The sequence below is a fragment of the Chiloscyllium plagiosum genome, unplaced genomic scaffold (assembly GCF_037043375.1).
Source record: "Chiloscyllium plagiosum isolate Xiang-an unplaced genomic scaffold, Cpla_swu_hap1 HiC_scaffold_45, whole genome shotgun sequence".
Taxonomy (NCBI): domain Eukaryota; kingdom Metazoa; phylum Chordata; class Chondrichthyes; order Orectolobiformes; family Hemiscylliidae; genus Chiloscyllium; species Chiloscyllium plagiosum.
In genome coordinates, this window is record NW_028270183.1 from 10,117,327 (window position 1) to 10,355,258 (window position 237,932).

General features: G+C 43.0%; 3 protein-coding genes across 13 annotated transcripts; 1 reads left to right on the forward strand and 2 right to left on the reverse strand.

The window, feature by feature from the left end:
* Nucleotides 1–84,930: 84,930 nt before the first annotated feature.
* On the reverse strand, nt 84,931–111,850 carry LOC122552242 (uncharacterized). 10 transcript variants are annotated; one of them, XM_043694904.2, is made up of 6 exons: nt 111,692–111,850; nt 110,962–111,090; nt 103,426–103,489; nt 101,429–101,491; nt 100,479–100,541; nt 84,931–92,917 (listed from the first exon to the last, which is right to left on the reverse strand). In XM_043694904.2, exons 3-6 carry the CDS (start codon nt 103,463–103,465, stop codon nt 92,184–92,186), a joined length of 900 nt encoding a protein of 299 aa, XP_043550839.1. In that variant the 5' UTR covers nt 103,466–103,489; nt 110,962–111,090; nt 111,692–111,850; the 3' UTR covers nt 84,931–92,183. The 10 variants fall into 10 exon arrangements, with proteins under 10 accessions (XP_043550839.1, XP_087839440.1, XP_043550838.1 ...); XM_087983314.1 differs by lacking the exon at nt 101,429–101,491 and adding an exon at nt 95,378–95,474 and having other exon boundaries at nt 111,692–111,848; XM_043694903.2 differs by lacking the exon at nt 110,962–111,090 and having other exon boundaries at nt 111,692–111,849.
* A 330-nt stretch (nt 111,851–112,180) lies between these two features.
* hook2 (hook microtubule-tethering protein 2) lies at nt 112,181–166,595 on the forward strand. The gene is made up of 22 exons (XM_087983293.1): nt 112,181–112,336; nt 117,706–117,791; nt 119,716–119,785; nt 128,734–128,784; nt 130,137–130,269; nt 131,812–131,879; nt 133,027–133,089; nt 133,670–133,747; nt 140,062–140,225; nt 140,663–140,803; nt 142,366–142,567; nt 142,879–142,989; nt 143,945–144,032; nt 146,715–146,787; nt 149,263–149,403; nt 150,738–150,825; nt 156,465–156,499; nt 157,603–157,685; nt 160,449–160,552; nt 160,922–161,026; nt 163,873–163,944; nt 165,241–166,595. Exons 1-22 carry the CDS (start codon nt 112,292–112,294, stop codon nt 165,379–165,381), a joined length of 2,142 nt encoding a protein of 713 aa, XP_087839419.1. The 5' UTR covers nt 112,181–112,291; the 3' UTR covers nt 165,382–166,595.
* A 7,366-nt stretch (nt 166,596–173,961) lies between these two features.
* Nucleotides 173,962–210,663, reverse strand: best2 (bestrophin 2). 2 transcript variants are annotated; one of them, XM_043694901.2, is made up of 11 exons: nt 210,609–210,663; nt 206,373–206,506; nt 205,580–205,794; nt 203,504–203,598; nt 200,141–200,374; nt 194,739–194,893; nt 189,952–190,029; nt 188,732–188,884; nt 185,446–185,526; nt 183,340–183,494; nt 173,962–175,323 (listed from the first exon to the last, which is right to left on the reverse strand). In XM_043694901.2, exons 3-11 carry the CDS (start codon nt 205,729–205,731, stop codon nt 174,432–174,434), a joined length of 1,995 nt encoding a protein of 664 aa, XP_043550836.2. In that variant the 5' UTR covers nt 205,732–205,794; nt 206,373–206,506; nt 210,609–210,663; the 3' UTR covers nt 173,962–174,431. The 2 variants fall into 2 exon arrangements, with proteins under 2 accessions (XP_043550836.2, XP_043550834.2); XM_043694899.2 differs by having other exon boundaries at nt 183,340–183,530.
* Nucleotides 210,664–237,932: the final 27,269 nt, after the last annotated feature.

Sequence of the window (237,932 nt, forward strand, 5' to 3'; positions counted from 1 at the left end):
GCAGCAGGTCAGGCAGCATCCAAGGAGCAGGAGAATCGACGTTTCGGGCATGAGCCCTTCTTCAGGAATGAGGAAAGTGTGTCCAGCAGGCTAAGATAAAAGGTAGGGAGGAGGGACTTGGGGGAGGGGAGTTGAAAATGCGATAGGTGGAAGGAAGTCAAGGTGAGGGTGATAGGCCGGAGTGGGGGTGGGGGTAGGGGCGGAGAGGTCAGGAAGAAGATTGCAGGTTAGGAAGGCAGTGCTGAGTTCGAGGGATTTGACTGAGACAAGATGGGGGGAGGGGAAATGAGGAAACTGGAGAAATCCAAGTTCATCCCTTGTGGTTGGAGGGTTCCTAGGCGGAAGATGAGGCGCTCTTCCTCCAACCGTCATGTTGCTATGGTCTGGCGATGGAGGAGTCCTTGGTGGAGTGGGAGGGGGAATTGAAGTGTTGAGCCACGGGGTGGTTGGGTTGGTTGGTCCGGGTGTCCCAGAGGTGTTCTCTGAAACGTTCCGCAAGTAGGCGGCCTGTCTCCCCAATATAGAGGCGGCCACATCGGGTGCAGCGGATGCAGTAAATGATGTGTGTGGAGGTGCAGGTGAATTTGTGGCGGATATGGAAGGCCTTGGAGCATTGGACGGAAGTAAGGGGGGAGGTGTGGGCGCAAGTTTTGCATTTCTTGCGGTTGCAGGAGAAGGTGCCGGGAGTGGTGGTCAGGTTGGTGGGGGGTATGGACCTGACGAGGGAGTCATGGAGGGACTGGTATTTTCGGAACGCTGATAGGGGAGGGGAGGGAAATATATCTCTGGTGGTGGGGTCCGTTTGGAGATGGCGGAATTGACGACGGATGATACGATGTATATGGAGGTTGGTGGGGTGGTAGGTGAGAACCAGTGGGGTTCTGTCCTGGTGGGGATTGGAGGGGCGGGGCTCAAGGGCGGAGGAGCGGGAAGTGGAGGAGATGTGGTGGAGGGCATCGTCGATCATGTCTGGGGGGAAATTGAACTGGACTAGCCATATTGATACTGTGGCTTAAACAGCAAGTCAGAGGTCAGGAATCCTGCAACAAGTAACTCACCTCCTGACTCCCCAAAGTCTGTCCACCATCAAAGACACAAGTAAAGTCCATCACATTGCCCAACCGTTACCTGGATGAGTCCAGTTCCAACAATAAAATGGCATGACACCGTCCAGCCTGCTTGATTGGCACCACATCCACAGGCATTCAGTCATCCCGCCACTGATGCTCAGTAGCAGGAATGTTCACTGTATACTGCAGAAATTCACCAAGGTTCCTTAAAAAGCACCTTCCACACCCATAGCTACTAACATCTAGAAAGACAGTAGATACATGGCAACACCACCAGCTGCAAGTTCCCCTCCAAGCCATACACCATTCTGACTTGGAAATATGTTGTTCCTTCAGTATCACTGAAACTCCACTGGTACTGTTGGTCTCCCTACACCTAATGACTTACAGCAGTTCAAGAAGGCAGCTTCCCACCACCTCCTCAAGAATAGCTAGGACTAGACAACAACTGTTGGCCTAGCTAGTGAAGCCCTTGAATTTCCATGAATGAATAATAAAAAAAGAATATTGCCTGATACACCAGGGAGAACTCTCTGAACACCTTCAGAAGTGTCACGGGAGGTATTACTTAAGAGGACAGATGGGTCTATAGTTGATCAAGGATAGCAGGTGCATGGGAATACAGTCATCTCCAAAATGACCTTCCATTAAGCCCCACACCATCCTGAATTGGAACTATATGCTGGTTCCTTCTCTGTTGCTGTGTCAAAAAGTTCTCAGAACCCCTTTCTAATAGCACTATGCATGTACCTAATCCCATGGACTGCAGCAGTTCAAGATGATGGTTAAAGAACAATTAGGAATGGGCAATAAATAACAAACATGCCTGCATCCTCAAGTGGCCTGCTTAAAAAAACTGAATGTGGAGTAAAGTACCCTTCTGGCACTCAGCTTGATCTCTGAAAGTGTTGACATTGATGACTTCTGCTGATGTAATAGATGGGATGTGAAGGTGAAAATTAGCCAACTACTCCTCGGCGCCCCCAGGGGTATGGATGAAAAGCACAGGCTGGAGTATGGGCTCAAGCCTCAGCTGCCACATCCGTCATAGTCTGGTCAGTGGAAGCCACTGCTTACTCCGAGACTGAAGAGTGGGCGGTTTGAAATGGAGACTGGAAAGTTGCCAGCTTTCCCGAGGGTTTAAAATTACTAGCTGAGTTCCCAGGGGAACAGATTGATAAGAGGTGAAAATCTTTATTGGTCTCAAAAAATTGTTAAGCCAACCTCTGACACCAAGATAAAACAAAGATCTCATGGTAAATGTACACTCTCTAATCATGAGGATCAGAGAGATAGGGGGGTGGCCAAATTCTGCTGGAGTGGTCCAGTCTCCATGGCATTGTAGTGTGCAGCCTGGAGAAAGATGACAGGAACACTAAAAAAAAGATTGTGCATTTTGCTTATTTTTTTTGTCATTTTCTTTACCAGATATAAAAAAAAGGGGAAAGAACTCTGGCTGGCAATCAAGCAACATCCAGTTGGGTGATGAGTTTTTCTTTTAGCTTTCTGATTGGTGTAGAAAGACAATGTGTCACAAAGATAGACACATCAGCCAACTGGAGTGCGAGAGCAAGTCATGGGCTGAAACCGCCAGGAATGCATTTACTCAGGCTGGCAACCATAAGATCACACCTCCAGATGCGGGACCTGTACACCAGTGCACTAAAGGCTGGGCACCACTAGTGAAGTCTGTTTGTCAACCCTTCCCATAAATAGTGACTCACGGGATGCAATGTGGAATTTGTGGAGTAGCTTGTTGTGTCTGGATTGAGTTGGCTGCAGTTTAGTGGAACGGCCTGTGGCTACTGCTCATACATGAATCCTTAGTCAGCAGACAGCAAATGACAAAAAGGGTTCTCTCTGAGGGTCTATGGTAGTGGGAGGGGGTGGGAGCCACTGTAATAGAGTGGACATCACAACCCTTGCCCTAGACAGGAAGTAATGATGAATAACACGGGGAAATCTTGTTCTCAAAAACATGACATGTCAAATACATTTGCCAAAGGAAACCGCTTAGAGAGCGAGCCATTTGTTTTTTTTATCGGTTTGTTTTTTTTCCCCTTTGGAATACGCTGTTTGACTTTCTGGTTTGCATTTCAGCTCAACCTCAATTTTTAAAAGAAAATAAAATATTAATGAGCTGTTGCTCAAAAGTTACACGCCAGTTGTTACAAGTTGAATCATTCCAACGTGGATATTTTACTCAGCCAGTCTCAGAATAGGTTGGAGCTCTTTTTTCTGAACAAAGGCTTCAACCATAACATAGAAAGGGGGTCCACCGCCAATTAAAAGTGGAATGTTCTGGGGCAGCCCCAATGTGTGACACAAACGTGTGAGTGTGTTCGTTCATTCGTTCTTGCTTGCGAGTAGGAAATTCTCGATGGTGGGCCAGCTCATTAGACACAGTAAAGTCCTGACCACGAGATCTACAAATATGGGGAAGCTGTCCAACTCTGCTGCCTCCTCCTCCCACTCAGGGCCTACCATCATTGGGTTAAACTGCTTCTGAATGACTCCAGATGGTTTTTCCTCCGCTATCCTTGCCTGAAAAACTTTCGCAGTTTTGTTTAATGTTGCACTGCTTCCTGACATTGGTCTTAAACTTGTCCGTTATCAGTCTGTATGTATATCCTCTGAGCTTACAGCTGTGGTTTAACATGTAATAGTGGTTAGAGTTAACCTTTTCCATCCCACTTAGTATCACAGAAGAGTCCTTTGTCATTGTAGTCGCCTTTCAAGTGTAAAAAACCCAGCTTTTTCTAACTTTGTCTCATTACTAAGTCTTCTCATAACGAAGTCATGACTGAATTCACCTCATGTTTTAGTAATTTCTAGGTGATATTATAATTCGTTCTCTGTCTTCAGGAGCTGTTCTCCCACCTTTGTAATTTGTCATAATCGCAACTTTCCCCAAAACATCCATCCCTGACCTGTCTGCCCTTGCAAACTATTATTCCATCCGTACCTTCAGGTCCTCTATTGGAAGTGGGTGGGGTGGGAATGTCAGTATTGGGCCTTTTCTCTTCGGACTTAATCCTGGTGGAGGTGAGAAGGCAGTGGAATTTGTGTACCTCTCCACCCCACCTAATGAAGTGTTCTTCCTGCCTCCAAGCTCATCATTTCTAGCAACAGAAGGTTTCGGCCTACATCTTTCCTCCTTGTTGCTTCTTCCAAAGGCAAAGAATGAACTTCTACAAGCTGACACTACCGTACCTACCTTTTCAGCACATACCCGAACACCACAACTAAGCGTGCTATTAAACTGATGGTCCAACATACACTCTTGGATGGGCTGCTCTGTCTTCTAGACAACCATGAGGAATAATTGCTTCCAATATAAATTCTGCCACTAGACCACCAATTCCATTCCTCCTTGGCCATCGCCCGAGGTTGAACTTTTCGCTGTCAAGAAGGCAGGGCTTTCATTGTGACCTCAGCTAGCTACAGGAATCAAAGCAACACTGTTGGCATCATTCTGTGTTGCAAACCAGCCACCCAGCCAACTAGAACTAGAAGCAGGAGTAGGCAATCTGGCCCCTCAGGTCAGATAATGGCTGATCATCTTGTGGCCTCAGCTCCACTTACCCACCCACTCACCATAACCCTTAATTCCTTTACTGTTCAAAAATCAATCTATCTTTGCCTTAAACACATTCAACGAGGTCGTCTCAACTGCTTCACTGGGCAGGGAATTCCACAGATTCACAACCCTTTGGGTGAAGAAGTTCCTCCTCAGCTCAGTCCTAAATCTGCTCCCCTTTATTTTGAGGCTATGCCCCCTAGCTCTAGTTTCACCCCCCAGTGAAACAACCTCCCTGCTTCTATCTTATCTATTCCTTCATAATTATATATGTTTCTATAAAATCCCCCCATATTTGTGTAAATTCCAATGAGTACAGTCCCAGTTTACTCAGTCTCTCCTCACAAAGCAATCCTCTCAACTCCAGAATCAACCGAGTGAACCTCCGTTCCACCCCTTCCAAGTGTCAGTACATACTTTCTCAAGTAAGGAGACCAAAACTAAGCCAATTGACGCACAGTTATGAAACAGGAGTACTAGAAAAATTGTCTAATATTATAGGGCAGAAATGGCAGTTAAAACAGAGTGTGCTACCCCATGGGGGATTATTTCTTATAATATATATTTAAAATATATGTAAAGCTGTGTTTGTGTGTGTATTAACCCTGTTCTCTAAGGTGACTGATTTGGAAGAAGAGCAGGTGAGTTCCCCCTTGTGTCCTGATCCTTATTTATTCTTCAATCAACAACACAGGAAATAAACTATCTGGTCATTATTTCGATGTTGTTGTTGTTGGGATCTTCCTGTGCACAAATTAACTCCTGTTTCCTTTTCTACATCACAATTGCACTTCCAAAGTATTTCTGCAAAGCCGTTAGGGTCATCCTGTGGCCATGAGAGATGCTACATAAATACAAACATTTATTGTTCACCACCCTCACTTAAATGATCATCACATTTCAAAACAAAAATGAATACCTCTTCCTCTCAGCATTCCACAGCTCTGTCATACACTGCTGAAAACTACAATGCTGGTTTTTTTTCAAATTTCAGTTTCAAGGTGCCACTGAAATTATAAATTAGTAAAGACAGATGATACTGTCAAGATGATCAAATTGATGATCATCCCCTCTCTCTAAGCATCTTGTGGGGGCGGTTACCACGACAACACAGCCCCTTTAAAGGACAGCATCGCATCAGACTCAGAGTGATGCAGTGCCCTGTCATTTCTGATTGAATAGTGAATAACTTAACCTGAAAAGTATTACCTCAGTTTTTGAAGGTTATATGTAGTTTGTCTTGAACAACTTTCACATGTCTGTGGGCAAAGTCACCTCAGTAGGGATCCACTGTACCCATTCAACTCAGTATCTCCTGAGTTGAGGACATTACACCAAACTCTATTTCTCGTGTCCAGCCTGGCTCACACACCAAATCCCCTTTTCCTTTCATTTCTTCTGATTCCTGGCCTATACTTACCTATGTTTTAAGTAAATTATCGGTTTTAAAATTGACTTTGTGTGCCAGCCCCTTCCTCCCAGTGCCAGGGAGGGGCTAAGCCAGGTGAGATTGAAAAACAGGATGAGAATATTAAAATGGAGACATGGAGAAAGAGTGCCTGTATCTGTATCCACCTCCAACCCCCAAACCCTCAGAAATATCTCTGCTCCTCCTACTCTGGCCTTGTGAGCTTCTCTGATTTTAATTCCTCCATTATTTTGGCCATGCCTCGATCTTGCACTTTGGAATTCTTTCCCTAAACCTCTCTGTCTCTCTCATGCACCCTCCTTCTTTAAAACATTTCGTGACAAAATTTATTTTGATCATCAGCCCTAGATGGCCTTTGGTGGCAACTCTTGTTTGATAATATGCTTCTGTGAGATAACTTACAGTGTTTTATTACATTAAAGGCACAACGTACAAGTTGTAGCTGTTCGGATATATGCTGAAGTGTCCACTCAGGCATGTGTTAAATTCAACTGTAAATTGAAACCGCCATCAGTTATTTTAGTTTAATGTGGAACATGTGAAAGATAAATAAACAAAAATAAACCATAGAGTGGCACGGTGGCTCAGTGGTTAGCACTGCTGTCTCACAGCGCCAGGAACCTGGGTTTGATTTCAGCCTCAGGCGACGGTGTGGAGTTTGTACATTCTCCTAATGTCTGTGTGGGTTTCAGCCAAGTGCTCTGGTTTCCTCCCATAGTCCAAATATGTTCAGGTTAGGTGAATTGGCCAGGCTAAATTGACCCATAGTGTCTGGGGTGTGCAGGCTGAGTGGATTAACCACTGTAAATACAGGGTTATGGGGATTGGGTGGGGGTGTGGGTCTGGCTGGGATGCTTTTCTTCAGATGACTGGTGTGGATGCAATGGACTGAATGGCCTCTTTTTGCACTGTAGGAATTCTAGAATATCTTGTGGGGCTCCATAATGGGGTGACATTGGTAATATTGTTTGACAAGTTGTTAATCGTTTGTAAGTTTTTGAGATAGACTGTTCTGAGGGGGTCATTAGATAAATACATCGCAGTGTGCACTCACTTTGAGATGCTGGTCAGAACTGAAGTAACTAAGCTCAGTTGAGTTATACCACAAACAACAAGGTGAAATGAGCTGGGAGAAAGGCTTGGGTGCGGGATCAATGATGGCATGGACTTGTTGCGCAGAGTGGGTGTGTTAGTAAGCTGGGACTACTGGTGTAAGAGCATTCGCGTGCGTCTGTGTGTGTGTTTTTGTGTGTGTGTTTTTATGTGTATTCTTTGCCTCCAAAGGGCCCTACAAAATAAACCATTTGCATCTACATAGCACTTTCCAGGTGCTCAGGCTGTCCTGAAATGTTTTGTAACCAACGCTGTTTTTTTAAATATAGTCACTGTTGAAATGTAGAAAACACCAGCAAATTTTCACACAGCAAGATCCCACAAACAGATCCATGACCAGATAATCTGTTTCAGTCTTGCTGGTTGGACTACAAATACTGCTCTTTGTTGAACAATGGCCATAGAATTTTCTTTGTCCACCCCTGAGAGGACACACAAGACTTGACGTAAAATTACATTCAAAAGACAGCACCTCTGACAGTGCTGCACTCCGTACGTACAGAAGCCCCATTAGGGTAATAACTAAGAGCTCCAAAAGCCCAATGAACTGGACTACGGCATGAGTCAGGAAGAGAAAATTCGTCAAAACAGCAAATAAAGATACACCTCACAAGACACTTTACTGAATGACAAAAGCTCTTTAACTTGACAGCAGTAATATAGCAAGATCAAAGGAAGGCAAATTTAATGTATTTTAAAATAATTTCAAGCTTATTATGTTCTCATTTTAAAAGACAATGCAGATTTCAATTATTATTAGTCATGAACTGCCTGAAGTAGCTTCAGTGGATTATTATTTTGATAACTTTCTCACTTGTCACTCAGGTGATAGTTAACCCTTTAGTGACAATACATGTCTCTGCTTAGCAGGGGACTGTGTATCCAATGTGTGCTCATCTTTAGTCAACCTGTATTAGGTTTACAATGGTCTCTCTGAAGTCCCCAAATCATTTGTACTTGATGGATATGTTCCACAGAATATTGGCACATTACAGATTTTGGTTCTTGTAATGTTGTGATTGGTGAAATGGCCTTGGTTAATGAAGACCATTAACAAGAGAAGTCAGAGGAGAGAAAAAAGTGATTTTTAGTACAAAGCTTTATTTTAAGAAAGAATAACTTAATTTTAATGTTTTCCTGTATATTAGAAGTGTGAGAGTTAGTCTTTGTTGATGTCAGTCAGAACTGTTAAGATTAGAACAAAGAACAATCCAGCGCAGGAACAGGCCCTTCGGCCCTCCAAACCTGCACTGAAACCATTTGCCCTTCCATACTAAAATTTGTCTTCACTTGCAGGATCCGTATCCCTCTATTCCCCTCTTATTCATAGAACATAGAACATTATAATGCAGTAAGGCCCTTCAGCCCTTGATGTTGCGCTGACCTATGAAATCAATCTGAAGCCGATCTAACCTATACTATTCCATTCTTGTCTATGTGCCTATCCAATGACCATTTAAATGCAGTTAATGTTGGCGAGTCTACCACTGTTGAAGGTAGTGCGTTCCATGCCCCTACTACTCTCTGAATAAAGAAACTACCTCTGACATCTGTACTATGTCTATCACCCCTCAATTTAAAGCTATGTTCCCTCGTGCGAGCCATCACCATCTGAGGAAAAAGGCTTTCACAGTCCACCATATCTAACCCTCTGATTATCTTAGATGTCTCAATCAAGTCACCTCTCAATCTTCTTCTGTCTAACAAAAACAGCCTCAAGTCCCTCAGTCTTTCCTCATAAGACTTTCCCTCCATACCAGGCAACATCGTAGTAAATCTTTTCTGAACCCTTTCCAAAGTTTCCACATCCTCTTATCATGGAGTGACCAGAACTGTACGCAATACTCCAAATGTGGTCGCACCACGTATTTGTCCAGGTGTTTCTTCAACACTGCTATTGTGTCTGCTTCCCCATCTGCTCTGACAGTGCGTTCCAGGCACTCTCCACTCTTTGTGTGAAAAACTTGTCTCACGCATCTCTTTTCAACATCACCAACCACCTACTGCACCTTGAACCGGTGTCCTCTCGCGATTGACCCCTCCACTCTGGGAAAAAGCCTCAGACTTTCCATTCATTACTTTCACGTAGCCTCAGTTACAGGGAAGGGAATAGGGCCTGCTCCTCATCACTGTGCAATTATGCTCTCTGAGGAGTTATACTTTTTACTCCTCCATCCCAGTCATGCCTTCCCTTACCTTGCAAAAGATTCAAAGGCACTCTGTACTTCTGATATGCTCAGCTCTAGAAGGAAAGCAATCTAACAAGCTCATCAAACCGTGAGGCCATTGACCTCTGCCTAAATCTCTTCTGCATCACGGATATCCTGTGCCTCGCCTTCGGTTGCCTAGCTATCTCACTCATTCTCTTTACCCTTTGGCGTGCATTAAACCTATCTGTTTGAACAAGCCTTTACTCATCCGTCCTAATGTCTCAATGAATAATTACATTGCACAGAAACAGACCATTCAGCTCAACTGTTCTGGACTGGTATTTATTGTCCACACATGCCTCCTCCCAGCCTGCTTCATCTAATGCCTCAATATATCCTTTTATTCAAGCAGACCATATAGGTTTTAAGCAAGAGGCAGGGAGAGAGGTATTTGGACGAATGCATTTTACACATTCTCTCCGTGTCTGAGTGGGTTTCCTCCGGGTGCTCCAGTTTCCTCCCACAATCTAAAGATGTGCAGGTTAGGGTAATTTGACCATGCTAAATTGCCCATAGTGCCCAGGGATGCATTAGTCAGGGGTAAATGTAGAGAAATGGGGAATGGATTTGGATGGGATACTCTTCAGAGGGTCAGGGTGGACTTGTGGGGCTGAAGGGCCTGTTTCCACACTGTAGGGATTCTTTTTCTTCTGTAGCTTGTACCTTGTGACTTGCTATACTCATATGAACTCTGATGTCGCTGCTTTCTGTATTAAGACCCTAAGACATGGAGCAAAAGCAGTCCATTTGGTCCATCAAGTCTGCAACAGCATTCAATAAGGTCATGACTGTTCTGGTAATCATCAACTCTACCTTCTTGCCCTTTCCACGTAACTCTTGATTCTCTTACTGATTAAAAATTTGTCTATCTCAACCTTTAATATACTTAAGGGTGGTAGGGTGGCTCGGTGGTTAGCACTATGCCAGGGACCTGGGTTTGATTCCAACCTCAGGCGACTGTCTGTGTGGAGTTTACACATTCTCCCCTTGTCTGTGTGGGTTTCCTCCGGGTGCCCCGGTTTCCTCCCACAATCTAAAGATGTACAGGTTAGGGTGTATTGACCATGCTAAATTGCCCACAATGACCAAGGATGTGCAGGCTAGGTGGATTAGCCATTGGAAATGCAGGGTTACAGGGATAGGATAGGCAGGTGGTTCTGGGTGGGATGTTCTTCAGAGGAGTGGTGTGGATTTGATGGAACAAAAGGCCTGCTTCACACTGTAGGGATTCTATAATTCTAAATAGTATAGCTTGGCAAACATCTGCAATAAAGAATTCCACAATTCATGAGAAGATATTCCTCATCTCTATCCTAACTGGGCAACCCTTTACTCTGAAATTACACCTCTAGTCCTAAGCTCTCCCACTGCATTTGCCTTGTCAAGTCACCCTAAGAATCGTGTATGTTTCAATAAGGTTGCCTCTCATTCTTCTAAACTCCAATAAGTACAGTTCAAACTTACTCAATCTCTCATCATAAGAAAATCCCTCCATACCTCGGATCATCTTAGCAACCTCCACTGGCCGATTCCTTTGTCTCTCATGTGTTTGCCCAGCTCCCCATTAAACGCATCCACACTATTCAGTTCAACTATTACCAAAAGTAATGTGTTACACACTGTCACCACTTTCTGCATAAGGTTGTTCCTTCTGAATTCTCTATTGAATTTATGAGTCTTAGAGTCAAAACAGAACAGAAGAAGGTCACTGGCCCCATCACTTTGTAGAGCAGCCTAGTCAGTCTCATTCCCCTGACCATCTTATACCAATGGCCCCAGGTTCCCATAGAATCCCTGGAGTGTGGAAGCAAGCCATTCAGCCCATCAAGTTCACAATGATCCTGTGAAGAGCATCCCACCAGACCCTGCCCCCACCCATAACCCTGCATTCTTCACTACCAATTCACCTGGCCTGCATTCCTTTGCACTGTGAGAGGAAACTGGAGCACCTCGAGGAAACCCATGCAGTCACAGGGAGAATGTGCAAACTCCACACAGCCGCCAGAGGGTGGAATCGAACCCAGGTCCCTGGCATTCTGAGGCAGCAGTGCTAACCACTGAGCCACCGTGCCACTCTACCCACAGCAAGGTAGGGGTCTGGTCTTACCCACACATAGAAATAACTTCTCTACATCTAACATATCGAACTCTTTCACTATTAAAGGCTTCTTTCAGGTCATCCCTCCTTTTCTTTTGATAAAGGAGTGCTCCAGCTTACTCAATCTTTTATGATTGTATAACCTCTAAACTTTGAGGTCCAGTATACATGGGCATTAAAGAGCAAACAGCACTATATGGAGAAGAGTAGAATGTCATTCCAATGATGTGGCCAATATTTCTTCCTCAACTAATATGAATCTCAAGGTGGTGTGGCAATGCGTTAACTTGTCACTGTGTTTTTGTGTGGGATATTGTATGTAGGATTGATATCTATATGTTAATAGGTAGATTGTATCATCAGTGATGTGGATGACATGGGTCCAGGACCTGACGGAAGGAAGTTACAGTGAGCTTCTGCTCTATCATGCTTCTGTCTATAGCTTAATTGTTAATAAATGTGACTCTTTTTTACTGGTGTGCACTAGTATGGTGAGAGTGGTGCTGGAAAAGCACAGCAGGTCAGACAGCATCCGAGGAGCAGGAAAAATCGACGTTTCGGACAAAAGCTCTTCACCACTCCTGATGAAGGGCTTTTGCCCGAAATGTCGATTTTTCCTGCTCCTCGGATGCTGCCTGACCTGCTGTGCTTTTCCAGCACCACTCTAATCTTGACTCTGATCTCCAGCATCTGCAGTACCCACTTCCATCCTGCATTAGTATGGTGCCTGGTCCTTGTCTCTCTGGCGCTCTGCTTGTGGTATTATTGCAGGATATGTTGGTATTTATCAACATTGTGAAGCTACTATACCGACATTAAGTACTCTGTCCCCAAATGGACAACAGCACAGTGCTAATGGGCCTTAGTCATATTAGACCTGACTACTTTACAGTCACCCTGACCCATTGCACATTCTGAAGGCTTGACTCAGAAGTGTTTCCAGGAGCAACGTTGATCATTGAAAATCTTCAGAGCCATTTTCTATCCCTGCCTATCCTCTTTCTTCAATGTAATGGAATGGCTTTAGCTGATTTAATGCAGTTATAAGTAAACACTCTTTAACCCAGGATTACACCGTGTATTAGCTCCTCTTTTCAAGTCAGTCAAAGCCGAGACGATGCGTGGGTTTAAATACTCCACAGTTTTCACGTTATAGAAAGTTAAATATTAATAAACTTCAAACATTTCATACTTTTTCCACTAAAAATGCTGGCGTAGCAATATAGCATATCAGTCAGAAAAGTCCCCCGATTTGTCTTATGTGAGCCGATCTTTATGCTAAAGGGAAAGAAATAGTTGCATTTCTATTATGCTTATTGTCACCTCAAAGTTCTTAACAGCCAATCAAGTCGTTCTGGAATTGTCGTCACTGCTGTAATGTTGAAGCCAAATTGCACACGGGCCTTATCTGAGACAAAAGACCACACCTCTGACAATGCACTCCACTGGGACAGTCAGTCCAGATTTTATCCCCCAACGTCTGGCGCAGTCCTTGAACCCTAAACTTCAGGAGTAAGAGCATTACTCACTGAGCAACAGTTGATACCTACTGGTATCAGCGACAACTAAGCTCGTTGCTGCCAGCATAGGAGAGAGAGGAGACAAACAGAAAATATAGACTTTCTGCTTGAAATCTCCACCTGCAATTACCTCCATTGGACAATCTGATGTATGGACGGGACCAGGCTTAACTGTGATGCTTCTGGCAGTCAAATAATTGCAGGGGTCCCACATGACCACATGAGTGTGATGGAGGAACTGTGACCCAATGGTGTGAGCTAATCAAGGAGATGAGGGGCATTCAGATAAAAGGAAATTATTCTGACTGAGATAACTCAGAGATCCTTCAACACTGAAGGTGATCATTCAGTTCAGAGTGCCTGGACTGGGATGAACTAAATGTAGAAAACCAATTTCTCAGTAAAGAGGAACTTTGATTGAAGTTGACTGTATATGGTAATAAAGCGAAGCATAGGCAGCTATGTATATTGCACGGGAGAAACGACAGGATGTTTGTCAGTCTGAAGCTTGAGGCTACAATACATATCATCTGTGATTTCTGTAGCACAGTTGGTCCTTTACTATTTGATAGTCAATGAATGAAACTTGAAACTGACTGAAGCCACAGATAATGGCAAAGTAACGGTCTCAAAAAACTCCTAATGTCAGTTGGCACGTTTCTGCACATATTCTTTGGAAAACAACATCACCGTTTTTACTGAAAGTCCCCTTGTACTGCTGTTGAATGAGAGCTACCTTTTTTTTTATCTTAAACGTGGCATGGATCCTTATACACTTGACGCAAGTTCCATCTTTGAAGTGGTTTTAACATCAAGATGAAAACAAAAGGCCCACTGACTGAGTGAGCAGGGGGGGGGGGGGGCGGTGCGGGAGGCCAGCAATGTTTGAGATCTTCCTCCTGCCTGGTGAATGCTGAGAAATGACTGGCAGCATTGTTCCAGCCTCCAAGGTGGCTGCTATTATTCCAACTGCAGCACCCCCATCCCTCCCACTGAGAGTTGTGGGCTCTTTAATGGTGTGAGTGAAGGTGCTTGGATGGATGCTAACTTCTGGCTTGTGGCTGAGTAGGTGGTACTAGGTGAGGCATTACCACTTCCTCTCTGTCATGGACGAGCCTGGGAGCAGTGCTTCTACAGAGCCATGCGGGATCCCCTGTAGCTCTGAATCTTGCTGGCTGACCCATCACCTGCCTTTCCAAAATAGGACACCACTTTTGGCTGCCTGATATTGTGGCACCCTGGGGTGCTGGCCACTCCAGCGTGTTCACTTGAGAGAGTATGTACTGGCTCTGGAGGGGGGCACTAGGGTGGCACGGTGGCACGGTGGCTCAGTGGTTAGCACTTCTGCCTCACAGCGCCAGGGACCCGGGTTCAATTCCCGCCTCGGGCAACTGTCTGTGTGGAGTTTGCACATTCTCCCCGTGTCTGCGTGGGTTTCCTCCGGGTGCTCCGGTTTCCCCCCACAGTCCAAAGATGTGCAGGTCAGGTGAATTGGCCAAATTAAATTGCCCTAGTGTTAGAGGTAAATGTAGGGGAATGTGTCTGGGTGGGGTGCTCTTTGGAGGGTCGCTGTGGACTTGTTGGGCCAAAGGGCCTGTTTCCACACTGTAGGGAATCTAATCAGTGAATGTTCATTTGGTTAATTCCGGAGTTGAGAGGTTTGGCTTCTTAGGATAGACTGAAGTATAGGGCTATACTCATTGCAATTTAGAAGAATGAGGGGGGATCTTATAGAAACATACAAAATTATGATGGGAATATATAAGATGGGAGATTGTTTCCAGTGGGGGCGAGGGGCGGGGGTGGGTGAAATAAAATGAGGGGGCAGAGCCTCAAAATAAGGGGGGGCAGATTTAGGACTGAGTGGAGGAGGAACTTCTTCACCCAAAGGGTTGTGAATCTGTGGAATTCCCTGCCCAGTGAAGCAGCTGAGGCTACCTCACTGAATGTTTTTAAGGCAAAGATAGATAGATTTTTGAACAGTAAAGGAACTAAGGGTTATGGTGAGGGGGTGGGTAAGTGGAGCTGAGTCCATGAAAAGATCAGCCATGATCTTATTGAATGGCGGAGTAGGCCCGAGGATCCAGGTGGTCTCCTCCTGTTCCTGGTTCTTATGCTCTCATTCTTCCATGGACCTGCCGAATGTTAATGTTCAACCCTGCCCTCAAAAGTCCCAGTTGGTGACTCTCTGGTGCACTGGTTTAAAACCTACCATGAAAGGTTGAACTAAGCCCCCCCCCCTCTGAATATAAAAGATCTCACAGCTGTATACAGAAAAATTTATAAGGCTTTATCAGTTAAGGCAGGTGCGGAACAAAGGTGGGTAAATGGAGTTAAGATACATAACTGCAATAATCTAATTGAAGGCCGGAGCAGGTACAAGAGTGTGACTAGCTTATTCCTGCTTCAATGCGACCCTGGCTGGGATGCAGTTCCACTTACATCATCCTAATGGGAAATGCTGATCTAGATGGTTGGAGTTTGCAGTTTATTGGACCGAGGGAAGAGCTGAGCTGATTCTGATCCTATTCAGCATCATCACATGCGCATTTTCCAGCAACAGTCAGTGGGCATTGATCTTGAGGAGGAATCCTGGCTGACTTATCCTTTTAATTTTGATACTTATTCTTTCAAACTAGTCTACTGTATTCCCTGCCCACAATATGGTCTCCTCTACATTAGCAAACTGGGTGACTGCTTTGTGGAACACCTCTGCAAGCAGGGCCCTGACCTTTTACTTAACTTTACTCATTTAATACCCTGTTTTGCTCTCATGCTCACATTTCATAGATACTTAGAAAATAGGAGCGGGAGTAGGCCATTCGGCCCTTCAAGCCTGCTCCACCATTCGATATGATCATGGATGATCATCGAACTCAATTCTTGCTTTCTCCCCACAACCTTTGATTCCTTTAGCCCTAAGAACTATATTTAACTCCTTGAAAGCATTTAATGTTTTGGCTTCTACTGCTTTCTGTGACAGAGAATTCCACAGGTTTCCCACTTTCTGATTGCTGTCGTGTTGCAGTACAGTGTTGCTGTGAAACCTAACAGAGGAGCTGCACCTCATTCTCCACTTACCCATTTACAGCCTTCCAGACTCAACACTGAGTTCAACAACTTCAGAGCAAGAATTCTGTCCTTCGTTTTGTTTTCCTTGCACTTCCCCACCATACACCCCCCCACACACACATGGATACACACACACACACATTGTCTCCCTCTCTCTCACTCACTCTCACATTCACACACACACATGGATGCATGCACACACACACACACACATTCTCTCTCTCACTATCACACTCACACATATGGATGCTCACACACACATGGATGCACGTGCGCGCACACGCACACATACGGATGCACATGCCCACACACTCACACATTGTCTCTCTCTCACACTCACACACAGACAAACACATTCTCGCTCTCACTCACTCTCTCACATGCACACACATGAATGCACACGCCCTCACACTCACACATTGTCTCTCTCTCACACTCACACACACAAACACATTCTCGCTGTCACTCACTCTCTCACATGCACACACACGGATGCACACGCCCACACATTGTTTCTCTCACACACACACACACACAAACACATTCTCGCTCTCACTCACTCTCTCACACACACATGGATGCATGCACACACACACACACACATTCTCTCTCTCACTATCACACTCACACATATGGATGCTCACACACACATGGATGCACGTGCGCGCACACGCACACATACGGATGCACATGCCCACACACTCACACATTGTCTCTCTCTCACACTCACACACAGACAAACACATTCTCGCTCTCACTCACTCTCTCACATGCACACACATGAATGCACACGCCCTCACACTCACACATTGTCTCTCTCTCACACTCACACACACAAACACATTCTCGCTCTCACTCACTCTCTCACACACACATGGATGCATACACACATACACACACATTCTCTCACTATCACATGCACGCACATAGATGCACGCACACACATGGATGCACGAACACACACATGGATGTGCACACATACACACACAGATGCGCGCACACACACAAGCATACATGGATGCACATACACACTCTCTCTCTCACTCACTCTCACACTCATGTACACACATGCACACACACATTCTCTCTCACTCATTCTCAGACTTTCTCTCACATACACACACACGGATGCGCGCACACACACACACACTCTCTCTCTCTCTCTCTCACACTCACATACACACATGCACACACACACACACTCTCTCTCTCTCTCACACTCACATACACACATGCACACACACACACTCTCTCTCTCTCACACTCACATACACACATGCACACACACACACTCTCTCTCTCTCTCACACTCACATACACACATGCACACACACACACACTCTCTCTCTCTCACACTCACATACACACATGCACACACACACACTCTCTCTCTCTCTCACACTCACATACACACATGCACACACACACACTCTCTCTCTCTCTCACACTCACATACACACATGCACACACACACACACTTTCTCTCTCTCACGCTCACATACACACATGCACACACACACACTCTCTCTCTCTCTCACACTCACATACACACATGCACACACACACACACTCTCTCTCTCTCTCACACTCACATACACACATGCACACACACACACTCTCTCTCTCTCTCACACTCACATACACACATGCACACACACACACACTCTCTCTCTCTCTCACGCTCACATACACACATGCACACACACACACTCTCTCTCTCTCACACTCACATACACACATGCACACACACACACACTCTCTCTCTCTCTCACACTCACATACACACATGCACACACACACAACTCAAAACACAATGGGTTTTCTTTGCTCTCAGCAGACCTGGCCTACATTCTGCCATTCCCTTACTCTGCCCCTTTCTCTTATCTACAACCCTTGCAACTTCCTCAAGACACCAATGATCTTTATATTCCTTCATCTTTCCCGCATCTGCAGTATTCGGATTTTGATTTATTTCTTTGCCTTACGTGTCCTCCTCCCAAATTTGAAGATATAAGCTAGGAGCAGGAACAGGCCATTTGAGCCTGCTGTGCTTTTCAATAAGATCGTGGCGAATCTGATTCTAACCTCAGAGGGCAGTTAAGGGTCACCCACATTGCAATGGAGTCACATGTAGGCCAGACCGGGTAAGGAGGGCAGATTTCCTTCCCTAAAGGACACTGGTGAACAACGGGGTTTTTACAGCCCTTGATAGTAGTTTCATATTCACCGTCACTCAAACGAGCTTTCAACTCCACAGTTATTAACTGAATTTAAATTCCACCAGCTGGTGAAATTTGGTCTATGCCCTCAGGGCATTACTCTTGCCATTGTCTCTAAATTCTTTGGGGCTGAGATCAGTGACCTCTGAACACACCAGAAACCAAATCTGCTCTGAAGCATGGATATTTGTTAAAGGCCCTCAGCGCTATATCATGTGCCTGGAACTGGGATGGGAGTGTGAGATTTGGATAGGCTCTCCATCTTCCCAGTTAATTTGCTCAAGAAATGCTACTCATTCTGCAGTACTTTGTATGAATAAGGACAATTTGGACTGGTATCAGAGTGCAACTGGTGTGATTCAGAGGTACACAGGAGCACAAAGGGACCATTTTAAGATCCTCTATCCCATTCCTCTATTTGTCAAGATTACAGCTGATCTCTATCTCAACTCTATCAAAAGCCTTTCGCTCGAAATCTCTTTATGCTCTCAGGAAACAATGTCCATCAGTTGCAGATTTACAATTATTAAATAAGCGAGCACCAATTGCTTTTTTGGAAGAGAGTTCCACACTTCAGCCACTCTTTAAACTAAATGTTTCCAAATTTCTCTCCTCAATGGTCTGGCTTTGATTTTAAGGTAACATGTTCTTGTCCTTATCTTGCCAAACACTGGGGGAAAAAAATCTATTGACTGTAACAATTCCTTCTAAAACCTAAACTCCTCAATTAAATCACCCCTTAGTTTTCCATTTCCAGGGAGTACACGTATAGGGTATGTATATAATCCCTGATATTCTGGTGCATTTGCATTGAGTTTCTCTCAAGCCAAGGGGAGAGATGGAGCAGAAAATTGGGGGCCTTTTCTGGACAGAATGGCTCAGCTCCTCAACACTGATCCCGTGGGGGTTCGAACTCTCAATTGATTTTAATGTAAATGTCAGTGCAGAGGGAAATTCATTCGAGCAGTGTTCAGGAATTGGAAGCAGCCCTTTGAACTTCACAGGAATGAATAATGACTCACAGATCAGTGAAGCAGCTTGGTGGCTGGGTTTTTTTTTAACCCCCTGAGTTCAGGATAGCTGGTACAGCCTCAAAGCACATACCACTCACACAACAGCTGCAGAGCTGACTCTCTGTTTGACTCTGTTTGACAATGAGGGGTGAGAAAGGCTGAGACACAAAGAGCATCACTTACAGTACCAGCTGTTATTGTGGTGTACAAATGGAGGTGTGAATTACATGGGCAGAAAAACCACGCTAGCTCTCCCCTCGGGCCCTGTAATTTCCCATCCCCCTTCCCCTCCAAGCTGTAATGTTCTGCCCTTTCCTTTACCTCTGATTCACAAGAGAGCCCAGCCCCAGAGGCATGGCTCACTCTCTGTGTCTTTGTGGTCACCATTATTCACGGTTGCAGTATCACGTCATGACTATCAGAGAGCATTGGACTGGGGAAATTCATAGAATCCCTACAGTGTGGAAACAGGCCCTTCGGCCCAACAAATCCACACTGACCCTCTGAAGAGTAACCTACCCAGACCCATTCCCCTACCCTATTATCCTATATTTACCCCTGAGAATGCACCTAACCTATACATCCCTGAATACTACAGGCAATTTAGCATGGTCAATTCACCTAACCTGTACAGCTTTGGATTGTGGGAGGAAACTAGAGCACCCAGACGAAACCCACGCAGACACGGGGAGAATGTGCAAACTCCACACGGACAGTCACTTGAGACTGAAATCGAACCTGGAACCCTGGCGCTGTGAGGCAGCAGTGCTAGTCACCCTAAACAAGAAACTATCCTGATCCTTCCGGACTTCTACACTTTGTCAAGTAGCCACAGTTCAGAATTTGCAGTCATAACTCCACAGTAAAGACTCCTTCAGTGGGTTACAGTTGTTATTTACATAATATCCCTTAAACTCCAGCAACTGTGGCTCAGTTGGTAACCCTCTTGCACCAATGTTTGGCTCAGTTCCCACTTCAGGATTCCACACCAAAGACTCTGGCAGACCAATTCAGTCCTCACCAGAGAGTGCTGTACCATCAGGGGTATAGTCTTCCTGATAGGACATTACTGTTCTGTTGCTGTGGTGTACAAATGGACGTGTGAATCACATAGGCAGTAAAACCATACTAGCTGTCCCCTAGAGGCTAAGACAACCCAGTGTGAACAAGTGTGTGGATGGAAATAAGGGACACTATAGAATGGAGGCTATACTCCTTTTGGGAGTTGGAATTGGAAGGTGCAGTCCAGAGCACAGTGTGTGAACATTGGTTTGTACTCCTCACGTGGGTGAAAAGCCAAGGGTCAAAGGCCATCCTGCCTGCAGTCTGCCTAAGTCATGGGTCAACAGTCTGAAGTCTGGGATAGTTGCAGAATCCTGGATGACTGGCCTCCCTGAGCCTGCTCTGCTGGATGTAGAAGATCCCATGGCACTGTTACAAAGAAATGCAGGAGATTCAGCCCTGGCTAATATTTATCTTCAATCAATAACACAAAACATTGTCACGTTGCTGTTCACCAGAGTTTGCTGTGTACAAATTGGCTGTCATATTTTCCACTCTACAATAGTGACTACATTTCAAAAATTGGCTGGAAATTGCTTTGAGACATCTGGTGTTTTCAAAAGGAGCTTTATAAGTGCAACTCTTTCTTTTCTGCCGAATAATATTCAAAACCATTGGATGAACTTTAGGAGGCTTCAAAGTTTATTGTAATCTTATTGTAACATTATCCTATTGTATAAGGCCAGGGAGTTAACTTCCAACCATAGGATCTTGTTCCCATTTCCAGTAATAACAATCTATCCCTGGATGCTAATGGACATACAATTGTGTGACTGTAAACTCTTTATTCTGCTATTCTGATTAAGGAAGGATAGACAAAAGTAATGGACAGGAGTGGGACAACAATCCATAGAGTTCATCCATCCAACTTTGGCATTTCCACAGCCCTACATACTCAGCAAGGTAGTGTTAAAACTGAACTTGATTTTTATTTTGTTCTGTTTTGCTTTACACTATTTTAAATAGCACTTTTTGTCAAGATCAGCCCAGTGTAATTAATGAACCAACTCTTTCATGTCTTACAAGCACAGTACAAGGTCCACATTCTCCAGCCTTTATCCTCCTACATTCTCTACCTCCTCCCTTCTTCTCCATTATGTTGAGGTCAAGACTCATAACACCACCTCCTGCTCTTCATTCATTCTACCCCAGGGTCAAAGTCTGAAGTCACACAACACTAGGTTATAGTCCACCTGGTTTATTTCAAATCACACGCTTTCTGAGCGCAGCCTCTTTCTCAGGTTCACCCCAGTCCAACACCAGCACCTCCACATCATGGCTTCCCCAGGATCAGAACTGTTCAGGTCCTTTTAGACTACAGACCTTTAAAACTCCTGGTTTACCTCCTTAACAATTCCAAACAGGCCCATTCGTCTCTCAGATTTCTCATCAAGAGACAGACTTGCATTTTTATAAGACCTTCCATGTCCTCGGGATATTCCAAAGCATTTTGCACTCATTGAAGGATCTTTGGAAGTGTTGTGATGTAGCAAACATAACAGGCAATTTGCCATTAGCACAGTCCCACAGACAACAATATTATAATGTCCTGACATTCTATTTTGTGATGTTGATTGAGACTTAAATATTAACCAGGGCACCAGGGAGAATGAGACCTGTTCTCATTAAGAGGGCAAATGGATCTTTGGTTAGGATCACATCTCTGGCGGGGCAGCATTCCCTCAGTATAGTCCAGTAGTTAAAAGGCAGAATGACGGATTATTAAAAACTGAAAGTTGAAATGACAAGTGTTGCTCTCTTTGTCCTATCCCCTCTGCACGTGCAGACTGTATAACAACTTTATACCCTTTTTGAATTTGGCCACCGACAATTAGTGGTGAGCCGATCACATAGTTAACATTCAACCCATCACCAAATATATTTGAAAATCAAAAATAGACAGAGGAAAGGATGTTAAAATTAATCATACTTCCTTTCAATTGATTCATTTTAAAAAAATGTGCAGATGGCAAAATTCCCCTGGCAACTTAAGAATGTACACTGAGGCAGATGTCAAATTTGATGTAGCAATGTGCCAAATAAATTGTTTTTATCTCTTTGCCTTTAAGATGGGATCTTGCTGTGCATACGCTGGCCCATTTTTGATATAATACCTGTGACTACAGTTTCCATTTTGTACTTAATTGGCTGTGCAGCACTTTGGGACTTTCTGAGGTTGTTAAAGGTACTATATAATGCAAGTCTCTCTGTTTTCCGAATATCTCTTCACTGTCACTCTGGTTAGTGCTAGGGCAGATCAAAACTGGAACCTGAAGGTTATATGTATGGCTGTGTTCCATGCAGGGTGGTACATTTGCCAAATGACTCACTGGGGAAGCAAGCTAGCTCCAATGCTTATTTTTAGTATGGTTTCCATTCGAGGCATTATCGGGAATTCAGCAGAAGGAAAAGGATCTGGGGACAGCAGATTTCAATCCCAGTCCAAAGTGTATTGTTTTCCCACTGTCTGGTAGGCAGCTGAAAGACAGTCTAATCATAAGGAGATAGAAACAGCTGATTCTTATCAGGCCAGACATAAGAAACTGCCACATCGTCTCAATCACAATCTTGTGTCCCCGGCAGTCTCTTTTGTCACTGTGGACTCCACTTCCTTCCCTGAATGTGACTGAATCCTGTTTAAAGCTAATTACTGTGGTACTGGACAATCAGAATTAAATGGTCCTCCGAGCTATTCAAGTAGGATCTCTTCCCTCCTTCCATGTTCTCCTGCCTTTAGTAGACAGTAAAATGGAAAGAAGCTTGTTTTTATTTTAAGAAGTTACTGAGCCTGACCAGCAATGATTTTAGAGACTTTTCTGTGTGAGATGTTAAAGCATTGCCTCTACCTATTTACATGGCTACTTCCTCCTGGCACTGATTGCCAGCCTGCCTCTAGGGGTTATGGGACAGCACTCTTTGTCAAGTATGACTGACCAGTAGACTTTCCAGTTTTCAATGCATGTTAGAAGGATTTGCAGGTTAATTTATATAAATGATTTGGATGTGAGCTTAAGAGTTATAGTTAGAAAGTTTGCAGATGACACCAAAATTGGAGGTATACTGGACAACGAAGTAGGTTACCTCGGATTACAACGGGATCTTGACCAGCTGAACTAATGGGCTGAGGAGTGGCAGATGGAGTTTTATTTAGATAAATGCGAGGTGCTGCATTTTGGGAAAGCAAATCTTAGCAGGACTTATACACTTAATGGTAAGAATCTCGGAGTGCAGGTTCATAGCTCCTTGAAAGTAGAATCGCAGGTTGATAGGATAGTGAAGAAAGATTTAAGTATGCTTTCCTTTATTGGTCAGTGTATTGAGTACAGTGTATTGGGAGGTCATGTTGCGGCTGTACAGGACATTGGTTAGGCCACTTTTGGAATATTGCGTGCAATTCTGGTCTCCTTCCTATTGGAAGGATGTTCTGAAACTGAAAGGGTTCAGAAAAGATTTACAAGGATGTTGCCAGGGTTGTAGGGTTTGAGCTATAGAGGGAGGTTAAATAGGCTGGAGCTGTTTTCCCCGGAGCGTCGGAGGCTTGGGGGAGACCTTCTGGAGGTTTATAAAATCATGAGGAGCATGGATAGGGTAAATAGACGAGGTATTTTCCCTGGGGTGGGGGAGTTAAAAACTAAAAGGCATAGGTTTAGGTTGAGAGGAGAAAGATATAAAAGAGACCTAAGGGGTGACTTTTTCAAGCAGAAGTTGCCAGAGGAAGTGGTGGAGGCTAGTACCATTGCAACATTTACAAGACATCTGGATGGGTATATGAATAGGAAGGGTTTGGAGGAATATGGGCTGGGTGCTGGCAGGTGGGATTCAATTGGGATGGGATAGCTGGTTGGCATGGATGGGTTGGACCGAAGGGTCTATTTCCGTGCTGCACATCGCTATGACTCTCTAACTATATGAGTTCAGAAGAAAGGTCACAGGACTTGAAGCGTTAACTGTTTTTTCTCCACAGATGCTGGCAGATCTGCTTCAGTAATTTCTGTTTGTGTTTATTTCAGATGTTTGTCATGTGCCGTTCTTTGTTTTATCAATAATCAACCTGTTTGCCTGGTTTATGAATGAGCCTTCTGTGTCCATAATATCCAGTGTGGGCCTCGAGACTAGACCTTCTGGCTCAGAGGCCAGATTGCTACTCACTGCATCACAAGACTTCCCCCAACAACTATTACCCCCTTCTTAATCCCATAGAAACTAAATTAACAACTTCCTCAAAAGCCCATCGTGACATCTCAGGCCACTCAGAAACTGCCAGCCATGGCTCAACAGGGAGCAGACTTACATTTGAGTCATGAAGGTTGGTGGGGGGGGGGGGGTTGAGTCTCACTCAAGGGATCAGCCAAACACTAAAGCTTGGCTTTCACTGACAGTGTTGAGCAAGTGCTATCATTTATGGCTGAGGGCCTCTGAAACAGGCATAAGGAGAGCAGGAGAATTCTCCCCTCCTCCCCAGCCAATATCTATCCCTCAAGCAATATCACAGGAACATGATCATTAGCTCATGGCTTCTTTTAAAATCACTCATGCAATGTGGGCATAGGTTATTGCTCAGCCCTAATGGTGAACCACTGCTCGCCATGTGAATTATAGCCTATTTAAACAATTTTGATACAAATGGCTTCCTATTTGGATTCTGCTGAACCCAGATCCCTTTTCTTCTGTTGAATTCCCAATTATGCCCTGAATGGAAACTACCACACTGTTGTAGGTCTGGAGCCACACATAGGCCAGGCTGGATAAAGCCAGCCTATTCCCTTCCCTGAACTAGTTGGATTTTTATGCCAATCCATGGTTAGCGTTACTAATAGAAGCTTGTTAAATTCCAATTGGGTTTAAGTTCTTTAGCTGCCATGCTTGGACCTGATCTCAAATGCACCAGATGTGTTTGTGCCAGTCTCTGCATGACAAGTCCAGTAACATGCCTCCTATGCTGCTGTACCCACACATTTCCCTCATTACAGCAGTACTGAGGCCTTGTGAGATATGATGTGTTGGTGCCGGTGTTAGACTGGGATGGACAAGGTCAAAAGTCACACAACACCAGGTTATAGTCCAACAAGTTTATTTGAAATCACAAGCTTTCCGAGCACTGCCCCTTTGTCAGGTGAAGGGGTCGTGCTCCAAAAGCTTGTGATTTCAAATAAACTTGCTGGACTATAACACCTTGTGAGATGTGAAGTACTTCGGAGGTTATGAAAGACCCTGTGTAAATGCAAGATCCTTTTTTCTCTGTGTGACAAACAACAATTGAAAGTGGCACCTTGTCAGACAGTGGGGAAGGATGTTGTCAAGCAGATGGATTCAGAAGAGATAATTGAATGGGATGACAAGATGGAGGGAATGGATCAATGGTGGGAGGGATGGGGGTGCATTACAAAAGCAACATAAAATTGCTAAAAGCCGATAAGAAGTTGAAATTTTTCACCTTACACTCAGTAGGAGAAGGGAGCCAGGAAGAGACTTGGACAAAAGGATACTCTTTTCTTGTGCTGTATAGAATGGTATTCCTTTGTTCAAGTCTGTTTCTTGCTCCCTAGACCTGAGGAGTGCAAGGCAAAAAAACTTCAACTTCTTGTTTCCTTTTAGCAACTATTAGGTCTATACTAAAAAAGCACCCTGTTGCCAGCTCCCTGGCCACACTTTTCTGAAACAGCTATTGTACTGAAGTACTTATGAATGACTCGCCTCCTCAGAATCAGAATCTCAGAACTGTAACCACATGGAAGGAAGCCATCAGCCCAACACAGCTCTCAAATTGGCATTTCCTCTTAGGGTTATTCTCCCGTCTTCTCCCTGTAACCCTGTAAATTGCTCTTCTTTGAATAACAGTCTAAATCTCTTAAGAACATTTGAAATGAATCTGCCTCCACCAAATTTTCAGGAATTTTTAAAATTCAGTTTCCCCCTCTCTCCTTCTCATACCAATCAATAGCAATCTCCCATCTTACAATCAGAACTCATTATGCTGAAGGATCAAAATCATAAATATTAGATAGTCACCCATAAATTGAATTGAGAATTCAGAAGAAATTTCTTTATTTGATTTGATTTATTGCTGTCACATGCACCTAAGTACAGTGAAAAGTTTTGTTTTGCAAGCAGTACAGGCAGATCATAGCATACAAGGACATACAGATCATAGGATATTTAGACAGTGAGGCATACAAGCTGGAAATGTGTTGCTGGAAAAGCGCAGCAGGTCAGGCAGCATCCAGGGAACAGGAGAATCGACGTTTCGGGCATAAGCCCTTCTTCAGGAATGAGGCATACAAGGTCATGGCTGCACAGTAAGTGCGCAAAAGCAAGATCAACATCAGATTTGAAATTAGAGAGGTCCATTCAGGAGTCTAATAACAGCGGATAAGAAGCTGTTCTTGAACTTGTTGGTATGTGTGTTGGTATTCTCATCATTCGGGGGGTGATGAGAATACAGAACTCGCTGGCCTAAGATGTTGTCAATACAAGTAGCAGAATTGTGTTTAAGGGGAAAGTAGATAAATACATTAGATAGAAAGGGATGGTTTTGATAAGATTAGGGAAAGATGAGTGGGAGGAGGCTTGTGTGGGAGCAGAATACTGGCTTGGATTGAGGGTTTGGTTGAGTTGAATAGTCTGCTTCTGTGCTGCACATTCTATATAAAGTCTTCTTCAGTTCCATTTACATCAGTGCCCACCAGCTTGGGCTGCAGCACAGCTCAGCTACACACATTCCGTTTGGAGCAAGAGAATGGAGAATAAGACCAACAGAGAGCAAGCTGAGAAGATGAATATTTTTGCATCATTGTTGGCCACGGGTGAGGTCTCGGAAGATTGGAGAATAGCGTATGTTGTGCCCTTATTCAAGAAGGGCTGCAAAGAAAAACCTGGGAACTATAGACCAGTAAGCCTAACATCTGTGATAGGTTACTTGAGAAGATTCTGAAATAAGATATACATGCATTTGGAAAGACAGGGTTTGATTAGGAGTAGTCAGTGTATCTTTGTGTGTGGAAGATCATGCCTCATTTGTTAGAGTTCTTTGATGAAGTGACCAGGAAGGTTGATGAGGGCAGGGTGGTAGTCTACATGGATTTCAGTAAGGTCTTTTGATAAGGTTCCACATGGTAGGCTGCTCTGGAAGGTTAAATTGCATGGAATCCAGAGCAAGTTGGCAAATTGGATACACAATTGGCTTGATGATAGGAAGCAGAGGGTAGTATTGGAAGGATGGTTGTTGGACTGGAGGCCTGTGACTAGTGGAGTGCCTCAGAGGTCGATGCTGGGCTTATTGCTGTTTGTTATCTATATCAATGATTTGGATGAGAATGTACAAAGTATGATTAGTAGGTTTGCAGATGACACTAAAATAGGTGGTATTGTGGACAGTGAGGAAGGTTATCAAAAATTGCAGCAGGACCTTGATCAGCTGTGGAAGGGGGCCAAGAAATGGCAAATGGAGTTTAATATAGATAAGAGTGAGGTCTTGCATTTTGGAAAGTAAATTCAAGGCAGGAGTCTCATCATAGGACCTTAAGGAGTGTAGTGGAACAGAAGGGCCTTGGAGTTCAGGTGCAGGGTTCTCTCAAAGTGGAGTCACAGGTAAAGAGGGGAGTGAAGAAGGCTTTTGGCATACTGGCCTTCAACAGTCAGGGCACTGAGTATAGAAGTTGGGACATTATGTTGCAGTCGTACACGAAGTTGGTGAGGCCGCACTTGGAGTATTGTGTTCAGTTTCGGTCACCTTGCTATAGGAAGGATGTCATTAAGAAGAAATTTTCATGGATGTTGCCTAGGGAGAAGATGGACAAACTAGGTCATTTTTCTTTCAAGCGTAGGAAACTGAGGGGGTATCTTATAGAAGTGTAAAAGATCATGAGAGGCATGGATAGGGTGAATATACTCAGTCTTTTTCCCAGGGGTGGGGAATCGAGGACTAGAGAGCATCAGTTTAAGGTTAGAGAGGAAAGAATAAAAGGGAACCTGAGGAGCAATATTTTTAGACAGAGGACGGTACGCACTTAGAATGAGCTGCCAGTGGAAGTAGTTGAAGCAGGTACATTAACAACATTTAAAAGGCATTTGGATAAGTACATGGTTAGGAAAGGTTTAGAAGGATATGGGTTGAAAAATGTGGTGCTGGAAAAACACAGCAAGCCAGGCAGCATCCAAGGAGCAGGAGAATCGATGTTTCAGGCATAAGCCCTTCTTCAGGCATGAGGCTGGTGTGCCAAGCGGGCTGAGATAAAAGGTAGGTGGGAAGGGGTGCTGGGAATACGATAGGTGGAAGGAGGTGAGGGTGAGGGTGATAGGCTGGAGAGGGGGTGGGGGCGGAGAGGTTGGGAAGAAGATTGCAGGTCAAGAGGGCGGTGCTGAATCTGGGGGTTGGGACTGAGATAAGGTGGGGGGGAGGGGAAATGAGGAAGCTGGAGAAATTTACATTCATCCTGTGTGGTTGGAGGGTTCCTATGCAGAAGATGAGGCGCTCTTCCTCCAAGAGTCAGGTGGTCAGGGTCTGGCGATGGAGGAGGCCAAGGACCTGAATGTCCTTGGCGGAGTGGGAGGGGGAGTTAAAGTATTCAGCCACAGAGTGGTTGGGTTGGTTGGTGCAGGTGTCCCAGAGGTGTTCCCTGAAACGTTCCGCAAGAAGGCGGCCTGTCTCCCCAATGGTAGAGGAGACCACATCAGGTGCAGCGGATACAGTAAATGATGTGTGTGGAGGTGCAGGTGAATTTGCGATGGATATGGAAGGATCCATTGGGGCCTTGGAGGGAAGTGAGGGGGGAATTGTGGGCGCAAGTTTTGCACTTCTTGCGGTTGCAGGGGAAGGTGCCGGGATTGGAGGTTGGGTTGGTGGGGGGTGTGGACCTGACGAGGGAGTTGCGGAGGGAGTGGTCTCTCAGGAATGCTGATAGGGGTGGGGAGGGAAATATATCCCTGGTGGTGGGGTCTGTTTGGACGTGGCGGAAATGAAGGAGGATGATACGACGTATCCGGAGGTTGGTGGGGTGGTAGGTGAGGACCAGTGGGGTTCTGTCCTGGTGGCAATTGGAGGGGCGGGGTTCAAGGGCGGAGGGGCGGGAAGTGGAGGAGATGCGGTGGAGGGCATCGTCGACCACGTTGGAGGGGAAATTGCGGTCTTTGAAGAAGGAGGCCACTACCGAACAGCCCAAATGGCCTCCTCTAATCGCCACCAGGACATGCCAACGCTGTATCCGCTGCACCTGATGTGGTCTCCTCTACACTGGGGAGACAGGCCGCCTACTTGCGGAACGTTTCAGGGAACACCTCTGGGACACCTGCACCAACCAACCCAACCACCCCGTGGCTGAACACTTTAACTCCCCCTCCCACTCCACCAAGGACATGCAGGTCCTTGGCCTCCTCCATCGCCAGACCCTGACCACACGATGCCTGGAGGAAGAGCGACTCATCTTTCGCATAGGAACCCTCCAAATACACGGGATGAATGTAGATTTCTCCAGCTTCCTCATTTCCCCTCACCCCCACCTTATCTCAGTCCCAACCCCCAGATTCAGCACCGCCCTCTTGACCTGCAATCTTCTTCCCGACCTCTCCGCCCCCACCCCCTCTCCGGCCTATCACCCTCACCATCACCTCCTTCCACCTATCGTATTCCCAGCGCCCCTCCCACCAAATTCCCTCCCCCCTACCTTTTATCTCAGCCCGCTTGGCACACCAGCCCCATTCCTGAAGAAGGGCTTATGCCCGAAACGTCGATTCTCCTGCTCCTCGGATGCTGCCTGGCCTGCTGTGTTTTTCCAGCACCACATTTTTCAACTCTGGTCTCCAGTATCTGCAGTCCTCACTTTCTCCTCAGAAGGATATGGGCCAAGTGCAGGGAAATGGGGTTAGCGTGGATGGACATTTTGGTTGGCATGGACCGTTTTGGGTGGCACGGTGGCACAGTGGTTAGCACTGCTGCCTCACAGCGCCAGAGACCCGGGTTCAATTCCCACCTCAGGCCTCCACTGTGTGGAGTTTGCACGTTCTCCCCGTGTCTGCGTGGGTTTCCTCCGAATGCTCCGGTTTCCTCCCACAGTCCAAAGATGTGCAGGTCAGGTGAATTGGCCATGCTAAATTGCCCGTAGTGTTAGGTAAGGGGTAAATGTAGCGGTATGGGTGGGTTTCGCTTCGGCGGGTCGGTGTGGACTTGTTGGGCCGAAGGGCCTGTTTCCACACTGTAATCTAATCTAATCTAATGTTTTGGGCCAAAGGGCCTGTCTCCCTCCATGCTGTTGGACTCTAAGACTCTACGACTCTGTGTAACTCTGTGTACTAAGGATTTTCTCTCCTTAGTATTAATGTCTCGATTTGGTCTTGTCTCGAGAACAGGATTGTGCGTTGTGTTAACATATTAACCCCTCCCCCGCCACCGACACCTGCAGTGAACCTAGCCTACGCAGGAGACCTGTTGCAACATGGAATTAATTTCGGCAGTGCCAACCTGGCATTGGTGAGACTGTGTCTGGAGTACTGTGTACAGTTCTGTGACAGCGCTTAGGGAAGGATGTCAATGCACTGGAAGCAGCTCAGAGAAAGTTTACTAGAGTAATACCTAGAATGAGCAGATTGCCTTGTGAGGAAAGGTTAGATAGGCTGTACTCACTGGAGTTTAGAAGAGGTGATTTAATTGAAACATATAAGATCCTGAGGGGACTTGAACAGGTGGATGTGCAAAGGATGTTTACTTTTGTAGTCATGGTTTAAAAATGAGTGGACGCCCATTTAAAACAGAGATGAGGAAACATTTTTTCTCTCAGTGGGTTGAGAGTCTTTGGAATTCCTTTCCTCAAAAGGCAGTGAATACAGAATATTTAAATATTTTTTAGAATCACAGAACGCATGAAGTGTGGAAACAGGCCTTTCGACCCAACAAGTCCACACCGACCCTCCGAAGATTAACCCACCAGAAACATTCCTCTACCTTATGTTTACCTCTGACTAATGCACCGAACCTACACATCCCTGAACACTACGGGTAATTTAGCATGGTCAATTCACCCAACCTGCACATCTTTGGATTGTGAGAGAAAACTAGAGCACCCAGAGGAAACCCACGCAGACACAGGGAGAATGTGCAAACTCCACACAGACAGACACTAAAGGTTGGAATCGAACCTGGGTCCCTGGCTCTGTAACGCAACAGTGCTAACCACTGAGCCAGAGCCATTGTGCCACCCCATTGTGCCAGAGCCATTAGGCAGATGTTGATAGATTCCTGATAACCAAGGGGGTGAAAGATTATCAGGGTTATGTAGGATTGGGGTTAAAATCTGATCAACCACGATCTTATTGAATGATGCAACAGGTTTGAAGGGCCGAGTGTCCTCCTCTTGTTCCTTGTTCATATATGCATATGGTATCTGGTGGGCATGAGCCCACTGGCACTACAATTGAACACTAAAATGTTGGGTTGATGGGAGCCGCATGAGCAGCGAACTCAGATTGGCCTTCGTCATTGCAATCTTCCTCCCACTTAATGCTTGCATCATGCAAATGGTGTGACAATGGCACATCCTTACAAAAATACCTCTTAAATTGTCAGTGATATCTAGACAGATCACAGGGACAGTTAAGTGGGAAAGAATGTATCACACTGCTGAGTGCTGTTCTGAGATTAGGTCAGAATTACACCATTGGAGTAAGGTTGATGCCCCAGTTGATTCTGCTAGCCCTGACCTGATAGGATTGGCTGCTGTCACTGTCTGAAATAGGAAAATATTCCAGTTACCGGTGTTAATTTCTCTTATTGTTATGTCCACGAGACTGAAATTAAGCTGTGACTTTAAGGCTGACACATCCCATCCACTTACATTGCCATGGACAAGACCTGCAGAATGTTTTAAGGCGCTCCTACTGTGTTTCCAATCACAATCTGGTTTCTTGCTGTTTCCCAGTAAGCCCTTGATCTGTTTTCCTGCTGGCACACAGTGAACAGACCAAAAATATTCCAAAACATATGATCAAACTTGCTGAGTAATCTGAAAGAAAGTTTGTGTCACACTGTGTCTGAAAAGATGTAACTAGAACAACACGGCCTATCTTGCTTCACTTTGTCCATTTAGTTCTGTCAGTAGCAGTTTTATATCTGCATCAGGAAGGTTGTGGATTTGAGACCAGATTGCCAGCATGATGGTGCGGTACTGAGGAACTGCTAATTGCTGTTGGTATTGTCATTTGGGGATGGGGTGTTAAACGCTCATTTATGTGGACGTAATGAAGGGGAGAAAGCTGTTTTTTGCTTTATCCTTTCATGCATTAAGAACAGTCCCTGGGTGCAGCTCAGAGAGCGAGGGACACGGAGAGCAAGGGACACGGAGAGCGAGGGACACCCCAAATTGTGAGAGAAGATAAACTGACTCCCCTTCATTGTTCACCACCGTGCTCAGTTGCTGGCAACAAGGTTAACATTTCTTAGTTTGTGAATGCCTTTCAAATGAATTTATGGGCTGAAACTGAAGTATTTTCAGTTATGTTGGTTGGTTGGATTTTTTGGAAGGTATGTCGCCTCAAGGCTGAGTGAGTCCTCTTGCCATGTCTTACCAAATTCGACTCATTAATTACTGACCCTGCCTTGTGCCATCTCTCAGGTATGACTTCCACCCTATCTTAACACATGGTGTTCGCAGAATTACTCAGCGGATATCCCAGCCAACCTTCCTTGCATGTATGCCATCTTTAAAAGCCTGTTGTGCACCTAGACAAGTTCTGTCAGTCCGGAGGTATCCTACGTGGTGACTAACATTTGCCCTGGCCATGGAGGACAGGGAGAAATCATGCCCCACTTTGCAGGCAGGGTCCTGGATGTTGTGCTGGATGGGGTAGTGCTGACACAGGACTTCATCTTTCCTCAGAATCTGCATGACCAGCCCATACCACCTGAGGTCTGAGGTTGCCACTCTAGTTAAAGCATCTGGACTATCTGGAGGAACTCCCAGAGTGTAGGACAATGTCCAACTCCACTCCACCAGTGTAAGTGCCACCATTTCCTCTCTGATACCTCACACTGAGCCCACCTCCCACCAAGGCTCATGTTCTACCACTCTCACTGTTGCTTGCAACATCCCCTCCCACATGTTGTCACCCATCCCAACCCCTGAGAGTACTAAATCTATATACCCTGCGCGCTGCCTACTCACTCAGCTGGGACACCTCCACTCCTGCACAGCATTGCCACCTACTTTCATCACCTGTAATAGTGGCCTCTCTCTCATTCCAGGAGGAAAACAGTCCCCAACAGGCAGAAGGGGTCAAGGTGTGTTATGTGCTGCCCATCATTTGACTCCTCACCCCTTTATGAGGAGAGGATCCTGAATCCGACCGCCCTAAGCAGGGTCTAGAATGGTATCAGAGCATAGGCTCTCCCCTCCACTGACTGACGCTGATGACAACCATGACAAGCTTTGTGTCTGCACTAAATGGCATAGCAAGACAGCAGGAATATGAGCCGGGCATCTCAACTGAGGGGGCAAAGTGCAAAAAGACAAGGCAAGGCAGTGCAAGGCAGGGATACTATGAGCAGCAAGGTAGGCTCAGAGGGAGTGAGTGCTCTGAGAGCAAGCAAAGAGCTTGGAGAAGCAACTGGTCCAGTCCATGACGTGTGTGTGTGTGTCTGAGATCAAAGGGTCCTCGCTTCAGCTTCACAATGTCACAGAGCAGAAGCATTCCGTAAGTTGCTCAGCAATGCTCCATGAAGGTTCTTAAGAGGTTGGCATGTGTAGGATGCCAGTGTTCATGGACGTGGTGGGCATGTGGCAGGTGCCCTTGAGATGTTGATACCCAGCGTCCAGCACAGAGCTCATTTGAGCCAGTGGGTGAGTTGAATCCACCAGGTATCAGCTCTGGTTTCCTTGGCGGATTTGCCAAACATCAAGCTTGTTTGGCGAGTTTGGTAAGGTGGATGAGCTGTACCATTAACAAGGTGTTTAAAAGGCCAATTTAATCAGACTTCCTTCAGTTATCAACAAAGTGACCTTACAAGTTCCAAAATACGAGATGAAATAATAGCACAACACACATACTTACAGATTAGAAGTAAGAGATGAGTCTAAAAAAATGGTAAAAGATTTATGGATCAGTAGCTATTATATTGAGTGATACAGGTAGAATTAAAGTTGAAGGGAGAGCAGTTGATTTCATTATACTTGGCTTTGTAGGTCCCCTGTTCTGTCCCCTGTTGATGGTGCTGGTTTGCAGCACTCAGAGAAAGAGAGAATGCCTTTTCTATTTTACATGCATAGCCGGGGCATTTAAAGGCTGTCTTCAAGCTGGGACCTCCACAGCACAGTAGACCCATAACACAAACAGACCAAGAGTTGCAGTTAGTTCCAACTCCTGGAAGTATGTTCCTGGAAGTGTAAAGAAAACATGCCTTTCAATTCATGTCCCAGCCAGGAATATAACCCACAGGAGGTACTCTCCTACTGCGAGGAGGTAATGAAACTGCCTTGCATTTCCGCACTTTGAGGTCTCACTTTTTGAAGCTTCCTTAGCACCCTACCAGGTGTGACATTCCAGGAGCTCACACATGGAATCTTTCGCCAGTCAGTGCATTCCATGCTTAGAGGTTACATGATTAACCAGGCTTGGCTTGCAATTCTTTAAAGAAAACATATTCCACATGGAGTAGTGAGGGAGTAGTGCTCCAAAAGCTAGTGCTTCCAAATAAACCTGTTGGACTATAACCTGGTATTATGTGATTTTTAACTTTGTACACCCCAATCCAACACCGGCATCTCCAAATCATACATTTTGTCCCTTAGTGACCCATCAACATAACTATGAGATATGGCTGTCAACAGCAAGGCCACCATTTCTTATCCTATCCATCCCTTGAACTAAGTGGCTTGCTAGGTCAGACTCAATCATATCATTGTAAATTCACTTGTAGGTCAGAACGCATAGGGGTTTCATTCTCAAAGGGTATTAATGAACCATATGAGTTTTAAAACAAGAGATGTCAGTTCTCATGATCACCATCATTGAGACGAGCTTTACAGTCCAGATTTATTCATTGCATTTAAATCCCACCAGTTAAGATAGTGGGATTTGAACCCTTACCCCCCCAGAGCAGAAGCCTGGACTTCTGGATTACCAGTGTCAAAACGTGTGGTGCCGGAAAAGCACAGCCGGTCAGACAGCATCCAAGGAGCAGCAGAATCAACGTTTTAAGCATGAGCTCTTCATCAGGAGTATGGCGGGGGGTGTGGGTGGCGCAAGGGGGCTACCACTATACCACCATTGCAAGTGTGATGTGGCTGCTGAATAACGTGGGGCAACAGTTAAAAATCTTTTTCTTTGGGTGTGAAGTGTCCTAGAATGTCCAGTGGCAATGAAAAGTTATCAGTCAATCCAAATCCTTCCCCTATCATCCAGCCTGTACCCTCCTGAGTACAAATAAGTACAAAATAACAATTTTAAAATCATGGGACATAGGACTCAGGAGTCAGATATCAACAGTAGATACATAATCCTACTCCCTAATTTATTAAGACGTACATACAGGCAATGCTATTGCAACTGAAATAACAAACATAATGCCAGTGTTGCAATGTTGAAAGGGAGAGATTTTGTTTCTGTGTTATTTGGCAGCTGTTAGATTTGTCAGGAAATCATAGTAGGTTACAGTCAGTCAGATGAAGCACACATGTAAGATATGTCAGCAGTCTACCCACAACAAAATAGCTGAATAAGTAACAAAATTATCAATTGGGTACTGAATGCCACATTTTGTCTAGCTTTTGATGTGATTAGTAAGAGAATTCAAGATGTCACAAGTGGGAAGAGCACTGAAATTGTTTTCCTCTTGATTGTGACATTGGCCATTTTGATGGTGAAATAAGCAAGTTCCAGCCAGGAGGAATTGTGTGTGTTCCTTGTTGTGGCAACTGCATTGTGAGTGCATTATGAACAGATGGATCACATTGGCCACGTTTAATTGCAGTGCCCTAGATCCCAGAGGAACATTGTGAATTCATCAGAGAGAGTGCAAAAGTGATTTACAACATTGGTTCCACGGATCAGAAACTTCAGTCATGAGAGTAGATTGCAACCATTGGAGAGAATAAGGCTGAGAGATGTGACAGAAGTTTTCACCCTACCCAGCCAGTGAGCAGGCTGGGTAGGGTGAAATTGTTTTCACTTGTAAATGGATCAAGAACCAGGGGGCATAGATTTAAAGTAATTTGCAAAAGAAGCTTATGTGATGCCAGAAATACCTTTTCACACAATATGTAGTTAGGGTATGGAATGCAGCTTCATTTGAGACATTCAAGAGGCTATTGGATGATTATTTGGATAGGAATAATGTGCAAGATCATGGGTAAAGCAAGAATCTGGCACTAGGTAACGATGCTTATTTGAAGAGGTGGAGTAGACATGATGGGTTGAATGGCTTCCTTATGTGTTGTAACGCTTCTGTGATTATATGATACAGTGGGAACACACTCCAATTTATTAATGAATGTTTTTTAGTGCTCCTCAGACTTGTGTCTTTCTCCAAGGTTTCGGAGTGAAAGGCCGGTGCCCATGATGTAAGACAGCATCAAGCCCTGAGAAGAAGCAAGTGTAACCAAGGCTGGAAACAAGTCGGACAATTCTATGGAGGGAGAAACAGAAAGAACACTCTGATTGAGACTCATCAACCTGAAACATTAACTGTTTCCCATTCTAGAGATGCTGTCTGATCCAAACATTTCTGGCATTTAAAGGCAAGAGTCATGGAGTATTAGAGCACAGAAAGAGGCCCTTTGGCCCATTGAGTGCACACCAGTTAGCAAGCACTAACATCGAAAACCAATGTCCAGCATTTGGCCCATGTCCTTGTATGCTACGTTTTTATATCAGAATTTCAATATTTTTAGTACTTTCTCTGTGAATCATTCAGCAGTTCCCTCACGCTGACCAGGGGACCTACAAAATGTAGAATGACAATGAAAGTTAGATGTGAGATGCAATGAAAATGTGATGTTCTAGTAGATGACAGTATTGACTTCAACTCAGTGAGGATGACAGGAGGAGTAAAAAAAAAGAGTGCTTACGCCAGTGCACTTGGAGTCCCACAGGAGCCGAGGGACCTGTTGTGCTTATTGTATGTTTGTTGGTGGGTGGCTTAGATGCACAAAGTGTCAGAAGGACAGCAGGGCATCTCAGGGCAGCCACATAGCTGAGAAATGTACCTGTTCAAAGGCGGTGAAACCGGATTAGAAAGAGAAAAGGTGTTTGAGAGTCGGCTCAAAGTTGTTTTGTTCAGACTTTCACAGGGCTTTAGTTGAACAGAGGGGACTAAGATGTGGTAAGAGCACTATTCTTGTCGATCACTCCTTGATGTGGTTCCATGTCTGCTTACTTACAAAGAGAATAAAGCCACAACTTTGCTGGTGAGGTCTCACTGTTCAGATACATTGTTGGTAATCTCTTTGAATATCACTGTTGTATAAATGAAGGAAAGAGAAATAAAGCAGAGGGTGTCATTTTTTTAGCTGAGACACTCATTGAACAACACTTTCAAGGAAGTCTACACAGAATAAAACATCACTGTAGTGTCACAGTAAGGACGTGATAGTTACCATTTCATCTCGAACCTCACCCATTTAGGAGTGCAAGGACAATTAATCCAAAATGGTACTCTGTGTCTCTCTTTCACTTGTCTTTGATGAATGTCCAGTCCCAGCAGTCCTCCAGTGCCTTGCCTTTGCGGACTTTGGTCATGAGAAAACGCAACGTGTCAGCAGATAACTTCACAAAGAAGAAACTGCAGAAGTCGATTACAACCTCTCTTCCCCCAAATCAATCTCCAGATCAGGGTCATAGAGTCATACAGCACGGAAACAGACCCTTCGGTTCAACCAATCCATGCTGACCACGTTCCCCAAACTAAATTAGTCCCCTTGCCTGCGCTTGGCCCATTTCCTGACAAACATTTCTTATTCATGTACTTATCCGAATGTCTTTTAAATGTTGTAACTGTACCCACACCTATCACTTCCTCTGGAAGTTCATTCCACACACTCTCTGTATAAAAAAAAAGCCTCTCATATCTTTTTAAAATCTTTCTACTCTCATTTAAAGATATGCACACCTAGTCATGAAATCCCCCACCCCAGGGAAAAAGACACCTGCCATTCATCTTATTTACACCTATCATGATTTTATAAACCTCTATAAGGTCACCCCTCAACCTCCTATGCTCCAGTGACAAAGATCTCAGCATATCCAACCTCTCCTTATAGCTCAGACCCTCCATTCCCTCCATGGTAAATCTCTTCTGAACCTCTCCAGCTTAATAATATCCTTCCTATAACAGGACGACCAGAACTCGACACAGTGCCCCAGAACAGGCCTCACCAACGTCCTGTACAACCTCAACAAAAGATCCCAAGTCCTATACTTAAAGGTCTAATCAATGAAGGCAAGTGTGCTAAACACCTTAACCACTCCATCTTTTTGTGACGCAAACTTCAAAGGGTTATATACCCTGAACCCCTCAGTCCCTCTGTTCTACAACACTACCCAAGGAGGAGAAAGTAAAGACTGCAGATACTAAGAGATCAGAGTCAAGAGTGTGGTGCTGGAAAAGCACAGCAGGTCAGGCAGCATCTGAGGGCAGGAGAATTGATGTTTCAGGCATAAGCCCTTCATCAGGAATAATGATGGCCTTTGCCACCCATGCCCAGCCTTATTTCTTTCCTTATTTGCTATCCTGTTCTTGGCCACTCGTTGCTTTCAGCACTAGAGACCTGAAATAACTGTGTACAGACTGGTACCCCATCACCAAGTCACCCTTTATTTACATGTGCACAGTACAATGGCTGTGGCTGACCAGCTTAGAGTCAGTCCCTCAAGTGAGGAGATTCTGAATCCCTGTTTATGCCAGTTGGCCAGGGCTCCCTGATTAACCGATGTTAACAGCCCCAATCAAGGATCTTATTGTAAATAAGATCCACCTGGTCCCAACCATTACAGGACTTCGGGCCTTAACTGAGACTTTTAAATAACATGTTGTTTCCTTCAAAACTTCCAATTTTACTGGTATGACCTGGAAAGTGAAGATGAGTTGCAAGTCTAACCATCGCCTAACCTTCGTAAATAACAGACACGCAGTGTGGTGAACAAAATAAGCAGGTGTGAAAAATATGTGTCCCTCCTCTCTTAAAACTGTGCTTTCAACTGTGCTTGTAGACTTGTAAGGAACTCGCTTATCATAAGGATGAACATGCCACAGAGTCAGAGAAATAGGAAACAGCTGTGGATAGAAGTCTCTCCAGTAAAGGATGTGAATTGCACGTGTCCCAAGTAGGAGACTGAAGCATCAATGCGTCTTTTAAAGTTTTGTTTGTGTGTAAAAAAGCATTCCTGCAAGCCGACAGGAAGTGTTGACGTGTGGAATGACAGAAGTCAAGAGTGTTCTTTTCTTTTTGTAGAACTGAAATCAAGTTGCACATGAATATTATTGCAACACTCTGCAGTTGTATGTGAAGGTGGTTGAGATTCTCTAGGGATCAAAAGTAACTGCCTATGTACCAGGAGAGAGTAGGGACTCTGGGTTTCTGGAGCTAAGACAAAGCTATAATGGCCTTTAAACCACAACTCACAGCTCATCACTGCCTGACTATTTGACCTTCTTCGGCCCTAATATCTACACCATCAGATTGCTGATTGAGACCAGGCCATCAGTCAGGGACTGAATTTGGAACTGTTCCGTCCTGTATGCATTACATGGTACAGGTGGAAAGTTGGCTTGGGCAGCAGCAGGAAATAGATATTGAATGTACTTGTCTGATTTTAATGCATTTTCTTCTGAGATGTGACAATGAGTAGTGCTGGGCCTCCACTCCTAAGTGCTGATGATATCCCTACAATGGTGCTAGTCAGATCCTGACAAAGCTACGGTGAATATACAGTGATTGCTGCGTGAGACTCAGTAGAGAAGACTTGGAATTGATGGCAGTATGGAACAGACTAAACTGCTTCAAAAAATATGAAGAAGGTAGTCTAGGCCCTAACGTTTTCTTATTTTGAAGGTAAGTGTAAGGCGTTGTGTTCTGAATGCAATTCAATTGGTCAAACGACCAGGCTTGAAACAAAACACACTTTATTCATACACTATAATTAAAATACATACAAAATAAAAACAAAAGAATGGGCTTAACTGTATCAAATTGCTTAACAAAATTATATATATATATAGACTACTCCTAATTAACTGCTCCAATTATAGTAACATCCCATAAACACATCCTTGGCAAAGGCAAATTCAGTAAAAGAGATTGTCTCACATGCAATTCTAGCAGCAGGAAGAGAACCCCAGCTTTTATCTGTAAGAGAGAGAGCAATAAGAGTTTCCACATCCAGCTTCAAGACCCTAGCAACTGCTACTGCAGGCTAAAACTGAAATAAAATCATGGTTCCATGGAAGCTCGACCGCACCCGTTCAGGCTGCTTCAATTGTTCCAACTTAAAAAAAACCCAAGGCCCCACAAACTGTTTATTGGCTTTGGAGCATACTGCTCAGCATTTCTGTCTCAACCTTCCTTCATTAAACAAAAAGAACAAAATACACCTCTTAAAGTCATAGCATTGTCACGTCATGGTCTTGCTGTGGTGGTCGGATTCACAAGTCTGCAACTTGCTGTTGAAAATAAATAGATAGATCCCAGTGGATTGAATAACCACAAATGTCAGACCTTTATTCAAGAAACGAGGGAGATAAAAAGCAAAAGCCTCTCAGTCAGTTACTGGATCAGTGGTGCTGGAAGAGCACAGCAGTTCAGGCAGCATCCAATGAGCAGCGAAATCGACGTTTCGGGCAAAAGCCCTTCATCAGGAATAAAGGCAGTGAGCTTGAAGCGTGGAGAGAAAAGCTAGGGGAGGGTGGGGGTGGGGAGAGAGTAGCATAGAGTACAATGGGGTGAGTGGAGGAGGAGATGAAGGTGATAGGTCAGGGAGGAGAGGGTGGAGTGGATAGGTGGAAAAGGAGCTAGGCAGGTAGGACAAGTCCGGACAAGTCATGGGGACAGTGCTGAGCTGGAAGTTTGAAACTAGGATAAGGTGGGGAAAGGGGAAATGAGGAAGCTGTTGAAGTCCACATTGATGCCCTGGGGTTGAAGTGTTCCGAGGCGGAAGATGAGGCGTTCTTCCTCCAGGCGTCTGGTGGTGAGGGAGCGGAGGTGAAGGAGGCCCAGGACCTCCATGTCCTCGGCAGAGTGGGAGGGGGAGTTGAAATGTTGGGCCACGGGGCAGTGTGGTTGATTGGTGCGGGCGTCTCGGAGATGTTCCCTAAAGCGCTCTGAGAGGAGGCGCCCAGTCTCCCCTATGTAGAGGAGACCGCATCGGGAGCAACGGATACAATAAATGATATCAGTGGATGTGCAAGTAAAACTTTGATGGATGTGGAAGGCTCCTTTAGGGCCTTGGATAGAGGTGAGGGAGGAGGTGTGGGCACAGGTTTTACAGTTCCTGCGGTGGCAGGGGAAAGTGCCAGGATGGGAGGGTGGGTCATAGGGGGGCGTGGACCTGACTAGGTAGTCACGGAGGGAACAGTCTTTGTGGAAGGAGGAAAGGGGTGGGGAGGGAAATATATCCCTGGTGGTGGGGTCTTTTTGGAGGTGGAACTGTAAAACCTGTGCCCACACCTCCTCCCTCACCTCTATCCAAGGCCCTAAAAGAGCCTTCCACATCCATCAAAGTTTTACCTGCACATCCACTAATATCATTTATTGTATCCGTTGCTCCCCATGCGGTCTCCTCTACATTGGGGAGACTGGGCGCCTCCTAGCAGAGCGCTTTAGGGAACATCTCCGGAACACCCGAACCAATCAACCACACCGCCCCGTGGCCCAACATTTCAACTCCCCCTCCCACTCTGCCGAGGACATGGAGGTCCTGGGCCTCCTTCACCGCCGCTCCCTCACCACCAGACGCCTGGAGGAAGAACGCCTCATCTTCCGCCTCGGAACACTTCAACCCCAGGGCATCAATGTGGACTTCAACAGCTTCCTCATTTCCCCTTCCCCCACCTTATCCTAGTTTCAAACTTCCAGCTCAGCACTGTCCCCATGACTTGTCCGGACTTGTCTGACCTGCCTAGCTCCTTTTCCACTATCCACTCCACCCTCTCCTCCCTGACCTATCACCTTCATCTCCTCCTCCACTCACCCCATTGTACTCTATGCTACTCTCTCCCCACCCCCACCCTCCCCAAGCTTATCTCTCCATGCTTCAAGCTCACTGCCTTTATTCCTGATGAAGGGCTTTTGCCCAAAACGTCGATTTCGCTGCTCGTTGGATGCTGCCTGAACTGCTGTGCTCTTCCAGCACCACTGATCCAGAATCTGGTTTCCAGCATCTGCAGTCATTGTTTTTATCTCGGTCAGTTAGCCTAATATCTGTCATAGGAAAATGCTTGAATGCTTTATTAAGGAGATAATAGGTGAACATAGAAAATCATAACACCGTCAGGCAGAGCCAACATTGTTTTGTGAAAGAAAAGTTATGACAAGATAAATTTATTAGAGTTTTATGAGGAAGTTACAAGCCGGGCAGATTTGGTGAACCAGCACATGTATGGGATTTAGATTTTCAAAAGGCGTTTGATGAGATGTCATATAAAAAATTCGGCACAAGAAAAGAGCTCATGGTATTGAAGGGAGCTTATTAGTATGGATAGAAGATTAGCTATTATCTGTTACCTAACCAAAAGCAGAGAGTTGGTAGAAATGGATCACCGTAGGGATGGCAAACAATACCACGGTGAACTGTGTTGGTGCCTCAACTATGTTAATGTGACAAAGGGTCCAAGTGTATGGTAGCTAAATTTGCTAATACACAAACATAGGTTGGAAAGTCTGTCGTAAAAAGGACACAAAGAGGTAGAATTTCACTCCCAGGCAGAAGTGTCATAACAATTCCTGTCCCCAAAACCTACACAAGTTGTGAAGCGAAAACAGAAATTGCTGGAAAAGCACAGCAGGTCTGGCAGCATCTGTGGAGAAACATCAGAGTTAATGGTTCAGGTCGAGTGACCCTTCCTCAGAACAAATTGTGAAGTCTCATTTCAATTGTATAAGAGCTTGTTTAGTCGACACCTGGAATGTGCACAGGTTTGGCCTCTCTACCTCAGGAAAAGTTAAGGATCACACAACACCAGATTAGATTAGATTAGATTACCTACAGTATGGAAATAGGCCCTTCTGCCCAACAAGTCCACACCAACCCTCCAAAGAATAACCCACCTAGACCCATTCCCCTATCCTGTATTTACCCCTGACTAATACACCTAACACTATGGGCAATTTACCATGGCCAATTCACCTGACCTGCACATCTTTGGATTGTGGGAGGAAACCAAAGCACCTGGAGGAAACCCACGCAGACACGGGAAGAATGTGCCAACTCCACACAGACAGTCGCCCGAGGCTGGAATCGAACCCGGATCCCTGGTGCTGTGAGGCAGCAGTGCCAATCGTCCAACAGGTTTATTTGGAAGCACTAGTTTTCGGAGCACTGCTCCTTCATCAGATGGCTGTGGAGTATAGGATACAGAATTTATAGCAAAAGTTTGCAGTGTGAGGTAACTGAAATTATATATTGAAAAAGACCTGGATTGTTTGCTAAATTCTCTCATCTTTTAAAATGAACATGTTGGTTTTAGTTCTTTCATATGTAAATCCCAGAACTTCCTTAAAGTTACATTCTCAAGTGAACTTTAACAATAGATGCCATGTTGGCCCAGATAATGCATAGAAGGTGTGAGGTGCCCTGTGTGAGACTGTCTATGCCCCAATGTTCTGACTGATTCTAATCTAAAAAAGGATTACAGAATGTTACATGGATTCATGCATTCTTTGAGCAAAATAAAATGTAATTCTGCAAGTATAAATTCACCCCACAAACTTATATGGGTGCATGTGCATGTGGCTATGTGTGTGCGGAGGAGTATGTGTGTCTGTGAGACCGACTGTGTGAAGTGGTATCAGTCTGTGAGAGGATGCATGTGTGCAGGTGAGTTTGGGAGTGTATGTGTGAGTGTATGAGAGAGGGTCTGTGTGTGTGTGTGTGTGTGTGTGTGTGTGTGACCCAACTTGGCAATCAGCCTCTGCTCATCCACTTTGCATTGTTGTCTGTCCTGAAGTCCGCCTTAGAGGATGGTCATGCGAAGGTCCGAGGTTGAATGTCCTGGACCACTAAAGTTTCTCTGACTGGGACAGAACACATCTGTCTGTTGATTGTTGTGCGGTGCCCATTCATCTATTGCTGCAGCCTCTGCTCGGTTTCAACAATGTACCATGCCTCAGGGCATCCTTGCCTGCAGCGTATGAGATAGACAACATTGGCTGAGTCGCATGAGTACCTACCATGTACATGGTGGGAGGTGTCCCCATGTGTAGCGGTGGTATCCGTGTCGACACTCTGACACGTCTTGCAGCATCTACTGTGACAAAGTTGTATGGTATTGTCCTGAAAGCCAGGCAGTTTGCTGCGAAAATGATCCGTTTGGTGGTTGTTTAAAGGCGGAAAGTGGAGGTGTGGAGAAGGTCTTGGCGAGGTGCCAATCCTAATTGATAATGTGTTGCAGCTGAAGTGTTCTCCAACTGGGAGAGAACACTCCTGTCTCTTGATTGTTGTGTGGTGTCCGTCACGTTCCTCCTCATCTGAACAGATCCTGTGTATGTGCAGGGCTTTTTATATATAATTTGGGTGGTGAGTGTAGCATCATGAGGATTTGTGGTAGAGTGAAGTGCTGAGGCGCTCTTCCTTGATGGAGATGCATGTATCCAAGAATGAGACAGATACTAGAGAGCAGTCCTTGGTGAAATTGATGGTGGGATGAAACTTGTTGATGTCACTGTGTAGTTGTTTCAGTGACTCCTTGCCATGGGTCCAGAGGAAGAAAATGTCGTCAATATACCTGGTGTATAGTGTTGGTTGGAAGTCCTGCGTGGAGAAGAAGTCTTGTTCGAACTTATGCATGAAAATGTTGGCATATTGGGGTGCAAATTTGGTCCCCTTGGCTGTTCCATGTGAATGGATGATGAACTGGTTGTCAAAGGTGAAAATATCATGGTCGAGGATAAAGTGGAAGAGTAGTGAGCTCTGAAGGACTCTGAAAGAGCACACCCGTGAACTAAACACATCAATCAGGACTTTGGATCCAGTCCTTCAGAGTTCGCTACATGCCATCACTCCCACATTCTTCTTGTAACAGATGAATGGACACCACACAACAATCAAGAGACAGGAGTGTTCTCTCCCAGTTGGAGAACACTTCAGCTGTCCGGGACATTCGACCTCAGACCATCGGGTGACCATCCTTCAAGGCGGACTTTGGGACAGGCAACAATGCAAAGTCCTGAAGAAGGGCCTGTGCCCGAAACGTCGAATCTCCTGTTCCCTGGATGCTGCCTGACCTGCTGTGCTGTTCCAGCAATAAAGTTTCAACTTTGATCTCCAGCATCTGCAGACCTCACTTTCTCAACAATGCAAAGTGGCCGAGCAGAGGCTGATAGTCAAGTTTGGTACCACAGGGATGGCCTCAACCGGAACCTTGGGTTCATGTCACACTACAGATGACTCCACTGCACTACACACTACACACACACGCAAACCTTCTCTCATACACAAGCTCTCTCTCATAAGTTCACACATACACTCCCATATTGACACACACACACTTGCAGAATTACATGTTGTTTTGCTCAAAAACTGCATGAATCCATGTAAAATTCTGTAAATCCTTTTTTATATTAAAATCAATCTGAACATTGGGGCACACACAGGGCACCTCACACCTTCAATGCATTATCTGGGCCAACATGGCACCTATTGTTAAAGTTCACATAAGAATGTAACTTTATGGAAGTTCTGGGATTTACATATGAAAGAACTAAAATCAACATGTTCATTCTAAAAACGAGAGACTTAACAAACAATCCAGATCTTTTTCAATACCTAATTTCAGTTGCATCACACTGTAAACTTTTGCTATAAATTCTGTATCCTACGAACTTATAGTCCACAACCACCTGACGAAGGAGCAGTGCTCCGAAAGCTAATGCTTCCAAATAAACCTGTTGGACTATAACCTGGTGTAATGTGATCTTTAACCTTGTGCACGACAGTCCAACACTGGCACCTCCAAATCATACCTCAGGAAAAGTATTGTCGCCATATAGGGAGTGCTAGGATAATTTATCAGACTGGTTCCTGGGACTGTCCTATGAAGATAGATTGCATATTTGTATCATTGACAGCCATAGGTGAGGTACTAGAGGACTGGAAAGTGATTAATGTTGTGCATTTATTTAAGAAAGGCTGTAAGGAGAAGCCTGGAAACTATAGGCAGGTGAGTCTGACATCAGTAGTGGGTAAATTGTTGGAGGGAATTCTGCGAGATAGATTTTACATGCATTTGGAGAGGCAAGGACTGATTGGGGATGGTCAGCATGGCTTTGTGCATGAGAAATTGTGTCTCACAAACTTGACTGAGTTTTTTGAGGATGTAACCACAAAGATTGATGAGGGCAGAGCAGTAGACATGTCTACAAGGACTTTAGTAAAGCCTTTGACAAGGTTCCACATGGTAGACTAATGAGTAAAACTAGATCACATGGGATTCAGGGAGAGCTTGACAACTGGATACAAAATTGGCTTTACAGTAGGAGGCAGAGGGTGGTAATGGAGGATTGTTTATTGGCCTGGAGGCCTTTGACCAGCGGTGTCCTGTAGGGATCAGTGCTGGGTTCACTGTTGTTTGTCATTTATATAAATGATTTGGATGAGGGCTTAGGAGGCATGGTTAGTAAGTTTGCAGATTACACCAAAATTAGTGACACAGTAGACAGTGAAGAAGATTATCTTAGATTACAAAGAGATCTTGACCAACTGAGCCAATAGACTGAGGAAAGGCAGATGGTACTGCATTTTGGTAAAACAAGGGCAAAACTTATATAATTAATGGTAGGGCCCTGGGTATTGTAGTCGAACAGAAAGACCAAGGACTTAGGTTCATTGTTCGTTGAAAGTTGTGTCACAGGTAGACAGGGTGGTTAAGAAGGCGTTTAGTAGGTTTGCCTTAATTGCTCAAAGGATTGAGTATTGGTGTTGGCATGTCATGTTGAGGTTGTACAGGATATTGGTGAGGCTACTTTTGAAATACTATGTACAGTTCTGGTTGCCCTGCTACAGGAAGGATATTATTAAATTAGAAAGGGTACAGAAAAGATTTCTAGGATGTTGCTGGGACTGGAGGGTTTAAATTATAAGGAGAGACTGGATTGACTGGGACTTATTGGGGGTAGGAGTTTATGGGGTGACTTTATAGAGGTTTATAAAGCAAAAGTCTTTTCCCTGGGGTGAGTGAGTTCAAAACTAGGAGGCATATTCTTAAGGTGAGAGAAGAAAGATTTAAAAGGGACCTGAGGGGCAACTTTTTCACACAGAAACTGGTTCCTATGTAGAATGAACTGCAAAGGAAGTAGTAGATGCAGGTACAGTTACAACATTTAAAATACATTTGGACAGGTACACGAATAGGAAAGGTTTAGAGAGATAATCAGCCCAAATCCGGGCAAGTGGGATTAGGTTAGTTTGGGAACATGGTCAGCATGGACAAGTTGGACTGAAAGATCTGTTTTCATACTGTATGACTCAATGACTCTATGAAAAACATCACTCCATTGCAAGCAACTCAGGGAAGGAGAAAAGGATTGACTAATGAGGAAATTTGTGGAGGATGAGCCTCTAATCATTGGAGTTTCTGAGAATGAGGGTAATCTTATTGAAATATATATGATGTTGAGAGGGTGGATGCTGGAAGGATGTTTCCCCTTGTCAGCAAGTTTAGAACTAGGGAACAGATTTTAAAATGGAAGTCCTGTTTTTGTCATTGAGGAGTAATTTTCTTATCTCACATTAGTCTAAGGAATTCACTTCTCCAGAGAGCAATGGAGATTGGGACATTGAATATATGCTGTGGCTCAGTTATTCAGCTTTTTGACTAACAAGGGAATTAAGGGTTATGCAGGAGCAGGCAGAAATGTGGAGTTAAGGCCACAGTTATATTCACTATGATTGCAGAGAATGAAGGAGCAGTCTCGAGAGACTGAGTGGCCTATTTTTTCTTCCATTTCTTATGATCTTACAGTGTAGAGTGCAGTCACAGTGGTGAGGGATGTAGAAGAGGGTGAGCTAGAGAAGATTGGACAATAGGTAGTGGCTTCAGTGGCGAGAATTCAGCAGGCAGGAGGAGTTATGATTACAGTAATTATTTATCTCTCCTTATTTTTGTCCCAGTGATGTCACATACAAATGAAGTGATGGCACGCTTTAAATGAGATTTACGTCACTGAATTGTGCCTTGCCAAATAAGCGCAGACTTTCCATTCATTCTCCAGAAGGTCTTCAAGCCAGTGAACCGAGCTGTTGTATTTATCGACTGGCTTGTCGAGATGTCCATGGCAACAAGCAGGGTCCCTGCTGTGATCGGACGTCTATTGGGAGATGACGAGCAGCTAGTTAGTTAGTCTGTGTTGTTCCCCTACTGCGCACATGAGGTCATAACAACTGACTGAATGCCAGTTAAAGTTTAATCGACTATCAGGAAGCTGCAGGTTTTAAAGATTCCTTTGCCGACAGCGACCTGATCTGAAAGGAGAGGAGAAATGAGCCAATTGGTTATATCGTGTGTGTGCACGTGTGCAGTTCTTATTAAACAGCATCAATACCAAAGTAATGTATGTGGAATAAATAAATACAATGAATATATCAGAATTGAGCTTTGCTTCATTTCAATTAAGGTAAATGATTTAATGCATATGTGTTATGATATTGGGATTCAAGCATCGCTGGCAAGGTCAGTACTTATTCGCCGTCCCTAATTGAATGGATGATGGTAAGCCACCTACAACAAGTCACTTGCAAAGATATTTTGCATCCATTTGCTGGGCACGGGGCATCACTGGCTAGGCCAGCATTTGTTGTAAACCTCTAACTCTCCTTGAGGTGGTGTTGGGAGTTGCCCCCTTGAACCTCTGCAGTCCATGAGAGTTGGTAGATATCCCCAAAGTACTGTTAACAAACCTCAGAGGGTAGTTAAAAGCCAACCACATCAGAGATGCATGTAGCCAGACCAGATAAGGACAGATTTTTTTTGAAGGTACAGTTCAGTCAACCAGATCAGATTCTGCAAAAATCCAGTAAGTTCATGGTCATTATTAATGAGACTAGCATTTTGGCCCAAATGTATGAATTAATGGATTATAACTCCCCCCAGCTACTGTAGGATTTGAACTCATATTTGCTAAGTATTCAGGGGGAAATTGGATTATTATATAAAAAGGAATAATGTGAGAGAAGGCAGGGTCATGAAGTCTTTTTGTAGAATCCCTACAGTGTGGAGACAGGCCCTTCAATCCAACAAGTTCACACTAACCCTCCAAAGAGTAATTCACCCAGACCCGTTCCCCAACTACTCTACATTTACCCCAGACTAATGCACCTAACCTGCATATCCCTGAACACTATGGGCAATTTCGCCTAGCCAATTCACTTAACCTGCACATCTTTGGATTGTGGCAGGAAACCTGAGCACCAGGAGGAAACCCACGCAGGCAAACTCCACACAGATGGTCACCTGAGGGTGGAATCAAACCCAGGCAACAGTGCTAACCACTGAGCCACCGTGCCATCCCAAAGAGTCAGCACAGATAGAACAAGTTGACAGGGCTTTTTCTCTCTGTATGCATTTTACATTTCATTCATCCAGGCTTCTGAATTACTAATCCAGTAATATTAGCACTTCACTATCAAAGATCACTCATGATGGCGCCCACAAGAGAGCAGGCTATTCTGGACTTAGTGCTGTGTAATGAGCCAGACTTTAAAAATGATCTTAAAGTAAGGGAACACTTAGGAGGCAGCGATCATAATATGGTAGAGTTCAGTCTGTAGTTTGAAAGAGAGAAGACAAAATCGGATGTAATGGTGTTACAGTTAAATAAAGGTAATTACAGGGGTATGAGAGAGGAACTGATGAAAATCGACTGGAAGCAGAGCCTAGTGGGGAAGACAGCAGAGCAACAATGGCAGGAGTTTCTGGGTATAATTGAGGTCATAGTACAGAGGTTCATCCCAAAGAAAAGAAAGATTATCCGAGGGGGGATTAGACAGTTTTGGCTGATAAAGGAAGTCAGGAAGTGTATCAAAGAAAAAGAGAGAGCCTATAATCTGGCCAAGAGCATTGGGAAATCAGAAGATTGGGAAGACTACAAAAACAAACAGAGGATAACAAAAAGAGAAATAAGGAAGGAGAGGATCAAATATGAAGGTAAGCTAGCCAGTAATATTAGAAATGATAGTAAACATTTCTTTCAATACATAAGAAACAAACAAGAAGCAAAAGTAGTCCTTGGGCTGCTCCAAATTGATGCAGGAAGGTTAGTGCTGGGAGATAAGGAAATAGCTGAAGAACTTAATAAGTACTTTGTGTCTGTCTTCACAGTGGAAGACATGAGTAATATCCCAACAATTAAAGAGAGTCAGGGGGCAGAGTTGAGTTTGGCAGCCATTACAAAAGAGAAAGTGCTAGAAAAGCTAAAATGTCTAAAAATTGATAAATTCCTAACCCGGATGGGGTACATCCTAGAGTTCTGTGGGAGGGGCTGAGGAAATAGCAGAGGTGTTGGTTGTTTTTTTTAGATTAGATTAGATTACTTTAGATTAGATTACTTACAGTGTGGAAACAGGCCCTTCAGCCCAACAAGTCCACACCGACCCGCCGAAGCGCAACCCACCCATACCCCTACATTTACCCCTTTAACCTAACACTATGGGCAATTTAGCATGGCCAATTCACCTGACCCGCACATCTTTTGGACTGTGGGAGGAAACCGGAGCACCCGGAGGAAACCCACGCAGACACGGGGAGAGTGTGCAAACTCCACACAGTCAGTCGCCTGAGTCGGGAATTGAACCCGGGTCTCTGGCGTTGTGAGGCAGCAGTGCTAACCACTGTGCCACCGTGCCGCCCATGCCACCGTGCCGCCCATTGTGATTCTTCTTAAGTCAGTGGAGTCAGGGAAAGTCCAAAATGATTAGAAAATCGCTGTTGTAACCCCCCTTGTTCAAGAAAGAATCAAGACAAAAGATGGAAAATTATAGGCCGATTAGCCTAACCTCGGTTGTTGGTAAAATTCTAGAATCCATTGTTAAGGATGAGATTTCTAAATTCTTGGAAGTGCAGGATCGGATTAGAATAAGTCAGCATGGATTTAGTAAGGAGAGATCATGCCTGACAAACCTGTTAGAATTCTTTGCAGTGATAACAAATAGGTTAGACCAGGGAAACCCAGTGGATGTCATCTACCTAGACTTCCAAAAGGCCTTTAGAAAGGTGAGAGTCCATGGGGTTCGAGGTGAGCTACTGGCATGGATTGAGGATTGGCTGTCTGACAGAAGGCAGAGAGTTGGGATAAAAGGTTCTTTTTCGGAATGACAGCCGGTGACAAGTGGTGTCCCACAGTGGGGCTGCAGCCGTTCACTTTATATATTAATGATCTTGGTGAAGGGACTGGAGGCATTCTGGCAAAGTTCACCAATAAAAAGTTAGATGGACAGGCAGGTAGTACTGAGGAGGTGGGGAGGCTGCAGAAAGATTTATACAGTTTAAGAAGTGGTCCAGGAAATGGCTGATGAAATTCAACATGAGCAAATGTGAGGTCTTGCACTTTGGAAAAAAGAATACAGGCAAGGATTATTTCCTAAACGATGAGAAAATTCATAAAGCCAAAGTACAAAGGGATCTGGGAGTGCTAGTGCAGGATTCTCTAAAGGTTGACTTGCAGGTTGAGTCCGTGATTGAGAAAGCAAATGTAATGTTGTCATTTATTTCTACTGGGTTGGAATATAAAAACAGTGATGTGCTTCTGAGACTTTATAAAGCTCTAGTTAGGCCCCATTTACAATACTGGGTCCAATTTTGGGCCCCACACCTCAGGAAGGACATACTGGCACTGGAGCGTGTCCAGCGGAGATTCACACGGATGATCCCTGGAATGGTAGGCCTAACATACGATGAATGGCTGAGAATCCTGGGATTGTATTCATTAGAGTTTAGAAGGTTGAAGGGAGATCTAATAGAAACTTACAAAATAATGCATGGCTTAGAAAGGGCGGATGCTGGAAAGTTTTTTCCGTTAGGCGGGGAGACTAGGACCCATGGGCACAGCCTTAGAATTAGAGGGGGTCAATTTAGAATTGAAGTGAAGAGACATTTCTTCAGCCAGAGAGCAGTGGGCCTGTGGAATTCATTGCCACGGAGCGCAGTGGAGGCCGGGAAGTTGGGTGTCTTCAAGGTAGGGAATGATAAATTCTTGATCTCGCAAAGAATTAAGGGCTACAGAGAGAGTATGGGTAAGTGGAGTTGAAATGCACATCAGCCATGATTAGCTGGTGGAGTGGACCCGATGGGCCGAATGGCCTTACTTCCACTCCTATGTCTTAGGGTCTTATGGTCTAAAGTTGTAATGCCTAAGCAATGTCAAAAATCACACGACACTGGGGTATAGTCCAACAGGTTTATTTGAAACTGCAAGCTTTCAGAGCCTCCGCTCCATCCTCAGGCAGCCTGAGGATGGAGCGGGGGCTCCAAATGCTTGTGGTTTCAAATAAACCTGTTGGACTACAACCCAGTGTGGTGTGATTTTTGACTTTATCCACCCAGGCCAACAACGGCACCACCACATCATGCTTAAGCAACAATATTGATACCTACTGCTGTGTAAGCTAACCTTTGCAAACATTATAATCTCCACATGCTGTTCAATTTATTGAACCCTTAGTTTTAAAAATCATTTATTTTGAATTTCTTCCCACTTTATTTGATTTTTTTCAATACTTGCTGTGGTCTAGTTTCTTTGTTCTCAGCCCTCCAATGTCTCAGCCAGAGAGCTGAACTCTGAACACAAGACCCGAATTTTCAGCACGTAGAAACAAATAGGCTTAACTCACAGAGAGGAAACTTAAACTCTCTCCACAGATGCTTTTGGAGCTGCTGAGTATTTCCTGCAATATTCAGATTCCAGGCATCTGCAGTATTTTGACTTTAATAAAGTCAAGTGTTGGGTTGCTTGACTACAAAAGCAAAAGTTAAATTATGCATGTGCCTAACATATGGCAAATGACATGTTGGCCTTTATTGCAACAAGTCTGGAGGATAGGAATAAAGAAGACTTGTTACACTTGTTCAAGGCTTTTGTGGAACCATATTTGGAATACTATATGCAGTTTTGGTCCCCACATTTAAAAAAGGATATACTTGCATTGAAAGTGACACAGTGAAGGTTCACTAGATTGATCCCTGGGGCAAGGGGATTGTCCTATTGTGACAGGCTGAATAAATTAGATGCTTACTCGTTTGAGTTTAAAAGGAGAGCTGATTTCATTGAAACACACAACATTCTGGAGGGACTTGATGGGTACACATTGAGAGATTGTTTCCATTGCTTGGGGAATCTAAAAAATGGGGACACAGTATCAAGATAAGGTGACCAATGCTTTGCGACTGAGATGAGGAGTGATTACTTCATATGAAGGGTTGTGAATCTTTGGAATTTTCCCTTACAGAGAGGAGAATGTTTCATCTTTGAATACATTTAAGGCTGGGATAGAAAGATACTTCCTATGAGGAAACATTGGACAGATTGAACCGTGTATCCATTGGAGTTTAGACGAATGAGAGGTGATCTTATTGAAACATATAAGATCCTGAGCAGAATTGTCAGGGTGGAGGTTCATAGGATAGACTCATAGAGATGTACAGTTCAGAGACAGACCCTTCATTCCAACTCGTCCATGCCGACCAGATATCCTAAACTAATCTAGTCCCATTTGCCTGCAGTTGTGGGAAAGATTGGAGTCAGGGGACACAATTTTATCAAGGCCACAATCAGCCATGATCCTTAGCTAATGGCAGAGCATGCTCAAGAAACTGAATGGCCTACTCCTGCACCTAAGTCAAATAGTCATGCTGTCAAAATCTTAAATCAGACATGACCATATTGAATGGAGGGGTGCTTTGACATGGTCCACTGCTGCTGATATTTCTTGAGCGGTGCTCCTTTACAGATGGCCTTGCCAGGATGGACTTGACAAATGATTATTAGGATCAGAAACCAAGATATTTCCTCTCCTTGCCCGTCACCCTGACAAGAGATCATCAAATATGAGCTTTCTAGGGCCTGCAACATGGGTCTGCATGGTGTTACCTACCATACTGCATTGCTAATATGTCAGAACTCCAAGAATTAAAACTTCATCTCCAGCACTCTGTAATGAACAATCCAAAAGAATAGCTAATGTTCATTTTGTTTACAATGTTTTTGTTAATTTCTTTGTTGAAAATTGCAAGGTGTGAAAAAGGGTTTTACTGGCTTAAGTATTTGGAGACAGGGTACCCTGCATTGAAGCCCTTAGGAACTCAAGGAAGAAAAGATGGCAATGATAGCACCACATTCAACCAAGCAGGACACTGCTCCATTGGGGCAGTGATCTTCATTGATAGCTCTGAAGACATTTAGGTCATTGATAAAAAGAGTTCCTTACTAGTATCAGGGAGATTTCCTTTTAATCTTTCACAGGATGTGGACCTCGCTACTAAGACCAGTATTTGATGCTCATTGCTCTGTAACTGAGGGCTTGTAAGAGCCAGTTCAGCATGCAGTAAAGAATCAACCACATTACTGTGAGGTTGTTATAACATGTAGGAGAAAGTGAGGACTGCAGATGCTGGAGATCAGAGCTGAAAAATGTGTTGCTGGAAAAGCACAGCAGGTCAGGCAGCATCTTCAGGAAGGGCTTATGCACAAAACATAGATTCTCCTGCTCCTTGGATGCTGTTATAACATGTAGGCAAGACCAGGTAAGGATGGCAGATTTCCTTCCTAAAGGGCATTAGTGAACCACTTCCCAAAACAACCAATAAAAGTCACGGTTACTGAAACTAACTTTATATTCTAGATTTATTGATTGAATTTAAACCAATACAGCTGCTGTAGCGGGAGTTGTACTCATGCCTGAGAAATAGCCTGTGCCTCTGGATTACTAACCCACTACATTGTTATCTCTTCCTAAATGTCAGGGCATAAGAGCAGGAGCAGGCCATTAAGTCACCTGCACCTCAACTGACATTTATGTACTAAACTGTTCCACGATGTATAATTAATTGGACGCAGACCTACATAAAGAGTTCGCAGGAGGACAAAACTTCAGTTGAAGAAACCAAAAGAGAAAATGCTGGAAAATCTCAACAGATCTGGCAGCATCTGTAAGGAGAGAAAAGAGCTGAAGCCCTTTGACAAAGGGTCAGTTAGACTCGAAACGTCAGCTCTTTTCTCTGCTTACAGATGCTGCCAGACCTGCTGAGATTTTCCAGCATTTTCTCTTTTGGTTTCAGATTCCAGCATCTGCAGTAATTTGCTTTTATTCAGTTGAAGAAATTTCTCTTAAAGAGGTCTTGAAGTAAAAGAGGTGATGCGTGATGGAGACGTTCAGTATGGAAATTCCAATTTCTATTGCTAGTTAGGGAAAAAACCTGGAGCCTGGCATAAGTCATTATCCAGTTTCAGTCCAACAACTTACAGGCTCACAACTCAGATGGCAAATAGTTGCCAAGAACTAATTAATGGTCTCCCTCAAAAAGTATCAAATTATTAAAGCTCTAATGAATTCTGACAGCTGCAGGGAACACCTCAGTACTGAGCCATGATCCCACCAGCACTATCTGGTTTCTCTCTCGTAAAACATGGACAGTTTAGCTCTGACCAAGCCACGACAGAGCCTCAGGGAAAGGCTGGTACAGTGGCAGAAGTTTAAGCACAAACACTTACAATGCAGCTCTGTCTCCTATTAATCTTGTGCATTTTCATCAAAATACCAATTGAAAATTAATTTGCAACATAGCACTGTGTTGCTTCATTGTGCCCTTCTGTCTGTATAAACAAAAAAAAATAGGTTTACAGATTTGGTTAAAAAGACAAGCAAACGCAAATTAAAAGAGAGAGAAAAATCAGAAATAATACATGAAGAGACAGAGGGACTTTCTCAGTGAATGACCCATGTTGTTTTTCATAATGCTCGTAATTTGATAACAACTGTTTCACTGTAAATTCCAATTGGGAATTCTAAGAATTCTCTGTGAAATGTATTTTCACTGAAAATTTAAGGACAGCCCAATAGACTGTACTGAGAAAAAGCTCAACCCAGAGGAGATATAAGCCATAGCTCAGCAAACAACACTCTTGCCTCAGAGTCAGCAAGTCACAGGCTCACTCCAAAAATCTGAGGACATAGGCTGAGTCTCCCAGTGCAATAACGAGTGAGTGCTACAACGCTGGAAGAGCTGGTTTACCAGTTGAGATGTTAAACTGAGGTCCTGTTTACCTTCTCATGCACAAGCAAAAGATTCTTTGGCGCTATATGAAGAAGAGTTAGAGGGATTATTGCTGGTGGCCAGGTTAATATCTTTCCCTGAACACATAATCACTAAAAACAGGTTATCTGGTCATTATCACAGTGCTGTTTGTGGGAGTTTTCTGGGTATCTTGTATTATACAAATGGCTACATATTAAAAGTACTTTGTTAGCATTTTGGGATATCCTAAAGTGCAAAGTGAATGGCACTACATAAGTGCATCTTTTTTCCAACAGATCATTTAAAAAAATTTCTTGAGACCTCAGCTAATAAAAGAAGAATATAAATTACAAGCAAATAAATACAGCACTTCAGTCAAATCACAACGCAAGAGTTCATTTGGCCCTTCTTGTCAGTTCAGGTCGTTTGAGAACTATCCAATTAATCCAATGCCCCCGCTCTTTCTCCATTGCTCTCTTTTCTTTCTAACTTTTCATGTATTTACCTTTTGAAGATTACTACTGAATTTGAGCCCACTGCCTTTCAGACAGCATATTCCAAATCATAACAACATGCTGCGTTAAAAAAAAACTTTGCTTCATCACCCCTTTATTGCTGTTGCATGGTGGAGCAGTGGTTAGCGCTGCTGCCTCACAGCACCAGGGTCCCAGGTTCGCTTCCAGCCTTGGGCGACTATCTGTGTGGAGTTTGCACATTCTCCTTGTGTCTGTGTGGGTTTTCTCCGGGCGCTCCAGTTTCCTCCCACAGTCCAAAGATGTGCAGGTTAGGTGAACTGGCCATGCTAAATTGCCTATAATGTTAGGTGCATTAGTCAGAGGGAAATGGGTCTGGGTGGGTTCCTTTTCAGAGGGTCGGATGTGGACTTGGTGGGCCAAAGGGCCTGTTTCCACACTGTAGGGAATCTAATCTAATCATAATCAAATCTGGCTGCTGTAGGTTATCGGTTCTCCCACTGGTGAAACCAGCTTTTCCTTATTTATTTCTGGTGAAAGTCCAGGGATCTGAAAGGTTAGTTTTCTATTCCCACAGATGCCGCCTAACATGCTGAGCATTATTTGTTTTCTATTTTCACCTATTTTTTATAACCTCTTTGAAACGTCTTCTACCAATTCTAACCATGGAGTGGCAAGGCAAAAACTGATGTTAAAGCACCTTTCATCCAACCCTGTGCTACCAAAGCCCAGGAAGCCAGAACAGATGTTGGAGTATTTGTATTCAGCTCTCAAGTGGCACTTGAAGTTAAAACTAAAAGAGCTCCACAGAGACCGGTATCTTGTTACCAAGTCTCCCTTTGTTTACAAATGGAGAGTCCTCGACGTTGATACAGCTCCCCCAGAGCCATGCTCTCTCAAACATGAACAGGATGTCTGACAATTCTGTTCTTATCTGTCAGCCAGGGCTCCCTCATTGGACCAGATCAATAGCCCCAATCAGGGAACTCAGACTCTATGAGGTCAGCCTGGCTGACCCTGTTACAATCACCACAAAAACAAGTTGGGTTTGTGCCAGTTTCCAGTGGGAAACTGGGGCTGCTGAGTATTTGTAAACAGAGGGGGATGCAGCATCTGAATGATATAATCTGTAGCCCTCAGTTCAGAAAGCTGACTCGACATTACTTAAATGCAGACACAGATGATTATCCATTTACCATTTAAAGTGACTTTAGCAAGGTCCCAAATAGTAATTTATCTCCAGTGCTAAGTTAAGCCATCCACCAATAAAAACTGATTACATTGTAAATGTGGTTAATTTACCATTGTCTTAACTATTGAATCAGGATTGACTTCAAGGAATATTCAAGAGCAAAAGAGTGTCTTGAATTTTTGATATTCAATTAATTAAAATTGTGAAATAATCTTGTGCTCCAGGATGTCAAATGCGGAAATTTTAATTTCTCTCAGGTCTATCTTACAATTTGTGGCCAACTATCTTCCATACAAGGGATCCTAGAAAGATACAGCATAGACAAGGCCATTCAGTCCATTAGTCCTATGTCGTACAAGTGTTTCCTTGTACGACAGCCTAGAGAGAGAGGTTACACTTGTCAACAGAACAATGCAGATTGTCTGGATAAGGGGCTGATCATTTAGGACTGGTGTTAGAAGAGGGTGACAAATCTTCTATCCCACTCACATTTAAGGACAATATAGATGGACCTTTTGGCCCCTCAGAGAATGAAGGGATATGGGGAGCAGGCTAGAAAGTGAAGATGAAGATAAAGATAAGCCATGATTGTGCTTAATAGCAGAACAGATTTGATGGGCCATATTTTCTACCCCTTTCCCTACTACTTGTATTCTTGTGTTCAATGGGTCTGTGATATGTCATATTCCATCCTAGTTGTCTCCCATTCCTTGCTATCTTATTCTGACTGATCTTTTAGGACCTGACTTTGTCCTTTATACTTCTTCTCAGTCCTTCCTCCATTCATATTGCAATTCTTCAATCTCATTGGTTAAGGAGATGCACTGTCCCATCGTTCACCAAGATCTCAGATGCCCCATTTCCTCAGTGCACTTTTATCACTTTGCACTTCCAACATCTCTGAGAGATGTGATTTAATCCTAACTAATGCAACACATGATCAGGTTGGCTGCTCCAGCCACTGCTCAATCAGTAGAACTCTCAATTCTGAGACAGACAGTGTGGGTTCTATTTCAGCACCCTTCAGCACAAGACAGAGGTTGACATTTCAGTGAGAAGCAAAGAAGTGCTGCTCAAACAGAGGTGCTGTCTTTCACGTGAGAGGTTAAACCAAGGCCGATTTGCTCTCTCAGATTGGCGTAAAGGATCTCACACATCTATTACTGATCTCTGATGTCCTGGCTAATATCTAGCCCTCATTTGATGTCACTAAAACAGGTCACCAGGTCATTATCAAACTGCTATTTATGGGACCATGCTGTACCCAAATTGGTTACTGCATCTTCTACACCATAGCACTAACTACACTTCAAAAGCACTTTGCTGGAATGTAAAATGTATTGGAACATCCTGAAACTGAAAGGCACTACATAAATGCAAATTGTTCTTTTCTTCTTAGTGTTTGGATACACACATGAGAAAATGTGATGACCACCATTGCTGATGATGAATAAAAACTGAAAGAACTATTGATGCTGCAAGTTAGAAACAAAAACAGAAGTTGCTGGAAAAGCTCAGCAGGTCTGATTACCAGTTCTGAGGATGGGTCACCGGACCCGAAATATTAACTTTGATTTCTCTCCCCAGATGCTGCCAGGCCTGCTGAGCTTTTCCAGCAACTTTTGTTATTGTCGATAATGATATTGGTGTGTTTGTGAGGGTCAAATTACCTCTTTCTAGTAAATTATGCTGGCACTGAGTGACATTTAAACAAATTATTGGCAAAATGTATTTACTGCTACACCCTTGGGGAATCTAATTAAAAAGTACAGATTGCTTTAGTTTTTGTGGCGAACTTTAAAGTCAGCTCACCTAATAGTGTTCAGTGCATTGAATGCAATGTCATTAGGGATGGGGCCCATTTCCCTCTGTGCGCCAGACAGATCAGACCACAAACACATTCCGTTGTCTGGGTTTGATGAAGAAAAACAAGATAAAGTACAATAGTACACTTCAGAGATAAGGTTCATTTTCAGTGCCTCAAGTTATATAAACACTTCATAATGTGGGTGAGGCCCAGACACCAGCTGGGTTGGATCAGGATTAGACACAGTTCAAGGCGAGTTGATAACTATCCACCTTTCCAGGTTGTGTGAATCGGCAGGTGCACGCTCCACAATGGTTTTATGAAAACTGATTCATCGTGAGGTAACCAAACGGCCTATTCCTTTCCATTTCAGGTCAATATGAGAAAATGTTCACGCTACACCAAGCAGCAGGGATTTCCCCTTGTCCTCTGGGCAATGTCCCTTCTTCAACCAAAAAGCGACATCTACTATTTATATAATCCATTGAACTTTGTTTAAAAAAAAGTCCAAAGATGCTTTTCAGTAGCATTATCAACAAAGTTTGACACACAGCCACAGGAAGATGCATTGTGTTAGGGCAGATGGCCGAAAAGCTTGGTCAAAGAGGAAGGTTTTCTGGAGCGATTAAGAGAGAAGGTGAGGTAGGGATATTCCAAAGGGTAGTGCCTCAGGCACCTGAGGGAACCGTCGATGATGGAAAGGTAAAATCATGGTGATGCAGGAGGTCAGAATCAGAGGAGCACAGAGATCTCCGAAGACTATTTGATAGGGACACAGTTAAAAACTGAATCAGTTAGAATCATAGAATCCCTACAGGATGGAAACAGGCCCATCGAGTCCACATCATCCCTTGGATCAACATCCCACCCAGACCCAGCCGCCTCATCCTATATCCATAACCTTGCATTCACCATGGCCAGTCCACCTAACCTGAACATCTTTGGACTGTGGGACGAAATCCACACAACCATGGGGAGAACGTGCAAACTCCACACAGACAGTTGCCCGAGGTTGCAATCAAAACTGGGCCCCTGGTGCTGTTCCTAACCACTGAGTGACCGGGCCCCAGTTAGAAATGGTTAGGGAATGCCAAATGTGCTGTGAATGGGAGACTTAAGGTCTACTCTAAATTAGACTTTATTTCAGTCGTCGGGGTGCACATTGCTTTCCTGCTTACATTAAGGAACTTGCCCATCTCAAAAGAATAACTTCAAGCCAACTGCTTCATCAGAAGAAGCACTTAGGCAAGTCTCAGAGAAGGACATGAGGAAGATAATGTAAGAGATAGGGGCAAGCATAGGTCATACGGTCTCTTCAGCCTACTCACCATTTAGTAAGATCACAGCTGATCTTGTTCAATTCCAATCCTCAAGTTGCGAATCCCTATGGATTTCATTCTTGAATATGCTCATCAATTGGCCATCCACAGCCCTCAACAGTAAAGATTTGGAAAGATCACCCCCAGCTGAGTGGAGAAATTTCTACACAGCTCAGTCTTAAATGGCTGACCCCTTAGCCGCGGGCTGTGAATTTTAACTCTCGATGTTCCAGCCAGAGGAAAACAGCCTAGTCTAACCCAATAAGTTCTCTTTAAATTCCACACATCTCAATTAGATTATCTTTCATCCTTACAAAGTCAAGAGAATACAGGTCTATGCTACTCATTATCTGTTCATAGTACGGTGTCTCAAGCAAAGAATCCATCTGATGAATCTTTATTGTACTTTCTCTCCAAGATATGTGTGTCCTTCCTTGCATAAGGAGACCTGGATATAGATCTCCAGGTATGGTTTTACTAGGAGGGATTGTGAATCTCCCTGCAGCTGTAATACAATCAGGGCTTAGCTGTCCAAACTGGAGATGTAAATATAGAAATTAGGAGCAGGAGTAGGCCACTCGGCCCTTTGAGGCTGCTCTGTTATTCAATAGGGTAACCAACAATCCTCTATCCCCACACTATATTCTCGCCTTCTCTCCAGATCCTTTGGTGCTTTTAATATCTAAAAATTGATCAACTTCTTTCTTGAATATATTCAGTGACCCAAACTCCTCAAGCCTTCGGTGAATTCCACAGTTTGACTACATTCTGAGAGAAGTATTGTTTTCTCATCTCAGTCCTAAATTGCCTAATCCATACTGAGACTGTGACCCCTGATTCTAGATTCTCCAAACTCCCAGCCTCTAGCCCTGTTAGAATTTTATACGTTGCAATCAACTACTTTCTCATCCTTCTAAACTGCAGTGAATATAGGCCTAGTCAAACCAATGTCTCTTAATAGACAGTGCTGCCATTCCCCATATCAGTCCAGTGCATCTTGCTTCTCTTCCTCCACGGCAAGTATATCCTCTATTAGGTAGGAACACCAATACTGCACACTGTACTCCAGATGTGGTCCTTCTAAGACTGTAGTAAGACATGCCTGCTTCTGAACTTAAAACCTCTTGCAATGAAGGCCAACACACCATTTGCCTTCTTACTGGTGGCACGGTGGCTCAGTTTTTAGCACTACTGCCTCACAGTGCCAGGGACCTGGGTTCAGTTCCCACTTTGGGCGACTGTCTGTGTGGAGTTTGCACATTCTCCCCGTGTCTGCGTGGGTTTCCTCCGGGTGCTCCAGTTTCCCCCCACAATCCAAAGAAGTGCAGGTCAGGTGAATTGGCCATGTTAAATTGATCGTTGTGTTAGGTACATTAGTCAGAGGTAAACGTAGGGGAATGGGTCTGGGTGCGTTACTCTTCAGAGAATAGTGTAGGACTTGTCGGGCCTAAGGGTCTGTTCCCATACTGTAGGGAATCGAATATAACACAAATAAGCAGCTGCTTGGTGAGGTATTAAAAACTAGACAAGGTGGCAACCCCAGACTGTGGAGATCGTAACCCTTTCACATAGGACAGGCAGCCAACTTAAGAGGGAGTGAATCACCCTAAGTGAGTCACACACTGCAGGAAATGACCACACTGCAATAGCTGGAAGAGGTTGTCAATGGGACATCCTGAGGCAGGGGAAAGTTCTTCAAGGGAAGCTTATGTGGGGAAGGCAGAAATATAAAAGATACAAAAAATTTGGTTTGTTCAATAATTGCTGAGTCAAAAAACCTCACCCTTTCAAGGCAGTCACCAGTGGGCAACAAATGTCAGCATTGCTAAACATATTCACACCTCATGAACAAGAAAAGATAATATGCTTTTTACTCAAAGTGGACACTGAAAGATTCCCCCCACAATACCCCTGCCTTCTAGAGTTCCCAGTCAGAGGAAACAATCTCTCAAATTTTCCACTGTCAGTTCACTTCAGAATCTTATATATTTCAATGGGATTTCCTCCCATTTATTTTTGAAACTCCACAGAATGTTGGCCCAATTTATTCAGCTTCTCCTATTGGACAAGGTTCTGGGGACCAACGCTGTGAACTTTTGCTCTACCACTTCCAATGTAGTTATATCTTTCCTTAGATAGGGATACCGTAGATGCACACACAGTACTCCAGGTGGGGTCTCAACAAAGCCCACTATAACATTTGCAAGATCTCTTTATTCCTATACTCCAAATCCCTTTACAATAAGGGCCATCATGCCATCTGCCGTATGTTAGGTACATGTATAATTGAAGCTTTGCCTTTCCAGATGAGCAGTCCAATGTCCAATTGTTGGGGTGTGAGAATAGAGAAGGCTAGTGCTGGAGTACTGCTCTTCTGTAAGCTTGCTTCAATGGGCACTTTCTATGGTTGAACTTTGATAGTGAGTGAAGTGTTTAATCGTGGGTAGCATTACAATGTGCACAATTTGGCCTTTACACTTCAATCTGCAGCAAGCACTGAGCAGGAAGGCTCTCAGCAATATTTAGGGGTGTGGTCTTGGGGAGAGAGAGTTGGGGGGGAATCTTCCCCATATAAATTGCAAATGGACCAGCTGAAACAGTGTCACAAGAAAAGTTAGAAGGGGGAAACCGTAACTCTACAGGGTTGCAGTAGTGCAGCTCAGCTCTCACTCAGTTGGGACTACTCTCTGCTAGATCCAGCTCATCCCAATTTATAGTTTGCTGATTTTAGATATGAGCTAAATAACCTCAACTTGGATCTAGCCTGATCCAAACCCACTCTCTTCAGCTTCACTCAGTGCTACTGGTGGGAGCGAGCCAAGGGTTGGTACAAGTCCAACTTACTTTGCTTTTTCCTCTTGGGTTTTTTTTTAATAACTATAAAATACAACATTAGGTCATTTCAGACTTCTTCCCGGCCCAAATTTAGACATGGTCCAATCCAGCGCAGCAAATTAGCACCAGCTGGGATTTTTGAAATTGATGATCTCACTTGGGGAGTGGAAACCAATCCAAAAGAAACTGTAGCAAAAAAGATTTATAAAGGGATAATCACAGCTGCACAGGAACCACAAATATGTTTGCAATTAGCTGCTCTAACAGTAAAAAGTTGCTCAAATCTTGTCTCAATCAAAGAGGTCGCATTATAGATCCACAGATATTATTATCTTCTCCTTGCACTGTCTATGAGAGATTGTGCCATCTTATTGGCAGCTCAATGGTGCCACCTACAGGCACGTATTTTTCTAACTCCCAGATCAAGATGTTGGATACACTTGGTTTCAAAACTGAAATAAAGACTGTCATGATCATTAGAAATTTAAACCAGTGAAGTACTTTTGAAATGTAGTCACTGTTGTAATGCAGCAGTCAATCTGTGCACAGTAAGCTCCCACAAACAGCAATACAATAATTATTAGTTTTCTTTTCCACTTATAGTGGTTGAGGGTAAATATTAGCAGGATAAATGGGGATAAGTCCCCTGCTCTTCAACAAAACAACGGGTCTTTTACATTTACCTGAGAAGGCAGCAGGGCCTCAGTTTAATGCTTCATCTAAAAGGCAGGACTCAGCTGCATACTAAGATTTCTTTTGCTTCGCTCTCCACAGTGGCACTTAAACACTTATATCTTCTGATTCAGAGGCAAGAATGCTTCCAACTAAGGCACAGTTGACTTTACTGAAGCCCAGGGAGTTTGTACTTTGTTTTTCAACATCAAAGTGATTTTGCGAGAATTACTCATGGTTATGATCAGACCCACTTCCCCACTCTTTGCCCCGAAACCTGCAAAATTTCTCATATTAGAGTACTTGCCCAAATCCCTTTTAAAATTGTTTAATGCAATCAGCTCTTCCACATAGAGAATTCCAGATCCCAACCCACTCAGAGATAAGCAATTCTCCTCTCCATCCTCAATCATTTTCCAATTATTTTAAATCTGGTGATTGATCCATTTACCAGAGAGAATAGCTTTCCTATTTCTACTTTTTTGTTTGATGAAATAGACTTTGAGAGTAAAGTTGCAGTGAACTTAGAAACTGACCATAAAAGCTTCTATAAATATGTGAAGACAAAAAGATTAGTGAAGACAAACGTTGGTCCCTTAAGATAGAAGCTGGAGAAATATATAATGGGGAAGAAAGAAATGGCAGAAGGATTGGTTCTGTCATCAGAAAAGAAGGCATAAAGAAGCCTTCCTCCACCCCTCCAGAAATGTTACGGCCAGAGAGGACGGAATTGAAGGAAATCAGCATTAGTAAGAAAATGGTGCTCGGGAGATTAATGGACTTAAAGGCTGACAAATAAGTCGGGTCAGATAATCTACATCTCAGAGTTCTTAAGGAAGCAGCTCTGAATTATTGGCTGCCTTGCTGGTCATCTTCCAAAATTCAATAAACTCTGGACAGTTGCTCCAGGAATGAGCATGGCAACTGTAACCCCACTATTTAAAAAAAGGAGGAAAAAAAAAAAATACAAATCAGTTAGAATCATAGAAAACCTACAGGGCATTCAGCCAATCGAGTTCACACCAATTCTCCAAAGAACAGCCCACCCAGATCCCCCCTACCCCACCCCACCCCAAGCCCTGTAACCCTGTATTTCCCATGGCTAAACCACCTAGCCTGCACATCCTTGGACACTACAGTGAAATTTTGCATCGTCAATCCACTTCCTGTGGGAGGAAAGCCACACGGACATGGGAGAATGTGCAAACTCCACACAGACAGTTGCCTGAGGGTTGAATCAAACCCAGGTGATGTAAAAGTGAGGACTGCAGATGCTGGAAACCAGAGCTTAGATCAGAGTGGTGCTGGAAAAGAACAGCAGGTCAGGCGGCATCCGAGGAGCAGGAAAATCGACGTTTCGGGCAAAAGTCCTTCATCCCCTGTTTTTTTGTTCCAGCCAATTGGGGTTGCTGCGTGTCTCTCATTATTACCTGCTGTTGTTGACAGCCAGTGTCATGTGCCAGAGTTTTGGATAACCTCTTTCAATTCAGCCTTAATCAGTTTTATCTTTTCCAGATTGGTACGGAGAGAAGGTGGGAGTATTAATTGAGATAGAGGATTAGTCATGATATATTGATTAGATTAGATTCCCAAAAGTATGGAAACAGGCCCTTAAGCCCAACACCAACCCTCCAAAGACTAACCCACCCAGACCTATTCCCCTACCCTATATTTACCTCTGGCTAATGCATCTAACATTATGGGCAATTTAGCTTGGCCAATTCACCTGAATTGAGGATTCTTCTGACCAGCACATCTTTGGATTGTGGAGAAAACCCACACAGACACAGGGAGAATGTACAAACTCCACACAGACAGTCATCCAAAGCTAGAATCGAACCCGGCTCTCTGGCACTGTGAGGCAGCAGTGCTAACCACTGAGCCACTGTGCCACCCCTCAAAGGGCCGAATAGCCTGCTCTTGTTCCTAGTTTCTATGTCTACTCATATCAAAATCCCTCAAGATTTTGCAACCTCAACTAAGTTATCTCCTCATTGTGTCTCTATCAAGGAGAACAGCAACAACTTTTCCATAGTTTTATACAGTCACAGAGTCATAAAACACAGAAGCAGGCCCTTTAGTCCAACCAGTCCACGCCGAACATAACACCAAACTAAACGAGTCCCAACTGCCTGCTCCTGGCCCATATCTCTCCAAACCTTTCTTATTTATGTATCCATCCAAATGTCTTTTAAACACTGTAATTATACTCACATCCACCACTTCCTCAGGATGTTCATTCCACACATGAATCACCCGCTGTGTTAAAAAAAAAGGCCTTTTATGTATTTTTCAAATGTCTCTCCTCTCACCTTAAAAATGCGCCCCCTAGTCTTGAAATTCCCCATCCCAGGAAAAAGGCAACTCCCATTAACTCTATCTATACTCCTCATCATTTTATAAACTTCTACCAGATCACCTCTCAACCTTCTCCATTGAAAAATGTCCCAGCTTAAGCAGTCTTTCTTCATAACTCAAACCTTCCATATCTGGCAACATGCTGCTAAATCTAATCCCTCAAATTTTGTACTGAAAAGAGGGCTGTCCACAAAAACAAAGCAGGAAACATTACACCATTCTGATTGCAGCCTTGGAAAGCCGATGGGTCTGACATTTGGCGTTTCAACACATCATGGGATAGAAGGTGATTTAAATATATTGGCTGTAAAAATTTGGAGACCAGCTGTAGAGTCATATGGTGAATGTTATGCAAGAGACAGGGGAGAGGGGGAGTTGGAGATTACACAAGAGAAGCAAAAACATGGAGAGAATAGTGTGGTGGACAGGAACTGGGACTGGGAGGCGCTGTCAGTTAGCATATCAGCTTCATTTCTATGATTTGTTTTACTCCTTCATGACTGGGGCAAAAATTCACTTTGATTTTGCCTTACGAGTCTTTCAGACAGCAGACATAAGGTTAGGTTAGTTTCAACACAAAGAAGATAGGCACTGGTGCCAGTTCAGCATTAATCAGCACTGAATTCAACCAAGAACATGCATTTACATAGCCCCATTAATATAGAAAAACATCACAGGGTGCTACAAAGAGCAGTAATCTACAAATGTATTGTATTTATATGATGCCACCAATATAGTAAAACATTCCAAGGCACTTAATAGAAATCTTGTCAAACAAAATTTGACAATAAGAAGATATTAGGATAGGTGACCGAAAGCTTGATCAAGGAAATACATTTAAAGGAGTGCCATTTAAGGAGAGAGGTAGAGAGGCTTAGAGAAAGAATTAGCTAAAGCCATCATAGCTCCACTCTCTCATTAGAAAGAGATGACAGATTGTGGCTTAACCTGAGGGCCACCATGCCTCAGGCAAGGGGCAAAGTTGAGAAGGTGTGACCTCCATGGTAACTGCAGCCAGTGCAGGAAATGGGAATCACTCTGCATCACAAACCAGCCATCCAACCAACTGCTGCCAGACCTGCTGAGCTTTTCCAGCAGCTTCTATTTTTGGCTCTGATTCACAGCATTCACAGTTTTTTTGCACAGCTCTTACACAGCTTGAGAAGAGGATGGTGGTTTCGTTGCACCGTGGTTAGTGAATATATGTTGGTCCCAGCACGTGAGAATGAATCATCCTGCTAGCTTGATGGATAATCTTAAATTGATTAAGATTATATCTGGGAGAGTCAGGATTATTTAGTAAGTACTGACCAGTGCAGAATCACATTTAATTTTAGACATAGTATTCTGATAGAGCACAGTCAGCCCACTGCAGATGGTCAAAGGGATCTGTTGTTTGATATGATCAGCCAGTTGGACTACACAACAGTTCAGCACTGAAAACCAAAGCACCTTTCAAGTCTACATGGCTCTAAGCCACTGGGGGTGTCATAAAGATCTTTCTCCAAACTCAGTGTAAACTAACAGCTGCACTCGGAAGCTGCTAAGAGCACACGTAGCTTTCACATTCATTAGTGTAGCCACATTAATGTTTCCAGCTTTACCACACTTGAGAAGATAAACAGAAGCGCATTTCAGCATTATAATGAACTAGGTCAATTTATGTAAAATCTACTTATATCTCCACATACTGTGATAAGAAAGGGGTTTTTAGCTCCACCAAACAGGAATTTTGTTGCATCATTTTTAGATTCCAAGAAAAGTTGAAGTGACTTCTGTAGAATTCGATAAACATCTGAGTGTGGTTCACAGGAAAAACATAGGGACAGGATGCTTGTGGACAGAATAGGAAGTGAAAGGCCACCAGAAAAAGCAACCGCTTCAGCCAATTAGCTGCACAGTCATCTATGATGTCCCCAAGATATCTTATCTCACATGGAGATCACTCTTCAATTGCCATGTACTTAAGCAAAAAAGGGCTCTGCTTCTGCCATGTCTATTTCAATTTTGTACTTATTAAACTAGGCAAACGCAGCAGCAAGTTTCCTTCAAGGGATGGAATCAAAAGCCCCGTCTTTTACACTGGTTAATTTCACACATCCATGCCGCAGTAATTGCTGGCTTGTACACACATATGATTAGAATGTCTGAAGCTATATTCTGCTGTTGCGTTGGAACAATGCACATGTGGACTGCCTTCTTGAGGTTACAAGGTCAATGGCTCAAACTCCAGCAAGTATCATCTGGGGGCTGTCCTTTGTAAAGGTTTGTCTGTGGATTGTCAGCTACCTGTAAATCCCAGAATCCTCCATAGCCTAATACTAGCATGATAAAAAGCATGCAAGATTTTAAACTCAAGTTCAAGATGGTTGGGTAGGCAAACTTTTATCATGTGTTGTCAACTTCAGACATTGACACACAGGTCAGACCACCTGCTAATGCAGCTCTCTTTACAATATGCTTTCACATAAGCCACAGTAGAAGAAGCCTATCTTCTCATGCACTTAAGTGACCTTTCTAACCTACAACAACAATTTAGTGCCAAATCAATACTATTTTGTACCTTTGGGTCTAAACCCATTGGGAAATTTGCCCCATTCTCAGTTCACAACAGAAGGCTGAAAATGTTGTTTCACTCTGAACTGAGTTTGAAAGCAGGTCATGGAAGCTAAGGCCAAGAGACAATACATTATAGGACTGGGTGTCACAATCATAGTTGCTTTCAAACAGAAGCATATACAGAACTTTGACCTAAGTGGAATGGACAGTGCAAAAAATGCTAATTGATAGTGTCAAGATCCCAATGGTCAGAACTTTGTGGTGCTGTGGATGGTTTTAACTTATAATTCCAAAAGGGGTTTCTAAACAAAAAGCTGGTACAGCCAAATGTGGCTATGGATATAAATGAAGAGGCTATCTGGGTTTGGGGTGAGAGAAAGAGATAGACACCCCATGGAATGTCATACCCACAGATGTAAAAGGAACATCAAACAACAGTCTTTCAAGGACAAGATTACAAAGATAATGAGGGGTTGACAACACTCTGCTCAACATAATCCTCCTGTGGATTGTTTCAAACACATTTGGTGTTTTCCATTTGAAGACTATACTAAGACAAAAAGCCAATTTCAACTCTACTGGAGTATGTTAATGGGACTAAACTTTCTCACATGTACCAGTTTGATTCCAGCATTAGCATGCTGTGCAGTTTACGGACAAAGAATTATCCCGAATCACCCCTGTGTTTGAAGGAAAGAGTCCTTCTAACTCTGAGTGCTAGAAGCCAGCTGGCTAGCAGCCAGGAATAAAAAAGGGAAATAGGACAAACAAATGGACTGCGTCGGAACTCAATCACAGGCAAAAGAAATCGAAACTACAGAATCTCAACCACTCTGCAAAACTATTGTTGAACCAATTGTTCAATTATCAATGTCAGTGCTACCGATAACCTCTGTTACAATGGCCAATGCATTTAATACCTGCTCTTCATGAACAATTCAGAGACTAATCAAATTGTGTTTTTTAAATAATGTTGTCCTTTTTGACGCTTATTTCTAATGTGTGTATTGACTGCTACTTAATTTAGTAAAAAAAACTCACTCATTGTTAACTCAAGAAAGCTGGATTTAATGGCCTTATTTTAAAATGTAAGTCCATTCGGGTCTGGGAGAAAGATATCCAGAAGGAAAGGGACTCTTCTTAAATTAGCCTTGTTGTGACCAACCGAGTGAGAGTGAGGTCATAACCAGCTTATCCATCCTTACTCAGAAGCTTAACAATTTAGGGTATTCTGTTTGAAATTAGGGGTCCTCGCCCCCCAGCTCTGAACATCACAATAATTGGAGGACAAAGGCAGTTAAGTTCAGATCACTTGAGAGTCCTTCCATAGAACAGCAATCATAAAATATTCTGATTGGCGTCACACTTACATGGTCCCCACCATGACTTCTAAAATCAACAAGTGAAGCCGTGGCAACAAATGTTCCTGTTTTGACATTTTAAGGTATGAAGGTGAACCAGGTAGTAGGAGGGGCTTAATCTTGGAGATGATATATATGACTATATATCATGCTGTTTCCAGGGTCAAATTCCCTACTCAACACAGCCCAACATTTTATACTTGAAGTTGGGTAAGCAAGAATAAGAATGGACCTACTTTCAGCAGCACGTTGTGTCTCCAGCGGCACAATGGATGGGATGTTTTTGTATGCTCATGTAATATAAGAATCAAGCCCCATCCCTAACTGCCCTCGTGATGATGGTGGTGAGCATTTTCTTGAACCTCTGAAGTCCAGCTGCTGTAGCTACACCCACAGTGCTGCTAAGTAGGGAATTCTATAAAACACAGCAAAAGAGCAGCAATGTTATTAGTTCCAAGTCAGGAGTGTATGAAGTTTGGAGGGGAACCTGCCTGTGATGGTCCCATATACACGCAACCCCCTACTTTCTAGGTGGTAGTCTTGAAAAATTCAGGTATATGAATCTTAAAAACAGCAGTAACATGGAGTTTTGAGGGAGGGAATTTTTAAAACTTTACTTTAGCTTCTTTCATATATCCTAATGTATATACTCTTAGTTCCATTCACTCTTTCAAAAAGATAGAATTCATGAGTTCTCCTACAGACATTTAAAACCTATTTATGGGATCAATCAACCACAATTTCCTTCTAACTCATTTCAGCCTTGTTGGTATGCAGTACTGGAAGAGAGCATACTTCCTCCAATTAAATATTGGAGAGAACAAAGCCTTTGTCATCACAAACTATTCCCTACCCAGGCCCCCTTCCTGAGGGTGAATCAGGCTGTTCACAACTTTTGCATCCAACATTACCACAAACAGAGCTTTTGATCCATACCTTCAGCTACTTTTAATTTCCTCAACATTTCTTCTGTTGAAATATCCAGTCATATCTCTATTGCCTCTAGACCTGTCCATTCCAAAGCTACCCTGGTCAAGCGCTGATCTTCCACTCTGTTAATGCAAAAAAGCTGCCACTTCTCATGTTCTAACATGGATGAAATCCCATTCGCCCATTGACCTGGCTCGACTCCTGCTCTGCCTTAATCTTAAAATTTACAACCACGATTCAACTCCACTTGTGGTCTTACCCTTCCCTATTTCCAGTGCTACACTGAGATCTCTGCATACCCTTAGTAAGACCTTTGAGCACCCCAATCTCTCTCACCCACCAACATGAGCAGCCATGCTTCCAGCTGTCAACTCCACAAACTCTGGAATTCTGCTCCTAAATCAGTCAGCTTCTCCACTCCTTAAAGCGTTATTACATAAAATTTGACATGGAGTCGAAGATAGTTTTAGGATAGACCAAAAAAAGCCTGTTCACGTGGTTGATTTTAGGAGTTGATTCAGGGAACGAGAGAGATTTGGAGAGGCATTCCAGACTTTGGAGCCCAGGTGGATGAAGGTATGGCCATAATGGCACAGTAGAGAAAATTGACATGCAAGGTCAGTACTGGAAGAGCACAGTGGCTCAGTGGTTAGCACGGCTGCCTCACAGTGCCAGGGACTTGGGTTTGATTCCAACCTTGGGTGACTGACTGTGTAGAGCTTGTACATTCTCCCTGTATCTGCATGGGTTTCCTCGCACAATCCAAAGATGTGCAGGTTAGGTGAATTGGCCAGGCAAAATTGTCCCATAGTGTTCAGGGATGTGCAGGTTAGGTGAATTGGCCATGGGAAATTGCCCATAGTATTAGGTGCATTGGGCAAATGTAAACATGGGGGTGGTGCGTTGCTCTTCAGAGGGTTGGGATAGGCTTGTTCGGTCTGTTTCCACACTTTTGGAAATCTAGACTAGTCTAAAAGAGAACGGAGGATAGTAGAGCTGAAGATTACAAGAGGCTGTGGACTGATTTGAAAGCAAGGATGAGAATTTTATAAGTTGAGGCATTGATAGACTTGCTGCTTACGAATATTGTAAATATGTTGCTTTGCTTTTATTTTCATTTGGAATGTATATAGCAAAAACTGTTTTGGAAATTACTTTTTTACCAAAAGCTGAAGTGGTTATTTTATAAAATTTATTATTGAAAACAGCACCATCATGTGGCTAAAGATGAAAATGTGTTTCGGTATGTAGGCAAATAAACAAAATTATACCTCACACAAGTCCACAGGGACAGATTAGCAAATAAATAAGACGATCAATCAAGTTTGTTTTTTTGGTGCTCATGTATCGATTGCCCACCAGGGTTAAATACAGAGTACGTTGCGTATTTTCTAATCCCCATCTCCAGGGCAAGTGGGACTTGAACCCAGCCTTTCTGGCTCAGCAGTACAGACACAAGCACTGCACCATAAGATCTCTCAGTTCCCTGTATTCTAACTCAACTAAAGCACCTCAGATGCCAGCTCAAAAGAAAGACTGACAAACGGAGGTACTAATTTTGTGAACAGTAACACAAATCAGGTGGTATTCAATTACACCTCCTAATCATTGACAGTAGAACTAAATTTCAAGTAAACAGGCCTGTAATGTAATTCTACCACATTTCTACCTCATTCACTTTCAGTACCATACCATCCCAGCAAACTAGAACCTTCGGTTTGCTGTACATTCTCCCAGTTTAGGAGTAGGTTGTCAATACCGTGTGTTACAACAATTTTCCAGTTAGTTAACCAGTATCATCGTCCTGAAAACATCTACTACAACTAACATCTCGTCTCCACCAAAACTCCCCCTGCCGAACTATAGCATAAATGTTGTCCCTCCACACTTCGCTTCAGCCCTGAAGAAGTGTCGTCCAGACTCGAAATGTTAGCTTGCTCTCTCTCCATGGATGCTGCCTGACCTGGTGTGGTTGCCAACATTTGTTGTTTTCAGTCCGGATTCCAGCACTGCAGTAATTTGTTCCTAGCATTACAGTACCTTAGGGTAAGTTAACTAAACATCAATTGCAAATGCAAAAGGAATGTTTGAATGAGAACAGTCCAAACACCGATCTAATGACCATTGATAGAAACTATGCTCTGAGGATGTCAGATAAAAGTAGCTATGGATTCAACCACAAAGCTCCCAATGAATTGCTCGTGAACACAACTCATGCTTGGCAGAAAAAGCATATGCCAATAATTCTGCTGGACCCATATCCCAATTGGTCAGGCAGCAGGACTCAATACAAAAGCAGCAAAAAAATGTTATGGAGATCGATGATTAGATTAAAGAGGAAACATCTGTAGTATGGTTTTTTGCCCCATCTGTCCAACAGCAGTAAGGAAAAGTCTAATTCATCTAAAATGAGGTGCGCTCTTGTGAAAAGTTCAAGATTTTGAGTCAGACCAAATGAGAGAGAACATGGCGGGAGCAAGAGGTAACTTTTATTTATCTACAATTTTTCATAACATCCCAAAGCATTTTACAATCAATGAAGTACTTGAAAGTGCAGTCACAAGTAAGGTGGTATATTTTAACATACAGCAAATTGCATAGCAAGATTCCATAAACAATGAAGCAGATGCTTGAAGGGAAATACTGCAAATGCTGGAAATCTGAACTCAAAACAAAATGCTAGAATATCTGTACAGGTTTGGCTGCATCTGTGAAGACAGAAGCCTGAACACGCACCAACTGGTTTCGTAACAGTTTCTGCCCTACTGTTATTAGAATACTGAATGGACTCAAACTCTTAACATTCTCTGTACCTGTGTTTTTGTTTTTGCCACTGTTTACCTATTATTTACTACCTATGCTACTTAACTACGTGATCTGCCTGTATTGCTCACAAGACAAAGCTTTTCACTGTGCCTCGGTAAACGTGACAATAAATTCAGTTCATTCATTAGAGATAACACTTCAAATTTATGACTTCAGAACAGAAATTCTGGAGAACAAATAATCTAATTTGGGTGTTGCTCGAGGGTTAAATATTAGTTAGGGCAATGGGGGAGAACTTCCCTGCCCTCTTTCAAATACTAACATGGGTTATTTTACATCCTGAGGAAGTATCAGTTTAAGCGCTGATCTGAATTTCCCTCAGTACTGCACTGAGTATGTCAGCCTGGTGCGTGATCAAGTCTCTGGATGTTGATGGGGATTTGGTAAGTGTGTAATCCCACAATCTGCTGAGTCAAAACTCAGAATAAAAATGAGCCACACTTTGTGATGATTTACACAAGCAGCAATTCTTCACCCTTCAGCCTACTTGGCTTAGCAGGCAACTAGAATGTGCACTGACAGCATGAGCCATTGTACAAAGCTCAGGAATGGGAAGCTTTATTATCTTATCTAAGTGACTAATTCAGATACATTTAAGCAACTTTTGGATAGGCACATGAAATGTAGTACAATGAAGAGTATGTGGGTTAGTTTGATCTTAAAGTAGGATTAAAGGTCAGCACAACTTTGAGGGCTGAAGGAGACCTGTACTGTGCTGTACTGTTCTATGTTCTAACAGTTCAATAGATGATGAACTACTGTTGCAAACCTGCTTGTCTTTTTCCTTTCTGTCCTGATAACAACATTGTCAATTTGTCTTTAACAAGAGCCATGATTTATATTCATCGCCATCTATCAGTCTGCAGTAGATGGGTTTGCATTTTAGGCTGTTCATATAACCTGTGTTACCTTAGTAAAATGCCCCAAGGAACATATGTTAATATTATCAAACAAAACTCATCACCAAGTCACATAAAGTGACATTAGAATAGATGACTGAAAGCTTGGTCAAGGAGGCAGTTTGTAGCTCTGATTGTTACAAGGAGCAAATTACAGCATTTACTGATTTGAACAGCATTAAAATTTTAAAACTGGTGTATTTTTAACCAAATGGTCAGCAAATACAAGGTAAGGGGTGAGGAGAATATGGTGCAAGACATGGTTCAGAATTTTAATGACCTCAGTTTTTACAGAAGATTAAAAAGTGGAGGCCAGTCAAGAGCACATTAGAAGGGTCAGGAGCTCATTTCAAGGTCAAATAATACCAATGATTCCTGAAGAAGGGCTTATGCCCGAAACGTCGATTCTCCTTCTCCTTTGATGCTGCCTGACCTGCTGCGGTTTTCCAGCAACACATTTTTAAGCTCTGATCTCCAGCATCTGCAGTCCTCACTTTCCCCTCAAATAACACCAAGATTGAGAGTTTGACATAGCCTCAGGAAAAGGAAGAGAAATGGTGTTGCTTTAGAGGACAGGAACAAAGAACAAAGAAAATTACAGCAGCACAGAAACAGGCGCTTTGACCCTCCAAGCCTGCGGTGATCCAGATCCTCTATCTAAACCTGTCACCTATTTTCTAAGGATCTGTATCCCTCTGTTCCCTGCCCGTGGAAACAGAGGGACACAGATCACGTACCTATCTAGATACATCTTAAATGATGCTTTCGTGCCCGCCTCTACTACTACCTCTGGCAATGCATTCTAGGCATCCATCACTCTCTGCATAAATATCTTTCCGTGCATATCTCCCTTAAACTTTTCCCCTCTCACTTTGAACATGACCCCTAGTAATTGAGTCCCCCACTCTGGGAAAAAGTTTCTTGCAATTCACCCTGTCTATAGCTCTCATGATTTTGTAGAAGTCAATCTTTCTTATGAAAATAACCTTCATCTACTCAACCTCTCTTCATAGCTAGCACCCTCCATAACAGGCAACATCCTGGTGAACCTCCTCTGCACCCTCTCCAAAGCATCCACATCCTTTTGGTAATGTGGCAACCAGAACTGTACACAGTATTCCAAATGTGGCCAAACCAAAGTCTTATACAACTGTCTTATAGACCTGCCAACTCTTGTACTCAATGCCCTGTCCGATGAAGGAAAGCTATATGCCTTCTTGACCATTCCACTGACCTGTGTTGCCACTTTCAGGGTACAATGGACCTGAACACGCAGATCCCTCTCTACATCAATATTCCCCAGGACTTTTCCATTCACTGTATATTTTGAACTTGAATTGGACCTTCCAAAATGCAACACTTGACATTTGCCTGGATTGAACTCCATCTGCCATTTCTCTGCCCAATTCTCCGACCTATCTATATTCTGCTGTATTCTCTGGCAATCCCCCTTCACTATCTGCTACTCCACCAATCTTATTGCATCTGCAAACTTGCTTCGCAGACCACCTATACCTTATACATCATTAATGTATATCACAAACAACAGTGATCCCAGCACAGATCCCTGTGGAACACCACTGGTCAAAGTCCTCCATTTTTAGAAACTCCCTCCCACTACTACTCTCCATCTCCTGTTGCCCAACCAGTTCTTTGTCAATCTAGCTAGTACACCCTGGACCCTATGTGATTTCACTTTCTCCATCAGCCTATCATGAGGAACCGTATCAAACGCCTTACTGAAGTCCATGTGTATGACATCTACAGCCCTTTCCTCATCAATCAACTGTATCCCTTCCTCAAAGAATTCTACTAAGTTGGTAGTACATGACCTTCGCTGCACAAAAACACATTACCTATTACAGATAAGCCCATTTTCTTCCAAACGGGAATAGATCCTATCCCTCAGAATCTTCTCCAGCAGCTTCCCTACCACTGATATCAGGCTCACTGGTCTTTAATTATCTGGATTGTCCCTGCTACCCTTCTTAAACAAGGGGACAACATTAGCAATTCTCCAGGCCTCTGGGACGTCACCCACATTCAAGGATGCTGCAAGGATCTGTGTTGAGGCTCCAGCTATTTCCTCTCTTGCTTCCCTCAGTAACCTGGGATAGATCCCATGCAGACCTGGGGACTTGTCTACCTTAACTCTTTTTAGAATACCCAGCACTTACTCCCTCCTTATGCTGACTTGACCTAGAGTACTCAAAGATCAATCCCTAACCTCAACATCCATCATGTCCCTCTACCCAGTGAATATGGATACAAAATACTAGTTAAGAATCTCATCCATTTTCTCTGACTCCACACACACATTTCTTCCTTTGTCCTTGAGTGGGCCAACCCTTTCCCCAGTTACTGTCTTGCTCTTTATATAATTAATAAAAGGCTTTGGGATTTTCCTTAATGCTGTTTGCTAAAGATATTTCATGACCCCTTTTAGCCCTCTTAATTCCTCATTTCAGATTGGTCCTACATTCCCTATATGTTTCCAAAGCTTTGTCTGTCTTCAGTTGCCTAGACCTTATGTCTGCTTCCTTTTTCCTCTTAGCTAGTCTCTCAATTTCACCTGCCATCCATGGTTCCTTAATCTTGCCATTTCTATCCCTCATTTTCACAGGAATATGTCTCTCCTGCACTCCAACCAACCTCTCTTTAAAAGCCTCCCAAATATCAAATTTCAAACAGCTGCTCCCAATCTACATTCCCCGGCTCCTGCCAAATTTTGGTAGAGTTGGCCTTCCCCCAATTTAGCACTCTTCCTTTAGTACTGCTCTCATCTTTGTCCATGAATATTCTAAAACTTGCAGAGTTGTGATCATTACTCCCAAAGTAATGCCCTACTGAAGCTTCAACTACCTGGCCAGGCTCATTCCCCAACACCAAGTCCAATACAGCCCCTTCCCGAGTTGGACTATTTACATAATGCTCTAGAAAACCCTCCTGGATGCTCCTTACAAATTCTGCTCCATCTAAATCTCTAACACTTAGTGAATTCCAGTCAATGTTGAGAAGCTTAAAATCTCCTATCACCATTACCCTGTTGCTCCTATATCTTTCCATAATCAGTTTAAATATTTGTACCTTTATCTCACGCTCGCTGTTGGGAGGCCTATAGTACAGCCCCAACATTATTATCGCACCCTTCCTATTTCTGTGCTCTGCCCATATTGCCTCACTGCTTGAGTCCTCCATGGTGCGCTCCTTCAGCACAGCTGTGATATCCTCTCTGGCCAGTAATGCAACTCCTCCATCCCTTTTACATCCTTCTCTATGCCTCAAGCATCGATATCCTGGAATATTTTGTTGCCAACCATGCCCTTCCCTCAAACAAGTTTCAGTAATAACAATAGCAATGACATCATACTCCCAGGTACTAATCCAAGCCCTGAATTCATCTGCCTTACCTACTACGCTCCTGCATTAAAACAAAAGCACCTCAGACCACCAGTCCCTTTGCATTCATAATCTGCTCCCTGCTTACTCTTAGTCATGCTGACTTCATTATCAGGCTTTCGTTCCTTACAGGCTTTAGTTACTACCACCTTACTGTCCACTAACTTCCTCATTTGGCTCCTATCCCCCTACCACATTAGTTTAAACCCTCCCTTACAGTGTTAGCAAAAGCACCCCAAGGACATTGGTTCCAGTCCGGCCCAGGTGTAAACTGTCCAATTTGTAATAGTCCCATTTTCCCCAGAACTGGTCCCAATGTCCCAAAAATTGAACCCCTCCTTCCTGCATCATCTCTCAAACTACACATTCATCCTGCTTTTTTTTTCATTTCTACTCTGACTAGCACATGGCACTGGGAGCAATCCTGAGATTACTACCTCTGAGGTCCTACTTTTTAACTTTGCTCCTAACTCACTAAATTCTACTTGTAGGATCTCATCCTGTTTTTTACCTGTATCACTGGTGTCTATATGCACCACGACAATTGGCTGTTCACCCTCCCTTTTCACAATGTTCTGCAGCCGATCTGAGACATCCCTGACCCAGGCACCTGGGAAACAACATACCATTTGGGAGTCTCATTTTTGACCACAGAACTGACTATCTACTCCCTTTACAATTGAATCCCCTATGACTATAGCCTTGCCACTCTTTTTCCCACCCTTCTGTACAGCAGAGCCAATCATGGTGCCACGATCCTGTCTACTGCTGCCTTACCCTGGTGAGCTATCCCCCCCACAGTATCCAAAATGGTATACCTATTTTGGAGGGAGATGACAGCAGGGGACACCTGTACTGCCTTCCTACTCTTTCTCTGCCTTTTGGTCACGCATTCCCTTTTCCCCTCAGCAATCCTAATCTACGGTGTGACCAATTCACCAAACGTGCTATCCACTACCTCCTCAGCATCACAGATGCACCAAAATGAGTATATCCACAGCTCTCAGGCCACCATGCAGTCTAACAAGAGCTGCAGCTGGACACACTTCTTGCACGTGAAGGAGTCAGGGAATCAGTCAATTCCCTGATCTCCCACATTGGCAAGAGGAGCATAACATGGGTCTGAGATCTCCTGCCAATGAAACGCACTACCTGCTTCCCAATATTTAGTTTAAAATCATCCAATACTTTGGCAGTTTGGAGACACTGTAGGTGTTGAAAAAAGCGGAGGAGTGGTCGAGATGGGTGTCATCAGCACCTTACTTTCTTTCCACAACCACCTACTCAAACAAAGTTAGATGGTTCCTTAGATATGCAAACAACCCAAGAGATTAACACTCACTGATCTTTAAATCACCTACTAATAGGTTCCAATGGAAAGACACAGAAAATAATGTGTACAAGAATGAAAGGAGCACCCATTCATTGAGTAGTAGACCCCAAGACCATTTTTGAAAAATAATGGTCTGTGTGACCCTACTACAGATGTGGAATGCCAGTTTTAGAAATGATTTGGAGATGCCGGTGTTGGACTGGTGTGGACAAAGTTAAAAATCACACAACACCAGGTTATAGTCCAACAGGTTTAATTGGAAGCACACTAGCTTTCGGAGCGACGCTCCTTCATCAGGCTCTATTCCTAGTGAAGGGCTTTTGCCCGAAACATCGATTTTCCTGCTCCTCAGATGCTGCCTGACCTGCTGTGCTTTTCCAGTACCACTCTAATCTAAACTCTGGTTTCCAGCATCTGCAGTCCTGACTTTTGCCAAATTGCTGTGGGTCTGGAGTGACATTTTGGCCAATGCAGGCAAGGACAGCAGATTCCCTTCCTTAAAGGACCAGCTGGAATTTAGTTTTTTTAAAAATGGAAACGACAATAGACAAATTGCTTCATTCGACTTTTAATTACAGATTTTTACCGAATTCAAATTCCACCATCTGCCATGGCAGGATTTGAACCCAGGTTCCCAGAACATTACGTGGATTGCTAGATTACCAGTAGATTCCAGTGACAATACTATTTCACTTTCTGTTCTATTGTGCAGCCTATTATGAACAACTATACAAATGTACATAATAATCTATTGGAAAAGCAAATAGCTCTAAAAGAAAGACTGCAGGAGAAACATCAATTCTGGCAGCATGTACTGAGAGAAAAAGTTAACATTTTGAATCCAATATCTCTTTTTTTGGATTCTAGTTTAATTCACAAACCGCTAGACTAATTCCTCTTACTGGGAGAAAGTAAGGACTGCAGATGCTGATGATCAGAGTCTAGATTAGAATGGTGCTGGCTTTTGCCCGAAACGACGATTTTCCTGCTCCTCAGATGCTGCCTGACCTGCTGTGTTTTTCCAGCATCACTCTAATCTAGACACGAATTCGTCTTACCCTTCAGCATCATAACCTATAAAAGGCCTGGGTTTCAAACTTAAACTCAAGAGGGGATGAGTATTAAAAATGCAAATCGTTACCATTTACATAGGTGGGGGTTTTACTGAGAATTGGAAATGTTTCATGAGGAGGCAGTTTAGTGAGGCAAGATACAAGGCAAGCACAGAAATGAGAATGGCAAATATATCAGTGTCCTTATCATGCAATCTCTTGAGTTTATGTCAAAACAGTAAATCTTCAATTCACTCGTGCAAGTCATGGGTGTTGCCAGTAACCCAGCGATGAAAGTTGGTCATCAGAGCAAAGAATGGATGAGTCAAATTCAGAGGAATTATTAGAGAAATCAAGTTGAACCACATTTCACACAGATAAGTCAAGAATCATTCAGAACAACAAAAACAACTTTGATTTATAAAGCATCATTTTAACAAAAATAAAAAAGTACAAATCTCCAAAAATTAGACAAAAAAAATGAATGTCTCAAGCCCATTATTCATGGAACGTGACCAGAAACTCAGTTAGGGTGGGTTTTGAAGAGGCTCATAAAAAGGAAGGTGAGGGAGTTGCGAAAGGGAATTCCAGATATTAGACTCCAGGCTGAAAAGAACCAAAAATAAAATAGGTTTGAGCCTTCCCAATATGTAGCAGCAGGGAATGGTAACTCTGAAAAGTTGGTGATCAACACAAAAGGCAATCACCAAGATATGATGAAATGTTTGAGGAGAGCCAACATCAGTGGACATGTAAAAGCTGATATCTTGCCTGGGAAGTAGATGACAATGAGGAAATTTGGGTTGGGCATGTGTACGCCAAGCGATTCGTATCAAAGTCCTGTGGAAGTCATGATGCACATACATATATGGGCATTCCTACTGACCAAAAAAGCTAGCCATCATTTTCCTGCAAAGCACCTTCGGACATTTTATTACATTAAAGGCACAATAGATGTGTAAACTAGTCTCTCTGTAGTTCTACTGTTTGCCTTGGAAAGATCATGGGCCGAACTGACTTGAGAGTATTTGTTACAGATACGAGTGCAGGGTGTTACACCAAAATCCCTTATCTTTTAAACAAAGTTCACACATTGGGCTCTGAGAATACAATCACAGTTCTGAAGAATTTAAGAACAAAAATGCACTAACTTTGACAAAAAGATTTATCACAACAGAAAAGCAGTTAACTAGCCTATTTTCACAAAATTCCTACTCAGCAGTAAGTTACATTAACTCACAATAGGCATCCTTCAGCGTGGGAAAATGTTCAGACAAACCAACTGCAGCTATGAAAATACTTTAGCAATCACACAACACCAGATTTCTCCTTCCCATTCTCAACTCCACTTTCCAATAATCGACATGGCACTGACCCAATCCACTTTAGCATTATCTTCCTAGTTATTGGTTTGGTCAAGAGAATCTGGAGAATTTTATCAGGCCAAATCTTCTGAAATACCAGCAGTGAAATCTGGGACTCTAAGTCCTGGCCCACATACACACTGGAATTCCCTGGAAAGTTGAAACTTTCAATGGGCTGATTGGTAGAGGGCCTATTGCAGTGCCAAAGTCTTTAACACTGAGCTCAGAACCAGACACAAAGGCCTTTCCTGAATACTTACCCTGGAAATCTATGTTGATTAATATCTGGATGAACTTAGTGACTGAGCACCACCAATGATTCATCCTTTCCCCCCCAAATTCTCCCTCCCATCACCGGGCTTGGAGTGCAGGTTCATAGCTCCTTGAAAGTGGAGTCGCAGGTAGATAGGTTAGTGAAGACGACGTTTGGTATGCATTCCTTTATTGGTCAGAGTATTGAGTACAGAAGTTGGGAGGTCATGTTGCAGCTGTACAGGACACTGGTTAGGCCACTGTTGGAATATTGCGTGCAATTCTGGTTTCTTTCCTTTCGGAAGGATGTTCTGAAACTTGAAAGGGTTCAGAAAAGATTTACAACGATTTTGCCACGGTTGGAGGATTTGAGCTATAAGGAGTGGTTGAAAAGGCTTGGGCTGTTTTCCCTGGAGCATTGGAGGCTGAGGGGTGACCTTATAGAGGTTTATAAAATCAGAGGAGCATGGATAGGATAAATAGACAGAGTCTCTTCCTTGGAGTGGAGGAGTCCAGAACTAGAGGGCATAGGTTTAGGGTGAGAGGGGAAAGATATAAAAGGGACCTAAGGAGCAACTTTTTCACACAGAGGGTGGTAGGGGTATGGAATGAGCTGCCAGAGGTGGAGGTTAGTACAATTGCAACATTTAAAAGGCATCTGAATGGATATATGAATAGGAAAGGTTTAGAGGAATATGGGCAGGTGAGGCTAGATTGGGTTGGGATGGATGAGTTGGACTGAAGGGTCTGTTTTTGTGGTGACATCTGTATGACTCTACACCTCTGTATTAATATCACTCCCTTCTGGGCAAAATCCACCTTCACCTGACCAATGCACTCTCTCCCCACTATCGTGTCCCTCCCTTCTCTTGTCCAGCCTCCCCTCTGATAAAAACCATTCCTGCTGTTGCTCTTCTTCCAGACCTACCTGTGAAGGGGACAAATATAAATGTATCGGAGTATGTTGAGCCCCAAATACACTTCAATCCCCAACTCAAGTGGTACGGTTCCCAGATTTTGTGTTCTACGATGCATACTTAATTTTAAAGGCCAGCATATATAATTTGGGTCAGAACAACAAAGAAACATACAGGGTAATGTTGCTACCAAATGATCATTTGATGAACACAAGAATGCCTAATTAAACTGCATTCAATATTAAACAAATGGTCCTAATGTGTGAGAATTGTTTTAAAACAGCTATATATCATATCCAGAGTTAACTTAAATTCCTAGCTCATTTGTTTTACCTCACTACTGACATTGGCTGTTCTTTTCAGCAGCAGCACAGCAACAGCCTAGAAATGAGGTCATTTCTACAGACTCATCCAAAGCAAGAACCAGCCCTACTTCATACAGACACAGAAGATTGTTGGCTTTCTTCTTGTTGCAGAAAGATAGGAAATTTGTCCCAAAAACATACCTGCACCCCGCTGCCTGATGTGGACTTTCCCCATTTGGAAACTGTCAATGCCCCAAATTAGAAACAAACAATCAAATGTGTCCCCAGTTGGGATTAACACTGGTCTTTAATATCATCAGAGTCAAATCCAGACATCGTCATAGCAACAGTACCTAAGACAGTACACTAGAAGTACTTACAACAGAATGTCCTGATAAAAACAGCTAGAATGCACAGCAGCACCGAAAGGATGAGAAACAAAAGTCCATTTTATCTAAAGAGTGAACCACAGTAGTTTATGGAGCTTGTTTAAAAAGAATCACCACAAGCTACTTTATTCCATCATTGAAACTGTTTCCTATTATAAAGCAGGGTTATTTCTGCAAAAGAACAAGGACCATTATGTAAATTACATGCATAAAATCACTTACAGGCATCTTTAGCTCTGATTGATAGAAACGTTATTCAGTCAAATCCATTCTGCTCCAATCGTAAATGTCACCAGATGCAACCTTGCTTTCTTGCTAGAATAATGCACGGCTAAAGCAAAGCTCCAAATTGGTTTGGGCCAATGTCAGGGAGACTCAACTGTTCTGCTGCGAACTGTCACCAGATTAATCTGTTTTGCTTCTGACTGGGTGTTAACACCAAATGGAAAAGGAGAAAAAGGAGGGGAAAAGCAGAACTGAGAACTCTCTATTAACGGTGATCCACACAAACCAGAGCAGCAACCTAAAAGAGTGTCTGAGAAATGGGTTTTGGGTGCAGGTTGGAAGGAAGTTGAAGGAAAGTGAAATAAGGGAAGAATGAATTTAAAATTCTCACAGAGCTCTCAGCAGCATGTGATATACTACCCCCAAGCAGTTTTCCATTTCTGATTAATGCAGAATTTTATCTACTAGCAGAAACTGAAGGCAAAGAATAGACTAGGAACATGGGTAGAAAATGTGCTGTTTACGCAGATCACATATCACATTAGCATGATTCATTGAGCTCTTTTGGATCAGATCAAACTTTTGAGTTTCCACCAACATGGCAGATTTAAAATTAATCTATATGCTTTAAAATTAATCTATATGCAAAAGTTTAAGCAGAGGTAAAATCATAAGTAGGAGCGATAAAATCTAAGGTGGTCTTATGACAAATCACATTTTGTTTGGTGGGGGGAAAAGGAGAAAAGGCAGGAAAAGCACGATATTAAATGGAACTAGCTGATAAATGAGTACACTAGTGAGATCCAATGGCTACATCTCAACAATTTTTCGCCAATAAATAGAACTAATGTTTGACAGTGAACACAAGGACGTTCAAAACTCAATATCAAGTCACTATTTGAGTAATCCCAAAAATGAAAACAATCAAGGGAGCAAAAAGGCAACAATATTTGTGAATTAAACAATCCCTAGAAGAAGCGACCCTCCTTTCGCACTGTAACTACTTCTCCAGCCTTGTTACATAAATCAAAAGCAGGTGGTCATGAGAGTTAGCAGTCATGAAAGCATGTCACAATCAGAAACAAATAATATAGATTACAACTACATCATGTCATTGGACTAGTAGCCAGAGGACCCAGCTAATTCACTGAAGGCATGGTTTCAAATCCATCCTTGGCAGCTGATGGAATTTAAATTCAATTAATAAATATATATTTGAAAGTAGGTCACAATTAAGGGGTGGCCATAAAAACAGTGGTCACAAAAATTCATCTGCTTTTTTAATATCCTTTTAACGATTGAAATCTACCATCCCGACCTACTCTGGTCTACATGACTCCAGACCCATGGCAATATAATTGACTCTTAACTGCCCTCAGAAATGGCCTAGCAAGCCACACCATTCAAGGGCGATAGGGATGAACAAATGCTGGTATTTATTTCAAATGCAGCCCAAATTTAAAAACTGCATTGTGATTAAAATGCAAGTTGAAGGCAGAAGCGAATCGTAAATATAATGCCTCTCTTGGCTCCACGTGAAACCAGAAAGACTTAGAACATATAAAGGAGGCAATTCAGTCATCACGTCAATCAAAACAAAACTCTATTCCAGTTTCAAATTTTGATCCTTTTAAATCTCCATGAAGACATTTTAATCATCAGCTGCAAATTATGGAAAAATTGCACTTGAATAAAATGCCAGACAAATACAGCTAAAAAGTAGTTCTTTATTTAGCCAGCAATCTAGGACTTTCAGAGTTACCAACTCCCTGACAGGAAGTTTGAATCCAACCCAAACGCAAAACCACCTGTCTCTGCCTTCATTGTAATAAAAGCTTCCTGCGAAGGGTAAGCAGCTGGTGACTATTTTCTGAATTAGACTTTTTTTGTGGTGGTGAAACTACAGCATGTGGCATGAACTGCTAAACAGTTACCTTGAAAGAATGTAATCTTGTAACACATGTTTGGACAAGTATTTCACTTCATTATTCTACAAAGCTGACCTTTCCATCTTCCTATTACAGACTTAACGTGCATCTCAGCCAACAGATAGGCAAGTTTCAGTTTAATGTCACATCCAAAACAAAGCTGCTGCCCCCAAATGTAATGTCAACAGATTCTACAGTGCACTAGTTTAAGTTTTGAAATGAGTCTTTGATCCCAGCCTTCTAATAATTCAGCGGTGGCATTATTCACCACACCTTCGGATTGGTAAAATTTTTTTCAATGTTAAATCTGTCAGTTGGTTGAACAACTCTTAGTTACAAACTTGTTAATACAGAAACAAGTTCTCCCAAGACAATCTTAGGATCCCAAGTGTTCAAATAGACCATTTGGCCAAAGTAGTTCACACCAACCCTCTGAAACGCATCCCATCCAGACCCATTCCCCTACTCTGCACTTCCATTGGCTAACCCATTTAGCCTACTTATTCCTGAACACTAGCAATTGGCAATTTAGCACAGCCAATCCACCTAACCTGCACATCTTTGGACTGTGGGAGGAAACCTGAGCACCAGGTGGAGACCCACACAGACAGTTCCCAAGGGAGGAATCAAACCTGGACCCCTAGCACTAAGAGGCAGTGGGGAAGTTGTAAAGGTTGGAATGTGAACAAGTTTAAATTTAGCAGTTCAGGAACTTCTGACAGTTTCACTGGGTTATTTAGTGTAACATGGGAGATGTGAGGTAATGTTAATGAAACTGGACAAGTTGTTCAGAGGCCCAGCCTAATGAGCTGGAGGACACAGGTTCTGATCCATCATTGTAAATAGTGGAATTTAAATTAAATACATCAATCTGGAATTGGAAGTTAGTCTCAATTAGGATATCCTCCCATGACCACCTTTGATTATCATTATTAAAAGATCTGGCTGACTAATGCAGGCTCTGGCTTTTATTGCTAGGGAGGTTGGGGTTTAAAAATAGGAAAGCCTTGTTACAACTGTACAGGGTCTTGGTGAGGCTACACCTGTAATATCGTCTTACAGGAATGTCTCTTTATTTAAGAAAGGATACTCTGTCATTGGAGGCACTTCAACAAGAGATTGAATAGGCTGATTCTTGGGAATAAGGGGTTGACTCACGAAAACAACTTATCAAGCTGGGCCTTTATTCATTAGGGTTAGAAGAATGGAGAAGTGATCTTAAATGACACATTACATTCTGAGAGGGCCTGACAGGTTAGAGGTTGAGAAGATTTTTGCACTAATGGGGAAAACCTCAAACTAGGGGACATAGTTACAGAATAAGGGGCACTCATTCAAAATTGAGGTGCAAAAGATTTTCTTCTGAAAAAGATGAACACTTGGAATTCTCTACACTGGAGTTGTGGAGGCTGAATCACCGAAAGTACTTAAAAAGGATGCGGCTGCATGTTTGAATTGAAGGGTTGAGGCCTGGGTTAGATCAACCATGATTTTTTAAATGGCAGCTAAGGCTTAAGAGCCTGAACAGCCTACTCCTTCTCCTATTTAATGTTCTTTTGTAAGTGATTCCAGACCCACAGCAATGTGATTGCTTTTTGACCACCATCTGAATTGACCGAGCAAGCCACTCATTTGGGATGGTCAACAAATGCTGGTCTTGCCAACAACACCCAATTTGGTGAAAGAATAAAGAAAAACTGATTAAATCAAAACAAAATATTTTCCCATGTCAGATTTTGTTTCATGGTGCAGTACAGGGCTTCAGGGTCAAATTAATAAATTGCATATTCATAAGCCTGTTATGTGTAAAACAAAGCTATTGTCTCAAATTTGCAGAGTTAGTGTCAACTGTACAGCACAGGTTTATCTCACTTCAGAAACTGTCACTATTTCACCAGTCTTTTGAAACTTCTTGGTCTGATGTTATTAACGCACAATTCAGTTGTACAGTTTTAATACAAAACAAAGCGTAAGATTATTTTTCACAAACAATTTATCTAATTTAATTGAATGAGCTGATGTACTGAATGATTAGTATTAAGCTCCAACTAAAATAGCTCTAAAAACAGTCAGGATTTAAGACTCAGTAAATGGGGAATCAATGACAAAGAAAGCTCCCCTAATGCCTAATGAACTCCATGGCAGATTTTCCCTTTCAAACCGTCTTTGGTAATCTGGTGCCAGGTATACAGAATCTCTAACGATCATTCAACAGTGAAGTCATTATGTAGAAGTAGCAGTTCATACTGACACATTATCTCGAACAACAAATCAGGACGCAGGATTAAAATTTTACAAAGCAAAAACGTGATTGGACACGCACATGGTATTAAGAAATAAATTCAATCTCAAAAACGTGCATTATTGAAATGGAGACACTTGACGTTTCACAAAAAGAAAGCAAGCTTTTCCAGGGGTAGTAAGATTGTCAGTAAAACCCTATCTTGTTCAACAAGGTACATTTTCAAGGAGTTTCATAATAGATGAATCACAGTTAAAGGACAAGCTTTCACAGGCTCAGTGATTGATTGCTACTGGGGGGTGGGGGGGGGGGGGTGTGAATCTGGAAAATCACAGACTTTACTGTCACTTTCAGAGGATGCATTGACAACCAATTCAGAGTTTAACTGGTCATTAACATAAAATCCAGGTCATCAGTTAAAATTTTACTCTGCCAGTTATTTTTCTTAAAATGTTATATATAATACATACATATTGGCACTTATACTAGATACATCTGGAAGGAATACAAGTCTCTTTAGTAGACATAATACAATAGTGAGGATGATAGTCATACAATTATTGGAGGATATAGACAGGCTGGTCAGATCAGCTCAACGGCAAATATAATTTAATCCTGGTAAGCAAGTGGCTACACACTTGGGCAGGACAAACAATACAAGGGAACACAATGAATGCTAGGACCTTAAGCACCACCAAGAACCAGAGGGTGTGCATGCCCACCAGTTCCTTAAAGTAGCAGGACAGCTAACTAAAATGATTAAGGAGACAGATGGAATATTTGCCTTTATTAGTTGAGATATAGAGTTTAAGAGCAGGGAGGTGATGCTGAAACTGTATGGAGAGTTGGTTAAGCCACAGCTACAGTATTGTGTACAGTTGGAAATTCACATCGCAGAAGGGATGTAATTGCAGTGGAGATGGTGCAGAGGTGATTTACCATGATGTTGCAAGGGCAGAAGAGTTTCAGTTACAAAGAGGGATTGGATAGACTCAGTTTGTTTTCTTAGGAGCAGAGGAGACTGAGGTGGGGCATGATTAAAACGTATAAAATTATGACAGGCATAGACAGGGTAACAGACATAAATGGAGGGATCATGACCAGGAGGCATAGATTTAAGATAAGGACCAGGAGATTTAAAGGGAATGAGAAGAATATTTTTTTCACTCAGAGGGTGAAGGGAATCTGGAACTTGGTGCCTGGAAGGGTGAAGATAAACCCTCATAACACTTTAGTAGTATTTACATGTATACCTGTGATATCAAGGCATACAAAACTATATGACAACTGACAGAAAATGGGATTAGTATAGTTAAGTGGTTGATTTTGGTCAATGCAGACTCAATGGGCTGAAGGGCTTTTTTCTACAGCATAGACCTCTACGTCTCTAAGCTATTCCCTTCCTTACATTTCGGTCTTTAATATGAGATGGATTTCAAAGAAACAACAGCTATACTAGACAACATTTCTCCTTGAACCAACACCACTATAAATAACTTACCTAATTAATTAGTTTTTATTTGTGCCTCATGGAACCTAAGAGATTAAAAATTGGCTCCCGCATATATCTACATAATTGTAGCAATGACATTTCATAAATTGTGTGGTTGTAAAACATCTGTGGGACATGATTAGGTACTCATATTTTTCTCCCCCTTATGTTAACCTCAAGTGTAATTTGTCAATAAATTTTGGGCAAGAGGCAAACATTTTATTGCAATGAACATTGCAAAGTGAATCAATGATAAACTTCAGAACACCACAAGTAATGATTTGTCAAAAATGGAATTAAAGCTCTACTGTTATTTACCAAAATAAAAGAGAGAACACAGTTTTCCATGTCCTAACCACCCCCCACCAAGAATCCCAATGAAATCAGTTTTTCCTCTCCTTTCTTGGAAGAGGAAACTCAAAAATTACATTTGGGAAGGAGTTCAGCATTCATTACCAGATATTTCAGCCAAACAGGAATGAAAGAAAGACATTGTGGATACAGTAATATTTTCAATAAAAATGGAGGTAATGACTCTCCAAATTAACAGGTAAACCACAAACTTTGTATTTCACGAGATCTTTTGTTACAATAGAAAAATTCTAGCAACAAATATAGTAGAGCTTTCAGTGCAGTCTATTTGAGGGATACATAGCCAGCCTTCGTTACAACTTCCAAATCCATTCCATACAAATTAGAAGAGTGACTTTGAAAAACATAAGAAAGGGCTGACAATTTATTAAATTTCATCACCAACATTTTAGAGCAAAGGCTCCTGGTCCTTAATCAGTGTATTTAAATTCCTTTGCAAATTGAATCTGTGTGTTATCAGTGTCTATATAAGAACTCCAAAGGCTTGGTGACAAATGCAATTGCATTCTAACTGAAATGAACCACAATGTTTATGAAGGCCATAATTACCTGTAACATACAATATAGTGAAGCATTTCTTGCATTTCTTTTTGAAAAGCAATTAGTTGCAACTAACAAAAAAAATTGTTTCTACAATGTTAAGTGGGTGCAGTGATCACCATATTGTCATATTTGATCAGTATGTATTTTAAGTTTAGTGAATCACTGACCACCATGAATTAAGATGACCTTATCCACCACCTGCATGACTTGATATGTTCAATGGCATAACAATGTTCAATAACTAAATCAGGAGAGTATTATTGGTCAAAGACTTCAATTTAAGGAGATGCTGGAGATATCATGGCACTGAAGCAACACAATTTTCAAAATTCTCCTGCTCTTCATTTTCTTTGCTCCATTTCTTGTTGGAAGCAGCATCTCGGTGTCTCTCTGTTCTGCAACCTCTCATCCTTGCCCTCCTGTGCTCCTTCTACGAGTCCCCTGTCAAAAAGCAAGTGACATCGTTTGTCTCTATCCTCCTGCATTTCCTGCTGGGTAAATTGTCTCATTGCTTCCCAAATTCTGCACAACATATCTTCTTTCTCACCCTCGTTCTTCTGCTGCCGCCGGTTCTTTATTCCTTCCCAATTTTTGCGCAACCGTTTTTGCCGCTGCTCCTCCGTTTCCTGTTCACGGCGCCTTTTAATTCCATCCCAGTTCCTACGTAACCTTTGCTCTCGCTCTTCCTCAGTTTCTTCCTGCCGGCGAACTTTGGTTGATTCCCAATTTTTGCGCAGCCTCTCCTCTCTCTGCTCCTGTGATTCCTGCTGCCGTCGGCTTTTGATGGATTCCCTATTTTTGCGCAATCGTTCATGTCGCTGTGCTTCAGTCTCTCTTTCACGGAATCTTTTCATGGCCTCACGGTTCTTGCGCAGTCTATCATCTCGCTGCTCCTCTGATTCCATTTGACGGCGCACTCTCATCGCTTCTCTGTTTTTGCGCAGTCTATCTTCCCTCTGTTCTGCCGTCTCTTCTTCCCGATGCTTTTTCATGGCTTCTCTATTCTTCCTCAGCTTTTCTTCTTTCTTCAAGTCCACAGCCTGTTTCTCAGCTAACAGCTCTCCAATCACTGGATCTTGAAAAGACAAACACAGCTAAGAGCACTTAAAACTGTGATGGCTCACACATTGGTGACCAACATTGATGTCTTGCGGCAATGTTTTCAAATAATAGCATTTTGCTAATAATTGTTGCGTCAAAAGACATTATGTGACTGCAGCTTTTTAAAAAAATAAATTTGATGAGAGATTAATGCCACTCATTTTCAAGACAAGATTCCACTGCTAAGAGGAAGGGAAGCAGTGATCAATGTCACAAATTAGAAAAATGAGGTCATAGCAACAATTTCCCCAGTTGCCATTTTTGTCCAAATATTGGAACATGATAAGGAGGTGCTAGATGCTCACTCAAAAAGAGGATATGGGAAAAGTATGGATGCACACACATATTGGGAGGTCACCATTAAGGTTGTTTGATTGAACCTCACACTAGGCTGTTCAAGGGTAACATTAGCAAACTTGCCCATGTAGCATTGGCAAGTTGCAAAGACAATGGGGGATGCAGAAAACCTTTAAATAGAGCAAAAATAGCAAAAGAGGTAAAAATCAGTTGAAGTGAGCAATTATTTTCCCCATCGCCTATCACTAATCATTTAATGAAATTTGTTCAAATATCAGGGTCACAGGTTGAAGATGATTACTGAGCCCAGTGGTATGGGAAGCTGAATTATCACACTTACAGAGAAATAATTCTCTCTGAATGAGCTTGACTATTTATCTACTGACGTCAATTCAGCCCCCTCACTCAGCTGGAGTGAGTAATGATTGCCAACCACAGCCATTCAGTTTTTGGAAGTTTATCAACAGGCAACTTTAATTGTTTATTTTATCATGATGAGAATGAAAAGGACAACTTGTTGGGAAACAATCACAACTACAGTTATTTTTATAAAACCTTCAATAAAATTACTACAGTATATTGTAAACAAGTTGACAAATAGGACAAGGATGAAGTAAAAATTGCAAATACCACAAACAAAAAAGAATGAGAAAAGGAAGCACAGAAGTTAGAACCAAAGCAAAGGAAAGCCGTTTTGTCTAAAACACCTGCGCTAACACTCGAACAGCTTGCCAGTTGATCAATTTCACTTCACTTTTCCAAAAGCCTTTTACACGTTTTCAAATGGTCATCCACTTCCTTTTTAAGTGCTATCATGTCTCCACTACTGTTTCTAGTCCAGCATGTAGTTTTCAACCTTGCTGTTGAAACAATGTTTTCCAGAGCACTCCCTTAATTCTATTGTTGAATAATTTTAACGTCCTGCCTGTAGATTACCTACTCAACCACCAATGAGACACATTTTCCCATTACCTTTATTTTTCATAAAACTATTGGATTTCATGGTATTCTTTTTGCTTTGATGAATCAATCTGCACTTTAAACATTAATACTGAACATTACTTTTAGAAGCTGCTCAATCTGACATGCATTTTTCACATTTTCTTGCTGCTATAATTTATAGTAATTTGACATTATTGTCTTGTGCTTATGCATAAGGTCAATTTGCTTTGCTCTGGTCCACAATTGACCAAAAATAGCACGTTGGAATACGCAGCACTCAATGATACAACACAGGTCTATTCGAGAGATCATATCCCTTTGGGCCAGTGGAGATGCACAAAGCAAAACCGAACCAACAGAATGTGCTGACTAATGTTAACAAGACTCCACTGTCAGAAATTATACTTATAGGGGTCCAAACTTTGATTTTAAACTAAAATTTTATTTGAGAAGGATTTCCTACCTATTACTACTTGTATTCTTCATACAGTATTCCACCTTTCTAACATGATCCAATTTGTTTATGGCCAAAGTACTGTTGTGGACAATTTGTATCACAAACACTGAGACCAAGCTCCTTATGTATCAAAACTCAAGTGCTTCCAGAGCCACTAAACATCTGTCAGGTTGAAGACCTTCATCTTTTCTGCCAAACATTCCGGGATCTTATTAGTAGATCTCACACTGATTCACCAAGATGCCATTTTCTCCTCTCTCTTCACCTAGGCTGGCCACTTACAAAGAAATACATTGGGTTTTAGAAAGAAATTAGTGCAAAATGCACTGATAACAATTAAAGCAAAGTAATTAGTTATTGAGATAACTTTGTTTATTCCCCAATTTCAAATCCTTGGCTCTTCCTCTTTTTCTGGCAGACAGTCATATTGGTCCAACTAGTCAACGCTAACCACATTCCCAAACTAAATTAGTCCCACCTGACTGTGATTGTCCCATATCTCTCCAAACCTTTCCTATTCTTTAATTATCCAAATGCCATTTAAACGTTGTAACTGCACCTGCATCCACCACTTCCTCTGCCAATGTCACTCTGTACATTGTTAAAAATCACAACACCAACGTTCGATTTACAATGGGTTAGTTCTTGACAATAACCTAAGAAGGGACTGGGGTGAGGGAATGAGCTCTAAAGTCATAACTTAAAGCCATTGACCTCAGAAGAATGAAACTTGCAAACCTTGTGAAACTCTTGGGGAGCTTGACAGGGTAGATACCGGGTGGGGATATTTCCTCTGGCAGCCGTGTCTAGGATTCACATTCTCAGTAAGGTTCGTCTATTTAGGACAAAGATGAGGAGAAATTTCTTCATTCTAAATATTGTGATTCTTCGAAATTCTCTACTCCAAAAAACTGAGTTATCAGTTAATGAATATATTCAAGACAAGCCTGCAGATTTCTAGGTCCTTGAGGAATTTGTGATTATAACGATAAAGGAGAGGACAAATTAATGAGCTGTGATCTCATTGCCTGGCAGAACTGGCTTGAATAACTAGTTAGCATGTTCCTCCTTTTTAACTTTCATATTATTACGACTGCAATACCTCCAAACTCCTGATTTTAAAATTTTGCAGTTAATTATAATCTTTCAACTATGCAAGTTTCAATACTTCAAATTACATTTGCCTCCATTTACACATTCCAGCTACCATGAAGCCTAAAACATCAACATTTTAAACTCAAATCCTCCTGTATATGGGGGAATATTAGAATCAGTTTGGGGATTTCGATCAACTAGGATCAAGGTTCATCTTCTTTTGAGGAAACACATTAATATGTAATTTCCATATACTGTATTTCTATAAAAATTGAATCCACTTAGTAGCTATGTGATATTACAAGTTCCTGACATTAAATTCAGCTCTTTTGATATATATATAATGATTTAATTCTGATGTGACAGCATGTTAAAATTTAATTTGAGTTGTAGAGAGTTTTGAAGGCATCATTGAGAGTGGATGCTTCACACGCTAAGTGGGTGTGTGCCTGGTCTATATCTGGAATCCAACAACGAACCAGCCAATCGGCCTACGTTGTTGGTGTCACTCTACATTGCCAAGCTAGCTGTCCAATTAGCGTAACCACCTCCCATCTCTATTGTGTAATAGAAGGAACATTACCTCCATTGTTTCTTTTCATTTTGCTGGTTTTGACTACCGGTTCCCTGTTGCTTCGAAGCATTTAAACTTAAATGGAAGGCGTTTATGTAAGTGATTTGGATGTGAATGTAGGAGGTATGGTTAGCAAGTTTGCAGATGCCACTAAAGTTGGAGGCATAAATATAGCAAAGAAGGTTACCTGAGTGCAATAGGATCTAGATCAGATGGACCAATGGGCTAAGGAGTGGCAGATGGGAGTTTAATTTAGATAAATGTGTGGTGCAGATGTTGCTGGGGTAACTTTTTCACGCAGAGGGTGGTGCATGTATGAAATGACATGGAGGAAGTAGTGGAGGCTAGTATATTTACAACATTTAAAAGGCATCTGGATGGGTATGTGGAATTGTGTCTAAATAACGACCGGAAGCGGTGATTGGCAAAAATAGCTTCTTATTCAGCAGCACAGCACAAGTTTGAGGCAGCAGTAGAATTCCGAAATACAGTTCTTACGTTAGCCCTTTTATACACAGTTCTTATATATACTAAAATTCCATTACTATGGTGTTACTTTCTTTTATCTATAGTACACAAATGTTTGAGGGGCTTCTGTCCTGGGAGATAGTAGTAGAGTTAAAAGAAGGATGTTGCCAGGTTTGGAGGATTTGAGCTTTGGAGAGGTTGAATAGGCTAGGGCTGTTTTTCCCTGCAACGTCGGAGGTTGAGGGGTGACCTCATAGAGGCTTATAAAATCATGAGGGGCATGGATGGGATAAATAGACTCTCTTCCCTGGGGGGAGTCCAAACTTAGAGGGCACAGGTTTAGGGTGAGGGGGGAAAGATAGTAAAGAGACCTAAGGGGCAACTTTTCACGCAGAGGGCGGTACCTGTATGGAATGAGCTGCCAGAGGAAGTAGTGGAGGCTAGTACAATTACAACATTTAATATGAATAGGAAGGGTTTGGAGGGATATGGGCTGGCAGCTGGGACTAGATTGGGTTGAAATTTCTGGTTGACATGGACAAGTTGGACTGAAGGGTCTGTTTCCATGCTGTACATCTCTGACTCTGACCAGTTTATAGTCGAACAGGTTTATTTGCAGCTACAAGCTTTTGGAGCGCAGCTCCTTCGTCAGGTAACTAAGTATTACGAAGAAGCAGCACTTTAAAAGCTTGTACTTCCAAATAAACCTGTTGGCCTATAACCTAGTGTCGTGTCAGTTTTTAAACTTTGTCCACCCCAGCCCAATATGGCACGTCCGCATCATTCTATACACTAACTATTGCGCCCCTCACATCCTTTTTAAATATTTCTCCTCTCACCTTAAAAATATGCCCCCTAGTTTTGGACTCCCCCCACCCTTGGAAAAAGATCTTTGCTATTCATCTTATCTATGCACCTCATGATTTTATAAACCTCTAGAAGGCCACTCTCAACCTCCAGCAAAAAAAGTCCCAGCCTATTTTTATAACTCAAACCCTCCATTCTCGGTGACAACTTGGTAAATCTCTTCTAAACCCTCTTCAGTTTAATAATGTCCTTCCTCTAACAGGGCAACGAGATCTGCACACAGTACCCCAGAAGAGGCCTCACCAACATCCTGTACAACCTCATCATGATGTCCCAACCCTCATGCTCAAAGGTCTGAGCAATGAAGGAAGGCATGCCAAATGCCTTCTCAACACCCTGTCTACCTGTGACAAACTTCAAAGAACCATGTACCTAAAATCCTAGGTTTCTGTTTTACAACACTACTCAGGGCCCAATGTTTGAGGTTTTTTCCAGTTGTCTACTGTACTGACCAGCATGCTTACACAAAGGTGGTACAATTTATATTTACTTGCAGGATTTGGTTAATCCTTTTAAGATTTCAATTAAATATTTCCTCCAATACTTTGAGTAAAAAGAATGTCTGCTGCAGTAATCACTTCTCCAAACCAGAAATGATATGCTAGACCCACAGCTAATGAGATACTCTGGGAGGGGTTAAAGAAAACATTAAATATTTTTTAAAATGAACTAGCCAGGCTTTTCATTCCTTTTTGCTATTAGTCACACGTGGACATCAGAAGAAAATATGACCGATTACAGGTACATCACAGCTGAACCTAAGTCATTGTTGTCACAAACAATGGCAGCTGGATGAAGTGCACTAAAGTAAATGGAATTGGTGAAAAGCAAGTGTCGAACTGAGTAGCATAGGAAGTAATGAAAAATGAGTTAAACATTTTCAGCTAGTGCAAGTTTTAACAAGCTTAGAGACAGATTAAAAATATTAGTTGCAAGCTATCATTTTCTTCGAAGAAGGGAGCTTTGGTGGAGTGGGAAGTAAATTTGATACATGGTCCACTCATACGCTTTGCCAGGCCCAGCAAGAGGCAGCAAGTTAAAGTTAGGAGTTATTCCAAAGGGACAGGACAGCTAAAAGAAAAACATGTAAATCAGATATTGACTTTGCTCATTGTGCTAAATCTGAAATCAAAAATGTTTGAGAGCTTTAGCAGGTGAACTTAATGTAGGGTTGAAAACCTGAGCAGACCTTCAAGTAATAATATTCTTTTTACAATATCGATCTGCCTATTCTAAGGCTGCATGCTTAAAGTCTTTGTCAGCATAAGCAATGTGAATATGTATGTGAAATTCTGTGATTAGCAGTATGAACTGGAGATTACTAATATACTGATCATTCATACTGATCCTCTGGGGAACTCTTCAAAACGATCATAGAAATTGTACTATCTCTGAGCTGCGAGGCCAAACTCTGCCACAAGTTAGTGCCAATCCGTGGTATGGTCCAAATAATTCTGAAGTTAAAACAAAGGTATCATCCATCCATAAATAACAATCCGGCCAATGAAGAATAATTTTTTTTCAAGTATTTGGAGGCACGTAATTTACTTGTTAAAATTAAGAAAACTAGAAACATTAATAAGCTTGTTGATCTTCTACATGATGCTTAAAGTGAGCAACAGTAGCTTATTCTACGTCAAATGGGTAGAATCAACTATGTTGACAAGGAAATCAGCACAACAGGCAAATTCAGCAGTAATATTTCAAGCAATATGAAGCAATACAACACTTAAAATAACTATCCTAACATACTTCATTAGTATTATAATGCAAAAAATGACAGTCACGTAGAAAGTTATTTCAAATGACCGAAAGCTTAGCCAAAGAGGGAGGTTTTACCAGGTGTCTTAAAAGGAGGGGCTGGATATACAATCGAACAGAAAACTGTACCAACATAGGTAAAGAACAGAATAGTGGAATAATTGGAGAGTTCTGTTCAAGAGCTGACAGACACAATGAGACCCTGTGAATCCATGATTTGAAGAGGCAGCAACCTGGACACATACAAAATGCTCATTAGTGGTTAGATTTTTAGTTCATTGCTGGGCAACTTTCTCAGTCTGTGCTTACAGTTAATGTAAAAAAAAAGGGACACATTTTACTTACAATAGCGCCACCACTGGAGCAAATAAGAACAGGCATATGATAATTCATATTAAAAAGAAAAGTGGTGTCCAGTTCTGGACATAGTTTTACAAGAGGGATATGAAGGCACTGGAGAGAGTGAAGAAAAGATACACTAGAATGGTTCTGTGGATGAGGAATTTCAATTATGAAAATAGTTTGCAGATGTTCGGACTATTTTTCTTGGGGGAACAGAAAACTAACAGAAGATCTGATCGATATTTATTCAAAGTCATGACAGTTCTGCACAGAATGAATAGGGAGAAACTGTTCTGACTCATGTAAGAACTAGTAACAATAGGACACAGATTTGAAGTAATAAACAAAATGACAAGAGGAAAGACTTTTACACACAGCAGGTGGTTACGTTATGCAACATTCCTTGGAATGTAGTGGAGGCATACTCAATTGAAGCATTCAAAGGGACTAGATTGTTCTGAGAAGGAAGAATGCACAGGGTTATAGGGAGAACGCAGGCAAATGGCACAAAATGAATTGTTTATTTGCAGTGTTGGTGCAGACAAGATGGCTGAATGGCCTCCTTCTATGCTGTAACACAAAAGATAAACTAGTCATATTGTTTACCAATGTAGTAAATGTCACAATTATGACAAACTAAAAAGAAACTTAAAAAGTTTTAAAATTATGGATTACTTTAAAATTATGGATTACTTTGCAATTTAAATATTGCTGACACATAAAACAACCTACCATGCATAAGTGGAAGACCTTTTAAAGACAGCTCAGTCATAGTTCTTCTGAGATGATCCCAATCTATAAAGACAAAAAAAATTATTAAAATATAACTGCCAAATTCCTAACAAAATTCTGCCATTTTTGAGGAACCAACACAGCCATGAAAATGAATAATATAGCAAGGCACTCCAAAGGACTTTCACTATGAAGGACACAGCTCAATCAATAATGTCCTACTGCTTTCTTAGACCAGGAGTCATTGTTAACAGCAGTTGATTTAAGGCCAGACCTCTGATAAGGCCAACTGCAAAAGATTAATAGTGCTTGAAAGATTTAGCACTCATTCTGCATATTAATTCCGCAGCCTCACATTGCAAATCTTTTCAAGGCAACAGTTGAATCCACCAAAATTTCTGTGGTCATCAGCTCACTATTTAAGTGAAGGCAATATAGAAACAAGTGGAAGGATTTACAGATATTAATGACATCAATAGATATGGGGATAAGGTAAGAAAAGTTAAATTCGGGTAGATGATCAGCCATAATCTACAATGGCAGAGAAAGCTCGAGAAACTAACTTGCATACTCGTGCGCCTAGAAGTCTTTTTTTATGTTTTGGTTCTAAGTCTTGTAATCACCAAATTGCAAAATGGCTTTTAATGGAGAGTCTTCAATTTAAAAAAAAGTTGCAAACCTTTAATAAAAAGCAATTTCAATAACAGAATAATGGAAGTTCTTCCTAATCTTAAAAACCTGCATTTCCTGCAAAATAAAAACTTCAGTTTTCTTTTAAGAAAAGAACATTACCCCTGCCCTTAACTTTCACAGCTCTTGCTGGGTATGGTTCTAGGCTTGCTGGTAGTTCTCCAATACTCCACCCAAAAGACTAATTCTTTGTCAGCTAGACAATCAATGGGGGAAGCATCACAGGTGAACCTAATTATGCCCTGTCCAGTGTTCTGTACCTTGGGTGAAGCACTGAAGAGCAACAGGCACTTGTGGAGCCATACCCCAGCATGAGTCAGCACCTACAGGAAAGGGAGGGAGAAAATTGAGGGCACAGAGTTGAAAAACACATGTATAATTTAGCACTCTCCAAAAAGTTGTCAACTTCTACTGCTCCCAACTTCACGTACTGCATCTTTCTTATTGCTGCTTTATGAGGAAACATCAAACATATTTAGGTTTGTCTCCACTGGAGTTTAGAAGAGTGGCAAGTGTTTTGATTGAAATATACAAGTCTCGACAAGTTGGATACAGAAAAGAGGTTTCTTCTTGTTGGAGAACCTAAAGCAGAGATGGTCATTGTTTAAAATATAATAGTTGAGTGTCTGTAGAACTCTCTTCCTTAGAAATGTCTTTGAATATTAAGGCAAATTCTTCACAAGCCAGGGCGATGAAAGAGGAAGGAGATTGGAGAGATATGGAAGATATCTATCGGGGTAGTCAGGAATGTGAAGTAAATCAGATCAGACGTGGTCTGAGTGAATGCCAAAGCAGGATTGAGATGTCACGTGGTCTATACCTGCTCCTTAGTATGTTCACAGGTTCTTCCCTGTACCAATCTCAGACTTAGATTTATTATTTGGCTTTCTACACCAGTAATACAATAAAAGAAAACGGAAGGCTGAATAAAATTTAATACCTCTATCGTAGATTAAGTCAAATGTAATACTGATATCACTTACATAAAATCACATGTTATATCAGTACCAAAGAACCATAACCGTCAGAAATCAAACCAGTATTTTGCATCTAAACTCCTGCTGTAACCTCAGAACTCTGCAGGTGGACTGTAACTCATTTCAAATCACCCTATTACTTTATTTGAGGTCTTTGGTTGATTTTCTACATGTATTCCACTTGTGGGATCCTGTGACTATATTGTGCAGTCCCTTGATTTAATTCTATTAACTACTTTCCAAAGCACTGTCACACAATGACCTGGACATTCCTTTCCTTCTCCATAATATTCTTCATTTTCCTCTCCAGATTCCAGGAGAGCATCAACAGCCTAAATGTCCTGTACTCCCTTCTACAATTCCTGCTAGGCTAAAGTCTCAAAAGGTAACATCTTTCCATTAGCACCTAAACAGCCACTTATCATGAATGTGATTTCATAGGTGTCAGCATGCTATTTGACTGCAGACAGCACCACTGTCAACCCAACGTTGGCTTCATTGAATCTCCAAACATACTTCCCATCTTCTACAGGGCATCATCTCTCAGCAATCTGGAGTCGGAAGCCTGGCTGCTTTCCCACTCCCAAACTCTAACTTCCAGGAATAAGTGCAGCAACTTGGTCTGAAATCACCTCATTCAATGAACAAAGCATCTTCCTGCGCTACATAATTCAGGGATGGTTTCTTTAAAGAGGCAAAATTCCTTTAAGTGCAAAATAATACAAATTCCCATCACAAATAGATTGAAAAAGTCTGAAACAGAAACTATATATTCTTATATTTTGCTCCTCAAATATATTTTTAAAATCATCAAAAACATATTCACTGAATAATACGCTTTTTCACAATGATTTTTTTTCCAAATCAATTTTGTGCTGTCATAAATTAATTAAAAATTCAATTATTTCACTGATATCTGATCAAGGTCATTGAATAAGATTTGGTGTACACTGCAGATTTCCATATTCACATTAGAGACTCCCTTAAAATATTTTTTCATTAAACTGTTAAGCTAAGTATGCATTCTAATCCCAGTATCCCAAAAACTCTGTCCTCTATTTGTTCACTACAAATACAGAAAAACATTTTTTCTCAAAGGCAGCATTCTCTTTGTATAGCTAGCACAGATTTCTAAAAATGTTAACATTTGCAAGTGATCCTGTTTTTATTTGCAAAGAAAATTACAGATGTTAGACATGGCACTGAAGCAGAGCTGATTATTTTAACTAAGTATCCATAGACATACGGTCCACAGTTGTTAGAGATTTTTAAAGTCTTACCACAAAGAAAAGGACGCCCATTCGAAGACAGTTCATTCATAGTTCTTCAGGGATAATCCTGTCTCTACAAAGAGAAGCCCTTAAATATTACCTCCTGTATCGTAATTGTCTCTACTCTAAAATAATGCATTTTAAATTGCAACAAAATAGAGATTTAAAAACAAGAGGTCTCTCTTTTAAAATAGTATGCTTATTTCTTTCTGAAGGGTTGTTAGTACATGCAATTTGCTATCCCAGAAAAGAAATGCAAGCTGATTGACAGATTTTATTCAAAGCTATGCTGGACAGACTTTTGTTAGCCAAGACCTTCAAGGGCTATGTATTTGTTGTGTGAGAATGCTTGCGTGTGGTGGTGGTTGTGGTGGGAGTATTGTCAGTCAGCTAAAGGAAGTGAAGACCATTATCGGATCAGTCAACACCTGATCGAATGGCAGAGTCAACTCAAAGGGATGAATGGCTGACTCTGCTGCTCAATCCTAAATTGCTATGAAATTCTGCTCATGTTGATGCCTCAGGATGAAATACCAGAACAAATCAGAAATTACTCAAAAGTTGACAAGGTAAAAAATTTAAAAAGATACAATAAAGTTGTGAAAGTCATCATGTAAATGCAAACTCATTTAAAAACATCTAGAGCTTGTGCAAACAGTGCTTTTAAAAATAATATTTTTAATTGAAAGATACAGTTCACAGCAGAATTATCAAACAAAATTTGAAACTGAACCATATCAGAAGATCTTAGAGGCAATGATCAAAACTTAGAAATATGTTTTAGAAATAACTTTTTAAATGCGGGAGAGCAGACAGCTTTAGAGATAGAATTTAGTGGCCAAATTAAAAAAAAGAGAGCAATTAAAATCAGGACTCTCAAGGTGCCAGAATTGGTGGAATGTAGAGTACTCACAGCTGAAGATGGTCTGGAGGGACAAGGCAATGGAAAGGTTTGAAACCAAAAAACGAGAATTTAAAAATCGAAACACTGGTTAACAAGAAGTCAATGTAGGTCAGTGATTTCTGGGCAATGGGTGAACTTTGTGACTGTTAGGATAGAGGTTTAAATAACTTCAAATTTATGGAGAGTATAAGACAGGAAGCCAGTCAGAGCGTAATGGAATAATCAGGCTGAGAAACAAGATAGATCTGGAGGAGGATTTCAGCAGCAGATGACCTCAGCAAGGGCAGTCACACAGCACATGGTCAGACGTTCATCTGAGGAATTAATATGGCATCCAAGTTGTGAACAGTCAGGTTCAGCCTTAGGGAAGATGCCACAGCATACCAGTGGACTTTGTAGTTATAGATTGGTTTTGAAGCAGGGACCAAAGACAATGGCATTAGTCTCACCAATAATTAGTTGGAGGAAATATCAGTACATCCAGCAGATGTTGTTGGGACAATTTAGAGACAGCAGAGGGGAACAGGATGATGGTGATGTTAAGCTGGATGACCATATATATGGAAACATGTTGTGCTGTCCTATTTCTAGATCTCTAAGACAGTACAATGTCATCAAGAAACATCTAAATGAGAAGCCATGATAGATAAAAGTTATAATGCATGATGTACTACTCTAACACAATGCAAATTTTCATTTTAAGGCCATAAAGTTAAATTAATTTTATAGCAAACTTTAAATCTGGGATAGAGTGGAAATATTATTTGACAAGGAAACCCATTGGATAGTGGTTGAAGTCAGAAGGAGTAAGTGATTTTCTTTGTAAAAGTTTGATTTAAATGTAGGACAATAATTTGGCTGGATAAGCATATTAATAATGAGCTATCCATTACAAGTCAGACCCATGTTAGACTTTTAATTAATTTCACTCAAACTTTCAAAATCTTCACAGGTTAACATAAAAAGAAACAGATTAACATAAGAAAAAACACTTTCACCAGGAATGTTTAGCAGTTATGTTTCAGGATATCAGCAACTTCTAGTGTTAGACCAGCATTAGATTCATGTACTTAGGATGAGAATTCGTTAAATGTCATGGAGATCTGCATTGCAAAGTAGCACCAAAGACCTCAGAATAGGATAATGTTGTACCTTGCCTTATATTTAGTTTAACTAATTAATCCATACTCCCTTCGTAATGCTGAATCTTACAGACTCAGTCATAGGTATCCTTTCTATCTTTATGGAGTTGCCTCATCTTAGGGCTAACAATAATGTCAGCATTTGACAGTGTTTTTTTGGATGAGGTAGAGAAGAGGCACCACCAGACAGAGTTTCTACTCCTGCTCAATGTGCCACAACTCCAGTTAAAAAGTACCATGGGTTTAATATCAGGACAACATGGCGCTCAGCTGTGATGCCAATGTAATCAAATAGTCTAGCACACTTTCAAGGTTCACAGTCTGTGAAGGACAACTATATCAAGTATTAGAAAATACAAAAAGCCATTCTGAAAAGAGAACTCCTTACACATTATCATGAATACTGTAACTTTAATAAACTGTGCTGTCACTGAATAGGGCCCATAGTTCTAAGTTCGATAAAATTTTTATTCTTAAGAGTCAGAGTCATGCAGCATGGAAACAGACCCTCAGTCCAACTCATCCGCAGCAACTAGACATCTGATCTAGTCTCCTTTGTCAGCACTTTGTCCATATTCTTTCAAACTCTTCCTATTCACATCCCCAGAGTCCTTTTAAATATTGTAATTGTACCAGCCTCCACCACTTCCTCTGGCAGCTCATTCCATAAATGCACCACCCTGCAGGTGAAAAACGTTACCCCTCGGGTCCTTTTTAAAATCATTCCCCTCTCATCTTAAACCTATGTCCTCTATTTTGGACTCCCCCACCCTAAGAAAAAGACCTTGGCTATTCACCCTATCCATGCCCCTCATGATTTTATAAACCTTCTTCATCTATGTCCTCCCATTTGCACCATATTCCCTATATCAGGTACCATTTCTTGGCTATTTCTGAGAAGTCAACCAATTTGGTATACTTTTTTAAAAACATTTTCAAAAAGTAAAAACTTCTCATCCATGGTCAAAACCCACTACCTCTGATACAAATAATATGAGCAACATGGTTCATGCAACATCAAAATTCCCAACTTCCTATTCATATCCAAAACATAATATGGCACAATTTATTGAAGTCCTTTCATTAACATTAGGACAAAACTTTGTAAGTCCCTATAGGCCATACAGCATGGGAACTCAACACGAAGGAGTGGATTCAGCATCACTTGCTGCACTGGCAAGTTTTATTTTAAGACTACTTTTGTAACATGTTTTATTTTAAGACTACTTTTGTAACATTTTAACCACACGTGAGTTAAAAATTAAAGTTGGTCTTGATTATTTCTAAATCTGTGCTAAATCACTGACCCTGGCTGGGAAAGCAACAGATCCTCACATTAGAAATAACAGCAGAAATTGGTAATTACTATTGACAAGGAAACCTAGTGGATATGGTTCTGAATTCAGGGGTCCAAGTCAGAAGCATTAAGTGATTCGTTTTTCATAAAACGAGATGGATTTAATTCTGGGAAACAAATTTAGCTGAAGACCAAAGTGCATGTATATGTATCTTTTTTACTTGTGGGGCACTCAATGGCATTACTCATGGCAAGTTAGATCCACATTACACTTCTATGTAATTTGAATAAAAGGTACAAACTCCTTATGGTTAACATGCAGTTAGTCAGTCAGTAGCTGTTCCAAGGGTGGTATCAGACTCTATTCAAATTCTTCCACCAATCAAATAACTGGCCAGCATGCCAGTTCATTTTCAGATGTTTCGTCACCATACTAGATAATATCTTCAGTAACTAGCATCCTGACATACAGATAAGGAAGGACACCACTTCGACTGGGCCAACACATCCATCCTAGGACAAGCCAAACAGAGACATGCACGAGAATTCCTAGAAGCATGGCATTCCAACCGGAACTCTATCAACAAGCACATTGACCTGGACCCCATTTACCACCCCCTGAGAAAAAGAACAAGAAATGACATCAGCATCAGAAATGGCATCACCACAGGAAACGGCATCACCAACCCAAAGAAACCCAAACATATAAATAGAAAGCCTTTGTCCAGAGGCTCGCTGAAGATGTTACCTAGTAGTGACGAAACATCTGAAAATGAACCTTCCAGCTCAGCAAGCAAACCTACATCCAGAACCTCAAGCGGAGTTATAAATCTTCTCAAAACTCGCTTTCATCAATCCTCTTTGTGACTTCTTCAAAAAACTCAATCAAGTTAGTGAGACACTATTTCCCACACACAAAACTATGCTGACTATCTCTAATCAGTCCCTGCCTTTCCAAATACATGTAAATCTTGTCCCTCAGAGTCCCCTCCAATAAATTGCCCACCACTGATGAGGCTTACTTGACTATAGTTCCCTGGTTTTTCCTCTCCACCTTTCTTAAATAGTGGCACCATGTTAGCCGACCTCCAGTCTTGCAGCACCTTGTCGGTGACTATCAATGATACAAAAATCTCAGCAACCACTTCCGTTCCTTCCCACTAAGCTAAAGGCCCACCTGATTTGGTCCTTGGGATTTATCCACCTTTGAGGAAGTGAGGACTGCAGATGCTGGGGATCAGAGCTTAAAAATGTGTTGCTGGAAAAGCGCAGCAGGTCAGGCAGCATCAAAGGAGAAGGAGAATCGACGTTTTGGGCATAAGCCCTTCTTTAGGAATGAGGAGGGTGTGCCAAGCAGGCTAAGATAAAAGGTAGGGAGGAGGGACTTGGGGGAGGGGCATTGGAAATGCGATAGGTGGAAGGAGGTTAAGGTGAGGGTGATAGGCTGGAGAGGGGGTGGGGGTGGAGAGGTCAGGAAGAAGCTTGCAGGTCAAGAAGGCAGTGCTGAGGGGGAGGGGGAGGGGGAGGGGGAGGGGGAGGGGGAGGGGGAGGGGGAGGGGGAGGGGGAGGGGGAGGGGGAGGGGGAGGGGGAGGGGGAGGGGGAGGGGGAGGGGGAGGGGGAGGGGGAATGAGGAAGCTGGAGAAATCTGCATTCATCCCTAGGAACCCTCCAACCACAAGGGAAGGGCTTCTCCTTCTCCTTTGATGCTGCCTGACCTGCTGCACTTTTCCAGCAACACATTTTTAAGCATTTATCCACCTTTGTGCGTTTTAAGACACCCAGCACCTCTGTAGTATGGACACTTTAAGATTTCATTATTTATTTCCACAAGTTCTGTAGCTTGCACATTAGTCTTCAGAGTAAACACTGTTACAAAATATTCATTTAGTATCTCACCCGTTCCCTGCAGTTCCACACAAAAGCAGCCTTGTTGATCATTAAGGGGCTCTATTCTCTTAGTTACTCTTTTGACTTTAATGTACTAGTAGAAACCTTTTAGATTCTCCTTAAGCCTATCTGCCTAAATATGTCCCCTTTTTGCATTCCAGATTTCCCTCTTAAGTGGAATCCTACTACCTTTATATTCCCATAGGGACTCACTCAATCCCTGCTGTATACATCTTACTTATGCTTCCTTATGTTTGACCAGAACCTGAATTTCTCTAGACACCCAGTATGCCCTTCACCCTGGACACTCGTTATCTCATTTTTGAAGGCTGCCCACTTTCCGGCCAACTCAGACACCAGCAAATATCTGCCCCCTTCAACTTTTGAAAGCTCTTGCTAAATACCATCAAAATTGGTCTTCCTCCAATTTAGAACTGACTTTTAGATCAATTTATCCTCTTCCTTAACTATTTTAAAATCAATAGAATTATGATCACTTGTCCCAAAGTGCTCCCCCACTGACACCTCAGTCACTTGCCCTGTTTTATTTCCCAAGAGCTGGTCAGGTTTTGCTCTTTCTCCAGGTACATCCACATACTGAATAAGAAAATTGTCTCATACACATTTAAATTCTTCTCCATCCAATCCTTTAACACTATGGCAGTCCCAGTCTATGTTTGGAAAATTAAAATCCCCTACCGTTTCCACCCTATTATTCATACAGATAACTGAAATCTCCTTAAAATTTACTTCTCAATTTCCTGTTGACTATTGTGTGTGGTCAGGAAGTACAATCCCAATAAGGTAGTCATTGCTTTCGTATTTCTTAGTTCCACCCAAATAACTTCCCTGGCCTTCTGACCCTTTCACTAAGTCACTCTAAAAGGTTTTAATCAACTAGGAGAAAGTGAGGACTGCAGATGCTGGAGATCAGAGTTGAACAGTGTGGTGCTGGAAAAGCACAACCGGTCAGGCAGCATCCGAGGAGCAGAAGAATCGACATTGCAGGCATAAGCCCTTCATCAGGAATAATGCCTGAAACTTCGATTCCCCTGCTCCTCAGATGCTGCTTGACTGGCTGTGCTTTTCCAGCACCATACTTCAACTCAAAAAGGTTTGTTTTATGTTCAAAGTTTGGGAGAAGATTTGTAGCTCGGGTGCTCATTGTTGTGGTTCTGTTCGCCGAGCTGGGAATTTGTGTTGGTGTAACTAGCCACGAAACGACACGACCAGCTATCCTTAGTAGCCACACACGCAGATGACAAGCAACATGAATTCAACTGGGACAACACTACCATTATAGGGCAAGCCAAACAGAGAACAGCCAGGGAATTCCTAGAGGCATGGCACTCATCCACAGACTATCAACAAACACATCGACCTGGACCCAATATACCGGCCACTACAGCGGACAGCTGGAACTGACAACTGGAAGCGGCAGAGGCAGGCCACTATAAATGCCGGAGGAAACATCACAGAAGCGCTTCACAGGAGGCTTCCAAGCACTGAAGATGTCACCTAGACAGGGGACGAAACGTTTGCAAGACAAATTCCCAGCTCGGCGAACAGAACCACAACAGGTTTGTTTTATATAAGTATTATATTAGTGAAAACACCAGTTTGTAGTGCACAGAATAGTAGTAGCACAGAAAAAAAAGCCATTAGCTCATGAAACTGTGCACTAAATGAGCAGCTTCTGTTAATATCATTCTCCTGCCTTCTCCAAGTAAATCTATAGTTGGTTTCTTTTCAGTCAGAAAGCAAGTTATAATTGTTGTTACCGATTGGATCTGTGATTGAAAATTCACAGATGTAACTGAAATATTCTAGTCATTAATCCTTGAGAGTAAAAAAAGGAAATTGATAAGGCAAACCATTCAGAAAGATTCTCAAAAACATTCATGGTATGCAGCCATATGATACAGATTTAGAAATTAGGCCATTCAGCCTATCTAGTCTGCTCCATCATTCAAACATGGCAGATAAGTTTCTCAACCCCATTCTCCCCATAACCCTTGATCCTCAAAAAACTATCTCCTTAAATGTACTCAATGACCTTGCTTCCACAGCTTTTTCTGGCAATGAATTCCATAGATTCACCACCCTCTGGCTGAAGAAGTTTCTCCTTATCTCTGTTCTAAAAGGTATTCCCTTTAAGACAGTGCCCTCAGGTCCTCGTCTCTCCTACCAAGTGAAAGGTCCTCCTAATGTCCAAGTTTCAATTAGATTCCCCTCTCATCCTTCTAAACTCCATCAAGTATAAACCCAGAGTCCTCAAACATTCCTCATAAGTTAAGCTTTTCATTCCTAGGACCTTTCTGAACGTGCTCCACAGCCAGTACATCCTTCCCGAGATATGGGGTCCAAACTGCACACAATACTCCAAATGTGGTCGGGCCAGCCATTTCTTAAATGATTTCAAAAGTTGTTACTGTAAGTCTCCCTGAAAGAATAGATCAAGTCCTGATCAATGAGTGGAAACAACAGTCTTATAGAGCTAAATACCTGATATATTTTACACCAATTTCCTCCTAATCTTTCAAACATTGTTTGTGTTTAAGTAGGGAGGGAATAATTATGACATGCTGATAAAGAGATCATTTAGAATTGGACAAAGCTTGCCAGACATACTCAAACTCAAACATACAGAAATGCAGATTTTAGTCGAGAGTGTAAAACATGGGACAAGGGATTGGTAACAGCTATTCTAGCACATTATCAGTAGAATTAAATATTCTGGAAGTTGGGAGAAAGGGAGGGGCGGCAACAAGACAGTTATGTTCCCCTTCCTCAGACTGCAGCCTTAACCCAGTTTGCACTGTGGACAAAGGATAAACAGAAAATTGTTCCTTTTAAAAACAAATGGTAAACAGGACACTGCAGTTAACAGAAAAGAGGGGGCAACCTGATTCAATAAAACATTACAAAACGTAGGCACACCTGTTAAGCAAGAATGCAGAGTGAAATGGGCCTTAAATGGACCGGAGTAAATGTAGTTATAAGGAGAGAATAATAACAAACAGAACTTTCTGGAAGCATCTTACCTGTGTAGCTCTGAGGTCAAACTACCTCCATTCCCCCCTCCATACCCCTCATTAAGAGCTTTCTTTTATTCTTATTAAAAATTGGAATTACAAGTTATTTCACTCTTTCTAAGGTTAAGAACCGTTCAGGCCTCTGGCTAACACCTCCATTACCTCAGAAATTAGCAGCAGGCATTCAGCGCGGACAGCGCAGGCGCAAAAGTGGGGGTGGGGGACACAGGGTCACGACTGCGCAAGCGCATTAGTGTTTAGTCTTGCGGCTGACGCAGAGGCCTGAGATGGGCGGGTGGTTGTTGGTCGGCGCATGCGCACCGGGAGTTTGGGTCTGGGATAGTGGGCGGGCTAAGGTGGTGGGTTAGTGCGGGCGCACTGGTAAAGGGGCGGAGTTGGTAGGTTCGGTGTGGTGGGCGCAGGCGCACTCGAGGTGTTGGTGTGGCTGGCGGTTGGTACGGAAGCCTGTGGGGGGGTGGTGGTGGAACGGATTGCGCGAAGGCGAAACGAAAGGGGGGGAAGGGAGAGACAGAGGGTGAGCTGGCACCGAGGAGGCAGCGGAGGTGGCGTCGTCGTTTAAGCCCCGCTCGTTACGGGAAAGGAAAAAGGATGAGCTTGGACAAAGCTGAGCTCTGCGACAGCCTCTTACTATGGGTGAGATTCTCAACTGTACCCCCTTGCCCTTCCTGCCCCCTCCTCCCTTCCCCACAACCTGCCTTCACTCACTGCAACAGCTCCTAGAGCTAACGCTTCAAGTGGGAACCCAGAAAATAAAGAAATAAGGTGTTTTCAGGAAGAAAGTTAATTTTTTTTCAGGTGCCATCCTCTCTCCAGCGGAGCCTGAAGACATCAGAGTTGGAGTGGGTTTAAAGGGGCAAGAGCTGGATTCTGAGTCCCAAAGAAATTTGGGTGAAAACCAACTGCAAGTTGCATATGACCTGAAAAGTTATTTTAAGAAAAGAGGCTGAGAGTAATTGAGGGGTCCAGAGTGATGAAGTGAATCAAAAGTTGCATTTGCTTAGCACCTGTCACAACCTCTTGATATTCCAAAACAATTTATGGATATGAAGCACTTTGAAGAGCAGTCACTGTTAGGAGAAACAGGAGAGCCAATTTACGTGCAGCAAGCTCCCAGAAACAACAATGTGATCATGACACAGATGAATCTATTCCTATTTTTAAAAAACTGTTGCTGATTGAAGAGTTACTGTTGGTCAGGATGTTAGGGTTAATTCTTCGAGTTAGCCGCCTTGTGATCTTTAGTGACCTCATGATACAGTCTGGGTTTACTGTATAATCTGAAAGAAGGCTCCTCAGACTTTCTTGATGCTGCACTGTGAGTGGCAACCTTCATATTGTATGAATAGTTAAAGCAACAAAGCTAGTGTAGCAAGAAAAGTATAGATAAAAGGATTATAAAGTTAAAAATCACAACACAAGGTTATAGTCCAGCAGGTTTATTTGGGAGCACTAGCTTTTGGAACGCTGCTCCTTCAGATTTATTTGGAAGTACTTGCTTTCAGAGTGCTGCTCCTTCTGAAAGCTGGTACTTCCAAATAAATCTGTTGAACTATAACCTCATGTTGTGTGATTTTTAACTTTGTACACCCCATTCCAACACGGCATCTCCAAATCATAGAAGGATTATGGAGGACACCAGAGCATGATGGGTGTCTGGAGTTTGTTGCCCAGTTTGATGATTGAAGCAGTAAACCTTCACATTGTTGAAAACATGTGAATCTGCACCTGAAGTGCTGTAACTTACAAGGCTACGGACTAAGGGTTGGAAAGTCAGGTGAGAATGGGCAGCTAGTTTATTCACCTGGCACTGACTTGGGCTGAATGGCCTCCTTCTGTGCTATAATTATCCTATTGTTATATGTCTTTATGGTCTCCCTTTTACCTCTGGGGATAGTTTGTTTTTGATCTGTTATAAATCCATCAACTTTCGGAGCTACCTGGATTATTCTTCTCCCGATGGTGCTGCTTGCAATTTTCCTCTGGTCTTCATAGTGCCTCCTAGCACCTGAGCTTAGGAAATAACCTCCAACCATTGAGGCTCTCAACCTTCACCCTCTTTGTCCGAAGATAAGGGCCACCAATCCTCTGTGAAAACCTTCTGTATTCAATTGATCAGCTTCTGCCAATTGTCCTACTTCTATCATGATCCTGCCATCATATTTGTCTTCCCCTGCTCTGCTAAAAACTGTAAAGTTTTTCTTTTCTGTTTTCTGTTCATGTGGTCTTCCCCTCAGTCCACTCCTAACTTTGTTTCCCCTTGATTGCTGTAAATATTCCTATATAAGCTTCTTATACCTGGAAAATTGTAACATTGCCTTTTTGTGTTTTCTCTGAAAATCAGTATCTGATTAAATATTAAAAGTTTGTTTAGCTCTAAATATACCTCTTTAAAAATGAGTTTTTTTTAGTTTCTCTAATATATATGAAATACCTTCTTGTTAAAGTGGAGTGATTTTAAAAAGGCTAGTTAGTGTGCAAAGTCGAGACAATAATACAGGTTTTGACATGTTACAGCTACTTCTTCCTGACTGTGATAATGTCTGATTCTGTAACTACGCTTGATATATAAGGCATTTGATTGTGTTTAAAACAGTCAATTTAACTATTTCATTATTGAAATGTGAGATTTTGAAAGTATTGGAACATTGTAGAGTGAATTTTAATTACACAATTTGCAATTTGGTAATAAATTTAAGTTTGAAGTAAATCCTGGTGTTGAGCATTCTAGTTAAGGGAACTTTCACCGTGCATGAGGAGCCAAAAGTTGGGGAGTTGTGGGTATTCTTGAGCATAACCTGGGCTGACAAGTCAGGCTTTTACTCTATTGCATCATCACAGATGCAAGCCTCCGGATGAAATACTAAACCAAGGCTTTGAATCACCTGTTCTGATTTAATTGAATATTAAAGATGCCAATGAACTAAAACAGGGGTTTAGCTTAAGTTTCTCATCAACTAATGCCACACATAGAAAATAAGTGGTTGTTTTGTCTTATCACATTTGTAAAAAGCAGCACTACAGAATTCTGCTATGTAGAAAAGATAGATAAATAAAAACTTCCATAAGTTTGCTACCACATTGAATATTTGAGGTATATGCATGCATGTATTTAAGAGGTAGTTGGATAATTACATTAAGATGAAAGGAAGAGAAGGTGTTTTATTGTGAGAAAATATGGTAGAGGAGCCTTGCGCAGTGTATAAGCACTGACCTAGATTTGTCTGGCTGAGTAGCTTGTTTTGTGAGCTCTGAGTATCAGCTTCACTCTGTTAGTTGTACTTTTACCTCTGAGTTAGGTTCTGGATTCAAACTGCCTGTTAGCCTAGTCTGTAAGCTCAAGTTCTCACATTTCAGTTTGACATTGAGAAAGTACCACCTTGTCAGAAATACTGGTATGACAAGGCCCCGTTTGCCTGTACCTAAGGATCTTCAAAATCCTATCACACTGAGAAATATGGTGTTCTTCCTTCAACCAGTGTCCTTACTGTTATATGATATTACCATGTGCAATTTGTCTCTCTCATTTACAACATTTGCAGTCAAGTAATTGATCATTGGTCTGTAATAATGACACATTTTATTTTTAAAGCAGTAACAATTTCTATGATTAAACCATCAAACTCATGGTTAAGATTGAGAAATTATCTGTTTTTTTTTAAATCACGAAATGACCATTATAAATTAACATAATTTATATTGAGCATTATAACTGTTCAGTTGAAGTTGGTTGAAGATCTGTCTTCTATTATTGTTTATTTGTTTAACTTTGGTCTCAGTGTACTGGTAAGTTGTAAGAATGAAAGGTGATCTTATTGAAACATAGAAGATTCTGGGGTAGCTTGTCACATTAGATTGGGACTTTCCAAAGTAGGTATTGGGACCCCAAGTTGAATGAAAAGCTAAAATTTTGAATACATGAAATCTCAGGCAATAATGGCTGTTGTGGAGTTTGAAGCAAGTTACAAAAGCAGTGCACCTACTCCAACAAACCTTCACTCTCCTAGAAGGGTTGTGATAATTTTCAAGCTGTCATAGTGGGAGAAAGTTTGGGAAGCATTGGGATAGATGCTGAGAAAAATGTTTCCCTTCGTGGGGGAATCAAGAACTAGAGGACAGTTTCAAAATAAAGGTTCTCCCATTTAAAGCAGAGATGATGAAATTGATATATGAATAGGAAGGGTTTGGAAGCATATGGGCCAGGTGCTGGTAGGTGGGACTAGATTGGGTTGGGATCTCTGGACGGTTGGACTGAAGGGTCTGTTTCATGTTGTACATCTCTATGACTCTATGACTATTTGGAATTCTCTTCCTCAGTGAGCAGTGGAGGCTGTGTCATCTAATATCTTCAGGGCTACATCGGGCAGATTTATAGTGTACAAGGGAGGCGAGGGTGAATGGGACCAAGCAGGAGTGAAGAATTAGACCACAATCAAATCAGCAATGCACTTATTGAGTGGTGGAGTGGGCTCAAGTGACAGAATGGCCTACTCCTGCTCAAATTTCTTATGTTCTTTTGTAAAGAGATAGTGGGACACCTCTCCCAGCAGCTTTCACTTCAAATTTCCACAACCATTTTCTTACCTGCACAGCATGGGGGAGAAATGGTTGTTGTTACTAATGTGGTTACTATTATTTTTAATATGAATTTTTTAAAAAACTGCCTATTCAATATAGAACATGCCTGTCCAAATAAGTGCATAAGAACACTGGGGAAGTGAGCCGAGAAATGACAAATGGAGTTTAGTATAAATAAGCGTGAGGTGTTCCATTTTGGAAAGTCAAATCAAGGTAGGAGTTTCATGGTGAATGGTAGAACCTTAAGGAGCGTAGTGGAACAGAGGGACCTTGGAGTTCAGGTGCTTGGTTCTTTGAAAGTGGAGACACAGGTAGACAGGGCAGTGAGGAAGGCTTTTGGCTCACTGACCTGCAACAGTCAGGGTACTGAGTATAGAAGTTGGGAAGTTATGTTGCAGTTTTACAGGCCATTAGTGAGACTGTACTTGGAGTTTTGTGTTCAGTTTTGGCCACCTTGCTCTCGGAAGGATGTTATTAAACTGGAAAGAGTGCAGAAGAAATTTACAAGGCTGTTGCCTGGACTCAACAGTCTGAGTTATAGGTAAAGGTTGGACAAGCTAGAGCATTTTTCTTTGGCGCACAGGAGACCAAAGAGGAATCTTATAGAAGGGTATCAAGCTCTTGAGAGGCATGGATAGGGTGAATGCACTCAGTCTTTTTCCCAGGGCTGAGGAATCAAAGACTTGAGGGCATCAATTTAAGATTACAGGGGAAAGAATAAAAGGGAACCTGAGGGGCAACCTTTTTACAGAGGGTAGAATGTATGTGAAATGAGCTGCCAGCAGAAGTGGTCGAGGTGGGTACATTAACAACATTTTAAAAGGCATTTGGACAAATACATGGATTATAAAGGTTTTGAAGGAGGTGGGCCAAGTGCAGGGAAATGGGGTTAGCATGGATGGTCATTTTGGTCGTCATGGACCAGTTTGGGCCAAAGGGCCTATCTCTGTGCTATAGGACACTGAGTCTCTAACCTTGAGCATTTGTCAAAATTGTAGCGTCACTGTTGCAATTTAATGTCCTCCTCTCTTCTGTGCTCAAGTGCTGGAATATAATTTGAAGCTGAAAAATGTGTTGCTGGAAAAGCACAGCAGGTCAGGCAGCATCAAAGAAGCAGTAGAATCAATGTTTCGGGCATAAGCCTTTCTTCAGGAACCCTGATTCCTGAAGAAGGGCTTATGCCCGAAACGTCGATTCTCCTGCTTTTTTGATGCTGCCTGACCTGCTGCGCTTTTCCAGCAACACATTTTTCAGCTCTGATGTCCAACATCTGCAGTCCTCACTTTCTCCTATATAATTTGAAGCTCAAGCCTCACAGAATTTGCAGTATTAAGTGAATTTGCAGTTCAAAAATATAGACTTTTTTTTTACTTTCTATTGATTTTTTTTTCTATTTGATATAAAATTATATCTCCGTCATATTTCAGCTCCAGACATTTCACGTGCCATCACCCTGCACTACTAAAGAGCAGCTGACCAGCGGAGTTGCAATTGCTCAAGTCCTTAATCATATGTAAGTTGTAAAAGAAGATTTAGGTGTATTTCAAAGTTAACATTTGGAATTGTGAATTGCTGATGTGAAATGTTTTTGCATAAGTTGATATTAATATGTAATATTGTGCAGTTTTTTGTAAATGAGTTAGAGTTGTGTTAGATTTGGACAAAGCTAATAATGGCTTTATAATTGGTACCTGAACAATGGGGGCATGTGCTTGATTCAACAGTTTCAATACATCTTTGCAAATATCAATAAAGTTCATGTGATGCCTGTCACATGGCAGGCATTGAACTACACTGCGAGTGACCCTTACTAAACAGGTTCAAGACAAACACGGGCCCTCGTGCAGCCAGCATCCACTGCTGAGTCCTCAATACAAGCCCCTTATACATTTATTGGGAGACATAAGCACTGCTCCCCATTATTGAGGAGTGTTCCCTCTCCAGACTAATCACATTAAAATCAGCAAGTGAGAAGGCTAACACTTGATTTTTGGAGATTTGCATTTGCTCAAGAAATAAAAATATATGTTGAATTAAGATACACAGACGTAATTGTATCCTTATACTTCACTATATTTAAAATAGGAACTTATATTATTTAAATGAAGTATGCTGTATACATATATGCTATATTACTTCCACTGTCAGGAGAGTGTGATTATGGTTGTGCACAGTCAGGTACCATCGGATGCACAAAAGGGAATTTAGAGGGGAGGCTTTCAGCAGAAACTGTGCAGACAAGATTTTTAACATATTAATTTGTCTTGGAGTCAATATTCTAATAGAAATGTGATATTTTTCATTTCTGGGGGAAAGTAAGTAGCACATTATGAAATTGTTTCTGTCCTGTCAGGAGGGCTAACTGCTGCCATTGGGAAAGATAAATTGTCAATCCTACCTACAATTTGAGGTGGTCTTCTCCTTTGGTACAGTAAATAGTTGGGAGGAGGTAACATGGTGGTGAGGGATTGGTTAAACAGCGCACCCATGCCAGACAGCAATACTGTTTTCCCCCTCCCTCCAATATTATCAAATAGCCTAGTCCACAATAGCATTTGTGAGAATGAGCAGTGGCATCTCCAGCACATGCAATTATTTCCATTTAATCTACTCCATAACACACAGTATGAATTTGGAATGAATGAAAATATATGTAACAATCTTGCATTCACTCTGTGCTGCCATAGATGACCATTTGAAAAGCAGTGCTATGCCTGTGTAACATAGAGATGTTAAATCTACTTTACTATGTGGAGCTGGTGACTTTGTACGCTTTATCTATGATAAGAATAAGGAGATTAGTTTTCCTTGGTATTGCAAAAAGTGGGTTGATATTTTCAATGCATCATTTAAAAGCTTTTTTATTTCTACGTTCATTGGACTTAAGCAGCCCTGATATTTTATTGCTAGTCTTCAATTGCTTTTGAGAAGGTTGGGGTGAGCTTGCACTCTTGAATAAAGCTGAGTGGCTTGTTAGGCCATTTCATATCATGGTTAGCAGTCAATCATTGCTGGAGTCACCCATAGGCCAGGCTGTGTAAGGATGGCAGATTTCTTTCTAGAGGCATTAGCAAACCAGATGAGGTTTTTGTGACAATTGTTTGCTATTGTCACTTTTGACAGTTTTAAAATTTTATTTGGTGCTTTATTCCAGATTTATTTAGTTAATTGAATTTAAATTCCTCAGCTGCCATGGTGGGATTTGAACCATGACTGTGTGACTAGTTCATTAACAAAATCAAAATGCTACTGTTCTTTGCTGCAGATATACAGAATTAATCATTGTGCATAAAGCGTTAGCATTAATGCAGTGCCTGAACCATAACTCGCTCATGAGTTTGTTGGTTTGTTATTTGTTAATCGTGACTTTGTTGAATAATTCACATCATTTTTTATATTGTTTTGTGTGATAGTTTTCAATTATTGCTTTTTTTCAGTGATCCTTCCTGGTTTAATGAGACCTGGTTAGGGCGTATAAAGGAAGATATCAGTGACTGGCGGCTGAAGGTATTGTGGTAGAATACAATTCTTTCAATTTTTTTAATAGTCTGCTCAAAACAAGCATGTGTTTTACAGTCAAACTAGTGCTAAAATGTATCCAGTCTGTTTCTGAAATGTGAATGATACAAAATAAGCAAAGTAATGTTTACTGTGGAGAAGGACATGGAAACTAGAAGACTTGAGGAAATAAATATGAAGAGAGTTTTGTATTACAGAAGAGGAGATGCTGGAGGTCTTAAAAGGCTTAGAGGTAGATAAATCCCTGGGATCTGATCAGGTATTTCCCAGAACTTTTTGGGAAGCTGAGCACCCTTGATGAGGTATTTGAATTATTGACCGCCACAGCTGAGGTGACGGGAAGACTGGAGGTTGGCCAATATGCCATTATTTAAGAAAGGTTGTAATGAAAATTCAGGGAACTATAGAGCAGTGAGCCTTACGTCAGTGGTGGGTGAGTTGTTGGAAGGGGTTCTGAGGGACAGGATTTGGAAAGGCAAGGGTTGATTAGGGATAGTCAACATGGCTTTGTGTGTGGGAAATCAGGTCTCACTAACTTGATTTGAGTTTTTTGAAAAGGTGACAAATGAGATTGATGAAGGCAGAGCAGTAGGCATTGTCGATATGGACTTCAGCAAAGTGTTTGACAAGGTTCCGCATGATAGACTGGTTGTAAGGTTAGATCACATGGGATCTGGGGGAGCTCGCCAATTGGATGCAAAGTTGGCTTGAAAGTAGGAGACTGAGGGTGATTGTAGAGAGTTGCTTTTCATACTGGAGGCCTGTCCCACCAGTGTGCCACAAGGATCAGTACTGGATCCACTGCTTTTTGTCATTTATATAAAATCATTTGGATGTGAAATTAGGAAGTATGGTTAATGAGCTAGTAAGATGACACCAAAATAGGTGATGCAGTGCACAGTAAAGAAAGTTATCTCACAGTACAATGGGACCTTATTCAGAAGGACCAATGGCCCGAGGAGTGGCTGATGGAGTTTAATTTAGATAAATATGAAGTGTGTAATTTTGGTAAGACTAACCAGGGCAGTCAATGGTAGGGCCTGGGAAGTGTTGCTGAACAATGAGACCTAGGGGTGCAGGTGCGTAGTTCCTTGAAAGTGCAGTTGTGGGTGGATAGGGTGATGACGAAGGCATTTGGCATACTTGTCTTCATTGGTCAGAATATTGAGTATAAGAGTTGGGGTATTATTTTTGCAGCTGCATAGGACCTTGGTGAGAACACTGTGGTTGCCGTGCTGTAGAAACCCTTTCATAAACTTGAGAGGGTGCAGAGGAGATTTACAAGGATTATGCCAGGACTGGAGGATTTGAGTTATATAGAAAGGCTGAATAGGCTGGGGTTTTTTTTCCTTGGAGCATCAGAGGCTGAGAGGCAACCTTTATAGATGTTTATAAAATCATGAGGGGCATGAATCGCCATGGGGAGTCCAAAACTAGAGGGCACAGGTTTAAGTTGAGAGGGGAGCAATTGAAAAAGGACATAAGGGGTAATTTTTTCGTTCAGAGGGTGGTGTGTGTATGGAACGAGCTGTCAGAGGAAATGATGGAAATTGTGGCCGGCACGGTGGCACAGTGGTTAGCACTGCTGCCTCATAGCGCCGGAGACCCGGGTTCAATTCCCGCCTCAGGCCACTGACTGTGTGGAGTTTGCACGTTCTCCCCGTGTCTGCGTGGGTTTCCTCCCACAGTCCAAAGATATGCAGGTCAGGTGAATTGGCCATGCTAAATTGCCCGTAGTGTTAGGTAAGGGGTAAATGTAGGGGTATGGGTGGGTTGCGCTTCGGCGGGTCGGTGATGACTTGTTGGGCCGAAGGGCCTGTTTCCACACTGTAATGTAATGTAATCTAAAAAATGTGTACAATTATGATATTTAAAAGGCATTTGGATGGGTATATGAATAGGAACGGTTTAGAGGGCTATGGACCAAATGCTTGCAAAAGAGGATGTTTTGAATGTCTGGTAGGCATGGACAAGTTGGACCAAAGGGTCTGTTTCTGTGCTGTGTGACTCTTTTACATAATGTAGAAATGATTGTCAGTTAGAACATCTTTGGACCAGAATATTGGGAGACTCCACTTACATAGAGAGCATATTCTGTGCTGAACTGGGGACACTGGGTCATCAAAGTCCTTCAGCAAACATAAACAGCAGTTGTCTCTGATTCCTACTGAGGATCATTACCTGGAGCCATTTGCTGGAAATTGCTCACGCAACAGGGACTCCGCCATGGCTGTGAATCTCACTCAAAATCAAATAGTCTTACCGTCTGGGAAAACAGCTATTTAGATTGTGCTCTGGAGACCTTTAAACATCAGTAGACCCATGCTAACTGCAAAGCAGTAGAGGAGGGAGCAGAACAAAACTCCCGTTGTCCTACCCTGAAACTTCTATGCCCCTTCTTGTTAGTACTGACTTGAAAGCCCATTAATTATCCCAAAGAGTGTCAAAGGATATTTTTTTTTTCTTACTATTGCATTGTATATGTGCCCATTCATTGATACTTATTTGGATCATGTTTTCTCTCTCTCTCAGCCAGGAGCTTGAAGCAGTTTTGATCCCATTTTCCTGCACAGTACCACAGCTGTGCAACAGATCAATTGTAAAGAAAGTACAGCTTGCTATTGAGTTACATGACTCAATAAGATTCTGATCCATGCAGTATATTAGCAATTCACAGGGCTGCAGGAAGATCAAAGCAAGCTTTGGATAAAGGATTGATTCATGGTTTATTCCATACATACTGAGAACCAAGTGGGATGACAAATAGTGTGACTGCATGTCATATGAGACGATCTTTTTGTATTGATGTTGGTTTCTTATGTGGTGACGCCTTACCACTATTAACAAGAAACTGTCACCTTACCCTGTCATTTCAATGAAATGCCATATTGGCTGATAATGAAAGATTCTTTCCAAAGTCTTGACTGAGTTAGCAGATCACAATTGGAATGACAATAAAAACAAAGCAGGCACAAGCCATTGAGCCTGCTCCACCATTCAAATGAGCCTGGTGGATATTCTATCTCAGAGCCACACTCCTGCGCATATCCAATGCTCCTTGATGCATTTCGTGTCTAGAAATCTGTCTATTTCTTTCTTAACTATATTCAGTGACTTGGCATCTGCAGCAGAGAATTCCACAGATTCATCCATTTCTCCTCTTCTTGATCTAAATAGCCTGTCCTGTACCTTTTGAGATCGTGCCCCCTTCTCTAGATCCTTAAATCCCAAAAAGCCAAGAGAATCTTAGCTACTTTACAGTTCTTGATAGAGAAAGGAGAATTTGCTGTGTGTCCCCACTTATATTCTCTGTTCATTGGCTTTTATTGGAAGTTAACACATGGGGTACAAGGGTCTTGTGGCACATTGATAGTATTCTTACTTCTGACCAGAAGATCCAGGTTCAGGTGTCACCTGCCATAGATATTTGTTGTTATGTATCTGAACAGGTTAATCAAAATACCTACACATGATTGGTGCACTGAGGGCAGGATTAGCATATAAGAAATAGGATCAAGAGTAGGTAATTCAGATTATGGCTAATCATCTACATTAATGCCACCTTTCTGCATGATCTCTATAGCACTCAATTCTGTAGTATACAAATAACAAATGTAACAGGTCTGTTCTTTAAACAGGTTGCAACACAGTGCCTCACTTTGAAATAAACAGTTGTTATAAGTTGGTCAAGATTCTCATTGACAGCCCATAAGTGCCCAGCAGTCTATTCAACAATGGTTAGAACTCTTTCTTTTCTCTTGAGAATTTTGTTACTCACATTATCTGATTGTAAACTATGGAAATGATCAGACTAATGTAACATGCCTGCCTTCTGCTTCTGGAAATCTGTTTAGTATTTGTTTCCTCCTCCTGTTAGTTCTTGATGTCCTGTGTGTCACCTGTACCACATGCTGGTCTGCTAATATTCACCCTAGACACAAGCAGTTTACAATGGTCCAAATGTTCTTAATCGGCTCATATCCCAACAGGTGCCTACAGCTTCGGGAAGAAATGTTGCACTTGTCAAATGGTTGCCATAAATCACTGAGTAGGTGACCCCAGTATTCTGCACTCAAACAGAAGTTGTACCCACTTCCCCCTCATAAGACCATAAGAGTGAAAGTAAGGCCATTCGGCCCATCGAGTCCACTCTGCCATTTAATCATGGCTGATGAGTGTTTCATCTCCACTTACCCATACTCTCCCCGTAGCCCTTAATTCTTTGCGAGATCAAGAATTTATCATTCTCTGCCTTGAAGACACCCAACTTCCCGGCCTCCACTGCGCTCCGTGGCTATGAATTCCACAGGCCCACCACTCTCTGGCTGAAGAAATGTCTCTTCATTTTCGTTCTAAATTGACCCCCTCTAATTCTAAGGCTGTGCCCATGGGTCCTAGTCTCCCCGCCTAACGTAAACAAATTCCCAGCATCCACCCTTTCTAAGCCATGCATTATCTTGTAAGTTTCTATTAGATATCCCCTCAACCTTCTAAACTCTAATGAATACAATCCCAGGATCCTCAACTGTTCATCGTATGTTAGGCCTACCATTCCAGGGATCATCTATGTGAATCTCTGCTGTTCATGCTTCAGTGCCAATATGTCCTTCCTGAGGTGTGGGGCCCAAAATTGGACACAGTATTCCAAATGGGGCCTAACTAGAGCTTTATAAAGTCTCAGAAGCACATCGCTGCTTTTATATTCCAACCTTGTTGAGAGAAATGACAACATTGCATTTGCTTTCTTAACCACAGACTCAACCTGCAAGTTAACCTTTAGAGATCCTGGACTAGCACTCCCAGATCCCTTTGTACTTTGGCTTAATGAATTTTCTCACCTTTTTGGAAATAGTCCACGCCTGTATTCCTTTTTCCAAAGACACAAGACCTCATGGAACTGGACGTGAGATCAAGCAAATAATACGGCCTGTGTTTCAAAGATTCTTTGAATTGGATGCCTATGATCTTTCAAAATGATGGCCTTGCTCTCCCATGCTAATAGTTCACTTTTGTGCTTAGTCAGTAAGCTGACCCCCTTTTTGAAGGGATTTTGTTTGATGCTGACATCTATGCTACATTAACAACATGCCATCACCTCCCCATTTAATGTCACTGCAGTAGTAATCCAGAATCCCAGATCAATATTTAGGGGGAAGATAAGTTCAAGTTCTACCATGGCAGGTGGTGAAATTTGAATTCAGTAAAAATCTGAAATAAATCTGGCCCATTGTCAATCATTGTTAAAACCCATCTGGTACACTGATGTCCATTCAGGAAGAAATCTACCATCTTTGGTCTGGCCTATATGCTACTGTGGGCCAAGAGCAATATAGTTGACTCTTAATTGTTTTTGGGATTCACCTAGCTAGCGATGAGCACATTGCTGGCTAGGTGAACAAATATTTTTAAAAATGGACAACTGCAACTATTACCGTGAACTTCAATTTTGAGGATCCAAATCAGATTGGTGTCTTTCACACAGTACCTAAGTGTAATTGTTAGATTTTATTCTCTAAAGTCAGTTCGGTTGCTTGCTTTCAAATCCATCTTTGGATGTTAATCTGCTCTGGTAATTTTAAAATTTGAATATTGAACTAGAAGCTGCAAGATGCTATTCACCTGCCTCTTTATGCCTATGAAAAGAAGTCAGTTAATGAGCATAATTATGTTCATTATCAACAGGGCAAGTATGAATGTACTTCAATGTTCTTTTCAGACAAAATGTAAACTTTAGACTTTGTATTTAATAATATAAAAAAGTATATCTGAGTAATTATTTCCTCAATTTAATATTGTTCAAGAGGATAGAGATCCATGCTTTATATTCAAGAATTTTCTCATAAATGGGCAAGGGTATCAAATGTTAATTGTGATGATAAATTGCAATCTCTGAATGTATCTTTTGTTCCTGTTCCTAATAATTGTGCTGAAAACCCAGAATCATACATCAATGCTGTAAGTAAATTAATTTGAAGTACATAGTAATGCACAAGATAAAATACATTTTCGATTCTCTAACTGGTTGGCATGAGATTCCTTTTCTGAAATTACAGTAATTTTGTGAACTTACAACATGATTGAGAAAATTGAGGCAGCACAGTGGCTCAGTAGTTAGCACTGCTACTTCACAGCACCGGGGACCCAAGTTCAATTGCAACTTTGGGTGACTGTGCAAACTCTACACAGACATTGTCCCTGTGTCTGCTTAGGTTTCCTCAGGTTGCTCTGGTTTCCTCAGGTTGCTCCAGTTTCCTGCCATAGTCCAAAGTGTGCAGGTTTGGTAGATTTGCCATGGTAAATTGCCCTGTTGTATCCAAGGATGTGTAGTCTAGGTGGATTAGCCATGGGAAATACACGGACATAGGGATATGTCGGGAGGTGGGTCTGGCTGGGATGCTTTCTTCCGCCGCCTACGAGCTTACTTTCACAATCAGGACTCCTGCCCACCTTCCAAGGACCCCTTCGCCCACCTCCAACACACTGCATCCACCTGGAAAAACACTCCGTGTTGGCCTATTACCCACCCTCGACCTCTTCATCTCCAATGCCGCCGGGACATTAACCACCTCAACCTGTCTACCCCCTCCCCCACTCCAACCTCTCACCCTCACAACGCGCAGCCCTCCAATCCCGACCTCCCAATCAAGCCAGCAGATAAAGGGGGCGCAATGGTAGTCTGGCGCACTGACCTCTACACCGCTGAAGCCAGACGCCAGCTTGAGGACACCACTTCCTACCGCTCCCTCGACCATGACCCCACCCCCATCAACAAACCATCATCTCCCAGACTATACAGAACCTCATCACCTCAGGAGATTTCCCACCCACAGCTTACAACCGCATAGTCCGGGAACTCCGCTCGGCCCGGTTCTACCTCCTTCCCAAGATCCACAAGCCTGACCACCCTGGCCGACCCATTGTCTCAGTATGCCCCACTGAACTCATTTCTACCTATCTTGACACTATCCTATCCCCCCCAGTCCAGGAACTCCTCATATACGTTCGAGACACCACCCACACCCTCCACCTCCTCCAAGACTTCTGTTTCCCTGACTCCCAATGCCTCATCTTCACCATGGATATCCAGTCCCTCTACACATCCATCCGCCATGACGAGGGCCTCCAAGCCCTCCGTTTCTTCCTCTCCCGACATCTCCAACAGTACCCTTCCACCGACACTCTCATTCATTTGGCCCGAACTGGTCCTCACCCTTAACAATTTCTCCTTTGAATCCTCCTACTTCCTCCAGACCAAAGGGGTAGCCATGGGCACACGTATGGGCCCCAGCTATGCCTGTCTCTTTGTTGGCTACGTAGAACAGTCGATCTTCCCTAATTACACCGGCACCACTCCTCACATCTTCCTCCGCTACATTGATGACTGCATTGGCGCCACCTCATGCTCCCAAGAGGAGATTGAGCAATTCATCAACTTCACCAACACATTCCACCCTGACCTTAAATTTACCTGGACCATCTCTGACACCTCCCTCCCCTTCCTGGACCTCTCCATCTCCATTAATGACGACCGACTTGACACCGACATTTTTTACAAACCCACCGACTCCCACAGCTACCTGGATTACACCTTTCTCACCCTACCTCCTGCAAAAATGCCATCCCGTATTCCCAATTCCTCCGCCGTATCTGCTCCCAGGAGGACTAGTTCCACCACAGAACACACCAGATGGCCTCCTTCTTTAGAGACCACAATTTCCCTTCCCACGTGGTTAAAGACGCACTCCAACACATCTCGTCCACATCCCGCACCTCCGCCCTCAGATCCCACCCCTCCAAACGTAAAAAGTATAGAACGTCCCTGGTGGTCACCTTCCACCCTATCAATCTTCGCATAAACCAAATCATCCGCCGACATTTCCGCCACCTCCAAACGGACCCCACCACCAGGGATATATTTTCCTCCCCACCCCTTTCCGCCTTCCGCAAAGACCGTTCCCTCCGTGACTACCTGGTCAGATCCACGACCCCCTACAACCCATCCTCCTGTCCTGGCACCTTCCCCTGCCACCGCAGGAAGTGCAAAACCTGTGCCCACACCTCCTCCCTCACTTCCATCCAAGGCCCTAAAGGAGCCTTCCGCATCCATCAAAGTTTTACCTGCACATCCACCAATATCATTTATTGTATCCGTTGCTCCCGATGCAGTCTCCTCTACATTGGGGAGATTGGATGCTTCCTAGCAAAGCGCTTTAGGGAGCATCTCTGGGACATCCGCACCAATCAACCACACCGCCCTGTGGCCCAACATTTCAACTCCCCCTCACACTCTGCCAAGGACATAGAGGTCCTGGGCCGCCTCCACCGCAGCTCCCTCACCACCAGACGCCTGGAGGAAGAACGCCTCATCTTCCGCCTCGGAACACTTCAACCCCAGGGCATCAATGTGGACTTCAACAGTTTCCTCATTTTCCCCTTCCCCCACCTCATCCCAGTTCCAAACTTCAAGCTCAGCACTATCCCCATGACTTGTCCTACCTGCCTATCTTCTTTTCCACCTATCCACTCCACCCTCCTCCCTGACCTATCACCTTCATCCCCTCCCCCACTCACCTATTGTACTCTGCTACTTTCTCCCCACCCCCACCTCCTTTCATTTATCTCTCCACCCTTCAGGCACTCTGCCTGTACTTCTGATGGAGAACTTTTGCCCGAAATGTCGATTTTACTGCTCCTCGGATGCTGCCTGAACTGCTGTACTTTTCCAGCACCACTAATCCAGAATCTGCTTTCCAGCATCTGCAGTCACTGTTTTTACCTAGCTGCTTTTCAGAGGATCAGTGTGGACTAGATGGGCCTAATGGCCTGCTTCCACACTGTGTAGGGATTCTATGTAAATGAAGAGCCAAATTCCTGACTAGTCTCTTTCTCTGTGCATCTATGAAGGATTCTAACAGTTTAAATTTCTTATATCCCAGGTAAGCAACCTGAAGAAAATCCTTCAGAGCATGATGGAATATTATCATGATGTGAGTATCCCTAAAGCTTGTTTGCAGAGTACATAAACAATCCGAAATTACAATGTTGCTGTACATAACAAGGAACTATGAATGTGTATTTGTGATCCCAGCTGATGGTTGTAATGGGCAAGTCAGATCTCAGAGTGAAACCTCGCTTGACAGGTCATGTATTTGGTTTCCTGAAATATATTTCCACCGGGTTGCTCATGCTCTTTTAACAAAAGAACACAATATAAGTGTGACAATTTAAAAAGGTCTGAATGTGAGCAGCACAAATAAAATTTCAGTCCTTTTCCTGGCAATGTCCTTTACAGCCATTCAACCCCGGTGAAGCATCTTAACTTCCTTAATTTACTTAACTGAAGAGGTTACAAACATTTTCTTTCAGTGACTTTCTACATAGTTAGCAGTTGTGATTTTTCCCCTAATATACATTGACACTTTGAACTGCCCTATGAAGTGGCCCAACAAGCTACTCAGTCCAAAGACAGCTGAGCATAGGTAATAAATACTGGCCTTATCAGGAAAGCCTGCAACCCATGAGCAATTTGAGTTGCAAAATGACTAAATTTATCAATCCCAATTGATTATCTCCCACCTTAGACCAATTGTGTCAAGTTTATTTAATTCCACTTTTTTTCACATTAAGTTCATGAAAAATGACTTACCTTGCTGCATTACGCATATGGAAGTATAAATTAAGCAATTCAAAAGGCCACAAGTTTAATGGTTCTCTCTGCTCCCTTTCTTCCCTCCCCTGGCACGACTGTGAGAAGGCAGTCTGTGAAGGAGCATCGATCGTAGTCAATTACCTTGAATCACTGGGCACCATGCAACCTCTGTAATTCAGAGCTACCTGGGTGTTGAGCCTACAGTAGATATTAATGTACATTACCAGTTGATCTGTCAGTATTATCGGGTGTGTGAGAGTTAAACCGAAGCTCTGTTTGCTCATTTGAGCTTAAAGTCTAATTGTACCACTCAAGTAAGAACAAGAAGTTTCTTTGGGCTTTCTGACTGATACTTCTCCCTCAACCAGTATTGCAGATTGTCTGGTGGTTTTTACATTATGGAGCACCTTGCTGTAAGGATGGGGTACCATGTAATATAAATGCACTCCTTTCCTGAAGTTACCAATTTGAAGAGTAATATGGAGCTCTAACTAGGAACTAGTGTGGGGTGTCCACTACATATAGAACAGAGAGTCCCAGATTCACAGTATGCTTAATGTTAAATTGGGAGAAAGTGAGGACTGCAGGTGCTGGAGATCAGAGTCAAAAAGTGTGGTGCTGGAAAAGCACAGGCAGTCAGGCAGCATCCTTTATGTTAACTTTGTTTTGAAAATAACTTTCTTTGTTCAGGTTCTAGGTCACCAGATTTCAGAGTACAATCTGCCAGAGGTCAATCTAATAGGAGAGCACTCTGATGCAGCAGAGCTTGGGCGAATGTTGCAGCTTGTACTTGGCTGTGCCGTCAGTTGTGAGAAGAAGCAAGGTAAGATGCCAGTTGTTATAGTAAGCCATGCCAACATATGAATCAGGAACATAAGTAAGCTGAGGCTGTGTCCTCTGAGAGGCATCTTCTCCGTGCCCACGGAGGATTGAATGGAACAATCCTCATCCTTCTAAACTCCATCAAGTACAGACCTAGAGTCCCCATCTGCAGCTCATATGACAAGCCCTTCATCCTCAGGATCATTTTTACAAACATCCTCTGGACACCCTCTAAGGCCAGCACACCATTCCTTAGATACGGGACCCTCACTGTATTCCAAATACTTGATCCTTGAGTAGCCTCAGTAGTACCTCCCTGCTCTTGCATTCAAGTCCTTTCAAAATGAATGCTAATGTTGTATTTGCCTGAACTTCAATAAATTATTTAAATATGATTCCCCTTACACAAAACAAAGCTGACCCTCCCTGATTACCTTTAGTTTTCCCAAGTGCCCAGCTATAACCACTTTGTGATCAATTCTAACGCCTTCCCACGATAGCTACCTCAGCTTTCTGATGGGCACTTACCACAATCTTCCGGAGGAACTGGACGCTCCAGTGTTAAATGCTGCCCTGTCATCTAGACATGTTTGAATTGAAAGCCTGTTCAGCCAGTCTTGGTGCTAAGAGTCTGTTGGTGAGTTGAAATCAGTTACTGCCAGTCCAGTTCCGAGAGAGTTCACTAAAACAAAACTGCCTGTCATTGGGTATAGCACATTGATAATTGGCTGGTAATGAAACATGTTCTCCTGAATCAACTTCAAAAGGGTCATCATATAATCCAGAGTAGAGTGACATAGGGCTTTACTCTGCATGAACTCTCACTTTACCAGATCTGGACTGCTCAATGCTGGCAGACTGGGTTCTTTTAATAGTTCTTTGAATGATGGTATCTTCACTCAACAACATCCAGCTTGATGAAGGTTTAAGAAGTACATAAATAATGAATACAATTATAAGTTGATGCTTCAAAGGAATTTGAAAGTTGGGAAAAGTAATGGGAAAAATCTACAAACTTGCCTCTCTGCAATGTTGCACTTTTCTTTGCTCTAACTGTTTTATTGAAAAAAAAAATTGCTATAGTTTTTTTCAGGAAAATTTTGTATCTGTTTTTCATTGCTGCCCTCTTCCTCAACGGGGCTGCAGTACTTTCCAGATCATGGCTCTCTCTGCATCGGTCACTAAGCCGGTTATTTGTCATTTGAAAAATCTTTTCTTTTTCTGCCTGTAACCCAGTCCACAAATGGAATGCTGTGCTGGCATGTGGCATTCCATTAAACAGCCCAGCTGCTCACTGACAAAATCCAACAGACAGAGTGTAAAGTTCAAATGGCAGTCAAAGCTTGAATTAGAAATCTGCCCTTGAGAAGGCAGACTTTTTATTCTCTGTTACAGGCTCTGGATATCTTGGGTTTTTTCTGAAGGTTCGCTTCGTAATTGAGATTCTTGTCCCTGAGATGTCTTCAGAGTGATTTATTTGGTGCTTGTTTTGAGCTCAATGAATGGGACACTGTTTGTCGACTGACACACTTTTCCCTTTCAGAATACATCCAGCATATCATGACCCTGGAGGAGTCTGTTCAACACGTTGTCATGACGGCCATTCAGGAGGTAAGCAGACTAGAGCTTACTGTCGCTGGGCAATATATGAAAGCAAAGCATTTCTTTCAAACTGCCTTCAGCCCGTGTAACATTTAGCTGATCTGTTTACAATGGAAACGTACAAGCAGAGCACTGTATAGCAGATATATCTGGTTCAGCTTCACGTTCAGTCTAGTTTTGCAATAGGTACAACATTGGGACATCTAGGTAATGCAAGGCTTCAGGGCACCAGTACGTTTCATTCTGGGGCAATGGGACATGTATGTTCGCTCTGACCCTGTAGAACACTCTGCCCTTCCAAATAGTTAGATTAATTCTCTTGTAACCACCTGAACAGACAGACAGAGCTCTTGTCTTAGAGTCTCGTTCCAAATGAAAGTCATCCAACAATGGAGAACTACGTTAGAATATTGACCGTTTTAAGTGTTCAAATTCTGGAGTGGGTCTCAAATACATGACCTTTACCCTTTGAGGCAAGAGCTAAGTTTCTGCTTGGTTTTGTTCATAGTATTTTTGCCCTAATATTATAGGTAGGAACCGCAGATTTAATAGAAGTTCAGTGGACAATAAAGGATGTTTATATTTCTGAGATTGTAGTAATATTCCTTCATCTACATTTTTTTTATTTTCCTACCCTGTCTTCCTGTTGTTGATTTTTATTTTAAGATTAGATTCCCTACAGTGTGGAAACAGGCCCTTTGGCCCAACAAGTCCACACCGACCCATTTCCCTCTGACTAATGCACCTAACACTATGGGCAATTTAGCATGGCAATTCACCAGACCTGCACAACTTTCGACTGTGGGAGTAAACCAGAGGAAACCCACGCAGACATGGGGAGAATGTGCAAACTCCACACAGAAAGTCGCCTGAGGCTGGAATCGAACCTGGGACTCTGGTGCTGTAAGGTAGCAGTGCTAACCACTGAGCCACCATGCTGCCCCTTCTTTGTGCACTTCAGCAACCAGAAATTAGGAATAATCTAACAACAATTAATTAAATGTGTCGAATTCAGTCCTTCGAGGCCTCGCTACGGATTATAAACCCCTTGATCAGTTCTGTCTCTGTCTCTCATTAAATCCACTTTGGATTTCCTTTTGCTGCCAATTTGCATGTAACACTCCACTGTTGATCATTAATTTTCATTCTGCTTCAGTTGTTGACCAGAGACCCTTGTGAATCTGTGCACAGCAGCAGCTACACTGACTTGGATTACCAGGTAAATTACTTTTAAGTTTAGCTATTTCTAACGATAATCTAGTTACAAAGATTGTGCTGATAAGTATAGTGGGCTTGTGGTGCCTTGGTGTCCCTACATCTGAGCCAGAAACTCCAGGTTCGAATCCCATCCCAAAACCTGATGGCCAAGGAAGGTGCATACATAATGATGGCTGAACAAGGTGATCAGTTATTAATCCCTTCGATACCCTATGGTAGGCAGCAGGAGTGGAAAAGTCTGCTGGTTAGTTGTGCTTGCCCAGGAATGATACATCTCAAACAATAGCCTCTGGCTGTCCCAGAAAATGTAGCTATGGAAATGAACATAATCATGTGATTTATCTCCCTCCGATATCCTGAGGTGGGAGAATAAGTGTTACTTTGTTTCAAAAATAAATTATTGACAGACATTTACAGTGGAGGTTATTGAGCAGTTTAGTTATTTCATACATTGCGTTAATAGTTAATTTAGACTTTGATATTGCTGTCTGGTTCATGCCATGGCTAATCTCGTATACCCGAAAGTGAATGAAGTAATACATTTTGAGCTTGTTGAATTAAAGTAATTGTTCATCTTCCAGTTGAAGAGATTCACTTTGTGTGACGAGGTGGATTCGAAGGATGAGCTCTCTCAGCGCTGTCATGAATTGGATCTCCAGGTATGTGCTAATCAATAAATTATACATTGTTAAAGTCTCTATCGCTCAAGAGAACTCGGGATGTTTGAAAGGAGCTAGTAACTCCTATTGACAACGTTGCACAAATAAGATAATAATTCTGCATCTTTTAAAGTTGTGACTGAGCTGTGCGTTTCTCAACCTCCCAGTCCACACCGTCTACCTACCCCATCAGCAACAGCCTCATACAAAGGAAGATTCAAATTTCTTTAAATTCCTGGGCAAAAAACTTTTCAATTGGCAAATGCCATAATTTCTTTTTTTAGCTTTTTTCTCCTCAACACTTCATTATTTGAAAGGCAGATTATGCTTTGTGAACAGGGGATAAAATAATGCTTTAAAGATTGTTTCTCCTTTAATAAAACATTTCATTTCAAGTGCAACACCTCCAGAAGTTTATTTTTACTAAGCAAAACTCTGTGATTCTAGTAGCTATTTTGTGTGACTGGCCCAACTCCTCTTGTTACCACTTCCTGAGGCAGCAAAGATCTGATGCTAAACGTGATGTTCATTCAGCCTGTCCTGTGTTGCAAACCTCTGGTTTTTTGCCTTCACATATACAGAATTTACATACATTTTTCTGCATTTACATGTCATAGAGTCATAGAGATGTACATCATGGAAACAGACCCTTCGGTCCAACCCGTCCATGCCAATCATTTATCCCAACCAATCTAATCCCACCTGCCAGCACCCGGCCCATATCCCTCCAAACCCTTCCTATTCATATACTCATCCAAATGCCTCTTAAATGTTGCAATTGTACCAGCCTCCACCACTTCCTCTGGCAGCTCATTCCATACCCATACCACCCTCTGTGTGAAAAAGTTGCCCCTTAGGTCTCTTTTATATCTTTCCCCTCTCACCCTAAACCTATGCACTCTAGTTCTCGACACCCCGACCCCAGGGAAAAGACTTTGTCTATTTACCCTATCCATGCCCCTCATAATTTTGTAAACCTCTGTAAGGTCACCCCTCCAAGATTATTTCTGTTAATAGAACCCAGTGATTAACTCCTTAAAATTAAACCGGATTTTAAAAGTGCTTATGGATTACAGTAGGTGGCACTCTTGAAAACCTCTGTGCCTTTTGCAGATTTGTACATCACTATGTTTTCATAATGGAGCCCACTAAAACCATTGAATAAATAGCTGGAAGGAGAACACTGATGTATAGCACTGTCTTTGTTATCAGAAGTAGGTTCGAGTTTGGACTAGTTGATATCTTCTGTCACTCATACTCTCAGCTGAAAGACATCCATGTCATCAAAACAAACCTATTTAGCCTCAATCTAACTGAATAAGAGGTGAGTTTGTTTGTGTTAAAATGTGGGGTTGTCCCAGTTTCTTGCTGTCCTCTCCACTGCCCTCTTCCAAAAGCAAGAAAGCAACATTGGCAAAGATCTGCAAATAGATTTCCAAAATAGTAAGTACCTCGCAAGGATTCTATTTTTTTTAAAACCAGTTTATCTATAAGGTGAACCATTAATGTATAATTCATTCCTGAATGAGGAACACAGCTTTGTTTGATGTCATGGTGACTTGGGTAGCACACTGGAAGTCCAGCCCAACTATTCCCAAAAGTTAAAGATTCTTAATGAGTTATGCAAAGGTTCCCAAATTTGATCCAGGTTGACAGAAAGCACAGACCAAGTTTCTGTACTTAACAATAATTGCTATTTATTAAAAGTAATTAAACTCTAGCTACAGATAAACAGTTATAAACTTTTGGCATAAAACAGAACTAATTAAGATGCTAATCCTCTTATAAATTTTCCCCTTACGTGCACACACGCAGGGAATGAAATGTAGAATATGGACTGGGAGAGTCTGGGACTGGAAGAACAGTTCAGTGGTTCCTAATCACAAAGATTGCTGACATGATTCTTATCCTGATCAGATGCTGCTTCTCAGTTGTTGTTCTCTAGATGCTTTTACTGGTCTTCAAGACTATCACTAGCTAACTTTTTAAAATACCTCTGACTTGTCAATTAAAAATCATAGCTCACAGGCAACTGCTTTTTCTTCAAGTTGAAAGTAGTTTATTCAGAAGGATGGAGTGAGAGTTTCTGGCAGTAGAGACCCAATGGCTGGTTTGTATTTTGTTTCCAGCCTTAAGTTGTTGGGTTACTTGAGAACTAATCACATGATTGTTGGCAGGCAGATAACTAGTCATTGGTTTATAGATTAATCAGCTTCTTGTTGCCAGATAAAACTCCACTTATATGCAACCCTTCAGCCAATGCTTCCTTGAAGTTCCTGGAAGCCAATGCTTGGAGGTCCACACACAAGGAGAAAACATCTGGAGGAGCAATGCCTTCATCTGCAAACACTGTTGTAGCCCACAGCTATACAAACTGTATTCACAATAAGTATAAATTATTTGCTTTCAAACCATGTAGCGATCCTTGTTTTTAAAGAAGGTCTTTCGCATTACAGTTCACCATTTTAAAATCACAAAGTTAAAAGTCTATACACTAGCGTTTTTCAAACAGTAGCAATTTGCCAATTTTTTGCATTGGGCTAAGGCAGGGTTTCCTAAAGTGTGAATCAGGACCCCAGGTGGGGTAACAAGCTAAATTCTTGGTGTCATGAGATCCAAGGGAGTAACCTCTGCTGTGGAGCTTCAAAAAGGTTATAACAGCCATGCTGCTGTGGTAGTAGGCTCTTGCTCTCTGTTATTACTAAGTGTCAGGACAAATGGGGTCACAGTGGAAAAAAGTTTATAAATAATATGATTTAAAAGGAAAAGGAATTTTAAAGAAAGTGTTTTGCTAGATCATGAATGAAGTATGGCACTGGTAAGTTTGTACTATTGAGTTTAACTTTATTGAGAGACTTTAATCAACTTGTAATTATGATGACTGCAGCAATGATTTATTTACTTGTGAAACCATGCACATGCTGCTACTGACATTGCATTCCTTTAACCAAGAAAGTAATAACAAAAATAATTTGATTACTGTTAATTGTGAACTGATTTTCCCTTAAAGATTATGCCAGGTCTAATTAATGTAACTGTAGAAAGATGTGGAAATTGCTTTTTTTATTAATTCTGGAGATGGAAAAGCATGCCAAGTGGTAGGATTGCCTCCTTTGCATATGCACTATTGTCATTGATCGTCTAACAATATTGGAGTTCTGGCTATGATGATGCTGTTCCAAAGTTGAACTGATTATTTAACTATTTAAAGCGGGGTGATTTCTAATTTCTTAATTTTAAAGTTTCTAACATAGCCATTACATAGTAACATTGATTTTAAAATAGTGTGCTCCACTGATAATTTTGTCATCAAATGGCCTTGGTGTTTAAGTACAGCGAATTTAGTTAACTTCATCAAAAAGATGAGTAGTCTACTGGAATGCTATGCTATACATGTATCTTCAAGAAAAGAAACAAGAAAAAAAACACTGGGTTGAAGAGAGTAGAATAGCACATGTCTTAAATCTGTGTTCATTTACATGTAAACTTGCAATAATAAAACAAGCCCAGGTAATTTGTTTGTAGCACACCATGTTCTTAGCTTCTTTTATTGGGAAATGAGAAGGCTGAGATAGGGCAGAGAGGTATCAAGAAAACTATGATCCAAGAGCCTGCCTCCAGGCAGAGCCCACATAAGGGTGGTTTTAGTACCTACAGTCTGGTATGTGTAAACCTTTACGGTTGCAAAGAACATAATACAGCAAATTTGCCAAAAGACGGAAACTGGTTTGTGATCTTGGGAAAATAACATTCACCTAAATCAATGTTGCAAAGATTTGACAGTAGGCCAGTTTCCCATAAGGGCCAAACTGTGTTTTTTATTTCATCCAATCATCAGTGCATCTCATGGTAAAACATGAGATCGCTATTAAGGTTTTAATGATCAGTCCAACTATGTCCCTGTCTTCCCTACAACAATGTGAGATTCTTGGCATAAATCTGCACAGTGACGGTGCTTAAAAACAAAAGCATCCAGTTTTTTTTAAGGTAACTTAGGACTGTTGGTGTTGTAGCAAGTTTTTTTGCACCATATTCATTTGGCTTTTCAAGGCAGTACTTTTGGGGAAAATACAGATCTCATCAAGTGTCCAACATTGTCCAATCCTGAACTTGGGAACTACCTTTTTATTAAAAAGTGATACTTATTCTACAATCATACCCCTCTTGTATGTGGGGTTGGGAGAGAGCATCTTTGTGACAATGCAACGTACTGTATCTTTTAAGATGAAAGTCTGCCCATAAGTTGGGTTCCAAAATCACCCTGAACCACCCACTGGATAAAATATCCTAGTGCAGAGACCAGTTTCAGTTTTGAGTATTTGTGTGTGCATCACAAGTACGATGCACCATTCCATGCAATCTTATTTTAATTATTCAGTTCAGTAATTTGTCTAATACATTTGCTTCATAAGGGCTAAAGAATAAGTGACAAAAAACTCTCTAAGGGAGCCAGGTTCAGGTAAGGTTTTAAAAACAGTAGATCCCTTCTTAAAAAATATAGTTTTAACAACATGGCTGTGCAGTATATTAACCTACTTGGAGTCAAAGTTCTGCATGAGCACAACTCCTATTAACAGTGTAACCTAAATGCTACCCTTAGCATGGCTATCATCATAATGGCTTAAATGTTCTGTTGCAATGCCATGAGTTATAAGTTGTCTGCAAAAAATTCCAATGTATGAAGTTAATTTGAAGCTCCTACATTTCAAGGAGGGTGTAATAAGGTGAAACTAATTTTTCATTTGTGAAAGCTTTCATAACTTGGTCATTTCAAGACCAAGTTCCTCAGTTTTTACGTTCCCACCTCTCCTTCCTCAGCTCAAGAGTTACTGAGACAATTGTAACACCCCTTCTATCACTCCATTAGAAATGGGTAATGTGGCATCACCAGTATATTTAGTTGGTCCTTATGACTTTGTTCAATACTTAGGATGAGATGGTGACGTAGTGCTAATGTCACTGGACAAGTAATCCAGAGACTTAAAATTCTGGGAACACCAGTTCAAATCCCGTCACAGCAGCTGATGAAATCTAAATTCAATTAATAAATCTGGAATTGAAACGCAGTTTCATGGTATCCATTACCAAGGTGATGGACAATTTTGTGTAAGTCCAGCTGGTTCACTGATATTCTTTTAGGAAAGAAATCTGCCATCCTTCTGCTTGTGATTTGTCCAGATCACTCCCACCTTGACATCTGATTCCTCCCAGCAGTCTGTAGTCCCACTATGGGCCCTCATTGCCGTACTCTAGGGACAGTTCCACATATTGTTGACTGTTAGTTGCCTTCTGAAACGGTCCAGCAAGTTTCTCAATTCAAATGCACTTGGGATGGGCAGTCTTGGATACCTACACCCAATTAAAACAAAAGTCATGAAGCAGTGCATCTGACATGTCTGTCAGCCATTGGTCAAGGAGCATATCTCAGGCAAAGCTTGGGGTAAGGAAGAGGAAGACTAAAAAAGAAAACTTAACCAATGACGAAAGATGTTGTGTATGATTCAGAAGTGTTGTTAGCTGCTGTGGAGAAGAGTATTACCCAGCTCATCTGCCTTCCTGGCTCTAAAGGAGCCAAGAAGTTGGCAGGAGTCAGACCTGACATACACTCGTCATTTGCCTGAAAATGGCTGTGCATGATTAACTTGATTTAGTGCTGCTTAAGTGCAGTTAATATTTATGAACCACAAAATGTCATCACAGTACTGTCCTGATGTTCCTGTTTCCAGTCATGTGCCATGTATGTTATTGCCTGTGGTTGTTCTGTTCCTTTTAAAGCATTGTACAAACGATGTTTCAACTTGAGCCTCACTATACATACCAAGGGAAACATTGGATACAGGGAGGTAATCTGTTGCTACTGAAAAAGCAACTATAATTTGAATGTTTGTAGAGATATCTAACTGTGTTATGCTTTTCTATTTGTAGTTGAGCCTGAAGACAGAAGAGAATGCTGAGAAACCGATTTCAACCTTTATTTATAATACTGTCAGGAATATAATAACACTACAGCTGTAGCTTTAATTTAGGAACACCACATTCTGTAGAAGTGGATAAGCATGTCAGATTGAGAATCCACCAGTGCATAAAGGCACTTCTAATGCCACGTGTTCATTTCATTTTGAAAGCAAACTTAGTGGGAAGCAAAAAACAAGCTGTTTATTCCTGGTCTAGGAGGCAATCACTATCAAATGGCTTTTATCGAAGTGGTTTGGAGCGGTGCAGATGAGCCCACTAACCTTTGCTGATTGCGCTGATTTTCCTCACACACTTCTTCGCACTTCCAAGGCCATGACCCTTTCAAGTTTTCCCCTCAGATTGCGACTCTTCTGGATGAAAAGAACAGTTTGATGGCTGAGAACAAAGTGCTACGTGAACGGATGACCCGCTCTGATTCCTTTGAGGAATCCACCAGTGTCACCAACAAAAAACTCCTTTTACTACAGAGCCAGTTGGAGCAGCTGCAGGAGGAAAACTTCAGGTAGCTCTCCTTATTCTATTAAATTATTGCAGGCAGCTAGGGGGTGGTGGAAATCAGCAAATCCTGGCCTTTGAGAATGTTTAGACAAATTGCACTTCAAAATCAGCTGCAGGAAATTACTTTGTAAGTGGACACCATGGCTTGCAGCCAAACTGATCAAGAGTTGCATTTTTTTTAAAGAGCTTGTATTCCATGGAAATCTGATTAACTCCAAATACCTTGAGATATCGGAAGATTGTAGAAGGAAAGTAGTTTTGATTAAAACTGATACAATCTTCTCCACTCACCTTCCATTTTAATGCTCTCCTGTTTGACCTAACACAGACCTTGTACTTGTAAATTGGGAAATTCTGGGTGGACAGGGACATCCAAGATGCCAGCCTACTACCCCATTTTTTTTCTTCTTAAGAAAAACATCCCTCCTGTTCCTTTCCCAGATTGGAAGGAATGAAGGATGATTTTCGTATTCGATGTGAGGAGATGGAAAAGGAGATGTATGATCTGCAGCGCAGAAATGATGAGCTCACGAGCCTGGCTGAGGAGTCCCAGTCTCTCAAAGATGAAATGGATGTTTTGAGGTAAGTTTACAACGCCTAGTTGCTAATTTGCAAACTTAAATTCCATGATAGCAACATTTTGTACTTGCAACTTGAGTCAAGTTGTGTCTTAGTTCTTCATTGCTTGTGTTACAGAGTAGCAATCAGCAATTGGCAGGAATACCAGCTGAAGGGCCGTTCATTCGATACAACAGTTCAGACTATTGTTACAGTAGTGGGTTGTGGCTGATGTGCTTGTTTGTTAATGGTCAGAGTTATTTTTGTTCATCTTCATGAACCTAAAGCCTTCGTTCCCTCATTATCCCACAGTTCCTCACCAGTGTTTTATTTTTCTTTGTGACCTTCAGTTCTTGGGGTAGACCAATTATTTTAGTAGGGATGGATTTTTGGAAAATACTTGCTCATGAACACACCAGTCCTACTGTTACTGTTAAATACTCAAAACCAAAGTTTTCCAAGTCAGCAAGATGAAACATTCAGTTAACAAATACTATATAAGCTCTTGTGCTATATACGTTCCAGACATCCTCTTGTGAATGTTCAAGTGATACACAAGGCATTTTGAAATAAGCTTTTTCTCTCTCCATCCCAAACAATTTATCAACTTTGAAACCCTCATGATTTTTGTCTCCCTCTGTTGCACTCTGTCTTGTACCATTTCTTGGGAAAATTTGAGGTGCACTTAACTACTACCTTGGGAGGTCACATTGTGGCTGTACAGGACATTGGTTAGGCCACTGTTGGAATATTGCGTTCAGTTCTGGTCTCCTTCCTATCAGAAAGATGTTGTGAAACTTGAAAAGGTTCAGAAAATATTTACAGGGATGTTGCCAGAGTTGGAGAATTTGAGTTGTAGGGAGAGGTTGAATAGGCTGGAGCGTCGGAGGGGTGACCTTATAGAGGTTTATAAAATCATAAGGAGCATGGATAGGATAAATAGACAAAGTCTTTTCCATGGGGTAGGGGAGTCCTGAATGAGAGGGAAAAGATATATAAGAAACCTAAGGGGCAGCTTTTTCACACAGAGGATGGTACCATGAATTTCCACACAAGGGAGGAGGTTTCACCTGATAGGATAAATAGGCAAAGTCTTTTCCCTGGGGTCAGGGAGTCCAGAACTAGAGGGCATAGGTTTAGGGTGAGAAGGGAAAGATATAAAAGAGACCTAAGGGGCAACGTTTTCACACAGAGAGTGTAGGTGTATGAAATGAGCTGCCAGAGGAAGTGGTGGAGGCTAGTACAATCGCAACATATAAAAGGCATCTGGATGGGTATATGAATAGGAAGGGTTTGGAGGGATATGGGCCGAGTGCTGGCAGGTGGGACTAGATTGGTTTGGGATATCTGGTCGGCATGGACAAGTTGGACCGAAGGGTCTGTTTCCATGCTGTACATCTCTATGACTCCTAATTTGTACTTGAAAGTAATATGTTATTGTGAAATTGCTGCAGCAACATATGCTTTCTACTTCCTGGCTAATGTAATGGGCTTCTATTTGCAAGTATACAAATGGCTTTAGCGGAGTTTTTAAAAAATACTGATGAAATCAGAACAAATGAGAGTTTTGTAGATGTTGTTGACAGGCATTCTTCGGACAAAGTCAGTAAGCTGGAGGCTACTGTGGAGGCTTACAAGAGGAAGCTTGAGGATTTGGGAGACCTGCGTCGACAAGTGAAACTCCTGGAGGAGAGGAACACTGTGTATATGCAGAAGACGTTTGACCTGGAGGAAGAGTTGAAAAAAGCAAACTCAGTACGTAGTCAGCTGGAGGCTTACAAAAGACAGGTAATGTGAAACATGCTGTTATCGCACTTTAATCCATTGAAAATTCTGCCAATGTCAAACTTGCTCCAGCACCATCTCTCCCAACCGAACAATAACAGCAATTTCATTTTTCACAATAATCACCTCAAAGTAACTTGACCGAAACCATCTTGATGTTAAATTATGTGTGGGCCCATCCATATTGGGAACTGCCTGTGACTGTTTTGCAGCAGTTCTGTTGAACTTTTTGACATGTTTAAGCTTGCTTTCCTGTCAAGCTGGAGTTAAAAACTCTGACCTGTTTTTTTAACTTTCTCACTGTAACTATGAAGGTTCACGAGCTTCACAACAAACAGACAGAAGAGTCGATGAAAACAGAGAAATGGCAGTTTGAGTTCAAGCACTTACAGGAGAAACATGATGCGCTGCTGAAAGAAAAAGAGGTAAATGCTGAACAGCAAAACTATACCTAGGCCACAATGGAAATCAAAATATGCCCTTCAGACTGAGTGAAAGAAGGACCAGCATTTCAAGTGTTCAGACCAGGATCTTGGTAAAATGCTGAGGGCATGCAGTTTCTGTGGAGAGAACAATTGAATTTAACATTTTAGGATGATTTTGACCTGAAAGATTAACTCTGTTTCTTTTTTCAAAGATGCTGCCTGATCTGCAGAACATATTGAGCGTTTCCTGTTTTTATTTTAGATTTGAATCTGATTGTGTAAATTGTTGGGCGCATCAACAACAATGATGAAAGTAGTCACTTTTTCCACAAGCAGATGATTAGGAAAATTAGGTCAGGATGGGCTGAAAATGAGACATTGAAGAGGAATTTGAAATGACACTACTGAAAGGTACTGGAGACACTCAGCAGGTCTGGCAGCACCTTGTGGAGAGAGAAACAAAATTAACGCTTCGAGTCCAACATGACTGTTCTTCAGAAGTAAAAAGATTATATATCATTAACATGTTTTCATTAACATCTCTGTAGCACTTGCAGATTTTGTTTTAACACCACTGGCTAATTTCACCATTTGAATTTGGAATAGCTATGGTTCAGAAAGTTCTGCCTCCATTATCAGTCTTTAGGTTCCATCCTCCAAATAAGGAGAGGATCAAATACAGAGACTGGCTGTGGAACCACTTGTTAATAGGAGGATCCAACCAGAAACACCAGCTTAAATGGAAACTGGACTTTTCAGGAAGAGCTTTGCAAGACAAAGGAATTTGTTAGCCAAACTGCCGCCTTGCCCATACCATTAGTGTTATAGAAATAGCTGCAAACATGAAACGAATACACTGTAGAAATTTCATGTTGAAATGCCATTAAACAGCAGTGGTCCAAATGCAAAATGTTAAACTCTGCATTTAGTGATTTTAACTGAATTTTTTTTTCAGAGGCTGATAGTAGAACGAGATGCCCTCAGGGAAAACAACGAAGAGCTGAGGTGTGCACAAGTGCAGCAGAAGTTCCTGAACAAAGCAGGTAAACCTGTTGGTGTTGTGCGCACGCATGTGGTTCTGTTACTGGTCTACTAATCCAGTTAGCTAGGTAAATGATCTTGAGGGAGAGATTTAAAATCTGGGTATTTTACTTCAAATTAGTTAAATCTGCAATTAAAAATTTAGTATTGGTAATAATGAAAATATAACTACAGAACATTGTTTCTTTGGTGTTGTTCAGAGAAGTAAATTTGCCAGCTTCATTTGGTCTGGGCTTGAAAATAGTGCCACAGATATGTGATTGACTCTTAATTTCCTGCTACAATGGCCCAAAACAACTCTGTTGCATTCAAGAAGGAGGCTTGTCACCTGGGGAACATTTAAGGACAGATGTTGGCCTTGGCTGAAAATGTGTTGCTGGAAAAACACAGCAGGTCAGGCAGCATCCAAGGAACAGGAGAATCGACGTTTCAGGCATGAGCCCTTCTTCGGGCTCATGCCCAAAACGTCGATTCTCCTGTTCCTTGGATGCTGCCTGACTTGCTGTGCTTTTCCAGCAACACATTTTCAGCTCTGATCTCCAGCATCTGCAGTCCTCACTTTCTCCCAGATGTTGGCCTTGTCATTGATGACCACATGCTTGTAAATTACTTAAACCTCCCCACGCTTCTCATTATACTGTAAGGGTCAAAATCTGTTTAGCATTTGGAACACTTTTTTTGTATAGAGTCAAGAAATTGTATTTGGCTAGATGGATACAGAACTGGCTTGGTCACAGAAGACCGAGTAATGATGGAAGGGTGCTTTACAGAATGGAGATCAGTAACTAGTGATGTTCCGCAGGGATCAGTGCTGGGACCTTTGTTCGTGATTTATGTAGAAATGATCTGGAGAAAAATGTAGGTGATCTGATTTGTAAGTTTGCGGATGACACTAAAATTGGTGGAGTTGTAGATAGTGAGGAGGATTGACAAAGGGTACAGTAGCATATAAATAGATTGCAGATTTGGGCAGAGAAATGGCAGATGGAGTTTAATCCGAAAAAATGCAAGGTGATGCATTTTGGAAGATCAGCTGTTCAGCTGCAAATCATTCAGTAAATGACAGCATCCTTAGGAGTGTTGACATAGACAGGCCTGGGCATACAGGTCCACATATCCCTGAAAGTTGCAACACAGGTGGATAAAGTAGTCAAGAAGGCATACAACACACTGGCCTTCATTGGCTGGGGCATCAAATGTAAGAGTTGGCAAGTTATGATGCTCCTGTATAAAACTTTAATTAGGCCACATTTGGAATATTGCATGCAGTTCTGGTCACCACACTACCAGAAGGATGTGGATGCTTTGGAGAGGATGCAGGGAAAGTTTACCGGGATGTTGCCTGGTGTGAAGGGTTTTAGTTATGAGGAAAGGATTGTTTTCACTGGAAAGGTGGAGAGTGAGGGGCAACATAATGGATGCCTACAAAATTATGAGAGGCATAGATAGGGTGGATAGTCAGAAGCTTTTTCCCAAGATGGAAAAGTCAGCCAAAAGAGGGCACAGGTCCAGGTTGAGGGGGGGATAGTTTATGGGAGAAGTGTGGGAAAAATGTTTCACACAGAGAGTGGTGGTTGTCTGGAATACACTGCCAGTGAAGGTGGTGGAGGCAGGCATGCTAGCAGCATTTAAGGTATTTCTTGTGTATCACACATACGGAGACAAATAGTTGGATAGGACCCACGTAAAGACAATAAGGATTAGGAATTGGCGCAGGCTTGGGGTATGCCAAATAGCCTGTTATTGTGTTGTATAGTGTACAATCTCATTGGATTAGAAGCATAGTCCATTTTAAAAAAAAGAGCAACCAGCCGCACTCAGTAAGAATGGAACGTCAAGTGCAAACCAGAAAAGCCACCTTTTTCCTCAGGAATCTTAGACCTTCATTCATTTTATTTCATGCTGTTTCCTATAGTCCAATGGGCGACACGGTGGCACAGTGGTTAGCACTGCTGCCTCACAGCGCTAGAGACCCGGGTTCAATTCCCGACTCAGGCGACTGACTGTGTGGAGTTTGCACGTTCTCCCCGTGTCTGCGTGGGTTTCCTCCGGGTGCTCCGATTTCCTCCCACAGTCCAAAGATGTGCAGGTCAGGTGAATTGGCCATGCTAAATTGCCCATAGTGTTAGGTAAGGGGTAAATGTTGGGATATGGGTGGGTTGCACTTCGGCGGGGCGGTGTGGACTTGATGGTCCGAAGGGCCTGTTTCCACATTGTAAGTAATCTAATCTAAATTTCCTCTAAAGTGAGGTAAATGTTTCCTATTAAATGTGTACTCATCAGAACATATTATCTCTCCAAAATTGTGTTTTCTGGTAATTACTTTACTTTGGTATCAATGAAACCTTTTATTTCCCTTGTGCCTTGTGCATTTACTACTTTAGTTTCAAAAAATTATTCCTTTCTGTTCACACTACTGTTCCTACTTTCTGTTTCCTATAATCTTTACAGTCATTGTTGCTTCTCAAACCAAAGACTCAATTAAAACACACATCGTATAGATTGCCCTTGCTTTCGGAAAGTATGACCGTATTTAAACAGCCAAGAGCACTATGTAGCAATACAGTAATGTGATTTTTGATATCACTGGTCCTACACACTGTAATGTGAGGAAATATCTATACCTAAGGCTATGATATTTGTGCATTGCATATAACTTCTTTGATCTGTGTGTTTTTGTTTAGGTTCAGATACAGCCCTTGATCAAGATCTGTCAGTAGGGAACCTTGCAGCTGAGATGGTGCCTGCAGAGCTCCAGTAAGTCCGTAACAAAAAAAAAATTGTGGATACTGGAAATCAGATAAGAAAACAGAAATTGCTGGAAAAAAGACTCAGCAGGTCTGGCAGCACTTGAAGAGGGAAAGCAGAGTTAATGTTTCGGGTTCAGTGATCCTTCTTCATATTTGCTGAGAGTTTCCAGCAATTTCTGTTTTTGTTTACAGTAAGTCTGTGTTTGCTACCTCTATAACCCATCCTTGTCTGTGCACAGTTTCTTATGGCGGTGTTCACATCTCTACTGGTTTATTTAATATTTAGCACCCATGTCAATGTCAATTTCACCATTTGGCAATATGCTGTTGTGAATGGTGCAGTGGACCTCACGCCAGTGTAGCCAGTTAGCAACACACTTACACAGCAGTGTGAAAGGCCATGCACAGGCCTTAGATTGTGAAGATACCACTGCATTGAATGAGCTGCAACACACATTAAAATTTTACAAAGAACATTACCTCACACTCCAAGTAAAGAGGTTACCTCTGCACATGTGTTCACTTGAAACAAATTTCCAGTGTATTCTGAAATAAAAGGAGGAAGTGCTAAAAAAACTCAACTGGTCTGACATGACATGCTGCAGAAAGGGAAAAAAGAGTTTACCTTTCGAGTCCAATGTGGCACTTCCTTTTAAGAGAAAAAGAAGTTCCAAAGCTTCGCCTTCCTGTTTTTATTTCAGATCTCTGGCGTCCATAGCATTTTGCTTTTATTCCAGTGTATTCTGCTAGACTTGTTTGAACTTCCTCTAGTTGATCATTTCAATGATCTGATGTTGCATGCTCTTCTCTACTTCTTTACTGAGGTACTGGAGATGGATCGTAAAGAGCAACACATCCATCAAATACCTTGAAATACACTTTGTTACCCAAACTGACATGAAATATTCTCAAAACCTCAGCAGGTCTGGCAGCATCTGTGAAGAGTAATCAGAGTTGATGTTTTGGGACCGGTGACCCTTCCTCAGAATAGCATCTGCAGTTCTTTTGATTTTTATAAAATATGCTCACTTAACTGTGGTACAGTACTGAGTGCGAAATGCAATAATAGTATCTGGTGTGGTGTATGCCATGAGAAATTAATGCCTTTGATGTGGTCAGTGAACATAATTGAGTTTTAAATAGAAATTGCTATATGCAACTAGCTTTCACTCGAATGCAAACATAGTTTTAAAAATCTGAAGTTGCAGAAGTGCAAATCTATTTTCACTTTTTGATTCAGGACAAAATAGCAATGATGTGATTTTGTATGGAAAACAAAATTAGTTTGTATGTTGTTTTTTTAGTAAGTTGCATAAGTGATTCAGCAGTTAACATTAGCTGTTGCAGGAGCACAACTCATCACTGGTTTCAAGACCTGGTTTCAGTCACAGTTTAGTCTGTACTCTGCAAATGTGGTTTGGCTTTCCTTTCCTCTGCCTTCTTATTTTCCTGATTGACCCAACCCCCAGAGGTCACAAAATGGACCTTCCACTGCAAATGATAACACCTCAGAAATATTTTGCAGGCTAACCTGATGCTGTTGGAAGTGAGAGGGTATTCCTCACCTCACACCCCCATCTTGGCATTTATCGATATCGCTGAAACGATTTATTTATTTACATTTTGTGGGGTCCTCTGTACAGGGATGACTGTGCTGAGAAACAGTGAGTATTATATAAGAGTGAGGAAAAATAAAGCACTTTACTTGTTGGAAGGCAATGACAAGATGCTATAGAAGCACAATTCCCAAATGGTGCACTGGGATCAGAATTTTGCAAGCAAAATAACAAGGAGTAGGATTATTTGCACATATCTTTTGAAGAGCTAGTACAGGCATGATGGGTCAAATGAAATCCGTTTACACTGTCAGATCCTCTGGGTGGAGTCTTGTACCCCTGGAAGCAGCAAAGCAGGAGGCAAGAAGGCCACTTAATTAGGCGGGGTGATGACTTAGTCAATTTCTATCACTTTTCCATCTCCACTGGAACTAAGTTACGGGCAAGCCATAGTTAATCTTCCTGTCCTGCTGCCAGTGGACACCCTTCAGTTACAAATTAAGGACCACTTTAAGGCCTCAGCCCACTGCTGCTGTGATTAACCCATCTGCAAAAGAGCTCGCTGACGTGGCATTCTGGATGCACAGTGAGTGCAGCTGCTTGTCAGCTGTGGGTGGGGAGGCTCAATCATAAGCATCAGTGCCTGATTGAGCACATGAACATGGTGCAGGGGTTGCCAACTGAGAGACCTCTTCTAACCCCCCTACTCTTCGCTTGGCTCCTCTGTGATGCATACCCACTCCCCGTAGGCGATTCCAACCTGCAGTTACAAAGCACAGTAGGCCAACTTGATGACGTGAAGGCTGTGATATAAATACACGTTTGTTCTTTTTAAAAGAACTCAAACTGTTGGGCTCTTAATTTCCAGAAGAGTCACCTGAGTACTTAGCTTGTCGATAACGATGTGTGGCCTGTAATGCTTTCAGGGAAAAGATCATACAGCTGCAAAGTGAGAATAAGCTGCTACGTGTACAACAAGAGGAGACGTACAACAACCGGTTAACAGAGTTCCAGAGTATGCTAGATGATGCCAACAGGAGCAAACACAAGCTGGAGAATGAAAACCGGTTAGTAGCGAATAGGAAAACGTTGATGGGTTGGGTGGAGGAGTTACAGCCATAAGACAGTAACGTCCCTGTTAGTGTGTCTTTGCAAGAGTTATGCAAGCACGTATTTGAATAGTGTTGTTTCATGCTGTGGAGAATTGAGCCCTGTGGTTTGCAGGATTTTGTGTTGCAGCAAATAAACTCCACATTTCCTCAGTATCCCCAAGAAAACTGAATGTCATTGCACAAAGAGATCTCTGTGGAAATCTGAAAATCCCACTGGAGTAATTAGTAGTGTGCACATATATACACACACCTGTTTAAGTATCAAATATAAATGTACGTGTCCATGTGAATGATTTTGCCCTACGGAAGTTCAGCATGATCCAGGCTTAATCTGAATGTCGAACACAAATAATTTGACTAAATGGCAATTCCTTGTTACAGTTGAATCGTCTTTGTTTTGAGGGGCATGTGAAAGATAAGAGAATGTAAGAAGCTGCTGTGTACAGATGATGTATCATCTGGCTCTCTCTTTTAAGTATTTCTTAATGCTGCATTACAACTTACCCTTCCAACATCAGAGACTCACGAATCTAAATTAGGCACCAGGGTATAACCCCTCAGCCTTTTGTCGTGCAATCCCAAAAACTCTGGCAGCTCCGTTCTCTTGTTTCTTCTTTACTTGTTTGCCCTGTTTGAACTTTGTGAAGCTGGAGGTTTGGAATGGGCTATCCTTGCATTGAAGATTAGATTAGATTCCCGACAGTGTGGAAACAGGCCCTTCGGTCCAACCAGTCCACACCGACCCTCTGAAGAGTAACCCACCCAGACCTATTTCCCTCTGACTAATGCACCTAACTCTATGGGCAATTTAGCATGGCCAATTCACCTGACCTGCACATCTTTGGACTGTGGGGCGGGGGGAAACCGGAGCACCCGGAGAAAACCCACGCAGACATGGGGAGAATGTGCAAACTTCACACAGACGGTCACCTGAGGCTGGAACTGAACCTTGGACCCTGGTGCTGTGAGGCAGCAGTGCTAACCACTGAGCCACCGTGATCAGCAAGATTTGTTGGTATCATCACTTGAGACACATTAAATCCCTCGAGGTCCTTGACACTTCAGTATACATGCAATTAGTACAGATGCAGGTTTGATAGTCTTGTTGTCCTTAGTCTCACTCTTACCTTCTGAAGCAAAACTCCCCTCTGCTGATCACTCAGATTTTTGGCATTTTTAGGAATGGAATTTTGAAATTATTTTTCTCAAAAGCAAGGGCCGTCAACACAAACATTTTGGGCAACTTGCTAAAGAGTGCATTTTTAACCCTTGTAACCAATGTGCTCTAGGTTGAATCAACAACAGATCACTGAGTTACGGTCACAAGTGGAACAACTCCAAAGGGCTTTACAGGAGCAGGGAAGCAAGGCTGAAGATGTGAGTACAAATGCTGGATAATTATCTAACCTAGTCTTCAGGAAAGAACAAAATGGATCAGGTGACCTTTTAATGAAGAAAATGAGCATACTTTGTGCTTTTGAAATATGGGAGGCAAACAGTGTCGGGTGAAGCCTGAAATCTCTTAACGCAGTGCCCTGCCCTTCATCTGTGTATGTCTGTCTTGCTGTCGCTTGTTCCATCCCCCGCGTCCAATCCCATCCTCCTGTTTGTGTCATGTCTGTAGTGAAGTTTAGCCTGATCTGCTTTTCAAGGGCCCACATCATTAGCATTAATTTTGCCTGTGGAGCTAGATGGGATTTGAAATAAAGCCAAGATGCTGAAGCCAGTCAGATTTTCCCTTCTATGATTGCAGCTGGAGCATGTTGTTGGAGAAGTTTGCTGGTGATGTTTGTACAAATATAAAGAAGAAAATATGCGCTTTGAAATATTATCTTCCTCCATTCTACACATAAAAATCTTTTGTAACAAACAAAAGCACATACTAACACAGCACATTTAACCTAATAAAATCTCCCAAGTTATGAAGCAAAATTTGACAACCGAATACATTAGTTGATAGTAGCTGAAAGGCGAAAGTGAGGACTACAGATGCTGGAGATCAGAGTCAAGATTAGAGTGATGCTGGAAAAGCACAGCAGGTCAGGCAGCATCCGAGGAGCAGGAAAATCAACATTTCGGGCAAAAGCCCTTCACCATGATGAAGGGCTTTTGCCCGAAACATCAATTTTCCTGCTCCTCGGATAGTAGCTGAAAACTTGCTGAAAATAATAGAGGCGGGAGATAAAATTGAAAATTGGAATTCCAAAGCTGAGGCCCCTGACAGCTAAAGGCTAGGCCATTGGTGGTGGAGTAATTGAAATCAGATATGTTCAGTAGGTCAGGAGCGTTATGGGCCGGAGGAGATTACAGTGATAGAGAAGAAGGATTAATTTGAAAGGAATCTGAATCATTCATGGAGTCAAAGGGAGAGAGAAATCTAAGATTGAAGACCAAAATGTGTAATTTTCATACAGATCAATTTCAGTTCTTGCATTCACTGGGCAGCCAAGTCAAAAGTTTCAAACACATATCTTTGTTAATGAGAGGGTAACGGGTACAATGTGGCACTGATTAATGTGGAATATCTTTAGTTTGTATATGTCTAATGTATTTCTTTCTTTTCCCTTTTGTGTTATCATCTGCAATAGGCCATTGTAAGTATATCAGCATTAGACATTCATCCAGAATTAGTGTACATCAAAAACACAAATCACTGGAAAAATTGTATGGACTGTTTGGCCTGATGCACTATTTAAACACCGAGCAAATTTTTTGCTTGCTGATGCTGAATCACCATTTAATTTTGAAATCTTCCAAGGTTCAATGTTCACATTTAAAGTGCTAATTCTTTTTCCCTTGATTTATGGTTTGGGCATGGTTTTAACCCTTTGAAGACTGAAGGTTATTTTCCTACTAAGATGAATGCAGAGCTCAATTTCTTTCTTGCTGAAGATGACTTGACAACGTTAACAGATTATAAAACTGATATTCCTTGAGCTCCTGTATTTGTTTGGGTAATGTTAGAAATTTGTTTCACATACCTCATTGTCCACCCTGTATGTTGTCTTTCTGATTCTTGACCGATCCTTTAGTAGGAGCTTAAAACAATGAACGTTACACCACCACCACTACCTGCTGCTGCAATCTATGGATTTTTACATCACAGGCTTGATGTTACTAGCATTGGCCAGTGGCCCACAGTAAATTTTCCCTTTATTGTACATTCCCATGTCCCAATTATCAGTAACTGGATATAAGGTCATGCCATGGAACTAAGCTGTTTGTATAGAATTATAGAATGATCAATTCCAAGGACTTTTTACTTAACTCTCAACAATGCTCCCAATTAAAAGTTTATGGAGAATAATTTTCTCAGTACAGGTGTGTGATATCTGAAACTTTTCAAAGGGTTAAATGCTGTAGACAATATTCATTCCTGGTTATTATGGTTGTAAAATCATCACCTAGCTCTTTCACTAGTCCTTCACGTTAAGTAAAGTCTCCATCAAAGGTTTGGCATGCTTTGTATTTGTTTAGGATTTCTGAACTTGCTGGATTGTCATGGACTTTACACCAATAAGGATATATAACAAAGTATGTTCTTCAAATTCAGGGCTTCATTCCCATAGAGCAGAGAACCTTCAACGGATTACAGAAGGACCGAGCTGGGAGAGAGGATTACAGCTATATCAAATTTAGAATTTGTTAAAATTGGTATCCAGGCTTAGAACAAAGTTTTGGAGTTTCGAAAAATGATCCAAAATGTCGAGCTGAATAATACGAAGTAAAACAATTGGCTATAAAGTGGATTACATAGAGTTAGGAATGGATTTATGGGGGAATAGGAGGTCACAATTGCATGTTCAGAAAGTAGCAAGTTTTGAGAAGATTTGTAGTTCAGGTTGAGGTTCTGGACAAAGGTTTGTTTGCTGAGCTGGAAGGTTCATATCCAAATGTTTCATCATCGTACTAAGTAACATCTTCAGTGGGCCTCCAGGTGTGAAGCACTGCTGATAATTCCTACTTTCTATTTATATGTTTGGGTTTCTTTGGATTGGTGATGTCATTTCCTGTTTTTTTTCTCAGGGGGTGATAGATTGGGTCTAACTTGATGTGTTTGTTGATAGAGTCCTGGTTGGAATGCCATGCTTCCAGGAATTATTGTGCGTATCTCACATTAGACCCCATCTACCACCCCCTGAGAAAACGAACAGGAAATGCTGTCACCAGAGGAAATGACATCACCAACCCAAAGAAACCCAAACATATAAATAGAAAGCAGGAATTATCGCAGTACTTTGCCCAGAGGTCCATTGAAGATGTTACCTAGTAGGGTGATGAAATGTCTGGAAGTGAACCTTCCAGCTCAGCGAGCAAACCTACATCCATATTCAGAAAGTGCTGTATAGGCAGTGATATTTTGATGTGGAAATTCCTTTTGTGGCAGGAATTTCAATTCCTATGAATGGACTTAAGATTTCCTTTGCTTGTACCGATAAGTCAAATCAGATAAGGTCGACACCTGCTACCAAAAACTTGAATCTGGGTACTGCCTATCTCCACATGAGGACATTCCAGAGCAGTTTATAGCCAAATTGAAAAGCAGCCACTTTTGTAATCTGGAAAAGCTGAGCATAGTCCTTGATTTCAATCGTGTAACTTTTCTTATTTTAACTGATGTGAAAGAATATAGAACTGCTGTCCAATGGAGTATTTATTACCCATCCATAATGGCCCTTGAATAGGTGATAGTGGATAAAGAGTGGATCTGGATAAAGCACAGCATGTCAAGCAGCATCAGAGAAGGAGGGGAATTGACGTTTCAAGTCACAACATTTCATCAGGACTGATGAAACGTTCCACCATGAAACGTCGACTGTCGTCCTCCTCTGATGCTATTTGACTTGCTGTTCTTTATCCAGCTCCACCTTTATCCACTCTGATCTCCAACATCTGCAGTTCTAACTATCTCAAACTTCAGAAAGTGCCTTCATGAGCTACTGGAGTTTTGGCTGTTTTGTGCCAGCTACATTTCAGTGGACTGCATCCTTGGCAAAGTACAGCATTAATCTTCTAGGTTTTATGTGTATGTATGTGTGCTTGTACTTATATGTGTGGATAAGGACAGGTTCATGTTAATATTGACAGACTTCCGAGAATTTCCCAATAGGAACAGGAATAGGCCATGCAATTCCCGAGTCTGCTCTGCTATTCAATAAGGTCATGTCTGATCTGTGGCCTAACTCCATATACCTGCCTTGAGCCCATATCTCTTGCAGAACAAAAGTTTGTCTATCTCAGATTTAAATTTAACATCAAATTAACAAACCTCCACTACTTTTGCATGTAGAAATGCTTTCTAATATCTTCATGAATGCCCAGCCCAATTTTGGACAATATTCCCTGGTTCTAGAATCTTCAGTCAGTGGAAATAGTTTATCCTAATCTACCCTGTGTTTCCCTATTAATATCCTCTAGACCTCGATTGGATCACCCATTAGCCTTCTAAATGCTAGACAATAAAGACCTAATTTGTCTAACCACTCCTCGTAACTTAACCCCTGAAGTCCAGGTATCATCCTTGTAAACCTGCTTTGAACTCCCTCCAGGGCCACAACACCCTTCCTAAGATGTAATGTCCAGATCTGCTCGTAGCACTGTAGGTGTGGTCTAACTCAGGTTTTGTATAGCAGCAGCAAACATCTGCAAAGACTATCTGTTGCTCACGCTTAAACAGTGTTTAAATTCCAGAAAATGATTAATTGTTAAACCACAACTGATTTTAAAAAAACATAATAATTCACAGCATGCAGAAATCTGCAAATCTTCCAAGAGGTCCCATTTTTGCTTACAAAGGCCGCAGTTTGAGTGCAAGTCTACTTTGAGTAGAATAATACTTTGAATGTAATGAACTGAATTTGAATGGTTTTAACCAAAAGGCAGATGCTGGAAATCTGAAGGAAAACCGTTTCTGTTTTTATAAGATTACTAGTTTTCTTTAGAATAACAAAAATTTAATTTGCCCACACTCCTGACAAGTGCCTGACTAACACTCTATATAAGGGGTGTACTCCAGGCATAATGTGAAGATAACATTATCATTTGTCCTAAATGTTGACTTGCATCTAGCAGCAAGTAATGTTCCCTTTACCCCCACAACCAGAGATTTCAAATCCACTTTGAGGCTTTAATGATATTTCCTGAAAATCTAAGCATTTGTTGTGTTGAAGCTACCTTTCCAATATTATGGATCATTTTTCTTTCGTTTTAGGTCTTTGTCTCCTCTTCTGATGTGAATGCTGCCTTTTGAGGCACCTTAAGATATCAGTACATAGGTACAGCTTAACAAAGCATTAAGTGACTTTTGAATCCTCCTTACCACTTTAGGTATCTCCATAACCACTGTTCAGTCAATGATGTGTTTTTCCACATCTGTTGAATTTGAAAACCAAGGTGAAAATCCAAGGCCCTGTAGCACAGGATGTCAAACGTTTGTGTGCAAAGAGAAGAGAAGAAATAGTGGTACTGAGAGATTAAATTTGTATTGTAAGTTTTGTACAAGACTTTGTACAAAGTATCTATACAAGAATGGCCAAGGCTGAGGGAAGTAAGAAGTTCCAGAGTTTTGTGAATGAATTAGAGGAGAGGTTAAAAAAAAAACCCTTATTGACAACAGAGTGGAGGTTGTGAAGTTGAAGAGCGATTGTAGGGTAACTATTTTATCTGTCCGTTATTGTGTTATAGATTTTCCAGAAACTGCAAACTAGCTGTATCTGCGGTCTGATTGGATAGTGGTATTTGAATAAGTACTGAACTCAGATTTAAACCATTGTTAAAAGGGATACTATAACTTGATGGGCAAGTGAAAGAGTTGTGCTTTCGGACAAGGAGTCCATATAGATGATCAACTATTTTTCTGATTTTGTACTTAACTATGCTTTCATTTCTCTCCCCATGTGAATAATTCATGTAGAAGTGAGAATTATTTCAGTGGATCATTGAAGAGGAGGCAATTGTATGTTTTTGCTCTGGAATATACTCAACTGTATCTCCTTCTTTTTGTTTTCTCCTTGTAGTCTAATCTTCTGAAACGGAAGCTGGATGAACACTTGTAAGTAAAAAAAGAGTCTTCATCGCAAGTTTGCCCTCACAGATGAATTTAGAAAATGATAGTTTCCCCAAAATGTCTGCAGTCATCCAGTTGAAACCGTAAAAAAATCGATGTTCCTTAAAAACAAATACATATTATTTTTGATGTGCTCTTAAATCTTGCCCTGCCATTTAGGAACTGTTTTGTAAACCTTTGCTAGTATTGTAGTGCACTTTATAACTGCAAAGCCTCCGTCGTATTGCGTATTTGGAAGGCAGAGAAGCTTTATTATCTCTGCATTGACGTAAGTTTTGATTTGCCTTTGTCTCAATGGACTTTAACAACCAAACACCCCTGACAGTGATGTGCAATGCAAGTACAGTTTAGACCTCCTCTCATCTCCCCAGACTGAAGTAGTGTAGTGTAGATAATCATAAAGTGATTATGTTGTTTAGACTGATGATTTTGTCCATTAACATCGGTGCTAATATTTAACACAATCCGGGAGACTTTATTCTGCTTCGCCAATGGTTCTTGGCTGCTCTTCACACCAGGTGATGCTGATTAATAGTGAGTCCTTAAACAGTCTAAGGCAAACTTCCCCCTAAGAATCTCCCCCTAAACAGAAATCAAAAGAACTGCAGATGCTATAAATCAGAAACAAAAAGAAAAATTGCTGGAAAAGCTCAAAAAACCTGCTCAAACCTGGCAGCATCTGTGGAGAGAAATCAGTTAACGTTTCAGGTCAAGTGACCCTTCCTCAGAACTCAAGGTTTTGGGTCGAGTTCTGAGGGAGGGTCACTCAGTGTTAACTCTGATTTCTCTCCACGGATGCTACCAGATCTGTTGAGCTTTTCCAGCAATTTGTGTTGTTTTAGAATTTTCCCCTATTGTCTACTTGTCCTCTTTGAAATAAGATGATCACCTCTGGGGCAACAATGAAATGGCCGGTTGAAGCTGCCTCAAGTAGTTCTGAAATTGGGGCCTTTTTCCTCTGCTTGCATACATTATTAAAATTGTCTCTTTAATGCTCAGTTTGATGATTTCTTCCACCTTTCATTATGTGCCTAACTTGTGCAGAAAGGTGATGCAAGCCCATATTGAGTCATTTCATGTTACTACAGAGAGAAGCTTCATGAAGCCCACACAGAGCTACAGAAAAAGAGAGAGTACATTGATGATCTGGAGCCAACTGTTGATAGCCACAGTAAGTGTTGGATGTGGTAAGACTTTTGGGTAAGAAATGCAAATTATCCATACTAGTGAATCTCCTCAGCGCATTAAAACATATTGATGCACTTTGCACACTTAGACTTTGGAATGAGTTTACTGTCATGTGTTTTACACTAACTGCAATCTACATACAGCAAGGGTTGAGTGAGCAGGTTTCTTGTTTGGTTTGAAGGTTTTAATTATGGGAGCAATGTTGGCCAGTACCAGAACAGTTCCTAAGTTAGGACGACTTGGGGCAACCACTCTGTGCTAAGACAATTGGGAGGAACTTGAAGCTAAGGTGAAGAACCATGGGGGAGATGGGTCCTACACAATGTGATTTGCCCCCAAACTATGCACCACCTTAGAGATGGCTCTGGCCAAATCACGCAGGAGAATATCTGCTTCTCTTCAAATTATGTAGTGGATCCAAAAGAGAGTCCATTTAACCTCTGACAGGTTACTACTGTGCCAGTATAGTGACTTAAGTATCAGTCTAAATTACGCATCCTCATTCCATTGTGGCTGTGTTGTTAGATTAGGATTTAAGTAGACAGTCATCTTTTCAAGTCATGCTCTTGACGGTCTCTGGAATGAAGGCTGGTACTAAGTAATTAATCATAGTCCATATGGACTAGAGTCATCTTTCCTCATTGAAAGGAAATCATTGATTACATTATAGCTTGAGGGGCATCATTCTGCTGTCAGAGCAGTCCCTACTAAACTCCGCCCTTGAGCCCTGCCCCTCCAACCGCCACCAGGACAGAACCCCACTGGGCCTCACCTACCACCCCACCAATCTCCATGTACAGCGTATCATCTGCCGTCATTTCCGCCACCTCCAAAAGGACCCCACCACCAGGGATATATTTCCCTCCCCTCCCCTATCAGCGTTCCGTAAAGACCGCTCCCTCCGTGACTCCCTCGTCAGATCCACACCCCCCCCACCAACCCAACCTCCACTCCCGGTACCTTCCCCTGCAACCGCAGGAGGTGCAAGACTTGCGCCTACACCTCCCCCCTCGCTTCCTCCAAGGCCCCAAAGGAAACTTCCATATCCGCCACAAATTCACCTGCACCTCCACACACATCATCTATTGCATCCGCTGCACCCGATGTGGCCTCCTCTATATTGGGGAGACAGGCCGCCTACTTGTGGAGCGTTTCAGAGAACACCTCTGGGACACCCGGACCAACCAACCCAACCACCCTGTGGCTCAACACTTCAACTCCCCCTCCCACTCCACCAAGGATATGCAGGTCTTTGGACTCCTCCATCGCCAAACCACAACAACACGACGGTTGGAGGAAGAGCGCCTCATCTTCCGCCTAGGAACCCTCCAACCACAAGGGATGAACTCTGATTTCACCAGTTTCCTCATTTCCCCTCCCCCCACCTTGTCTCAGTCAAATCCATCGAACTCAGCACCGCCTTCCTAACCTGCAATCTTCTTCCTGACCTCTTCGCCCCCACCCCACTCTGACCTATCACCCTCACCTTGACCTCCCTCCACCTATCGCATTTCCGACGCCCCTCCCCCAAGTCCTTCCTCCCTACCTATAATCTTAGCCTGCTGGACACACTTTCCTCATTCCTGAAGAAGGGCTTATGCCCGAAACGTCGATTCTCCTGTTCCCTGGATGCTGCCTGACCTGCTGCGCTGTTCCAGCAACACATTTTCACCTACTAAACAGGCTCAGACCAAACCTTCATTCTGCAAGTGTGGGATAAGGTCAGGAGTGAGGGCTTCCATAAGCTACTTCAAAGTGTACAGGGATTGAAGCTGCATCAGTTGGTGTCATTTTTATTATAAAACTGTAGGGAAATGGGCAGGAATAGAACATTCAGCTCATCAAGCCACTTCCTTATTCAACTAAATCATCACTGATCATTGACCTGAACACCATTTTCCTGCACTATCTGTCATATCTAGAAATCTATCTAATAAATGACAACCTCCACAATCCTTTTGGGGGAGAATTCCAAAAATTCACAATCTTCCGAGTGAAGAAATTTTTCTTTATCTGTCTTAAACTTTATCCTGGGACTGTCCCTGATTGCAGACTCGTATTGACCAGGTGAACCATTTGCACAATTCTGGTCCATCTGCACCTACCCAGCTGAACCCTGTGTGAAGTATGTATGCTTCAAAGAGAAATTGAACCAAAGTATCCATATATGGCAAGACGGTAGTCTTAATGATACTGAGCTTGTAATCCAGAGACCCAGGCTAATGGGACATGGGTTCAAATTCTCACTGCAGCAGTCAGTTAAATTTAGTTTCAGTTCCGAACTGTGGAGTTAAAAGCTAATGTTCTGTAATGGTGACCATGTATTCTGTAAACACTCAACTGATTCACAAATGACCTCCAGTAAGAGAGATTGACATCCTTGCTTGATCTGGTTGTATTGTGACTCCAGACCCACAGCAATGTGATTGTCTTAAATGACCTCGCAAACCATTCAGTTCAAGGGCAACAAATGCTGTCCTTGCCATTGGCATCCACCTCCCTTGAGTTTTTTTGTTTTTAAAAATTAGCTTAGTGGATAACTTTGGAAGTGGGAGAGAAAAGTGTAAGTGGATACATTGTGTATTTAACACCCTTGAAATATGAAACATGATTAACCACCAATTGCAGCAATATTTGGAAAATCAGAAAATGTTCAGAAGACTTATTTACTATGAAATGCATCATTGGACCCTGAACATAAACATTTTCAAGTACAGTTCTTTTTGTTTTTAAACTAACTTTATAGCCGCCCGAAAGATTGACGAACTTCAAGAAGTTTTGAAGAAAAAAGATGAAGACATGAAGGCCATGGAAGAAAGATACAAGAGGTATCTGGAGAAGGCAAGAACGGTAAGTCTTTTGAACACTGCTGTGTGTCATCCTATAATTCATAGGAATAAACAAGTATAGTTTTCAGATCAAAACCAGTTTTAAAATAAAAAGATTTCAGTAAATATGAATATTTCTAGCTAGCCTACAGTGTTACTGTCCCTATGGTTTGAGAGACAAAGCAATAAAGTTAAGTTGGATAAAAGTTTTAGCATCTGTTCTGTTCCCTAAGATTTTTTCAATTAACTTTGGGTGGATTCAGATTAACCCAGGGTAAGGGTGGCTGAAATTCCACAAGTGAGACTGACCGTGACGTTTTGAACATTTTCCAGTGCTGATGTTTGACTGGCTTCTTCAAAATGTTTTTTTTATTTTCCTTTTTTCTCCCAGGTAATTCAGACCCTCGACCCGAAACAAACTCCAACAACTGCTCCTGAGGTTCAAGCCCTGAAAAACCAGCTGCATGAGAAAGAAACTAAGATTCAGCTGTTAGAGGTGAGGCTTTTAATTAAAAGTCTTTGAAGAGTTAGTGAACAAGAGCTGTCCAATTAATCTCACTTGCTCTGTTGTTTCCCTGTGTCCCTGCAAATGTAACCTTTAAAGTTTTATTTAATTCGCTTTTGCAAGTTACTATTAAATGTTTTTACCTCCATTCCCCCCCCCCCCCCTTCATGTATCGTAATACGTAGTATTACAGAGTTTTTGATTCTCATTTTCCCCTTGCTGCTTTTCCTTAAATCTGTCTCCTGTGGTGATCATCTCTCCTGCCACTGGAATTAGTTTCTCCCTGTTGCAAAATGCCCTAACAAGAGCAAGAGAACGATTTGTTGAATCTTCAAAATGTCAAATTGCTCTCGTTTTAGATTGAAATCCTAGCAGGTGTCTCAAGAAGTTTGTCTTACAGTTCTTGCTGACTAATCATTATTTATTGAGCAAACGCAAATTCCCCGATCAAAATGAAATCGTCCTCACTTGCTAAGTCCATTGTTTATTCTGTGAAGGGGACACTCAATACCGTAGAGCATTGTTTGGGTCTCTCCACATGTATATTAAGGGTTTGAATTGAGGCATCTGGTGGAAATTGGCTGCACAGTGGCTCAGGTTTGGTCTGAGCCTGTTTAGTAGGGACTGCTCTTACAGCAGTAGTTCAAAGCCTGTCTGTCAACAAATGGGGTTTGTCAGGAGGAGCTTGTTAGCAACTCCTTCCTTGATGCAAAAAATGTCACCTGATAGACGTAACTCAGGAATGTTCATGCAAATAGAGCATGAAAAGGGAGGTAGGCAAGAGATGGACTGAACAGGTCATCGTGGAGCGGGATACAGGATGGATGTTTTCAATCAACTTGTATATTTTTATCAGTCAGCGAATCAGTGGTGAATGGTGTTTGCAAGGGCAAGAAGCCGAGGAGGGGCTATTGAGTGGAGCCTCATGGCATACTTTCCTGCAAAGTGTAATCAGGCTAGTGCTGAATTGCAAAGATTCAGCTAGTTTGGTTAGTGTGTTGTCGGATGTTACCTTTGTTTTTTTTTTCCAGATATTCCCAAATGGATGAACTACCATGTAACATCATTTCTAAATATGTTCCGTTAGGATTTTGTTTGCCTCTGACCATCCATGTGAAAATGCAGTTCTTTTTATGGCATTGGATTTGGAAGTATTTAGTGCTATTTAATTGTTTGACTAGAACAGTCATGTTACACAAGCTCCCTAGCAGTGACACCAAATCGAGAGGTCATGCAGGGAATGCAAGATGCCTTTTGTATTCGGGATAGCAGCAGCTGCTTGCTTTAGTTATTTTTGCATCAATTTAGTTTCTCTGTTGTCATTATTGGTATGCAGCCAAATGCGGAGGCTGGAATGTTCACACCAGAGAGAAGAGATTGCAATACATATTGCCTTGTATAAAATTGTATTTGAACAGAACAAACCAAACAGTTTGCTACCTTTTACTTAGCAATTTTTTTTCTCCAAAAGCCTTTAGAAACTTTTAATTCCCTGCAGCATCATTGGATTTGGTTATGACCTTACAATTGCAAGCCAAGAGAAGTTGGGGTGACAGTGGTCTTGTATATCTAGATGTGACATAGTTACTGCACTAGTCATCTAGAGGCCTAGGCTAATGCTGTAGTGAACATGGGTTTGAATCCCATCAGGGCGGATGGTATAATTTGAATTAAATTTTAGAACACTTGAATTGAAGACTAGCTTAAGTGCAGCCACTGTAGACAGTCATAAAAACCCATATAATTTGTTAATGTCATTTCAGGAAAGAAATCTGCTATCTTATCTGTTCTATCCTAGATGTGACTCCAGGCCCACAGTAATGTGTTTGACTTTTGGCTGTCGCTCAATACAAGGGCAGTTTGGGATGGGGCAACAGTTGCTGGCCTTGCCAGTGATGCCCACGTCTGTGAAATGCTTTTTGGTTTTAAATCCTACTGTGCTAAGGGCATGATCAGAATCCTGGTGATCTTGTTCCACATGTGTCCAACAGCCATGATGCGACCCAGTGGATTTTTGTACTGGGGTGTGAGGTGCAGATCGTCCTGGACAGGCTCATGCTCCCACTCTGAACAATTATCAAATGAGAAGTCTGGTAGAAAATTACTTGCACAACAGCGTTTGGAGTTCACATTGTACACTAACCTATTCCTAGCCACTCACTAGCTACAGCAGTTGATGGGTCCCAAATTATGGACCTAACTCAGAATCATTCTTCTCCATCGAGCAACTAACTGCTCATTCTCTTAAGTAACTGAACTATTGAGGACTATCTTGGTCTCCATGAGAAAATGCTATTTCAAGATTAATGTTTGATTCGTTAGGCCTGTAAGGTACCTGATTACTCAGGTTGCAACTTCAATGTAGAATGTCTTGTCACCAGGCAAATATAGTTTTATTAAGCAAATACATTGGAGTGGCTCAAATTAGATTGTTAATGTTAACATTCCCTGTGTTCTGTAGGTGGTAATGTCGCTGGACTAGTAACCCAGAAACCGAGCGGACGTTCTGCAGATGTGGGTTTCATAGACATATAAAAAATAGGATTAAGAGCATGCCATTCATCCATTCAATTAGGGTAATTATGGATGGGCAATAAAAACTGGCCTAGTTGGCAATGCCCAAATCACTTGAACCATTAAAAAAAACACAAAATATCCCATATTGACTGTGTCAAACTCCTAATTTGCCTGTAATAGCTGCATGCACACGTGGCCCTCTGTTTGATAATGCATTATGCTGTCAGGAAGAACTCGAGCACACTGTTCTTCCACTGACTGGCTCGCTTTGTTTAAATGTGCCTTTTTTTAAAAAAAAGAAATTTCCTGTTCCTTGTTAGAATGACTTTGAAAAAAACAAGTCCCAGAGAGAGCAAGAAGAGAAATTGATCATCAGTGCCTGGTACAACATGGTAAGTCTAGAAATTTTCAAAGAGCCACACCCAATTTATTTATTTTCTCCTCCTCAAATCTGTAAAATCACAGCAAGTGTTTTCTTTAATATAGCATTCATTTATACACAATTAGCTACATTCACTAAATTTGAAGAGTATCTTGACAATCTGTGTGTGGCAGAGAAATGAAAGGGAATAAATAAAATGCTATTTTCAACACTTTAAGTATACGACATGCCAGTTAGTCCAGATAAAGTAAATTTCTTACCCACAGCTCTCTGCAGACTAAAACCTGACGTCCTAGCTAAAGTTTAAATTTAATCTCTGGTTTCCCGATCCCATGCATCACCCCAATGTGCCACTAGGTGGTGGTGATGGTACATTTGAGACTAAATTTGTCGGGCAGTTAACTCAAAAATAACTTCAGTATTGGGACTATGGTAGCTTTTAAGGTTAGATGTCATCTCAGCCATAGAGTTTAGACAAAGTTTTCAAGTGATAAGGAAGCGAGAGAAGAATTTCAAACGCTGGTCCATCTGTGTTACAATTGAATTTTCTTGTGATCTTTTCACACCTTCACATGTTCCAAATAAATATATTTCCCGAAGTGTCTTTAGTGGTAAGTTTAATAAGGAAAAGGGCATTCAGCTTCACAACGAATTAAATACTTGTAGGATTGATAGGCTTCAGATTGTTGCGCCGACCTATAAAACCATCGAGGGCTGAAGGGCCTGTACTGTTTTATATTCTATTTTCGAACTACTTCCTGAAGTGTCTTTAATGATAGGTTTAATAAGTAAAAGTGCATTCATCCCATCCAGTCCATGTTGATGTTGCCTCTACACTTGTAGTAGAGTGTGTGGCTTGGAAGATTGTAGGGCTGGAGGAGACTATGGAGTTTGAGTAGGGGTGAGAGACCATGGAAGGATTTGAAAACCAGGATGAGAATTTTAATCTCAGTCGTCGCTTAACTGGGAGCCCAAACTCTGAGAGAACTATCCAACTGTTCTTTGTATAGTTGCTGTTTCTCACCCACCTGAAAACCTCCATTTAATTCCTCACCAGAAAGGCAGCAATTCTGACATTTACAGCACTGACCTAGATTGAAATGGCAGCCTAGGTTAAATCCTCAAGTTCTCTGAAGGAGGGTTCTCTTCTCTCACAGGCAATTGCATCAAGGCTAATCCTTAAAACTAGATTAATTAACGCATGGGAGTGTTGTCGGAAGCTATTTTTTTTTTGTTGTTTTCAGAATTTGTTGACTTATCTGTGTTAAAAGTTTTAGCTTGCCTCACCTCTGCTTTGCTCTCCCAGGGCATGGCTCTTCACCAGAAGGTAACAGAGGAAAGGTCTCGGGGCCACGGTCAAGCCCAGTCATTCCTGGCCCAGCAGAGACAGGCAACTAACGCACGTCGGGTACATCCAAATCGGCTGCACCAATCTGTGACGAGATAACCTACCAACCCTGCCCTGCAAGCTTCAAGAGCAATTACAGTACCTCAACACAATTACAGCCCAAAAAAAAACAAGCAACATCTGTCCTTTCCAAATGGTTATCTCGCATTTATTTTCTCGCTTAAGGTTTTTAAGTTACCTGGTAGAATTTTTTTAAATATGTCAGTGTCTTCTCATCCTGACCATTTTAAAAAGTAGTTGCAAGGTTTTGGTTTGGCATTAGGACCTGTTCATAAAACCATCCCAAATGTCGATAATCTATGTGGGGAGAACTACAAAAGGGATATGAGGCTGACCATGCAAGGGAATCTGAAAGCGTGCAGGGCCATCCATTACCCGGGATCTGGGGAATGATTTGCTCTCTCCGCTGAGTTCTCACTCACTTCTTCTGGCTGAGTGATTTTTCTCCCTTTTTTGTTTTATCACCCACCTCCCCCTTTATCCCTGCTCCCGTCAGCTCTCCCTGCTCAAACAGGTTGTTTCAGTCTTAAATCCAGGCATATCAAAGTTGGCGAGAAGCTATGGAGGTACTGTCTGCAAATAGAGGTTATGATCTTCCCTCTGCAATAATTTCTTACGTTAGGTTTATTTTTTTAAGAGCTGTCCTTCAAATTGGGGTGTCCTTTGGGACAAGTGTCCTGAATCCTATTTAGTTACGATACAGAGGTAGTTGTAGATCTGACTGACAATACTAGGCTGCTGCATTTTGGAACCTTACTGGCACGATTTATACCCAAGGTACTTGCACTTTAGCTAATTGATTCTGATTAATTTGAGTGGTGGCATGCAAGCTCAAGCTTGTGTTGAAATGGAACAGTTTGTTTTGTCCATCTCAATGAAGGTAGTGGGACATGGATCCCCCACGATTGATACAGTATTCTCTGTCTCCTGTTGCTGGAAAAACTCGATGCAGATTTAGGTTTTGTTCTCTCTGTTTCTGGATAATTTAGGACAGCTGAATTTTACTCAGTTTATGGCTAATTAAATTTTATGATTTTCTTGCTGATCTTCAGCGCTTTGGGAGTAGTCCTGTGAAAGTGATCAGAAATCATTAGATAAACTGAATTCTTCTTTAAGAAAATACTTTAGTGTATATTTAAATTGAATGGAATGTGTCGCTGTACTTAACACAGCACGTAGAAAGGTATTATGGAGTCTAGATTCTATAATTTTGTCCTACATTTTGTTAATTTAAATAAAGTTTGTGTCCTTTATTTATATGTAGCTGCCTGACTTTTTTTTTAAACACTTAATAACAATGCTGTGTAATTTTTACTGTACTGTCCTTTGTGTATGGAAGGCATTGAAAGGGATAGAACATTCTAGTGCATTGATTTTGTAAAAAAAAATTAATGTGTTCAATAGCATGGAGTTAAAATGATCATAATATTTCAAGTTTCTTTTTATTTTGATTGAGTTTTTGGTGTTACTGTTAATTTCTATCCCAAATTTACCCTTGAGAAGGAAATGGTGATAGTGAGCCTTCTTGAAACCATGCAGCCCACCTGGTGTAGGAACACCCACATTGCTGATAGAAACTGGGATAGACTTAAGAGATATTGGTGTGAAAGTTCAGAATCGCACTGTAAGTGACTGCATGTTTTTCATTTTTTGAGACAATAAACTGAAGTGGACGTTGGACTTCTATAACTGGAATGTTTTTGCAACTTGAAAATCAAGTGTTGCCTGTTGTTGAGGTATTTAACACAACATTCCTTTTTGGAAGAAATGAGAAGGAGACTTCTCAACTGAATTGCATCTAAAGTCTTTCAAGTTGAAGAAATTCTGCCCGGCAACTACCCTCTGGTTAAGCTTTAGCATGTTTAAAGGACATGCCAAAAGCAACAAAAAATGAAAACCATCCAGAACCTACAGACAGAAAGAATCTGTCTCAGTGTTGCCCTCTCTCTTTTTCATGTGGTAAAAAGACAGAAACTCCAAAAAGCTTGAAAAGAATTTACACGAGCAAAGACACAAGTTCAGCTGATCAGCTGACCATCACCCTATAGTCAACAGCATCTATAAAAATCAGAGGACAGTGAGGAAGGTAACTTTCCACCTTGTGATCTGAAATTTGATCTGTGGAACTTTGTTTACCCAATCTCAATTCGTCACTTATTTTCTAAACTATTTGTCTTTTATCTGTCATAATCATGACTTTGTGTGTGTGTGTGTGCGTTTTGAACAGGTGTGTATGTTGTATAAATTACTAATTACTTGCATTCACTGTTCTTGTTCAAGTTACTTGTGATAGAATACCGGTCCTTCTGCTATAGCACGCGATTCATTAATGCAAATTCACTATAACACTATTGACAAACTGGGGACACTGTTTCCAAAGCGCAAATTTTTAAAGTGTCTATTGGTTATAACACAATTCTGGCCCTATTTGTTTAAATGGTGCTGCTATTGTGCAATTTTCTTGTAACACGGGATTGCACGAGAACGGAACTACCACATTAAAGCTGAACTGATTGTATTTTATTTTTCTTAAACTGAAAAACCTGGTGTGAATTGGTTGCTTGCTGGAGACGTAGAGGGAGTTGAGGGATCAGGGAAGTGGACAGAGGATCAGGATTGAAATATTTTGATCCATTAACATTCATACGTTCAATGAATTCACTGTTCACTGTAGGTTCATGTTTTTCTAAGAAAAGGAGCCAAGCAACCTGAAGGGAAATTATGATACTTTTCAGAGCCACCACTAAACCCCTGGGGATGCCCAGTGATCTATTTCCTGTTGGAATTTTTTGAAGAGGTAACAAGTAGGTTAGACCAGGGAAACCCAGTGGATGTGGTCTATCTAGACTTTCAAAAGGCCTTTGATAAGGTGCCACACGGGAGGCTGCTGAGCAAGGTGAGGGCCCATGGTGTTCGAGGTGAGCTGCTGGGATGGATTGAGGATTGGCTGTCTAACAGAAGGCAGAGAGTTGGGATAAAAGGTTCTTTTTCAGAACGGCAGCCGGTGACGAGCGGTGTCCCGCAGGGTTCGGTGCTGGGGCCACAGCTGTTCGCATTATATATTAACGATTTGGATGAGGGAACCGGGGGCATTCTAGCGAAGTTTGCCGATGATACGAAGTTAGGTGGACAGGCAGGTAGTACTGAGGAAGTGGGGAGGCTACAGAAGGATCTCGACAGGTTGGGAGAGTGGTCCAGGAAATGGCTGATGGAATTTAACGTGAGCAAGTGCGAGGTCTTGCACTTTGGCAAAAAGAATAAAAGCATAGACTACTTTCTAAATGGTGAGAAAATTAATAAAGCCAAAGCACAAAGGGATCTGGGAGTGCTAGTCGAGGATTCTCTAAAGGTAAACATGCAGGTTGAGTCCGTGATTAAGAAAGCGAATGCAATGTTGTCTCTTATCTCAAGAGGGTTTGAATATAAAAGCAGAGATGTACTACTAAGACTTTATAAAGCTCTGGTTAGGCCCCATTTGGAGTACTGTGTCCAGTTTTGGTCCCCACACCTCAGGAAGGACATACTGGCACTGGAACGTGTCCAGCGGAGATTCACACGGATGATCCCTGGAATGACAGGTCTAACATATGAGGAACGGCTGAGGATACTGGGATTGTATTCGTTGGAGTTTAGAAGATTAAGGGGAGACTTAATAGAGACGTACAAAATAATACATGGCTTGGAAAAGGTGGATGCTAGGAAATTGTTTCAGTTAAATGAGGAGACTAGGACCCGTGGACACAGCCTTAGAATTAGAGGGGGTCATTTCAGAACAGAAATGCGGAGACATTTCTTCAGCCAGAGAGTGGTGGGCCTGTGGAATTCATTGCCACGGAGTGCAGTGGAAGCCGGGACGCTAAATGTCTTCAAGGCCGAGATTGATAGATTCTTGTTGTCTAGAGGAATTAAGGGCTATGGGGAGAACGCTGGTAAGTGGAGCTGAAATGCGCATCAGCCATGATTGAATGGCGGAGTGGTCTCGATGGGCCGAATGGCCTTACTTCCACTCCTATGTCTTATGGTCTTATGGTAACAGTATAGCCCCTCCCAATATTTGCCAGACTTAATCAGGCTATCATATCTGGAATCAAATTGTTCGAGGACAGCCAAGCAACGTAATCGGCCTTTATTATCATTTCAAGAGCGTTACTGATAAGTTAAGCACAAGCAATAAGTGATAGAACAACTTCTACATTCCAGTGTCATTACATTTCCAGTGATATAGTATTTGATCACCTTTGAAAAATCCATCCCTGTCATTTATACATGCAAAAGCTTTCACTTGCTTGATTTTCTTTTTTAAAAGACCCATTTAATAGAAAATTGAAAAAAAATTATAAAATCATCTGAGGTACAGAAGTTTATAGTACACATGCTTAGGTTCTAAATGTACCTTTTTTCCATTGTGTTCTGGATGAATGCCCTTTCTAATGCTGAGCTTTACATTAATGTGCACTTCCAATCTGGATAGTCAAGCCCAATGTTTCTTTCCACATGTGACAAAGAAAATGACAGACTAATGTGTTACTGAAAAGATTTTAAAAATGAAGGAGAGGATCAGGCTGGGTAGGCAATATCCAAAGTTTCCAAACCCCGGTTGGATTTCAGGAATGGATGTGGAAAGAAATTGGTGTTGCTGATTCATTTGCTGTCCAATGCTGCCATTATTTGTTCAGCTACAAATGGGCCAGCATTGGTTTTCAAGGGACAGGGATGAGATTAGAGTGAATTCATCCAAAATCCTTCAATCATCTCCTGCATCCTGTTCCTTCATGGCCTCATCTAGGTCAGTAGATTCAAGTTGATTTTGCCAGTCTGCTTTACTTGGGAGTAGCAGAGGTTAAGTTTTAAAGTTTCAAAACGATTTTTTTTTTTAGCTGCCAACCTGGAATCCCATGGCCCGTTCTTCGTTGTAAATGGTTTGTGCGGTTAAGGAAGATGAACCCCTGTAGCCTTCATGGTGAAGGTGGTATTGAATAGAAAGTACTGAGCCTTGGACCCAATGATGCTGATGGAATGGCAGCAAGTTCCCAAGTGAGGATGGAATATAACTTAGAATTGGTGGTTTCTCAATGTAACTACTGCCCTCCTTCTTCTAGGCTGGTCGCACTTGTGGGTTTTGATCCTCATATAATCTTGACGTTAATCCTAGCAACGGTTTTGTTCAGTTTGTTTAACTTGTTCAAGAAGATTTTCTTGATCAGTATGCAGATGTTTCTACAAGAGAAGGAGTAAAACTTGACCTTCTCTTGGGTAATAAGACAGTGCAATTGACTAAAGTGATAGTAGGGGCACACTTTTGGGTCCAGTGATCATAACTCTGTTTTAAAGTAATTATGAAAAACCTGAGACTTCCATAAAAATTAAAAATTTTAATTGAAGTTCGGCAAATTTTAATAATATGAGACAAAACTTTCAAAAATTGATAGAAGTAGATTGTTCACAAGTATAGGGATGTCTGATAAGTGGGAGGCCTTCAAAAGTATGATAACGAGAGTTCAGAGTCATTATATTCCTATTAGAGTGAAAGGTAAGGCTGATAGTATTAGAGAACAATGGATGAATAAAAATATTGAGGTTCTAGTCAAGAATAAAAAGCAATTATATATTAGATATAGACAACTGCGTTCAAATAATTCATTTGAACAGTATAAAGAGTTTAAGTGCATTCTTAAAAGGGAGATTAGGAAGGAAAAGAAAGGGTATGAGATAGCCTTAGCAAATAAGATTAAGGATAATACAAAAAGATTGTATAAGTACAGTTAGGAACAAGAGACCAACTAGAGAGTGAGTATGGCCCCAAAGAGGCCATCTTTGTGTTGAACCACAGCCAATGACTATTAAATGACTATTTTGCGCCAGTTTTTACTATGGAGAAAGAAACAGAGGCTATAGAACTCTGGGAAATAAATATTGATGTTTTGAAAACAGTTCACATTACAAAAGATGTAGTGCTAGTGATCTTCGAAAATATAAAGGTGGATAGACCTCCAGAAGATGATCAAGTGTGTCTCAGAACTTTGTGGTAAATTAGGGATAAAATTGCGGGCCCCTTGCAGAAACACTTGCATCATCTATATGTCGAATGACTGGAGAGTGGCTAATGTATCTTTGTTTAAGAAGGGGTGTGGGGAGAAGCCTTGGAACTATGGACCTGTGAGTCCGCCTTCAGTTGTGGTAAGTTATTGGAAGATAGGAATTATATGCATTTGGAGAGACAAGGAATTATTAGGGATAGTCAGTATGGTTTTATGTGAGGGAAATTGCGTGTCGCAAACTTTATGGCGTTTGAGGAAGTAACCATGAAGATTGATGAGGGCAGAGCGGTAGACATTGTTTACTTGGACTTTACCATGCAGAACCTAATCAAAGGCTTTAGTAGACTAATTTAATAAAGTTAAATCACATGGGATTTCAGGTGAGTTTGCCAACTGGATACAAAATTGGTTCAATGGCAGGAGACAGAGATGGTGGAGGTGTTTTTTAGATTGGAGGTCTGTGACCAGCAGTGTTCCACAAAGATTGGTGCTGCATCCACTTTTGTTGGTCATTTGTATAAAAGATTTGGATGAGACTATAGCAGACATGCTTAGTCAGTTTGCAGATGACACCAAGATTGGAATAGTGAACAGTGAGGAAGGTTATCTAAGACTGCAAAGAGAACTAGTGGGCTGAAGAGTGGTAGATGGAGTTTAATTTGGATAAATGCAAGGTATTACATTTTGGTAAAACAAACCAGGGTGGCACTTATATGATTAAAAATAAGGGCTTGGGCAGTTGTAGAATAGAGAGAGCTAGGGATTTGGATACATAATTCTTTGAAGTTTGCGTCACATAGGGTGTTTAGGAAGGCATAAATACTCTTGCCTTCATCGCTCAGACCTTCAAGTATAGGAGGTGTGATATTATGATGAGGTTGTACAGGTCATTGGTGAGGCCTGTTCTGGAGTACTGTGTCCAGTTCTGGTCGCCCTGTTACAGGAAGGATATTCTTAAGCTGGAGACGATTCTGAAGAGATTCACCAGCACGTTGCCAGGAATGGAGGGTTTGAATAATGGGGAGACGCTGGATAGGCTGAGACTTTCTTCACTGGTGTGTAGGGGGTTGAGGGGTGACCTTACAGGGGTTTATAAAATCATGAGGGACATAGACATGGTGAATAGAAAAGGTGTTTTCACGAGGGTGGGGGATTTCGAGACTCGAGGGCATTTTTTTTAAGGTGAGAGGAGAAAGATTTCAAAATGACGAGGGCCTTTTTGTTTACACAAAGCAGTTTGTGTGTGGAATGAACTTCCAGCAGAAGGATGCAGGTACATTTATAAGGTTTAAAAGACATTTAGATAAGTGCCTGAATAAGAAATGTTTGGAGGGATATGGGCCAAGCACAGGCAGGTGGGACTGGTTTAGTTTGGGTTATGATCGGTATGGACTGGTTGGACTGAAGGGTCTATACCTGTGCTGTACGACTCTGATTTTCTTTAATATAATAAACAAAATTCGTCTCCCTAACTCAGTTTGTGGTCTCTGCATAACAGACACTGGAAGTGTTCTAACAGAGCCTTTGAAATATCCAGAAAGCCTACTAAACTTGTTCCAAGTGAGCAATTTAACAAATATCTACAATTCCAAATTCATCAGCTAGTTGTTTAGACAATAGGTGCAGGAGTAGGCCATTCTGCCCTTCGAGCATTTCTTGTAACAAATATTGTTGGTAACGGAATGCTTTCAGCCATAACGTTTTAAAGCAGGAGAGAAAATCAATTGATAACACCTTCCCTGCGCCCCCACCAAAAAAAGCTACATAGATCATTGTCCAAGACGTCAGTCACTCTCTAGGCCAGCATTTATTTTAGGCTGGGAAATGCAAGGTTTTGAGGTCTTAAGGAATTCAAGGGGATATGGAAAGCAGGCATTAAATCTTACTGATGTTGTTGAATGGTTGAGCAGGCTTGATGGACTGAGTGGTCTCTTGCTGCTCTTGAAGTCTGTGTTTAACGGGTTCATGCTCCTAAGGAGCTTCCTTGCACTCATCCTCATGTAACCTTATTATTGTCACCTGTCCCTTTGCAGCTTGTGGTTATTGATTGTAGAATCCACTTAAACGCATTGAGCCTGATTGATGCATGTGATATGTGTAACGCATGAGGCCATGTGGACGAAGGATTACTCCATGGTGTACAGTCCACAAAGCTCATGGAGTGTGTCAAATCCTCCTCCATCCCCTGGCGAGTTGTTCCAAAGTCCGTCCTTCCCTTAAACTGACACAACGTCCTCCCACAATTCCAACTCTCCCTTCCCCCAAACAATCAGGACCTTTTCCCAAAATCTATGCAAACTGACATTTCTCTCTGCAATGTTGGTGTTATTAAACTTCTCCAGTCAATTCCCATTGCTCATGAGTCGATGCTCTCAGGGTTCAGTGACTTTTGTCAGCATTACATCGGTGAACAGGCAATTAAACAAAGAAAGAAGCTAAGCATAGAATCCTGTGCACAGACAGGGGCAGTCATGTCAGAAGGAGTCGTCAGTGAAGGTTTTTGAATCAAAAGCCAAGCCCACAGTCGCTGCTTTTCACTTTGCATTTCTGTCTCATTCTTGTCCATCAGACAGGCGTGTCTAATGGAAAATATTGGCAGACTCACTAGTGTGGGGTTTGACACTGAGGAGACGGGTCATCAAGAAGTAATTTAATGGGGAGGGGGGCCGCAGGCGGAAATGTTCAGCACAAACAGACGATGGGCAGCAATATTGAAATTAATTCCTTTCTGCTCTTCATTAGGTTCTGGCAGTTGGGTAAAGAGTTTGATATGAAGAAGCAAACGGCTTTTCTCCAGAAACAGTGGACTTTGCAAAATCATTCATTCAAGCCACAAGAATTCTGACTTTTAATCTTCACAGAATCAGTGATGTCCAAGGTGGAGGAAGTCTGCTCTCGAAAGGTGATGAATTTGACAGGAGGATACAGGAAGCTTTTTTTTCCCCAAAATAAAAAGTAGGTTGGTCTTCACAGTTCGTTTTTATTCTCTTCTTCCCGCCCCCCCCCAAAAAAAAAGTTCAGTCTTAAAACCGGCCGAGCCCTTTCTCCACCTCACAGCTGGGAGGTGGTGTCTAAGAGGAAGGACTCCCTGCCGTTAACGCACGGCGGCTCGGAGATGTGCAAGAACACGCCGCCTTCCTCCGCTTGCAGAGACCGTTTGGCCGTCCCGGGCCAGTAGGATTTCTCCCCGGGTTCCTCCTCGGCGGGAGACAGGGGGAGTAAAGGTGGCTTGCCCTTCACCCCGTCCCCTGGGTGCTGCAGAGCGTGCGTTCCCCGGTGCTCCGCCGAGCTGGGCGCCACCAAAGGTGGCGTGTTGTTGTTGTTGTTGTTGCCTGTGTCCGGGAGCGGCAGCATCTCCGGCTGGCTGCTGTGACCCGGGTTTTTCTGGGTCACCTGGATTCTGCACTCTCGGTAAGAATCGTAGGGAAAGAGCAAATCCCCTGAGGGTGGGGGTGTCTCTCTGGAGTTGGTGGGGGGTGCACTATCTTCGTGCAGGGGAGAGTCACCAGCTCTGGGCGGGCCATCCAGAAGACCATCATTACCCTGGTCCTGGGCGCCCGGGGGAGGCAGCGCCTTCTCGCCCACCCCCAAGCTGCTGGTCTCGGTCTCGGTCTCGGCCACGACCCCCTCTCCGCCCTCGGAGAGGAACTGGATCTTGGCCAGCGCCTTGTGTTCGCCGTAAGTGCCGCAGGAGCAGGCGGTGGTCTGGGTGTCCTGGCACAGGCAGCTGTACATCGAGGCGTCCGAGGAGACGCTGTTGCCCCGCTTGAGCAGCTGGAAGGGCCGGCCGTGGCGTGCGATGTTGCCGCGGAAGCCGGGCGACGACGGGCCGCTGGGCAGGAGGCGGCTGAACAGCGGCACATGCGGCTGCCGGGTGCCCCCCTGCTCCAAGTTCTCCTCGATCTCCTCCATCGGCTGAAAGTGCATGTCGTCTTTGGAAATCCTAGATGTTTTGTTTTTTGTGAAAGAAAAGTGCAGGTTGAGCATCCAACCACAAGAGATCACATCTTCCCCCCCCCCTTTTATTTACCCCCTCCCCCCTTTTATTTCCCCCCTTTATTCTCCCCCATGCCCCCCTTTATTCTCCCCCCATGCCCCCCTTTATTCTCCCCCCATGCCCCCCTTATTCTCCCCCCATGCCCCCCTTATTCTCCCCCCATGCCCCCCCTTTATTCCCCCCACGCCCCCCTTATTTCTCCCCTTCCCCCCTTATTTCCCCCTTATTTCCCCCTTCCCCCCCTATTTCCCCCTTCCCCCCCTTATTTCCCCCCTCCCCCCCTTATTCCCCCCTCCCCCCTTATTCCCCCCTCCCCCCCCTTATTCCCCCCTCCCCCCCTTATTCCCCCCTTCCCCCTTCCCCCCCCTTATTCCCCCCTTCCCCCCCCTTATTCCCCCCTTCCCCCCCTTATTCCCCCCTTACCCCCCCTTATTCCCCCCTTACCCCCCCTTATTCCCCCCTCCCCCCCCTTATTCCCCCCTCCCCCCCCCTTATTCCCCCTTCCCCCCCCTTATTCCCCCCTTACCCCCCCTTATTCCCCCTTCCCCCCCCCTTATTCCCCCCTCCCCCCCCCCTTATTCCCCCTTCTCTGCCCCCCCCCCCCATTCCCCCTTTTACCCCCTTAATTTTATTTTTTCCCTTTATTTTATTTTTCCCCTCTGGAAAAGTTGGGGTGGGGGTGAAAAAATTCTCCTTCTCCAAAACAGAGTTTCAGCAGGAACACGTGAAATAAGGGAAATTAATGTGGTCATTCTAACTAGGCAAAAGTGAGGACTGCAGATGCTGGAGATCAGAGTCTAGATCAGAGTGGTGCTGGAAAAGCACATCAGGTCAGGCAGCATCCGAGGAGCAGGAATATCGACGTTTTGGGCAAAAGCCCTTCATCAGATTCTGATGGTGGTTTTCCAGCACCACTCCAATCTAGACTCTGGTCATTCTAACAGATGAGAGACTTAAACAATCGAGGTATTTTTCAATGTGTAATTTCAGTTACATCACACTGCAAACCTTTGCTATAAATTCTGTGTCTTACATTCGTGTACTCCACAACCACCTGTTGAAGGAGCAGCGCTCAGAAAGCTAGTGCTTCCAATTAAACCTGTTGGACTATAAACTGGTGTGATTTTCAACCAGGAACACACAGACTGTGACCCAGCCAGCACAGAGTCAGTGCCCGAAGCTGAGTAACTCTAAATCTCCTAGTTATATTTTTTCTCTTTTTTTTTAATAAAAGAAAACAAAAAGAACAAATGTCTTTTCTAAACAAAGGGAGGGGGGGAGACAAAATTCCATCTCCAAAAAAAAGTAGAAACCAACAGTATTAGGAACACTTACTGTAGGCACCAGCCATCACAGAGTCAATGATCTCACCTGAGGAGACTCTAAATCTCCTGGTCATATTTCTTTTTCCTTATTTTTTTTCCCAGCACCCATGTCCGTCTTGTGTGTGCAGGTGTAGGGCACAGTGTAGAACAACTTCCCCCCCCCCCCGCTTAATAACATATTGAAATGCTTCATCTTCAGTGAGTAGTCCCTCTCGCATAAACTACCTCAACCCTCCTTCTCACTAACAGTTGTGTGGTCTTACAGACCATAGGGGCTGCTCTCTTACTAGAGAGAAATGACTATCGGAAAGATGTTGTGAAAGTTGAAAGGGTTCAGAAAAGGTATACAAGGATGTTGCCAGGGTTGGAGGATCTGAGCTACAGGGAGAGGCTGAATAGGCTGGGGCTGGTTTTCCTGGAGCATCGGAGGCTGAGGGGTGACCTTATAGTGGTTTATAAAATATGAGGGACGTGGATATGGTTACCAAATAAGGTCTTTTTCCTGGGGTGGGGGAGTCCAGAACTAGAGGGCATAGGTTAAGGTGAGAGGGGAAAGATATAAAAGGGACCTAAGGGGCAACCTTTTCACACAGAGGGTGGTGCGTGTATGGAATGAGCTGCCAGAGGAAGTGGTGGAGGCTGGTATAATTGCAATATTTAAAAGGCATCTGGATGGGTATGTGAATAGGAAGGGTTGGAGGGATATAGGCCGGGTGCTGGCAAGTCGTACTAGATTGGGTCGGGGGATATCTGGTTGGCATAGACGAGTTGGACTGAAGGGTCTGTTTCCGTGCTGTACATCTCTATGACTCTCTGACTGGTGACGATTTAACCTGAGGGCCCCCAGACCTCAGGCAAGGGAAGAGGTTGAGAAGCAAAGTACTTCATGGTAACCTCAAACCGGTGATGAGAATCGAACCCATGCTGTTGGCATCACACTGCTCTGCAAACCAATGATTCAGGGTTAATGCCACTGCCCAAAACCCAGGGCTTCTACCAGCTACAAAGTCAAAGGCAGTAGGCAGGTGGGAACACCATTTCTTTGGGTTCCCCTCCAAGCCACATACCATCCTGACTTGCAATAATATCACTGTTCCTTCGCAGTTGCTGGGTTAAGGTTCTGTCATTCCCTTCCCTACACCACAAGGACTATAGCGGTACAAATAGGCAGCTCACTACCACCTTATTTGAGGGCAGCATCCTGTGGATGGCTTTTTTTCCCCAAAGTAACAGCAAGCGCCTACATAGCAGTTTTTGATTGATGGGAACAATGATGTAACTCTAAGCATCCCAGTGCCCAACCAAGTAGAAAGGTGAGCTCTTGGTTTGGGATCCTCGATAGCACAAGGACAATTTGCACTGAATCAATTCAATTCAGAATCTTCTCCCACACCAAAAACCTTTGAGAAAACAGCTTGACGGAAGCTTCCTAATGAACAGGACCATTAACTGGTTGACACAGTTAATATACTAGTCACACAGTAGTTTGCTGGAAGGGTCATCATTTGTGCAGATGACAAGGTGTTTTCATCTTTAATCGAATTGAAGAGCATCAAGTCACAATCTAAAATGATTTTTTTTTTACGGGGGTTCAGCTGGAGTACCACCCATCTCCTCTACCTGGGGGTCTACCTCGGCCCGGCTGAGGAATCCTGGCCGGCCAACTGGCAGGAGCTGGAGGCCAAAGTCTCGGCTCGCCTAGGCCGCTGGACAGGACTGCTCCGAGTGCTATCTTACAGGAGTCGAGTGCTGGTCATAAACCAGCCATGCTGTGGTACCGGCTGGTCACTTTGGTCCCTCCTCCTGGCTTTGTCGCTGACATCCAGAGAACGTTGGTCGATTTCTTCTGGGACAAAAAGATGCACTGGGTCGCCGCGCAGGTTCTGAGTCTCCCTATTGAGGAGGGCGGTCAGTCGCTGGTGTGCGTCCGCACCCAGGTCGCGACGTTCCGCCTTCAGACCTTGCGGCGATACCTTTACGTCGAGCCTCCTCCTAGGTGGTGCGCCCTGGCGACGTATTTTTTCCGCCAGGTGCGTAACCTCAACTACGACACGCAGCTCCTGTTCGTCGACCGTGACAGTTTGGAGGTCGCCCTCAAGACGCTGCCTGTCTTTTACCAGGACCTGATCACTGTCTGGAACATGGTCGAATCGCGTCGCGCCTACCCTCCGGCTGGAGTAGCGGCTGTCGTCAGGGAGCCGTTGCTCAGGAATCCGCACCTCCGTACTCGCGGGTTCGAGTGGCTGTCGGAGGGGAGGGCCGCGGCGGCGAGGGTGACCAGGGTCGGGGACGTGCTGGGTGCCGGGGGCCTGGGCTGGACGCTGCCGCAGGACATAGCAGGCAGGGCAGCGGTAGACGTCCAGTACGTGGCCACCGCCATCCGACGCCTTAAAACGGCGGTGCTCGGACCCGACGTAGTGCACCAGTTGGAGGACGCTCAGGTGTGCGGTGGGATCCCGTCCGCGCTCACCCCAGCCCGGACGGAATTTCACATTGGCCCCAAGGTCCCGTACTTCCCGCGGGAGCCTGTGCCCCACAACCTGAGCCGCCTCCGAGACTTTAATTTTGTTTTGTTTATGGAGGTGAAAAGGAGAGCCCTGTACAGACTGCTGCTGCACACCATCCACCTCTTCTCCCTCATCCACCGTCCGGACACGCCTTGGCGTGCCCATTTGCCACCGGGCGGTGGGGATCCCCAGTGGAGGGCTCTCTACGCGGGAGTCCTCCCCCTTTCTCTCGGGGATCTGGGGTGGAGGGTGCTGCACGCAGCAGTCCCCTGCAACCGCAGATTGCGGTGGTTCACGGACTCCCAGCCCAACTGCTTGTTCTGTGGCGCTGTGGAGTCCGTGGACCACGTGTATATTGGGTGTGGGCGTTTGCACTCCCTTTTTGATTTCCTTAAAAACCTTCTCCTCTGTTTTTGGCTGCACTTCAGTCCCACGCTCCTGATCTTTGGGCACCCGGTATGGAGGAAGGAGGGCAGGTCTGAAGATCTCCTCGTGGGTCTGTTCCTGGGCCTGGCCAAACTGACCATTAACAGGTCCAGGCAGCGGGCCGTGGAGGGGGTCGTTAGGGCCGACTGCCTGCCCCTCTTCCGCGGTTACGTTAGGGCCCGGGTGTCCTTGGAGAAGGAGCACGCGGCGTCGACCAACACCCTGGAGTTGTTCAGGGAGAGGTGGGCGCCGCAGGGAGTGGAGTGCATCATTTCTCCCTCCAATTCTATTTTGATTTAGTCCCTACCCTCCCCTTCACTGTTTTGATCACACAGCACTGCCCTTTGATGTGAAGGGCAGTGTTTGTCACTGGCCACTCGGGTGTTTTCCTATCTTCCTGGTGGTGGAAATTGAATAAAGATTGGTGCACTGTGTCTTTCACTGTGTCTCACACCTGCACACACACACACCATGGGTGCTGGGGATAAAATAATCACTACCGCATTTAGGTGGTAGTGTGGTGGTTCAATTAAAAAAAAAATAAAAAATAAAAACAAGCATGTCACGCTCCTGATCTTTGGGCACCCGGTATGGAGGAGGGAGGGCAGGTCTGAAGATCTCCTCGTGGGTCTGCTCCTGGGCCTGGCCAAACTGGCCATCAACAGGTCCAGGCAGCGGGCCGTGGAGGGGATCGTTAGGGCCGACTGCCTGCCCCTCTTCCGCGGTTATGTTAGAGCCCGGGTGTCCTTGGAGAAGGAGCACGCGGCGTCGACCAACACCCTGGAGTTGTTCAGGGAGAGGTGGGCGCCGCAGGGAGTGGAGTGCATCATTTCTCCCTCCAATTCTATTTTGATTTAGTCCCTACCCTCCCCTTCACTGTTTTGATCACACAGCACTGTCCCTTGCTGTGAAGGGCAGTGTTTGTCACTGGCCACCCGGGTGTTTGCCTATTGTGAGTGTATGTGTGAGGACTCTCCTTGAAGGCGACTATCCCTAGACCAGCTGCCCAAAAAAAAAATAAAATAAAATGATTTTTTTTTTACGGGGGTTCAGCTGGAGTACCACCCATCTCCTCTACCTGGGGGTCTACCTCGGCCCGGCTGAGGAATCCTGGCCGGCCAACTGGCAGGAGCTGGAGGCCAAAGTCTCGGCTCGCCTAGGCCGCTGGACAGGACTGCTCCGAGTGCTATCTTACAGGAGTCGAGTGCTGGTCATAAACCAGCTGGTGGCCGCCATGCTGTGGTACCGGCTGGTCACTTTGGTCCCTCCTCCTGGCTTTGTCGCTGACATCCAGAGAACGTTGGTCGATTTCTTCTGGGACAAAAAGATGCACTGGGTCGCCGCGCAGGTTCTGAGTCTCCCTATTGAGGAGGGCGGTCAGTCGCTGGTGTGTGTCCGCACCCAGGTCGCGACCTTCCGCCTTCAGACTTTGCGGCGATACCTTTACGTCGAGCCTCCTCCTAGGTGGTGCGCCCTGGCGACGTATTTTTTCTGCCAGGTGCGTAACCTCAACTACGACACGCAGCTCCTGTTCGTCGACCGTGACGGTTTGGAGGTCGCCCTCAAGACGCTGCCTGTCTTTTACCAGGACCTGATCACTGTCTGGAACATGGTCGAATCGCGTCGCGCCTACCCTCCGGCTGGAGTAGCGGCTGTCGTCAGGGAGCCGTTACTCAGGAATCCGCACCTCCGTACTCGCGGGTTCGAGTGGCTGTCGGAGGGGAGGGCCGCGGCGGCGAGGGTGACCAGGGTCGGGGACGTGCTGGGTGCCGGGGGCCTGGGCTGGACGCTGCCGCAGAACATAGCAGGCAGGGCAGCGGTAGACGTCCAGTACGTGGCCACCGCCATCCGACGCCTTAAAACGGCGGTGCTCGGACCGACGTAGTGCACCAGTTGGAGGATGCTCAGGTGTGCGGTGGGATCCCGTCCGCGCTCACCCCAGCCCGGACGGAATTTCACATTGGCCCCAAGGTCCCGTACTTCCCGCGGGAGCCTGTGCCCCACAACCTGAGCCGCCTCCGAAATTTTAACTTTGTTTTGTTTAGGGAGGTGAAAAGAAGAACCCTGTACAGACTGCTGCTGCACACCGTCCACCTCTTCTCCCTCATCCACCGTCCGGACACGCCTTGGCGTGCCCATTTGCCACCGGGCGGTGGGGATCCCCAGTGGAGGGCTCTCTACACGGGAGTCCTCCCCCTTTCTCTCGGGGATCTGGGGTGGAGGGTGCTGCACGCAGCGGTCCCCTGCAACCGCAGATTGCGGTGGTTCACGGACTCCCAGCCCAACTGCTTGTTCTGTGGCGCTGTGGAGTCCGTGGACCACGTATATATTGGGTGTGGGCGTTTGCACTCCCTTTTTGATTTCCTGAAAAACCTTCTCCTCTGTTTTTGGCTGCACTTCAGTCCCACGCTCCTGATCTTTAGGCACCCGGTACGGAGGAAGGAGGGCAGGTCTGAAGACCTCCTCGTGGGTCTGATCCTGGGCCTGGCCAAACTGGCCATTAACAGGTCCAGGCAGCGGGCCGTGGAGGGGGTCGTTAGGGCCGACTGCCTGCCCCTCTTCCGCGGTTACGTTAGAGCCCGGGTGTCCTTGGAGAAGGAGCACGCGGTGTCGACCAACACCCTGGAGTTGTTCAGGGAGAGGTGGGCGCCACAGGGAGTGGAGTGCATCATTTCTCCCTCCAATTCTATTTTGATTCAGTCCCTACCCTCCCCTTCACTGTTTTGATCACACAGCACTGCCCTTTGATGTGAAGGGCAGTGTTTGTCACTGGCCACCCGGGTGTTTTCCTATCTTCCTGGTGGTGGAAATTGAATAAAGATTCGTGCACTTTGTCTTTCACTGTGTCTCACACCTGCACACACACACCATGGGTGCTGGGGATAAAATAAGCACTACCGCACTTAGGTGGTAGTGTGGGGGTTTAAAAAAAAAAGAAATAAAATGATTTTTCTAAGTGCTAAAATCTACTTTTGTCGAGGGTGGAATAAAAACATTGCTGAGGAACACGTCCTTCTTCCTGACGGAATGGATTATACTCACTGCTATGGAACACCCAATCTGACCCTCTGTTTTCGAAAGAACGCTCATATTTACAAAGTTCTTTTCAGACCACAGACTATTGAGCAGCAGTACGGGCAAATACAGAGTCATGATGTGGAGGAGCTGGTGTTGGACTGGAGTGGACAAAGTTAAAAATCACACAACACGAGGTTATAGTCCAACAGGTTTATACGGAAGCAGTAGCTTTCGGAGCGATGCTCCAAATACAGAGTGCAAGCTCCTCTTATTTATCCCTGGGCATGTACCATCACCAAGTCCACACTGTACAAGTATGACCTTTCTCACCTCAGTCAGATCAAGGACATTAAATTTCACCTCTCACCTTCTGATGTTAAAGCTGTCCCCAAAAAGGAGGTGGGGATATCAACTCAAATTTGAAGGTGCATTCCCTACGCAGCAACAACAACCACACCTTGTGGGTAGTAAGTGCTTTGGGAAAAGACTGAGGTCACGAAAGGTGCTATTTAAATGCAAGTCTCAATGTGTGTTACCCAGAAATATTTCTGCACTTTCTTTTATGCTTTAAATGGAGCAACAGCTTGATCTAAGTGAACACACAGGGGAGCATAGTTTGGTTGTTCTTTTACCACACACCATTATCCTGCCTGGTCGAGCAACGTTGTAAAGTGATAGCAACTCACGTCATGTCAAAGGTGGAGCCCTGGAAGGATGGTTTCTGCAGCACAAACACGGTGGCAGCAGTGTACGGGGGGCGAGGGTTGGATTCGTTCCAATACCGATCCTTTTCCATTAAGGGCAAATCCTGATACATGTCATCGACCGCCATCATTGACACCTGAATGCAACAGTCACAACTACAGTCAATGCAACCCTGCAAAAAAGGGACAGCCAACTCAACAAGAGTAACTCAGTCAAGGAGTGTTTAGGAGAGACTTTGGGAAGGGAGGAGGGGAAATGGAGGGGTGGGGGAAGAGGAGATACAGTCAAAAGTGATTTTGCTTCCCCCCCCCTGCTCACCCATCATCACCCCTCCAGGCTTCTTGCCTCCTCCTCTGACTGTGAACTCATGCTGAAGTATAGCCCCATGGTAAACTCTCAGTACCTTACAAAACATGGTCATTCACAGTGCAAGATAGGGTGTTTGATTTTCAGTTCATGGGCTGTCATTTGACCAACCATTTATTGTCTATCAGGAATTAAATGTTAGTCTGGAGTCACATGTAGGCCAGGCTAGGTAAGGATTTCCTTCTCAATAAGACATTAGCAACCCAGACAGGTTTTGACATCACTGTCACCATCTCTTCATTTCTGTTAAATTTGATTTTCACCATCTGCTACAGTAGGATTTTAACCCCGGTCCCCAGTCTGGATCACAAGAGCAGTAGCGTGACCATCACACCATCTGGAGAGGACTTGGGGACACCCGTACCCACCAACCCCACCGTCCCGTGGCTGAACACTTCAACTCCCCCTCCCACTCCGTCAAGAACATGCAGGTCCTGGGCCTCCTCCACCGCCAAACCATTATCATCTGACGCCTGGGGGAGAAACGCCTCATATTCCACTTTGGGACCCTGCAACCACACGGGACCAATGTGGATTTTAACAGCCTCCTCATTTCCCCACCCCCCACATTATCACAGTCCCAAGCCTCCAACTCAGCACTGCCCTCCAGACCCGTCCATCACCCCCCCGACCTATCACCTTCTCCCTCACTTTCATCCACCTATCACTTTCCCAGCTACCTTCCCCCAACCCCACCCTCCTCCCATTTATCTCTCAGACCTGACTCACAAGCCTCATTCCTGATGAAGGGCTTATGCCAAAATATCAATTCTCCTGCTCCCTGGATGCTGCTTGACCTGCTGTGCTTTTCCAGCGCTACACTCTCAACCCCCGCCACACCATCTGTTAACCAGTCGGTTGACCTGTTGAAAGGTGGAGACTGCAGATGCTGGAGGTTAGAGTCAAAAGGTGCGGTGCTGGTAAAGCACAGCCGGTCAGGCAGCATCCGAGGAGTAGGAGACTCAATGTTTCAAGCAGGAATGTGGGGGGGGGCCACAAGGGGACTGAGAGATAAATGGGAGGGGGTGTGGGCTGGAGGGAAGGTAGCTGGGAGTACATTGGTAGGTGAAGGTGGGGTGTGATGGTGATAGGTCAAAGTGAAGAGTAGAGGGATAGGTGGGAAGGAAGATGGACAAGTCATGAGGATGGTGCCGAGTTGGAGGTTGGATCTGGGCTAAGGTGGGAGGAGGGGAGATGAGGAAACTGGTGAAATCGACATTGATCCCATGTGGTTAGAGGGTCCCAAGGCAGAAGATGAGGCATTCTTCCTCCAGGTGGCTAAGATTTGGGGTGGAGGAGGCCCAGGACTTGCATGTCCTTGGTGGAGTGGGAGAGGGAGTTGAAGTGTTTGGCCATAAGATGGTGGGGTTGATTGATGAGTGTGTCTGAAACGTTCCACAAGTTGGACTGAGGTAGACTGAGAGAATCCAAAACAGAGTCTGTTGCCACCCTAGCTGACAATCCAGACTTGGAACCCTGCCTCATATAACTTCCCAGCCCAAACATACAAGTCCAATTTGAACCTGCCTGAGCTGGGCTTGGTATAAAGCGCAGATCAACCACAGAAACTCTCAACATGCGTAACTTGAAATACTAATAGAAACAGCTGACCACGGAAGCTCTGATATCTTGTTGAGGCCCATCATAAGTGAAAGCAGCTGAGGTACTACCCCCTCTGTCCCAGTGCCGCCCAAAGGTGCTCTATGTGCAATAGTCATTACCTGAAAGTTCCGATCGATTAAACGATTTGTTTCAAAGTCATCGTCATCTTCTCCAAAGGGATTTATTAGTTGTTCTGCTACCTGTAATCAGACACAGCAACGTCAGTCCTCCAGACAGTCCTTATCTTGGCCCACAGCTTGTAGCGTTCACTGAGTCAACCTCAAGAAGAGAAATGGGACACATTTGGAAAGGGTGCTGCGGTATTTAGTTTGTGTACTTTCACACAGTGGGTTCCTAAGTGGGCAAATCTGGATGAAAGAGCCAGATTCCGAAATCCCAAGGTATCAACATCACAACGAGCGAAAAGGGGCAGCCAAGTCCATCCTGGATTAACCATTAGGTGACACACATTGCTGTTGAGATGTGGGAAATCAATGACTTCTAAGGTTTCCCCCTCAATAACGAGAACTGGAGGTGTGGTACCTTTCTGAAGAAGGACCAGTGGATGACTTTGCTCTCTCTGATGTTAGTGAGAGACGAACCCCATCATACGTATAGTTGAAGAGATTCAAAGCCACAGCTGAGCAGTAATTGATTGTAAAGTGTGGATTGTGCCGGAGGGTCTGCTCCCAGTCTGTTGCTAAAATTTCCTATCAATTCGGCACTCAGTCGTGACCCCTTGTGGGAGCTGGTCAGAAATGAGTTCCACAACCAGGCTGAAGGAGAGAATGAAGAGAGTTGGCAGCGGGGAAACATTCTAGAGGTATCTGATGGTCTCAGTGCAAGCTGACGTTGATGGGGAATAGGAACTTGCCACAAACATGTAGCGCCTCATCAACAGGCAGCAACACAGTCAGAAACCGAGAACGCGGAAGGGGAGAAAGCAGAACCCTGGCTTGAGAACCAGACTCCTTCAGGACAAAACTTGAAGGAAGGCACCCAGATTGTGAAGCCAACCGGGCATATCCTTGTTTCGAGACAAGGATGATGCAGGACAGCAGGAAAGAATGACTGAGTGTCTCAGTTTTGAGATCCTGGGAGAAAATGTTTTAAGATGAGGGGACAGTGTGGTGAGTGACGAGGTGAAGAGATATGTCAGAGTCGGCCATTCAGTCCCTTGTGTGAGCCTGTTTCTCCATTCTAAATCATGGCTGCTCTTTTAACACAACACCAATTTCTCCACACTATCCCCAAACTCCGTTGTTGTCTTTAATATCTAGAAATCTATCAATCTCTGGCTTGACTGAACCTCCAGGGTAGGGCAAAGAATTACCACCCTCTGGGAGAAGGAATATCTCCACATCTCCATCATGAATGGCCCACCCCTTATTCCAAGAGAGTGCCCCAGTCTGGGAAAATAGCCTTTCTGCATTTACTGCTGAAAATGTGTTGCTGGAAAAGCGCAGCAGGTCAGGCAGCATCCAAGGAACAGGAGATTCGACGTTTCAGGCATAAGCCCTTCTTCAGGAATCGGGCTTATGCCCGAAACGTCGATTCTCCTGTTCCTTGGATGCTGCCTGACCTGCTGCGCTTTTCCAGCAACACATTTTCAGCTCTGATCTCCAGCATCTGCAGTCCTCACTTTCTCCTTTCTGCATTTACTGTCAAACCCCCTAAGGACCCTGTATATTTCAATAAGGTCTCCTCTAAATTTTAATGAGTACGGGCCCAATCTCTCCTCACAAAACAAAATCCCTCTATACCCAGGATCAACCTAGCAAACCTCTGGACAGCCTCCAATGCCAATTTATTTTTCCTCCAATAGGAGGGCCAATACAGTTCACCAACGCTGTTCAGGTGTGGTCTGATTAGTATCTTGTATAGTTTAAGTAAGATTTCTTCTAGAACATAAAGAGTAGGAACGGGAATAGGCCATTCAGCACCGTGACCTTACTCTGCTATTCCATCGAGGCTCATCTCATCTCAGCCTCAACTCTATTTCCCTACCTGCTCATACCCATTACTAATTAAAAGTCTGTCCAACTGCTCCTCAAGTTTATTCAGTGTCCTGTTTTCCTCTGTACTCTGGAGTACTGAGCTCCAGAGTCTCCATTGAGTGAGTTATGACAGTGTAGGACAATGTGAATATCCCAGGCCTGGACATCGAGCGTGCAGGAAGAGATCTGGAACATTGCAAGGATAGGAAATATTTTAATCAAAGCTTTTCATCTTGCACTCTGATTAGTAGAGGTGTTGCCATGGAGAAAGCACCAATTAATTAAGTACAGTCTGCAGTGTGGCACATTTAGAATCAGACAGCACGGAAACAGACCCTTCGGTCCAACCCGTCCATGCTAACCAAGTTTCCCAAACTAAACTAGTCCCACTTGCCTGCATTTGACCCATATCCCCCTAAACCGTGTATCTATTCAAATATCTTTTAAATGTTGTCAACGGACCTGCATCTACCACTACTGCTGACAGTTTATTCCACATACAAACCACCCTCTGTGTGAAAACAGTTCCCCTCAAGTTCCTTTTAAATCTTCCTCCTCTCACTTTAAAAATATGATCTTTAGTTTTGAACTCCCCCCACCCTGGGAAAAAGATCTTTGCTATTTGCCATATTTTTACCCCTCATAATTTTATAAACCTCTATATGGTCTTTGTCTCCTGCACTCCAGTGAAAGAAGTCCCAGCCTATCCAACTTCTCTTTATAACTCAAACCCTCCAGTCCCAGCAACATCCTGATAAATCTTTTCTGAACACTCTCTAATTTAATAATATTCTTCCTATAGCAGGGTGACCAGAACTGGACACAGTACTCCAAAAGTGGCCTCACTTATGACCTGTACAATCTCAACATGACATCCCAGCTCCTATACTCAATGTTCTGAGCAATGAAGGCAAGCATGCTAAATGCCTTCTGAACTACCCTGTCTACCTGTAACACCACTTTCAAAGAACTATGTAGCTGAACCCCTGCATATATTACTGCACAGGACCCTAGCCGTTGTAGACAGAAAAGGACATTTATAGGTATTACACCCATTTCAACACAACAAAATAGGTGACAGCTAGTCACTAATTCACTGTTTATGCCTTCACCAACGTCAATCTGCCTAGTTTAAAACTGAAATAAAGTTATTTATCAATCATTTACGCCTCTACCTGTCAGAATCCACTTGCAACCAATCAACACTCTCCTCTCAAGCAGTGTAAGTGTTGGTTTTCCTCTCAAATTGATATTCTTGCAAAGTGTCCTGATGTGTGCAAGATGAAAAACTTCAACAAAATGTGTCTTTTTTTCAGTGATGCCCAAGACTTGGTAGAGTTGGATTCTCATTCAATAAAAGGTACAGACAATCACAGTCTCCGCACCTTCCTCCTGTCATTGATCTTACCTTCAGCCAACCAGCGTAGAAGAAAAACTGAAGCAGGGTGAATACAGGGACGTACAAGTCAATGTCGTGACCTGCGTAGCCTTGGGCAGGGTCAAGAAACTGCCGTCCAATCAGGCAGGTCATGAAGAAACTGTACACTGCGATTGTAACAACCTGTACAGAGAGAGAGAAGAGAATGGGGGAGAGCATATGCAAGGTAACAGTATGGAGTATTTCTACCTAAGTTTCAGGCAACAAAAGAACATCAGGTGCCAGAATGTCATCCATGCTGCTCCAAAACTACGTCATTATCTGGGCCATCTCTCCCTCCTGAAAGGGAGGAGCATGCCCTACCCCATGCTCAACACCTGACAACAGTGCAACTGGGAGGGAGTAAAATCGACACGTGTAAAAACCCTATCTCACCATCACAGGTCACATCATAGATATATTTAATCACCTCTTCAGTCATACCTCTGGTGAGGTTTGAACTCAGTCCTCTGGCCCAGAGGTAGGGACGATACCTCTGCACCACAAGAATCCTGGTCTAATCATGTCTCCTATGAATGTTGATACTTGGCACACTGCCAGCACTCCCTCACTGCAGGGACATCTAGAAAGGCTGTGGTAATATCTCCAGGCTGGTAACTCAAAGACACAGGTTACGGCTCTGGAGTGATACAGAGTGATGCTAACTGTGTGGGTTCAATTCCTGCACTGGCTGAGGTTACCTTGAAGGACTCAACCTCTCACCTCCTTCCACTTAAACCACCACCAGCCATCCCTCTCTAACAAGAGTGCTGCCTACATTTTGGTAGGACTATGGTTACCTTTTAGTGGAGGGACGATACCACTACACCATATTCAAACCTGAACCTGTCCTGATCGTCGATTTTCCTGCTCCTCGGACGCTGCCTGACCTGCTGTGCTTTTCCAGCACCACTCTAATCTTGATTCTAATCTCCAGCATATGCAGTACCCAGCCTGTCCTGATCTGTCAATATACACTTCCAACACTAGCCACTAGATGGGGATTAAGAGCCATCATCACCTTATGAACCATGAGCAGACTCCAACATCACTGCTGGTACCCTGACTGATGTCCATGAATTCAGCAGTGGAGTCAAAGCAGTCAAGATGCTGAGCACCTGTATAGGAAGGTTCAGCTATTTGTTGCAAAGGAAAAGCTCCTCACTGAGTGTGCAACGGTTAATAACATTTAATACAATTTAAGCCATTACCTGTGTGTACACCAGTGGGATACTGATCCAGTCATAGTGAAATAGAAGACTGCACTTGGCTCTAAAGGTATTCAGTTCCTGAATGTTAGAAAGAAATAGATAAAGAGGGAACAGAAGGTACAATATTAAAATCAATCTCTAATAATTTTTCTCTCAGTATGACAAGAGTGTAACACAGGAAGAGGGGATAATAAGTGAAATTAAGTTACACAGAAACAAGTGCAGCATCAGTAACACACGGCAATGCCCAGGAACAGGATTGGAGTGAAAACAATAGGGTTTGGTTCGGATACTGAAGAAGGGCTTATGCCCAAAATGTCGATTCTCCTGCTCCTTTGATGCTGCCTGACCTGCTGCGCTTTTCCAGCAACACATTTTTAAGCTTTGGTTCGAATACTTCAACAATTTAAAACAAAAACCTGATTGCAGCCATTATTTTTGAGTTTCACAATATTTTTCACTGGATCTCCTGCAGCATTGCTCGTTTGACCGCTTGGAGCTCGGTGAACGTTTAGCTACGGTTAATCCACCCTGCTCCTGAAGTCCTTGGGGGAGTGGATACGGCTTTGCAGCCAACAAGAATTTAAATTTATATAGTACCTTTAACATCGCAAAGGTTCCAAGTGCTTCAAAACAAAAAGTCACCAGACAAAAAATCTGACACTGAGCTACAGATCGACCAGAATGATATCCAGTGTCCAGGGATTATGTAAAGAAGAGTGATTTTAAAAAGTAAGGTTATGTTCTCTAGAATTTGGAAGGCTAAGGGAAAATTTACCCAAAGTTTCCAAGGCATTAAAGGGAACAGATAGGGTACACAGAGAGAGGCTGGTTTTACTAGTTTGGTCTCTAATCACGTGGTTTGATGCCACATTATTAATTTGGGATCTTTACAGATTGCTCAAAGAGAAGACAAAATCAAGGACAGTCTTTAGCCTTGCACATCAAAGTAACGCTATTTATTATACATTAAAACCAATTACTGGTATACAAGGTGGTACCTGACTTATAAACGCAGGGATTAGTTCCAGCACAATCTCCCAGCTCTTACAGTCAATCAGAAAGGTGCAGGCTCGAAGGGCTGAATGGCCTACTCCTGCACCTATTGTCTATTGTCTAAAGGCAAGTATTTTCACCATGCTTTCTCCACCATCTTATACACCTTGTTTGAACACCCACCCTCTGTTGCTGTCCATTCCTCAGTATCCTCCAATGCATTACGTTTCAATTCTGCTTGTTAGCCTTCCCAAAATGTATTACCTCACACTTTGAAAATCCTCCATGATCTCTGCACTTTTTATAGACAGCAGAAGATTCATTGTGTGGAAAATAATTGGTACTTTTGGAATGTCTGGTTCAGTGAAACTCTGCAATTAAAGAGACATAAACAATTCCTCCCTCCCCTCTCCAGACACCGTTTTCTCTTGAGTTGCTGGGGTCTTGTCTTGCCTTATTTGACCACAGAAGTCTCACCATCAGCTTAGTCCCATCTTCATGCCTCTCTCACATTACACAGTCTGAGCATCATTAAATGGTTATAGCATAAAAAGAAGGCATTCAGCTCAGCATGTTTGTGACAGCTCTTTTATGAGTCCCAGTCCTCCACCTTTCCTCTTACTGGATGAACATAGGTGTGTTCCAACTCGGAGCTGGTCATTCAGTCCCTCCAATCAGCCCTGCCAGTCAGTATAATTCTGGCTGATCATATCTTCAACTCCACATTCTCCACCTACAGCTCTGATAACCAAGACCCATTGGTCGACTTTTAACTGCCCTCTGGGCAATTAGGAAAGGGCAATAAATGCTGGCCTAGCCAGTGATGCCCATGTTCCACAATTAAATTTTTAAAAAACTCTGGTTAATTATCATGGTTCAGTGACTAGGAAACATGTCAGGATTAATTCGTTGAACTGGGAAACATAACTCAATTCTCAGGAGGCTATTTGATTCAGTATGCTCCCTAAAACAATTACCAATTCATCCCTTCTCTCACAGCTCCGTAAATTCTTCATCTCCAAGTTTATCCAAAGAGCTGAACTTGTTTCCATCATCTTTTCAAGAACTGCATTCCAGATCATCGCAACTCACTCCGTAAAACAGTTTCTCACCATATCCCTACTTTTCTTGCCAATTTTCTTAAACGATGTTCTTCAAACTACAACCCTCCTGCCATTGGGAACAGTTTATTTTTACTTACACAGTCAAAACTCTTCATACCTTTACACATCTTTCCTTTACCTTCTCTGCTCCTAGGGGAAGGATTCCACTTTACTATCCGAAGTCCCTCATCCCCAGTGGTATTTATGTACATTTTTTCTGTACCCCCCTCCCCCCCCCCCCCCCCAAAGAGTAGTGACCAGACTTAGGGTAACGCTCCATTTGATAACTTATAAAGATCTAGCAAAAGTTCTTAGTTTTTTCACTATCTGCTTCTATTTATAAAGGTTGCATTCAAAGAAAAACTTAATCAACGTGACCTTCAAAGATGTGACTAAATTTTGATGAGAAATCACTCATAAGTAAATCATTCATTGAAGTACACCCTACTCTAATTTGCAATGTCTCACTGCTCTCCCGGTCTACAGAGTTATGTTACTCTTTCGGAGCCTAAATGCCAATGTTAAAATTTCCCTAATATTGGCAACTCTAAAATGATAGCTTCTTCACCTGTTCACACTTTGGTGAACTGCCTAATTTTAAATTTATGTCAAACAGAGCTTCCTGATTTAGATTGTACATTCATCTGCTACTCTTGCATCTAATCACACTTTACCTCAAACTGCATCTGCCAATCTTCTGCCTGTATATTCATCTATGCTGTAGTCTTCTTGACTCACTCTCTCAAGCCCTATCTTAATAACGGAAGGACTTTCAACAGCTTCCTTTGTTGAGAATTTTTGGTTTAATTTACCTCACCCGGAGGAAACCCATGAAGACACGTGGAGAACATGCAAACTCCACACAGACAGTGGCCTGAGGGGGGGAAATCGAACCCAGGTCCCTAGCCCTATGAGCTACTGAGCTACCATGTTACCCCAATGATTACCTCTCACTCTTCTAAAAGCTAATGGATAAAGGATCAGCAATGAGGTGACCAAAACTGTACACTGTATTCATGATGTGGCTTCGCTAAGGATCCCATACAGCTGGATGCCAAGTATCCTTTATGGTGTATTCCATTCCCCTTGCAATAAGTGATAGAATTCCATTTTGTGTAACCCTGCAAATTGAAACTCAAGATCAGGAGCTGGAACCCTGACTGAATACATTTTCCACTGCAACCCAAGTCTGACTGTAGTAGTCTAACACATAAAGAACAATTAAACCCAATACCTATCACTAAGTTATCCAATATTTAAGCTGTTATACTCCAGAAAGCCAAGTGGTGAAGGTAGAACTGGAGCCAATCTTTATGCACTTCAATAAGAGCGTATGGGTCACGACATTGTGTGTAGGAGTTGGGACGTCATGTTGCGGCTGTACAGGACACTGGTTTAGGCCACTTTTGGAATACTGCGTTCAATTCTGGTCTCCCCGCTATAGGAAAGATGTTGTTAAACTTGAAAGAATTCAGAAAAGATTCACAGGATATTGCCAGGGTTGGAGGGTTTGAGCTATCGGGAGAGGTTGAATAAACTGGGGCTGTTTTCCCTGGAGCATCAGAGGCAGAGAGGTGACCTTACAGAGGTAATTAAAATCATAAGGGGCATGGATAGGGTAAATAAGGTCTTTCTTCCCAGGGTAGGGGAGTCCAAAACTTGAAGGTATAGATTTAAGATGAGGGAGAACCTTTTCACGTAGAGGTCTGTGTATGGAATGAGCTGCCAGAGGAAGTGGTGGAGGCTAGTACAATTATAACATTTAAAATGCATCTGGATGGGTAGATGAATAGAAAGGGTTTAGAAGGATATGGGCCAAATGCTGGCAAATGGGACTAGACCAGTTTCAGATAGTTAGTTATCACAGATGAGTTGGACCAAAGGGTGTGTTTCTGTGCTGTATGACTCGATGAATCTATTTACAGATATACATATCACAAACACGGCTCATGAAGCACTGCTGTGAATCATTGGTGCTCATGGAAGGAACAATATAAATGCGAATCTTTGTAGGCACCGAGACTTCATTAAGGGCACATGTTGCATCCAGGAACAAGGTCTCAGCAATGAAAAGCCTTTATCATCTCTCCCTATAATGTGGAGACAATGTAATTTGTATCTTCAACCTATTTGAATGGTGAAAGATTTAGATTAGATTCCCTACAGTGTGGAAACAGGCCCTTCGGCCCCACTTCCCCTCTGACTAACGCACTTAACACTATGAGCAATTTAGCAAGGACATGAGAACGTAACCTGACCTGCACATCTTTGGACTGTGGGAGGAAACCGGAGCACCCGGAGGAAATCCACGCAGACTCAGGGAGAATATGCAAACTCCACACAGACAATCGCCCGAGGCTGGAATCGAACCTAGGTCCCTGGTGCTGTGAGGCCACAGTGCTAACCACTGAGCCACCATGCCGCCCCATAGGATGAGTGATCCAAAATGGGAGGGGTCTGGGATAGCTCTGACATATGACACTCAGTGGCCCTCATTCAAAAATCTCTGCACAAGAACAAAGCTCCCTCAGAGTGAGACTGAACATCGCCAACATGGATACAGCACAGAAAGAGGCTATTTGGCCTCTCACTAGATGCCAAAACTACAGAAAAGAGGATGGAAACCGGGAAGAATGGTGTAGGCCACCCTCAACCCACCATGATTCAGTGGCATTCAAAACTCAATACCTCCATTAACAGCTTGAGGGCATTGTCATCTCTAATCCGGCCTTCCTTACGTCCCTTCGCTGCCAGGTTTGTAAACCAGACGCACGGAATCCAGTACTTGTTATAGGGAGAGTGAAGACTTTCATATTTCTTTCGCTCATCTCTGGTCATAAACCCTGCAAAGGAAACAGGTTACATTTCAACAATCCAAGCGGCAATAGCTTGAATACTTCGGACAAGAACTAGGGGGCATAGCCTCAAAATAACAGGGAGCAGATTGAGGACTGAGCTGAGGAGGAACTTCTTCTCCCAGAGGGTTGTGAATCTGTGGAATTCCCTCCCCAGTGAAGCAGTTGAGGCTGCCTCGTTGAAAGTTTTTAAGACAAAGATGGATTAGAGTTTTGAAAGGTAAAGGAATTAAAGGTTTTGGTGAGCGGGATATGTGGAGCTGAGTTCACAACAAAGATCAGCCATGATCTAATTGAATGACGGAGCAGGCTTGAGGGCTCAGATGGCCTACTCCAGCTCCTAGTCCTTACGTTCTCATGTCATCTTCTTGTCATAATTCTTAGCCTTAGTCTCGTGTGCTGACCATCATTACCAATAGGCATTGAAATATTTCAGTTTGGTAGTGGGGAGGGACTACTGTCATCCTGACAACAGCAAATTACATTTATAGACCATCTTTAATATTAAAAATGGTCACCATGTGCATCACAAGGGCATTATAAATCAAACTTTGGCCACATTAGAGTCATAGAGGGCTGGAGCAGAGAGATGACCATGCTGTGGCAGTCAAAAACAAGCACCTTCATATTTTAATCCATTTTTAAGTACCTGGCTCATGGATGCCCTCCAGCACATCTCATCCACGTCCCGCACCTCCGCCCTCGAACCCCACCCCTCCAACCGCAACAATGACAGAACGCCCCCTTGATCCTCACTTTCCACACCACCAACTTCCATATACATCACATCATCCTCCGTCACTTCTGCCACCTACAAACGGACCCCACCACCAGAGATATATTTCCCTCCCCACCCCTATCCGCTTTCCATAAAGGCTGTTCCCTCCACGACTACCTGGTCAGGTCCACGCCCCCTAATGAACCACCCTCCCCTCCTGGATCCTTCCCCTGCCACCGCTGGAATTGCAAAGCCTGCGCCCATACCTCCCCCTCACCTCCATCCAAGGCCCCAAAGGAGCCTTCCACATCCATCAAAGTTTCACCTGCACTTCCACACACATCATTTACTGTATCCGTTGCTCCCAATGCGGTCTCCTCTACACTGGGGAGACAGGATGCCTACTCGCAGAGTGCTTCAGGGAACATCTACCCCATCACCCTGTGATCATGCCTACTCGCAGAGTGCTTCAGGGAACATCTACCCCACTCTCCCTCCCACTCTGCTGAGGATGTGCAGTCCTGGGCCTCCTCCATCTTACCAGCCTGAAGGAAGAACACCTCAACTTCTGCCTCGGGACTCTCCAACCCCATGGCATCAATGTGGATTTCACCAGTTTCCTCATTTCCCCTTCCCCTACCTTACCCCAGTTTTAACCTTCCAGCTCAGCACTGCCCTCATGACCTATCCTACCTGTCCATCTTCCTTCCCATCTATCCGCTCCACCCTCCCCTTTGACCTGTCACCCTTGCCCCCACCTCCATCCACCTATTGCACTCTCAGCTACCTTTCCCCAGCACCACCCCACTCCCATTTATCTCTCCACCCCTGAGGCTCCCAACCTCATTCCTGATAAAGGGCTTTTGCCTGAAATGTCAATTCTCCTGCTCCTCAGATGCTGCCTGACCTGCTGTGCATTTCCAGCACCACACTCTCGACTCTAATCTCCAATATCTGCAGTCCTCACTTTCGCATCATTGCCCTGTATGTCTTGGGATTGCAAGTGCAAATCAAGATGCTCCTTAAATGTTGTGAGGGTTTCTGCCTCTGTTAGGTCAGATGAGCAAAAAAGACCTGGGTCAAAGGGGTTGGTTGAGAGGGCTGTTTTAAAAGGTGGAAAGCGAGGCAGAAGACATGCAGGGAGGCAATTTCAGAACTGGGAGCTGAAGTGACTGAGGACATGGTCAGTAACAGCGGAACGGTCAACACCAGGGACAGTGTCTGGGGTCAGAATGAGAGGAACATCAATATCTTGGAGGGCTGGCGGTGATAACAGAGTTGGAGACGGACCCATTGAAAAATAGGATGAGAACTTGAAAATAAGGATGTTGCTCCATTGAATGTGCTGGTGAGCCGCCTTCTTGAACCTCTGTCATCCTCAGCCATGGAGCTGTTATCGAGGGAGTTCCAAGATCTCATAGAATCCCTACAGTGTGGTTGCAGGCCATTCAGCCCATCGAGTCCACACTGACGCTTCAAAGAGCATCCCACCCACACCATCCCTATCCCTGCATTTTCATGGCTAATCCATCTAGTCTTCACCCTGTGGGTAATTTAGCATGGCCAATCCACCCTAACCTGCACACCTTTGTACTGTGGGAGGAAACCACAGCATCCGAAGGAAACCCACCCAGACACAGAGAGAACGTGCAAAGTCCACACAGACTGTCGCCTGAGGGTTGAATCGCACCCAGGTCCCTGGCGCTGTGGTGCAGCAGTGCTAACCACTGAGCCACCATGCTGCCCTCGGTTCAATGTTATATACGAGAAAAAACAACTTCAGATGGCAATTATTTGGCAAATAAAGAGACACGAAGTAATTTGTGCCCTGATATTGCTTTTGTAAGGGAGAGCCCAAGGTACGGTATAAATGCAGTTACCTTCTTAACTTTTTTTAATCATTCACAGGATGTGAGTATCGCTGGCCAGGCCAGCATTTATTACCCATCCCTAATTGCTCAGAGGGCAGTTACATGTCAACCCCATTGCTGTGGGTCTGGAGTCATGTGTAGGCCAGACTAGGTAAGGATGACAGTTTCCTTCCCTAAAGGACATCAGTGAACCAGATGGGTTTTACCTGACAATCAGCCATGGATTCACAGTCATTGCTAGACTCTTAATTCCAGATTTTATTTTAATTGAATTCAAATTCCACCATTAAACTCCCTATCCCCAGAACATTACTGGGTCTGTGGATCAATAGAAATGGATAATAATTTATTATTAATAATAATAATTGAATAGACCTTTCTTGATAGTGAGACCACACAGAGGTATGTCTTATTGTGAAAATTCAGATGAGGCATTTTACTGGTCAGCAAAACAGTCCTGAGATTCTAATGTCTCCCGAGGCTAGGTACAACTCATCTAGCCATGGGTTAAGAATCATAGAATCCCTACAGTATGGAAACAGGCCCTTTGGCCCAACAAGTTCATACCGACCCTCTGAAGAGTAACCCACCCAGACCCATTCCCCTACCCTATTATCCTATATTTATCCCTAACTACTGCACCTAACTACACATCCCTGAACACTCTGGGCAATTTAGTATGGCCAATTCACATAACATGCCCATTTTGGATGTAGGTTTGCTCGCTGAGCTGGAAGGTTCATTGCCAGACGTTTCGTTAACCTACTAGGTAACATCTTCAGTACATCTCAGGCGAAGCAATGCTGAAAATTCCTGCTTTTTATTTATATGTTTGGGTTTCTTTGGGTTGGTGATGTCATTTCCCACCAACACACTAAAACAGCAGCTAATGAACTTTGAAAGACCCTATACAGAAAATGTCATTTACAAAACACCGTGCGAGGACTGTAACAAAAACTACATTGGACAAACAGGCAGAAAACTAGCCACCAGGATACATGAACACCAATTAACCACAAAAGACATGACCCTCTCTCACTAGTATCCTTACATACGGATGAAGAAGGACACCACTTCGACTGGGACAACACATCCATCCTAGGACAAGCCAAACAAAGGCACACACAAGAATTCCTAGAAATATGGCATTCCAATCAGAAATCTATCAACAAACACATCAAGTTAGACCCCATCTACTACCCCCTGAGAAAAAGGAACAGAAAGTGACTTCACCACAGGAAATAACATCATCACAGGAAATGACATCACCAACCCAAAGAAACCCAAACATATAAATAGAAAGTAGGAATTTTCAACATTGCTTCACCTGAGACCCACTGAAGATGTTATCTAGTAGGGTAACGGAACGTCTGGAAATGAACCTACATCCAAAACCTCAACCTGAGCTACAAATCTTCTCAAAACTCACGAACATGCTCATTTTTGGATTGTGGGAGGAAGCCGGAGCACCCAGAGGAAACCCACGCAGACACAGGGAGAACATGTAAACTCCACACAGACAGTGACCTGAGGCTGGAATCGATCCCAAGTTCCTGGTGCTGGGAGGCAGCAGTGCTAACCACTGAGCCACCGCACAAATAGATGAAGGGATTGCCTGAGTGACACAGGAGAGCAGGGCACCATGAAGATGAATGTGTCAAGTCACAAAGATTGGAGTTTAGAGTCAATTTGCTTTATGAGTAGTATCTAATTGAGTGATGCTTGGACTTCTATCTATAAATTGGTTACGCATTGAGTTGGGCTACCTCCCCTAAACCAACATCTAAAAATGGCTACCTGGCCGTTGGATTTTTAGCCCAGGGGAAGGGTGTGTGAAGGGCCACTTAGGAAGTTGTGCCGACAATCCCAGGGATCAGTGCCAATATGGAATTGGGATAAGAGGGAGGACTGCCCCTGAGCAGTGCTGTGCTGAAGTTTCAAAATGGAAGTTTTGACTTTACAAAGCCCTCACCCCTCACAGCACCCCAGACCCCATCCAAGCTAAAGCATGTCACCCCACATTCTCTACCTGCCCCCCCTCAACCTTGTACCCTCCATGCCAACCTATGCCTATCACTACCACCCCTTAGTCCTTTAATAGCCCTAACTCAGTGCTAACTCCATGCCCCCCACTCACCAACCTTTGCCCCATAAACCCACCACAGCAAGCTTACACAGTATCCACCATGGACAGACCTCAGGACTCATGTTGTGATGTGATAAAATAAAGTTGCGTTAAACAAGGTTCCGAGTGTCTATTGCAGACTTCACTCGATTGAGAAGAAAGTTGGCCTTGCCCACATCCCACATTCAATTTAAAAGAAACTTAGACTGTGGCATTCAATATCACAAGACAGTGTGTAAAGTCGAAAGCAGAATTTGTTGGAGAAACTCAGCAGGTCCTGACAGCATCTGTAGAGAGAGAGAGAGAGCAGAGTGAATGTTTCAGGTACAGTGACCCTTCTTTGGAATATTTCTTCAATGTGTAAAACATTATCTTTTCTCCCTGGATCTTTAGCCAATTGTCCTTCAAATGCAGCAGGTTTCTGTCTCTCCCCCCCTCCCTCCTGAAATAACAGGAGCAACATTCGCAATTGGCCACTCCAGAGGTACAATTCCGGGCTCCCAAGATGCCTCCCGCCTTACCTGCCTCGACGACGTGGTCCATGGTGGGGAAGCGTTTGATGACGGCAGTGCTGACTGAGCGGAGGATGAGGAGGGCAGAGAGGCTGGCGTATCTCATCATAGTCCGGCGCAGCATGCGGCCTCGCTCATCCGCCCCATGCACGTTCCCCGAGATGACACACATGAGCCGGTCGGGGAGCGGGATACTGGTGTATTGGTTCCACCAGCGGTTTACAACAAGGGTGACATAAAAACCTGGGGGGGTGCGAGGGGAGAAGAAGATAGGAAAACTGATCCATGAACCAATATGGTGTAAGTGCCTCAAGACTGAAGAGTCAGTATAGACAAAATGGGCCGAATGGTCTTTATTTCAATTATTCTAAGCATCAACTGCAATCAGAGCAAATTATACAGCTGGACATTAGTAAATAAGTTGGTAAATGTTGATTGCACCTCAGTTGAGTTATTAATGCCCAATTATTCATCAACTTCTGTTGGCTCTAGGACATAGTGTCATAGAGAGGTACAGCACGGATACAGACCCTTCGGTCCAACCCGTCCATGCCGACCAGACATCCCAACCCAATCTAGTCCCACCTGTCAGCACTCGGCCCATATCCCTCCAAACCCTTCCTATTCATATACCCATCCAAATGCCTTTTAAATGTTCCAATTGTGCCAGCCTCCACCACATCCTCTGGCAGCTCATTCCATACACGTAGCACCCTCTGCGTGAAAAAGTTGCCCCTTAGGTCTCTTTTATATCTTTCCCCTCTCACCCTAAACCTATGCCCTCTAGTTCTGGACTCCCCGACCCCTTTGTTTATTTATCCTATCAGGTGAAACTTCCTCCCTTGTGTGGAAAGTCACGGGATCTGTTTTTTTGTTTCTCGCCTTTCATGGGAATGTGGGAATGTCTTGCCCATCCCTGATTGCTTTTGAATGGAGAGTGTTGCTCAGCCATTTCAGACATTACATTGTCTGGAATCACATATAGATTTATGCTACAGATAATTAATCTGCCATGCTAGGATTTGAACCCATCTCCTCAGAACATTTGCCCAGGTTTTTCTGGTTTATCATCTGATGACATTCCCATTACACCACCATCATCCCACTACTGAGTCTGCTACAACAGCTATCTTTAACATGGGCTCCCACAAATGGCAATGCGATGAACGGTCCATTTGTTCTGTTTTTGCGGATTTTTAAAAAATTCGTTCACAGGGTGAGGGCGTCACTGTTTAGGCCCAATATTTATTGCCCATCCCTATTTGCCCAGAGGCAGTTGAGAGTCAGCCACGTTACTGTGGGTCTGGAGTCACATGTAGGCCGGACCAGGTAAAGGTGGCAGCTTCCTTCCCTAAAGGACATTAGTGAACCAGATGGGTTTTTACAGCAATCAGCAATGGATTCATGGTCACCATAAGATTCACAATTCCAGATTTTTTTAGTGAATTCAAAGTCCACCATCTGCCGTGGCAGGATACGAACCCAGGTCCCCAGAACATTGTCTGGGTCTTTGGATTAACAGTCCAGCTACTAGGACACTGCCTCCCCTAGTATGCTACTTGTGGTGCCAATGTGGCTAGGACACCTGTGGGGTAATTGAGGAGTGGTCTTGAAGAACTGGAGGTCTTTTTCCCCCAGCAAAGTAATATCTCAAGCTGTAGAGGGTGGGGGTTGGAGATGGAAGGTTAGGTTGGAAGGAACAAAGAACTTCACTCTGTATCTGAGCCACTGCATGTGCCCTAAAGTGGCGTGACAAGGGGGACTACCCTCAGGAATTAGACCTTTTGCTCAAAAGGTGCCTTGTCAAAAGAATCTTCATTGTTTTTGGGTAAATGCACCTCCCGTTACTGTCACCCACGCTACACAGCAACATCTGAGAGTACGGATGCCAACGTTTATTTGTACCCCATCAATTTCAAGGGATAACATGATTCTTTGATTGTGATTGGGTGTCTCCCCCCCAGACAACCCATGGCAGATTAATTCCTTTTTTGAATTCTACATCTACCTGTGAAGGAGGGGAATTCTCTCTGATAGCCCACAGGGAGTTCACAAAGGGGACTCCACCTTCATCATTTTGATTTGATTTGATTTGATTCATTGTTGTCACATGTACCTAGGTAGAGTGAAAGGTTTTCCTTTGTGTGCAGAACAGGCAGATTGTGCCACACAGAGATGATAGGACAGAGCGAGGAATACCATGTTATAGCTGCAGAGAAGGTGCACAGAGAGCGAGATCAACATTAAATTTAAAATTTGAGAGGTCCATTCTGAAGTCTAATACCAGCAGCAAAGAAGCCTATTTTCACCCACTCCTTCCTCTTGTCCATAAGCTCTGAAAGCAATGGCAATGCCGCCTTGGATAGAGTAGACCTGGAGAAGGTGTTTCCACCAGTAGGACAGACTAGAACCTGAGGGCACAGCCTCAGAGTGAAGGGATGGCCCTTTCGAACTGAGATGCTGTGCAATTTCTTCAGCTGAGGGGGGGGGGGGTCAATCTGTGGAACGTATTGCCGCTGAAGACTGGGGAGGCCAAGTCATTGAGCATCTTTAAGATACGTATGTTCTTGTTCACTAAAAAGATCAAGGGTCACAGGGAGAAGCCAAAAGGTATGGTGCTGGAAAAGCACAGCCTGTCAGGCAGCATCCGAAGAGCAGGAGAGTCAACATTTCGAGCCTGAGCTCTTCATCAGGGAGAAGCCAGGGAGAAGCCAGGAGAATGGGGTTGAGAAACATATCAACCATGATCGAATGGTGGAGCAGTTGCAATAGCCGGATACTGCTCCTATATCTTGTGGCCTTATACCAGCTTCCATGGGACAGATGGGAGACCAAATCAGGCTCCTGCAGTGTGCACTGGATAACCTTTATGAATGATTAGAGGGGGTAGGGATATTGTGCCCAATATGGCTGCCATGGCCAATCACACATCTGGAGATTCTAAATGCTCAGGAGGACGGTGAGTACATCCAGTCTTAGTGTCATTGTAGTGGTTGTTGCTCACCACAATACTAGCCCACCTTCCCCAACAGCAGACCTGTAACGATAATTCCTGTGGAGTTACGTTGTCGCTGCTGAAGTTTATAAAGAGCAGGGGTGAAAGGTCACAGAGGGCTTGTTCACAATAAGCCCCAAACTGGTGAACCTCGGGCCAGAACAGTTGGGAATGGTGGAATTTGGAATCAAACCTTTAATTAACGGAGACCATCTCCAATCTACTTCCCAATTATTCCCAATTACAGGACAACAAGGCTCAGAGGATTTAGACCAGATGGTGAGATCAGACAAGCTGATGTGTCCAGACATTTGGGAAAAAAGTTGGGGGAACAAGAATAAAGCAAACAGAAGAACACAAATTAAGAGTTAACCTACCAAGTACAAAAGCCATAGGGATTAGGTTAGCATAGTGATTGCAGTACAGTGCCAGTTTCTCAAAGTATCTCTTCTGCTCTTCCATCAGCACAAACCTTTTGCAGCAATAAAAATGAAACGATAAATAAAAGAAAACTTTAAACCAAATTAACTATTTTTTCATTACCAGCCTCCAACCAAAGACATTTATATGAGGAGACTATTCAGCCCCATCATAGAGCAACCCAAAACTAATCTCATTGCCCAGTGCACTCTGTCTCGACATTATTCTGTACCTAACATGTATGCACCTGTACCTTAAATGGCATCTACCCCAACAATTTCCTTTGGGAAACATTCCAATACTCCTCTGCATCGATGTTTTTTTCCCAAACTTGTTCGATTCTAGAAAGCCAATTTACAAAGGGTAGCATTGGAGCTAATTTTTACCCATTCTTACATTTATTTACAGTGTAGAAAATTACAAGCATCCGCCTCCTAACTCAACCACACCACAGTTTCAGTCAGTGTCTCCTAGTATGTGCTCTAGCTTACCAGTAGGGACAGGATAGGCTGAAGGGCCTCCCACCATGCTTTAAGACTCGATGTGAAATCCCAATTAATGCCACTTGTATATAATTAAACATAATTGATAACCAGTGATAATAGCACAGCAGTTACGATGGGCTGAATGGTCTCCTTTTGTACCATAATAATTCTGTGATAAACAATGAACAATCTCATTTGTTCTGATGAAGAGTAATGTAGACTCAAAGCTTGCTGCCTCTCCATGGATGCTGCTTTAACCCGCTGTGATCTCCAGGATTTGATGTTTACAGTAGTAATGTCACTCTGTGTATTTTCTGTCAACGGGTCCCTAGGAAACCATTCAGTCATCTCTGCATCCAAACTCTGAGAACATCCAGGACCAATTTTCACCTGGAATGGAAGCACCCTCACTTCATCTCATATTTTGAGGAGAGTTGAATGTAGTTCAGGGAGAAGAGCATTTCTGAGAGCTCACATGGTGACAGAGCCAAACCTTCCAAACCTAACTTATTCCAAACTTATTCTGGCTTTACCTGTGTAAGTTTATGTCCTTGTTGATTCAGTTTTGTTTGAGCATATTGCTGCTTTATCTGGAGATTGAAACGATTTGGTTCCAAATGCTGGTGTTTCTTGATCGGACATTCTTGTTAACCCACCAACTTCACAAGGCAACAATTAGGGTGAGCAGATCTTTCTCAGCCTCCAGACACATTCCAATCAGGAAGGGGAGAGCAAAAGAATTTGAAGCATCTCGAAGCCCCCTCTCTCCCTTTCCTCCTCTGCTCCTCACATCCTCAAAAGCTCATCGATGTGGACCCAGCATCTGATGGGCAGCTGTATAATAAATGCCAAAAGCCTTCCCCTCCCACACCCTCAGTGTTCCGACTGCCTCTAATTCCCATACACTGAATTTCACCAAAGATCCTTAGGGAGCACCTTCTAAACCCACAACCTCTTCCATCTAGAAGGACAACGGCAGCAGGTACTTGGGAACACCACCATCCGCAAGTTCCCCTCCAGGCCACTCACCATCCTGACTTGGAAATATACCGCCGTTCCTTCACAGTTGGGTCAAAATCCTGGAATTCCCTCCCTCCCGGCATTGTGGGTCAACCCACAGCAAGTGGGCTGCAGTGATTCAAGAAGGCAGCTCACCCACACCTTTGCAAGGGGCAAATAGGGATGGGCTATCAATGCTGGGCAGCCAGCGATGCCCAAGTCCCAGAAATGAATTTAAAAAACACAATCATTCTTCATGTAATAGTTGAACATCAGTGAGCTATTTGGACATGAGGGGGCATCATATCCAAACTCACACCTTCTAACATTCCACTTCCAGCATCACCCAGAAGGTCAACAATTTGCCTCTTCCTGAGCACTGGGTCTTCAGGGGGACTCAAACAGCCCATGGCAGGGTTTGCTCAAGTCACTTACAATCCCATGATTCTACCTTGATGCTCAGTACCATCAGGTCAGACTTCAAAAACCATGATGGAACGGTGGATGGCACATGGTAGGTTACACAACTCCTGCAGGATGGTATCTAACCTGTAGGCAACACTCAGGACTGCATACATGAAGGAGAAGACGAGGAACTCTTTGTAGAGGAGTTTATAGATGCTTCCCTTCCAGAGAACCAGCAGTTTGGAAAAACTGCAAAAGCGGACATTAGCCACTCGTGCTGTGTAGGTGATGGTCATCCCTTGAGTTACCAGAGACTCAGTATGTGAGCGACAGTCAGAGAGAGAGATGGAGGAAGCTTTCTGTAGGAGGTAAAGGAGAGAGAAGTTTAGATACCTAGAAATTCAAAGCTACAGAACTAAAAGATCAACGCAAACCATGTTGGAGATCACACAGAGCAACCGAGTCATAAAGCACACTGTTAGGTACACTGCAACAACTCACAAAGGCTCTTTTGCAGTACCTTCCAAATCCATGACCAACTGGAAGCACAAGGGCAGCAGAAGCAATGGGAACACCACCACTTTCTGCAGGTTCCCCTCCGAGTCACAGTCCTTGGGTCAAAATCCCTTTCCAACAGCACAACGGGAGTCCTTACATTACACATACTGATCAGTGAAGCCGTATTACAGGTCAATTGTGATCTAATTGAATAATAGAACAGACTTGAGGAGCTGAATAGAATTGCACCTCTAATGACAGTGTGGGTCCACCTACAGCAGGTGGACTGCAGCAGTTCAAGAAGGCAGCTCACTACCACCTCCTCAAGGGCAAATAGGGACGGGCAGTAAATGCAACACATGAACAAATAAATATTTCTTGTAAAAAAACAGGAAAAAAGGAGGAGAGTTCCTGCAAGAACCTGACAAATCAATCGTACCAATGGCTGGAGATATTTCTGAGAGCACTGGAATCTGTATCTCAAAAGCTGTTGACCTTCAGTAAATCAGGAGATCCAACTGAGATTCAAACTTGTGATATCCCCCTGCACAGCCTCAGACTGACTGAAAAGACCTAGGAAAGAATAGAAAAAGAGTTTTAGTTTTAAAAGCCATGACAAGCAATCAAGAAATCGTCCTTCATGATCCCACCTACCCTTACTACTGTCCTCTCAAAATAACATAAATCTCATACCTGGGGGGGGCTGTCTTCCAGTCTCTCAACAACATAGCTACTCGTCTTCAGGATGGAGGGGACAGAAAAGGTTCTAAATTTTGGGAGGAGGAATGAGGGCAGGTAACACAAAATTATCAAATATTTTCCAAGTGATAGGAAGGGTTCAGAGGGAATTGGCCAAATGCTGGGAAATGGGATCAGATTGGTCATGTTGCGGCTGGACAGGACATTGGTTAGGCCACTTTTGGAATATTGCGTGCAATTCTGGTTTCCTTCCTATCAGAAGGATGTTGTGAAACTTGAAAGGGTTCAGAAAAGATTTAGATTAGATTAGCTACATTGTGGAAACAGGCCCTTCGGCCCAACCAGTCTACAATGAACCTTCTGAAGAGTAACCCACCCAGACGCATTTCCCCTCTGACTAATGCACCTAACACTTTGGGCAATTTAGCATGGCCAAATCACCTAACTTACACATCTTTGGACTGTGGGTGGAAACCCACACAGACACTGGGAGAATGTGCAAACTCCACACAGACAGTTGCCCAAGGCTAGAATTGAACCTGGGACCCTGGTGCTTTGAGGCAGCAGTGCGAGCCACTGTGCTGCCCAAGGTTGCCAAGCTTGGAGAGTTTGAGTTATAGGGAAAGGCTGAAAAGGCTGGGGCTGTTTTCCCTGGAGCATCGGAGGCTGAGGGGTGAGCTTATAGAGGTTTATAAAATCATGAGGGCATGGATAGGATAAATAGACAAGGTCCTTTCACCAGGATGGGGGAGTCCAGAACTAGAGGGCATAGGTTTAGGGTGGGAGGGGAAAGATATAAAAGGGACCTAAGGGGCAACCTTTTTACATAGAGGGTGGTGCGTGTATGGAATGAGCGGCCAGAGGAAGTGGTGGAGGCTGATGCAATTACAACATTTAAAAGGCATCTGGATGGGTATATGTATAGGAAGGGTTTAGAGGGATATGGGCTAAATGCTGAGAAATGGGACTAGATTAGGTTAGGATATCTGGTCGGTATGGATGAGTTGAACCGAAGGGTTTGTTTTCGTACTGAACATCTCTATGACTCCAGGGAAGTCTGCAGGATTCCTACAGCATGTAGCTTGGAAACCCATATCCCTTTAAGATAAAGATAAACCTTTTCTTACTCTTTCAACTAGACTCTGATAATGCATTGTTTGCATATCATGTACGAAGTGTTCCTGCAAATGCATAGGGCCTCACTGAGACTGTTCCTGGAGTATTATGTCCAATTTTGGTCTCCCTGCCAAATGAAAGATTTACTTGCCATAGAGGGACTACAGCAGAAGTTCCAATTCCTGGAGTGCCCTATGTGGAGACACTGAGGAGACTGGGTATGTTTTCTCTAGAGTTGAGAAGGTGGTCTCCTTGAAGCATTGAAAATTCTTACAGGGCTCTGCAGGGTAGATGCAGAAAGGACACATTCCCCTGGCTATATGATGATGTAGGAATAGGGGACAGAGTCACAGATTAATGGACAAGGAGGTAAGGAGAAATGTCTTCACGGTGGTGAATCTTTGGATCACTCTAGCCCAGAGGGCTGTAGAAGTTCAGTTATTGAGTCTTAGCGAGTTTTGAGAAGATTGAGTCTGTTCAATACAGAGACCAATAGATTTTTAGATACCCAAAAATGTTGGCATTGAAGTAGATGATGAGCTGTGATCTGGAATCAAGATCCACTCCTGTTCCTGTGTAATGAAGAGGTATTATATGGTACTGCATGGTTCTGCCACTCTCACCAATCTTAAAGGGTTAATCCACTAAACAGTTGCAATACAGATGATTTTTTTTATTGATAAGCTAGGAACTTTATCTGTGTACTACGTTGTATTTCACATCACAACCCTTGCTGACTGTTAGAAATGCAACGCACTGCTGGTAATCAGCTTACTGAAGCCGAGTCAATATAAATGTCCCCAAACTCCTTTTCAGTGTATCTGAATGACACTCTGACCAATATATAGTCGATACAAAATAAGGGGAATAATCTCTCCTTTGGCTGGTCGTGTAAGATTGGCATTTTCGGTTACAGCCTGCTCATTATATACTTCTCCTGATTTCCATTCATATTGCAAGAAATGTTGGAAGAATGACTTGTCCAAAATTGCCCAATTCCCACTATCAGACAAAGTTAAAATACACCCATAGTCTGGTCAGATGCGCACAGTTTCAAGTTGCAATCACTCTTATTAGAAGACAATGTATCTATGATTCAGGGTTCAACTTTAAACCTAATTAACAAATCAAACAAAGGAACTCACACAAACTTCGTTGCAGAGTCTGTTACTTATTTCACATAGCTATTATCTTCTCCCACATTCACTCTGCAGAGGTGCAGAGATGTTCAATAACCTGGACAATCAACTCCGAATTAACCCGAGGTCGCACACTCTATTTAATCCTGAACTTGCTCAAAATCAAACCTGAGAATAGTTTAATATTCGTGAAAGAAGCTTTGTTGCAAAGCTATCAGATTTGCAGATGGATGTCACAGGTTGCAGTGAGGTTAGGGCTGTTGCAATAGTTCAGTGACTAAATGCCTCATTCAGAACAAGACAGAGGAACATAGGAACAGGAGTAGGTCATTTAGCCCATTGAGCCCTCCCCACCAATGACCTGACAAAGGGCCGACACTCAGAAAGCTTGTGATTTTAAATAAACCTGTTGACTATAACCTGGTGTTGTGTGACTTTTGACTTTGTCCATCCCAGTCCAACACCGGCACCTCCACATCATGGCTACCATTCAGCCTGAATATGGTTGATCAAACACTTTTACCCAACCCATCCCCATTACCATGTACACCACCAGTAATCAGAAATCTATCAATCTCTACCTTAAAAAGACTCAACAACCAAGCTCCCTTAGCCCTCTGAGGTAGAAAATTCCATCCGTTCGAAACCCTCTGAGTAAAAATAAATTCTCCTGACCTCGGACCTAAGTGACATCCCCCTCTAATTTTAAGTTGTGTCCCCTGGTTCTTAACTCCCTAATCAGAGGAGACATCTTACCTGCATCTACCCTGTCTCTCATGTTATATATTTTGTAGGTTTCAATGAGATCACCTTTCATTCTTCAAAACTCTAGAGAACGCAGGTTGAATTTGGCCAATCTCTCCTTACAGCCATCCCAGAAACAAGCCTGGTGGACCCTCATTGCACTCCCTCCGTGGAAGCATGGTCTTTCCTGGCAGTAAAATCAATGATAAATCTGAAACAGGTTTCAGGTTGGATCCTGATCCTGGTCCGATTCCTCAATTTTATAAACACGCGTCCAAATCCCTCTGCCCCCTCCATATCTTCTCCTGTATTTCTCCATTTCTGGCCTTTGTGCGCCCCTCACTTCCTTGGCTCTACAAATGGGCCACCTCATGCCTTCCCCGTTGATCTAATCCCCAATCTGGAACTTTCTCTTCATCCATCATCTCCTTTCCCATCCATCTAATACCTGCAAAAGCTTTGGTCACCTAAAATGTCTTTCCTTTGTCTGGGTGTCAGTTTTATCCTTGTCGGATCATAGGGCATCACTGGATGCTTTGCTGCATTAAAAGGTGCTATGCAAATGCAACATGTTGTTATCCGGTGCCAGGACTGGGAAAAGTAGGATGATCCCATAAAATGGCATTGGTCGCTCCAAATAGTGCTAATGTTACCAGGTAGAAGGATTGGCATCCAATCACTGCATTGGCAGAAAGTGCCCCCATGAAGGCATCAAAACGGGACAGGATATCCCTCACCCCTCCAATACATAGCTGGATGTGAAGCCTCCACTAGTCCATCAGCCCGCTAGGTCCACGAGTGAAATAGGGCAGCCCAGGGCTCCCTCGCCCTTGGCGACTGAAGAACAGTGCACATTGCATTGACATGGGACAGGAGTGTCAGAAATTTTACATTTCCAGACCCTTCGTTGAGAATCCTGATGTGGTGGCTTTTGCAAAGTTAAAGGTCAGTTGGCAAAAGTCAAACCGTTTTCCTACCGTCACACAATTAGCCTTTGCCGGGCGCTGCAGGAACAGTGTTGAATGAAGTTTTCTCTCTCTCTCTCTCTGTCTGCCCATCGCAAGGGACTAAACCTCCCCAGCACTTTAACAAGGCAATTCGATTCTCACTCTGAACGACAACATTTCGCTCCGCCTTCAGCTCCGCCTCCAACTTTACCAAAGTTTTGATCTCTTTCTTTGCAAGAGAGAATACATCCCCCATCCGGCTCCACACCACCGGAGATACTGTTGTTGGCGTGATGTGGAGGAGCCGGTGTTGAACTGGGGTGGACAAAGTTAAAAATCACACAATACCACACTATAACCTCCCATTGTGTGATTTTTAACACTGTTGGAATGGACAGTTATGTCCCAAGACCTGTTAACCTCGCTCTCACTGTATATCTAAAGTGAAGTTGAAAACCATTCAGTTGTGTGTCAGAGGACGTTTTGGATATAAAAATAAACTGGTCAAATTTTAGATTAGATTCCCTACAGTGTGGAAACAGGCCCTTTGGCCCAATAAATCCAAACCGACCCTCTGAAGAGTAACCCACCCAGACCCATTTCCCTCTGACTAATGCACCTAACACTACGGACAATTTAGTATGGCCAGTTTACTCTAACCTGCTTATCTTTGGACGTGGGAGGAAACCCATGCAGACATGGGGAGAATATGCAAACTCCACACAGTCACCCGAGGCTGGAATTGAACCCGGGTCCCTGGCACTGTGAGGCTGCAGTGCTAGCCACTGTGACACCCCATGTAAAAGTTGGGGAAATTCAAATCCTTTTATTCAAAGCAAGAAGTTTATAAAATACTGAGGGGTATAGATTGAGTTAATGGCAGGTGTCTTTTACCTAGGGTGGGGGGATTTCAAAACTAAGGGACACGTTTTAAAACTGAGTGGAGAGAGATTTAAAAAAGACACGAGGGGCAATTTTTACACAGACGGTGGTACCCGTATGGAGTGAACTTTCCGAGGCGGTGGTGGAGTTAGGTACAATCACAACGTTTAAAAGACATTTAGATAAATACATTAATAGGAAAAGGTCTGGTAGGAATATGGGCCAGGAGCAGGCAGTTTGGGATTGTGCTTGGCATGGTTGGACCGAAGGGTCTGTTTCTGTGCTATATGACTCTATGACTGTAGAACAGTCTGGCATTCTGTACATGATCTTGCCTTGTTTATAGCCCCTGTTGTCCCCTTTGCCTGGATAACAGTTGGTGTTTAGTTAGCAATAAGTCTCAAGAATCCTCATCCCCTCAGATTTGTATCCCCAATCCCAGTTTGCATACATTTTAAAAGACAGGGAATTGTTTCTGTTTGAAGGGGGAGGTCCTCCATTTTAATTATGTTTCATCCATAGATTTATTTCTACTTGGAATTTCTACTCAGCCCTGGGGGGAGCAGGAACTCTTTTGCAGAATTTAAACCTGGCTTTCTCTCTCCTGCTGTCAAGCTGTCCTCTACTTTCTGTTCTCGTTGTCACAAATGAGTTAAATAAAAGAAAGAACTGCAGATGCTGAAACCAATGCAAAAATTTCTGGAGAAATTCAGCAGGTATGGCATTAGCTGTGTAGAGAAACAACAGAGTTAACATTTCAAGTCCAGGGACTCTTGCTTTGAGACATTTTCAAATCAATCTGTTCAGAGATGTTATTACACACCTACATGGGTCTTGAATCCAGGCCTCCTGGTTCACAGCCATGGACACTACCTCTGTTTAAAAGCCCTTCAAACATTGACTAGACTACAGTGTGGAAACAGTCCCTTCGGCCCAACAAGTGCACACTGACCCTCCAAAAGAGTAACCCAACCAGACCCATTTACTTCTGACTAATTGCACCTAATACTATGGGCAATTTAGCATGGCCAATTCACCTACCCTTCATATCTTTGTGACTGTGGAAGGAAACCCACGCAGACACAGGGAGGATGCGCAAACTCCACACAGACAGTCACCCGAGGCTGGAATCAAACCTAGGTCCCTTATCTCTGTGAGGCAGCAGTGCTGACCACTGAGCCACCATGCCAACCCTGATATCACTTTGATTACAATTAGATGAGCTGTTTCAGAGGTGTCAATGTTGGGCAACCTTATATCTTTAATTAGATCTCTTCCCCATTCTACCCAACACTTGAAGCAAAACCCTTGAGTCATTGTGTTATTTACAATACAGAAAGGAAGCCATTCTGCCCAACACGGCTCCATGTTAGCTCCTCACAGGCCAGTCAAATTGGTCCATTGTGTTAAACAGGAGCTCCTCAAAGAGAAACATTGGTTTGAATTCAAGGATGGGACGAGGGTGGCACATGAAGCGAGCATTTGTTATCCAACCCGAATCACCCTTGGGAGCAGTTAAGGGTGAACCATGTTGCTGTGGCCCTGGAGTCATATAAGGACATAAGCCTGCCTTCCCCAGAGGGCTTCAGTGAACCAGATGAGATTTTTTTCAACAGAGCTCACTGCCAGTATCACTGAAATCAACTTTGGATTTCAGATTTAAATCTTCTCAGTTGTTGTGGTAGGATTGGAAACTCTGTCTCTAGGCCCATTGCTGGGTTGCTAACCCAGTGACATTTGTCAACTGGTTATTCTTGTCCCTGTAATAAAGCATTGGGAGAATCTTGAACACTTTGACACAAGGCCAAGGAAAATTCTTTAAAGGGAGGTCGAGTTCCTCAATGGGAAAGAACAACTTCCGTTTGCGTTGCAATGGTTTGTCAGATCCTCAGCATGTCCCAAAGAGTTTATTTCACTGTCACTGGGTCAGAATCCTGGATTTGCCTCCCTCAGGCCATTGTAGGTCTAACCACAGCACATAGACCACAGCGGTTCAAGAAGGCAGCTCACCACCACCTTCTCAAGGGGCAACTAGGGATGGACAATCAATGCTGGCTCAGCCAGCGACGCCCACATGCCATGAGTAAAGTTACAAACAATTGCAGTAACGGAAATAAGATCTAAAGTGCTGGAGCAACTTCGGAAGCTGGGCAGCATCTGTGGAGAGAGAAACAGTTTAACGTTTCGAGTCTAATATGACTCTTCTTCAGAATTGAAGTCAGTGTTTTGTGCAGTCCATTAGCACGTAGATCATTCCTGAGTCCCTACATAGTCATAGAGTCATAGAGATGTACAGCATGGACCAACCCATCCATGCTGACCAGATATCCCAACCCAATCTAGTCCCACCTGCCAGCACCCAACCTATATTCCTCTAAATCCTTCCTACTCATATACCCATCCAAATGCCTCTTAAATGTTGCAATTGTACCAGCCTCCACAAATGAGACAATTGACAATAAAAGACACAGTTGAGGGATGAATGTTGACCGAGAGTAAGTTCACAAGGACTCAGAAGTTGTCCTCTCCGATGGTACGTTCATTTCCTGAGTAAGGCACTGAAGTGGTGGCCTCGATGATGCACTGAACTCTGAGAATGGGACTTGGATTTGCAACCTGACTGGGGGACAAATTGAAAGAATCAGAAGAGAAAAGATGGAACTTAGCCTAGAGAAGATGGACCGAGTGGCCGCGTCATTTATCAATTATTCAGCTCTTGACAAAAAACGGTCTGAAAATAATCACAAAGAATTGCAGATGATACAAATCTGAAACACAAACAGGGAGTGCTGGAGAAACTCGGCAGGTCTGACAGCACCTGTAGAGAGAAAACAGAGTTTATATTTCGGGTCCAGTGACCTTTCACCAGAGCAAAAGCTGGCCGTGAGGTCTTCAAAATGATTGTGATCAGGCAGGACAACGGTGGGGCAGAACCGCAAAATGGACGAGCTACGGTGGACTGAAAGGCTTCCCCAACTGCAATTATTCCGTGAGTGTCACAGCTTTTGGTGGGATCTTGCTGTGCACAAGATTGAATGCACTGTTATGACTGCTGATCAAACACCAACTCAAGGCCTAAAATGTGAAATCCATGCCAATATGATCTTGTTAAAGTAGGTGCCAACTGTGTGGGTTTGCATAACCTGGACAAAAGTTTTACGTTCATGTCTGTTTTTATTCCCAGTGATCTTTGGGCTTATCTGCAAAGTATATTGGTGACTAGCTATCAGGACACCAAGTCAGGTTCACAGGATCACAGAACGTTATGACACAGAAGTGGTCCTTTGAGCCCACCATGCCAGCACTGGCTGTATTTCCTAGTATCAATTTCTTGTCTTTCCCAGAATCCTGCACCCCATTTCTATCCAAATATTCATCAAATGCCTCAATTGAACCTCCCTTCTCCACATTTCCAGATAGTGCACTCCAGAACCTAACTACTCACTGGGTGAAAAATATCTTTTCTCACATCACCTTTGCTTCATTTTAAATCTATGCCTTCTCATGTTTTGTTCCTACAATCAGGAACAGTTTCTTCCTATCTACACTATCCAGCTGATCCAGCTTTTTTGAAAATCTCCATCAAACCTCCTCTCAGCCTTCTTCTTGCCAACATCTTCAAGCAATGCTCATACAGGGCGGCATGGTGGCTAGCACTGCTGCCTCAGCGCCAGGGTCCCACGTTCATTCCAGCCTCGGGCGACTCTCTATGTGCAGTTTGCACGTTCTCCCCGTGTCTGCGTGGGTTACCTCCGGGTGCTCCGGTTTCCTCCCACAGTCCAAAGATGTGCAGGTCAGGTGAATTGGCCATGCTAATTTGCCCATAGTGTCAGATGCATTAGTCAGAGGGAAATGGGACTGGGTGGGTTACTCTTCAGCAGGTCGGTATGGATCGGTTGGGCTGAAGGGCCCGTTTCCACACTGTAGGGAATCTAATCTAAAAACAAACTGGCATTTCTCATCCAGGGAATCATTCTCATAATTTGCTTCTGCACTGTCTCCATTGTATTCACATGTCTCCTGTAATGCAGCACTCAACTCTACAGAAGTCCTTTCCTAATTTTACCTAAAGTCCAAAGTGTTTAGTATCCATATAACATCTATAAACAAGAAGGCTGACTAGACCCGAAATGTTAACTCTGCTTTCTCTCCAGAAATACTGTGTTTCTCCAGCAACTTCTGTTTTTATAACATTGACTGGAACTGTTCATAACATCCCCTCAATTATGGGCTTAGTTAACCCAGAGATTCACCTCTCAACACAATTCCCAGCAACAAGATCAAAGCCATCAAGTCCCACTTGGAATGCATAGTGTCTCTTCAATGGTTTAAAGATGCCACTTGTCATGACGTAACTCATTCAGGAACATCAACACTTCAAATTTTTCAGTCAGTTCCCTCATGCCCACTCTCAAGATCTCACCGAAGATCTTTCCCTTCTCTGGTTTCTCACAGTTGGTGTTGTTAGAAATGATCACAAGCTAGAGATGAGGAGGAAGTGAGGACCTCAGATGCTGGATTTCAGAGTCAAAAAGTGTGGCGTTGGAAAAGCACAGCCGGTCAGGCGGTGAAATATGAAGGGGAAGGTGACTATATGAATGTGATTCCTGATGAAGGACTTATGCCTGAAATGGTGACTCTCCTGCTCCTTGGATGCTGCCTGACCTGCTGTGTTTTCCCAGCACCACAAGAGCTGAAGATGAGCTGACCCTCTGCATCCTCCATATTCAACTCACCAAATATAGTTGCCTGCTCCTTCAGATTTCAGACCCTGCTTTCTTCACACTGTCCTTTAGCTTTCGGCCCAAGATGGTTCAGCTCTAGGCTTTTGCCAACTATACACTGGTGGCATTTTAACAGGCACAAATCCCCAGGGGCAGATGACAGGCTGCTATGGGAGACAAGGGAAGAGACTTCTGGGGACCTGGCGTAGGTATTTACTACCTTGCTGACCATAGGTGAAGTGCCAGATGATTCATGTGATTCCTTTGTATAAGAAGGGCAGCAGGGATAAGCCAGGGTAATTACAGACCGGTTTACCTGATGTCAGTGGTAGGGAACTTATTGGAAAAGACAGGACAGGATTAATCATTACTTGGAAAGACAGGGATTGATCAGAGATAGTCAGCACAGATTTGTTAGAGGGAGATGTTGTCTGACTAATTTCATTGAGTTTTTTGAAAAGATGAATATGTTGATGAGTTTAGTACAGTTGATGTGCTTTACATGGACCTCAGCAAGGTCTTTGACAAGCACACACGATTTTCATCTTACTCTTATCAGGACAATTCACAAGAATACCAATTCAAGGGGAAAACCAACACTTGTACTGCATTTGAGGAGAATGCTGATCAGCTGGCATGTGGATTCTGATTGGAAGAGGTGCTGCCATTGAAATGCACCAATTGATGATGATTGATAGTTAACCAGCATGCTTAGTTTAAAGTGCAAACAAAAAAGATTTATTGGTTTATTTCTCAGGACAATGCTCCGATCAATCCGAGTCAAGGTGGCATGCTTAAGATTTAAACAAAGCCTGGCAGTTAACTGTTGGTCATCATTAACTAATGTATTCTTCATGACCCAACTCTACCAGTCAAAGTCTATTTACTAAGCAATCAACACAGTTCTCTCATCCGGTATAAATGTTGTTTTCACTATCCATTGCTATTTCTTGCAAGTTGTCCTGATGACTGACAGGCAACACAGTGCCAGGTGGCTCAATGGTTAACATTGTTACCTCACAGCGCCAGGGACCCAGGTTTGAATCCAGCCTCGGGTGACTGTCTGTGTGGAGTTTGCACATTATCCCCCTATTTGTATGGGCTTCCTACGTTGGGGTTTTTTTCCCCTAGAGTGTCAGAGGATGAGGTGTAACCTTGTAGAAGTTCATAAAATCATGAGGGACATGGATAGGGTAAATAGCGAAGATCTTTTCTCCAGGGTAGGGGAGTTCAAAATTAGAGGGCATAGGTTTAAGGTGAGATGGGAAAGACTTAAAAGGGACCTAAGGGGCAACATCTTCACCACCACAGAGGTGGTGGATGTATGGAATGAGCTGCCAGAGGATATGGTAGTGGCTGGAACAATTACAACATTTAAAAGGATGGGTGCATGAATAGAAAGTGTTTAGAAGGATCCAGACCAAATGCAGGCCAATGGGACTAGATTAATTTAGGATATCTGGTCGGCATAGACGAGTTGGACCAAAGGGTCTGTTTCCATGTTGTACATCACTATGACTCCGGTTTCCTCCCATAGTCCAAAGATGTGCAGGTTAGGTGGATTGGCTATGAGAAACTGCCCAGTATTGTCCAGGGATGTGTTGGCTAGGTGGGTTAACCATGGTTAAGGTGGGGAATGGGTTTGGGTGGGACGTTCTTCAGAGAGTCAGTGCAGACTCAATGCACCAAATGGTCTCTATCTGCACTGTAGGGATTCTATGATTCTAGTGCAAGATAGAAACCTTCAACAAAATGTACCTATTTACAGCAACAGTTCTATAAAATCAAAAGACTATTTATATATCTCAGCATTAAATTATATTTATTCAATTCATTATAATACACCTGAATAGTTTAATCCACGGGAGTGCAAGTACCACATAGATATCAAAGTTTTTGTGGTGAGCTCTGAGTAAGTTTGAGAACAGTTTTTCTGTTCAGTTGTAGCTGGTACAAGCATGTCAGTTTCAAGCCAAAAATCCTTGCACATTAAGGGGATCAGAGTGAGAAATTCTGACCCATAAGGCACAGGAGCAGAAGAAGGCCATTCAGTCCATCACTTCTGCTCCATAATTCAACTCCACCTTTCAGCCTTTACCCCACAATCCTTGATTTCCTTGCTGATTAACAACTTCTCCATCCCAGCTTTGTGAACAAACCCGTCTCTACAACCCTCTCAGAGAAAAAATGTCCTCTTCAAGTCTATACTAATTGGGTGACTCCTTACACTAATATGATGCCCTCTGATCCTAGACTCTCCCACAAGGGGAAACAACCTCTTAGCATCTAACCTATCAATCAACTAAGAATCTTATATGCTTCAATAAGGTCACCTCTCATTCTTCCAAATTCCAATGAGCACAGACCCAACCTACTCAACCTCTCCTAATAAAAAGGATGCTCCCTATTCAGGATCATTCCCTGGACGGCCGGTAATGCTGTTTTATCCTTCCTTGGCCAATGGAGCAAAAGATGTTCAAGGTTCCACCAGGGATCATTTAACCAATGTCTTGTATAATTTTAGTAAGGCTTCCCTTATTTTTATCTTCCAACCCGTTTGAAATAAAGGCCATCATTCGATTTGCCTCCCTTATTAGCTGCTGAACTTGAATGCTAGCTTTAGTAATTCACAAATGAGGACTCTTAAATTCCTATAGCTTTCTGCAGTCTTTCTCCAGTTAAATAAATGTTGAGTTATTTTATTCTTTCCCACATTATATTCCATCTGCCAAGTTTAAATCTCTTCACTTAATTTGGTTTACATCCCACTGTAGACTCTTTGAGTCATTCTTAGTGATGGCACCCATGTATGGCAACACTGTACCTTTTTACTGTACTCTTGTACCCCATACGTGAGTACAAGTGACAATAAAGCCTAAATCAAAATGTAATCTAAAATTCTCACCATTTGCATTTCTCCCTATTTTTGTGCCATTCCCAAACTTCACAATGATAAATTCATTCTCCTCATGTCTTCATTCACTCCCTCATATCTTGTAAATAATGCTGCCCCAGCACTGATCCCTGAGGCACTCCACGAGTTACAGTCTGGATCAAGGTTAAAAATCACACAACACCAGGTTATAGTCCAACAGGTTTAATTGGAAGCACTAGCTTTCGGAGTGATGCTCCTTCATCGGGTGGTAATGGCCACCTACCACCTGATGAAGGAGCGACGTTCCGAAAGGTAATGTGCTTCCAATTAAACCTGTTGGACTATAGCCTAGTGTCGTGTGATTTTTAACTTTGTACACCCCAGTCCAACACCAGCATCTCCACATCATTCTGGATCAATGTAGCACCCAACAATGAAAGGATGCTACCATTCCAGTTCCTTTAGTACCCTGTTCCGAGATCTTGTTATAATTATTGAGCCACAGCCAGTCATCCTAGCAATGGTTAAAAAAAACTTCTCTTTTACTCTGATAACTGGTCAGTAACCATAATCTGAGAGGCATTATGACAAGTGCAAGTATTTCTGTGTCAACTTTATTTGAGATGCCTTCTGACTGATGCTCAGTAAATTTCCATTGGTTTCTGTGATGAAACATCTCGGTTAATTAGAATTGAAGAAGCAACCACAGACAATGATCTCACCGAGTCTCCCCTTTTAGAGACTGGGATCCACAGCAGAGTCCTGGGCAGCGGTTTCTTCACCAGAATCCAGAGAATGGTTTCAGTTCGACCTGTAATTAAAAATGGACACACACACACAAACCCTCACACATGCACACATATGTATACTGACACACACACACCCTCACTCACAAAACACACACAGTCTGACATACACACAAGCTCACAGGTTTTCTTTCACATGTCCATTCACACAAATATGCATTCACACACATACAAACACACATGTACACGTACAAACTCTGACACACATATACACATGCACACACACTCTGACAGACACACACAAACTCACACATGCACACTCTCTTTCTCTCACACACACACTCACTCACACACATAAATACACACAGTCTAACATACACACAAACTCATACACATTCACACAAACATACGCACACATTCAAACACACACGCACACATACATACTCTCACACTCAAATACACATACACACACTGACAGACACACATACTCTGACACACACACATGCACACACTCATACTTACACACATGCACACACATACGCATACATGTACTCTGACATACACACATTTACACATAAACATGCACGCACAAACTCTGACACGCACACACTCTGACACACGCGCATATACACACATACACTCTAACACACACACACACATTGTGACACACACTCTGACACATGCGCACAGAAATATTTGCCAAGTACAAGGATGTGAGTAGAGGACTGCTTTTGAATTTGATAAACACGCCCTGGTCATGTATTTGACAACTGAGGTCACGGATGTACAAGTGACTCCGTCTTTGGAATCTTGGTGCCACATTTGACTCTGAACTGAATTTCCAGACACATAATCTGACCATACTAAGACCGCCTGCTTCCCCCTCCCAGATTATTGACCCAATCTCATCTGCAGCTTAAATCTTCATTCATGTCTTTGTTACCCTCCAGCCCCGTGTAATCCTGCAGCTCTCCTCCCTCGCCATTCTACTCCAGTCAGCTAACACTCGTTGAAAGTTGGTATTTCTGAACAGGCAATAGTAGCATTCTCTGTGGTGAATTTAACAATCACTGACTTGAAGTCCGAATCCAGGTTGGACCATTTCAGTGCAGTTCTGAGGGCAGGCTCAGAGGAGATGTAAAACTGAGTGTAATAATTGTGGTGAATATTAAATATGCTGTGGCACCATTTGAAGCATCTATACTCCAATCAAAATTGTCAGGAAATACAGACAAGTTGCTCACTTATCCCACTACTGTTTGTGGGATCTTGCTGTGTATAAAATGGCTGTTGCATATACCTCCATAACAACAGCAGCTGTTTTCAAAATAATTTGTACTCATGAGGATGTAAAAGGTGCGATATAAATACATTATGACAACACATTATGATATAAATAAACTTTCTCATTGTTGAATTTGTTTACAATTATAAAAGTATGGTTCCTTTAAGGACTCTCAATTTGTTTTGCCTTATAGTTTTGCCATTTTATTCTCATCCTTATTATTATTTTGGCCTGACTGTGTATTTTAAAATGTTTTTCAAATCTCATTTCCTTCCTGTTCCGTTAGGATCATTTTGTGTGTTTCCTACATTCCCTGTTTAATTAGTCTGGGTCAGTCTATTATTCCTGACCTCTGTAATGTTGTTTACCTCACATCCAACCTCTCAACTATATCATTCCAAACATACCATGTTTATGTGGTATCCTCTCAATTATATTTCTCAATTTGTTCTCACACTCACTGCCAACATTCTCTTAAATTCCAGCTCTCCTGAATTTATGGAGCACCAGTTTCATTTTTGCATGCCTCCAGTGACTTTACAATCTTTGCTGATCAGAATTGAAAATTACTCTTCTTGAAATTAAAGGTGGGATTGTTCTGTGATAATAATATTTGGCGTTTGTCTATTCTGTGCACTTTAGGGATGTGCCTGGGAGTGGGCTGTTTCAGATGCATACAGACACATTTAGAGCAAGGCAAAGATACCAGGATGTGTGGCTCTTAACAGATGATAGTGGTAGCAGTGGGGTGAGGGGATCAGAGGAGAATACAGAGGGGGTGAGTTTGTAACAGTAGCCCAACAACAGAAGCTCCTTTCTGGCTGGAGTGATTGAATCCATTAGGGAGGGGGATGGGAATGATGGGAGTGGTGGCAAATGGGATAGAGGTTTGGGGATGGCATGGGTTGGGAGTGGCTTGGGAGGGATGGGAATGGGAGACAGTAATGGGGTTGACATGGTTTGGAAATGTCATGGGTGAGTTGGGAATGGGAGAGAAGAATGGGGTTGCCATGGATTGGGAATAGCATGGAGGAGGTGGGAATGGGAGAGAGTGAGTTGGCATGGATTGAGAATGTCATTGGAGAAATGGGAATGGGAGAGAGTAATGAGGTTGGCATAGATTGGGAATCACATGGAAAGGATAGGAATGGGAGAGAGGGCATGGATTGGGAATTACATGGGAGTGAGGTATAGTGATGGCACAGATTGAGAATTACATGGGTGGGATGGGAATGGGAGAGCAGGAGGGGGAGACATGGATTGGGAATAATGAGAGGGATACATGGGAATGGGAAGAGATGGATGGATAGATCATGAGAGCATTGGTATCCAAGAGATGAGGCTGGCATGGGAGAGGTGGGTGAGATAATGGAATTGCTTAAGTGTGGCAAAATGGTTGGGGCAATCAGACAATACAATTTATTACATGCAAGCTAGTCTTTGTGCTAAGTATGAAAATCCTCGAGAATTAAATGAGAGAAAGTTTTAGAAAAGTTTATCAGATGATTTATAAGAATAATTCAGAAGGTGATTATAGTCTCTATCCCCCAGAGCTTCTACAGAATTTAATTCCAACGCTTGAGCACCACACAATTCTAGATTCAAAAAAGGAGCAGTTATAATATTCCAACATGGGCGTAGAATGAGATTGATAGGAAGCAGTTTTGCTCAATGATCGATGCTGAAATTATAACAGGAGCTCTCAGAGAAACAGAGTATTTTATTTCTCAATAAAGTAAGCCCATCAGATGCAAACCTGCCTTTTCAATTCAGTAGAAATCAGTTCCTCAAGTAGGTTTTCATGTTCCACCACTTTAAACAAGTCACAAGAATTGGTTCTTGATAAAATCTGCATTCCATAGTAAGGATATTACTAAACCAGAGAGGGTTCAGAAGAGATTTACCAGGATGTTGCTGGGTGTGGAAGTTTAAATTATAAAGAAAGGCTGGATAGGCTGGGACTTTTCTCACTGGAGTCTAGGAGATTGAAGAGTGACCTTATAGAAGTTTATCAAATAATGAGGGGTATAGGTAGGGTTTATGGTAAATGTTTTTTTCCCTAGGATGGGGGATTTCAAGATTAGAGGATATAGTTTTTAAGGTGAGAGAAAAGAGATTTACAAAAGACATGGGGACAATATTTTTATACAGAGGGTGGTTTGCATGTGGAGTGGACTTCATGAGGAGTGGTGGACATGAACACAGTTACAATGTTTAAAAGACATTTGGATAAGTAGATGAATAGGAAAGGTTTGGAGGGATATGGGACAGGAGCAGGCAGGTGGGACTAGTTTAGTTTGGGATTAGGATCAGCATGGACTGGTTGAACAGAAGGATCTGTTTCCACGCTGGATGACTCTATGACCATGAGAGATGTTTCTCTTTAAAAAGGACGGGGACACTTTACCTGTGCACAGGTGTTCTACAGAGCTGGACCTAGTATATCTTAACTCTATCACAAAAAGTAACAGCCCCGTGCTATGGGTAACGCACATTTCTGACAGTGAAGATTGAGGTGACATCCTAAAATGAAAGACTCAACCCTGACGAAGCCTAAAAATGAACTTGAGCCCAGAATACTGGTGTAATGTTAAAGAAATTTACCAGTAGGAATTCCAAGAACATATATGGAATAGTCCGGAAAACAATTTTCATTTATATAGCAATTTGCAGGATGACCCCCCCCCCCCCACCCCCCACCCCCCCTCCCCCCCCAACCAAATCGTGTTGGGACTTGTTATTACTCAAATTGTAATATTATCACTGCTGTGTACAATTCAATTTGCACTTTCATTAAATTAAATTAGGCACTGTAACATTAGTAACATTAATTCAAACATTACTTAAGATTAAAATCAACTTAAATTGCTTGCTTTTGAATCGCAGTTGCTGTTCAGTGATTGATGTAGCAAGATTTCACGAACAGTCATTTGAGCTGAATGACGAGCTAGGTTATTTGGTTTGTGGTGTTAGCTGAGGAACACCAGCTTACCTGTATCTAAGTTTCTTAAGTTGTATCACGGGCATCTGTTGCCCCTCTGGAGAGATGGTACCTCCATCAGAGCAGCATTCCCTCTGCGCTGCACTGAGGTGTCATTCTGGGCTCAGATCCTGACTAAGGAGAATAGGAGGAGGATATGTGATAAGGGTGACAAAAGTCAATTGGGCATTGTAGAATGGTGCACAGATTTTAGGCACCCCCTCTCTTTCCCTTGCCACAGTTGTGTAGCATCATTTCTGCCCAAACTGTTGAACTGGGTTCAAGTTCCTCTGCTGCCAATTAGGATGTGCTCACATGAGGGTGTATGGTTAATGGGATAGTTCCTGCTGGCCCCGGTACTGCTTTGCACAACATTCTGACTAGTCAAGTTAGCAATTGTTCTTGGACGCGTGAGATGAAAGAGTTCAGGGACTGGAAAGGGGGAGGGTTAAAGAGACAGAGTCCACTTGTTCTTGAATCGACTCCCTGAGACAGTTTGATACTATCTTGTGAGCTGCTCGTGTTTCGAGCAGACTGGCCTGTTTTCAGTGGGGTCCCTAAGATGCTGGTGCAGGTACCAACTACTTCAGGCACTTGTCAATGCAGCATGACACCCACCAGGCTCGTGCTTTGATGAGGCAGCATCACAGCTTGAGGAAATTAGTTTGCGCAGTTTATTCTTTTTCTTTTACTTTTCCAACGCTCCATCAGCCAGGAAGAGAAACCAGTAAAACTTGCAAATGGCTCATGCTGATCTGATTTGTTTTGTATACCTCAGAGCTGTGCTGTGGTAACAGCCGCTCTGTTCATTTCCAAGCCTTATCCATTGATTTACTGTTTGTTCCTGGATGAACACAGCAAGCCAGGCAGCATCAGGAGGTGGAGAAGTCGCCATTTCAGGTGTAATCTTTCTTCAGGTCTCATAATGTTGACTTCTGCACCTCCTGATGCTGCCTGGCTTGCTGTGTTCTTCCAGCTTCCTGCTTGTCTACCTTGGATTCCAGCCTCTGCAGTATTTCTTTGTCTCCTACTGGTTGTTTCCCACCAGGGTTATTCCTGGTAAGACCCCGGTCAGGAGTCCATGCCTTGGAACCGCAGTGGAACAAGGACAGAAAGTGCTGGAAAAGCTCATCAGGTCTGGCAGCATCTGTGGAGAGAAATCAGAGTTAACGTTTTAGGTCCAGTGACCCTTCCTCAGAATGTGGACTCTTTTATTAAGGTGTAGGAGCTGATTGTGAAGCACAGTACTGGCTGACTAGGAAACTTTCCCGCTCTGTCTGCCATCCCGGTATATCAACAGAGTTTACAGATTGATAACCAACCTGTCTGGATATTTCCACTCTCATACCATGACCATAAATTTCTGAGTTGAGACTAGAACCCAGACTTTCTAGCCCAGAGGTGGGGTCAATACCCACTGCACCAGAAGACCTCCTATTCTCAAGCACATCAAAGTCTTGGAGAGGCTGCAGACTTGAGTGAATAGCAGGTGAGGGGAGGCTTTGTTGGAGAGACAAGGGGACTGACCTCCTGTACAGCACAGAAGATGTAATGGTGTTCAAGATTATGAAGGGTTTTCATAGAGAAATGGTTTTCATTGGCAGGATGGTGGGTGAGCAGATAATTGGGAGGACAGCTAGGTGGAAGAATATCCAACACAATGAGGCAGAGTTGATAAGTTGCCTTATTCTTACCTCTAAGTTTCTAAAGGATCTGCACTTCGGTCACAGGGATAAGCAAAACCTATTTAGTTGCTTGAATGCAGACCAATTAGCAGCTAACTCTCAAGATATTTTCTAATCAATTAAAGGTTAAATTTCCACAGTTCTGTTCGACCACAGGGCTGATCTCTCATTAGACTGTTGGTGAGTCTCAGGTTGAGGGGAGAGGTTGAGAAGGTGAGTCCTGCTATATAATATTTATGTGCAATTTGTTTATCTGATTGTAATGTGTATCCTTTTAATTTTAACTCTTATTTTCTGACGTAACTTTGAATCATTGTAAGGTAATGTAACTTTTTTATTCTTGATTTTGTATCTGAGATTTGTACTTAGATTGGGACTGTGAGGGGCAACATTGTAAACCTTTCACTGTACTCCTGTATTTGAGTACACATGACAATAAACCTAATTCTAATTCAAGTTCTTATTTGTGGTAACCTTAGCTGGTGTGGGAATTGAACCCACTCTGTTGGCATCACTCCGCATTGCAAACCAGCCATTGGTTAGCACTGCTGCCTCACAGCACCAAGGTCTCAGGTTCGTTTCCAGCCTCAGGCAACTGTCTGTGTGGAGTTTGCACATTCTCCCAGTGTCTGCGTGGGTTTCCTCCGGGTGCTCTGGTTTTCTCCCACAGTCCAAATATGTGCAGGTCAGGTGAATTGGCCATGCTAAATTGTCCATAGTGTTAGGTGCATTAGTCAGAGGGGGGTGGGTTACTCTTTGGAGGGTCAGTGTGGACTTGTTGGTCCGAAGTGCCTGTTTCCACAATGTAGGGAATCTAATCTAATTCCCCTATTTCCTAACCAACCGGTTCAGATATTAATACACAATGAGCTCAGGTCACCTGCATCAGAGGTAGGGAACACTAAGGCTGTGCCACTGGAACCCCAGCAGTTAACTCACCAGGATTCCAGTGGCTTCACTTCCAGTGTATCATGCCAATCCACAAGCTTTACATGTGAACCTCATCAGTTCACTCTTATGGCAAGCTAATCGACCGCAGTGAGCATCAAAACTGAGCCAATCCAGTTGCTAGCCATGTCTATCCCTAGTAGTGGTGGCTGGGTGGTAGCAGTGAGTGGGCTATCCATGAGCTGTAGAATGAATGCGGTGTGCAGACCAGCACCGAAAGGGTTAACTTTCAAGGATTTGTCGCCTTGACTGGGTTAGTGTCTTTTCAAGTACAGAAAATTAAAGGGACTGGCTAATTGAAGGTTTCTAATTGAAGGATTTGATCAGGTAGATGGAGGTGACAACTTCTTCTGCTGGGCATAGCCAGAACAAAAGGGGGATTGGGGGTGGGGAGGGGGTATCCTTAACGTTAGAGCAGCCCTTTAAGAGAAAGCACTTCCTCATCCAGCAGGTAATGCTAATTTGGACCTCTCTTACCCCTTCCCAAAAATAGATTAGTGCGTTGAGTATAGGAGTTGGGACGTCGTGTTGCAGCTATACAGGACATTGGTTAGGCCATTTTTGGAATACTGCATTCAATTCTGGTCTCCCTGCTGTAGGAAAGATATTGTTAAGCTTGAAAGGATGCAGAAAAGACTGACAAGGATGTTACCAGGGTTGGAGGTTGGAGCTGTACAGCAAGGTTGAAGAGGCTGGGACTGTTTTCCCTGGAGCGTCAGAGGCTGAGGGGTGACCTTATAGAGGTTTATCAAATCATGAGGGGCATGGATAGAGTGAATGGGTCTTTTCCCCAGGGTAGGGGAGTCCAAAACTAGAGGGCATAGGTTTAAAGTGAGAGGGAAAAGTTTTAAAAGGGACCTCAGGAGCAAAAGGTGTTGTGTGTATGGAATGAGCTGCCAGAGGAAGTGGTGGAGGCTGGTACAATTACAACATTTAAAAGGATGGATACTTGAATAGAAAGGGTTTAGAAGAATATGGGCCAAATACTGGCAAATGGGATGAGATTAACTTTGGCTATCTGGTCGGCATGGACGAGTTGGACCGAAGGGTATGTTTCCATGTTGTACATCTATAAGACTCAAGGCATTTCAAAAATGAGATCAATAGATTTTGGTTAAGTTGCAGCACCAAGGGATTGGGACAATGGTAGGTGTATGGCATTAAGATAACAATCAGACAGGATCTAACTGAATAACACAACAGGCTGGAGGGGTTGCTCCCATTCCTATAATGTTTCTCACCACTAGAATTTAATTTGGTGTGAGACAAAGACCAAAGAATGCTCTTTGTTTACAGAGTGCCATCACCAATGCCACAACCCCCATCCTCTCAGAAACGCCCCAAGGCCTTTCACACACGCCAACTTGCTGTGAAGTGTAGAGACTGTTGTTATGTAAGCAAAGATAATTGACACTGTGACTTGGAGGCTGGCTTAGATCAGGAAACCCGATTTAGGCCGAGAGGTCGCACCTGGTACTTTCTGAGCCGCTTGGGTTAACAGCCCAGTGTGTGGTGGAAAACAAAACTTAAAAGAGGAAAGCTCAGGGCAGCTCACCACCCTTCCATTACTCTCAAACACATACTCAGCCAACGAGGCAAACCTGTAATTTAGGGGAAGCAATGATCGAAGATTTACAGGCAGCTGGTGTCGTCATAGAAACCATCGTTGCTTTTCTCATCTAACAGAAGAAGGTTTTTCCCAGCTTTGGAAATCTTCAAGAGATCTTGTTGAGGTTTGATACGTAGAGGCTTTTATTCTTGGCTAGAAAACAGGGGAACGGTGTCAGGATAAGGAGTTGCCCATTTGGATGAGAGATGAGGAGAAATTTCTTCATTGTGAATCTTTGAAATTCTGTACCCCAAAGGTTGATACATTTTTGAACACTAAAGGAACAAAGGATTATGGGGCGGGAAAGTGAGGCTAAGATACAAGTTCAATGTAAAGTTATTGAATAGCAGGATAGGCCTTTAGGCCTACTCTTAGCCTCATGCACAGTATCAGAAATAGCCTGACTGACACCAAAACTGTGCTTCAAACTGAAGCCATATCTGAGGCAAAACATCCCATCACACACATTCATAGATGTGTTCCTGGAGTCCTACTCCCAACCAACATTACGCAATACAGATGATCTGGCCATTATCCCATTTTTTTTTGTGGGAGTTTGCTGATTGTGAATTGGCTGCTGCATTTCCCACTTTGATTACAGTTCACAAGTACCTTTTTGGCTTTGAAACACTTTGAAAAGGATTCAGGTCTTGAAAGGTGCTATATAAATGTACATTGAATGAAGTTGAGGGGGAGACTAGCTGTAGAACGTTCTACAAACAGTTAGACAAAGGCTTGGTTAAAATACTTAGTGAGCAGCTCTGGACACCACACCATTAGAAGGATAATTTGGTCTTAGGAATACGACCAAGATTCATCTGGACTCCAAAGGTTAAACCATGTGGAGAGCTTACACAAACCAGGGTTGTGAGAAAGCGAGGACTGGCAGATGCTGGAGATCAGAGTTGAAAAGTGTGGTGCTGGAAAAGCACAGCAGGTCAGGCAGCATCTGAGGAGCAAGAGAGTCGACATTTCGATCATAAACCCATGTGCCCAAAATGTTGAATCTCCTGCTCCTTGGATGCTGCTGTGTTTTTCCAGCACCACATTTTTCGACACAAACTAGGGCTGTACTCATTGCCCTTCAGAGGGATAAGGGCTGATTTGATGAACATTTTCAAGGTTTCAAGTGAACAACTTATAACCAATGGTTGCGGAGTAGGTTTGGTAAACAAAGGTAGGAACTAAATTAAAACCATGTGTATTAGAAGCGCAATTAGGAAATATCTTTTACACATAAAGAATGGTATAAATTTGCAACTTTCCTCCACAAATTGCAAATGAGGTAAAATTAAAAATCAATTGACTTTTTAAACCAAAATTAAATGGAGTAAAAATGTGTATGTGGAGATCATCCAAGTCCTCATTGTTTGGGAACAGGGCTGGAGGGGCCGAATGACCGCTGCCTTTGTTTATAAAATGCCACATTCCCTCAATGTTGTGTGGTGTTTCAATGTAACCTGCATGCTCAGGAATAAAAGTGAGCCAAGCTGATACTGCCTTGGTTCCAGGCTCCAAGCAATTTCTGATCTGCAGGTACAACAATTAAACTCTGAATGACCCAAGGTTGCATTCATGTAAAAACTGCATTCAATTTTCACACATGCTGTTATGCAAGGTGGGAAATTCTCTTTTAAAAAAAAACACATCATGCAACACATCATGAGCCACACTGTGGCACATCAGTCGATATACAACAATCTGCAAGGCATCTTTTGATAAGTCATATTTACAGAACTTCCAGCTGCATTTTCAAGAAACACACAATAACAGAGCTGTTCACCACTTCAAAATATACATTAGCCCAAAGTAATAGTTTGTGAACCCAGTTATTCCCTATTGAGCCAACACTTCATTAGTAACTTAAGCTGCTGGTTGCTGATGTAAGTGAAATCCACATCAGTGAGTTGGTTTCCAATATTAGTTTGCAGCTGAGGGTAATGGACAGTTTCAATTTCTTGTAAATTGTGCTGAACTGGGCAATAATTATAGTCATTGCTGAGATATTGTCAGGCTACCCTGCCTACTGTGGTACCAGCTCACACAAATAGAAATCTTGGCAGGGAAACAGACCATGCAGCTCATTATGATATCGGCCAATAAAGAGACATTCCAGCCTCTTTGTACCCGGCCATGTGGGACATTTCTGGAGAAAGGTCTCTGGCCATAAGACTATGAGATCATTGTATGTGGGAAGAGCAAAAGGTGACCATTCTGCCCATCTTCTCTGCTACTCCACTCAATGAAATCATGACTCATCTGATAATCCTCCAACTCCCCTTCCCTCACAGCCCAGGATTCCCTTACCGTTTAAAAATATCTCTCAGCCGTGAATCTGTCAAAAACACTGCTTTTACTGCTCTCTGTGGTAAAACATTCATTACCCTCTGAGATACTCCCATCTTAAACTCTGGATTATTGAATATTTTCAGAATGCTATTTGTGTCTTGTATGGTGAAGATTGATGCAAGGTATTCACTCAATTTCTCTTCTGGTTCCCCATTATCATTTCCCCCACCTCATTCGCTGTTCCCTTTGGCCTCTCACTTCTTTTCTGTACAGTTAGAGTTTTTAAAAAAATACTACTTGTTGGCTTCCCCTCCAAGTTTATTTTCTGCCTTTTTATTTCTTGTTTTGATCATTTTTTGTTGGTTCTAACACTTGCTCAGACCCCTTGGCTTACCATTAATCTTTGACACATTGTTTGTTATTTCTTTCAATGTAATGCTATTCTTACATCTCCTGGTTAAACATGGTTGGTTCCTAAAACCCTTCTTCCTCGCTGGGATAGATCTTTCTTGTGAGTCACAAACTATTTTCTTAAATGCCCATCACTGGGCTTGGATTGTCTTTTCTGCTAAACCCCTTTCCCTGTTCCCTGCCATGATTCCATTACCCTTATTTAAGTTTGGGACAATTGTTTCCAACCCTCGTTTCTCACTCTCAAACTGAATCGTGGAATGGCCTGCCTGCAAACAGTAGTAGACTCGTCAACTTTAAGGGCATTTAAATGGTCATTGGATAGGCATACGGACGAGAATGGAATGGTGTAGGTTAGATGGGCTTTAGACTGGTTTCAAAGGTTGGTGCAACTTTGAGGGCTGAAGGGCCTGTACTGTGCTGTAATGTTCTATATTCTATGAATCCTAAGTTCTACCAATTTATGGTCACTGTTTCCTAGGGGCTCTTTTGCTCCAAGGTCATCTATTAACCCTGCCTCATTACATATTACCAGATCCAAAATAGCCTGATCTCTTGGTTGGATCCATATTATATCATTTAGGAAACTGTCCCAAATGCACCAATGAGCTCTTCTTTGTGGCTACCCCTGCCAATGTGATTTTTCCAATCGAAAAGAGACCTATGGGGCAACTTTTTCACACAGAGGGTGGTACATGTATGGAATGAGCTGCCAAAGGAAGTGGTGGAGGCTGGTACAATTACAACATTTAAGAGCATTGGGATGGGTATATGAATAGGAAGGGTTTGGAGGGATATGGGCTGGTTGGCATGGACGGGTTGGACCGAAGGGTCCACCCCATTCCAACACTGGTACTTCATAGAGTCATATAGCCATAGAGATGTACAGCATGGAAACAGATCCTTCGGTCCAACTCGTCCATGCCGACCAGATATCCCAACCCAATCTAGTCCCACCTGCCAGCACCCGGCCCATATCCCTCTTAACCCTTCCTATTCATATACCCATCCAAATGCCTCTTAAATATTGCAATCGTACCAGCCTCCACCAATTCCTCTGGCAGCTCATTCACTACACGTGCCACCCTCTGTGTGAAAACGTTGCCCCTTAGGTCTCTTTTATACGTTTCCCTTCTCACCCTAAACCTATGCCCTCTACTCCCCAACCCAGGTAAGAGACATTGTCTATTTATCCTATCCATGCCTCTCATGATTTCCATGCTGTACATCTCTATGACTCTATGACATGATGATTAGAGTACTCATGATAAATGTACTATCTTTTCACCCGTCCTCATGACCTCCTGATTTATTCTCTATCGTGAAGTTATTGCCACTGTAAGGAGGCCTATAGAAGTCTCCCATTAATGTCTCCTACTCCTTGTTATTTCTTACCTCCACCCATGTGGTTTGTATATCTTCCCATCCAAGATCATTTCTTGCTGTCATACTTATTCCAAATCTTACTAACAGAGCTATCCCACCATCTTTTCCTTCCTTTCTATACTTTCCAAAAGATACAGGACATCGGATTATAGTCCAACCGGTTTATTCAAAATCACAAGCTTCTGGAGTGCTGCTCCTTCGTCAGGTGAAATCGACTGTTAGACTATAACCTGGTGTTGTGTGACTTCTGACTTTGTCCACCCCAGTCCAACACTGGTACTTCATAGAGTCATATAGCCATAGAGATGTACAGCATGGAAACAGATCCTTCGGTCCAACTCGTCCATGCCGACCAGATATCCCAACCCAATCTAGTCCCACCTGCCAGCACCCGGCCCATATCCCTCTTAACCCTTCCTATTCATATACCCATCCAAATGCCTGTTAAATGTTGCAATCGTACCAGCGTCCACCACTTCCTCTGGCAGCTCATTCCCTACACGTGCCACACTCTGTGTGAAAACATTGCCCCTTAGGTCTCTTTTATACGTTTCCCCTCTCACCCTAAACCTATGCCCTCTACTCCCCAACCCAGGGAAGAGACATTGTCTATTTATCCTATCCATGCCTCTCATGATTTTATAAACCTCTATAAGGTCACCCCTCAACCTCCAACGCTCCAGGGAAAACAACTCTCAGCTATTCAACCTCTCCGTATAGCTCAAATCCTCCAACCCTGGCAGAATCCTTGTAAATCTTTTTTGAGCCCTTTCAAGTTTCACAATGTCTTTCCGATAGGAAGACCAGAAATGCACGCAATATTCCAACAGTGGCCTAACCAATGTCCTGTACAGCTGCAACATGACCTCCCAACTCCTGTACTCAGTACTCTGCACATGCTCTAGAATATTAAGTCCTCAGCTTTGATTTCCTTGTAAGAATGTTGCTATGATGGCTATAAGATCCTACCTACTGACCTCTTCTAATTCATTTATTTTGTTTCAAATATTACAGCATATACATTTATGTAAAGAAACATTAATTTTTACCATTTCCCCCTTGACTATATTGCTGCTGTGAACATTAACTCTGCAGGTGCTCCATTGTGTTAGCATACCCCACTTTGACAAGTATAAGAAAATGATATATGATCTCTAATGTACAATCATGGTTAATGACAACAGCTCGTTCTTTTGAAGTGTTCTTGCCTTGTGACTCAAAAGTAGCCTATATGTTAAACAATGCTTACTTGATGCTGTTCCACTAGCTCATTTTAAGCCACTTTGGTGTCCCATGGACACTGATATTTAGGAGGAAATGGTTGTATCGTGATAATGACACTGGACTAATAATTCGGAAACTGCACAGGCTAAAGCTCTGGAAATGTGGCTTCAAATCCCTCCCATGGCAGCTAGTGACATCTAAATTTCAATAATTGGCTCAACAGTAGAAGACAGAGGGTGGTGGTAGAGGATTGTTTTTGGACTGGAGGCCTGTGCCCAGCAGTATTCTACATGGATCTGTGCTGAGCCCACTGTTGTTTTTCATTCATGTAAACAATTTGGATGAGAATATAGGAAGCATAGTTTGTAAGTTTGCAAATGACGGCATAATTGGTAGCAATGACCTCGAGGTGCCAGTGTTGGACTGGAGTGGACAAAGTTAGAAATCACACAACACCAGGTTATATTCCAACAGGTTTATTTGGAAACACTAGCTTTCGGAATGCTGTTCCTTCATCAGGTGGTTGTGGAATATTCTCCACAACCGCCTAATGAAGGAGCAGTGCTTCGAAAGGTAGTGTTTCCAAATAAACCTGTTGGACTATAACCTGATGTTGTGTGAGTTCGAACCATAATTGGTTGTATAGAGGACAGTGAAGAAGGTTGTCTAAGAGTACAACGGTATCTTGATGAGTTGGGCCAATGGGCTGAGAAGTGGCAGGTGAAGTTTAATTTAGATAAATACAAGGTGTTGCATTTTGGTAAGACAAACCAGGGCAGGACTTACATAGTTAATGGTAGACCACTGGGGTGTGTTGTCAAACAGAGAGATTTAGAGGTTCTTTGAAAGTGGCGTTATGTAGACAGAGTGGAGAAGAACGCATTTGGCATGTTTGCTTTCATTGGTCAGAGCATCGAGTATAAGGATTGGTACGTCTTGTTGCAGCTGTACAGGACACTGGAGAGGCAACATTTGGAGTACTGCATACAGGTCTGGTCACTCTGCTGTAAGAAAGGTGTTATTAAATTGGAAAGGCAACAGAAAAGATTTACAAGGATGTTACCAGGACTGGAGGATTTGAGTTATAAGGAGAGGCAGGATAGGCTGGGACTTTTTCCCTGGTGTGTAGGAGGTTGAGGGGTGACCTTATAGAGGTTTATAAAATCATGAGGGGCATAGATAAGGTAAAAGTCTTTCCTCTTGAGTAGGGCAGTTCAAACCTAAAGGACAAAGGTTAAGATGAGAAGGGAAAGATTTAAAGGGTGAATGGTAGGTGTCTTTTCCCTAGGAAGGGGGATTTCAAGACGAGGGGACACATTTTTAAGGAGAGAGAGATTTAAAAAAAACATGAGGGCAATGTTTTTACACAGAGGGTGGTTCATGTTTGTAATGAACTCCTGTGGGAGTCATGGAAGTGGGCACAATTACAATATTTAAAAGACATCCAGACAAGTACACGAATAATGAACTCCTGTGGGAGTCATGGAAGTGGGCACAATTACAATATTTAAAAGACATCCAGACAAGTACATGAATAGGAAAGGTTTGGAGGGATATGCCCGGAGCAGGCAGATGGGACTAGTTTAGTTTGGGATTATGGTCAGCATGAACTGGTTGGACCGAAAGGTCTGTTTCTGTGCTGTATGACTCTAAAAGAGACCTGAGGGGCAACGTTTTCACACAGAGGCTGGTACATATACGGAATGAACTTCCAGGGGAAGTGGTAGATGCAGGTACAGTTACAACATTTCATAGATATTTGGACAGGTACGTGGACAGGAAAGGTTTAGAGGGATATGGGCCAAATGCCGGCAAGAGGAATTAGTTCAGTTTGGGAAACCTGGTTGGCGTGGATATGTTGGACCGACAGGTATGTTTCTGTGCTGTATGATTCTATAAATAAAACAAAGCTGTCCATTGAAAGCTAACCTCAGGAATGGGCTTTCCCCATGGTAGAGACAAGGCGATTAACACTGTAGGCTCCATGCATTCTTTATCTGAAAGGCTCATCACCTAAGATCAGGATTCATGGCCCTACCTGACCAAACTTTGACACCCAGATCAAACCTGGGGACTTGCTGGTCCCAGGGCCATGCTGCAAAAGTTACACAACACGATGTTTCCAAAAGTACGATAAATGAGCATGAACTGAAAGCCAACTGGGGTGGCATGGTGGCTCAATGGTTAGCACTGCTGCCTCCCAGTGCCAGGGACCCGGGTTCGATTCCACCCTCAGGCAACTGTCCGCGTGGCGTATGCACACTCTCCCCGTGTCTGCGTGGGTTTGTTCTGGGTGCTCCGATTTCGTTCCACAGTCCAAAGATATGCAGGTTAGGGTGAATTGGCCAAGCTAAATTGCCCACAGTGTTCAGGTATGTGTAATCTAAATGCATTAGTCAGGGGTAAATGCAGGGGAAGGGGTCTGGGTGGTTTACTCTTAGAAGCATCAGTGTGGACTTGTTTGGCCAAATGGCCTGTTCCACACTGAAGTAATACCACGGTTCTAATAATACAAAAATCCCCATCTGTCTGCTCCAGGTTGTCAGTTCTGAGTCACCTGCTTTCAATTAGCTGTATCCCTCATTTTGACAAGCTGCTGTCAACACAGTTCATCTTGTACTGACTGAGCACCACTCCAGGGCTTGAGATGAGAAAAAGAAATGTAAGGTTGACACTCCAGTGAGGTACCAAGAATATGAGCTGTACCATCCTTGGACATACTGTCAACCTGAAAAATCTTGTGACACAATTCACAAGAAGAGTCAGGGTGTTATCCCTGGGGTCCCGGTCTATATTTATCCCTCAATCAATCTCACCAAAAAAAAGACAGATTATCTGGTCATTATTGTCATCATGTTTGAGGGAGCTTATTGTGTATAAATTGAGCGCAATGTTTCCAATGTGACAGTGTATTTCAGTGCCTGTAAAGTGCTGGAAGATAATTGTGAAAGGTCCCACATTCAGTAAGTGTAAGATTTCCCTCATTTATGTCTGTATGTGTGCAAGTACATGACAGATATTCCAACCATTTCTAACCTTAAAGCCAGTGCAATTGTCATTTTTGGATCTTGGATTATGAACTCCAAGATGGACAGCTCTAAATACAGCCTTTTTTGGGGGGGGGCCTATTAAATAAATATGTATGAATTATTTTGCAAATGTGTCTTGAAGGGCTTGTCACGTGTGATAAGAGACTCTTTTATTTCCTTTCAAAATCACTTCAAAGGATTAGAGTCGCTTTGCACCTAAGAATTTAGTTACATAACGTCAATTTGCCAAGTGCCAAAGTGTACCTGATTTTTCTAATTTGGTCTGCTGGACTGAATCTGTCACAACACTGAGCAGATTTTGTGTTTTGAGCTTCCAGAGACTGCAGGAGGCACAGGTTGCTAATGAGAGTTTGTTTTTGCTTTTCTTGTCGGTACAGACAATCATTGTTAAACGTCTCCCCTGTCCTCCTACTGCAAATCCAGTGCTTACAGAGTCACAGAGCTGTACAGCATGGAAACACACCCTTCAGTCCTACTCATCCATGCTGATCAGATATCCTCAATTAATCTAGTTCCATTTGACAGCATTTAGCCCATATCCCTCTAAGCGAAAGCGAGGACTGCAGATGTTGGGGATTAGAGTCGAGAGTGTGGTGCTGGAAAATCACAGCAGGTCAGGTAGCATCCAAGGAGCAGGAGAATTGATGTTTCGGGCAAAAGCTCTTCATCATTCCTGATGAAGGGCTTTTGCCCGAAATGTTGATTCTCCTGCTCTTCGGATGTTGCCTAACCTGCTGTGCTTTTCCAGCACCACACTCTTGACCAATATCCCTCTAAACCCTTTATATTCATATACCCACCCAGAGGCCTTTTAGATGTTGTAATTGTATCAACCTCCATCACTTCCTCAGGCAGCTCATTCCATATTTGCACCATCTTCTGTGTGAAAAGTCGCCCCATATGCCCATCTCACCTTAAACCTATGTCCTCTAGGTTTGGACTGCCCTACCCTGGGTAAAAGACCTTGGCTATTCACCCTATCTATGATGATTTTATAAACCTCTATCAGGTCACCCCTCAGACTCCAACATTCCAGTGAAAACAGCCCCAGCCTATTCAGCCTCTCCCTATAGCTCAAGCCCTCCAACCCTAGCAACATCCTTGTTAATCTGTTCTACACCATTTCAAGTTTAACAACATCGTTACTGTTGGAGGGAAACCACAACTGTATGCAGTATTCCAAAAGGGTCCTAACCAATGTCCTGTACAGATGCAACATGACCTCCTAACTTCTGCACTGACCTCAAGTGAGGGTTCTGC

What these genes read in the sequence shown, in the direction of transcription:
- LOC122552242 (XM_043694904.2), bottom strand. Translation starts at nt 103,465, where the DNA reads ATGAATGAACTGTCTTCGAATGGGCGTCCTTTTCTTTGTG. An exon ending in TCTTCAGTGCTTCACCCAAG is followed by an intron (nt 100,542 to 101,428) that starts GTACAGAACACT and finishes TTGTCTTTATAG; the next exon opens with ATTGGGATCATCTCAGAAGA. An exon ending in AGGTCTTCCACTTATGCATG is followed by an intron (nt 92,918 to 100,478) that starts GTAGGTTGTTTT and finishes TGTCTTTTCAAG; the next exon opens with ATCCAGTGATTGGAGAGCTG.
- hook2 (XM_087983293.1), top strand. Translation starts at nt 112,292, where the DNA reads ATGAGCTTGGACAAAGCTGAGCTCTGCGACAGCCTCTTACTATGG. An exon ending in TCAGTGACTGGCGGCTGAAG is followed by an intron (nt 119,786 to 128,733) that starts GTATTGTGGTAG and finishes CTTATATCCCAG; the next exon opens with GTAAGCAACCTGAAGAAAAT. An exon ending in CGGAAGCTGGATGAACACTT is followed by an intron (nt 156,500 to 157,602) that starts GTAAGTAAAAAA and finishes ATGTTACTACAG; the next exon opens with AGAGAAGCTTCATGAAGCCC.
- best2 (XM_043694899.2), bottom strand. Translation starts at nt 205,731, where the DNA reads ATGACCATCACCTACACAGCACGAGTGGCTAATGTCCGCTTTTGCAGT. An exon ending in TAATCGATCGGAACTTTCAG is followed by an intron (nt 183,531 to 185,445) that starts GTAATGACTATT and finishes CCTTTTTTGCAG; the next exon opens with GGTTGCATTGACTGTAGTTG. An exon ending in GGCTCCACCTTTGACATGAC is followed by an intron (nt 175,324 to 183,339) that starts GTGAGTTGCTAT and finishes CAAAACATCTAG; the next exon opens with GATTTCCAAAGACGACATGC.